The following is a 288,358-nucleotide window of genomic DNA, read 5'->3' as shown; positions in this document are numbered from 1 at the left end:
CAAAATAGTAAACAAGATTGCATTATATTTATTATCTTAAATAATTATTTAAATTTATAATTATAATAACATGCACATTACTTAAATCTTATCTATCAATAGAAGCTGAGCTGACGCATGCGAGTATTACAAAATAACTATTCATAATTCTTGACTCCGTAATATACATATCTGCATGCACGTAACTTAACTTGAAGTATTTATTTTATTACTTATATTTTCCTTTTTTTTTTTATTATTTTTAATTATGATTTACAATAACTTTAAGCGGAACTTCTTTCACTGGCCTGGAAAAATTAATGAATTAAATATAGTTTTTCATATTAATGCGTGCCTTAACCGCTGCTTGTCTAGGTTCGCGAGATTTTTCCGTATGTGGTTGCGAGTTTGCCGCGGAACCCGTAGCTGCACCAGCTCCGTCGGGTGACGGCGGCCTGTCGCTGTCGGCACTCGACCAAGCTTCGTCGTCACTCGGCAATTTGTCAGCAACGCTGCTGTCATTGACGGGTGAACAGCGCTCAAGTTTTATTAAATGTCGCCTGTTTCGTCTGATTCGCTTGTCGGAGCGATCAGTCACGAAATAGGAACGAGGTTGATCTGCTCGTGACTCGACACGGGCTTGTCTCCTGCGCTGCCCATCCACCACCAGCACCGGGTCGCCCGGCTGCAATTCCGGCAGTGCCCGTGCTCGTTGGTCGTATTGTTGTTTACTAATTAGTTGGTTACGTACCATTCTCTCATAGTCACGGCTGTTATCTCGGCTCGGTCGAAGTTTGCTCTCGTGTGACGGTAATCTTGTATTAAGCGTGCGTCCCATTAGTAACTGAGATGGCGAACTTAGGTTATCGCGGGGTGTAGTTCGGAAGTTTAAAAGTCCTAAGTGGAAATCCGTACCAGAATTTATAGATTTTATAAGAATATCTTTAATAGTTCGCACGCTTTTTTCACTACGTCCGTTCGATTATGCATAATGGGGAGATGTCGTAATATGGTCGAACTCCCATTCTTTTTTAAAACCCGCGAACTCTTTGGATGCGTAAGCAGGTCCGTTATCCGTAACTAACACCCAAGGAATGCCGTGTCTTGCGAACTGATCTTTCATGGCTTCTATGACTGCCCTACTTCCTATGTTTTTGATTTGACTTACTTCGATAAAATTAGAAAAGTAATCAACCAGTATAAGGAAATATTTCGAGCCATATTGGAATATATCTGAACCTACCTTTATCCATGGTAAATCGGGTATATCATGTGGCAGCATGGGTTCGCGCTGGGCCCTTGGCGCACGCGCGGCGCATGCCCCACAGCGGCGCACGCGGCGCTCCACGTCTCGACTCATTCCCGGCCAGAACATGACGTCACGCGCGTGCCGCTTACAACGATCGATGCCCATGTGTCCGTCGTGCACGCGACCAATCATTTCTGACCTCAGCGCTTTTGGAATGTATACTAAATTGTCCTTGAAAATTATACCATCTACATATTCGAAACTATCTCGCAACGACCAGTGTCCTCGCACTTTTTCGTTGACTTCATATTTACTGTGTGGCCAACCTGAACGTATATATTTAATTATTAACTGACACTCTTCATCCTCTGCAGTCACTTCCCTGATTGTACGTAGCTTACCGTCACTGAATCTGACATTTTCCAATAGGAAAATTGACTGATCGTTTATTTCCTCGGATACCTTGTCACTAATGTTATCCGGAAGGGGTGCTCGAGACAACGTATCTGCAACATACATATATTTACCTGGCTTATACACGACCTTGAAATCATAACCCTGTATGCGAAGCATCATCCTTTGCAAACGCGCTGGCACAGAATCTAAAGGTTTTGAAAACAATGCCTCCAGAGGTTTGTGATCCGTCTCGATTGTGACGTCACCATGAGCGTATTGATGGAATCGCTCCAGTCCGAAGACGATGGCAAGAAGCTCCTTTTCAATTTGTGCATACCTGGTCTGTGCGTCTGTCAGCGTGGCAGACGCAAACTCAACAGGCCGGCCCGCTTGAAGGATCACAGCGCCCAGCGCGTGCTGACTAGCATCCACCGAGACCAGCACTGGAGCGCGCGGGGCGTACAGGGCCAGCACAGGCGCGCCGCTCACCAACGCCCGCAGCTGTCCGGCGGCTGCCTCATGCTCCGGCTCCCAGCACCATTCCGTGTCCTTTTTTAACAGAGCTCGTAAAGGTGACGCCACTTCTGAGTAGTTAGGTATAAATTTGGATAAGTAATTCACCATACCTAAAAACCTTTCCAAAGATGCTCGGTCGTGTGGAGAAGGCATCTTCTCGATAGCCTTAACCTTCTCAGCGTCAACGCGCATACCCTCATGACTAAACGTGTGACCGAGATAAGTAATTTGTTGTACCCTAAATTCGCACTTCTGTTTATTAAATTTAATACCTACCTCGCGTGATCTATCTAGCAATGACTTCAATCTTGCGTCGTGTTCCTCTAAGGTACGTCCATAGACTATAATGTCATCGACGAACGACTCGACTCCCTCCAGCTCCTCCAAAATTTGACGAACTTTAGAATGGAACACCTCAGACGCACAGTTTATACCATACGGGAGGCGTAAGAACTGGTACCTACCGAATGGTGTCCCGAATGTACATAGATCGGCACTGGCATCATCTATTTGTACCATCCAAAAACCAGAGCGAGCATCAAGCTTGCTAAAATATCGCGCCCCCTGCAGCTTAGTGGCAATTTCGCCGAGCGCGGGGAGGGGATAGCGAGCACGGCGCACAACGCGGTTGAGCGGCCGCGGGTCGAGGCACACGCGTATACTGCCGTCTTTTTTCGCGGCCACTACAATCGCATTGACCCACGGTGTGGGGTGGGACACTTTTCTAATCACCCCCATTTTAACCATGCGTTCTAGTTCACCCTGTAGCTTGTCACGCACGCCCATAGGTATCTTGCGAACCGGACAGACTGACGGCTGCGCTCCTTCCTCAATACTAATTGTATACTCACCCGGCAATTTACCCAGGCCATGAAAGAGATCCTCATAATGATCTAAGGAAAGTGAATATATGCGTTTTACCAGACCTAAGTCCTCACAAGCATATTTGCCCAAAACACTCTTTCTATCATCTCGACATATAACAAACCACCACCACTGCCACCATGAAGTGAATGAAAAGCGTATTCGATAGCAACTGATTTTATTGATCTACCCGCTAGTACATATTTGTATGAATACCCACACAACAATTTTAGATGAGTATTTATTTTTATAATAAACTGGATAAACGAGATTGAAATTAATATTGCCTTGTTCGCGAAATATATTCCTAGATGTTCGTAAAAAAGAATAAACTAATCTTTTAAGGGCCCAGATCAGTGATAGATGAGACCATTAAATTAATCATAGAACATCTGACATCGCAACACCAGCAATATTGCAACCTTTTGTACCATCCACTGACGTGACCTTGACGAGGCGGACACGAAGATTGATAATGCTACGCTCGTTAGGGCCCTTTATCACCCTAATTTGAAAAGTTCTATGACGGTTGGAAATATAATGCGTTTAGACCGTTTCGGTTTGGCAAGGTCGTACAGGAGCCCATCGATTATCAATTTGAACACAGCCCCTGAGACAAATTGCGGGTAGAACTATGATTACAGGCTAACTAGTCGGGGGTAAAATATTAGGGGATGGATCTTGGAATTTACATACTGTTCCAGATGTATACGTCTTTACGTCTTTTCTTATTAGGAATCTGCTTAAATGATATCCATCCATGATACCTATCCATTAATATTTTAAGCACGTGTATTTTTTAAACTAGTAGTAGTAGTAAGCACTTTATTGTACAAAAATACATTAAAATAACATACAAATAGTAAGAAGTACAAAGGCGAATTTATCCCTTTGAGGGATGTCTTCCACTGGTGATTCCAATAATAATGAAATTAGATACAACCACATGTATGAAACTTGTAATATGTATTTGTACTACAAGAACATGTAATAAGAATTGTATAGGTATCATGAGATAGCATAAGAAAATATACTCAAGTGTTAACTGCATTTTTTTTTAATTCTTACTAGGTAACCATATAGTTTGATGAGGTAAATTGGAATCAAATTGTTTTTAAAATAACATACCTTGCTACGTAATTTCCTACTTACAAGCTGCTCAAAATATACGTAACAGTATGGCATTAACAAAAAATTGGCTTTATTACGGAGGTACTCGCCGTCAGTAGGTAACTGTCTTGATCAAATAAAAAATTAACTCGCCGAGGGTGACCGTTGCGCGGACAAATTGTTCCGATCGCTCTACTGATACCTACGGAAAGACAACGTCGTATGTGACTATTAGTTTAGTAGCAATTTACGTCATTTTTCGTCTAAGGGTATAAAGTGCCCCCGGTGGTGAAATCATATGTCCAAACACATTAATTTACTCGATTTGCGTTTTTATCGGATATCAAAAGATATGGGGCGGACGTACGTTGTATATCATGTCGGAAAACCTTGTGTTACTTAATATGTACCATGCATACCGTATCGTAGAATAATAAATTATTATTTTTTGTATTATCAAGAGAATTTATAACTTGAGTATACCCATTATTATCAAAATAATATAGGGAAGAACTCTACTAATGAAACTTATATCTACTTAAGTATTTCTTGCAAATAATTACAACCTTAAAACTTACTTATACCTTGTAGAGTCTTTGGTATAAAGAGAACCATTTCACTTTCATAGGCGAATGCAACAAAACATCAAAATTGCATGAAAATTAAAAATCGAATCTGAAAATACAAAATTATGAATGCCAGTTAGTTTAAAATTCAATATAACATACACCTTAAGTTGTATGCAATAAGAATTACAACCCTCTAATAGTAATTTTCCAATGTAGGTAAATTAAGTTTGGTGATCAGCACACCCGGCTCTATCACTGACTTGTGACCAGACAATACACTTTCTTAGAATTTCCCTCAAATTATAAAATCAATTAGGTAGAACCGCCGCCGAGTAAGGCTGGGGTTTTTAATCTACCGTGTAGCTCACAAAATACCCACGTCTTTGTAATTTACAACATTAATAACCATCTTTTAATTTGAATAAGGAAGCATAACTAACATAAGTATTACGAAAAATTAGTTGATTGACATAATTTGTGTCTCGAACTAAACTCCACAAGTGTTTTGAGGGTGTTTGTTGTACATGCCCAAGGAAAGGATAAAATTAAATAAAGTGAGATGAAATAATGTATATTTACCTAAGGCTAGGTATGAACCTGTTTGTATATCTTGGATGTAGGTACATCCAAGATATACAGGTCCATACAGGTTACAGGTGTAAAGCACACTCAACATTTTGGAGTAGCTAGGTTTTTGATTCGGTATACTAGTTTGCGATCTAGAGCAGTTCCAAATACAAATACTTTATTTTGAAAGTAATATAAAAGAGAAGTAGCAAGATTGATTAAGCAATCAATAAACAGAATCTAATAACAGTGATTCAATTAACTTCGTTTCAACAAAATTATTCATCGTCGAGATTTTATAAAACTCGACGTCACGCTCGAACAGTCAAAAACAATACTTATTCAAATGAAACAAAAAGCAATTAACGGAGGAGATATCCCTCCGTCCTCGGAGGATACGAGAGAAGAGATTATTGAAAAAATAATTAATAAATATTTATGGGTAGCCACCTGAGGAACGGCGACACTGGGTAGGATCTCATCTTTATCCAGTGCTCGACTACGCATCTGCAGCGTTACAGGGAAAGCGGTTTATTACAAATGCAAAATTTTCCATTCATATTCAAAATTTTATATCCCGATGTGGCCGGGAGAGAGCTAATTTATTCCAGGGGACCGGCTAAGGAGACGTCCCGGCGCCTCGCGTCTTGGGGAGGATTAGGGAAGGGTTGAATGCTGCGAAATTGACAGGTGCCTGTCAAAAATTACAATTAATAATAATTGAGACAATTGCGGACGCGGCTGCAGCGGCCGAAGAGGCTGGAGTATTGTGTCTTTATTTGGTGTTTCTTTGTTACTTATTGAAGCATACGACATCGAACAGATCGCCCGAAAAGATCTAAAATGATGCTGCAGCAGTAAATATTATTAGATTTTTATAGAAGGAATCTAGAATCTATAATTTAAGATCACGCATGACATATACAAAATAGGAATAGGTAGGTACTTAACAAAAATGGATCGCAAATGGTCCTCGATTGTCTAAGGCACTATTACCAAAAATTGTTAAGTTGCTTGGAATGGCTAACTGGCTAATCCACCACCTGTAAAACAAGCATTCCTACTCTTCATCAACAACATACTACAAAATCGGCCACAGTATAAAGTCCAGTGTTTACGCAGTCATCACTCATCAATCTGCGCCGCTACCTACCTACTGCGCGGATAAGTACGGAGTAAACCGTCCATACAGTGGATTACCGCCGTTAACTGACTGCTATAAAACGGGTGATCGATGCTCGCCACCTCTGGTCACTCCGTTTATATGGCGGTGTTTCTATAAAATTGTAGAGATTCATGACTGTTTTGCTGAATTAGTCAAATGCAGAGTTATTCACGAGTTTTGGCTATCGCTCTTAAACATTAACCATGCTGTTAGGGAAACAAATTAGTAAAAAAAAAATTCATGACGCACACTTTTATTGCTGCATTCTCCTTTACATGTCGTTCAAGTACCTATTGAGACCTTTCTAGTGAGCCTAAACGCAATGTGTTCATGTTTTTAGATTGAGGAGTTCTTTTGGCTACCTAGCGACCTAATAATCATCATATCAGTTCCATGTTAGCATAGTATTGTATTGTCATCGAAATTTCAAGTCAATGAGATAGTTACCAGGAAATGGTTTAAATTTATTTTACAAGATTTTTAGTCTCATGTACAGTACGGAGTGAAGCTAAGTAAAAGTGTGTAATGAGGTAGATATTTTATTTTACATTGATGATGTTCTTGCATAAGAAATTTAAAAATGCAATTAAAAACATTTTTGAATATAAAGTATATATATATACAACTGGTTTGAAACCTTGAATACCCGTTTTACGGCTTCCTGCGCCTTTAAATGTCGCTAATGAAGATTTAATGTCGTTGCAACAAATTAAGGCGGCAACCAGGTGAATGTTAATGTTGCATTAAGGGTTACATTCTAAGGACGTGATATGCCCATTAAGTCATAAACTTCGTGACAGATTATATTAATGTTCCATTTTGAAGTACTGTAATATATATTATTTGGTCTGTTAATGCCAAGTAAATGCACCATTAGGTAATAAATCGCCTTAGTTGCGATATTACGATCAATTAGAGGATGAAATCAAATATATTTTAAACCATTGTTGTATGACGGGATAAAAAAAGCTGAAAAACAGGCATAAGAACTTAACATATGATCCAACTGGTTCTGCGAATAAAGGCAAGTTGACTTTTTGGGCGATCTACTACTACTTAGGGTAGTGTCACTAATGTTGCTTGTGAGTCACGCTGCAAAAATACTCAAAAAAGTACTCAACTCACAACGCAGTCTTGGCTGTTATCTTTGCAGCGCTGAGTCTCGTAACACTCTCGTATCTCGTAAGACTCCTGAGATTGAAGATGTAACAGTTATGTGTTATTTGCAGCTATGCTGATTTACTTTAGCAGACATTCATAATAGGGTCAATTTTCAAATAGGCATTTTTTGTTGTCCCACGGCTAAAACTCGAAGTCCATAGGACTAAAACACTGGGTATGTATATATTTTCATTCAATGTATTATAAGCTTTAAAAATCATGCACAACTGTACCTAAAATATTATTTGTTTCTGCCAAAATCGCATTTGAAGTTACAAAAACGGCGAAATTGGCCGCTTTTTCGCGTGTCCCAGTGGCGGCATAGTGCAATAAAAAAATCATAACTTTGGATATAGGCAACGTATTATAAACAACTTTGTATTTTTATAAAGAGCATTTTCTAGAGAAATGATTTAATCATATTGATAAATTAATGCGTTATTTAATAAAACAAGGGAAGCCTTTTTATCGCTGTCCCGCACGGCACCTATTTTATTATGACTTAAATATAACCCCAATAATCTTCTTTGTCTATTGAATAACGGTTAGATTAAATTTACGACGCAATAGTGCGGTTAGTTGGGCATTGATTGACATCGAGTGTGGACGCGGAAATAGTTTAATTTATTTAAAAACAGGAAAGAATCTCTTTCGATATATTTTGGTACGACTACAATGACATTTGTATGGACGCTTAATACGTTGGTACATAGCTGTAATAAAAATGTTTAGTTTATAATAATAGTGGCAAATATAGTGTTAAAATACATAGTAAAATAAATAAGTGAATCGGTTGTATTGTGTAGGAAATATCGCTAAAAAATATTATTGGTGACATGTCGCGACATTTGTATGGCGACATTTACACGGCTATTTTGACCGTAAAAATGTCGATTGTGGCATACAAATGTCGACATAGTGTCATACAGATGTCGAGAAGGTGCCATATAAATGTCGTCAGGGTCTTATAAATGCAACAAAAATAATAAATAGTGGTATATACATGTTGATACTGCCATACAATGTCGAAAAAATGCCTTATACATGTCAAAAGCGCCTTGCATATGGCTAAATAGTGCCATACAAATGTCGATCTTTAAACGTCCATATCTAGCTAACTATAAAAAGTACAGAGGTGCCTCGTACAGTATATTTTTTGTTGTTAAGAACACTTCCTAAAACGATGATTATAAATCAGATTTTTCAAAAATAAAAAATTGTCATACAAATGTCGAAAAAACACCGCGTCATCCATGTGATAAAATAAGCGTCACATTTGAATATCACGCGACTAAAAAAGACGAATACTGTCAATTTCACTCTGCCAACTCACATAGACAACTACGACCACCATTATCCGTACTGGCTGCGGCTCGCCGCAATCAGTGAGTGTTGGGAACGATACCCTGACCGGTACTTGGTCATGAAGAGGCAATGTGGGTGAAAAATGCCCCCATCAATAACCCGTAGTCCACCGCTCGGGGCTGATTGATTCATTGGGATTGCGAATGGTGATTAATTGATATGACATATGAATACGGTCGGTGGATTTTTGTGGCGGAGTATGTTGATTAATTTGTGTGTAGATATATGAACGAAATGGTATTTTATGCAAACATAGGATTTTAATTCGATATTAATACTAGATAGTTATAAAAGCGTTGTTCAGTATCAAGGACAATGTGTACTGATTATGAAGAAAAAATGTTTTAACAAAGGCATGGTATTTTATACCAAATAAATACTAGTTAATAAGATGATATTATGTAGTTACAAAAATTGCAATATTTTGGAAAAAAAAGAGGTTACTTGGTTTAAAAAAGCATTTTACCTGCAAGAATAATAGGCACCTATAATATAAGAGAGACATGAAAATGTTCTTAAAATACTTATGTCCAACAGATGCAACAAAAGGTGTATGTTCATTATAAAAAAAATTGTGTTAATTGTTCGAACGTTACCTAGATCGTTTTATGTTAAATGTACAATCCACAGTTCAACAATATCACGACCTACTAAAGTAACAATCAACTCATATTACAAAACTCATAACAAACACCCACACTGCCAACCAAATCCCTACATGTAAATTCATCTCTGTTAACCTAAACGAGTATCGTATCGACCATTACCGCATTGGCCATTTGACAGAGTGCCATCATTTGTCGGGGCTCCAGTGCACTACACGCGTTTCAATGGCGCTGTTGATTTAACGGTCAGAGTGGTGCTCTGCAAATAGTTTACGTGTGAAGGGCGTTTTGATACGTTGGTATGATGATGGTGTAACGTATGAATGTGTTTGTACCGGTCGATGAGAGGTGTGGGAGAATTAAAACTGCAGCGTTCATGCAGATAGGTAGTGCAAGACAATTTATTCAAGTAAACAACTATGCTTGATGATTTTTAGGACCCGTAACGCCATCTATTCGCAGTAATGAGTTTTAATACATAAGATTGATATGTTCAACGGCTCACATGCAAAATTAGGACTTTAAAATTATTGTGATTACATAGTAGATGGCGTAAACATCAAATCGTATATTAATTAACTTGAACATACTCCCCCGGAAAGGACGCAGTCCTTTACACAAGGCAAAACACATAATTTAGTTATAGATCTCTGTAAAACACCAGAAATGGTCCGTATATCATAAGTTCGAGTTAAGCCATCAGGGCCTGGATGTTTTCTTATAATACGACCCATCGGCCAGCTTCCAGGCGGGAGTCGTTGGTCTTTGACCAGTACCAAATCGCCTATGTCCAGATCTTTGGTTACGCGGTTCCACTTAGGACGTTGCTGAAGACGCGTTAAAAACTCCTTCTGCCACTGTCTCCAGAAATCTTGCAACATCTTTTGCGTTAGTTGCCATCTAGATAGCTGGTGGATCTTAAAGTCTGTGTAGTCATCATCAGGGATACTAACAATCTGTTCAGTGGTCAAAAAATTACCAGGGGTTAACGGCTGTAAGGAGTCTGGATCATCGTTGAGAGGATATAAGGGCCGAGAATTAAGGCATCCTTCAATCTGGGCGAGGAGCGTCGTCATTTCTTCGAATGTGAGGGTTGAATTTCCTATGACCCTTTTCATATGATATTTTATAGACTTCACGCCGGCCTCCCATATACCACCAAAGTTTGGAGCTGCAGGAGGAATATACTTCCATATAATCCTCATATTGTCCAACTGGGCTGCAAACTCGTCTGGAATTCTTGCTTGACCTTGGCGCCACATGGCTATCAAGTCTTTCTTGGCTCCTATGAAATTTGTGCCATGGTCGCTCCACATCTCTGCGCATCGTCCTCGTCTAGCTACGAATCGTCTTAAAGCTGCTAGAAATGCCTCTGTGCTTAAACTACTCACAAGCTCGATGTGGAAAGCTCTGGTCACCATGCAGACAAAAAGAGATATGTACGCCTTGGTGGATTTTGCCCCACGGCCTTTGCTCATACGCACATTTATAGGTCCCGCAAAATCTACTCCGCAGATCAAAAATGGCTTTGCGGGCTTTACTCGTATAGCAGGTAGATCTCCCATGAGCTGACTACCGGTTTCTCCTCTCTGACGGATACACACGATGCAGTTGCGTACATATTTCTTTATTCTATTAGTCATGTTGATCAGCCAGTATTTGGATCGAAGATACATCACCATCAATTGCGGACCGCCATGAAGAGTGCTGCTGTGTGCTTCTGCTAGAAGAAGAGGTAACAGAGCATTGTCCTTCGTGATTATAATGGGGTGCTTCTGTTGGGCTTCTAAATCAGCATGGCGTAGTCGGCCGCCTACTATCAACACACCCTTTGGATCTAAAAAGGGGGCGAGTGACAACAATCGACTTTTTCTTCTCAGCTGTCTCTTACTCTTTAAATCTTCAATTTCTTCTTGAAATTCGATTTCCTGGGATCGTCTTAAGCAAATGGTAAGTGCTTCATCTCTCTCTTCAGTCGTCAGGTAAGTTGGTAAGTGATCTTTATTTTCTCTCTTTCTTTTCAGGTGCAGCATCCATCTACGACAGTATGCGATTATTCTCACCAGTTTCCCGAGCGACGAGTATTTAGCGATCAAGGTAAGTATTAAATCCTCTTCATTTTCTTTAGTTGTAGTAACTAATGTTTTTATCACCTTTTTACATTCTAAGTCTGTTTCAGGTACTTCGGTTCCCGGAAATTCTATGGCTGGCTCCTTGAGAAACGCCGGTCCATTCCACCAGAGGGTATTTGTCAAGAGCTTTTTTGGCATAACTCCTCGTGAGGCTGGGTCGGCTGGATTGTGTTTAGTATTGACATAATACCACCCGTTTATCTCATTCATTTTCTTAATTTCAGTAACTCGATTTTTTACAAAAGGAGTCCATCGACCTGGGTCGCCTTTTATCCATGACAGTACAACTTGTGAATCTGACCAGGCAAATACTTGATCTCTTTCAACTTTTAATATGCTTACAACATGTTTCAGAAGTCTACACAGTAGAACCGCAGCGCACATCTCTAATCTTGGCATGGATATTTGCTTCAAAGGCGCTGTTTTCGTTTTAGCCGTAAGTAGAGATACTTGTACTTGTCCGTCTGTGTCGATGGCTCGTACGTATATTACTGCTGCGTAAGCGCTCATCGAGGCGTCTGAAAATCCATGAACCTCAATCGAGCTTCTGTCTGCATTGGTATGTATCCAGCGATTTATCTTTACGTCGGTCAATGCAGAAATCTCTTTTCTAAACTTCAGCCACTCTTCCTTCACGTCATCTGCGAGTTCTTCGTCCCAACCAACACCTAACTGCCATAATTTTTGCATGAATGTTTTAGCGATAGCTACCGCAGGCGCCAGCCAACCCATCGGATCAAATAATGATGCTATATCTGCTAAAACATTCCTCTTCGTGACTGGTTGTTCAGGTAAGTCTTTCAAATTATTCGTTATTTGTAATTTATCTTCTTTAGTGTTCCAAATTATACCCAAAGTCTTAATACTGTCTCTTCCATCTACTTCTCTTTGGGCCTTTGGTGATCGTTTTACAGGTTCAATCTCTTGCATGAATGCTTCACTATTTGAACTCCACTTTTGAAGTTCAAACCCACCCTTTTTGAGAATTGCTGTGATTTCTTTCTGATTTCTTTTAGCTTCATCTTCTGTTTCATGCCCCGACAGGACGTCATCCATGTAGAAATCCTCTAGTATTATACGCTGCGCTTCAGGATACTCTTGACCCTCATCTATCGCAACTTGACGTAAGGTTTTGATGGCCAGGTAGGGAGCGCAAGAGGTCCCGAAGGTAACGGTCAGTAGTTTGTAGTTTTCTACCGGTTTTTGAGCATCACTTCTCCAAACAATTCTTTGATAATTTGTATCTGCGTCATTAACTTCAATCTGCCGATACATTTTAATGATATCTGCGACATATGCGATTTTGTGCGTTCTCCATCTCAGCAGTATATCACGTAAATCTTCTTGCAGAGTAGGACCTACGAGTAATGCATCGTTTAAGGTAACCCCATTAGTTCCAGCACATGAAGCATGAAATACAACTCTAACTCGTGTGGTTTGTTTGTCGTCTCGTACAACAGCATGATGTGGTAGGTACACGCAATTCTCTGCTCTTTCTTCATCATCTACTTTCGTCATGTGTTGCAGATCTATGTACTCTTGTAAGACGTCGTTGTAATCTTGTTTCAATTTTGGATTCTTATCTAATCTTCTTTCTAGCGACATCCATCTCTTCACTGCTATCTCTCGTGAGTCACGTGGTAGCACAGGTGGTTCTTCTCTAAATGGCAACCTGACCACGTAACGACCATCTTCTTTTCTTTTGTGTGTCTTCTCATAAATGTCTTCTGCCTTCTTTTCGTCTGAGGTTAGTGTAGTACTTTCTTCTTCTATGGTTTCTAACTCCCAGAACTTCTTCAGCATGTTGTTAAGATCAACGTTAAGATGCATGCTGACGATGTTTTTTGTGGCAGTGTGCTCTGTCCTCACATTTCCGCAAACTATCCACCCCATGTGACTATCTTGTGCTACAGGTGTACCTGAGGGGCCATTGATCACTCCAGGTTTAATAACTTCGCTCCAAACTTCGACTCCTAAAAGCAAGTCGATGTGACCTGGAGTGTGACATGTTGGATCTGCGAGGCACAACTTCTCGACATGCTTCCAGTTTTCCATCTTGACTTCATTCTCCGGCATAATGTCGGTGATGTGACGTACAACGTAAGTAGTTGCCTTCATCTTCATCTTAAGCTCGATTCTTGATGAGAACTCTATTTCTGTTACATACTCGAGCGTAGTCTTCATTTTCTCAACTCCCGTGACATGCCCACTGACTGAGGTACGTCGTAAACGAAGCTTTTGTGTTGCGGCCTCAGTTATAAAAGACTCTTGTGAGCATGGATCCAACAGCGCTCTCATCAAGTGTTTTTCTCCGTTCTCAGCGTATACTTGCACTAATGCAGTTGGCATCAGCCGCGCGTGACTCCCAGTAGTGAGGTGAGATATAATATTCTTTTTATTTTTATCTTCTTTTTCTTCCTTTGTATCTTCTTTTTCCTCTAAAATCTGCGCTGATGCCTCCGGAACCGGCGCAGAGGTCTGAGACTGCGGGCTCCACGTCCTGTGTAGCAGAGAGTGGTGTTTTCTCCCACATTGGCGGCAAGAAGATCGATGTTCGCAGAACTTGACTGAATGCCCCGGTACTAGGCAATTAAAACATAGCCGCCAGCCTTGCACATATTCCACTCTCTTATCTACTGCCAACTTCGTAAACTCCTTACAAGTGTATAATAGGTGGTCTTGGTTACAAAAAATGCATTTCTGTTCGCTTTTATTTACATGAAAACTTCTTTTATTTACAGGTGCACTCGGCGACGGAGCTTGTATCATTTCTAAAACACGAAATCTTTTTTCCAGGAACTTGTTTAACATGTTTAGTGTTGGTAATTCACTAATCTCTAGGGACCCGAGCTCAAGTTCCCATTCTTTGTGTGTTTCGGAGTCTAATTTATTGACAATTAAATAAATTACCAGTGTATCCCATGTATCAACTTGTATATCTTGATTTTTCAATTTATTCATACATTCACTTGTGGTGTCTAACAAATCTCGCAACCCTTTCGATGTTCCCGTAGCCAATTTTCGTTGATTCACTAATCGTGCCAAAATAGTGTTTACAATAATTCGTTTGTTGTTGTATCTTTTTAATAAAATATTCCATGCCATATCGTAATTACTCTCGCTGACAGGTATATGCTTACGTAATTGTTCCGCCTCACCTGATAAACAACCTTTCAAATAATGCATTTTTTGCACTTTATTGAGTGTGGTTTTATTGTGTATTAGCGATGTGTACATATCGTGAAACGAAGTCCATTCATGATAACTGCCCGAATACTGTGGAATATTAATTTTCGGCAACCGGACTTCCTCACTCACACTAGTGGCAGTTGGAGGGTTATGTGAACTCAATGTACTTTCTCCGCTTCGTGAATTTAACTTCAATAACAAGTCCATCATATTTGACCGTATTTCGATGTATTGTTCTTCGACTTCCATAAAATAATCTTTTGTGAAATATTCATACTGTCCGCGATCTTGTTTAGGTACCAATTTCAACATTTCCATATGATTGTTGTGAAACTGATTCCAATATTCGGTCAATATTTCCATCCGTAACTGTACATAACCACTAGTTAATCTTTGTTTCGGTGATTTCTTATAATTTGAAATAGTTTTCGTCAACAACGCGTACACGTTTTCTTGTTCCTTTATATAGTCTTCCATAGTGAAGATATACACACACCAACGTTTGTATACACTTATCAAGTCTATTTATCACTTATTATACAGTTTTTTCACTTTAATTTCTACTTAAAACCATTTAAATTTGTAAAAACGTAAACAGCATTTGAGGTTAATTTCGATGTCACACTAATATAGTTCTTATATCCGTTCGGTAAGGACCACTTTTGTACCGGTCGATGAGAGGTGTGGGAGAATTAAAACTGCAGCATTCATGCAGATAGGTAGTGCAAGACAATTTATTCAAGTAAACAACTATGCTTGATGATTTTTAGGACCCGTAACGCCATCTATTCGCAGTAATGAGTTTTAATACATAAGATTGATATGTTCAACGGCTCACATGCAAAATTAGGACTTTAAAATTATTGTGATTACATAGTAGATGGCGTAAACATCAAATCGTATATTAATTAACTTGAACAGTGTTATAGGGTTAGTATGACGGCTCTAACGAGTCTAGTTTGAAGTTAAATACCGACATATTCGTTTATTAGGATGATTAAGCTGTATTGATAAAAACAATGTTCCTTACTACTTAGTAATTTATTCCATCCCATCACGGGATTGGTTAACATGCTAGTTTCCAATAGAATATTTTCATTTTTCACAGTATTCATCAAATCAAAACGAAAATATAATCAGATTGATCACATATGATTGTACATACGTTAAATTATTTAGCAATTACGCATACAATAAACAAGGAGCACCACCTTTCTTTTATTGAACGTCACTTGTTGCGTTGCATTTTTATCACTAGCTTCATATCGTCTTGATGTTTCGTAAAGAGAACCTGAATAGTTTGACATGTGGGCTATCAAGGCAAACCTCTATGCATCTCTGTATGATACATTACATTACATATACAGTTTCTTTGTTTTTGATATGTATATAAATGAGATTAGATATATACTTAGCTACTTAAAGCTCGGTGGGATGAGATAGATTTCTAAATATAATGAAGCTGCATTTTAGATTGGTAGTCAGATGCAGCGCTCTTGAAATACGACGAGCTTACTTAAAATTGCAAATTTATTCAGACCACGTTTTTCCGTGAGCTGATTTAAAACAAATTGCTCTAATTCAAAGACCATCTTATGTATTGTATCTACGTATAACGTAAACTGTAGTGCAATTAAAACGGGTCTAGTAATTAAGGCGCGAGCGCAGGATTGTTGTTCCAACCACTTATTGAGTGTGGGATTCAGATTAATCGGTATAACGGTGACCTCGAGATTCGTACCAACTGTACGTAAGCAAAAATCATAGTTACCCTGGTTTGCTTTAAGCGAACGCTCGCTCAGGAAGCATCCGATCGGGCCAGCTCGGTAGGTACTCCCGCGATCCGAATTCACTTGTGCAATTTCATGGTGGAATTTCCATAGCGTCTGCGTCATAAATATTTTGTCCGATAAACCGTTCGTTCGACAGCCGCGAGGCGTAAGAAAATGTTAATTAACGAATCCATTGTTTTCCCGCCCGGCGGCTCCAAGATGGTGCCGCTTCCGTTTCCGCCGGGCTTTCTTTATGTGCGTTTCCCTTATTTTTACTCGGGGTAGCGGCATTGTGGCGCGGCGCGGTGCGCGGCGGAGTATAATGATTTTAATTTCCTCTAATCAAGAGCCTTCGGCGCGGCTTAAGAATTCTAATCATGCGCAGCAGCCTCCGCGGGTGACAGAAACATCAGCACTTATTCTGATTGCGTCGAGTGTGGCGTTGAATAATTAATATGCCTTTATTTTACACCATGCTGCGGCTAAACAAAAGGACCGCCTTCGTTTATGAATTGTGATGTTTGAAAGCCGCGAATCTCCCATTTTGACAGTTTATTTAAGATGTATTTACAATTAATAACAGCAAGGGCGTGAAAATAGAATGAGTATTTATGAATACACACAGAGGCAATGAAAACAAGCACGCGTCTTGAAAAGAAATACTAGAACATTCCTCATTCTCAGTGATTGTAATTCGTTGCCATAATAAATAGTTAACAAACACCAAAAGTTTTCAAACTAAGGTAAGTGTAGCTAGTCTTCAACTCTTCACACTGGGGCCTGTTTACACATAGATTAGTATTTATTGCGAGTTCATACATTTGCTACTTGCGTTTAATGGCAAATGTATGAACCCTAATCAATGTGTAAACAGGTTCCAAGCCGGTTCCGGTGAAAGCCGACCAGACTTACCCGTAAGCCACAATTATCGATATTTATTATTTACCTTACTGTATTTAACATGTTGTATTGCTTTTATTGTCGTTGTTTTTACACAATTTAATTTAGTAGTTAAGAAAAAGTTCTTTAATTTGATGAACATTGCACTTATACCTGATTTTCACCTCATTTCTTTAGCTCACTACTTATCGCTTGTTTTTTTCTTACTCTACCTTGTTTGCTTAATTCAAGCATGTAATTATAAGCTTTCACTTTGTAGATTACATCAAATTGTGAATAGAAAAACATAATTTCCTTCCAACACAACCACTTGATTCCAGCGATGTTTGGCTTCGTCCGCAAGCACCGCACAATTAAGGCAACCCCTTCTGTGCGTACTTAGCATTCTAATCACCCACGCCACAATACGACGCTTACGCGAATTAAGTGCGAAAATAACAAGATCTCCGCGCCGCACTAAATTATGTCGCGAAACAGCGTTTACGTCCGGCACCTTCGAATTTCAAGGCTCAAATTTCTCATTATAATAGAAAATCTGATATACCTAATACCTTACCTACTAAAAATATGTTGGATTATAAATATACTTTAACAGTCTCAATGTGGAAATGGTAACAAGTCTTTTCGCAGTGTCTGTCTATCTATGCAGGCATGTGTTGACTCGTGATGTATCGATGACGCGTGTATGAAACCCCTGGAGTTTCAAACATTAATAAGCAGTGGTGACCACCTCGTGACGACCCGTATGTTTGGATGCCAGTAACGTGGTATATAAAGTAGGCAATATTTACAAAAATATTAAATATACGTGACTACACGTATATTGTCGTTAAATGAAGAAATAAATAAACTTTATTATTATAGCCTAGCTTATGGATAAAATCACACCATTGTTATTCAATAAAGGTGTATGCCAGATGATAAATGGCAGCTAATTTGGACAAAACAAGGAACTCCCTACACTCATAACCCTCGAGTAACCAAAGCACAGTGGCAATAAAATGCGAAAAACGATTACAGATCAATGAAGCGCGTACCCTCCGTCAAATAAAGCCGAGTACACACTTCAAATATGCTTTTCTTAATCGTTCTCATAAAACAAAGATCAGCCGACTCCCCCGTGGCAAAAAAAAGTAAAAAATCTCCCCGCTGCATTGCTCATATCGCGCTATCACTGCGGATTTTTACCGCAAATTGTTTTCCTCCCCTGAATCGATATTGTTTGGATTGGAATTGCTTTGGAACTTAAATTAGTACGTTGGAAAGAACAAAATGGAATTACGAGCGATTCTGCGCACTTGCGGTTCATTTGCCTGTGATGGCGGTCGACGACGATTCTGTTTTACGCTGAGTGCTTAGCGATATTGGTGTTTACATTTTTGATGCGAAAGTAGGCAAGGAATGAGTATATGTAATTTATTCGATATTGGGTAATATGAGAAATATCTAAGGTATATTGGTTTAGTATATCTATCAAGGGAAGTAGAAGAGTGTGTAGTGGATGATTTCAAAAGTAACAAATACAAAAATTACTAAATCTTATCACTATGTCTAGAGATCTCCAAAATACCGGCGTACGTTGTTCTCACCCAACCATCACCTTGTTAGAGACTTTTCAACGCCAAACATTAAAGATTAGTTACTATGTCTGAGTGCTTAGTTTATAGATACTTAGCTCACGCCTTTCAACTACTTAAAATTAAACGAATCCCCAAATCCAGCGCACTTTACCGCACTCAAAATATAAACCCAAAAACAAATTCCATTTCAACTTTAAAATATTAACCTTCTTAGGGAAAAAGCATGGAAAATCTTGGAGGTTGAATTGGCTTAAAACCTCCCGGCGGATGTGTCATTATAATTTGTAGGGGGAGATGACGGATCCGCCCGGGGCCCGATTACAATACCGTAAGCTATTTTAATCTTAACTTAGTTAAAAATCTTGCGCACGACATTAGCATTAATCACTTTTGACAGTCGAGTAATGGATATTAAGTAATTACGTGCACTTACAGTGAGAATGACGTAATCCTAAAGCGGTATTTTGCTTTGTTTTTTGACAGCTCTGACGTCAAAGATTTTAAGACAGCCTGGCATGGCATCTTTCTTTGTAAACGTATGGTTGATGATTAGCACATAAAAAATATATGTCTAGAGTTAGACCAAGAATAGTCTGCAGCGATTTTGATAGCCCACGCAGTGCAAGTGTCATTTTAAACGTCAAACTTCTATGAAATTATGACGTATAATTAACACTTGCACTGCGTGGGCTATCAAAATCGCAGCAGACTTTTCTTGGTCTAACTCTACCTCAAGACTAAGGAATGCAAATCGGTTATTTTTTGTATGGAAATAACCGCGGTTTCGGTTAAAAACCGAATATTTCCATTCAAAAAATAACCGATTTGCGTTCCCTACTCAAGACACTCGCGAATGGGTCAAACATATTTCAGAAAAAGGTATCATACGAATGAATGAATGTGAGAAATAGATACAGTATTTTTTATGACGTATTTGATAAATTAAGTGTAAATTATTTTAAAAGAATAATTGTTGTTGTGTATAATTATTATACAACGACAATTAATAAAGTGATTATGCACTTCAGCAGCTCGCTGCACATACCTAGCTTAAATATTCTACTTTTTAACTGAATTAAACGCTAAATGGCTTTAAGTAAAATGAAATTAGGCAGGAAGAAACAAAGGAGCACGAAATATAAAGCTTAATTGAACGTCGACATTGAGAGATTTCAATTCAATTACTAGACCATATTTAACGAAATCCAATCCCCCTTTCCCTCGAGAAATAATATTATTTATTCACAAAAAATAATACAAAACACGGCAACGGAACTCCGAACGCTGTTGGTTTAGCCGAGATCATTCGATGCAAAAGTTGGATGTTGAGGACGGAGGAACTTGGATAAGCGAAGCCCTCTAAAAATGATTGATGCCATAGAGTGACAGGGCGCCGCGCCGCTGTACATTTTAAAACGAATAAACGTCGATTTTGAAATTTGGAAATTAGAATCATTAGCGCTGTTTGGGGGCCAATTTAATACCTCCTTATTTTGATCTTAAACTGAATTGTGCTTTCTGTGTATATTCATACACTATATAAGAGCTTAGCTGAAGCACCTTAGTATTTTTAAGAGGGTATTTTTAATCGTACCTCAAAAAAAATACGTCTTTCAAAATATTCTGATTTACATTCTGATTTTGTAAAGCAGAACCTTAGAAATTATTTTTTTTTAAGCTATGCAATGGGGTTGGCCGGTCGAAGTATTTAGCAATGGTGCTAGCATAGCTTGCCCTGTCACTTCCTAGAATTGTGTCAAATTTTTCTTTTTAATGCCCTGGATGCCAGTAAGACGAAACAGGAGCTAAGTTTTAAATATTTTAGGTAAATATACCCGTAACGGAAGCGGCACCTAAAAGTAGTGCGATAAGGACAAGGCGAAAAATCCTGCGTAAAAATCTCAAAAATCGAGGTTTCGTACTCCTCTGTTTCCTCCTCCAAAACTTAACCAATCGTAACCAAATTTGAAAATCTAAATGATTATGAAATTATCTGTGTTGGACCGTTTTGCTTTTTTGGCTAATTGATATCTGTTTTGAATGCCACGCCTCTCATTGCGGCATAGCCAATTAGGCCATTTTGGCCATTTTTGAAGGCCTCTAGCGCCTTAAAAAACAAAAATATCAAAAAAAGCAAAACGGTCCAACACAGATATTGACAATATTAATCTGTGTTGAAAAAATCATTGCTCTAGCTTCAAAAACCACGGAGTAAAATGAGGAGTACGTTTGTATGGAGAAATGACCACTCCCGTTGGCTCTTAAGCCAAATCTCATAGGAAAAGGGGCAAGCTATGATGGCGCCATCTATGCAAACCTTTGACAGTTGCCAACCCCATTAGTTTTTAGGTCAGGTTAGGTTAGTATTTTTTGCCGATCGTTTAAAAAACATCATTTTTTAAGAAAGTACATAAGTAATTTATCTTGGTACAATCATGGACGATTTTTATCAGAATATTCAGAATTTATATCGAACATTACCTACTATGCAACGATTCGATATATTGAACAAAAGTCCGCATGACACCCAAGCAATTTCCTAACGTATTGGAAAATGAACAATTGTTTGAAGACATGTTATTACGGCGTTTAGCCTGCTAACAAGTGTGCATTTGTTTCTGCTGCATTGTTCTATACCGCTTTTCGAAATGGTGTTTTCGTTCACATTTACTGTGGAGATACGTCGTTTTAGAATATGACGGGGGAGTCGGTGTAACAATTAGAGAAAGCGACCGGTAGCGATGGCACTATCGCGGCGACAATAGTCGGACTGCGCTCAATATCTTTATGCTCTTTGGTGGTGCCGATGCACGGTTGAAAGCCTTCTTGGTACGTTTAAGGACGAATGTAGAGTTAAGAAACTGTTGTAAAGCACGGTTTATTATATTTTGAGAAATAGTCCCTAATTTTCTACTTAACAAAAAAATATGCTAAGATAAAGAAAAAAATATCTTAACTAAATAGCATAACTATTAGGACGTGCAGTATGTGGAATGAGTTACCTCCAGAAGTATATCCTTTTTTTTTTTTTTTTTGAAGAAGCGAATATATATTCAAGGTTCTGAAGGGTATAAGTGGGTGTGTCCATAGGCGACGGTGACCGCTTTCCATCAGGCGGCTCGTTTACTATCATATATTAAAAACTATATTTAGTTAGCCACAGTTTTCATGTGTTCTAAATAAATTTATTTTAGAAATATGTAGATCAGGTGTGAAGTAGGTATCTGTATATTATACAGCATGTTTATGGTATATATGTCGAAGTCAAAAGTGTGAACTGGTCAAAAGAACTTTTAACCGACAAAAACAGGCAAAACTGCTTTTGACTGAGCATGTTGGTCAAAAGTAGTTTTACCTGAAAATCATTGGTTAATAGTAATTGTGACTGTTACTATCAGTCAAAAGTACTCCCAGAAATAGGTAGGTTAGGGTAATTTTTTTTTTGCTACGCCCTAAAAACGAAACTGTTCCCGGAGATAGGTAGGTTAGGGTTATTTTTTTTTGCTACGCCCTAAAAACGAAACTGCTGCCAGAAATAGGTATGATACCATTGGTATTTTAAATTTAGTTTGAAACATAAGTAATTATTTTATCGATTTGTAGGTATGAGTCAGGCAACAGTGTCAGATAGACCCTGACTGAGCAACTAGATTGCCCGAAGTAAATCAGTAGGCAGGCAAATATCTAAGTTAAAAATAATTCTACTTATTATATTAGTTCTATATTCTAGCACGGCCCTCGTCGCCGGGCGCCGCTTTGTGCGCGCTTCCTCCCACGCCGTGTTGAATGCAGCGTCTTTACACGCCAAGATAACGCCACAATTGTTCAAATGCGACGTCAAATTTGCATACAACTCTATAAAAATATGAAATAAACATTTAAAGTAACTATTGTATACTTATTAGAATGTAAATATACGCTCCTATTTCATTAACAGGATAGCGGACAACCGTTACTCCATACAAACGTAGTCATAGTTTTCCTCCCTGAATACTGAAATTATGTTTATTTTTACACGATTTATTATATATTAACTGTGTAAAAATACTTTCTGTAATGTTAATATCCAGTGAGGAAAATGGGGACTACGTGTGTATGAAGAAGCGGTCACGTGAGATCGTCACCTTTCTTCATTTCCACTGTGCTACGAAGTAGCGCCAACGTAGCGCGTAGCGACCGTAGCGGTGTCTTATACGGCCCCGACACTATCATGAATCTGACATGACTTGTAATGAAACTCCAGCGTTTGGTCCAGTCCGGTCATGATAGTCTTAAATCTCCCCACACACTTATCAGTATTTTTATCAGTATTTTACATCATTACTTTTCACGGGGAGTTTTAAGTTATTATTTTCCAAACCGTTCGGCTTAGTTTTGTTATAGAGTACGCTTTGGAGAACACAAAAAACCTAAGTATTCAATCAACGGTTCCAATTCTTCTAACCTGTCGTAACCATACTATATTGTCGTACTCGTAACTCTATGCTTGATGAGACAGAAAAATGGAGAAACAGAGATAGGTAGTTAGAAAATGATTTAGGGTAGTGGCACAAAAGATAACCGACCCCCAGAAGATGAACGTTTGGCTTTAAATTCTAAATAATCAAATCGCATGATTTTACACAGAAAAGATTCTTGACTAATTCCTCTAACGTTTTTGTTTGTCTAACTCTGAATTACATATCTTACCTTATTTCATTAAAATAGTTTAAACATAAAAAAACATTTTGATTTATTTAATCTGCTTTTATATGATACCCCACACGTGTATGTGCAATGCATATTTTGTGTATAATACTCAGTATTCTTGTCTTTGGATAAGTAGTTGAGATGCAATTAAAAGTTTAAAAGTATAATATTACGAAACCAAGTGGTTAGGATTTTGCTGACTCAAACAGCCCTGGGTTAATTTGTCTTTACGTATGAATGTGTGTATAATTTGTTGAGGGCAGTCATCAATCGCTGTTTGAAAATGTTTTGACGTAACCATGGCAACGAAGATAACACACAATTAATGTCAGACAGAAGGACAGACTGAAAGGATTTGCTTCACTATGGCTTCACTCATTAGTGTAACTAATATAATATTATACATATATCTAGACCACGTCTCACATCTGAAAAAACGTGCCGAAGAAGATAGACTCTGACCACGATAGTCGATAAGTTTGCTCAAACTGCGTAGTAAGAATGCATAAATATCTCAATAAGCTCCATACTTGACGTACTGAAAGAACTACTGCTCGGGTACTGAAGAGAGAACTGCTCCCAAGGAGAAGCTCCCTGGTGCCATTGTTGATGAGGAGGATTTAACACTGGTGTTAAGAAAGAAGAAGACGAGTACGGCGCCTCGTAAGACAGTGTGATACCGCCGAGCGGCCTAATTCCGGCTTGCAGATTGCTACACCCAGTGTTGCACTGTATGTGTCGCGCCTGCATTACACCGCCACGGCTGCTAGAGAGGTGGAGTACATATCTACACCAGAAGACCGGTTACACGCTGAAGGTGTTCCAGTTTCGATCGCGCCACTACGTGCACTTCAACTCTTATGTGATGCACGTGCAGCGACCGCTGCAGGGGACCATCGAGTGCGCAGACTTCTGGCCGAAGGGTGTAGTGTTTCGGAGGTTCCGCGAATCGGACACAAGAGTAGACGATTCAACGGAACCACGCCGCCGTTCTGTCGCCATAATACTGTTTAATTTTAAGTTAATGAAATTTGTAATTATGTATGTTAGTCTGTGAAGTATGTATTTGTGTGCCTTTCTTGTCTAAAAATAAATGTTTTACCTATTGTATTTATTTTTTGGAGCTCTTATATATTATAGTGGTTAGACTCTAATCGGTCGTGGGAGAACTCCGTCTTTCTAGAGTCTGTTCGGAAAGAGAAGAGTCGTGAAATGTATTGGGCCCCATACATTCCACGACTCTTCTCTTTCCGCACAAACTATATTAGGGTGACGATCATCGTCGTAGCACCCGTCCCGGCATTTTGCTACGGCTCAAATTTCCATAGTAATAAAATATTATTTAATTATTGTTAACAATTGAAAGTAAAAAATATTTTTTTCCTGTATGGCAACTTTTAGAAACGGACAGAGATTTTCTTTAGGCGTCGCATTCTGCATGTTTTTCTTTTTTCTTCAGAGTCAAGTGAAAATAAACTTTAGAGCAATGACAATAGAGTAGGTATACTTCACTTATTGACTTAAATGCCAGTAATAACTCTTGTTAGTATAAAACCTTCTTGTTACGTAATACTTTAAATGACGGAATGAGGGATTAGAATGATGCGCTCCACTCACTATCAGTATAATGTAATTATTTTGACATTACTCCAAAAATATTAAAAATGTTTAATAACTTCATTATCGTCCATCATTCTTTCTGTCATTTCTGATTCCATCATTCTAATCAATTCACTGTCAGTATTAATGTCATTTCTAGTATCATTACTTTGACATAACTCCAATACTGACGGAAATTATTAAAATAAACTTTATTACTTGCCGTCATTCCTTCATTACAATCCCTACACTATCACTAAAAACGTCATTCCTTCAAAGTAATGTCAGTATTCATGATAGTGTCGGGGCCGTATTTGATTCATAAAAGTGATCTTCAGAAGGCTTATGAGGAGCATGTTTCATTAGCGCGATTTGAATGCAATTTACATTAGGTTTATGTTTTATTTTCTTGACAGGTTCATCTATGTCACTTGTTACTTGCCATTCATTCAGAATCGTGATACTGATAACCAATCGAGGTAGGTAATTAACAGGAACTCAATAATATCATCATAAACTCCTGACAGAAGAACCTTAGTGTTGTCAACTTACTCGTAATTTACCGAAATGTAAACACGGCTTACGCAAACACGCTACATTTACACACAACTAACTCTTGGCGCACAATCCCATTATAACAATCACCTTCCCGTTCATTACGCTCTAAGATACTAAATTTAAATTAACAGCCCCTTGTTAGCTGAACTACATCTGCACTCGAATGAATGCTCATTTCGTAAGCGAAAATCGGAATAGTGTCGCGTTGCTATGTTATTGTTGAGTTGATTCGTGAGGCACGCGATGTTCGACTTTATTGAAAGCAGAGGTCGTTAACATTGTCGTAAAATAAATAAAATATTATACTTAGAGCATTTGTTTAATTTAATTTATGCCGAAACAGTTACACTGAGCATGCTAACAGTAAGTTGTCACTTTACCTGACATTGGCAAAATAGCTATTCTCCTTCATACCATAAGAAAAAGATAGGATTATAAGTTTAAATTGTCATAGAAACGCTGAACTATCGACGGAATACTAGTCATTTGTATGAATTTCCATATAAATACTCATATTAGTTAAAACGCAAAGTAAGACAATAAAATTTCATAGGTGCCCTAAATCAACTTAGCACTGCTTCGTCACACTATTACTCACCAAATAATTATTCCAAATCAACAAAAATAGCTAATTATACCTAATGTATTTTATGAAACGTTTATGAATAAAAACGAATTTGTGTTGCTTAATCCTACAAGCCGACATAGAAACCTACAGCATCAAACGGCACGCTAACCAAATGCCTAATACAGCTGTCATTTAAAACGTCTCCCTATCTTAATACCTAGACAGAAACAGCCAATTTAGCCGTCGCCTCCGCCGTCTTTATCGTATCTTTAATGAACACTCATAAGCGTACACACTACTTAACGTATTGTGTTGGTTAGACGCTACCTAGCGCTGCGACTCCAAGTGCTTTGTGGGATTTGCGTTTTGTACTCGCGATCGTCAGCTGGTTCTTTAATTATTAACGACGTTAGAATCCCTACTAATATTATAAATGCGAAAGTAACTCTGTCTGTTTGTCTATTACCTTTTCATGCTTAAACCCCTGAACCGTTTATAGATGAAACTTGGAATCAAGATAGTTTGAGGTCCATGGAAGGATATAGGATAGTTTTTGTCAATCATGATCATCATTACACGCAGATTACATCGCGACCGGGGCTAGTATTAAAATATTTATAGGCATATAATCGAAACAAAGTTTTAAAATATTTAACACCGCACTAAACAGGTTTAGACGCATATCCATCCATAGACTGTAATTATGGCTGCGGTCTTCTCCCCTGTTCAACAGCTGGGCTGCTTCAGTTTCAAAAGAGATGGCAGTACATAACCTACTTTGGATCTGACATTTCGAATACCGTAAATAATGAGCTTTCTTATTTCTTATCAGGATCACTAGCTAGTCATTTTTCGTAAATAAATAAAAAATCTAGACACTCCAAGCGCCACATATTTATTAAAAATACACCAACCTACATAATACAAAATTTTATTCCGTCCGTAACATGGCAACTTTATCTTCGGGCTTAAACTAACGAAAAAGGTTTGCTCCCCTTTGTACTAAAACAATGTAGGCCCAGCACGGCAAATGCTAATACGGGCCGTTCGGTACAAATTGATACTCGATTGTCGTTCATATAAAACACTCCGCGAGCGAGATCGCCCCATGAATAATAAAGAATTGCCGAACGCCGACGACTAGACGACGCGAGCGATGACTCGCTGCGACGAACGGTGACAAATCTTTGATATGAGAAATAAGTTTTTGGCAAAAGTTTCATTTTTGGTACAAGCTTTTATCGCTGACTGTACTTTTCTTACGAGAGACAACTAATACTCATCGAGACAATTCGAAAAACCCCTAACACAATTAGGTTGCGCTGTTTCATCACAGAGTTCATATGGCCACCTCCTGTCTCCATCATCAGATCAGCTCGATGGTACCATAATATTGCATTGTCATCCGATTTATACATGCATGCAAAATTTCAGCTCAATCGGAAACCGGGATGTGGATCAAATTTAACTTGCAAGATTTGATTACAGACAGACAACGGTCAGGGGGCCGATTTTTTAATTTCTGTCGCTCGATTTCGTCACTCGAAAATCAGTGGAAAACGGGAAAATGCTAATTTTTGAAATACGACCGATCGAAATTTGGAATCTAGTGGTATTGACCACACAATTTCAATTCTATTAGTAGAATTTTAATGCCTAGTAGTGGAGATATTATTTAACGAAATACACGAAATCGACCCGTCGAAATTCAAAAATCGGCCCCCAGGTGAAAGTAAATAAAAGCTTGTAAAAATATATCGATTTAAACTAACATGATTTTCACTCATAATTTTTAAACTAAAACTAACGTCACGTTCGAAAGCTTAGTACGTCTACCACCAGTTTTTACATTGACATAACGCTCACGTCTACGTAATTTACTTTCTGTACATCTCGCTTGCACTAATATGCGAGTACGAGCGAGATGCATAGAAAGTAAGTTACGTAAACGTGAGCGTATCTGTCAATGTCAAAACTGATGGTAGCCGTATAGGCCATAAATAAACATAAGATTTACGCAATTAATCCAGTGTTAGTTTTAAAATTATGAGAAAAAATTTCACCATACATTTCTTAAGGCGAAGTGCATATGTATGATATATGTATTAGTGTAGTAATTGGTTATTCGCCAACGACGAACATTAAAAATAACCCGTTTTTGTCAGGCAAAATTACCAAAATATGTTTTGTAAAATTAGTCTGTGGTTTGCAAGGAACAAATATAAAAACTTGGAATTCATCCATGCAATTTTCTCTGTAGTTTGCTGTTCACCCTAAAGAACATGACCGCAATATTTGTGATATAGTTTCATAGGTACCTTACATAAGTTAGATATTTATATACTTACCTACTTTTGTTTGTTACTTACTTAACGCATCATTCGTCGCAGTAGGTACTCCTTGACGGACCGATTCTAACTTTAAGATATGTCAGTTAATAGATCTAGAAAAGATATGGATTAGATATGTCGGTGTCAAATGTGACGTTTCTTCAAACAAAAACATCACTTTTGACACTGACACATCTAATCCATATCGTTTCGAGATCTATTAACTGACGTATCTTAAAGTTCGAATAGGGCAGTAGAACCCAAACAATTCTGAAAAATCGTCGCAATCAGCCGGCACCCGAGTAAAAGGCGCCTATTCGCTGCACGTCCACTATAAAACATAACTCCGATTTTCATACAGACCCATGTTCTACGTTTCCATGTCAAACATCTCCCCTCACATAAAGTACCCCGGGCGGCAGTAAACCCGCGCCACTGTTAGCTTTATTGGGATTTTATGACTAAATCAACACTTGAAATATATAAAAATGTAAAATCGTGACGCATAGCTGCCGTTTAGTCATTGATCGGCATATGTTTTATTTAATAGATTTATCTCAATGTTGTTCTTACATCTCATGTATTTATGCGTTAATTAGTCATTGTGGTTAGGTATACGCCGCGCAATGCACAACACTCCTTTAATAGAGTCTGTGCGGAAAGAGAAGAGTCGTAGATAGAATGCATGGGCTCCCTTACATTCCAAGGCTCTTCTCTTTCCGCACTGACTCTACCAGAAAACGCCACTCTTTCCGTGATATCTAGGGCGGATATTTGGAATAAAAATATAAAAAAATTAAAACTGAACTAACTATTTTCTTACTACGAACCAAAATGTATTATTAAAAGTGAACTACATAGTTAAACAACACAGGGCCCGATTCGGATTTTGAAATAGACATCTATATATTAGACATCTTTTAGACATCACCAAGATACGATAACGATAGGTTTAAGATCTAACCTGTCAAATTTGACATTTTCGCGATTCTGGAGATACTGATATTTCCACAGGATATGGCTTAGAGATCCAATTCACATCTAATAGATACTCTATCTAACGTAAAAGTGACATTGGATGCCCAAATTGCGCTGCAAAAGAGAACTAGTTGATATCTAAACTATAACGTATCTAGAATGGATCTAGTACGTGTCGTCTCTTGTGAATATCTTGAAGTTCGAATACGGCAGACAGTTTTTTTTAGATTCGTAGCAATAACAGTTTTTTATTCTCTAAATTACATTAACAACATTCTAACACAAAAAGAAAATTAACAATTTATTTATGGATCAAAATAATATGGATCAGTGCAGGTACTGATAATAAAAACATAACAAAACTAAATTACACTCATTTAATTCGTCTATTTCCATTCACGTAATTAGACACTGTAATTGTCATCAAATCAAGTCAAATGCGTATAATTAATTGTCATGAAGACATGTAATGACGGTGATCACGTGTGATTGCGTAAGTGGAGTCATGGAGGTACGCTTCCGCGGGATTCGGGAACCAGTCAGTGGAATACCGATTGACGTTAATGTGTGGGGAGATAGTGGCTTTAGAGCTACGAAAGTTGTGAAGGAAGCAATTAAACCTTAATCATTCTATACATGTCATATTGTTAAAATTGTAGGTAGGTTTTATGTACACTATACCAGTTATGAACTAAGTTTGTTGTAACAATAGGTACATAAATTGTGCTTAAAAATCATGAATCCTCCGTACAACAGGATGACAACAATGTTTGTTAAAGCTTTAATTTTCACGTACTGACTGCACTTTCTTTTTGCGCTGTTTCTGCTCAAAATTAGTGGATTACGACCGATTTTACTGCCAGTGATCTTTTATGGTTTTTGCGTTACTTAATAAAGCCAGATTACAATTTTGTATGAGCTACGATTTTTCAACAAATCTATATTAAATCGTTTTTGTTGTTAGCGATAGATTAGGGCGAGTAATAGGTATTGTTATCTCTAACTACCCGCGTAGGTAAATACTAGTTAGCTTAGCGAACCAAACACTCCTTTAATAGAGTCTGTGCGAAAAGAGAAGAGTCGTTGATATAATGTATGGGGTCCCTTACATTCCACGACTCTTCTCTTTCCGCACAGACTCTAGCAGAAAACGCCACTCTTTCTGAGCATCTCCTTAAGGGTTGTATAACTCCAGCGACATCTAGGGCGGCCAACCGGACGTTCCTCATTTGGGCATATGCTCTCTCGACTGCACGGTCGTTTCCCATCCTTTTCAGGTACCCATTTTGTTTCGTATACATTTAAATTCCCTCGTAACATTCTGCACAGTCAAGCTCCTCCAACCACCCCATATGAGCATCTAATTACTCAATCTAAACCACAATCGCATAAGGCTAGCTCACTACGTGTATGACGTTTACCCGCGACACACAATTATCCCCTAGCCCGATTACCGCAGGTGTCGAAACGGCTTTACATTAATGTTGATTGCTGTCAAGCTTACTTGAATAGTGATTTCAATTTGTCAATTTATTTCTGCAAAATTAGCTCATTAGGTTTAGTTAAACGTCCACAAAAAACTGTCAATATTTGTCATTTATTCGAAGCAGAGACTTTTATATTTACATACAGATCGTATGAAGGCCGCATGATATTCGTTAGGTACACCGTATATTTAATACACACTCAACGTAATAAAAATCTGTTTTGAGTATACGTTTTCATCGCACTTAGAAACTCACCCGATTGCTAACAAAACAATCTCACTTATAGAAGACGCATTGTACTAAATAGTCTACCAACTATTACGAGTACTAATACTATGCATTTCATAAGTTTATAACGAAATATATTAATTATACCTATAAACTGAATACTAACACATCAAACCGCAATCAGAATGCTACCTCCACACTCGTGTACCCAAAATGTGTTTACCTCCTACATCCACAATTAGCTCCTTACAGATTACCGCACAGGTGTCGACACATCGCGCTTCATGCTCATTGCTTAACGTAGTGATTTGAATACGGCTTCAATAGGGATTAAGCAACGAACGATTGATACTGACAATAATTGCTGCTAAATTATTGTGGCGCAATATGTGTACTAATACTAATATGAAGTATTTTGACGGAATGTCCCTACTTAGACAAGCTCGACATTTTTTTGTTTGAGAGCATAGATATTTGTCTATGCATGGTTGGTACAAAAGGAGACATACCAATTAAATCAAAAACTATATAGCTCAAAACTATATCCATATAGGATGGATGTGTCATTTCTTAGACTTAGTTTAATTTGTGATTTAAGGATTTTACTGTAATTGCTTGTTAATGCAACAATGCAATATTAGTAGAGAATTCCCTCTCTGTACAAAAGTACCCCTTAAAATTATTCCTACAAATGGAAAATCGCAATTTCTAAAAGCAAATGCCTGTCTTCTAAGACACGCGATACGCGCACATGTACTACGTCGCGTCTCATGCAAATTTATGAGGCGGAGGCGATTTTTAATTACCGATGTGTCTGAGCATCTGTCTGCGACGGTTGTGACGGCCTAAGGCTGGCTGTGCACGTGGAGATTAACTTTTATGACTTTGTTATACCACTCGCGTCGAATAATCCCTATAACAGTTCATTTTTACATGGAGTAGCTGTCAAGTAAAATTTTTGTAGACAATGTTTCGGGTTGTCGTTAAGACTGAGATTACTGTATAATGTATGAGTGTAAACTGGCTTACTCAGCCTATTTTAGATGCGTCTATTGTCAAACAAAGACGTGTGCTACGTTACAGCACATAGCAGTAAGAAAAGCAACAGGAGACAGATGCAGATTTAATAACTTGTTACGGTTTGATCTATTTTGATACGACCTTAAATTTAAAAAAAAATCAAAATCTTTTATTTCTGACAAGATATCCATATTACATACAATATAAATAAATTTCAAAACACCAACAATAAAGGTCTAGAGATTCACAAAATAAATTAACATAAAATAAATTAAATAATAAAAATAAAAATAAACATCGCTCACGCTGCTCGGAGCATGCTAAATGAAGTCGAAAAGTCATGCGTACGATGCGCGCCAAGGCGATGGTTATAGTCGTTCAAAATTGAACAAGGTGTTTTCTGAATCGGGGTCCAGCACCTTTTGAAGACGCCGTAACAGTGTGCGTCTTACCTTAATTCCTTACCAGGTCGCTTGCAGGTGACAACGCGCGCCGGGGAGCGGTTAAGTGCGCATTTTACGGCTTTTATGCATATTTGATGGCGCCGCCATAATCTCTGCTCACCTGCCGTGTGGGTTGCCGGCTTATGTTGAGGGTTTCTTACGCGCGGTCTAAGAAAATGTAGGAGGCTTGTATTAATTGTTTAATGAGAAATTTATACGTAAATGATGCATAAGCATAGTCAAGTAATTAACTAACAGTAAATGCAGTATTGATGTACAAAATTTACATTTTAAATTGATGTTGAGTATTACAAGTGTCTAACAAAGATTTCCATCATCTGTATTATCTTTATTAATACAAAAAATGTAAGAAAAGTAGCCAGTGCTACCTTCGGTAGAATATGTTTTATTTAGGCTACTTACAATAGGTAGTTGAAATATTCCAAGTATTTGGTAATAAACTGAATTACTACTGAGTTAGCCAGGATATGATAAAAATAAGAAAACTTATTACTGACTTAATTTAACAGCTGATTTCAAAATGTCTCTATTTAAAATATCTTCTTAATTAGTCACAGTCCAAAATAGTACACAAAATAAACTAACGATCGTAAACCGAAACCGTTATCAAACTACCAAAAACACCGCTAAATTAATTCAAATTCGGAATACTTAATGGGGCGCTTAACCGTCGTCGGTACGTAAGCCAATCGGAAAATAATAACGGGAATTACTGGTAAGAGCGTATCAATTACTGGCCGTAAGCAAACGGCATTACGTGTTCAATATTAAAATCAAATTTACGGAGCAGAGGAGCTTTGGTGACATGTGGACCCGCGGTACGGATAGCAGACATATTTAGCTCCGAAACCCCGTTTGACTTTTCATGTTGGCTGCGTTTATTTTCTTTAACAGACAGTCCGTTAACAGACAGTCGAGGGCGTCCATACAACTAGTTTGAGACAGTTCAGCACCTTTATTTACAGGTCTCTTAAAAAATCTGGGGAAGTCTTCTCCTTACCCATCTTGTATAATTGACGCCCAGACACTACTGCACAGTCGGTATTAAGTAATAGTTTTATATCCATGTAACCAACTACCTATTGCTAATAGTAATACCAATTGGTACTTCAACTGCCTAGCACTTACGATACCTACGTTTATAAGTATTGGAACTGTAACTAGTCCACCTCCACGAGCATCATATAGCATTTTTACGATGTAGATGTATTATAATTACATTAAAGGGCCAATTTATTTATATTTTGACCATTTTTTTTCGGTAGATTTGGTTTTTGAGCGCAATAAACAAAAAATCCCAAACATTCAGATACATGAAATTGAATAAGTAGATACCACAATTTATTTAAGTATGTTTCTAAATGACATAACCTCCCTTCTACCATTTAATAAAAGAATAAAAAGAATAAGAATAAAATGTTTATTTTCTAATGAATATTCACAAAGGTACAGTTTTTACTGACCTCCACACTAGGCAACGCCTGTCCTGTGGAGGAGCTTGACAATTTAGAATACTATCTAAAATAGTACATTTCGATGCTAGTGCGGAAGGTATGTCATTACTTCACGAGTACCGAGATATCTTGCCACGAGCCGCAGGCGAGTGGGAAGACTCGGGACGAGTGAAGAATGACATTTCCGCACGTGTATCGAACGACGTTTTTTAATACAGTTGCGAAAAAATAAGTAAAACATTGTTAATCGTACACTAAACAAAAGTGGTAACAGTGACAGCTCGCTTAGACGTCGTCTTTAAGTATATTATATCTATGGGCGTTTGGCAGCTATTCCGTTCCATTCAGACACCTTATTAAGAACGGAATTTTCAATATTCAATATTAAAAAATAAACGTGTTATAATGATGAAGAGGTAAGTATTAAAATATGAAATATGTATATTTTTCATATTCTTACATTAACAGTAGGTTTTTATGCTGATTACGACGTTTAAAGGAAACTAATATTAACACTCATCAATAAGTAGTCGTGAATTGGAACAAGTATAAATTTAAAAAAATTGGAAAAGTAAAAAGCACTAGTTCGACATAACCAACTTTCCGCACGCTAAACAGCTACGTAAAGTAGCACTTTGTGAGCAACTGTATTAAAAAATATATAACAGTAAAGGTAATAATTATAAAGTATTTCAGTGACACTATTACAAAACTGAATTACACTAGTTTTATCATTTAAAAGAATGTATACAAAGCTAGTCAGCAGGTAATACTGATAATATAAAGCCGTTCTCTTGTAAACCTGAAAATCTGATGTAATTTCTGTGCCAACGCTACCCGTAAGAACTCCGGTCGCGTAACATCAATTAAAATCGCATTTAGAGTCGTCCAGCACGTAATGCTACAATTTCCCGCGATCCGATACCGGCTCTAATACCACTCTAATACCACTATTACACGACTGCGCTTTGTCCAAACAGCGCCTATTGAAACGTACGCCGTAATTACGATTACAACACGTTTAAAATCGAGTTAAACAATGTATTTGTAATTGTATTGACATTCGGTAGCTATTTATTCCTAGCTTAAATAATTCTTAGTAAAAAAATTGCCATTTATAAAAAAATCATATGAATTTCGCTATACTAGTAATAATTATATTGATGATTATCTAATCATTGTTCACTATCATATACAGATCATATACAGATTAACCCTATATCTCCAAGGATTTCCATAACTACCGGTTATGCATACATTCGCTACTCCCACCCATGGTTTCCTTTGATCGTGAATTGACGGTCAACCTTGTTTGGTTCCGTTTCCCATGCTATGGGACCCAATACGTGCTCGCTGAAATCTGGAAATTGTCAGCTTTGTCCACGACCTTGGTTTTCCTGCGGATTTCCTTTGAAATTCGATGTCGCAATAAACTTTGACCAGCCAAAACGATATTGTGCGGCTCGTTAATCATCCTCCGAGTGATTTCAAGCCTTCATATGAGGCCTAATTCGTGAGCGCTCAAAGTTTAGTGTTATCTCATCTCTTGCTATCACGCTATTTTACGAGTAACACAGTAGAGTCAATTTCCTATCATAAGTATCCACCTTACTGGGCAGTAAGAAAAAGTGTAGCAGGGTAGCTCCAAGTATGTCGAAGTGGGTACTTAAGTTGTGGCACTTCCTGTACTTTTTATTAATTTTACCTTTTATCTTTTAGTCAACGACAGATAAATCTAATAACCAAAATGTTGTTTTTGTTTCAGAAACTGGAGGATGGGATAGTACACAAACGCTTTAGACCGTCCACTTCGCAAAAGTAAGTACTTCAAAACTGCCACATAGAGGAGCTGCCCCTGACGCCGCAATAGTCAGTTTGATACTGTATTTTGAGGATAGAAAAGTCCAACCAATTTTACTTGTCTTATTTGTGTAAATAATGTTTGCAAGTACATTAACACTTTTGCAACATAAATACTAAAATGAATGCTAAAATGAAATATTTTAACCCAAGGTGCATTATTTTAAGGTGAGTTGTTTTCCAAAACATAAGACAAGTAAGGTCCAGTTTACTAAATTGAATACATTTAAGTTTACCAATTTGAAGTCTGAAAACTTTTAATTAAACTTAATTAATAGGTACCAATCAAAGTGATTCCAAGAACGCATGTTCTTGATTTTCAACCACATTTACTTATGTTTATTGTAAATAGAAACTCAAGAGCTTTCTGCCAATATCGACCATGTTACCATAACATTCCAAAGTAATTTTTAAGTAAATAAGCACTTTATTGTACGGAAGAGAGGAATACAGGTAGGTACAAGGGCGAACTTATCCCTAAGAGGGATCTCTTAATTTTAAAAGTTGTTTCAGAAATTTTAGTGAGAATTTCTTATAATGTCTCGTAATACTCATAATCTATGTAGTTTTATACCTAGACCAGTCTTGTAGAACTTTTATCAATATAATTTGTGGCATTTTTTTAAATATTAAAAAAGGGTTTGTCAAATAAAATCTTTCGTAAACTAATTAGGAGTTTAATTAAAAAAGACCCGAAAAGAAACCGTAGAAACGCGTCTTCTTTTTCCTTAAAAAAAACTAACGAATTTAATTGGCCTTACCACAAAAAATCATAAAGTTATTTTATTTTACTAACTACGTTTATATTACAGTGGAAAATTTGGCAAATAAATAAAGGCTCTCTTTAGTCTTGTGTGCCTAGAAGAATACCGTATTTATATCGTTATTGCTTGATCAACTACTCGTAGGTAAGTTAATACAAGTTATACAATAGTACAAATTCCATTCGACAATCCGCTAGTCACGAAGTCGCAACATCGTTACAGTTGCGCCGCGGGCAATTAGCAACCTCCTGCAATTGTCGCACAATATTTACGCATTTATTTATGTGTCGCATAAATATGTGCGCGTGACGCGACTCGCGGCAATTATTGCGTGACTTATTGGCGAAGGAAGATAACACGTACGCCATTAAGCCACCAGCTTCAAATGACCCGCGAAGCCTCTGATCCGCCCCTTTTGATTTGTACTTTTGTTAGAAGGAAGAGGGATGAGGTAGGTCACGGTGCTTTGGTGACGGCGTCACCGCTCGGAGCGGTGGCAGCTTTATCTACTTGACTCTTGGTCGTGACTTTCCGACTGAGATTTCGCTAATTACGCTGATTATGAGAATCGTGCCGCTATTTATTGATAGACCCTGGGGATTTGAGTAAGAAATGGGAATCGAAATTAGATACCATTGTACACAATGCATAGCTGGTATCCTAGTATTTTTTGGGTTGACAACAATAATTATATCATTGTGTCGTACTCTAAGAATTCATTTAATTTTTAAAGATCTGAGGAAAAAAGCTGCGTTTATTCACTTTTTTTAATTTAAGTAGTACAATTTCTCTATCACATATTAGAAACTATAAACATAACGCAACATTTCTGGTTAATGCTGTTAGTGGTTTAGGTTTTAAGTTGTCAGTTAGTCAGTCCTTACGTATGCATTTCTACATCCAGACTACATCCTCGTTCACAAGTTACCCGCCGCGGGCAAACTGCGTCTTACTTTGATCACGAGAATATGTTGCTCTTGCACTTAATGTATCACCATTTCCTTATACAGACATTTGGAAATTATATTCCTGGAAATGTCTACCTTTATGCACGTTTAAATATGTTACGAACGGGAATGGACGCCGATGGTCCTGGGTTCGAATCCCGGTAAGGGCATTTATTCGTGTGATGAACACGGATATTTCATTTCTCTTTCTATCTTGGGTGTTTTCTATGTAAATAGGTATGTATTTATGTATATAAGTATGTTTATATCGTCGCCTCGTACCCATAGTTCAAGCTATGCTTAGTTTGGGGCTAGGTCGATCTGTGTAAGATGTTCCCAATATTTATTATTTTATTATTTAATGAAATTTTGAACTGGCAGCTTAACAAGTAAAGTTTATATCAACAATGCGCGTGCCTCTGTCACGATTAAGATAATTTACTAACAACCAAACATGTATACACCTACATATGTCATAAAAACTTACTATGTCAGCATTTCGTGAAAATGCCTATTTGTTGAGCCATGTCTATAAATATAACAACAATTGTTATTTGTTAAACTTAGCGCTTCAAAACAGACATCTTCATTTTCAAAACATAACAACAGTACACATGAAATAATATTATGCTGTCGCTGTAGCCTCTACTGATTTTCGGACTGCTTAATACTTAAGTTGAATTGTAGACAACGAACCCAGTAACTAGACTATCCATAGTATCCAGTATAGTTACCACCGAGGTAAAGTATTTTAACGAGATCCCATACTTGCGCGAACTTGACTACGCAAACGAGACTATGACTAATTTGAACCATTGAATGCGAAAATGTCAAAATTAGGTATATTACATGTGATTAATAAAGCATACTCCTGCAGGCGGAAAATGGCTCAACTCCTGTCCAATGAACTAATTAGTAAAGAAAGAGTTACTTAACTTCTGCATGCTTGCGCCTCGGGTTAGCCGAGGCGACAATAACAAAGAAGTTTGAGCAAACTCGACGAAAATTAATCTCACTAAACACCAAAAAGTTAGTTCCGACCTCGACGAGCTACAAACACCAAATGAAGACACTTAACCCGCGAAGTTTGATCCAATAAAACAAAGTTCCGAACAAACGAATGCATTAAAGTCAACCCGCAAACCTGATCCAATCGTAATATCGCACTGGCAGACATCGAAAGTTAGTATGCATTGACTTTGAAAAGTCGTCCAAAACTAAGTTGGGTTATGTTTATGAAACTATTCGGGTGCGGGGGTGTGCCGATACACATGCAAGAACTCGCGCCCAACTCGAGGCATAGTTCGCTAAGTGGAACAGCTGTAAAACAAAGTAGCGAAGGGTCTAGGAACTTGGTGTGTACGAGTTCGCGCGGCCACGTGTCCGCGACTCGCGCTCGCGGACCCTCGCCTCAACTTTGACAGTTTAATTCGGAAGCCGGCCGACGACCGCCATCGATTCTTAAAACAAGTTTAACTAGCTTTAACTAGAGCATGGCGGCGGGATGATAACGGAGCGCCTACCCCGCCCGCGCCCCCTCCGCGTGCAGATAAACTTTTAAAATGACTTTGGAAGCTTTTGAGCTTTTAATCGGTAAAGTTGTACAGACAGACAGTTCGGGTACAATCCTTGAACCGCTTGCGCCGGCGACGGCGGCCGCAAAACTTTGTTTTACAGGACTACTTTTCTTCTTGTTTCAAGGTTGGACTCTTAAAACAAACTCCGGTTCGACGGAGTTCGTGAACTCGGGCGCCAACAATTTACAAATTTCTCTCTTTCATAACAACTAACTGCCGCTCGGCGCCGGCGAAAGTTGTCCTGTGTAGATCTTAATCGCATTGTCTGTTGCGCTGGCGCGCCAGCTGATTGTGACGACACACTTCCCAACTTTTGGTTTACGACTCGTACCGACTGGCCACTACGTGCGTAAGCACAAACAGATCCCCAAACAACCTAAGGTGTCTGCAGTCTATTAGTGAGTAATCGCATAGGTGACGAAGGGTCTGTAAACAGCCCTCGGACTCGACGCGTTTATTCAATTTATTTAAGTGACATTGATAGCATCGACTGCGGCCAAAAAACTCGTCTGCCAAATTTGACGGCGCATCCCCTCGGTGTTTTCTTTTTTCGTTCACGCCTCACCTGTCATAGGCTTTTGGTAAAAACATTCACTGGCGTTTAATTTACAATCGCTTGCTTTTGCAGACGAAAAGTAAACAGTAAACACTGGCCACAAAATGTAAGTCCAGAAAATGTTGGCACAAAATTTCGTGTTAAGAGAATACCTGCATAGGCTTTATGTATTGCCAAATAGATTGTAACATAAGCTGCAGTATTGGATATTGCGCGTAAATTTTACGTAACTAGAAATAAATAGGTTGCGGGTGGGGCGGGCCGGAGTGGGCGAGGCTTGCGCGCGCAGCGCCCCCGCGCGCTTGCGGCCTCGCCCGCGCCCCGGCACTCGACTAGTCCACAAATCGCCGCGGCCCTCGCTCCTCGCACTCGCTACGGGGCTACGTGCGCTACGAGCCGCAACCACAAACTTTTACCACGCGCTACGCGGTGCTACGAAGGCGCAGGCCTTCGACATGCAAAAGTCTGTAACGCACTAATGTGCCTTCAGTGAAGTGAATAAACTTTTTTTAGTGACGTAGTGTTCCGTAAACTTTAGTGTGTGATGTGGGCCCGTGTTTTATAGCGATGTCGGCTCTCGTCCGACCAGTCTGGTAAGTCCCAGATATTTTCCCCCCGTCAACTATTTTCTTCGACCAAGGCGAATAGTTGAGCGCGTTTGTTGTTTATAATTGCGTCGTTAGTGTATTGTTTTTTTGCGGTTTCAAAAACGGTTTGTTATTTCAGCGTTGCGTCCTACGGTGAAAAACTGAAGAAGTGTCAAGATATAAAATAATGAAATCGTTGCGCACAAATCCCACGCTCGTAAAACCATTTCACGAAATGCTTTCAATCTGTTTTGATGTGAAAATTAAGGTGATTAACCTGGTTAATGTATGCGTATTTGATGTTTAATTAGGGGTTAAATATGGATTAGCTGGGCGTACTTGTATTTGCCGTTCGCGGTTGATTATTCCTCCCCGGCTCGCGTTGCGGCGCGTAATCGAATGACTCGCGACATTACGCGAATGCGGAATACGTAATTGATTGACATGATTCTACTACAAGCAATTAATATAGCCCTCAGTAACCTCTATGTATATGTTTTACGGTTAAGATTCTCACGCGTGTTTTAGTTTACTTTCATGAATCGAAAATGTTTTGATTATAACTCTTTTACTGTCTAGCTCAAGTCGCCTGCATGCTGGCGTATTAATATTTTTATTAAAAATTTGTCTTATCTGTTCCTAGTTTAGGATTACCGATTCAGAAAGTCGACCACTATTTTTTATATTTTTTTGAATTGGCCTGACCGATTTTTTTTTTTTTTTTTTAATTTATTTATCATAAAGTACACAACACTTTTATAAACATTATATTCCTCGCCAAACTGCAATTGCAGTTTGTTATTGTTGTGTGTGTTGTTATTTAATATTTTATTTCCGTTATCAGCAAAGAAAACTTTTAATAAATAAACCTTCATGTTAAAAATCAACAGATCCATACCTACCTTATTTTTTAGGTTAGTAAACATCTAAATATATTTATTGCACGCGGTATATTAAGTGGAGTCTTGTTGGTATAGGTAGTAAGATATTTTTATATCTACATATGCTTTCCTTTTAGTGACTGCGAATATTTCAGTCCTATAAATAACAAATGTTAATACGAGTAAAATGTCTCAGACATTCTAAATAGGTATGTAATAAAACTGCCTCAGCATCATTTTAAAATTGAAAAGACTTTTTATCAACCACTTAACGAAAAGTTTAAGAGAAAAGTGTTTATTCAGCAAGTTTGAATTTATCGCGGTAAACATATCAGCAAAAACCTTAAGAATCCCATCTCGTCAAACCTACTTATAAATGTACACACAAATTGATATAAACATCAAGCAGCAACCTCAAAGTAACCCTCAGCGTCAGGTGTCGGAGTGTTCGAGCGTGCCCATCTTGATAAGGAGCAAATTGTTTCAACTGAACCCGCTTATCTGATCGGCTGTGAGCGTAATTGTGGTATATTTTACACTTACGGTAGCTTAATGCTTTAATGAGAGAAAATACCGGCTTTACCTTTGGGCGGCATATGGAAGCTTAGATTTATGGTTATTTGAACGGGCGACGACGATCATTAATAAACAGTGATTTTTTGTAGACTTATGTTTTTGACAACATGGTTATTTTATTTGGCATTTGCTGTTTTACTGAGATAATGTTATACGTAGATAGAACTCTAAGCATATATATTTAATAGTAATCTACATATATAAAAGAAGACTTTATCAATGAGACATGTCGGCTCCGTTGGTCCTCAGCATTACAGAGTTTAAGTGTTACTAGATATCAAAAAAACTGTAGGTATACAAATTTCGCAGTTTCAGACAGGGGTTCCGCTAATATCGAGTGAAACATCCAAATATCAGTTATAAACATATTTGTAAATAGCATTGTTTAAACATATTTAATTTTCTTTCCATTCATATTGAGTAAATATGATAAAAACTGTATATGAAACAACTGTATTAGAGGGTAGGTACTTTTAATATTGTGTTTAAAAAAAGAAGCAACCTTCTTTTTTGCTGATCCAAATGATTATGACTTAAATTTTGTAAATTCACTTTATTTTTATATTTATAAATTAAATTGTTTACTCATATTTAGAGCTATAAATCTATAAACAGAAAATAATAAACCCAGTATAATTTTTATGAATACACTAAGTACAGTGGGCATCTCAGATACGTACATACTTACTCATTCACATTTTTTTTAATTTTTTTCTTATGACTAATACATTCGAGTCGATAAGATACTAATAATAAAGAATTACACAACAATATTCAGCATCTTTTTGCCCCTTAAGGGCTGCGTTTTCACTAGGCGCGACCAGATCTGCATAGTTTCCATTAAACTTTTGAATACAAATATATTTAAAAAAATATACTTAGGTAAACAACATCCATAACCCAGGAACAAATATCCGTGATAAAAATACACAAGTATAAATGCCCTAGCTGGGACTCGAACCGGGAACCGGGACCTCTAGCATGCAGAATCACTAGGTACATAAATGAAAACCTTTTTCCTACAAAAACACACGTTGAAGCAAAATTCATAACTCAACATTTACAATATTTGTTCAAATAAGTAAACAAATACATAGAACATTTTGATTAAAATCAAAAACAAACACTTGTACGAACAAACGTATCGATTATTCGCAACAAAGGGGTACGAGCAACATGTGAGTGGCTGCAGAATCGATATGCAGTAGTTCCGCGTTCGCGTAAGTGGGGTAATGGTCGCGCACTGTACTGCACCCTCGCGAAACACCCACGCTCGATAGGGCTGCCTACAAGAACGGATTTTTTTATGGTTGGTTTTTATTGTGGAAATTGATATTTTATTTTTTGTTTTGCCGATTTAGTTTTGGACGCCTTGGTTAGAATTATTTGATAATATCATAATTTTCATGTCTAAAAATAGCTACTTTATTGAAATAAAAACAAAACAAATAGAATCTCTTATCACAAAATTTGGTTAATAAATAATGAATATTTTAAATCATATGTAAAACAGTTTACAATTATATTAACTATTTTTCAAGTTAAAATTAGAGCGTCAAATAATTCACACTCGTCATCTCCGTTTATAGATTATTTTATATGACAAAAGTACAAAATATGTATTTTTTTAACTGTTTTTGTTGTAAATATGTATGTACCTAATATTTCAAACAGTTTTGTGTTACAAAGAGAACAAGAACGACTCTAACAGTGACTTTTTTTTTTTAATTTCCTTATTTAAAATTAAAACCTATTGTGACATGCACCTTTTTGTGATTCAAAACATAAAATATAAACATACGGATTGTTACAAACAAGCAGACCAGTAAACAGGTTTAGGTGTTTTTTTTTCTTGCAAGTTACCCTCCATGTGTCCCTGTCTATGCGTGAAACTATCGCTGCAACGGTAAATTGTAATATATCCTACTATTCCGTAAGCAATCTGACTGAGTTACTATTACCTATACTCTGTATCTTTAGGTATTTAAATAAAAGTAAACAAATAATGTGCACATTTTCGGGTAGTTATAACATTTATTGGTTAACCAACCAAATACAAAACCGCCTGGATCTGTCACAGAATGACCTGACTTTAACCTACATTATTTGATCATGTAATGTTTTCATCTACCCTCTGGCTTAAGGAGTCATTTGAGGGTAAATTTTGTTTACTTTTATTTAAATACCTAAAGATACAGACTATAGTTGACCGAGCGATCGCGAAACGCCTCCGTTTGAGTTTGGGCAACGCTTTCGCCCGACTATTCTACTGAGAATGTTTAAGAATCAATGTCTTCGAAAGGGGGGGAGCGTTGGGGTTTGCGAAGTCTACTGGTCGCTGAGCCACTAGTGATATAAATTATTTTTTGTCCTTTTTTATAATTGGTGTTACTTATTGCTTAGTACATACAAAAATTGAGGAGTTTGAAATTTCAAACAATGGTAAAAACCATTTTTTCTTAGTTGTCTTCGTGAAATCATGTTTACTTTTGGTAACAAACATTACTTTTCACAAGAAAATCTGTAAACGTTCCAAGTTTTGCAATACTCATTTTACTATTTAGATGAACATGTCCCAAATTATATCCAACTAAATTTCTTTATCTGCCTCTCTATTTCTCCTATCTGCAAGAGCGATAAAGAGACAGGTGAAGAAATGTCGATTTAAGTTTTTCGCTGTAGGCCCTCTGATATTAGGTAACGCGCGACAGCCCTAGCGTGGGCCCAGCGAGGGTTGCGCCGGACCCTCTCGTGCCCGGGCACGTATTGCGTGTTACTTATTCACGCTGCTTTCCCAGCACTATTACTATTTAGTGTTTATATTCATGTTTAAAGAACACCCTGTTTTCTCTGATATAACATTACCTCCGTGGCCTACTTAAGGTAAAAAGAAAACAATGGACATGTTTAATTCAAACTGTAAAAGTTTTAGTTGTTTAAAACTAGCTTTAAATGTTTTTTTTTTTTGTATTACCTACAATTGTGGAAAACCAGCAGTGCGATGAGGTATTTACCTATATACTTTCGGTTAAGAAGTGTTAGAGAAACTACTGTGCTTATGTTCATTCACAAAGAGGGTACTTTATTTTTCATGAGGGTCATAACATCCTTGCGATACGTTTTATTTATAATGATTTCGCCAAAGGAACCAATAAATTAACCCAAAGAACTTAATAAATTAACCTATACCGATACGTTTGCGGGTAAAAATTTCGCATATGCATAAGTTAAGTACTGCTTTTATATCGTACAAATATCGATAAAATAGATTTCTTTGTTAAGAGTATAAAACGCATGTAAGTACTTACCTAGATTTCAGAAAATATTTAGTGCCCTTACAGGGTGTCATGTACCTACCATTCTTAACTTCTAACACCTAATGTAGTTGAACATGACTGCAATGTAATACAATAAAGAATAAAAAGTCACTTTAGTCCGTTCTTAATCTTTTAGATTATCCGAAAAAAAGTATAATTTATTATGTAATTTAATTTAAATATTTTATAGAATTTAACTAAAATATGTTTGCACAGAACTGAGAGTTTAATTGGCAAAGCAGTATTTATTTATTTAAACTTTATTGCACAAAATATATACAACAACGTACAAATGGCGGACTTAATGCCAAATGGCAACCACAAAACCACCAAACACAAAAATCGTCATTTAGTGTCATTGAACCCTTTGGAAATTACTAGTTTTTGTTTTGTTTTTCAGTTTCTGATTTGTTTTTTGTCGCGAATTATTTGTCATAATTTTAATTTTCATTAAGTTCCAAGCTATCCCAATATTCAATTTTAGACTGCCATACCATACCAATCAATGTGTTTTCAACTCAATGTTATTGGTGCATATCCATGCCCAACCCAGGCAATCCACATAGGTTCATACATTTCTAATCTGTTCACCGCGTAATCGCGTCCTATAATAGGTTTGTCTCATGATAGTCATGATACATAACATAACTTATGTCAATAGACGAAATTCCCAAATGGACAAGTAATACAATATCTGCGATGGATGGATGTTTGGATGTATGGGTGGAGGGGATGAGTTTTATCGTAATCAGTTTTAGTAAGGCATTTAATTAAATGCCTTACTAAAACTCGAATTTGTCCGACTGTTCATTGTCGGTTGTCGTAATCATAGCGTCGACCCCAAAGACTGTACACGATAGAATCTGGCCATGCATGCATCTGGTATTTTTTTGCACATTTTTATTTTTAATAATCTACAGATATAATACTAGAGGTATATAAAAATACAATTATACATATTACAATGTTTTCGCTGAATATACTTTAATTTTTGTCCAGCGTTTTCTGATAATCTAATACTCACTAGGAGATCTTCACTCACTTCACGCGCGTGCTACAATAGGCCTGTTGCAAGTAACAAAGAATCACGGAAATAATGGTTTCAAAGAAACATATATGTTAATATGATTCTAAAAAATGGCCCAATCTCAGTATAAACTGAAGGATTATGAATATATTCAATAAAATAAAACTGCAAAATTCTCCAATCGGCCATTATTACTGAAACGCCAATCAGAAGCGTTCTAAACAGTGACGTCATCAATCCATAACATATTTCTTAGAGCAACATAGACAACCTCATTGACCGAAATCCATACGTTCTCACCAAAGAGTTCGAAGGTGCAAAAAAAATGTTATTTCGCCACTAAACATTTATTACGTCCAAAAAATATTATTACACGATATAAAGGAGATATCTATTTGTTATTATCTTAATAAAATGCTAAATAATACGATATTTCACCAACAAACTTTTTTAATTATTTGGCTGAATGGAACTATCATTGCCATGTTGGCTGTCGTAGCTAGAAAAAATGAAAAATTAAAAAGTAAAACCGGCACTCGGTGAATTTCACTCAAAATTTACATGTATCTAAATAATTCGTCTTAAATTGCAACCGTGTGAGAGTTTTTGTGTAAAATGAGTTATTGTGATAATTTTTTTTAATGTATTTATCATCCCTAATCGTAATATATGGTGCTGTAATAAGAATATCATTCGGATTCAAGGGAAATTCGTAACTGTAAGTATGTAAACAATGTCTACCACCCTACCACCAACTAAATGGTGACGTCACAAATGTCGTGCGAGGCGTTTTCGCACGAGTTTTAAACTAGCTATGATAAATGCAATTATTTATGTTAAATCTTATGAGTATAGCTGAAATATTGTGTTTTTCGGAACCAATACAAGTGTACCGACAATAATAAAAGGGATTTCAAAATTTGTCATCAGGCCTATTGTATTTATATTTTCACAGGTTGTTTTACGCTCATTATAATATCGTATTACCACAAGAAAAACACGGTGTACCTTTTGTACTTGAGGTAGTCAGGAAGACTTTGTACTCCAAGCACTAAAACTTGTTTTTATTTGGGAGCCATTTCTCTGTCAAAAAGGCAAATACTTACAACAAAGTTAAAACTACCTCAATCTCAATCCTGCAAACTACCTCCAACTCAAATTATTTAGGTACTAGCAAAATATCATCAGAAATGCTTGGTTTATAAGTTAACCGAGTTATTCAGGTTCACCCTGTAAAATGAAAGGAATGCACCAATATGTGATATGGATGCTTATTCTGATTGTAAAACCAGGTTATGAATTCGATCTGGATGTTTTCATAATTATGCTCTGTAAGCTGCCAAAAGTGACATCTGACTAACAACACAACAACATCTGACATCTGACTGATAATATCCACAGTGGCGGATTTGCCCTAAGGCCAAGTAGGCCCGGGCCTAGGGCGACAAGTTTTTTGGGGGCGGCAAATTGTGACAAAAAATTCGCTGATGACAACAAGAAATAACTCAAAATGTAGTCAATATGATGGGTGCTGAGAAAGGGGCGGCTACAGGGCCTGGGGCCTGCCAGCCTAGGGGCAGAGACTGCAAATCCGCCACTGCATATCCATAATAAATCCTGGTCAAATTCATAATCTGTTATTACAATCAGATGAAGCATCAAGCGCTTCAACAAGCTTATATTAAATATCAAAAGCAAAAAAAGTAAAGGTGGGGATACCGTTAGTATCTAATGCATACCTACATTGAGTTGTGTCTAAGTGGATACTTCTTCCAAATTCTAAATTACTTATTTGTTAAACATAAGTGTGTACCCCAACACAACAGCAGGTCTTAGATAAATGTATAAATAAGTATGCTTCGCCACATGGCATACAAATAACTACAGAAGACATGGTGAATGCATTTACTAACTACATAGTAAGTAGTAGTACTAGTAATAATTCATTATTAAATAACTAATACATTTTACTAATACTAATACACGGACAGCAAAGTGCAACTTTGCTATCCGTGTTTGACGTGCAAAGTAAGCCTTTCCGAGCTGGTGTGGTGAAAAGGTATGTAGATAGGTAATAATTTGAAGTGTTCCAATGTTGTATATATGGCCTATGTATTTGGAATACTTATCAAGTTTTTAAGACCAATATGTAGGATATTTTTTGCGTATGGTCATGGAACTTAATGTGTAGAAAATTATACGAACCCCCTGAGATCGCAAGAATAAAAATCTGTTTTATATATTCCGTCTGATTAGATTTCGTAATTTTGTATAAAACAATAATCTTATTTTTCTTACTGTAAAAACTATTTTGTGGGTACCTAAACAATTTTGTTTTATCACGACGAATACTACAGACTATTCAAAATGGGGTTAGACGTTGAAAAGCACATATATCACAATTGTACTAATATTCACACCTCGAAAAGTTACTGGGAAACAGTGGTGCAACTGCACTCATAGTGATTTTTTTTATAAATACTAACCTATTTATTTTATTATAGAACTCAAAAAGGATTATTCAAACACAAATTAATCTAAACGTACCCCAAGCAACCCCAATCAGAGTTCCTCATAAGAATAATTATATAGTAACTGTAGCAAGTAGATAGTAACTGTTGTAAGTAGGTATTTAACAAATTCACTTTATCGCAAAAGCAGCTCTTGGCACGGACTTGTCGGGCTCAAGTGGGCTAAGTACGCTAAAACTTTACACAACATCTCAGCAAGGTAGATTATGTCCAGTTATCAGGCAGTTCCACTGAGCTATAAACTTCAGCCCGCTAAAGCCATTTAAACGGGAAACTCAATTCGGCCCAAATTGGAAGAGCATTTATCTTTCCCCGGAGTCGATTTAAAAGCAGAATCACGCAAGCACACGACGCTATTATCGCGCGCTCGCGATCCTCAGGCCGCGCCAACTCTATGAATCTAATCCACGGGATTTACCCGCTGATTTACAGCCGAAGAAGCCCGACAGGAGCCGAGCCAACCCGAGGGCGTCTCAAAAGAAAAGTGATAATGTCTTAATCCTACCACACTCGAAACCCCCTCCAATTTTATGGTCGCCCGCGCAGACGGCACTGTTTGATTTATGATTTCAATAATTAAGAATTCTAAGGTGCAATTTGAATTTGAAGCCGCGATTTCTGAGGGGGGCAGCGCGTGTTTGTTATTGCCCGGGGCGGAAAGGGTCTCAGATCTTATGGCTTACCTTTCATTTTCCGAGGAATTATGTCGTGTAGCTTTAATTGTGCAATGAGATTATGCAGGAACTCTTACTTCAACTTAATCTGCTTGTGTGGTTAGTATTTGCTTCACTGCTCCATTTTTAGGTACCTAACCTAACCTATCTTATTAAGTTAAGCTTTACTTGCTTTTTCATAACATGCCGTCACTTCTCTAAAGCCGTTAAAAGTCCAATACATATATACATATTTCTCATAATTGTATGAGGTACTAAAGCAGGCTTCTGTCTAATACCTACGCTGTTTTATAGCCTCATTAATAGGTATACCTCTACATGTACATCTCGGCCTCCTAAGACAATATCCTCGTCCTCATAATCCCTATCAGGCGTAATCTAGGGGCATTACAATTAACGCAGGCCGAGATAACCCGCACTCGCCACCCGCCGATAGGCTGCACTAGTTTAAACCGGTTACACCGCCCTCAGGGTTTATCTAATTACCCTACGCCAACACGGGCACACGTGTAGGGTTGCGACACCTGGACTGAGTTTTATGCGGTTAAAATTCGTACACGTGAAAATCGTGAACTAGCAAAATGATGGTTTGGTTTGATACGTAGCGACTAACCGCTCTTATTCATAAAACTTTTACAAACCTCTTGAATTTTATCTTCTTTCATTAATAAACGATTTTTTTTTCTTCCAACAGAAATGTCAAAAAGACGGATAGGCGGGGGGGGACGATTATCAACAGTTTGTTACATTTGACGAATAACCTTGTGACGAAAGGTAAATTACGTAAGACAGTTGTATCAATAACTCGTTGTACCAGACATACTTCATACTACATAGTCACTTGACAAACTTTGTTTATATGTATATATATTGACAAACCTTTTTTGATTACTTTAAATTACCTATCCTATATACTTACTATTTACTGCTTAACCGAGGTGTCTTTCAGTCACAGTCACAAGAAAAGATGCGACTCTCGGAATACACAGCAGCTGTAATAAACATCTGAAAAGGATGTAAATGCCAATGATGATGAGGAGATACAATAGGTACAATACCTACCTTATATACTACGCGCATATAATCTAAATCAAACACGTATAAACCGAGTTTTTATAACTGTACCTAACTATATATTTCCTCATTTTTATTATGCCATTAAATTACGACATTCTATTTCAAAGTAAATAAAAGGTTTAAAGGTTATCATCCATTTCAAAGTCACTTAATAAAATATCTTTAGAACTTACGTTGTATTACAAGTTTGTTTTAAGATCCGACGTTGATTTCTGTTGTATTCTACGTTGCAAGGTATTGTTGACAGTTTACGCTAACCAAATACTTTTATTTTTATTTATTTATTTTTTTCTTCTTTTATGATATAGGAGGCAAACCAGCATATGGATCACCTGATGGTAAGCGATGGTTATTTTTACGGTCGTTAGTTTCCCTTAAATTTTAATTCAACTAAGTAGTTATGTCTTATATGTCTAAATAACAGTTTTTATTGTCAACTCTTAAAAGTATCTAAATTTTGAATATGTGTCGCCAGCGACATAATTTTTAAAACGAATATCCGTCAGTACGTATAGACTGATAAGAGACCTCACTGACCTTAACGTCCATGAATCTTGATCTTCGTTCACGAAACCGAATGACGAATATTGGCTTCAGGTGTAGGGTGTAGTGAAAAACTTCTGAAGTGAGTCAGTAAATAAACAGCAGCAATCTTGTGTCTTGAGATTAAAACTAGAAGAAAGGGCTGGCTAACATACTTAGTTTATATTGTTCGCAACTCATTGCAAGCCTCATTTTTGTCAGAAATCCAGTGACGCACAAATAAGACTTGGATTAGGTTTAAACATAAGTAAAACTGAATAGTGCAGCCATATATGTAATACTTGTCAACAATAATAAAGCTTATCATAGAATAACGTGAAATTAAAGTTTTCAAAGCTGTGCGATTTGCAGTAAAATTGCCGAGAAAATTGACCAACAAAAACAAAAGACGAGTACACATATTTTTTTTATCACCGGCCAGTGCGCGCGGTGGCTGCACCATGCAGGTTTACAGCTTAGCAAAAAAGAGTAGAAATTAAAAAGTGGCAACACTGTAGTGTCGTCCCGTTTTCTTATTTATATTGGTTTGAAAGGGACGAGAAGGGACACTACAGTGTTGCTACTTTTTAATTTCTACTCTTTTTTGCCAAGCTGTACCATGTTACATACCTATGTGCATATTTTTGTTGAAAGAAAATATGTATAGTTAAAAAATAGAAAATGTATATATTCTGCTCTGGTATCTATTTCGTATAAAAGTATTGTAAATGTGTAGGTAAATAAACAAAATATAACCTCACGCAAACGCTCACGTGCCAACCCTACCGGTAGTCCGTTTCCTTCACCCTACTCACGTACCTAAGCGTACCCACACTTCCGGTGCGTCAAGGACCATCGATTACATCTCGAGGCATATTGCACAACTTCCAAACTCGGCAATATTGAACAAACCACATTCGGTTCCTAGTCCTACCTTAAACCGATTCGTAATCTAGTTATTCTTTGTATTAGTTTCCAGCAACAGAATATCAATAAATACCTGCCCTAGTAACTAAGCTCTTCTGTATAATATTCTAAAAATCCATAAATCCTTATATTATATACTTTTCACATCACCTAATCGGAAAATGGATTTTTCTTCCCTGCTAGGAGGGATCAAAGTGGCACTTTTCTGTTCAACGACTTTTCATTGCCAGTATAAAATATTAATATAATTAACTATGAACATCGTATGTACAGCCTGGCAAAAAAGAGTAGAATTTAAAAAGTGGCAACACTGTAGTGTCAACACTAAGATTTATTTATTTTCCTCATAGTTGATGTGAAAAGCAGTATGTGTCACACGGTATCAAAGTTAATTTGTCTTGGGCGTTAACACTTGAATCCCTCATTACGCTCAGGATTCAATGTACGCCCTTGACGGAAATATATCATTTTGATCCCTTGTAACACAAACTACTATAGCGTAGGTACAGCTCTGCCGCTGCGTGAACTTTTTAACCTTTTCTGCCAATAATAATAATCAATAAAAAAAACAAGATAAGCGTAACCAAATGTTTTTAATAGGCCAATAGGGTACATAAATAAATAATAATATTGGAGACAACATTTTGACAAATAGGTGTATTAAGAAAGTAAATTGAATTTTCCTAGAGTTAGACCAAGGTAAGTCTGCAACGATGTTGATAGCATACGCAATGCAAGTGTTATTTTAAACGTCAAACTTGTATGAAATTATTTATTTAATTTTTATTGCACATAAGGAAATACACTGTACAAAAGGCGAATTATGACTAACTCTAGCGTTTAACTCTAAATAGCATGGTACCTAAATTTTTTACGCATGTTTGAAATCATAAAGTTCACGTGTCAACTCTGTCTAAATAGTATTACATACATAATTATGCATATCACAGTCAAGCTATACTAAAGAAGAACTCAGAAGAACCAAATGATTTATAAGGCTGATTTAGACGGCGCGCAATCTCGCATGCGATTTTAGTTACATTGCGGACTGTTGGTTACGTCCAATTCGACCGACCGGTCAAAAACCGCAATGTAATGAAAATCGCATGCGAGTTCGCGCGCCTTCTAAATCAGCCCTTATACTAAAGCTAAAGCGATTCCGTTTTGTTAAAGGCCATGGAATACCACTCAAGGCTACTCAAGTTCCAAAGTCCCAAAACCGATCGATATTGAAACTACGTAACGAATGGCTAAAATTGGCCATTCGTTTTATATGTTGTATTATTTAGAACAGATTATTAAATATTTATAAAATATTCAGTACGATTGCGAACACTTGCTGTACTGAGTCCATCGCGGGTGTTTACCTTTTAACGCGCAAAAAATGCTATGGTAGTTAGTGAGTTCAAGCCTCCATGACGCTCAATTTCCCTAGTCAGAATCATTAGAAAAAATGCAAAAAATGGTCTCTTTAGAAATAATTTAACTTTTTAAATTTTTTCTAACCTACATTACGTATCAATAGGTTGGACAAGAGCATAGATTCTAACATACACATACTTAGGTAAGTACTTACGAATTCACTTACATTTTTATAATGTCTGAATTTTCATTTTTTATGAATAAGATTTGCACACCGGTGGGAATCGAGTTCTCTGCTCATCATTAGTCCCTTCACGTACGCACGTTAGTACCTACTGGGTCTCATCCGGTGAGTCAAGGACCATCGATTCTATCCCGAGGCATATTGCACAGACTCCCAACTTTGCCCCGGTCGATAAGTAGGTACTTACGTGATCGCGTGCTTTGTTTAGACTTTAGATAGTGTAAAAACCTATGTAAACATAAAAACACGCCTATTGACCATACATATGCACATACAATAATGTAAGTAGGTACATATGTAGAGTTATACCAAGATAAGTCTGCAACTATTTTGATAGCACACGCAGTGCAAGTGTTATTTATTCGTCATAATGTCATAGAAGTACGACGTTTAAAATAACACTTGCACTGCGTCAGGCGTGGCTCACTCCGCGATTTCGTCGCTTTGCTACAGGTAGCTAAAAGTACATCCGTTCCACACCAATTTTGGTGGCTAGCCATAAACCGCGCGTGGCGCTGTCGCCACCTAGCGACCATATCTGTCCTGATCGTAACAGACGTGTTTTGATAGAGAGTGAGTCTCCTGTACCTAGAACTATTATTTATTCTGTGACCTATCAAAATCGTTGCAGACTTTTCTTGGTTCAACCAAAGAGAATAGATAGTATAGAGGGCTTTTGCCATAGTAAATTTTGTAGTCACGGTACATTTACTGCCATCTATCGACACACGATTAACACTTGAAATAAAATTGAAAATGTATAAATTAATCTAAATATGTATACGGATAAATGATTTTTATTTTTTATTGTTCCATACTGACCCATGTTCGTTCACTGATATGTGTTAAAATTGTTAAATATCAAACGGCGTCGTCAACGCCATCTAGCCGAGAATAGGCCAAAGGTATGGCGCCATCTATCCGAGAATGAGTTTTTCTTGATTACCGAGGCACGTTTTTTCTTAGACTTTATTTATCTTATACGGAGTTACATATATATTTGGTTCAACTCTACCAAAGATATATATAACTCTATCGTAGATCTAGCGGGTAATTCAACAAATGAAATTAACTTTTTTGCAAATAAAACTAGGAATTACATACAAAAGTTGGATAGACAGTAAGTAGCACACTGTAGTACTCGTATAAAACAAATACAAATGCATTTATTTCATTCATTACTAATTATAACAATGTATGTTCTTATTATATATAATATATGTTTTCGAGCCATAGCAATATTAGTCTTATTAAAATATATCAAAAGCCCTGTTAAAATTGTATCTAAGAAACCTGATATTTTTTTTATATACCTAAAATAAAACTGGGTTTTTTCTTATATTAAGTTCATTTTCATGAAACGTTTCGGGTCCATTTTTGAATTTTAAGAGCTCAGCGGTCGACAAATGGTTTTTAGGGTTCCGTACCTCAAACGGAAAAAACGGAACCCTTATAGGATCACTCGTGCGTCTGTCTGTCTGTCCGACCATTCCTCCCCTTTATCTCTGAAACTACTGGGTCTACAATTTTGAAAAAAAAAAAAAACATAATAGTATTTTACCTATAGATGACAGGAAAACCTATTAGAAATGTGCAGTCAAGCGTGAGTCGGACTTATCTACGGAACCCTTGGAACGCGAGTCTGACACGCACTTGACCGGTCTTTTTATAGATGGCGCAGCATAGGTTTTCCTGTTCCTAGTTTTGTTCTATGGGATTTGGCTTAAATTGTCATACTTAAAATTCCAAAAAAATAAACATTGATCAGAATAAGAATTTTATTAGTTTAACATAGATGTATATATGGGTGTGGTGTATAGGTTTATATATGGGTGTGATTTGACACTATTCGTAGGATTGGCAAGTAAAACCTATGCTGGCACCATCTGTAAAATACTTCGAACCCCATTGTTGTGTAATGTGTACGTGAGATGAGATGAGATCGACTCCAAATAAATTTTTGATTCAATTGGCAATGTGATTGTCCCGTCTAGACTGGGTGTTATATTACTATTACTACTATTAGTATACGCGATAATAGGTCCTATCTATAGGTACAAACAGCAACACTCCTATCTGTATATCAGTGGACGTTATTACAAAAGGCATACGGTCCACCGATGTATAGTTAACAGTGTGGGCGATGGTACGTAAAATGATTTAATGCGCCCGAATCAGGAGGTTCCGGGTTCCATTCCCGGTAAGGGCATTTATTTGTGTTCATCACAAATATTTGTTCCTGACTTATGAATATTGTTTATGATCAACAACGTCAACGAACAGTTAATTTCTACTTAGTGTAGGGCATATCAAAAATTAAATGTGGTTATAAAGTTTATTAGAATAGGTATGACAGTCACCTGCAATAATCAACTCAACGAAGACCGCAAAAATATGTGACACGCTCTTATGGCTATACAAATAAGATCGAGGCAGATATTTTTGCTGTCTTCTTTGTGTAATATATTATTGCAGGTGACTGTACTTACCTACTAATATAAATTATCGACGTACTTACAGTCAACGGTAAAAATATGGGTGTACAAATCATCTCAAAAATATGTCCCATAACTCTTATGTCAGTGAATTAAGAACTATGGGACATATTTTTGAGTAAGTTGTCTACAACCATATTTTTACCGTTGACTGTACAAGAAATTATTACGGGTTAAATATTCTTAGGTACTTAAACGCTTCTTACAACTTTCTGAATAGGGATATCTCTTACCGTGTCTCACGTGTTGCGGTGTCCCTCTTCAGGAAGGTGTACAACAAGCACTTTATCTGAACGCAAATATTTAAAAATAGCTCGTATCCTCAAATTGATTTGAAACTCCAACAGACACATACATTTATACTAACACAGTTAACGGAATTAGTTCAAAATTCGTAACAAATATGTGTGTTGATTATGACGACAACCCGGTTTCTCTATTATACGAGGATCTTTCCAAAAGTTTCTAGCATGTTCCGGCAGTATGCATGAGACAATAATGTATAGTTCGTACTATTGTTTGAGAATTTTCATTAAGGACTTATTGTGGTGAAGTATAATCACACTTTTTTCTTGAATATTGACGATATACGCTATATATCTGTGTAAGATGTCCCCTAATATTTATTTATTTATTCATTTATACCTTAAATGCATTTTTCATATTGCTACTCATTGAGAATCTTAACCGTTTTTACCGTGTAAAAATTGATTGTGTACCTAAACAATGTGTCATTGTAAATCAGGTGTAAATAATGACTACGATACAGTCGAAAATGAGTCGAAGTCATCATTAAGACCATCAGTAAATTAATTCATTAATAAGTCATAATTCCTGATTTATTTCTTTTGTGGGTTAACAATAGGTCTTATAACTAAAAAACAGTACGGTTAGGTACCACAAACCCTGTCAGGGCACTGCATTGTTATGTAGGTACTTAAGTATAAAATAAAAATAGCCTGCAATATTTGCAACATCAATATATAGAAAGTTTGCTTTATCCTATAAAATATTTGTGAGTTGGTTTGTGCCAATATTGCAGATTTTTAATACAACCCTTAAAACTTCTTTCAATGTATAAATAGTTACATAAAAATGCGTATAACTAGAAATTTTTGGTACTACCTACCCTCTTAGGATGTAAATGTGAGATAAACGGGTGAGCTGCCTAATGAAACCAGTTAAATTTAAGAATAGTATTTTATACAATCGTGATATAATAGAGTTTTTCAGTCGAGTACCGTGTTTAGGCAACGAAGCTTGCTGAGTTGTCTAAATAAGGTACGAGATTGTAAAGCTTGATTATATCACCATTGTATACAATACTTTTTCTACGAGCAACAAAAATAATACTTTAAACTAGTAGAATTATACAAACAAACCAAACCAAAAGTATACAGCTAAAATACGCGAGCAGCCGCGATACCTTCATACTGGTACGCGTCCCGGCCGCCGCGGCTCGGCGGGTTGGTCAATGACACCTTCTCGTAACTCATGAGGCCCTGGTACTTGCTCCGCGCTAAATTCAATTTTTAGACAGTTGTTTTCTCGATTTTGGTCACCGTAGCCTATGGAGACTAACAAGCAACAGTAAGTGGTTTTCGTAGTCTATGGATGTTGCCATATTAAGGGTGTCACATGCGCGTTTCTGACTTATGAACCAATTGTTTCTACTATACAACCTAAAATAAATAATTAATTTGAGCTATGGTTTTGTTTCGTCCTCTTGATCGCGGCGAGCTGTGATTGGTCAATTTCATTACAATTTACTAAACTGTATCGAAATGAATATTATAGTTGAGTTGGGAGCCCGTAGATTAAAAATACCCAATTGCAGTTTGGTATAAGAAATCTTAATTCAAGAATTACGGTCGACGAGTAGAAAAAAAATTTTTTTGTGAATACTTAAGGGCCCGGCCGCACTGGTGCGTTGCGCTACGTCGCGTTGTTTCGTCGCAAGCGTCGCCGCAACGTCGACGCTGCGAAATTGTATATTTGTATATATTTTTTATGACATGCCCAATGAAATGCGTTGCGACGACGCGACGGAACGCAACGCACCAGCCGGCCTAGCACACACAGGAGCGGCGCAACAGTATGTCGCTCGCGAGATAGACTACCCGTATTTTTCTAGCTTTATTCATTAGAGAGGAATTGGTAGAGTTAGACCAAAATAGGTCTGCAACAATTTTGATAGCACACGCAGTGCAAGTGTTATATTAAACGTCAAACTTCTATGAAATTATGAGCTATAAATAACACTTGCACTGCGCGTGTTATCAAAATCGTTGCAGACTTATCTTGGTCTAACTCCAGTCCACCTCACGGGTGAGATACTATCACGCCACTCCTTGCTAGGTCTACAGTAGGGCCCCTCTCTAACGGCTCGATTCGGAAAATGAATTAGATTTCTACTAGACTTCAACAAGTTACGATACGGATAATTTAAAGATATTTGTAAGATAGATATGTCAAATTTGACGTTTCCGCGATTCTGGAGGTCCTCTTGAACGATTTCGACAAGTTATGACTTAGATATCCAAGTCACATCTAGTCGATATCTAATGTAGATCTAGTTGATCTCTAATCGTCTCAAGATCTTGTGATTATCTCGAAATCCGAATAGGCCTGTAAGACTGGAAATGGGTCAACTATTGTGAGGAGACATCAGCCAGAAATACCAATCGTCAGTTGAGTGTATTGCTAATGTAATTCGTAATTCAAAATTACCTACATAAAGCGGATAAATTCGAATAGATTCGTAATGGCTACAGACGCAGCTTAGGGCATAATCTTACTGTAAAATAATGAATGTAAAATATTGCCGATCCAAACCAGGCAGTTAACCTATGTATTATTATCACATAAGTATGTTATTCTGTCTGATTATCGGTTTTTTTCATGAAAATGTTTTTACGTATCCATTTTAAATATTTCCATAAAAAAAATTGTAAATCTCCTTTTTGATAGGTATATTACCTCCACGGATAGGTATGCTATAAATAGTTTCTTATCTCTGGCCAACAAAACATGGCAACCGATAAACCGTGAAAAAAAACCGTTCCAGTTGAACTATGTTTTGACAGAACTGAAAAAGTTTCATGAAAACTTTCACCCTTTGCACAAAAGTTTTTTCTCGGTAATTATGCGCATAGTGATCACATTTTGAATATAAAGAAGCAACGAAATTACTGTATGTACAAAAGTTTTTCACCAAATTAACAGAATATGTGTAACCTCGGACATTAACTTCTAACTCGTGTTGGGCGCTCTAGGAAGAACATCGCACGGAATAATCGGTTGGACTGCTTTTTGACGCGATATTGTATTACCAAATTCCTTTTTGCTAACATTGTGTAAAATTTATGAACTTTTTTTAACTTTTCATGCTCGAGTTCAAACTTTTCGACCTACATTCTTGTTCTACCATGTAAAATTATTTTTGGTCTGAAAGCTCTTGAGTGAAATGGTTTTTACGTGGGAACGATTTTTGTGCAACCAAACATAATAAACAAGTGCTTAAAGTGTTTCAACGTCGATGGGAAACGCCTAGAATCATTTCCGCGTAAAAATATTGTGATTGTGGATGGAAAATCGAATCGCAAGTACAATATTTGAATTATATTAATGTTGATATACGTGAATGTGTCACGTGACGCGGGGATGAGTCTGACGGAGCCGTTTGTTGCAGGACGGCGCCGCTGAGCGCGCAGTCGTCGCTCGCGCAGATCAACAAGAGGAGGCTGGAGTTCGGGGTGGATGTAGAGTCGTTCAGGATGGCCGACCGGAGAGTGGAGCGTAACAGCAGTGAGGGCTCGATGGATGAGGAGGAAGTGGCCGGCAAACGTAGGCGACGTCTCTTAGACGACGAACGCCGGGAAGACGACCTCCGACGCCGAACCTTTCCGTACCGACCCGGCCCTGCGCGAAACGACGACGAAGAAACAATACTGAGAGAAACGCAGGCGGCCCTAAAAACACTTTCCGGCAGCTGGTCCAGAGAACAACCCCAAAACTACAGCGGCGACGAAAACGACGACGCTAACGCCTTCGAAAACCTCTTCGAAGAAAAACAATCGCACAAAATGCTTCCGTCTTCCCCCTCCCCGTCTTCCGACAGCGCAGATGGCTCGCAAAAGAGCTTCTCACAGCGCCACAGAAAAGAAGAACAAAGTAGAAACGGTTCCATTGAAAATGAAGTACAAATAAAGAAAGTCGCACGTTTAGAGCACGACAAAAGTGACGATGAGTATGAAAAACACGGAAAATATTCCAATCACTACGATGCGCCAAATTTTGATGAGCTAGTTGATTCGTCTTCCAATGAACTTGAGATAGATATGTCTGACCGGCATGACGACAAATATGATGACAGAGAAACTAAGCCGAAGCGTAAAAGTGAGACGATGTCGGTCAATAAGCAGTCTTTATACAACGCTTACAAAGCTGCGACAGCAGCATTGCCGTATTCGACGCAGTCCGCGTTCAAGCCACCCGCGGAGGTGAAGCATCGGCTACACGGAGCGACGTTTCCCAGCGAACCCTTCGGAGGTTATTCTAACGAGCATGATAAGAGCTCGGTGGGGAAGGGCCCGAAGCAGTACACAGTGTTGCAACCTGCGGGCGCGGGGTCCCGTGCAGCAACAGCTCTACAAGAGGCACGGACGGTTCCCTCTGCCACACCGACGCGCGACTCTAGGCCGCTCGCCGCACTCTCCCCGCCGGTCAACAGAGGTACAACCACCTCCAGCGACACACCTAAAACTTCCTTAACGACATTACTATAACGTCGAACTCCACGCTATCAACTTCGCCCAAGTTTGTTTCAAGGTCGCTCGATAACTCATAACGTTACCCGCGGCGGAACCTGATGTTCTCCGTTGAAACCATCTTTCCTAAACTGTCTAGACAATTTATGTGCCTTCTATGAATGGAATGTAGTATCTGTTGTTACTTACCGTATACATTATAACAGTTTCAACTAAGAGGTCTCAAAATGGGTTTTATCATTCAAAACAATCCTCATCTGTCCGAGCAGATGCCAGTCCGCAACAGACGCTGGCAACAAATCATCCTTCATTTGTAAGAAGCCTCTCATAATTTAGTCTGCGACGGTTACATTGAAGGCCCCACCTACGTGGATATAGTATATAAAACAGTTAAATATTTTCCTCGTATTGTCGGGCGATAGCTGGGTTTACGTTAGGGCGACGCGCAATAAAAACGGTCAGGCAGGCGGTGGGCGGGGTTACGTGCCGCCCCGTTTTTCCTGAAAGAAAAATTGTGAGTCCGCCGCGCAGCCGCCTGGCGTTCTTTATTTTTTCTTTTAAGTGTTGTGCGGGGTGAGGTTGGAGCGGGCGGGTGGGCGGCGCCGCGCAGGTACGCCCCGGCCGGCACGCCTGCCCGTATCGATCGACCCACGCCCCCCTGATGATTAGGGAAATACTGATTTGTGCACCGGTCGATTTGTTCACAGAAGGCAACAAGTGTCCCACACCCGGCTGCAATGGGCAGGGCCACGTCACCGGTCTCTACACACACCACAGGAGGTGAGTCGATGATCATCATGTATTTCAGTCATCGAGGTAACTGCAATAGTAACTTTACTGGAATTAACCCAGCAACATGTTGAACAAAATACTACATTACATGGTTCTGAACACAACTTCGCTCATAACAATTAACCTTGGTAAACTGCTAAACTTCAGAGTTGAAGGCTAAGGGTCTAGTACTGTTTACGTATTACGCAGTAGTTAAAGTTAAACTGATCTGAAACGTGTCTTGACGATATTGATTTGTGAACTGTTTGCTCCCCCAGTCTGTCAGGATGTCCAAGAAAGGATAAAGTTACACCGGAGAGTAAGTAATGTGATTTTAATGGCAAATAGAGCTTCTTCGGTTTTCTTTACCATTTTGTTTTCTTATTAAGACTCGTATGTTGTTTCACTTTTTTATTTTACGTTGATTATTTGCTACTTATTACATAGTTGTTTTAGTAAAACTGTAGCATATGTACTAGATTAGATTTCTACTCGCCTAGAATTAACCTTGTTTTGGCTAAATTAACTTTAGATAAGTATACTGTAGAAGTAGTGGACATGTAAAAATGGGTACTTTCGTAAACAATATCACATATAAATAATATCGATTACGCTTATTGTAAATGTCGTTGAGCTCCATTCACCATAACATATGTGTTTAATTAAAATTGTACTCAAGAATGTTCGGCCACAAAGGTTAGGTATATAATATTCCAAAACTTTTGATTCCCAGAAAACAAAAAACCATTTAAATTTTTTGTCGTGCCCATAAATATACCCAAGCCAACGCACTAGGTATACGATAAATTTTATTCTCGCTAGTAACATTATGAGTAGATACCCTTTATGCAAATAAGTAGATAGTCTTATCGCGTTGACCTTGCTCTTGTCATGTACAATTTCACAATAGATATAGATTTGTAAGCGAACTTTTTAAAGTAGCCCTTTGAATACGACCTTCAAAACTTTAATAAAACTTGTTCAAAAGTTTTCTAACTTCTTTTTAAGGTCAACTCGTGAAATCTCCAACTTTACAATAACACTTCTTGGTTGTTTTTGTAGTCCTTCTTCTTGGCCGGAATTATTTCACGATTTGAGTTTTAGGAAATTTAAATTTACCTACCTGTTTATCTATAAACGAAAAATTTTCCCCAAAATATAGTATTGGCGTTGCACGAGACGATCTTAAAGTGCCCCACGCCGGGGTGCAACGGGCGCGGCCACGTCAGCTCCAACCGGAGTACTCACCGCTCGCTGTCTGGCTGTCCGACCGCTGCTGCGAGGAAGGCCGCTGCGAGATCCCAGCGCGCTAGGCTCACTGGTAACTTTCACTAATTAACATTAAGGGCTCATTTAGACGGCGCGCGAACTCGTATACAATTTTAGTTACCTATACATTGATTCGGTTAAATGTGTTCTAATGTATGGGGAGGACAAACTAATTATAGCCAGCCTTTTATGAATGTAGTATGATACCATAGGGTATGGTGCTTTACGCACACTAGCGTCCCTTCCCCTCCCCCTGACGCAACCCCCCCTTTTTGCATGAAATATGTCCCGGTTCACAGTTTTTTACATTTTTTGAGGAAAGTATACATTTTAGGAAAAAAGTGTCAATGAAAGAAATAATCCTTAATAAATTCTTAATAAAAAAGGTCATATTAATTTTTTTTATATGATGCACCTGATCATATTTAGAGACAAAAATGTCCTATAAACTTTTTTGGAATTCGGCTAGTTTCAGAGTTAATACCAATTTAAAAAAAAAACAAGTTTTTATTGTTACATAGTGCAAAACGCCTTTTTGATGGCGATGTTGCTACTATGGGACGTAGTCTAAATATCCTTATTGATAGATGTCAAAAAGTGACGAGTAACACTTTGCAAAAACTAAGTTTTACGAAAAAAAAAAAGTAAAAACCCATTTTAACTGACAAGTTTACCAATAACATTTACTTTTTATGTACAAATATATTCAAAAAATTGAAAAGAAAAAACAAACAAAAAAATTTTTTTTGGCGAAATTGACCTAAACTCATATTAATTTTTTTCCTTCTTTTGACCTCAGAAATAAAATCTTTCGCATTTCTTGAGAACACCTTGTATAATAAGTGTTATAAAATGAATATAACCTTTTTTATTAAGAATTTAATAAGGGATTATTTCTTTCATTGACACTTTTTTCCTAAAATGTATACATGATGTCAAAAAAGGAAAAGATGTAATATGATTTTAGGTCAATTTCGCCAAAAAACTATTTTGATTGGTTTTTTTTTTTTAGTTTTTTTAATGTATTTGTACATAAAAAGTAAATGCTATTGGTGAACTTGTCACTTAAAATGGATTTGTACTTTTTTTTTCGTAAAACTTAGTTTTTGCAAAGTGTTACTTGTCACTTTTTGACATCTATCAATAAGGATATTTAGACTAAATCCCATAGTAGCAACATCGCCATCAAAAAGGCGTTTTGCACTACGTAACAATAAAAACTTGTTCTTTTTTACAAGCTTTTTTTTATTGGTATTAACTCTGAAACTAGGCGAATTTCAAAAAAGTTTATAGGACATTTTGGTCTCTAAATATGATCAGGAATACGCTGTTAAAATTAATCGGTTTCCTCATGTTACACCGTGTATAATAAATCAGTTTCGAACCCTAAGTAAAAACTATGTTATTTCGAATTTTGACAAGCTAATACATGAATATGGTGCATCATATAAAAAAAACCGGCCAAGTGCGAGTCGGACTCGCAAACGAAGGGTTCCATACCATTATCTATAAAAACGGTCACCCATCCAAGTACTGACCCCGCCCGACGTTGCTTAACTTCGGTCAAAAATCACGTTTGTTGTATGGGAGCCCCAATTAAATCTTTATTTTATTCTGTTTTTAGTATTTGTTGTTATAGCGGCAACAGAAATACATCATCTGTGAAAATTTCAACTGTCTAGCTATCACGGTTCGTGAGATACAGCCTGGTGACAGACAGACGGACGGACGGACGGACGGACGGACGGACGGACGGACGGACAGCGGAGTCTTAGTAATAGGGTCCCGTTTTACCCTTTGGGTACGGAACCCTAAAAATGAATATGACCTTTTTTATTAAGAATTGATTAAGGATTATTTCTTTCATTGACACTTTTTTCCTCAAAAAATGTAAAAAACTGTGAACCGGGACATATTTCATGCAAAAAGGGGGGGTTGCGTCAGGGGGAGGGGAAGGGACGCTAGTGTGCGTAAAGCACCATACCCTAAGGTATCATACTACATTCATAAAAGGCTGGCTATAATTAGTTTTTCAAAAAACACAATTTGACCGAATCACATTGCGGACCATTGAGGTTACATTAATTCAGCCGATCGATCAAATAACGCAATGTAATGAATCTCCTCGCATGCGAGTTCTCGCACCGTCTAAAACTTTGGAATTACTGGCTTAAGCCGGAGCAATCACAGCTCGTTGTCAGGCTGCTATGGCGGCGCCCTAACGCGCTGGACTCATTGGTATTAAATGCCCCTTGAAAGCTCAGTACAGTCAGCGATAAAAGTATGTATCAAAAATGAAATGTTTGACAAAAAACTTATTACTACTACAATCTATTGCATTTCATCTGACCATCGTCCTTTTCCTCAGGGCTCCCCACAGTGCCAGCGCCAGCCCCAATAACGATTACCATAGAGAGCACGCCGAGCCGGGAGCGCTCGGAAGCGGCGTCGCCCCGCAGCCCCGCCGTGAAGCGCGAGCCCGAGCTGATCGTGCCGAAGCGCGAGGCCGCCGAGCCCGAGCGCGACTCCCCCGGCATGGAGACGCGCCACGCCGGGTACGGCGCGCCGCCTGACCAGAGGTCGCCTTACGAGCGGCCGCCGGACGACCACGTTCGGTCTTATAGGTAAGTCGTTCTTTATATCTTCTTGGGGTCGCTATAATATCGAAATACAATTTATTTAAGTTGAATTTAGAATATTCTGAGAGTTGCCTACTAATTACCTACTGTACCTATACTGAACTGTATTAAAAGATGATACGAGCCCTGAATGATTGATGACCCAGAACATGAATTGAATGGCAAACTTTAAGTCTTCTCAAACATTAAAATATGTTTAGTTTTTGCGCCGTTGACATGCTTTAGGTACCTTGGAGTTCTACAGACAATTTGAGCATCTATAATTTTCCTTAGCCAAATGAACGAAGCGCGGTACGGTTACGAATCGCGATGTTACGACGGAGTCCCCGCTTTCGAGCGGTACGACCCCGCGCAGTGTCCCCAACGCCCCTACGGCTGGGAGGAGGAACGCTACCACGACCCCCACCTCCCCACACCCATGAAGACTGACCAGTCCGAGCAGGAAACTAACTCCGGACCTATTTACCCCAGGTATGTCTAGATAAGGTTAGGGTCAACTATGTGGTAAACGAGACATAACTATCGAATCGGGTCTAAATCCTTGGTATGATTGAAATTGAACCCCCTTTCCTAGACCAATGTACCACTACGAAGCGAGTACCGGAGTGGGGGGCGTCGGGGCGGTCGCGATGGGGCCGGGAGTGCCGCCGGGCTTCTCGGCGATCAACCTGTCGGTGAAGATCGCGGCGGCGCAAGCTCAGCGGCCGCGCAGTCCAAGCCAGCGCGACCCGCGCGATCCTCGACCGGCCATAGATCTTTCTACGTCTAGCGGTAGTCCACAGGTGAGATATCGTGCCCATGGTCTAAATAAGGGTCAGCTCCGTCAGTGGCAATGGATTACAAATTTGCAACAACAATGCGCTTATCAAAAGAAGCATCCATCACTTTTCTTTAAAGTCTGAAAGTTACAGTCAACTCGTGTAATGTATGTACGCTACTAGGTAGGGTATTCTATATTGCCACGTTTATATAGAGTTATAATAACAAAACAAGTAATTTCATGGTCAGAATTAAGCGATTTAATTTACCTATAAACCTTTAACAAAGGCGAAACCCCACTGCGGTGTACTTAAACTTCAAATACGAGACTTGTTGTTGTGCCTATATTGTTTCAATTTTGTGATTTTGTTCGATAATCGACGGTCATTTTCAATCAATGCGCATTGTAAGTTTGCCGAGCGCCGCAATGGGCTTTCGGCCTAAAACGAACTGACCTTGGAGCACGATCGCTTATTGGTAATTTGGCTACCTTAAGCGCTTCACACATCTTACTTAATTCAGAATCCTAAATCGTAAAGGTGTAACCGAGTTTAGTAAGAGTCTAGCTGCACTAACTACAAACATTTTTTTAGGATCCTAGTTAGGATGACTGATATAAGTAAGGTGCGTGAAGCCTTTAAGTTAACACTTACTAACAGTTTGTTCACACCAGGGTCCGTACGCGTCGCCCGTGTACACGAGCGCCGGCGGCGCCCGCGGCAGCCCGCAGCCGGGCGCCTCGCCGCAGCTGACCGCGAGCCCCCAGGTCCCGAGCCCCCAGGGGCAGACCCTCGACCTTAGTGTGTCACGTTTACCACATAGGTGAGGCTTTCAGTTCTTAGGAATCTTTAGGATTATTTTATGTAACTTGTTTTTAGGCCACTTCACTTGACTATATTTTCCTATCGCATGTTTGTTTAGTAAGAGGTGGAGAGCAGGTGGAGAGCCATATTTATTTTGTAATTTAATTTTTTTTCTAATTTTTTTGTCCCAGCTTTAGGCTAACATAGCAATTTTATATTCATATTTTTTCGTCGAAGAATTGTTTTTATCACTAAGTTGAAACACAAACATACCAACCCATTGTAATTTGGACTATCAGTTTTATTCTGAAAACCTGTCCTACTAAACTAGAATCTTGAGACGACCTTTAGGTTAGTCTTTCCATCAATTCGAAATCTTACAATTTTCAATGATTAATTACGTTTACGTAATACATAAAGGCGCTCGTGCTTTTCATTTCATTAAATAATATTCTCGACAGGTATATTACCATTCATTAAGTTACTACACCATAATACACCAATATTTTCCTCGTCTAATAAACGCCGACTAGACTGAAGAATATTCTCCCTTAATTGTATGTTAATCACTTGGGAGTAATTAATCTAATGGGTGCGATTTGTCACCAGTCGCAGCTTCCCCGGTGGCGTCTCGTACAGCAGGGAATCCACGCCCGACAGCGGAGGCAGCCACCCGTACCTAGAAGCCTACCATAGAGACGCAGCCGGTAAGTCGATATCTTCCGACGCTGAATAGGTACCTACTTTGGCAATTATGGCAGCCTTCGAAGAAAGAGGCTATGAGAAGCTGAAATTAAGTAAACTGCCATATTGTTGGCACCTTTAACCTTAATTCAAGGCAATATTTATGACTTTTGTACCAAAATAGTATAGGTAAACTGGGTAAACAATCACTACCTAGTTCTCAGTAATCAGTAATTTATTGTGTAAAAGATTTAGGCTATGTAGCTGCGAAATTGCATGGGGAAATTATGAATTAATTAATTGATAAAGTCGCCATGCACTTTTGCGGCTGATGGCACATTAAAGTACTTACATTACCTAGGTATAATAATTAATAACTTACCTATATCACTAAATCTTACCTTTTACTTTACTTAATTACCATAGTTCATAATTTTAGTATTGAATTTTACCTAATTATGTTATGTGTATCATACACTGTGTATGCGACAAACAGTCTAGGCATGATTTAGAAAATATCAGTTGAATATTGATATCAAAATAATCCATTGTGGAGCATTCTTTGTGATAACGTAAATTTTTTGTTCATAATTACAGGTACCTAAATTAAGAGATTTTGATTAAGTAAACAATTAGAGCAAAGATATTTTCACATCTCAAACTTCCCAAATTTCATGTTCCACCCCCTCCACAAGGGGTTGGAGCCCTCCACACGTAAAACACGTCGTACAAATTAAAACGCGACCGCGATAATCACTCCCCGTACACCCTGTGGCGTGTAGCGAGCAACGCGCTGCGCGGTGTAATGTTGCTAATCTTAGCTGGCAGGCGCTGTGCCATGCTGTTATTGGTATTCTTGTAGCTTACCGACCGCAAGCAAGCGTTGGCTTCGTCCACGCCAGTATAAGTATGATCTTAGATTAAAGCGACTTGTTGGCCTTAAAAGTAACATATAAACTCTTTATTCACACCATGAACACACTTTAAGACTCATCGGAATGCGGAAATCAGTCATCATAAAAACGAAATGTAATATGTCTTTCAATTTTCTCCGTAATTTATATTTATAAACTTGATCCAGTATACATTACTATAACCACATGGCACATAGTATGTAGTAGATTACCTACAGTTTATTTGATACCAGTTTACTTGAGTCAGCTGCTCGCTTGCGCTTGCTAAGTTACAGGAAAACAGAGCATGAGAGCATGCGGTAACTGATCGACGACGCGGTTTAACTTTGCCATCGGGTGCACATGTGTTTAAAATTAAATTATAATTATTCTCTACGTCGACTAATGATGTAATAGAAACTTGGATGGGGTTCCAAAAACAAAGAACGCGATGCTGTAGTCTAGATATTTAGTAAAGATAGAAATTTGCATTAATTAATATTGATTTACCGTGGGTAAGAAAAACCGGCATCGTAATTAATTTATTAACTAAATAATGCATTTTCCTGTTGTTTGTTTCACTCCATCCTGATGTTAAGTAACACTTACAAAGACTTGTTTTATCTGTCTGTGCGTAGATGTACATATAGTAGCAGACTAGCAGTTAAAGTGCTTACTGCACGGTTTCATTATAGTAGGCACTGATTTGTAGTGTCCGACCGATGTTTCGGTTTCGGCATAAAAATCATGTGTCGGTCAGACACTACTGATTGGTGGTTTGCTACCAAATTGTATTACTTACGCTCCGAGAGCTGTGACTTGCATGGCACGCCGGTTTCACACACTGGTGGTTAGAACATGAGTTGTGAATAGGTACGACAAAAGTCGGGTGTTATGGAGCCACACTTTTGTCTTAGCGACGTTAAGTCCGTGGTAATTTAAGTCCTGAAACAAAGACATGAAAACAAACCATTTCCGCAGGTTACGGCGGCGTCAGCCCCCACCCAGTGGCCGGCTACGGCCTCGGGCAGCCCGACTACGCGGCGGCGGCGGCGGCGGCCGGCTACGGCGGCTACCAGTACCAGTGCGGCGCGTACCCCCCGCCGCCCGCGTACCCGCCGCACGCGCCGCCCTACTCGCCGCCCTGTTACATGCCTCCGCCGCACGCGCCGCACGACAAGCCTAAGGATAGCAGGTGAATATTGCATGTTCACGGTGCAGGTTGCATCAACATTTAAAGACTGCTTCTGCTGACCGGTAAAACAGATGCGCAACACGGCTCAGACCGATGCGTGTAGCACTCAACAAACGCTAGCATAAGGCCCAAAATACACTTGTAAGTTTTACTTACGTAAGTAGGGACACGGCTATACTACAGAATGAGAGATGAATATCGTTATCTCATTCTAACAAATAGCTTTGTCCCTACTTACGTAAGTAAAACTTACATCAAGTGTATGTCAGGCCTTACAGCATATAATTCCATATCACATCAGGCTTGTTCAAGCGTGTGTCTATGCAGGGTGGCTTTTAGCACCTGTAGCCTCTAGCCAGAGGCCTAATAAAAAGAACTCCTATTCCATTATATTTTGAATCTTTTGACATAACAGAAGTGTATCGTATTGTTGTCCCGTGAGATACCCACACCACACCACACGGTATGGGCGTCCGCTGGTTGGCGCGGGTAGGTATACGGAGCGGGCGCACGCACGCGGGTGCCACGTGCCACTGTAGGTAAAATCCGTCGCACGCGTCCGCCCCAGATAGCTCATACTATCCGTGCAGGCGTGCAACCCCGCCAGCTAGCGTACGCCCTAAAGGGGCCCACTGATTAACAGTCCGCCGGACGGTATCGGCCTGTCAGTTGTTCGGAACTGTCAAAATTTTGTTCTAACTGACAGGCCGATACCGTCCGGCGGACTGTTAATCAGTGGGCCCCTTAAGTACGTAGTTGTCCTAATTAATGTAGGTGTACCAGTGTAACTATTATCACTGCCGTAAAGAGTGCAAGACCCATCAGCGAATATTAAAGTGTGAAAACGAATTGGAGACGAAGAGAAGGTTTCATCCATATAGGCGCCCCAGGAAAAAGATGAATGTCTGTACCCATTATTTAAGACACAAAATACTAAATATTTTTATTCTGATTATTTTATCCGTCCCGATAACTCACAAGCTAGGTAAAAAGAGAAAGAAAGGAGACACCAGAATTATCAGCTACTAAAGCCGACCACTAACTAACAGGACGCCGGACGATATCGGCCTGTCAGTTAGAACAAAAATTTGACAGCTCCGAACAACTGGCAAAGTGGGCCTCTTTAGGGTGGTATTCCATCTGTCCAACGTGTATTGCGTCTCACATTTTGCTTTAATGAGAGAGTGAGACGCACTGACATTGGACAAAGAAATTGGACGATGGAATACCAGCCTTAGGTACCACCGGCTACACAATTATTGGCGATTCATAAACCTAATTAACAGCCTGATTCTAATTTTAATAAAAGTCAGAAATTAGATCTGGATACGATATGGATCGAATCTGTCAGTGTCAAAAGCGACATTTCTTCAAATAAAAACGTCACTTTTGACACTGACAGATCCGAATTTCCAATCCATACCTATTGTATTGATGAGATCATAGAAGGTAGGATCCTATAGAAGTGGTATACGCGTGCCTCCGTGAGGGACAAAACATAGGCAATGCGACACTATGATTGGTCGAATTTATTTGTTGCCCACCATAGCCCATATGGTCATTCCACCGTTTCGGGTGTTACACTTGAACTCTTAAAATAAGGTTTTATTCGATATTGTAACAGGAACTAGGAGGTTATAACTATTGATTCATCTACTACTTTGATAATATTTTCTTTTCCTGTACACACATAATTAAAGTATAAGAGCAATAACGAGAGAATCACTAAAAAGTAGCTGTTTCGGGCGTTACAGGAATTGGTCTATACCTTCTGACCATCAGTACCAAAATGCATAATTTAGCGAATTTTGTCAAGTAACCTCCAGTTTTATTTATGTCAAGTAATAATAGTTAGTATAGTCTACTGAAACACTGAAGTAACACTTAGTATCACTTTTCAATTAATTTTAATAAAATAAATTACCTGTTTCGGGTGTTACTCATGGTTCGTTTCGGGTGTTACGAGTACGAAATTAAGACAGATTTATACGAAATTATGGCTCAATTTATTGAAATTATTGTCTTTTTAATAAATTCGATTAAAAACATAAGTAATAAATGCTGAATTATTATAAAATACATTAATCTTAACAATAAAAACTGTTTCTCGAAGATATCATAATTATTTTTCTTTCGATGCGAATATTACCGAAAATATTCACTTAATCAAAAAATGGTTGATGGTGACACCTATTCATTTTGAAAGATCTATCCAACGACACCCCACATCACAGGATTAAAGTCGCAAAAAAATTAAAAATATTTTGTACAGGAGCAAACCTAAAAAAAAATTCTTTTTGTAGTTTTTGTGTTACTACTTTGTCGCCATGATTGATTTATGTATCCATGCCAAATTGCAGCTTTCTAGCACTAACCATCACGGAGAAAAGCCGGGGAATGACAGGCGGACGATCAACACGTTTCGGGTGTTACACAACTTCAAACTTTAAAACATACGACTAAAGCAGACGTTAAAACAACAACTATTACACATTTGCATAGGTTCACATCATAGCCTTTCTTTGGCAAAACATGTTTGGCTATAGTTAATTACGGGAAAAGTTACACATACTTTTATCTCTTTTTCGTTTCGGGTGTTACTTTGAGACCACAGTCTAGAATACTCTTCTAAAAACCGATTAATCCATGCTTTTTAATATTTTTAAAGACAAATTATAAAATTACGATATTTTACCTGAAATAACTGCGGGAAATTTGTAACAGTTTACAGTTACTTTCTTTTTAATTAGTCTTGCCAATATCGCTGTATAAAATTAGTTTTACGCCTATCATTTAAACGTTGCGATCAAGTACATGAAAAACATGTAAAAATAGATTTTTTCCGGTTTTTTTTTCTGACATGAAGGTTTGGTATGTTTTCTATGGAAATAGGTTAGTGTTGACTTCTTAAACTATTTTTCATTTTTGAACCCTTGGTAGCGTTTATTATGGAATGACCCATTACTAATTTAAGGTGGGGAATAAAAAAAAATGCGAGACTATGACAAGGACAAACAATAATAGCGCTTTCGCTGCTACTCCTACTGAAAGATACATAAGACTATCCCGTTCGCTCATTTCCGCCACCCATCATGCCTTATCCAGTTAAAATATTAGATTCATGATTGAGATGTAATTTTTGACGTTTATTCAAATTAGAATCAGGCCGCGAGTACATTCATAATATAAGGCATTCCTAATGTATAATATTATAACTATTATAAGGCGTCATATAATAATATGATTAGGGGTTTTAGTTTGCACCTACATTGCAGAAATAAGTGTTACCTTTCGACTTTCCTAAATACCCTACCCAATCACTACCAAGTGATAGTAGATACCGCGTAGTAACTAACTATAATTGTCACTAAGCAGTTAGTACTAGCAAAAAGCAGAGCTTTGTAAGGGCTCGCGGAGGTTTTCTACCTTAACGTACCGAACCGGTTGCTGTCCGGTACGCCTGTCTGTTACAGCTTTTACTTTGTCCTTTAAAAACGTGTCCAGAAGACAAAATCAAATTGCCAATATCATCCACACGCAATATACAATTTCATAAGTGCTTATTACATCCTACACGGCCGCCCAGTACTTTTTGTAAGGAACCCAACTGGCTTTCCTACATAATGTTGGGTCAGCGAGCCAATGTTCTTGAATTTATTTTTGCGTCCACTCCACACAATTGATCGAAAAACTATCCTATCTGAATACCTACTGGCGGTAATCACGCTGCTCCACACATAAACTAACACACACAGTTCCACTAGGTACAGCCAGGGTCCAGCATCAGCTCTATCTTGGGTACTGCTCTTCCAAGTTCTCATTAAGACGTGTCAGATGACCAAAACAGCGTGTGCCTATGTTGCACCAAACCTGAGTTCCACTAGGTACAGCCAGGGTTTAGCATCAGCTCTATCTTGGGTACTAATCTCCTAAGTGCTCATCAAGACGAGTCGGACGGCCAAAACAGCGTGTGCCTATGTTGCAACAAACCTGAGTTCCACTAGGTACTGCCAGGGTTCAGCATGAGTTCTATCTTGGGTACTGTTCTCCCAAGTGCTCATCATGACGAGTCGGATGTCCAAAATAGCGTGTGTCTATGTTGCATCAAACCTGATCGAGTTCCATTAGGTACAGCCAGGGTTCAGCATCAGCTCTATCGTGGGTACTACTAAAACAGCGTGTGCCTATGTTGTATAAAACCCGAGCTCCATTAGGCACTCTCAGGGTTCAGCATCAGCTAATATCTTGGGTACTGAAAGTACTGATCTACCCAGTGATCATCATGACGAGTCGGATATCCAAACCAGCGTGTGTCTATGTATGTTGCATCAAACCCGAGCTCCACTAGGTACTGCCAGGGTTCGGCATCGGCTCTATCTTGGGTACTACTCTCCTAAGTGCTCATCAAGATGAGTCGGATGACCAAACAATAATGTGCCTTTGTTACACCAAACCTGAGTTCCACTAGGTACTGCCAGGGTACTGGGTCATTTTGCTGAACTGCACGCCGACGTTTCGATTGGCTTGGCGTGCAGTTCCCATACAAGTTGCAGTCGGGTTGTAGTCCGTCTGTATCGGCCCTAAGTTACTGAAGTTTGTATTCATTATGCTTATCTTTATTTATAATTTTAGCAGTTCCAAGCAATAGTAACACTAAAGGCGCCATTCATTAATTACGTAAGACAATTTTTGCCAGCTTTTGACCCCCTCCCTCCCCTATATAAGAAATAATAAGAATAGGCTGACCCCGTCCCCCTCCCATCAATATAATTTATTTTCAAAAAAATCTTTTTATGAATGTTTATTTGTACCTGTACAAAGGTACTTGAGCTCGTTTAAGCTAACTCTGCACCGTGTTTGATAGCATAGAGTGTGGAAGTATTATTTTAAACGTCATAATTTCATAGAAATTAAAAAAAATATCGCATCTTTGTGATCTTACTTAAGAACTATGAAAACCCCCTCCCACCCCCTTGTAAGAAAAAATAAGATATGTTCGACCCCCCTCCACCCCAAATTCGTCTTACGTAATAAATTAATGGCGCCAAAACTGTATCTCGAACTGAAAATACCCGATTTAAGATTGCTAACACAACATGACTAACTAACATATCATGACATCGTCAGCGTCACAAAACATACGAGTAAGGCCAAGCGCGCACCACGACTTTTTGTCGCGCGATAATTTAGTCGCAGAAATGTAACGTATGTGTTTATATGGCAGTGCGCGCATATGCGACAAAAAAATCGCAGCGATTTTAAAATTGTGATTTGTCACATTTTTCCGCGACTGCTCGCGACGCGATTGTCGCAAAGTGAATTGCAGCATACGGAGTTGTATCACAGATTAATAAATAGTTACTACGTAACAGATACCTCATTCCCAAACAAAAGCAAAAATACCTACGCTATAATAGCCTACAGAACCCTAATAATAATACCTGCTGCTCAGGACAAGAAGAAATGTACCATAATTACGCGCACAAAGAGTCGAGACTGTGTTGCCCGCCGTTCGAGTCACGTGCCAACGCGTCATCGTAAGAATGCGCTAGGGTTGTAGCTACCCTACCTATGATGATTATTGTAATAAAACGAATGTTGCGAATCAAATATGTTTTAGTTTTAATATAATGATTTATAATTTTTTCACTTCTCGGAATTCTCTGTTATTAAAATTTTATAAGTAGTTGATAATATCCTAAATCGCGTAAATAATTTTAATAAATATTCAGGAGCAAAGCAACGGACAATCAACGGTTTTTAAAAGTTGTAATACGGTGCTACCAGGCCGATTAATTATTACGTCGTCAAAATTTTTTAAAAATACTTTTTCTAACCCTTCAATATAATGATTAAACTTTCAGGTGGGACCTTTAGCCCGCCATAAAAAGATGAATTTTTATTATAGGCTTTTTCCTTTGTTTTTTTTACTTTTTCACCCATCTACTGCACAATAATTACGTGGTTTCGGCATTTCGAAGCATAAGCGCGGGAAACGCGCGGTGTAATGCGGTGCGAGCGCTGAGGCGGGCGTTCGGCGGCCCTCTGTCGGTTGTATCGTCGACGATACGCCGAGCGGTAGGCATATAGCGCGTGGCCTTGAGCGTGTGACGGAGGCCTGGTTGTATGGCCCCGCGCGCACTGCGATAATCGCACCCGGACCTCAGTCGGCATATCGTTCTCCAAGCGTCAACATGTCGGAACCTGCTGCTGAAGACGCTAGATGTTGACCATTTAATTATGGAAATAGAAGGAGATCACCTTTGTGGTATAAATACTCAAAGTCATAGAGCGATCACATATTAAAGACAACGTTTCATGACAAACGACTGGTACGAAATCCATGTTGAGAATGAACAAATCGTCGACTTTTTCATCGCAGTGCGCGCAGTGAATTTTCTGCGATATATTACAGCGCGATTCTAAAATCGTGTCGCAAAAACTAAAATCGTGGTGCGCGCTTAGGCTAAATTGACCTCCGCAGTAAATATACAGCAAGATTGATTGTTCTAGTAGGTATTCACAAAAACTTAATTGCTAAAATGGGAATCAAACCAAGTGAAGCGAGGTGGGTTGAATCCAAAATTGTACCCACTTTGGTATTCATCGTTATTAATGGCGTAAGCGCCATCGACATTATTGAACTTGAAAACACCACATAGGTATCGTATTGTCTGAATACCCACAACACAAGCCTTCTTAAGTAGTCAATTTGTATAAGAATGTCCAATATTTATTTATTTATTACTAACGCCATCTGTTAGAGAGATAAATAATTAACATTAGCACGAATGTTAATTCATCATTTTGCCAACAGATGGCGCTAGTAGTAATACAAAGTGTTATTACTTTATTTTATTTTTTTAGGTTTATAAAATGATATTTTTATGTTTGATAACACATCTAGACATGAATTTAAATTACTATGTTAAATTTCAAACCTAACAGTGCAGTAGTTTTTCCGTAAAGTGTACCACAAGAATGCATAGTTCGTCGATTAGTGATAGGGCTCGCTTCGCTCGCCCTAACTATTAGTACCTGGCAGACCTATTTAAGTTGCATCAACATGCCCTCCGCTTGTCCTCGCTCGGAACAATAAGGAGAGCATGCTCTTAGTATTAATTTAAATCATAATAGGTACCTTGATTTAACTGCTGGTTACGCAATAGTTATGGTATGTATGTAGGTTAGGTCAAAACTGTCAGTTTACATTGCCCCTTTCCAGTTACCTATATTCAGTTTATATACGTCTAGACTAGGCTAAAAGGTCGTGGTAAATTGGACTAAGTTAGAGGTTGTCCAAGTTACACAAACAATCGCCTACAGTACGGTTACCATCAGTTTGTCACTGACATAAACGCCGTCGAGAACGTAATTTACTTTCTATACATCTCGCTCGCACTCGCATATTAGTGCAAACGGGATGTATAGAAAGTAAATTACGTTCTCGACGGCGTTTATGTCAGTGACAAACTGATGGTAACCGTACTGGTTGTGTTTGTACCCTGCCTATAGTGGCGTAGCTAGGCGTGGCCGAAGCGAGGCCCCTTCGGGCACAGTGAAAGAAAAGGGGGTCCATATTGGGTTGCATACAAGTTTAGGTCATATATTTGATGCGCATAACAACTTGTGTCATAATCATCATTGCGCATACAAATGAAAAGTCATATTATATTGTGTCATACATTTTTAGCCATAATATTTGATGACATACTCAGCAGTTATCATAATTTTTTTGTGCATATAGGTTTTGATTATAATGAATCAAATGTCATACCAGATAAAAGCATATTTATCGATATTTATAAGGTTTTTACGTATAACGTTTTGTAGCATAATAATTTTCAATCATAATGGTTTACATAAATAATTTAAGAAACTAATTTTAGCCTCTCAACAACTACTCGAAAAAAACCTTTTCCCTAATCTCCGTCCAAACACTTAATTTGACGAGCCCCGCTCACGCGGGGCTCCTATTTCTGAGTGGTTTGCCCTTCGGGCATCTAAAGCAACCTAACGAACCTAACCTACCTATTATGATTAGTTTCTTTTATGACCACTAAATATATGACTTAATTTTTTATGTCTATATTAATACTATGCACTGCAATACTTCGAACGAAAAACAATTATGGATATCAAGCAGATGACTTAAAATTTTATGCGAATTAAATTAATGACTACAAAAATTATGACAACTAATTTATGACAAAAACCCAGTTATGGTCAGGAATAATTCTGACTAAAGATTTTTATGACTTACAATTTTATACATAAAGTGTTATGACAATTAAAAATATGACAAAAGTTGTTATGCGACCAGAGGGAGTCCCAAGAAAAGGGCCTCGCAGATGCGACTTCGCCGACGGCTAGATTAGTTCACGCTACTACGCCACTGCCTGCCTAGATGTACTGGAGTCCTGACTCCAATACATCTAATACCAAGTGGTTAAAATATATAGGTATGTTAAAATATATAGATATAAGAGTATCCAGAACACGTCAGTGTACCCGGTACGCTGTACCGGATATATCACACTTAGCTTAGCATCACACACCGCGATAAAAATATAATCGAAAATCAACCGGAAGTGTTACTTTTACCAGCGATACTAAACTTATCTAAGCAAAGCTTATACTTTATAGCCTATTGGTAGAGGTACTTTATAAATGTACTGATAAGGATTTTTTATTTGAATGTATTAAGGTCAACCATGGTTTGCGTTTCATAAGTACCTACTAGGTATACAGGATGGTCCAAACCTTGACGTCCAACATTTTTTTTTAGATTCCTCTAGTCGTGGGCTATCAGAATATACCCCATGTATATTAGCCGATTTTTTGTAGTTTTCGAGTTATGAATTTTTGAATTTTTTTTGGTTAAAATTTTGGGGGTGAAGTAATTTACTCATAAAAAAAAACTATTAGAGTTTTTTTTAATGTTTCTTTTTATAACATACTCCTTAATAAATGACGTAATTATTTAAAAAAAAACAGCGTCCTCACGTTGATACCAGTTGTAAAAAAACATGACAGAAATATTTTTTTTACGCTCAGACATGTCAAGCTTAGATTTTGCGCTTAAATAAAAAAAAATACAAGCTGTTACAAGGACTTCTGCTGATTTTAAAAACTGATAGACCCTAAGTGTTTTACAAAAAGGTAAAAAAAGTGACACTTAATAGTCGATGGTATCAACGTGAGGACGCTGATTTTTTTTTTAATAATTACGTCATTTATTAAGGAGTATGTTACAAAAAGAAACATTAAAAAAATCTCTAATAGTTTTTTTATGAGTAAATTACTTCACCCCCAAAATTTTAACCAAAAAAAACTTCAAAAATTCATAACTCGAAAACTACAAAAAATCGGCTAATATACATGGGGTATATTCTGATAGCCCACGATTAGAGGAATCTAAAAAAAATTTTTGGACGTCAAGGTTTGGACCACCCTGTATAGGTTACGACACGATACCTACGACCAGTGGTGACGGGAAAGGTCGAGGGTAAAAGACCTAGAGGACGAAGTCCAAAGAGATGGTCGGACCAGATCTCCGAACAGCTGGAGCTACCTACTGTTACCACCGCTCTCCATCAAGCCACAGATCGAAACAGTTGGAGGCAATTCATAAAGCGCAAGTGGAATCACGATCCTCAGCAATGGGGGAGCGATTAAGAAGAGAAGAGAAGAGACTATATACCTACCTATAGATTGGAAATAGTTACGAATGTTATAATCAATATAATATTTAAAACGTGTTTTGAACACATATTAACTCACATTTATAGACGGGTCTATCGCGAAATTATATTATCGCAAAATCCGCGATAGACCCGTCTATACTCGTAAATGTGAGTTAATATGTGTTACGATCAAGTTTACAGTAGTCCTACAGTAACAAATGAAAGAATGAACACTACCATAAAAGCAAGATCAGAATCGATATCAAAGTACAATTAGGTATGATGCCTTTAGGTTTAAAGAAATTTATTACTCATAAGAATATTACAATTCACTTACATGAGTTAACATACTTATACTAAGAATTAATTATCTTGACGAGTACATTTTTATTTGTTATATAATTTTTCAGTATTTGATAAGCATAGAAAGTAGGTAACATAGCTTAATTCAAACATTTTTATAACTTCATTTACTTATCTACGTATGTAGATACATCAATGAATGATCGACCAATTGGCACGTGATCAGGCTACCAGGCATTGATGTCACCAAGTTTTTAGTATGTAGTTGTAATTACCTATGATATAACATCAGATACTACTTAATAGTAAATAACTAAGTATATTAAACCACATTAAACTTAAAAATTTTGAAAACAATTGTGGTGTCGAACATCGAACAAATGTTACCTAGAGTTATTTCGTTGTGTTCTTTATCCGTTATTCTACATTTAAATCCCCTATAAACAAAGAATGGAATTTTACGCTGGTCCGAGCTCACGCATCCTTCTTTTGTGCACTTTGAAGGGCACCTCGAGGTATTTAAAATGGCGTTATATAAGCAACTCGGCGAAAGTAGCAGGTAGAAGTTTTAGCGAACTCGCAAACATTTAAAAAGAAACCCATAAAAGCCTGGCTAATTATAAAAGTCGGCAAGTCACCTTGATAACGTGACTTGCGAATGTGTTAATCATACTTTTTAAAGCGGCTAAAACAACTATTAAACAAACTATTTCAACTAGAAACTTTTGTAACTAATGCAAAAAGTGGTGACATTGTGAATTAATAATAAATTCAAATTTAAAACAATGCCGTTATCGCTATTATATTCTGTAATTGAATTGCGAGTTTTCCTGTGTTGTTGATCAATGACTCGACGCGCGAGTGACGTAAGCGGACAGCCCTCGCGAAGCATCGTGGCCGTCCCGATACTCGCGCCGCTGGCATTTGAGACGCGCGAACGTTGCGTTTCGACGTTTGAATTTTTAACGGTAATTTTATGTAAAACCTACTTTAAGTAAAAACTAATATGTAGAAGTAATAAAACTTTTCATCATAAACATTAACAAGTGAATCAGTGTTTGAATTACGCAATATAAAAAAAGTTTGAATAAGTTTTGTGGCGTGACAGCAGTGTGAAGTTCGTGAAGTATCCGAACGCGTACAAGTCACAGTCGATGGATCAGTCTAAATATACCGGCGCTTGCGCACCACGCTGTGCGCCGCGCTAGATAACCAGTTGAACGATAAGATACACAAATAATAATATCCGTGCCATTATAGACTTTACGCCGAACACAACTATGCAACGAAACAGGTATGTGTCAATATCAACACTTTACATAACTTTTCAAAACTTTTGCTAACTTTTCAAACTATGCTAACAAAAGACGTACAAACTTTTGTAAACATTTACACACGCTTCACGTTGATAGTGATCGTATATTTAGCTATTAATGGCGACCAGTTCACGCTAATTTATGATTTATAGCGTGCGTTCTAGGTTAATGCCTTGAGTTACTAAAATTGGATACGTTAAGGTCGCATAACAATGCGTCGGCGGAACTTTTTTTAGTTCATTATTGTTTGTTAGTTCGCCGACCGTAGTAGATGTTTCATTTTCTGTTTGTATTAAACAAGTTTTAAATAGTTTTGTTACTTTTTGTTTTGTTAAGTTGTTGTTGTTTTGCTAGCTATCTTCACGAGGAGTTTTTTGGAAAACTGGGCTACCGAATACGGGGTCCCGAGGCGCGGGAGAGGGAGCTAATCCAGTGCCCCGTGATAGACTGCGACGGCTCCGGACACATTTCTGGCAACTTCGCGACGCATCGCAGGCAAGCGGCTGGCACACATTGCCGTAACTATAGCATTGGCGTTACTGGCACCCAAGAACAGCTGACGTTACTGGGCCATTAATAATTTATTACTTTTTTTCACTTGTTTTTTATGTTTGTATCTTTGGCGGCGCCACAGTCTATGTAGATTTGTTTTAGAAAGTTTTAAATAGTTTCGCGCGTTACGTATTAACTTTGTTTAAAACTTCTATAACTTTTTAAAACTCTTGTCATGGCGTGGTTTTGTCTCTGTAAAGTCAATATTTGGAAACAATATAATAAGAACGATAAGGATATTTATAAGGACACGATTCTATATTTTGTTAGGTTATGTGACATTACGAGTGGCATAGTAACCTGACAGTAGACATGTGATTAACCACGATGAAACTCAAAACCACGTTCCTTGCATTACATTATGTCTGCCTGCTCTTGACATGATGTCTGTTATTTATACTTTTTTCGCACTGGTCGAGAAGCGAACGTACCTATTCTGTTTCGCAGATGTGATAATAAGGCATTTTTTGTTGTCGTTAGCCGTTGAAATGACAAACATTGCTATGTCAATAACATTCTGCAGTTTAATTATAGTGTCATTAAGAAATCACTCCTAATAAATTTGTAGTGTAATACATACATAACAATTCTTTATCTCGATCCTGATAAGATAAGCAAAACTTAATTCAAATAAAATTCCAGAAGTTTTGAACAGTTAAAGACACTGCGTCGTATTCGGGTTTTAATCGAACTCTAGTGAGATGATACACTCTAAGTAGTCGATATAAGGACCCTTTTTACGAAGCAGGCCTTTACAATAGAAATAAAAACCGTTCCACCCCACCCTAGTTTGGTCGATGCTGTGACGTCACAACGTTATATGAATGGAAGCGTACATCTTTCTGAGAAGGGCTGGGAATCAAAGTAGCCCCTCTGTACAAACGTGGCCCTCACACTTTCACAATAGCTCTTTAGTTTTCAAGCGATTATAGACCTTATGATATAATAACCACCACGTGTTTTGCATTGGATTAGTGTTACAAATAGTGCAGGCACTAATTATGCAGGTATGGCAAATACTGGTATTATGAACATCGGCTTATTTATTTATGCAAAAAGTTTCAAACTAGGTACTTAATTGTACTTTTTCAAATGTTCACTAGGTATTCAGTTATTGTTTCATTTCCAACTCATGCTAGAAATTATACTATACGTCTAGTTATTGCCTGTGTTCCGAGTCCCCAGGGCAATATTCTGGGAGTGCAATATGACTGTATTAGCGCGGTGCACGCTGCAGTGACAATTGCGCCCCTCAACGGCAATTTGCACATTTCCGCGCATCCAGCCGAGGCAAATGACACCGTCTAGCCGCTAAACAGCACCTCCCCTCTTCCGGGCAGATATTCTCACCAATATATGTGAGATCTCTGTGCACGTGCAATTGGCACAGATCTCGAGGTTACTCGTATACTGGTTAATATGACGCGATGAGAACAGCCCTGTACCTAACCGACTCCTTACAAAGCTGCCAAACTGCCCGATTTCCTTTCTTAAATTAAACTTAGGTAGTCCTCTAGGAGAACTCCTTTAGAATCCCATTTTCGATAAAGGGAAGGTTGAGCCGCAAACTCACTGCATCCTGAAATCTGTTGCGTGATTTCCACATTATTTAGTCACACGTTTTGTGCAGCAACCGCAGCTGTCGGGCTAGAAATGCGGATTTAGTGCCTTAGATGTTCATATATGTCAAGTTCATACGTCTGGTTTATTATGATCTTGATCTCTTGTTTTACCTAGATAATATTAAATGCGAAGTATTACAGTGTCCGTAACTATAGTTGGTCAAACCAATTTGCCAGTCAGTAAGAATCAGGAAAACTATACTCATCCTTTTTCTTTTGGGTGCTAGTAAGTACTAGTGTAAGACAAAGATAGTATGATTCTCCCTGTCTATGATTGAAATGAGACAATCATTTGACAAACTATACCTACACTAAATATCATTTTTTCCTTCCTTTTGGAATTTTTCCCCGGATATTGCCTATAAGCTGCCGATTGGTGTCGAGTTAGCTCACTGCCAACCTACATCAATGTTATGAAAATATGAGAATTAAACAATATCATGTTTTCTCACATACGTAATACTTTTGTTTTTGTCTTCGAAAGGCATATAGTTAACTATATGACTTCGCACCGATAACAAAACATAAAGGCAGATTTGTAAGTGCGTTGCATTGATAAAATGGGAGAATGGAAGCAAGACCTGACTACCTATGTTTAGTTTAGTCATGCGTACTACTTCACACTATATATAAATATATATATTATGAATATTATGATAGCTTAGCTAGTATTCCTTCATCTAATGATTGCAGTAAATATTGAAAATTCGGATTTTCACTAAATATAAATGCCTAGGTAGTACCTTTTTAATGTATTTCCTGATGCCAGATCGTTATTACTAACCGGTAGCCTTAATTCATTATAACTTAACGCTATTCAATACCTTAGTATATATGACACTTATATACTTGTAATATTGTGTTTTCCACGTTATCTGACTACTACATAAGTAGTGAGTACCTGCGTAATGTGGCAGCTAAAATACATACCTACCTATCAGTTGGTAGAAATTACAAGTTATTCCACGTTAGTAAAACCTGCACTTTGGCTAGCTAACCTAACTTGACTTCGTGTATTGTCACCAAAACAAATGTATATCGACGTATTAGCAAGATGACGAGTGAGACAATGAGAAGTGTTCATAACTTATTATAATTTCAGTATTGTTTATATCATTCAAATAAATTCATTACCTATTTTATATTTACAAACTATTGAGAGAAACGAGCCAAATTTCACTAAGACGTACTATTTATAACCCGTTCACATAAACTAATATATATGTGTAAGTGTTCTAAATAGTGTTTCATCTCAGTTATAAATAAACTTAATATAAACTAGCGCGTTCCTGCCCATAAAACGCGGCACATGCATTCATCGAACCACCTATTTTTACCGCCAAGTGCATTACCGACTGAAATACTTGTACACTACAGTTACTGTATATCGACTTAGGTAATTAACATTAAAAACTAGTACTACTTGTATAGCTCGGGTCGCGATAATTAATACAAATAATGGGACGTTTCATTAGACTTCTAGAGTTTTAGTAATTAATTTATGCCAATTACCCGTTGATATTAAAGTTAATTAACCCACTTTTCATGTGTGTAACATATATTAAATTTTGAAAACTTTTTACGAGTTTAGTCTTAATTTGGTTATATACCTATAGAAACGTTTAGATTTAAGGGTGACATTGACTTAATAATATTATTAACACCATGTTCAACGACTGCATGGAGGTACCTATAAATTTACTTTTAGTTAAGTAATTGTTAGGAAATTTTAAATAAAGTTGTGTCATGTAGGCAGGTTTTTACATGTCAAACCAAAAGTTATTTAATGAACCATTGTGTGGATATATCTCCCTTTCTTTCTCTTTTCTCGCCTGTGGTTTATGAATGCTTCGTCCCAATACTTGAAAATTATCCGTTCACAATAATCCAGAGGGCTTATTACCACCACCATCATCCACCATGTCTATGCTATGCATTTATATTTTGTTATATTCCACTGATAATAACAAAATGAGATAAAGAAAGCTGCCTCAGCCCTGGGCTGCCTAACGCAGCTTGATGACCACTTTACCCAACAAATCCCATCTACCCAAATCATCTCCCGTATCTCCGCACTTACCCGTCACGCCATTGTAAGCAGTCTTTATATGTGCAGCCTGTCGGGGTGTCCGCGCGCCGACCGCTCCCAGCTGCAGCCTCACTCGCAGGAGCTCAAATGCCCCACGCCCGGCTGTGATGGCTCCGGCCACGTCACCGGGAACTACTCGTCACACCGCTCGCTGTCGGGCTGCCCGAGGGCCAACAAGCCCAAGAGCAAGCCCAGGGACGGACAGGACTCCGAGCCACTCAGGTCAGTTGATGTCTTTACTGGTGAGGGGTTTGGGTTATAGGAGTAGCTGGTTAAACTAATGAGTGTTTTGGTGATGGGTTTGGGTTGGGGTGTAATTGATTAACACTTTAATACTTAGTTTATGGATCCAATATACACCTAAATTCTGATTGTACTTAGTGTAGGAATAAACAGTCTCGACTCCCGACATAGTTTTATATGTATAACCATCCTATCTTAACTATAGGAAAAACTAGAGACGTATTATCACCTAATTATGCTTCTTTCTGACCCTTTTTATGTCCCAAGTGTTATCGTAATAAATCTCTCTCTAACACACATAATTTCATTCTGTCTACAATGTTAGTTCTTGTGACGTAAATTCACGATGAATCGAGAAGAGGGCCTTGGACCGTATCCGACTCGTACCTAATGTTTATTTAGCATTCAGCCATTATTCATGTATGGTATACAATAAAGTATGAAAATATTATTCAGAACCGAAAACAACTCGCTCGACTACTTTGTAAACCTGGTGTTTCCTTCGATTTGCAATTACGCCCCGTGACGAATCTCTGTGTGATTTATTTTTACGATAAATTGGTTATTTGCACGCTGCTTAGATGCCCTATACCGGGCTGTGATGGATCTGGACACGCTACAGGGAAATTCTTATCGCATCGAAGGTAAGATTTTAACGCGAATAGAAAGTAGTAATATGTACTTAGATGTAACCGTAGTTGTAGCGTAAGTAGAAACTCAGACTTCCTTAGATACGTTGTACTTAATAGTGAGTAAAAAAGTTCATACAGTCAATGCGAGTCACTAGAACCCTTCTGGCTTGGCTAGCTTTTTACGTAGTGATGGTGGTAAGCTATAGTGGGCCAGCGAGACTAGTGACAGGCATCAACTAACTTAACTATAAACTTCGCTGTTTCCAACGTATCTGCAACCCAACCTGTTTGAAGATCGAATCACTTACTGAATTTCCCTCATACTTATCTTGTCTATTACCTCCAGTGCCTCGGGCTGCCCGATCGCGAACCGCAACAAGATGCGAGTGCTAGAAAGCGGAGGAACCGTAGAACAACACAAAGCGGCCGTGGCGGCAGCGGCATCGGCCATCAAGTTCGATGGCGTCAACTGCCCGACCCCCGGCTGCGACGGATCGGGGCATATCAACGGGTCGTTTTTGACGCATCGCTCGCTGTCGGGGTGTCCTGTCGCGGGCGCCGCTACCCCTACACCTCAACCAAAGAAACCAAAGTACCCTGATGACATCACGCCGCTGTACCCTAAACCATATTCAGGTAACTACCTACTATATCTACCTACCTCTATTTTCTGCATCTTAGACACGGTCAAGATCTGACTCCAACGAAGTATTGGTTCTGGCTTCAAGAATGATGCTTGTAACTACCTTCATCATCCTGAACCTATGTTAATCCTGCCTATACCTTCTTAATAAGGCTTCCTAGTACGACTACGGAACTCTAATAATAGTTGTGTAAAAGTGTTACGGGAAAAGTGTTATTAAAATCGATTTTAGGTATATGTCGTTTCAAGATCCTGTTGTATTTTTTCCAGGAATGGAGATGAACATGCAGACGGGGAATGGTGAGGACCTGATGACCCTCGAGCAAGAGATCACGGAGCTGCAGCGAGAGAATGCGCGGGTAGAGTCACAGATGATGCGTCTCAAGTCTGACATCAATGCTATGGAGACACACCTCAGCCATGGAGAACGGGTAAGAATGATTTCATGTTACCATTAATGGTCGATTACAGCAGTTCTGTCGCCTTATATATTAGTCCGTTTGAAGCATAGAATAATTTTGTAGACCGGACTTTAGAATCAAATAAATTCTGCGTAGGATAAGACGACTTTGATTACTGTAATTGTGCCGTAACATAACTTAGCTTCTTGCCTCTTCAGTTTATTCGATTAAAAATATTATTATTTTTGTCCGTAAACGTAGATGGTAGTGTCATGGCTCCAAACAAGTCACACAGCCAACTTTGAGTGCTACTAATACCATTGTGAGTACCATCAAATTACTTAACGATTTAGTAGCCACTCGGGTCTGGAAGTCAGGATAAGATAGACTTTTTGCTTTAGCTTAGCATATTAATCTGAATCACATTAATTTAAGGTTCAAAACTATTTGGTGTTGCATTGTTGTCCCAACAAACTGTAAGCCGACAAATTTTGCTAGGCGACTGATGATCAACTCTACCTAACGACTCTCTTTAGACTTTGATCAAAAACTTAATTCCTGCTTTTGTTGTTTGCAGGAGAGCCAGTTGATATCTCAACGGAACAATAACCTCACAGACTACTACGAGAGTCTGCGCAACAACGTGATCACGCTGCTCGGGCACGTGAAGCTGCCGGGCGGCGAGTCGGCGCCGGCGACGGCGGCGGGCGGGCCGCCGCCGCCGCCCGACAAGCCCGCGCACGACAACTTCGACTCCTACCTCACCAAGCTGCAGACCCTCTGCTCGCCCGACGGCTACTGCCCCGACGAGAACCGCCCTATCTACGAGACCGTCAAAAATGCGCTTCAGGACTTCACTGTGCTCCCGACGCCCATTTAAGGTTCACAGAGCGCCGCCGACTCCGAGCGCCAGTGAGCCAGCGAGCGCTTAATACGACTGAACTGACTTAGTGCAATTGAACTAATGTGCGATTAATGTTGTGATCGGAGCTACGCGCCAAAGATCGACAGTGTTCGAATTAAATCGATAGATTAAGTGACGATTCGTGACCGAATTGAACTGTGTACAGTGTCGCTCACGCGAGCTATTCTCGGATGTGTTCCGCTTAGGTAACTACGATGTCTGTTCGTTTTGTAAACCGTTGTATACGATGACTTCTCGGTGACTTCATCACGAAGATTCGCTCTTACTTAATGATAAGATGGACTTAAACATAAGCTTACATACATAAATGAATTTTAACCACCGTTACTCGTATATGCGTAAAATAAATGTAATTGTTAGGGAAGAAATTTATACTATTGTATGTAAGCGATTTTAGCCCCACAACACACATAACGATTCCAATAATGTAAATATTATACTTTCAACAAAGATTAATTCGTCTATGGATACAGGCTGCCGTCTGCGGCCAGGGTTTAGTGAAAATATAAATAAGCAGACTCAGATTTCTATCATAAACCTAGTAGGTGATAAGGACAAGTGTTAAATATTTGTTTAAGTTCTCACCCTGGGATGTGCCAAATGCTTCAGCCGCGGAGCGCCCGCCCGGATACCTATCGAACGAAATAATTATTCCTTTAAGGACCTTCTAGTCACTTTTTGTAAATAACATTGTGAATATGTAGTTGTTACGTCGCCAGACGTTTACACTAGGACGTAAGATCTCATTAGATCGGGTAAGTTAATTCAGTCATTAATTGATAATTTTAGGACTAAATTAATACTTTCTTTGTTAGCCAATGTTCACTTCACTGTGATTATGTTACGTGTTACGACTTATTTGTTGTTATCGACCTTACGGAATGTGATAGCTTGTTCGATTCGAGTTAGTTAATTTGCGATGTACGTTTATTTGTGCTTACCATGTGTGCAATCATTGTTTTACAAGTGTAAGTAGGTGACGTCTTTCACACAATTCTGTTTATGATGCGGATTTCTCGTTTGTTGTTCTTTACTTCACGCAACCACATTGGTACACTGAAATCGATACTACCTACTTATATTCGCATTTAAATACTAAAACCTATTACTATGTTACTACTCTGATTGTCATATACGTTTCTGTAATATATTGAGTATGTGTTGTTAAAGAGAATAAAAATAATAAATACCTACAAAGATTATCGCATCAGTTTTTGTTTACCCATGGTTTTCCTCTTCTTATTTCCGTTCCTGGTGGTACGGTTATGGGCAAAGTAATTGAATAGTATAATATGTTTCAGGCGTTTTCCCTAATTCCCTACATACTTACAATTATTTCCCTAAATATCGTTTTGTGGTCTAAATAAACTATAGCCCTTGTAACATTACACTTGGTCAGTAAAAAAGGCGGCAAATTTAGAAAATGTAGGCGCAAAGGGTGGACTGTGAATTTCGCGCCTTTTTCTATTGACAATGTGGGTGTGTCTAAGTAGGTATATGTATGTTATAGTGGTATCCAGACGGACTGATCAAATCGGTTGATTTGATCAGAAATGAATGGTATTTGCATCCGCACCTCCTGATTCGATCAGGCAATTGAATCAGATTGGCCTTATACGCCTTATTACTACTCAGAATCACGAGCTTTTTCAATCCTAATAAGAGAACATTGTCCTGAGATTATTATTTCGGTAATATAAGTTGGTCAAGGAGATCTTGTCAGTAGAAAAAGGCGGCAAATTTGAAAAATGTAGGCGCGAAGGGATATCTACTCATAGAAAATTTGAATTTCGCGCCTTTTTCTACTGACAAGATTTGCTTGACCATCTATATGTACCTATGACGGTAACGGAATGAAAGGATCAATAGAAATTTTGGGATACTTTTTATCTCCTATTAGCCGTAACGTATAGGGCGTAGACGTGCGCGCCGGTCGAAAAAAATCAGGCGGCGGCGCGCCACGAAAAAATCCACGGCGGCGGCGTGGGATTTTTCAACTTTTCAATATTAAGACGTATAATGAAAAGTTACGCTTAACCCTTAAGGGGCTACCCCACGCCAATGACCTTCGATCTGTATCCCTTAGTTTTCTAATGTTTTTTGTACCTTATTATATTAACAGCAAGGCTTTAAGCAATATAGTATCCCATATTTACTTCAAAGTTCATTGTCTTCGAGATATTTGGCATCTAAGTTGAACAATTTTAGGCTAAAAAACTGGTTTGCTGGCCATAACTTTTGTGTTAATTAGTTTAAAATTAAAACCCGGGACATCTTTTTCGAGACGTCAAAGACGAACCCAAATATGTAGATTTCGTACATGTAAGATCACCGCAAACTAGATACGAAAAAAGTGTTTTTTTAGACAATGTTTAAAAAAATCATAAAAAAATAAGTACTTATTCATTTTTTTCAAAATCCGGTGGACAAAACTGGAGATAAAAGATTGAAAAACCGATAACCGTTTGTCTTATATTCTATCTGTAGTGCAAAAAAAGGAGATACGATTCAAAACTTGTCAAAAATCGATGAAAACCTCGGGTAGCCCCTCGACAAGGGAAAAAAATCTCAAAAAACTGTGTTAGTATAATTTTTTTGGTGTTATTATCTTATTATGTGGTTGTTTATTGTAGAAAAATCATGAAAAAAATATATTTATAATAGTTACGAAAAAAACATACGTATGTTAAATATGTTGGATGTTGCCAGGTTCGGTGTAAATAAAAAGATACGCCGCATAATGAAAAGACGTCCAGTATTTTGGATACATGGGTGGATTTCAGCACAAAAAATTTCACCATACAAAAAAATATTTTTTTTAAATGTTTAATTTAACACGATTCTAGCTGGGTAAAGTAATGGGGGGCTGTATATTGAGGATATGTATGGTATTTATACAATCATTTGTGGCTTATATTTGAAGTTATCGCTTTCGGAAAATAAAAACGCAAGATGGTGATGACAACCATGGTATGGTAATGACTCTTTTATAGACGGTAATGACACTGCATGTACGGTAATGACGATTTGGGAACTAATTTACATATGTATTAAAAACGTATTAAAAAAACAAAAACTTTTTTTAATTGTAAGACTTTAGAACTTTAATAAACATTACAAATAACATGTTTTTGAACATAAGACTAGCTACATAAATTATTTTTAGAAAATTATAAAAAATAGATTTTATTCATATAAATAAATATATAACAAGTATTTTTATTGTATAATTTTAAATAATTTATGTTCCGAAATAGGCAATTTATGTATTCATTTATTTTTTTTGGGTTTTTTTAATGTTAAATCATATTAACAATATTGTACTCTTATTATCAGTTTAAACCCGCATCTTCTTTTATCTACTGCATAACTTGGTATTTATGTCATATTATAAAATTACTGGCTTACCAATGACCTTAATTTTTATGATATATTACTTTTTTTTGATAGTTTGATTCATTGCACAAGTTTGTATTTTTGTTGTTTTATTAATTAACTTTAAAAATAGCTATAATGATTTAAATCCATATATATGTTGTTTAATAGCTAAACATTATAATATATAATCAGTGTTTTATAAGTAGCAAGACCCCTACTTGTAATGCATGTCATAAGTTACAAAATGTTAGGTATTGGGTCCGGTGACTACCCAATGGTATAATTATTAATTGCTGTAATTTTATACATCAATTAATATAATATTATCAAGAAACATAAAGCCATCACGATAGTGAGCCAGTACCGTAGCCTATGGTCGCTTAAAACTTAATATATGTTGCTTGTTTAAATATTTTGTTTTAACACGACTAACATGCAATTACAGACTCTAAGTTGCACGATTTACATTATTAGATTATAAAAAAAAACATTTGTATGTTCTAAGTTCTAAATGACCTAAATTTTGCCTACTTCAGTCAAAATGTTAATTAAAAACGAAGCATCCTCTAGTGTGAAAGAAATAGTTATATCTTCTTCTACATTTATTCTACATTTATAAGGTAGACATTATATAGTGTTAGAAGACATAGAGAACGTTTTTCAAACATACAGCTTAATTTCATAATGAATTATAGCAAAATAACTAGAAAAGTTTCTGAGAACCGTCATCACCATACACATGAAATCATCACCGGTCGTCATTTTTTCCCGGTGATGATGGGTATGGTGTTGACGATTTGAGAGTTTCTTGTTTTTATTTCTAGAATACGAATAATAGTAGTTAATGTCTATGCTACACAATAAACTTCATGTAGTTTGCCATTCATTTCAGTAATTATTTCTAATATATCATTTGTAACTTTTTTAAACCAAAGCATAACGGTGATGATGCTCTGTTGTGACAAACTACGTTTTACAAATTTGTTCGTAATATTTCTCACGATTCAGTGATGTGACTTTATAGTGAAATCATTTTTGGCATTCTATACTAAAGTGAAAAATAGGGCAAGGACCTTTAGCGGTATTTCGTTGTTCATACACCGAGATAAGCTCACATTGACATTACCATGACGGTGTTGACGAATATTCGTGACAAAATTTTAAATATTTTTAAATATACTTTCTCGGTGAAGGAATTGTTGCATATTTTTTCATGTGTTAAACAACAACATGGAAAAGATATAAGTAAAAGAAAAATCGCAATCGTACGATAGGTATGCTATAATTTTCACTACAAACAAAAAGGTTCAGATTTTTCCGATCGACGGTGATGATTTTAGACACATAAAACATTTTATATAAAAAAAACTATTAAGTTATTGGAGATGGTAATTGAAGGAACATGAAGATAATAGTTCTTAAAAACATATAAAAAAGTTGCAACTCGCACAACCTACTAGTTTTTTTTATAAAGACCGAACCATAAGTTTTCGCTGGATTTTGAAATCCACCCACATACAGTACTTTATATGCATAAGGTTTTTTTTGTCAAATTCATGTTTTTTTAATAAATATAGAATAATTGCATTTTTTAATTACAAATACACTTACTGATAATGTCAACTTATGTTATGAATTAAAGTCAAACCTATTATTTTTATATTTTTCCAAAAACTTTATAGCTCGTAGGTGGTAAAATTTTACCGTCATTTATCAAACTTAGCGGGGTATCGTAGGAGGACTAGGAGGCAGCAACATCTGAGCAATGGTTTTTACAATAATACATGCAATTTTATCAATATTTTCGTAAGAAATTTCTCAAATGAAATCGGGTCTGTCTCTTGATGTCTTGATGAACGCACAGGAAAAAAAATCCGTAAAAATATTTTTTTATCTATTTGGTTCATTCGTTCATTACGTTGTAAACCGACAAGTAATGAATTTTTAAAACGTTTTGAAACACCTAACATACCTCTGTTTAATTTATTTACCATAAAAACTACCAGAAAATTTGATAATTTTACTCTTCGCATACTTGGCAATGTCCAACATACTGGACTTAGCAAAAGTGCCGTGTTATCGACAACGGTTAAAACACTGGACATTATACTTTGTAAATGTGTTTTACCCATACATACAACACATTTTTATGTAAATCATACTGCCACATAAGAAATAGTTAGTATTGTGTTGGTGCGACATAAAATTGTAGAAAATAAATTATACAATAACCAAAAAAATTCCGTACTAAATTATTGCCAAGTAAGTAAGTATTTTACATCAAAAATGTGAGAGTTACGTAGGAAGTGGCGCCCGCAATAATTTTCAACTATTTCTTATCGGTCTATAACCTATTACATATTTTAACGCTGCATAATACTGTCTTATAAAAAAATATTCGGCGCGAATTCTAGACTACCGGCGGCGGCGGCGGCGCGCTTACTCTCTATGGCGGCGGCGCGCCGCGGCGGCGCGCACGTCTAATAGGGCGTATAGTGCGACATAAAATACTTAAAATAGTAGAAGTTAAATAAAATGGAACTAAAATAAGTGTTCCGTGAACAAAGTTTTGTACGGAACACTAAAAATTCCATAGGTCCTAAATTATTGCCATGTTTAGGCATTTTACGTCAAAAATGTGACAGTTACTTCTTTCTTATCGGACTATGTATAACAGACGGGCGGCCCGGATCGCGACCTTGGTCTGGTTCGCATATATTATCTCTGTATTCTCGCTTTCACTTAAGTAGCTAATAGACTATCGCACCGCACCGTGACCTTGGAGCGTCGCACCCATAAGTGAGAGCGAGAAAGAGATATATGTTTCTCGCTCTCACTTATGGGTGTGACGCTCCAAGGTCACGGTGCGGTGCGATAGTCTGTTAGCTACTTTAGGCCCCGTTCGCACGGCAGCTTTTTCAACGCGCGTTAAAAAAGCGTTTGAATGACGCAAATGGATAACCATGTATGTATTCACACGAAGGCGGTTTTTAAGCGCGGCGCTTTTTTATCGAGCACTGTTCGATTTTCGGCGTTGAGCGTTGGCGTCAAATTGAATAGAGCATACGGAACTCCGTGTATCTGTTCTCACAAGCGTTAAAAAAGCGCCGGCGCTGCTGTCAGTTAGCTGTCAAGTGTCAATTTTTGGTGTCAATCGTCAAGATTATTATTAGTTTCACCTTAAAAATGTCAACTTTTGCTTACAAATTCCTGAAATATTCAAGCTATATTCAAATAATACGTCGTAATAGCAAATAAAGTATGGCTTTGCTGAGATGCGTACGTGGCAGTACGACTCACAAGTGATTTTTAAGCGTTCATATGAACACAAATATTGGAAACGGTAAAAAAGCGCCAACGTCGGGTTTTAACTAGTGTCCGACCGAAACATGTTTTTTTGCCGAAACCGAAACCGAAACCGAATGTTCGGCTTTGGCTCTAGTTTCGGCCGAAACCGAAACCGAAACCGAACCTTTTGTAGACTTGTTAAAATCGTTGAAAAATTGTCATAAAACCGCTTTTACACACATATTATGGGGCTGTCAACACCCAATGCCCTTGAAATTGATGTTACTTAAGCAGTTTTTTAAGAAAATTACTAGAGTTAGACCAAGATAATTCTGCAACGATTTTGATAACACACGCAGTGCAAGTGTTATTTTAAACGCCAAAACTTCTATGAAATTATGACGTTTAAATAACATTTGCACTAGTTGCACTGCGTATGCTATCAAAATAATTGCAGAATTTTCTTGGTCTAACTCTATTCATTAACCAGTCAAGCCAACATGATTGCAGATACAGGTTGAAACAAAAACGCGAGCGCAGCGAGCGCAAATTTTTTGTTGACAATATCGCAAGGCCGGGTACCGATCTTCACCTGGGCCTAAACGTCCGAAGTGCCTCAGTGAGGCGAACTTTCATGCGAAGTCAAAGCCGTGCTTCAGGCTTCAGGATAAGTAGTTGAGCACAGACTCCAAGCAATGTCCATTGTATTAAAAAGCGAGCCCTGGTGCGACTTTCAATCCGAAGGTCGCAAGGTACAAACCCCGGCCACGTACTCTTGACGTACTCGTACCAATGAGTTTTTCGGAACTTTTATACTAAATATAATTTTGATATTTACCTACTATTTGCATTTCGGTGAAGGAAAAACATCGTGAGGAAGCCGGACTAGTCCCGATAGTTTACTCTCTGGGTTCGAAGATCAGTCTGATAGCGGTCGCTTTCTTAAAAACTAGTGCCTACGACAATTCTTGGGATTAGTTGTCAATTGGACCCCAGGCTCCCATGAGCCGTGCCAAAAATTCCGGGACTACGCGAGGAAGATGATGAGTTTTCTTATTATTCCTTTGCCCAGGCCCAGTAACATGCGACAGTGCTAATCTCATATTTCTATTTCTATAAACCAATTAATTTCTGTACCTATACATGAATCAGTATATGTAGGTACATCTTAATAAATATTGTTGTCCTACTTATTCCCCAACTTTTGGTCTTTGTCACATAGTTTAGTTTCATAGTACGAAGTACCATTTCGTAAGTTTCGGCCCGGCCGAAAGGTTCGGCCGTTTTTTGGCCGAAACCGAAACTACAGCCGAACCTGATTTTTTGGCCGAAACTGGCCGAAACCGAAACCGAAACCGAACCTTCGGTCGGACACTAGTTTTAACGCAACGCTTTTTAAGCTGTCGTGCGAATGGGGCCTTATAGCTTCTTCATAAGCCCCCTCCACACTCGTGCGCGAATCGCGGCGCGAAGCCGCGAACGCGAGTGTGGAGTCGATTTTCGCAGACAGCGAAATCGACTCCACATTCGCGTTCGCGGCTTGGCCCGCGATTCACGCACATAGTCTGGAGGGGGCTTTATAACGGCGTCTCGCCGCGATTCGCGCACGAATGTGGAGGGGGCTTATATAGACGGCTTTCCCGCATGGACGCTGTGTGAACGATTATAAAAGTTGCCATATGCCTTAATACAAATGTTGCTGTCACTACGGTATTCGATAAAATCCACTATAAAATCCCGTATAAGGCCAAGCGCGCACCACGACTTTTTGTCGCGCGATAATTTAGTCGCAGAAATATAACGTATGTGTTTATATGGCAGTGCGCGTATATGCGACAAAAAAATCGCAGCGATTTTAAAATTGTGATTTGTCACATTGTTCCGCGACTGCTCGCGACGCGATTGTCGCAAAGTGAATTGCAGCATACGGAGCTGTATAGCCCCGCGCGCACTGCGATTATAAAATCGCACCCCGGACCTCAACCTCAGTCGGCATTTGCCTCTCCAAGCGTCAACATATCGGAACCTGCTTCTCCAATGGAACCACAAGACGAGACGCTTGATGTTGACCGTTTAATTATGGAAATAGAAGGAGATCACCTTTGTGTCTATAAGAAGACACGTTTCACGACAAGCGACTGGTACGAAATCCATGATGAGAATGAACAAATCGTCGACTTTTTCATCGCAGTGCGCGCAGTGGATTGTCTGCGATATATTACAGCGCGATTCTAAAATCGTGTCGCAAAAATTAAAATCGTGGTGCGCGCTTGGCCTAAGGCCAAGGTCCATTGGAGAAGCAGGTGCCGAGATGTTGAGGCGTGGAGAGCGAAATGCCGACTGAGGTCCGGCCGGGGTGCGATTTTATTATCGCAGTGCGCGCGGGGCCATACAACTCCGCATGCTGCAATTCACTTTGCGACAATCGCGTCGCGAGCAGTCGCGGAAAAATGTGACAAATCACAATTTTAAAATCGCTGCGATTTTTTTGTGTGCGCGCACTGCCATATAAACACATACGTTACATTTCTGCGACTAAATTATCGCGCGACAAAAAGTCGTGGTGCGCGCTTGGCCTATGGGAAAAATTTACGCCGTGTGAACCTAGCCTAACAGTGCAGTCCTGATGAAGCGACAATGTGAAAACCACCACCTATCTAAAACAATTCAGATTTTTTTAATGTGGCAACATTTCAACTAAATGTCACAAACGTCACAATTCAAAATATGTCAAAAAGATAACCTCTTTATACTCACTAACTTTACACATGTTAGTGTTTACGGTGTACACAGTTATTTAATAAATTGTGTAAACGGCGAAGTAAAAGAGCACAATGAAGCCCAAGGCTGTGAAGCCTGATTCTATGAAACCAAAACTGAAGGAAAACTCAATGATACAGAAACCGAAAGAAAAGAAGGTATGTACTGTAAAATGGTTCGTAAAAAATGTTCATTTCTTAAATAAACATGGAGAAACCCTTAACTAGTTAAAATAAGGCGTGGTCAACTAAAGATGTACGAATGTAATTTACGTACTGGCTGATCTGATCCGACCAATCCCAGAGCTATTTAGCATGTCCAGGTCCACAAATAGCATAACACACCACTCATTTTACGCTACTACTACGTAGCTTCTTGTATTTTTGTCCTTGTTACAGAAAAGATACTTTGAAATAGATGCTAACAATGCAAATGATGGTAGTGAAAAGACTGGAAGTCAAAAGGAAGAAGTGTATAATGTTAAATTCAACAAGCGATTGATGTTCCAACTAAAGCATAAACAGGTAAGTTTACTTCTTAAAACTTTATTTTGTTTTCTTAATTAATAATTAATGTATGAAAGTTATTCTTTTCAGTGTAATATAAACTATTATGTATATTATGTGTGGTGTTTGTATATGGTTGATCTATTGTAAGTCTGTCACTAAACATAGGCACTTTTTCTTAGAAAAAACAAGAAGAATATGCTAATGCACAGCGCAAGAAGCCAGTTCCAAATAAGCCCGTTAAAAATAGAAAAAAGAATTATCCTGGTAAAGCTCCGGTGAACCCCCACAAGTTGGAGCAGCACTCCCGTGGCGAGGGGGTGGGGAAGGGGGTACGGCATCCGCTGCATGCTCACAAACTGAAGAAGAAGGAGAAGATATATAATTATGCTCAAGAGCAGACGGCCAGGGCGGAAATATTGTTGACTGAGGAGCAAGGGTGAGCAACTTGTAGTCATTTAACTTTATGGGCTTATAATAAAACTAATAAATATAGAAGGCACTTTAATTAATAAATATAATTGCTAAATCATCGATTACCAGTTCACCAGAGCAGTAACTAAGTTGGGTAAAGTAAAAAAAAACCGGGCAAGTGCGAGTCGGACTCGCGCACGAAGGGTTCCGTACCATAATGCAAAAAAAAAACAAAAAAAAAGCAAAAAAAAAAACGGTCACCCATCCAAATACTGACCACTCCCGACGTTGCTTAACTTTGGTCAAAAATCACGTTTGTTGTATGGGAGCCCCATTTAAATCTTTATTTTATTCTGCTTTTAGTATTTGTTGTTATAGCGGCAACAGAAATACATCATCTGTGAAAATTTCAACTGTCTAGCTATCACGGTTCGTGAGATACAGCCTGGTGACAGACGGACGGACGGACGGACGGACGGTTGGACGGACGGACGGACGGACGGACGGACGGACAGCGAAGTCTTAGTAATAGGGTCCCATTTTACCCTTTGGGTACGGAACCCTAAAAATCTATACCAGTGTTTCTCAAACTTTTTTGGCGATGGAACCCTTTTGGAAAGCGAAATATTTTACAGAGGCCCAAATAATAAAATTCGTTAGTCACTATTTAACTGTGAACCAGAGATATAGAAGAGCTGGTTATTGATTTGTTTTCGCTTTTTCTCGCGGAGCCCCCACAGAGGCTTTGCGGAGCCCTAGGGGTCAAAGCACACTTTGAAAATGGCTGATCTATATATTTACATACACAATATGTATTATATTTAATTACTCTAGTCTAGTCTAAAGTGTAGTGTTTTTATTGCATTAATCTTGCAAGGCCATTAAAATTCTGTCATATAATGAATGAGTTTTGTCAGATTTTTTGTAAACAAAAGCAATTTTTATAATACTATTTTAACTAAACTTTTAATAAAACCAATAAATATAAACAATGTAGACCAAAACTTCCCAAAAATTTCAATTGAATTTTTAATGTTTCAGTTATGTTAAAGTTGAGGATGATGGCAAAACTACAGAAATAACACAAGACCTGATCAGAGACAGTGTGGACATCACAGCAGCGACCAAGATATTCGACCTAAACATGGACTTTGGTCCGTACAGAATGAAATACACCCGCAACGGGAGACATCTGCTGTTGGGTGGGAAAAAGGGGCATTTGGCAGCTTTCGACTGGGTCACCAAGAAATTGCATTGTGAGATCAATGTTATGGAATCCATACATGATGTGAGGCAAGTATTAGCACATAAATTAATACAATATCCGAATTTGTCGCAGACATACATTGTACAATTGGAAGCACTCTCCAAATATTTTTCTGTTTACCTTGGACAATCGCGAATAATAGGGTATTTAAAATAAATAATTTAAACCATGCATGAAATAAAGCACTAGATATTATTAGAAAAACACAGATAGAAGTTATTTTTAAACACAAGTTCTATTTAATAATCAGATAGAAATATAAAAAGTAGGTGAGTTGACCGTGACGTCACGATGTAATGTTTCATATAAATTCCATATTAGCAAATCGTTTTGACAGTTTTAAAAAAGTAACTGTTTTGACTAGTAGGAAAATACCCTATTTCGGATATGGTTGTAAGTATTTTAACTGCTTATGAAAAAGACCTATTTAACTTACGTATCTTTTAAACCAGTGGTTCCCAAAGTTGACTGGTCTCCAACCCACCTAACAAAAAGGAGGCATAAAATAATATTGGTAATGCTCAGATGCCCTATTAGTTCCAGAGCCCACTCAATATTCAATTTGGGAAATGCTGTTTTAAACTAATCCATTTAATTTTACAGTTGGTTGCACGTAGAAACAATGATGGCTGTGGCCCAGAAGGAGTGGTTATATATTTATGATAACAATGGCATTGAAATTCACTGTGTTAAAAGAATGGACAAGATACTGAGGATGGAGTTTTTGCCGTACCACTTCTTATTGGCTGGTGTTGTAAGTACCCATTATATTAGTATTTAGAAAGAAGAAGAAAGAAAATACATTTATTTACGTCAAACCAAACCAGTTAAATTACAAACTAGATATAGACCAGCGGGCTCAGCACGGTTCCATTTTTATCGACTATCACTATGCGCGTCCCTTTCGCACTTAATACATACTTGTTAGAACGTGATAGGCATGGTGACAAGGGATAAAAACGCGACCGTGCTAAGCCGCCAGGTGGACTTAAAAAGGACCCCCATTCAGCGTAATGTTACGGTAAACCGCAGCGCTGATTTTCAGTGCGGACCTAACTTATAATTAACTTAACTAATAAGGAATACAGCCGATAATTAAATTAAAAACAGACAACCCATACAGGAAAAAATAAATATAAACTAAAATATATGTCATACACTCACCATACACTAAAAAAAAAGTGTCCCAAGTCCTCCTTTCTTTCTTTAGTGTATGTATGATTCAATAATTTTACGGTTTAGACTCACTCTTTTTTGTTTCTGAGAGCCTAGGTCTCCTTTCTCAAGCACTAACAGTGCGAGCAACGGTCACGACGGCCGTGTATCGCGTCGCATGACATGTCGCGCGAGTGACTTAAAACAAGTGAATCTAAACCGTAAAATTATTCAATGTTAGTTTGTCTCACAACAGTTTAAATTCGATTAGTCTATGATTACTATTTCAGTTTATAATTTATATATAGCAGTGTAATTACTTAAAAAAAATATTTCATAAAATAATCTGACTTGTTCCATAGTTGGGAAATACTCCCTTATCCAAGTGAAAATAAGGACTTTCATTAATTTTATTTCTATGTCTACTTGTCTCTTCTGAATCTGTTTGCTGACTATCATATCATATGGTCAGATGGTCACCAGCAAAAGAACCTATGTGGAAAACAATGCGCATAATGTGTGCACAAGTTTCATCATCATCCCACACAGACGAAGTCGTGGGCAGACGCTACTATATATTTCGAACTGTCAACTTGTTACAGAATGAATTCGGCTTCATGTCGTGGCTAGACGTTTCCATAGGAGAGATCGTGGGTCACTACAACAACCACCTAGGACGGACCTCGGTCATGACCCAGAACCCCTACAATGGTACTCTGTGTATAGGCAACTCGCAGGGAGTCGTGTCGCTTTGGTCGCCGACGGTGAAGGATCCTTTGGCGAAGATACTGTGCCATAAGTCACCGTTGACGGCTATAGCTGTGGATAACAGAGGGATGTAAGTAACAGTAGCTACTATAAATAATCTAGGACAAGCCTCGGTCATGACACAGAACCCCTACAATGGTACTGTGTAGGTATAGGCAACTCGCAGGGAGTCGTGTCGCTTTGGTCGCCGACTGTGAAGGATCCTTTGGCAAACATACTGTGCCATAAGTCAACGTTGACGGCTATAGCTGTGGATAACAGAGGCATGTGACTAACAGTAGCTACTACAAATAATATAGGACTTACCTCGGTCCCAGAACCCCTAAAACGGCACTCTATGTATAGACAACTCGCAAGGAGTGGTGTCGCTTTGGTCGCCGACGGTGAAGGATCCTTTGGCGAAGATACTGTGCCATCATAAGTCACCGTTGACGGCTATAGCTGTGGATAACAGAGGGATGTAAGTAACAGAAGCTACTATAAATAATCTAGGGCAAACCTCGGTCATGACACAGAACCCCTACAATGGTACTGTGTAGGTGTAGGCAACTCGCAGGGAGTCGTGTCGCTTTGGTCGCCGACGGTGAAGGATCCTTTGGCGAAGATACTGTGTCATAAGTCACCGTTGACGGCGATAGCTGTGGATAACAGAGGCATGTGAGTAACAGTAGCTACTACAATCTAGGACGAACCTCGGTCATGACCCAGAACCCCTACATTGACGGCGATAGCTGTGGATAACAGAGGCATGGGAGTATAGTTGTTCGATTTGTAGCTGGCCCAGAACGGCTATTAGACAAAGGATTGGCCGTTCGGGGCCAGCTACAAATCGAACGAATAATTAGCTATTAAATATACCTACCGCCGCGTCAGTGGTATTTCTGTCATTTATTCGGGGGCCCTCTTCTCACTGCGACCCTGAACCAATGCACAGCCTAACTGCTAGTGAGAGAGAAAGAGATCGTGTCATTGGCGCTTGACTAAAATAACTTCTTATATATGTTTTATTAATTTTAATATTATGATTGATGACTCATTTTGTGTCCAATTAATACCTACATTATATCTGATTATATGTAATAAATTTCAGGTACATGGCGACATCAGGCGTAGACCGTAGCCTGAAGATATACGACATCCGAAACCTAGACGGGCCCGTGCAATATTACAAGCTCAGAAGCGCACCCGTGGACCTGACATTCTCGCAGAAAGACATGCTGGCGGTGGGATTGGATGACGTTGTTGAAGTTTACAAGTAAGTAGAGAAAACCAGGGGCCGATTGCATAACAAACTACAACTAATATTACAAGCGGAACTCCTTTTCTAATTTCACTTATTAAATAAGGAGTTCCGCTTGTAATATTAGTTGTAGTTTGTTATGCAATCGGCCCCAGGTAGGTATATACATTTACTGTAGAAGTGCAATTCTTACACACTCGTACTTCACATTAAGTACACTTCGCTCCAATAAAACGGGAGGCTTCTCTGCGGCCCCCTTCCTCAAAGCAAGTATACTATAGATAGAGATGCCATGCACATTAGTGCGCCAAAACGGGAACAGAAATTAAAAACACTTTTTAACATTCCTGACAACATACCATAAGGCATAATTCACCTATAGTTCGTTTTTTTTAGCATTAGAAATAAGGTAAACAATCTTGATGTGTCTTTTAATTGAAAAACACATTTTAAAAATAAGTTACGCCAAATATGTAACAATTATGAATCTAATACGATCTTTTATATTCTTCTGCTTTCATAAGTAATAGTTATTGATTTTTATAAAGCGTTTTTCAATTAAAAGACATGTCAAGATCGCTTACCTTCTTACAAGTTCTTTCTAATGCTAAAAAAAACGAACTATACGTAATTTAGTCGGGTTCATTGTTGCCCACCAAACTCTGGTGGGGAACGTCTACGGATTCAACGTGGCACTTAGGAATTTTTAGAAGTAGGTAGAAATGAAAAGAGATACTATGACAAGGATAAGTAATAATAGCGATTTCTCTGCCACTCCTAACTAATCTGTAGTTCCATAAGACCATCTCGTTCGGTCTACTTCTCCCTTCCCTCTTGTCACCTCTATAGGTAATATTGTTGAGCACTGGGCACTGACCCTTCAAAGAAGTGTAAAGCGAAATCGTGTTTCGACGACCATTTTTCCAATCTGTCAATGAGAGCATAAATGCAAAAATTCTTCTTGTATTTGTTTTACAATGAATATGTTTCTTTCTATTATTTTAGCAACTGCTGCACACAAACAACAGTGAAACCGTACATGAGACACAGGATGGGGAAGAATATTTGCAATTTCAAGTTCTGCCCGTATGAGGATGTGCTGGGAATAGGCACGACTAAAGGGTTCACAAGCATCATTATACCTGGTAAGCTTAATTACAACAACCAACTGTTAGATATGGAACTAAGGGCCAACGTCACACAAATTAAATTAGAATTATACACTCAAAAATCATTACCCTATTCTGCTTCATTAGATAGGTATACTGGTATGCTACAGTCGCGTATCTAGGTATAGCCGGGTCCCTACAGTAACGGCCAGTGTAGATATCGCGCGCGCCGCCTCGGCTGAGGCACGTCTACACTGGCCGTTTTGTGCGCGAGGAAATTGCCTCGCGCGTAGTCTCGCTCTGTGTGGACCCGGCTTATCAATTTGTTTTGTTACACCCTCCCTAGCTAACGGATCCGTGCCTGTATGTCTAGAGTCTACCATACCATGTTTAAAAACATATGACTGGTCCAGGACACATCAGGCGCGCACCAAAATGTGTCGCACCGCACCACTCGCGTAAAAACGTGCTTAGCCTCTGAATCATTGGCGTATTATATCTAAGGACTGGCCTTACGGACACTAAAAATGGCACTAGTTCAGCGGTGTCACTCACGAATTCGAGCCAATCGTGCAGCCTAACGCAACTAGTTGAGACCAATCGCGCGCGTGATACGAACTCATCAACCAATCGCGCGCGTGATGCGAACCGCTGTACTGGGTGTGATCCTCCACAGCCGGACCACCTCGCCTGATTGCGCTCAGTTTTTAATGGCGTAATGTACCTCTAATGTACTTCATGTACCTCGTCGGAAATTGAACGTACCTCTGTAGTTTGGCAGATATATGCGTTTAAAAGGGGTCCGGCTTGGGAGTAAAATCTGCAGCCGGACCACGCCTGGATCCAATGATATCTGTTATTTTGAGATATAATTTAAATAACAGATGAATGTACCTGTTACGTACCTCTGAATAAATCGTTTTTTTATTTAAAAAATGGTCTCATAAATGAATTTTCATACATTTCATTTTTTGAGTATACGCGTAAGCGCCTGTCAAAAAATAATAGCAACATAGTAGAAAACAAAAGTATTCAATTCGGGCAAATCGTCTAACGTGTCAACTAGATACAAATGTGGGTGGTTATAGGGAGTGTTTTAAACCGACACGAGTTGCGAATAACCTTTTCGCACGTGTATTGTACAACGTTTTACAGTACACAGTTGAAATTCTCAGAGATGTTGCCGCAACAACAAATACAAAAAAAAGAATATAATTAATATTTACGAGGGGCTCCCATACAACAAACGTGATTTATTTTACTGGCCCCATTCATGCCCCATTCTTATTGCCCGTAAGGCCAGTCCTGAGTACGTCAATGCGTTTCGTGACTTATTTGGATAGATTTTTAAGTCACCAGATGGTGCTAATAAAATTATGCTAGGGGTTTTTATACGTTTAACCTAGTGTCAAAAATAAATTAAGTTATATTTTCTCTTTTTTGTTTCACAGGCAGCGGAGAGCCGAACTTCGACGCCCTAGAAAGCAATCCGTTCCAGACCAAGAAACAGCGCAAGGAGGCCGAAGTGAAGGCCCTCCTCGAGAAGATACCGCCCGAGCTCATCACGCTCAATCCCTTCGAGGTGGCCGAGGTCGACGTGCCCACCATGAAGGAACAGATGGAGGCTAAGAAGAAACTACTGGTAAGAAACCACAGAGTTTGAGGGTGATGTTTTTCGCTAGGATCATAAAAGGACCAAAGCTGTGTGTCTAAGCACTGAACAGTGCGAACGAATTTAAACCTATTGGATTTTAAAATTCATGCGCACTGATCAGTGCCTAGACATACGAAGGGTTAAGACCTCATGTTATTATTGATACCCGAGATAGCGAATGATTCCAAATTACTACGCCACTCTTGTGGATGAATTGCAACTTTGCTATCTGTTTTTGAAGAATAAAGAGAGCCTTTCCGAGCTGGTGTGGTAAAAATACATTCATTGCGAGTATGGTATTACGTTATAGTAGCGTACAGCATGTGATCATGCCTAATTGCCTATCTTTTTTATCTCGCATAAAAATTATGCATTGTTTTTTTTATATCACATACCATACCTATAATATTTCGGCACGAGAAACTTGTACAATGTAAACGGAGCTTGGGATGCGATTAGGTACACTTTTCTAAATTAGGTGGCTAATAATAATACCTAGATTTAGAAATCTATTTCGCACTTGCACTTGAATCATGTTCCAGTGGAAATTAATAAAATAATAAACCTAACTTTTTTTCGTTACAGTATGTAAGGCCTAAAAAGGTAGACTTAACTCCTCGGCGCAAGAACAAAGGTAAAACGAATATTGCAAGAAAGAAGATCATCAAGGAAGCGTCAAGAAAGGTACGAAACATCTTGAATCATTTATAACAATTATGAATTTTTCAAGGGCAATAGTTTCTCTGATTAAATAAATGTTTATCGTGAAACTCATATGCGTAAGGGTGAAATGGGTAAGTTTACCGGTAGCACTACTGGCATAGGTATACGAATAATTAACCCCTTGTGTTTTATAATGATAAGGATGACTGACCGAATTTTTAGTCGTCTTTTTGCATTTTTTGCGTGAACGATTTTTGACCGCCACCACATGTATGAAAGGTTAAAATTCCCGGCTGATAAAGGGAAGAACCCTTTCACCTTCCACTAGTTACTATCAAAGATAATTATGCTCAATACCAGAGACACTGATTAACATCCGGCCGTTTTTTTGTTTTCAGAAATATATTGAGGAAGCAATAGAAGTGCAAAAAGCCTTGGAAACACCAGTGCAGCCAACCAAACCGAAAATATCGTACGGTGTTCTTGATAGATTTGTATCCAATCCTAAAAAACCTAAGAATAAGAAATAAAACACAATCTAAGCTTGACCTAATTTATTTTTAACCCTAAAATAACTGTCAAAAAAGAACTTGATTTTTATTTACATAACTAACTATTTACATACGTCAATTTCAACATGATCACAAAGTAGAGAACAAAATATAAAATGTCTTTGAAAATATTACATAAAAAGTCTGTAGAGATCGGTTTCTAAATTAACAAGGAATATCAAAGAGATCACATAAACCCTCGGAATCCCGCAAGGAGAACGAAAAGTCTTGCTTGGTCACCGGAGGACTCAATCGCAGTAAATAATCTGAAAAGGATACATTATTTTAGTACGAATATAATATCTACGTCCTATGACCTATATAATGTCCTGCATGGTTACATCGTCGGAGTAAAAATCGTCCGTGACGTATTTTAGGGATTGTACCAATATTGTTGGCATATATTACATCAATGCCATTACTTTTATTTTAAGAGAACAAAAGATTTTTTACGACATTACGATACAAGTGTGAAAAGTAGGCAATTCGCAATGAGCGGCGATTAATTGAAGTTGATTTAAATAAGAAGAAATTGTTTTAAATCGACACGAGTTGCGAACATTGGGGTGTGGAAATTACTTACCATCACTATCAAGGGAATGAACAAAGTTGTCTGTTATGTCTTGAACCTCACTGTCCTGCATGGTTACATCTTCAATTTCCTGAAACATAACGGAATTTCAAATGCCTTATGTATGTCTCAAGGCTTCGTCACATTGACGCGGATTGCGCGCGGTACCGCGCAACTGGTAATGCATAGAACGTTATGAGCTACGTCACATTGCCGAAGCGCGGCACCGCGTTCAATCCGCTCTCGATACGCCGACCGATTCCGGAAGCGGCGCGGTCGCGTTCGCCCGCCTACCCGTAGGTAACTTACAATGCGGTTACAACGCGGGTCCGCGTTCAAAACGCTTTCAATTCAATCCGCCGACCGCGCTCAATGTGACATCATCGCCTCGCGACAGCTCCGTAACGCTTCCGCGTCAATGTGACGGAGCCTTCAAACTTAGAAAATAACCAGATTGCCAACCATTCAATCATTTATCACAATCTATACAGACTTTTGTTACCTTTCCAACTGATACTAATCTAATTATAATTAGATTTAAGATTTTTTTTAACTATAAACAATAGGACACACACCAAACCCTAAGCGCGAGGAGGCGCGGACGGAAGGAGCTATTAAAAATAAACTATTTAATATGCTATAACTCAATAAGTAAAATAAAATACCTTTTCTTTATCTGAGTCACATAACAGAATCACGCCAACTGGATCGACGGATTTGACGTGTAGAAAGAATTGCTGCTCTCTGCCCTGAAAATTGCAAAAACAGCATTTGCTTATTATTTAAATCTCCAGACCATTTTAACCCAAGCAGTGGCGTAGCGTGAACTAATCTAGGCGTGGGCGAAATCACATCTGCAAGGCAATTTTCTTTCACTGTGCCCGAAAGGGCCTCGCGCGAGACCCCCCTTGGGGCGCAAGGCCGGGGGCGACGGCCCACTTCGCCCACGCCTAACTACGCCACTGAACCCAAGGGCTATTGCCAGACCTTTGGCTCTTCCTAGCTGTAGTAGTTGTATTTAGATCACTGATTTAAAGAAAGCTTAATTTCAAATGGGAATGTTTGTAAGCAGAAATAAAAATTAATCAAAAAACATCAAGCAAACCTTCATGTACGAGTATACTGATTTAATAAAACAACCATATTTTTAAAAAATAAAAGTTGGATTTTCACAGGTAAATTGTCATACTAAAGTTTTCCCAGCATTTTATGAGTATTTACTGTGGAGACGGAGCATACATGGTCGCGATCCTCAGCAATGAGGGACCGAGGAAGAAGATGTTTACCTTGCCTGGTGCAGTTGCCACAGCCAAGCTGGCGCCAATGGGAGCCTCCAGAACAAGCACCTGGCTCTCTTCGTAGCACTGCTCAATGTCATTCTTTTTTACATAAACAAGGGGCTCATTGTCAATATCCTCTAATACATTTTTAATACTCTGCTCTATCCAATGGATTTGTCTGTAATGAGATAAGATACAGGTTAATTAGACTATTTGTATAAAGTATGAAATAAAAATTGCTGGAGTCACAATAATTATATCATAACAACGGTGTCAGATGCTTATAAAGCTTAGGTAAGCAAATTATAATAGGATTTTGCAATAATGATATATTTGGCTAGTTTTTATATGAATAATGAGAAATACAACAGAATGTGATTAACCTGCCTTTTGGATTTATATAATTTAATGAGAAACTAAACATAAGTACAATATTTCACTTAAAAATGTATTACATTAAGTTAGAGTTAGTAATACTAAAATAGAATTATCATTTGAACACTTCTGTGTTTAGTTGCTTTTTTTAACCTATGATCCTTTTTTCATTAGGTAGCATATTAACCATTAGTACTAATAAGGCATTTAACAGCCAGATGTGACTGCTGATATTAGCAAAAACTTATGTATACTAAACATACTTGTCAAGCAATTCTTCATGTTCCTCTAGCCGTCCAATCTGTCTCCGCAGCCGCATAACTTTCTCTCCAATGTCCGAAGCATTTCCATCTGGACCTGCTCCCCTGTGAATATATAACCTTAAAATTAGTCAACATCATGATACAAATTAAAAACAATAAAAAGGACTCATGAACCACATTTACTCACTTCCATTGTATGCTGTTTTTGCTTCGTTTTTCTATCAATCCAATACCTTCTAATACGTTCGTTATATCATATATCCGTCGCTTTTGTCTTACAGCCAATAAATCGGTAGCCTGAAATTAATAACAAGATTTCAGAATAATGCTACTGTTAATTCAAAATGTTTATTTTCGTGCCAAAATTGATTTGACAGGACCCAGCATTGTACTCACGATTTTCAAGTCCAAAACCCCATCCTTGGCTTTTTGTAATAATGAAACGAATCGTGTCGTAAGAAGACCTAAAGATTTTTCATAACGTTTGTATATTAAGTCGGTCATCACTGTTTTTACACAATTATAAATGATTTTAATACAACAATCGCCATAGAATTTTGCGTAGCGCGGGGTATCTAATGTTGGCAGTTCTGGCACTGGCATAGATAATAAATTACAGTTAATTTAAATATGTCCGCGTCCTTACACAATTTACTTACTTATGTTGGCTAACCTGATAATATCCTAATAATAATATGGTTGTATATTTTTTATAAATTAATTTATAAGATGGTCAAGCAAATCTTGTCAGTAGTAAAAGGCGCGAAATTCAAATTTTCTATGGGACGATATCCCTTCGCGCCTACATTTTTCAAATTTGCTGCCTTTTTCTACTGACAAGATCTGCTTGACCAGCTATATTTCCTAAAATAACGTGAGAAATATTCAAATTGATTAAAATACTTTTTAAATATAGCTGGTCAAGCAGATCTTGTCAGTAAAAAAAGGCGCCAAATTCAAATTTTCTATGGGATGATATCCCTTCGCGCCTACATTTTTCAAATTTGCCGCCTTTTTCTACTGACGAGATCTGCTTGACCAGCTATAACGAGTCCTATTTGTCAAGATTAGCTAAGGCTATATAATATACTACTCTTTGGGCTATGCTATGACCGCAAAACACCTCTCTAGTCTATTTGGCAGTTTATCGCTCGAATATGCAAGAGCGATAGAGAGGCAGATAACGAAGTTACTAGATGGATCCTATAGACGTGCTATACGCGTGCGTCCATGAGGGACAAAACATACGCAATGCGACACTCTGATTGGACGAATTTATTTGTTGCTCACCATAATCCATACTAAATTTACGGTGGGGAACAAAAAAAATTGAGACTTACAAGGACAAACAATAATAGCGCTTTCGCTGCTACTCCTACTGAAAGATTCATAAGACTATCCCGTTCGGTCATTTCCCCCACCCCTCATGCCTGATCCAGTTAAATACTAGATTCATGAAGTTACAATAATCGCTGTAGACTGTCCTTTTCACTCAGATGCGATTTTGCTAACTTGTGCTTGTTGATTATGATTATATTCTACTAATGCTACTATACCTATTTGATTATTTGCTACTTAAGTAATAAAAAACACATAACATATTAGAAATTCATGCACAATATTTTAATGGTAAAAATATTTTTACACAATGTGTATTCATTTACAATGTTCCATTTACTGTTGTACATTTGGCAACCTTCGTTTTCCCACCATTTTACTTAATATGTTGCATTTATCCCTTTCAATTTTCAGAAGTTCCTCTTGCTCCTTTTCTTTTAGTTGCAGTTTTTTCAATTCAAAGGCTTCTTTCATTTCCAATTCTTTTCTTCTTAACTCTAACTCTCTTTCCCTCAACTTTAAACTTCTTTCAAACATTTCGTCCCTCCATTGCCTTTGTTCTTCTTGTCTGTTGAGATATTCTAACCATTGTTTTTCCAAATTTATTTTGCTTTGGGATCTGTCTGCTTCAATACGATTAGCCAATCTTAACTTCCGAAGTTCAACTGTAGCTTTACTTTCATAACTACCCCTCATATGACTTGGTTCATTCAGGGACATATTGAGATGATTTTTCCGGAAATGCTTTTTACGTTGGACATGTTCTGAATTGATAGAATCTTCTTCATCTTCACATTGGCCAAAAATATTATTCATTTCTTTGAAATACTTAAACCTTTTTTGCCCACTATCTACTGCCTGTTTATATTTTTTTGTAAGTGCATTTATTTTCCACCGAACCTGATCTGGAGTCATCTAAAATTATGAGAAATATGATCAAAACACAAGTTAAAAATAAGCTTAACATATGTGACGTCCCACGGGTGAAGGTACCTTAAGTTATGGCGCTTACGTCGCGTAGCAGCGTATTTGTATTGGAGCTTTGTGAAAAACACCTTAAGCGACTGCCGCCATAAGGTACATTTTCCCGTGGAACATTACATATTTACTTAAGTACCAAGATTAATTTTGAATAAAAAAATATTATTAAAGTAACATTACCTCTATGTTGTAGCTTTTTAAGTTATCAGATATAGCAACCCACAATCTAGTTTTCTTTTTAGGTGTTTCAACCATTTCAATGTTCGCTTCATATAGTTTCAATAGTGTTAAAGTGGCACTGGTAGTCCAAACTGCAGCTGCGCCTGGAATATGAATTTATATATTAGATGTTTTTTTTTTTTGCTACACCCTTTCTAGGGTCCATGTATATAACATCTGTACTATGGTATGCAAATAAAGATCTTTTATCTTATCTCTTATGTTTAAATAAAAAAACATTTAAGTTATACAATAGTCATGTATAAAGTATATAATATATGATAGGGTTCCTCAAGGAGCTGGGCTGGCAGGACTAGCCCACCCCCTATCACGCATCACGCAAAATAGGAGCCAGTCGTCGAGTTGCGGAAAATCGCCCGAACTACAATATAATATTATAAGTATTATAACAACCTACTATGTTTATCCGAACTTTCGCCTGAGCAATCCTTTTCTATTTCCTGGCTTATATTATTGGTTAAATTAGATATATGTTTGTAATCTGCTGCTTCTGAGTCCGTGTTTTGATCTGCGAATTTAAGATGCAAGAATAAATACAAATTAAGATTGTCTTCCATAAGAACGGAGATAACAATATAAGAATTTTTATTGTAGAAATACAAATTTGTACTCACTTTCCTGTAGTATTTCCTCAACAAAGTCCTCGTTATTTCCGGCCATTTCTTATTTAATTACGCACATAATACATTTATTACTTGTAGGATGTTACTTTACATTAACATTAATTTGACGTTTACACTGTGTACAAAATAAAATTAAAATACTTAAAGCTATAACAGACGGGCGTACCGGACCTCGATTTTTATCCAGTCTGCATATCTCTTTCTCGTTCTTACTTATAGCTGCGTCCTTAACGTACCTTCAACGGATCACTTTTCACACGATCGAACAGGCCTTGGACTAGACCGAAGTCGCGATCCGGTAGACCCGTCTGTAAAAGTTTTTATATACCATAAACAATTTGTAATATTTTTTTTTACAAATTGAATTTAGGGTTGTTCTACTATCGAGAATAGGGTATTTTCCGACTAGTCAAATCAGTTACTTTTTTATATCTGTCAAAACGATTTGCTAATATGGAATTTATATGAAACATTACATCGTGACGTCACGGTCAACTCACCTAATTTTTATATTTCTATCCGATTTATTAAATAGAACTTGTGTTTAAAAATAACTCCTACCTGTATTTTTCTAATAATTATCTGGTGCTTTATTTCATGCATGGTGTAAAATAATTTATTTTAAATACAGTATAATACCCTATTCTCATACATGAACAATACAATAGAAGATATAATAAATAAGAAACATGTGCAATGTTTATTAAATAAATACCATGTAGCTTATTATTAGAACAAAATATTAATGAAAACTGATAGTGTATTTCTGTGAAATTTTGTTAAGTATTTCAAATTTTGTCGTAATATCGAATCGAATTAATCGAGTTATCGACCTGATTTCACTAGACACTTTTGCCATAATATTAGAAATTTGACATTTCTATTTCTGTTTTGGTTTTGTTTTGATTTAGTAAATAGTAAAAAATCAGGCATAAGCTAAATGGCTGACCCTAAAGCTATTCTATTCTTAGCAGATACCAAAGTTTATAGCAGCGAAGACAGTGATTCAGGCAGCTGGAGTGATGTGTGTAGCCTTAAAGCTGAAGATGATTCGTCTGAGTACGAGAGTCAGGGTGAAGAAGAAGATACGCTATTTTTTCCATTAATGCAGTATTTAATAAGACTGAGACGTCGAAGAGTTGATGATTATCTTCATATTGTGGATTCGTGGACAGATGGTGAATTCAAGAATCGCATGCGACTTTCCCGAAAGACAGCTTACCGGCTTATTGGTATAATTATTTAGAAGTTTACTACATTTCATGCAATTAGTCATCACTCTAAATACCTAGGAGTAAACTTTGTGCTTTTGTTTCAGATGACTTAGAAAAATCAGGATTTATTGCATCACACAAATTTGGACTGAAGCCGTTGGAACCTAAGTTATGTTTCTACATTTTCTTATCTTTTATTGCAAATACTGAGCCACTAACACCTATAGCAACAAAATTTGATATCTCCATATCATCAACTTTCAGAGTTATAAGAAGAGTTGTAGCTTGGATGTTAACAAAATTAAATGATGCCATCAAGTGGCCACAAAACTATATTGAATTTAGAACAATTTGCGATGCTTTTCAGTTGAAAACTGGGATTTCTAATACAATAGGAGTTATTGACTGCACTAATATTAAAATAGAAAAACCTAAAAATGCAAGAGACTACTGCAACCCTAAAGGATATTATTCAATAATTTTGCAAGCAACTGTGGATTCCCACATGAGATTTACAAATATTTTTTGTGGTGAGCCAGGATCTTCAAATTGTGCTCGTGTTTTGAGGAAGTCACCTTTATATAATACAGCAATGGCTAGCAGAGATTCATTATTTCCACATGACACTTTTCTTGTCGGACATTCTGGTTATCCAGCTCTGCCATGGCTAGTGCCGCCTTTTCGAGAGAACAAGCGTTTAACAACCCAACAGAGAGAATATAATACAATACATGCATCTACTAGGAAGATAAGTGATAAAGCTTTTAATCTGCTCAAAGGTAGATTTCGCAGAATAAAACTTTTTACTGTATATAGAAATATAGCTTTTATCACAGACACCATTGTTGCTGCTTGCATTCTACATAACTACTGTATAAATGAAAATGATCATCTTGAAGAAAATGAATAAGACTGTTAAATTGTTAATCAAGGATGCTGTATACTTTTATTCTACTACTACTACTAATATAAGTAAGTATAGAATAAATATGTAAAGTTTAAGTTTGTTTAATAACGCTTCTTGTAATTTTTTATCTCCTTTATATATACCTTAGGTATAATTGAATACAAATGTATTATTTGTACATAGTACATACTAACAGATGAACCTCGGATTATTAGACTAGGAAATTTTAAAAAAGACTTCATAAACAAGGTGGGATCAATAACAAACAGTTCAAGGGCCAGCCTTGCAACTTAATGCATAACTTGCGTTTTCATTAATCAGCTAATAATTTTCTCAGTAAATCACACTTTTCCCTCTCTATCCTCAACATTTCCTCTTGTTTTTTTTCTTTCAGTTGTAGCCGCTTAAAGGCTAATGTTTGCTTCATTTCTAATTCTCTTCGCCTCAGTTGTAGTTCTTCTTCTTTCAATTTTAAACTTCTTTCATACCTCTCATCCCTGATTAATTTCTGTTCTTCTTGCCTTCTTAAATACTCAACCCATTGTTTCTCTAATTGTATTTTGGCTCTTTGTTCCATCCGTAAATTCCTAAATTGTGTACCTGCTTTTCTTTTTTTGAATAATGATGGATCTCTTTCCATATCTTCTTGATTCTGCATCACTCCTGATGCTAATCTATATGTCACACTGTCATCACTGAAGCGCCCGAGAATTTGATGCATTTCATTGAAATACTTAAATGACATCTGTTGACCATTCTCTATGCAATCTTTGTATTTTTTTGTAAGGGCATTTATTTTCCATCTTACTTGATCTGGGGTGACCTTTAAAGATAAAATAAAAGATGTAAAATTTTATTAATATAAGGTTTGCAATTTCACATACTTATTATTTATATTTTTCATACCTCAACATTCAACGATCTTAATTCTTCAGCTATAGACTTCCACATTTTAGTTTTCTTTTTTGGGTTGTCCATCACATGCATTTTGGTTTCATATAAACTTAAAAGCATCAATGTAGCATTCTTAGTCCAAATTACATCTAAAATAAAGAAAAAATAAATTCTGTTAATCAGCCAATAATTACAAAGTAATGTTATCATTTTTTTTCTAGTAACTACAACTACTGATTTACTTTGTTTATTAGCTTCACTCGGGTCTGGTTCCTCTTGAGGATGAGGAGGCATATTGGTCATCGTATGTGCTTGATTGTAGGTAGGAATTCCCATGTTTGGTTTGTATGGAGATACTGATGTGGTACCTAGAAAATGCAGGTTTATAAATAATATTTATGTTAATTACTATCAAAACATTTTCATAAAATCAAATATATTTACATGCATTAGTAGTTACCATCTATTTACTTTCATAGTTATTTACCCCTTTCAGTACTTTCAGTACCCCTTTCCCAACATTCATATAAATACTTACACTGATTATCTAAAATAGCCAAAACGGCAACATTATTCTCATCCATTTTGTATGCCAAATTAGTTTTCCAACAAGACAAATGTACCTATGCACCGTGCTCAACTTGCTATTGTGCCAGTTGGAAACTTGCAGCCCACACAGGGTTTATCCACGAATACTTCTGTGTCAGTTTTTGCTGCACTGTGTCGCTGAAGTCCATCGAAACAATATTCTCTGTGTCGACACAAACTAATTCCATGAGAATATGTCACGCAAGCACGCAACTCGCTGTGCGCAATAGAGAATTTTTGTGTTCTGTCAATAGTGTAGTGTCACTAGTGTCAATCCATTTTCTGTGCCCGGTTCGGCTGTGCTACTCCTACCTTTTCTATCGATATCGATACATTCGTTTTATGTTGGCGAACTAGTAATTTATACTAGATTGTGGTGTTGTGCAGCGTTTTTATCTGTGTCTCAAACATTTCTCACTCTATCTTGTCTTTGTCATGAAAATGACATGACAGCTGGAAGACTGACGTGACATCGGTTCGTGCATTTAAAGTTTTTTTTTATAAATAAATGATAAATGCAATAATATTCTCTTGGTAATTACCAAGTATATATTTCACTGAAAATGGCCAGCTGTGGTGAATATATCAAAAGTCAATTCCCGTTGATAGATGAAGAATTGAAGAAATATGTCGAAGGTGTGTATTCTTGAGGTTATAGTCACTGCACTCACTGCTGTTGCTTATTGTCTAAGTACAGTGAATATGGACGATTTGGATAGTATGGTTAATGTATATGAACTTGTTTAGGTAATTATTTTAGCTTCATTGGCCGTGTGTCGGTCATTGACTTTGAAATCACTGAATGTGCCAAGTTGAAAGTGTACCAATTAAGTTTGATTAATTTGTTGTAGATATCCTGGACAACAGTGCCGGGGAGTTTGAAGATACAGAGGAGGTGTACGAAGCCGTCGGAGAAGTTTTACAAGGGATTTCCGAAAAATCTGAAGATGACATTAGGTAATTGGTTTTTAAGGGCACATGGAAACAACAATATACTGTATTAATGATTTGTCATTTCATGCCAATCAATTTTATTTCATTTCACTTGTAACAATATTCCTTTTTTTATGTGTGTTGTAGAGAACTGCTAGGGATTCAATAAATAATACTTGAATAAGAAAATTTTCAATCAAAATATTAAGTTTCATTCAAAAATTCCACAAACACATGTAAAATTGAATTATTCAACACAGATTTTCCATCATAAATAAATCTCATTTGAATAAGTCTTACAATCTATACTTTGTAAATAAACTAGTTACACATTCTTGACAACATACTTGTATGCTGTTAATCTAGTTGCTCATTAAATTATTGTCATTCTTAGTATTAATACTCCTTGTAGGATGTTCTGCCTCCATGTCAAAACTTATTCAATTACTTTTATCAAATGTATAGTTAAGAAAATGAAAAATATAAATGTTGCTTATGGACCCTTCCTACTGTTTGCATGTTTTAAACAGTTTTTAACACTTTCAGTGCCAAGAGCCCCAATTCCAATACCAAATGAACCCAACTATCGGGTTCTTGGCACTGAAAGTGTTAAATGCCTTAATTACTAGGTACATATCCTAAGCGCCACTTGCACTCTCACACTAACCCGGGGTTAACCGGTTAAACCGCTAACCCAGTGTCAAATTGTACTGGTAACAATGGTAACTCCAGGTTTAACCGGTTAACCCCGGTTTAGTGGGTGGTGCAAGTGGCCCTAAGTATGGCAAGAAGATTTTACCTTGAATTTTAAACCTACAGCTATTTGTAAACCATTATGATATATGATAAGAAAATGATATTAAAATGTTTTTATTTGTAGAGAAATATGTGAAAAACTCCTTCACATGATGCAACCGGACAAGACAAACACAAACAACGGACCACGGAAAGTGTTGGACGCGCCCATACACCTTGCCTCTATGACGTCACAACAAGAGCCCACTGAGGACCTTAAGAGTATATGGCTTCAAACTAGGGATGATAATTTGGTAAGCCGAAGATCAAGGCCTAGCAAAAATTTACAAATGTTATCTAGAAAAACCCCCTTATTCATAAAAGTTTATGGACCTGATTTAGTTTAATTATGTATGTTAATAAGTCAAAATGACAGATAAAGACAAACGATTCATAGCTAATACAGGCTTGTAATGCGTTTATGAATAACGCCGTAAGTATTGACATTAATAATTGGCCATTTCATGAAAAAATTATCATCTTGGATAACACATAGTACTGTTCTTTAAACCTCCTCCTCAGTCATTCACTCTTGACAGAGTGGTTGTGGTTGTAAGATGAGACGTATCTATCTTGGATAATGCAGCCCTCGCAATGCGCCTTCACTTGCCACAGTCTTCAGCGTTTCGGGAACATTGGACTATGGTGGTGGTTCTTTAAACAGTTTAAACCAAAGGTGCATATAGGGAAAATGACTGTGCTTGGTTTACATGGCTAAATTTAGAACAATAGCTCTACAATTATTGTATATGGGAAGGCGAATATAACTGCTGTTGCTAGTTAATAATTCATTGAAAGATTAACTGAAAGAGATTTTTAAGGATACTTGAACTTGCCATTTATTGACTATTTTCTGTACTTGTGTCGAATAAAGTTTTTAATTATTATTATTAACGATAAGGGGACTTATTCGCGTATGATTATGTTTTAAAATTACCTCCAAAGTCCCGTTATTGTTAATAATAATGTGTAAAATTAGTTAAACTTTGATTTATTGAACTTAAGTTTGATTTGATCAAACTTTTTATTAAGTACTGTTAAGTGACCCAATCTCTTTGAGAACACAATAGTAAACTACTGTTCTGGTTTACTGTCAATGCTAAATTGAATTGTGAGTGAAAAATCTATGAGTCTACACCTAAATGAACTGATCACATGTAAAAACCTTAATTTCAGAAAGTAGATGCTAGAAAGTTAGAAAAAGCCGAGGCCAAGTTACAGCAAAAAAAGGAAAAGCAGAAAGAGGGTAAAGCGCCGGTGGCCGCCCCTGTGCTGCAGACTGCCACAGCCTCGCAGGTCACCTCAAAGAAGGACAGCAAACTTGAAGCCAAGGGCAATAACCGGACACAGGATATTAGGATAGAGAACTTTGATATTGCTTATGGTGACAGGTATGTTCAATCTTACTCACACTTTAATTACACAAACGGGTCTACCGCGATATAATTTCATTGTTTTTACCTTAAATTCCGACGTTTCAGCTAAGTTGCACCAGCTGTGGTCACGCAAAGACTCACTCACACTGTTATGCAAATTAATGTTAATTGGTCCACCTGAAAATGTACAGTTTATTTATTTATTATTAATTATTTCGAGATTTTAGAGTTATATAATGAAAGTTTTTTATTCACCTGGCAGAGTATGAGTTGGGGTTGATAAAACAACATGAAAAATCTATTAATAGGCTAAGGTGATGGTGGTACATGAATTGAAAGATATTTTCCTCCACTAATTTGACACTGTGTAGTTCATTGTTTATGTATGAAAACAAGATCTCATATATTACAGAAGAGTTGGACCCGCCTTTATAAAGCTACGATTTTTTTAAAGTCTAACCCCCAAAATGCAAGTAAAATGTTACTTTCTGTTTCAGAGTATTATTACAAGGCGCAGATCTCATACTTGCCTTCGGCCGGCGCTACGGCCTGGTCGGGCGTAACGGTCTCGGCAAGACCACAGTGCTCCGAATGATCTCAGCTAAACAGCTAAAGATACCGTCACACATCTCCATACTGCATGTGGAGCAGGAGGTGGTCGGGGATGATACTGTGGCGTTGCAGAGTGTGCTGGAGTGTGATACTGTGAGGGACAGGCTGCTGCGGAGGGAGAGGGAGATTACAGCGGCGATTAATAGCGGGTAATTTATTAATATATTTCATTGCACCTTTGTCTCTGAAGGAAAACATACCAGATATACCCAGGAATATGTGATCCGTTTCTAAAACACTTGTAAACTAAAAGGGTTCCAAGAATGCAGACTGATTCATATACCTAAAGATCTTATATGTACCCTGCTAGATCGAATGAACCATAGACGTTTTAAAAGTTCATGGAAATTACTAAAGAGATTTTCAAGTAGTTGGTTGTTACAATATTTAGAATTAAGAATAGCAATAGGATAAGTAATAATAGTTACTATTTTATCTCTGTTTAGTCAGGACCCTTCTCCTAATATATGCTCAATGAGAATTAATTAGATGACAGTTTGAGATATTACACAGAAACCGGGAATCATATTCAACATGAATAATTTATCAACAATTTGACATTATATATTATTGAGAAATAACGTGCCAGTAGTTTTTACCTTGGAATTAACAATGTTAAACAGAATAAATAAAATTTAATTTGTTTACATGTTTTTGCAATACCAAAATGTTTAATAGTTACCTCGGCGCCTATCGTGAACGGCGCGTCTAATGATATTGATATGATATTGGAATGTAGCTGCGTGCGTCAGTTGGCGTCTTGGGCGAGTCTGGCGATCAAAGGATTAAGGGCTCCTTATTAGCCCGTACATATCGGGTTATTGTGCTGTCCAGAAGCGCAGAATTCTCTTAGTGTCTTTGCAGGCTGCCTGATACCTACGTAAAACATGAACACACCATCTTTTTCACCAGATCAACGGACCCAGCGTTATCAGCAGAGTTGACAGAAATCTACGCCCAACTAGAAGCGATCGAAGCAGACAAGGCGCCCGCTCGGGCGTCTATCATCCTTAGCGGTTTGGGCTTCACGCCGGAGATGCAAGCTCGTGCTACGAAAACCTTCTCTGGAGGATGGAGGATGAGGCTTGCCTTGGCCCGAGCGCTGTTCTCAAAGTAAGATATATTGCTATTTTAGGAATTAAGCCGGTTTTATAATGTCATGTTTTTTGTCATAGTCGAAAACTACACTTTTTGCAGAAGTCACCACTCTCTGAAATCGTACTGTTAGATGTACAGTCAGAAATAGCTAATTTATTTATTTATCGTATGGCATTTACATTACATTACATTACACTGTTCATTAACAACTTAGTTTATTTATAATCTAAATCTACATTGTTCCAAGTAGGTGATGGCTGCACTCGTTATAACTAATCAGCTAATAAATAGCTAATCAGTGAGGTGTTCATAATGATCGGAGCACAATTTTATTGTTAAGGCGGTGTGACCACTAAGAGAATAACAGTGTGTGCAGATCATTTTGAATGTCTAATCCACTGACCAAAATTATCTAATGACCGCTGCTACTGATAACAACCGAGATTCAGAACTTTTACTAAGCATATAAAAATGTGATGATCTTATCCACTGCTTAATCCTCAAGATCGTTGTCTATTTTCAAAGAGTTCAAAGGCCACTGATTTACTTAATTTTTTTGTTTCAGACCCGACCTACTACTGCTCGACGAGCCCACCAACATGTTGGACATTAAAGCCATCATATGGCTCGAGAACTACCTTCAAAACTGGCCCACGACGCTACTGGTGGTCTCCCACGACAGAAACTTCCTCGACACGGTGCCTACAGACATCTTACACTTGCACACGCAGAGGATAGACTCTTACAGGTAATATTACAAGTTGGATGACTTGAGAACTACCTTCAAAACTGGCCCACGACGCTACTGGTGGTCTCCCACGACAGAAAATTCCTCGACATGGTGCCCACAGACATCTTACACTTGCACAAGCAGAGGATAGACTCTTACAGGTAATATTACAAGTTGGATGACTTGAGAACTACCTTCAAAACTGGCCCACGACGCTACTGGTGGTCTCCCACGACAGAAACTTCCTCGACACGGTGCCTACAGACATCTTACACTTGCACACGCAGAGGATACTCTTACAGGTAATATTACAAGTGGGACGACTTGAGAACTACCTTCAAAACTGGCCCACGACGCTACTAGTGGTCTCTCACGACAGAAACTTCCTCGACACGGTGCCTACAGACATCTTACACTTGCACACGCAGAGGATAGACTCTTACAGGTAATATTACAAGTTGGATGACTTGAGAACTACCTTCAAAACAGGCCCACCACGCTACTGGTGGTCTCCCACGACAGAAACTTCCTCGACACGGTGCCTACAGACATCTTACACTTGCACACGCAGAGGATAGACTCTTACAGGTAATATTACAAGTTGGATGACTTGAGAACTACCTTCAAAACAGGCCCACCACGCTACTGGTGGTCTCCCACGACGGAAACTTCCTCGACACGGTGCCTACAGACATCTTACACTTGCACACGCAGAGGATAGACTCTTACAGGTGATATCACGAGTTGGATGACTTGAGAACTACCTTCAAAACAGGTCCACCACGCTACTGGTGGTCTCCCACGACGGAAACTTCCTCGACACGGTGCCTACAGACATCTTACACTTGCACACGCAGAGGATAGACTCTTACAGGTGATATCACGAGTTGGATGACTTGAGAACTACCTTCAAAACAGGCCCACCACGCTACTGGTGGTCTCCCACGACGGAAACTTCCTCGACACGGTGCCTACAGACATCTTACACTTGCACACGCAGAGGATAGACTCTTACAGGTGATATCACGAGTTGGATGACTTGAGAACTACCTTCAAAACAGGCCCACCACGCTACTGGTGGTCTCCCACGACGGAAACTTCCTCGACACGGTGCCTACAGACATCTTACACTTGCACACTCAGAGGATAGACTCTTACAGGTAATATTACATGTTGGATGACTTGAGAACTACCTTCAAAACAGGCCCACCACGCTACTGGTGGTCTCCCACGACGGAAACTTCCTCGACACGGTGCCTACAGACATCTTACACTTGCACACGCAGAGGATACACTCTTACAGGTGATATCACGAGTTGGATGACTTGAGAACTACCTTCAAAACAGGCCCACCACGCTACTGGTGGTCTCCCACGACAGAAACTTTCTTCATACGGTGCCTACAGACATCTTACACTTGCACACGCAGAGGATAGACTCTTACAGGTGATATCACGAGTTGGACCTATACAGGGTGTAATCGTTAAGTGTAGCCAGGCTATAATTCCGTAAATATAACAGATATCAGAAAACTTCAAATTGATGTCGAAAGTGCGTTACCCAATGAGTAAAATTACATTAATAACTTTTTTTAAATAAAAGCAGATATATCCCAAACATTTACTTCAAACTCTCCCATACATTTAGTACGACGACTCACCCCTCAAAGAATGTCGGTGTCGTAAGAGATAAAACTGCTTGAGATTCATTATTTGCGATAATAAACTGTAATTTGCGATAATAAAACTACCGTTTATGAAATAATAATTCTAACATTTATGTTTTAATTACACCGCAAAGTTCATTTAGAAACATTTAAGAGGGCCCGTCAATGTATGGCACAAGAAGGGCGTCACTTCGAGCAACTACTGTAAACAAAAAATGTACCTGCTTCCTTAAAAAATAAATGTTAGGTTTATTATTTCATAAACGGTAGTTTTATTATTTTATTACAGTTTATTATCGCAAATAATGAATCTCAAGCAGTTATATCTCTTACGGCACCGACGTTCTTTGAGGGGTGAGTCGTCGTACTAAATGTATGGGAGGGTTTGAAGTTAATGTTTGGGATATTTCTGCTTTTATAAAAAAAAGTTATTAATGTAATTTTACTCATTGGGTAACGCACTTTCGATATTAATTTGAAGTTTTCTGATATCTGTTATATTTACGGAATTATCGCCTGGCCACACTTAACGATTACACCCTGTATAGGTTGGCTTGAGAACTATACTCTGTATCTTTAGGTATTTAAATAAAAGTAAACAAACAATTTGTACATTTTCGGGTAGTTATAACATTTATTGGTTAACCAACCAAATACAAAACCGCCTGGATCTGTCACTGAACGACCTGACTTCGACCTACATTATTTGATCATGTAGTAATGTTTTCATCTACCCTCAAATGGTTTAAGGAGCCATTTGAGGGTAGATTTGGTTTACTTTTATTTAATTTAGCTTGATAACCATCCCTCAAGGCATTGTTGACAAATAAACCATTCATTCGCAGCAATAACGACCACTAACGCCTCGGCCACGTAACGCACGCTCTGAGTTGCCTCCCTCTCACACTTACGTACGAATTTACAAGTGCGACAGAGAGGCAATACGTCGAACGTGGTTCGCGGTAGGCCCTCTGAGCGTGCGCGCTCGACGATGATGCCAACCAGCAAACTTTGGGTAATAACAAATGTATAGCGGTCAGCATTAGCGTTGAGCGTGCACGCTCGAAGCGTCTGTGGTCTTGAATAGTTAAACGTCAACATTAGGCAATAGAATCATCTGTACAAACAGCAACACTCCTAACTGTACATCAGTGGACCTTATTACAAAAGCACAAGGTCCCCCGATGTACTGTTAACAGTGTGAGCGATGGTACCTCTATTTTTACTACTACTTATTCTGTGTCATGGCGTTAATCTACTTTATTGTAAGTGTGACTGTGTCAGTCTTTTTTATAAAATTTTGTTTTTTTATTATTCCAGAGGAAACTACGAGCAGTTCCACAAAACGAAGACAGAGAAGCACAAGAACCAACAACGTGAATGGGAGGCGCAACAGCAACACCGGGCTCACACGCAGGAGTTCATTGACCGCTTCCGGTACAACGCCAACCGCGCCTCCTCCGTGCAGAGCAAGATCAAGATGTTGGACAAACTGTAAGTACAGGAAGAGATAAGACCACTTGTGCTGTTAGTTTCATTATACGAAGACAGAGAAGCACAAGAACCAGCAACGTGAATGGGCGGCGCAACAGCAACACCGGGCTCACATGCAGGAGTTCATTGACCGCTTCCGGTACAACGCCAACCGCGGCTCCTCCGTGCAGAGCAAGATCAAGATGTTGGACAAACTGTAAGTACAGGAAGAGATAAGACCACTTGTGCTGTTAGTTTCATTATACGAAGACAGAGAAGCACAAGAACCAGCAACGTGAATGGGAGGCGCAACAGCAACACCGGGCTCACACGCAGGAGTTCATTGACCGCTTCCGCTACAACGCCAACCGCGCCTCCTCCGTGCAGAGCAAGATCAAGATGTTGGACAAACTGTAAGTACAGGAAGAGATGAGGCCATCTGTGCTACGTGTTGCTAAACTATTTGGAATACTTTTTTTTCTCATTTACAGACCGGAGCTAAAGCCAGTAGAGAAGGAGGTAGAAGTGGTGCTCCGGTTTCCAGAGACGGAGCCCCTCTCTCCGCCCATTCTGCAGTTGAACGAAGTCGGCTTCTACTACTCGAAGGACAAGGTCATCTTTACCAACGTCAACCTTGGCGCTACCCTGGAGTCTAGGATATGTATTGTAAGTGTTATCGTCCTCCTTATCAAGGCTCGGAACCGGTTTTTTCTTCATACAAAAAATACCGGTATTATTTCTTTCTTTTTCGTTCTTTAGTTTATTATTTCATTTTTAATAGGACAATCTAATAAATAATACTAAGTTGTTACCTAAATACATGATACGGTCAAACGTAAAAAGCATAAAATAATTAAAAATATTGGCCGATTTAGGTTTTTTTCTTAAACCGGTTACGAGCCTTGCTCCTCAGGCCTGCAGCCCGGGAATTTACGAAGGCTACTGCGTCCAATGTGTATTTGCGTTGTTTACCTTGACACGCTCTTATTCCTTAACAACATAGTCGCGTCAAGATCATTTTGAACACCTGGCCCGCTTAGCAACTTCTGCTGCTGACTGGACAAAGATAAGGTGGAATACTCTAAGGTTGGTATTCCATATCTGTCCAATATCTTGGTCCAATGTGTTATGTTACCAATTAGAACGATCCAAGGTGTAAATTGTTGCGTTATCTAATGCAAGGTTATGAGACTAAACGTGCTAAACGATTCGTCTTTGTGAAGGTTAATGCAATTATTCAATATCAATCAACTCGTGGGAAAATATAAACAATGTAAACCGAACGACATTGACTGATGATTTTTTGTTAGCATACAGCTAATCGAATTTATAATTGGATAATTATGTTTATTAGGCATTCTACAGTTTTTGCTTTATTCGTTGTACCATGAGAATAGATGAGACGCTTCCATTATTATTAATGCATTGTTTAACATATTCAAACGATACGAGCGTAGCCCATGAGACGGAAAACCCGTGTGTAGCGAAAAGCGCCTACGAACAGAGATCCCCCCTTAGCGGCAGTGAATGTGTTAAAATATAAATAGTTGTTTTCACAACTAATCGCTTTTACCATACTGTGAACTCACAAATTACCTTAACTTTCTCAACCCGAAATTTTGCCGAAATATCTATTACAGATGTAGTGCATAATTATTTTCCATCGTATTTTCACGGCAACGTTTCGTACGTGTCTTACTATTTCAGTCAGTCTCGGTACAAAAAGTACTGACGTTGACTGAAGTAGCATTACAAAATACGAACGTTTCCGAGAAAATACGATAGAAAACAATTATGCACCTGTGTTAAACCCAGTGTCAAATTGTACTTACTGGTAACCATGGTAACTCCAGATATAACCGGTTAACCCCGGGTTAGTGGAATGGTGCAAGTGGCGCTTAGTCGGTTATAGTTGGTGCAACCGGACTTTAGTGTGTTTCTATATCTTGTTTTCTTATAACAGGTGGGTGACAACGGCGCCGGCAAGACGACGTTACTAAAGATAATAATGGGCATACTGTCCCCCACGAGCGGCGCCCGCAACGTGCACCGCGGCCTCAAGTTCGGCTACTTCTCGCAGCACCACGTTGACCAGCTCGAGATGAATGTCAACTCGGTGGAACTACTCCAGAAGAGTTACCCAGGTACTTAGCGCCACTTACACCATCCCACTAACCCGGGGTTAACCGGTTAAAATAATAATGGGCATACTGTCCCCCACGAGCGGCGCCCGCAACGTGCACCGCGGCCTCAAGTTCGGCTACTTCTCGCAGCACCACGTCGACCAGCTCGAGATGAATGTCAACTCGGTGGAACTACTCCAGAAGAGTTACCCAGGTACTTAGCGCCACTTACACCATCCCACTAACCCGGGGTTAACCGTTTAAAATAATAATGGGCATACTGTCCCCCACGAGCGGCACCCGCAACGTGCACCGCGGCCTCAAGTTCGCCTACTTCTCTATTGCTATTGCGGCTATTGACCCATTGTGAGGGTGCCCTGGCGATATGCCGGGGCTGCCGGAGGGCGCCGTGGTGGAATGTCATCGATCGCAGTGCGCCCTCACGAACGGCAAAGAGGGTGAAACGCCGGAGTGGGTTTAGTGGGTAGGGCCAAACTCTCCCCTCTCTTGCCGGGAGAGGGAAAGGAGCGGCGAGTCCCACACACCGTGCATAAACGCATTCCCTCTCCGTCAAAAAAAAGAAGGTACTTATTGACAGCGTTGGCTTGGTGATCGTTGTTTGCCAAGTTTACCAGCGAGCCTGTGTTATGCGTACGTTTTCCACATTGCTTATAAATCTGAGGTGTGTTCAGATCGGCTGTACAGCGGTATGCACCGTGAAACTGCCTGCTTGCGAAAGCCTCAACAACTGCAACTAGTGATTCGTGAAATACCAGTTTTGGACGCATCTTTTACTACTTAGACCATTTTGTCGCTTATTGACTTATGTCGCTGGTAACGATCACCGTTATTTGCCGAGTTTACTAGCGAGCCTTGTATTTGCCGTATTTTATCTATAGATCGTTTCATTCACGAAGAGGCGTGCTTTGGCTCGTATTGTCATGCTATTAAAGGTTAGATTTGACTAATCTGCGCGTCATCCTATAACACGTTTTAGGTGTGTCTAGTCGGACGCGCCATGAAAGCTCCCGCTTGCGAAAGGCTTTCTAACTGCCTGCGTGTATTACGTAAAGTGATATGATTGAAATAAAGTTCTCGTGATTTTTTTTAATGAGAAAGTTCGAAATCGTGACAACAAGCGTAACTTTAACCCATATAACCTGCGGTAATATCAATAAATACACATCTACAAACGTAAAATTACTTATTCCAATTTTGAATATCATCATAGCATGATTTGCAGTGCGCTTGTAGTGTGCTAGCGATTCGCGAATGGTTTGGGGCATTGGCAATTTGGCCGCACCTATGCCTAAGTTATTTTTACTGCCATATTAACTTTTATTTTACTTTGACAGGCAAAACCATAGAAGAATACAGACGGCAACTAGGCAGTTTCGGCGTCAGCGGCGACCTCGCGTTACAAACTATAGGCAGTCTCTCTGGAGGACAGAAGTCTCGAGTGGCCTTCGCCATCATGTGCATGGGCAACCCCAACTTCCTCGTACTCGACGAGCCGACGAATCACTTGGATATTGAGAGTATTGAGGCGCTGGGCAAGGGCATCAACAAGTATACAGTAAGTTTAGTTGTTATTATATCAAACCATAGGCAGTCTCTCTGGAGGACAGAAGTCTCGAGTGGCCTTCGCCATCATGTGCATGGGCAACCCCAACTTCCTCGTACTCGACGAGCCGACGAATCACTTGGATATTGAGAGTATTGAGGCGCTGGGCAAGGGCATCAACAAGTATACAGTAAGTTTAGTTGTTATTATATCAAACTATAGGCAGGCTCTCTGGAGGACAGAAGTCTCGAGTGGCCTTCGTCATCATGTGCATGGGCAACCCCAACTTCCTCGTACTCGACGAGCCGACGAATCACTTGGATATTGAGAGTATTGAGGCGCTGGGCAAGGGCATCAACAAGTATACAGTAAGTTTAGTTGTTATTATATCAAACTATAGGCAGGCTCTCTGGAGGACAGAAGTCTCGAGTGGCCTTCGTCATCATGTGCATGGGCAACCCCAACTTCCTCGTACTCGACGAGCCGACGAATCACTTGGATATTGAGAGTATTGAGGCGCTGGGCAAGGGGATCAATAAGTATACTGTAAGTATTTAATTATGATTCAAATATCTAACCATAGCCAGTCTTTCCAGAGGACAGAAGTCTTGAGTGGCCTTCAAAATGTGTATATCTTAGTCATTTGTGTCAAGAAATCGGACGACGGTCGGATGGGTGTGTTTTGTGTTAGTCACTTCACAAATTTATTGATGTGACCTCTTTATTCTATTCTATTAACCATTCCATTGAGTGTAATTTGTCATGACGTTCACGTTGTTTTTTGTGTGGCAATGTATTTATTGTACTTATAAAGCAAAATTGCTCAAAACCCCAGGCCTTTGCCTGGCAGTGGGACACCATATAGGCTAACTTTACGATACAAATATCTTTCAGTCGTTTCTAATACCGCCTTTACACCCTACCCTACCTAATTATACTTATTTCGTCAGGGCGGCGTGATCCTAGTATCCCACGACGAGCGGCTAATACGAGTGGTCTGCAAAGAGCTCTGGATCTGCGGCAACGGCTCCGTGACCAGCATAGAGGGCGGCTTTGACGAGTACCGCAAGATCGTCGAGAGGGAGCTCGCCGAGCAGAACAAATAGCAGAATGACCCGACTGATGCAGGCCACTTCAGCAGTTGACAGTGAATGGTCGCACACTAAGGGCTAATTGCACCAACCACAGGGGTTATTCCCACTAGTTACCACTACTTGAGTTATCACTGGTAACAACTTGGTGGTAACTAGTGGGAATACCACCACAGTTAACAGACTGATCAACGTCACGCAGCAGAGATCTATGAAACTTCCCATACAATAAAATTTAGCTAACGCTTTAACGGTGACAGACGGTTTGGTGCAACCGACCCTAAGTCTGAAGGTGCTGAGACTTGAGCATTCAATTGTAATGAGCATTTGTGTCGCTTAACTTCAAACTCGGGTAAATCCATTCGACCCTCTCAGCAAATATCTACCTTATTACCTTTTCTTAATACCAAAATCGCATAATCTGACAGATGGATTTACCCGAGTTTGAAGTTAAGCGACTCATTTTCGTGAACACACGTGCTAACAATCGAATAATATGTCAATATGCAATGTTGAATATTTCGAACAATCGCCGAACCTGCCGGCCTAGCCAAGGTGGCAATCGCTATAGCTTCGACAACGAAACGCTTTGTGTCTCTCTATCACTCTTTCAAACTAGTGCGACGGTGACAGTTGCGTTTCGATCGTTACGGAGCGTAAGCGATTGGCATGTTGGCTACGCGGCCTGCTTAAAACTGCGAACATTCCATGTTCTGCTCGAGTGAATGCAAATCTCATCATCGTCTATCAGCACATTGAGGAAAGCGGGAGGGTGTACGCCGTACTTGCGTGGAAAGCGTGGGGTTAGGCTACATACACTGTATTTTTATACCCTTAGCCGTATTTTGCGATGTGAATATTTATATTATTATTATAGGACCAAACCCGAAAATGACGAAAAAAATGCAAAATAGCGAAATAAAATGGTTGTGTCATTTTGGCAGACCGTAGTGGATGTTTTCTGTGGGAGACTCGAAACTTTTCCTGTGGGAGACCCGAAACTTTTCCTGTGGGAGACCCGAAACTTTTTTCTGTGGGAGACTCGAAACTTTTCCTGTGGGAGACCCGAAACTTTTCCTGTGGGAGACCCGAAACTTTTCCTGTGGGAGACCCGAAACTTTTTCTGTGGGAGACTTGAAACTTTTCGCGAGATCGGGGTTGGCGAGATAATAAAAGATTCATGTCGCAAAATATGGCTAAGAGTTGAAAAAACTTCTCGTAAGTTGTGAAAAGTTTCCATAACGCTGTAAAAGTTCACTCAAATCTGGGAAACTTCCTTTATTTTTTATAAAATTTCCCAGATTTAAAATCATTTGGAAATACATGTGATGATACCTACGATTCGTCGCACTGAGCGCGCGAACTGTACTCGTCAGCTGACAATGGGTATGTTTGGTATAACTTTTATTTACCTAAGTCTAAATGGAAAAATGTATTCTTCGAGACTCCAACATTAATACGACAATTGCCACCCGACAATAGACATGTCTATAGGTTTACGAACTTAAGGCAAACAGTACCATCTTTATTATTTTCAATGACTAAACAGTTCGCTCTACACTGACTAGTGCTTTAGCTTTGAAAATATTAGTTGATGACCAATTACTTGATGACAATGCATTAGAAAATCAGGTGTCAATTGTCATGTTGTTCAAGTAGGACTTTGACTTACACCGTATCGCCTGTTTGTAACATAAAGCAATACGTTGCATTAGGATTAGGATAAATAGTTTTATATCAAACATCGTGCATTGCTACCAATGTGGCGTTCAAAGCAAGATACTTGACGTTTGTGGCGTTCACATCAATGCTACTTAGTGACTATAAAAATGCATAAATTATATTATTGTAATATACTTGTAGCGTTTTATTATTTATTACGCTTTTATGTTACATATATTTATATTGCAGTAAGGACCGAAATGAAATGCTGATTATATTATTAATGCAAATTTTTATTTATACCTTCAACCTTCCTGTCTTCTTTAAATAGCATACGATTCCATACAAACCTTGAGTACTCTCAAATATCCATGGCAATAAAAAAATATAATTAACTTAAACGAAAATAATATTTACAAATTATAAATCGAATACATAATATACAATTAAAATAGTGACTAATATAGCAACAGAAACAGTTAACATTTTAAAATGCCAATTTATTCCAAATGCGGGTACTCAATTCAAGCCAAATTCAACTTTGTTGACATAAATGCAAGGTCGTTTGTTGTATGTACTGTTCGGGATATCGGAGGGCAGTACTATTACTATTTCATACAGAATGACAGACTTACAAAGGTATACATATCGGCGAGGTATACGAATATATACCTACCGGTTTAATTATGGCAATTTAAGATTTTGAATGTTCAAGTAATAAAATAATATAACACTAGCAGATCACAAACAAATACTCTTAAATTAAATTAATATGTCCAGTTGGCAAAGACAAATGGCGTTCGGATCACTCGGCTCCTACTGATGAGTAAGAGGGGTCGACGTAATAAAATAACAGGAATAAATTACTGGTGCTTCTTGCGCCGCGGTTTAGTTTTGTCCGCGTTCCTGAGGACCTCCGCGTACGAGAGCTCTAGCTTACGCAGTTTGTGTATCTCCTGCGACGCCGTGCTCTGCTTGATGTCCCACGAGTCGGTCTCGGGGTTCCAGCCTTGGTAGATCTTGCCGGTGCGGCCGCTGGCGCTCGGCGTCGGCGAGTTCATGTTGCGATTGTAGAACTGGAGCGTCGAGCCGTTCCAGTCGGCGGCCTCGCTTGGCCGCACCAGCGGACTGATTTCTATAGGCCGGTAGTCTCTTCGTTTCTTGTTCGACGACTTCTGGTAGGTGATCTTAGGCGGCGACGGGAACACCGGCGAGTCGGCGCCCTGTCGCTCCTGGCTTTGTTTCCTGTTGCGATGTCTGGACTTCTTTCTAGTGGCCGCTATGTACTCCAGAGGCTGACGGACCAGGGGAGTCAAAACTCGCTCCTTCTCCTTTTCTTTCTCGTTTGCCTTCTCAGATTTTTCGGTCTCTCTTTTCTCTTTAGGCTTGGCAGTTTCCTCCACTGGTTTGTTCTCCTTGTTCTCGGTTTCCTTCTTCTTAGCGGGTTCGTGAACGTGGACCTTTTCTTTGAGCGTCGGCGTCTCCGGAGCGGTAATATCGGAGACTGGAATCGATTGTTCAGACATGACAGAGGAAAGTACGCTCTGCGTGTCGTCGGTGAAGTTTCCTGGGGGCTCCTCGTTGGCGGGAGTGACGGGGGGAACTTTTCCCGTGTCGTCTAGGAGAGGGAGTTGCTCGCCCTCGTCCTTGTTTTCCGCGGCTTTCTTCAAGATTGTAAAGATCTCTTTGAAGAGTTCCCTGTATTCCGGTCGGTTGCGGAAGCGACTGTCCATGGGGCTGACGTCGTCGTAGATGCTGAAGCGGTAGTCCTCCCCGTCGGCGATGGTGCAGAGGAAGGAGCCGGGGCGCTCTCGTTCCGTCTGCGTGGCTTTGTTACTGGTCTCATCGGAGAATCCAGAGCTGGAGGTTTCCGCTTCAGAGAAGTCTGGGGTTTGGATGAATTTCTTGCGCGTTTCAGGTTTCTTTTCCTTGGCGTCCTCTCCGTGTCCGCTCTCCTCGTCTGTGTCCTTGACGCTGAAGTGGCTGAAGTCGCCCGAGACCTGCAGCTCGTCCTGCAGCGAGACGGGGCCGGAGGGCGCGGGCTTGTTCTTGCGGATGCCCTTCACCTGCGACAGCTGCACTTCCAGCAGCGCCTCGTACTTCTGCACGAGCTCCCGATACGGGTTGTCGTGACCATCCTCCTTGTTAGCCCAAATGCCTTGAAGTAGCTTTTCCTTCGCATTCTGAGGAGACATGGAAAATTATGGTGAGATGATAAATTAGTGTTATTTTATTAGTACCTAATAAATATGTATACCTGATGATGAAATTTGTTATAGCATTCTCGATGATCAAATTTGATAATTGGTTTAATAATGCGTGTTATTGAAGTGATTATACTAATCCATGATAATTACTGTAAAACGATTCGATGATAAAGATAAAGAATAAAAAACCATAATTAATAATAAGTAACAGAAATTGATGTCAATGTTCATAGTAACATTGAATAATATGTAGGTCATTTTAAATGAATGAGAAAGTCAAACTAATGATACTTAAATTCTAATTTAGAAGATGATTAGTCAAACATACACCCATTACTCCACATTTTAATATTAGACACATCACAATCATAATATTCACAATTGATTAAAATCCAATTTTATAATACAAATCTTTGCGCGGTTTAAGTTGGTTAAGTAGGTATTAAGTAAGAGAAAGGCCATGCATTTCCGAAGTTTAAAATCAACTGTCGTGCGTCCCAATACTGTCACAAGTACCTTCACCATTTCGTGCTGGGGTGTAATTCCGATCGGTTGCCAAGCGCGGGCGAGTTCTTCACTCGAGAGAACCAGCATAAGAGCACTTTCCAATTATGCTACGTTTCGGATGACAATAATGACAGTCGATAGCAAGTACGAGCTTTTAATAGTTTGACTTCCAGTCCATACCGTATTTATCGAAAATAGTCAAATCGTGACTCTTAAATAGTACCGATATTCAACCGATAAAGCTACAAAAAATTGTCATTGATAGGTAAATGAGCGTTTTCCAAAAAAATTTACATTTTTTTTCATGTCTTCAAAATATTGACTTCTTGGGCTCATTTTACTCAGAATCATTTGTATATTCACGCCTCATACATGAAAAAATGTGTCCCAAAAATTTCCTTTCCAGATCGTCACATTTTTGTATGAACGTGACGCACTGGAAAAATATTTTTTCATACAAAATTTTGGGACACATTTTTTCATGTATTAGTCGTGAATGTACAAATGATTCTAAGTAAAATGAGCCCAAGAAGTCAATATTTTGAAGACATGAATGAAATGTAAATTTTTTATGGAAAACGCTCAAATATGGACTCGACCCAGATCTTTAGTTCTATAATCTATATAAGCGCCTCTAGCGAGTACATTCATAAACTTATGGTAAAAGTAGAGGTCATGTTACACTGGTCCGTCCGAGAAAGTTTACTGGCACTCGCGCAACCAATCAGATCACACGCCTGATCGCTTAGTCTAGTAACGTGTCAGTAATGGACGTACCTTCGACTACATACGATAAATCCAAAGAAAACTACTGCAAATGCGCTTCATAATGCATATGCAAAGCGTGAGCAACAACATCAGGGGCAGTTGGAAAAGCATTGTCGCCTAGAAACGAGTGAAACATTTCACATGAGATTTTGAAGGGAAACGCTATGACAGACAAACATCTAGATAGACGTCGCGTGTACCGCATGCATTTCATGCTTAAACTAAGCGTGCCAACGTTTTAGCGACGGATAAGAACGTTATCTAGGGTATTTTATACATGGACGAATCAACCGATTATTTTATTTAACAATATTTTACTATTATTTTTGATATTTAACTAAATATTTTAAACTACAAATAGGAAATTCAAAGTAGAAAAAAATATTTCAAATAAGTTACCTATAAACTAACAATTCAAACTTGGAAACAATTTGGATTGGACTCGATCTCAAATGCAGGGAAGATGCTTTGCAGAGCATTATCATTGGCACGCGAAGTTGATTCGTTTGCGTTGTCTATTTAGACATATATCTGTCATCGCCACGGTACATGTATGGCATGCGTTCTAAATGTGAAAGCTGACTCGTGATCTATTGAAATGGACTAAACACTCAATTCATTTTCATAAAGTTGCTGTCATTTCATAATATTAGTCCAGCCGTTAGTATTGTTAATTACTTTTGCTCATAGTTTTGGAAAAGTGCAGTTAAATAGGTACTGATTATGCAAAGAATTGACTATAAACAGAAAGTTAATAGGACAGAAAGTTATACATAGAAAAAGAAGACTCAAGAAAGAAAAAGAGATAGAAGGAATATTTTACAAGAGTTTGTACAGATACTTACATCGAACTTAATAAGTTTCGTTGTAACGAGTTCTTCTCTGGGGCTGTCTTGGACTGATGGGGAGAGAATGAGAGAGCTGATGGCTGATCTGTCATCGTCGTCTCCGTCTAGCATGGAGGACATATCGTCGCCCCGCTCGACGCCCCGTAGACATCTGATGCATAGTTGACCTTGTCTGGAATAAGACATAACATTAACAAATACATTACACTATTACACACATATTATCATAGGTATTTACTTATCATTTTAACATTGAACTTGACGTTACGACCTCCATTTGTGTGTTCCTCCATATCCGTGTGATTAAATGCGACAAAGTTGCAAAATTACTAGTAGTAATTTCATATCATATTTTCCTTCAACTAAATGTAGGTACACTTACCTAGTCACAAAATGCAAAATTAGACGTGACTTTAACAAACCTAACATCATACGTTAATGCATAATAAGCTTAATTGTAGAAATGAAAATGCCTTTTAATGACCATACATCGGGGTTTTTGGTGCGGGAATGTTTTACACATTAATTAGCCATAAAAAGGTAAAAAGTTAACATTAACATTTCGAAGCACACTACCTATTTTTAATTCATCGTTTGGTAATTATTTTACAATAAACAAAGTTATTACAAATGCACGAAATAATTCCCGCACCGAAAACCCGATGTATGTTTATGACCCACTGCGGTCTGTACCTCCCCCCTTTACTTATCTACCTAACCTACCTTAATATAACATCCCCTTTAGATTTACCCTTAAAATATGGCCATGTGATCGTCTAGCTAGTAGTTAGGACCCCTCGAAGTGAACCGCAGCAACCTCAAATTCTTTAATGAGTATCAGCTAAATTTTGGACTCTGACTTTATTTATTATTAGTTATTACCTAGATTTTTGAGAACAGATATTTATGGTAATAAAATAATTATTTATGAAAGTAAGAAATAATTTAAAGAAAATTATTTAGAGACATAGAAAATTATTTAGAATTTATTAGTGCAACTTAAATGATGGTGTAAAATGTACTATAATGTATTTAAGTATTACAGCATATATGATGATATAAATATATAAAAATGTTGTTGGTAAAATCCTGCCACACCTATTAAGCTTCCGGGATAACATAGAAGCAGCACTCCTGAGATAAGCTCTTTTACACCCTAGCATTTCAAGGTTAATTATAATTAACTATCATCTTCTAAACGATGTGTGATTTAATCACACGTGCTGCTCCGTACGCCCGATGCAGGTCTGGAAGCTCTTAGTCCGATTTGCAAGTATTAATCGGAACACCTACCCTACCAGTTTAGCCAGACGGGCTATGACCAACACTTCGTAACCTAAACGCACCTAGATGATGATGAAAAGAAGTGTCAAAGTATCCATCAATCATCATAATTACTTATCTTTTTTATATTCAAAAGCTAGGGATGCTAATCCCATAGTCCCATTCCCCAGAGCTGATAATCTAGACAGAATTCCTAGTTTTCTAGATGTGTAAACGAAGTACCGAGTTTATTCACTAATTATTATGTTTAATCGAGGCCGAAATTGAGTATTCACTCAATGTATCCTTTATACTGCTCTTGCCTGACAAAGGTTCCCTAAAGCAAACCGTTCTTCAATCCCAGAATAGTCTGCGTTCCTAAATCCAGATTGATAATTAAGAGATTATGTTGTATGTTGTTGTATGTATTACCTGATTATATTACTCAGTACCTCGTCCCTACACCAGACAACCAGAAATGAAAAATAGAAATAAAATTTTATAGAAACATTAGTTCTTTCCCCATATAAATTAGAAATTAGAAAGATTTAGGCAGTTAAACTCTTTACCTTTTAAACACACATATTTTAGGATTAAGAAACCATATTTTAAAACCCTTAAAGATAAATATATATCAACCATTTCAAATTTATAGACCCTAACTAAAAAAGAACGTTAATAGACATCAAACAAGTGTGTGATTCTACCCTAATCCTACCCTTTGTCCCTAATCTAGTATATTCAAAGCATAGTTCGTTCTTACCATCGACCTAATGCTTTGTAATATACGCAAGTGTAGTCCCTACGAGAGGCTGTAAAGTTCGGCAGGCGAGACCGATAAGGCAACCTATAGGCCAGTGTATTTGACTCCCTCCTTATCGCCCGCGGGCATGGTGGATAAGAATAAGTCGCCCTATTCCGTGTATATAAGTGGATCAGTACCCTAGCACACACACGCACTAATCACGAGGGAAACTCTGCCACAACAAAGACTAAGTGTAATATCAGTCACGACAGAAGTTTGTCCCCGCAACCAGCACTGGCATGAAACGGAGCATCGAAATATATAAATAAATTTAATAGGAGACCTAGTCTCAATTACTGTCGACTTCAGTGGGCCCAGATTACTCCGGATGACGCGCACGTGACGTCCCCACATCCATCTAAACAGCTGGGCCTTGAGACTAGTGAGATAATTCGTCTCTTATGTTGATATAAAAGAGACGCCAAGTCCTCTCAAACTTGGAGCAATAGACTCCTAACCATCCAATCCTTTGGCACCGTTAGGCGGAGTGAATGCTTAGCTGGACAAACTGTCAGTCCAAACAATGATCTGGCTTTTAAAATATCAAAAATACCCCATAGAAAAACACTAATGTAACTAAATTATTACACAATTAAATTAACTAAACAAATAAGTGAAATTCCCTTAAACACCGTTATCTATATTTAACGTTACGAGAATTTCTTCCCGTAAAACCAAACACAGACACAATTCCAAGCCCCGGCCATGCATTGACATTGTCCCTGCATAACATGACGGCACTTAGAACACACAGCGTAGAGAAAACTTCACAATAACTAAAAACCCACACATGGTAGTAAAGAATCTCCACAACAGTCTAAACTTAGCGTTACGACGATTAAAATCCCCGCAAAACCAAGCACAGACACAAATTCTAAGTTTAAATTCACTAGGATAATTCCAAGTAAAAAACAAACACAGAAAAAGTCGCGGAGAAACTTCACCTCCCCGCACTACGTTACACCCGAAAACCAGAGTCACTGCTAGCCCGGTCGAAGAATGAATGCCCCTCCCAACGCTCCGCACCGGCCTTTTATACCTTTTACTATGGCGACTGAATGGCGACATAACGGCGACTGAGCGGCGACTGAGTGGCGACTGAGCGGCGACCGAATGGCGACCGAGTGGCGACTGAGTGGCGACTGAGCGGCGACTGAGTGGCGACCGAATGGCGACTGAGCGGCGACTGAGTGGCGACCGAGTGGCGACCGAGCGGCGACCGAGTGGCGACTGAGCGGCGACTGAATGTCGACCGAGTGGCGACTGAGTGGCGACTGAGTGGCGACCGAGTGGCGACTGAGTGGCGACTGAGTGGCGACTGAGCGGCGACTGAACGGCGACTGAATGGCGACATAATAGCGACATATTAGCGACATATTGAGATAAACATTATTACAAAAGTACCAGGATACCAGAATCGCAGAAGAGGTCGTTTGCCTCGGGCGGGTAACCAACAACAGGTGTCTTATTAAGACAAACATTTACCAAAAGTACCAGGATACCAGAACTGAGGAAGATGTCATTAACCTCGTGGCGTGTAACAAGGTTTGATTCAAGAAGAAAGATCATAAGTTCCAGGTTGTTTACTAAACTATATGTCTTAAATATTAAGGTTCACTATTGCTTACTTCAGAATATAAATCATGTCCTTTTTACTCACGCAGCTTAGAGAAAGACGGAGCTATTTTTAATGACATCTACGCACACATTCATAGGCAATAGTCGAGTAGTCAGTTGGAGTAGACTAAATTATGATAAAAGGGAACGTTCGAAAACTCATCACGTACGAATTTGTAAGCATTATTTTACTTTGAGATATTTTTAGTTTACTTCTGAAAAACGTTCCTGTATTGAAGTTTTTTATGTTTATTAGTATCAAATATATTATTTAAGACATCCGGAATTTAGAGAATTAATTATTTTAATATTTTTATTTATCTGATGAATTTTTAGATTTTATGTTTCGAAATTGTACTAGAGCATCAGCGTAACGGAACGTTGAGCTGTCACTGATGTTAACTGATGACAGTTTTATTGTCAACGTCAATACTAATTTGTTGTTGATTATTTCCTGAGGGTTTATTTTGTTTATTTCTAAGTTAAAATAAAGATAAAAAAGAAAGAAAGACACGTGATACCTATTATGGATTACCATGGAATTGCTTCAAGTTTCAACTGTTAGAATATTCGATGGAATCATGAATGAAATATGCGACTGAAGAGGTCTTTAGTTTTACAAGGTATTTCCTTTTATTTTCTGTGTTTCAATGAAAAATGAGGTTAATACTAGGCAATAGGCATACGACTAGTCACAGGTCGATGTGAAAGACTTATTTGCTAGACTAGCTAGCAACTATGTGCGTTGCTATGTGCACTACCAATATGTATAATTATAGTATAAGGATGTAGGTATTTTTTACGTTTAGTGCGATACGACGTTTCGTTAAGCCGGCTAGATGCGACCTTTGCATTTTTACTTAAAAGTTTGACGTTATAATCTTTCAACGCCAAGTCTGCACCGAATTGGTAGCAACACTAGCAACAATGCAGTGTGGCTGAGCCTTCATAAACGACAAAATTCCTATGAAAATACGACGTTCTTAGTGTAGCCCTGCTTGGTAGTCGATGCAAACTTAGACGGAATGTAGAGCATTATTCTAGAGTTCGGTCGGGACGTGGACGTCAAAGTCACAGAAATATTAATATTGATTCATACCTGACTTCTTCCAAGATCGCGAATTCCTCGTGCATCGACTTGGGCTCCTCATTGTTCTGGTTCCAATTCCTCAACTGATCTTGCAATCTGTTGTTCTCCTGCACTATAGACGCTAACTGCTCCTCGAGTTCTGTAACTCGTCTCTGCTCTTGAGCGAAGGCAACTTTACTCTCTCGCAACTCATCGCTTAACCTAAGTAGGTCCTCGTCTTCCTTGGTCAGTTCTGGGAGGGGAGCGACGGTTTTTAGAGGAGTGCTACTCGCTTCGATTTTTTTCGAGTTTGGCGTCGTCTGTTCTGGTTTGATTTCTTTTTCTTTGGGTTTTTCAGTGCTCTCTGGCTTCCGTTCCGCGCGTCGCCTCGCTATCTCCAGTTGGGCGTTAAGGTCGTCGGCAGTCTTTTGTAGGTCCTCGCATTTCCCTTCGAGCGTTTCGATGTTCGAGCACAACCTGTAATGATAGGAAGTTGATGTGTCACAACAGTCATTTGTTTCTCCGCTAAGCCGACGCTAATGCTGTAGGAGATTAATGTGCATTCATAAATAATTGCGAGAAAAGTGTTCAATGCAGAAAAACAAAGCAACGTGTAACGGTAGCTTGCCTGTCGTGTCTAATTATTTTGAAATGTATTGTGTAAACTTTGGAGTTGTTAATCGCTTGGACTACCTTATTAAACTTGTAAGGATTCGGTGGCATTATGAAGCTTATTGCAAAGATGTTAGAGTGTTTTATCGTGTGACTCACGTCTTAATGTGTTTCTTGTCGGCGGCGTGGTCGACGGCGAGCCGGTGGTTGGCGCGCTCCAGGTCCTGGATGCTGACCTCGAGCTGCTCGTAGATTCTCAGTCTTGAGTCGTTCACCTCGCGCAGGGCGACCGTTTGTTTTGTTAAGTACTGAAATGATTAAACACGTAATTAATATCTATTAGGTAGGTATACATGTAGATGCAAGACGGCTTGTCCGATTTACATAATTGTGGTTTTCGATAAAAGTAAAGTACCTAACGGTGATAGTAATGGATCTTAGGTAGGTTTAAACTATGGCGCTGTCATGTTTTTGTCGGGGGTTAACAATATTTTAAATTTAGAGTTGTTACTTAATTGAACTAAACGACGATGAAATTTGTACCAGTCACGAAAATACTTTTTGGCCTAATTTAGGTTACCTAACGTAACATAGTTGTAACCTCTTATTCTTTTTAACAACCCTAAAGTCCTTGTCTAATAAATTAGATTTGAGTACTAACCTGTGCACGTACCTACTATAATTGAACCTACTCTGGCTAACTGATGGTTCGATCACCATGAGTCGCAAAAATATATTTTTTACATCTCGCATTTAAAATAATTAAACCATGTTCGAAACGTGGGCCTAATGCTTGTTTGTCTGTTTCAAAACGCCGGCTTAGAGTAATCACTGGGTAATAAACATGAGCCGTTGTCCTCGGACTCTAACACATTTACGTAACGTCTCCGCGTGGCGTAAAAACTAAATAGCCATTGTCGTTTATTTTATTATACCTACCTAGCCTCCGCGACGTAGTATGTACAATCTAAGAAATAGTAGCGTAATATGTATTTTATAGGTACTTAGTGAGATAAGACCTGTCCGCCCTCGGAATACCCAACTGGCGTGAAGTGGCGCAGAATAGGGCAGAGTGGCGCTCATCTCTTGTGTCAGAGGCCAAGATCCTCTTTGGGTCACTGAGCCAGTGATGTATGTATGTATGTAGTGAGATAATAAGCAAGACTTTGAAGAGCTGCTCATCCTCTTTCAGATTCGGTTCCCCAGGTTCAGGGATGTAGCCTTATGACTGACCAGACATCGTAAATTTTATAGCATTTTTGGTGCAGCGGAGTGGTGTTAACGGAATTGGTATAGATAATTCGAACTGAAATGGTAAACTAAGGTTAATATTAACGTAATTAACGCTAATTAACCATTAGGGTTGAAATTGTTTATACCAATTTCGCTAACACCAGTCCGCTGCACGGAAAATGCTATAAATTTTACGATGTCTGCTTATACCACATCGGTGGCAAACAAGCATACGGCCCGCCTGATGGTAAGCAGTCACCGTAGCCTATGGACGCCTGCAACTCCAGAGGTCTGCTTATGACACCCACGTACCTAAACGAGGCGTACCCTACCTCATTTACAAAATATATGTATAGGCTTAATCGTTTAGGTTTAGACGCTACGACACATACATAACCACAACCTAAAATCATAAGATCATAACAACCCTTAATTTCACGTAGTAGAGTAAAAAGTGATGTTAAATTATTGTTCAACTTTTAGTATGGATAAAATAAACTAATTAACTAGAAAAAAAATAATCCAGTGTTTAAAAATACTAGGTATCGCTGGGGCGATGCGGTTGAAGCGGACTTGCGTGATCTCCATGCCGATAACTGGCGGGAGATGGTACGGGATCGAGACAACTGGCGTGTACTCGTGTCGGAGGCCAAGACTCATTTTGGGTCGCTGCGCCATTAAGTGAGTAAAAGTAAAAATACAAGTCTTACTTCGATCTCTTGCGTCTGATCCTCGATAACATTCTGGTGCTGCCGCAGCGCGGTTTCGAGCTCCTTGTTCCTCTCCAACAAGGTCTTGCCGAGCTCCGCCGCGAGCTGCAAGTCTGAAACAACGCAAACAATCCTATTAAACTTCTATTGAATACCACAATGCTGGCAAATAAGCGCAAATCCTGACTGATGGTAAAAAATGTATCTTAAAGGGTGCGACACTTGCTTTGCCGACAATTGAATGTGGAGTCGAGTCGATTAATTCAATATTTATGAGCTTAGGGATTCGTTCGTTACGTCTCACAATCAATACAACTGATGGGGACCCCCAAGTGATCTCCTGATCTATGGAATTTACTCATCGAATTAGAAGTATGCTCTACCTACTGTAAGGCCCACCCAGCCTGATTCAAAGTATGTCGAATAAATAAGGTGAGAGCGACTCTAACGTGCCAGTGAAAGACATGCTCGAGACAAGTAATTATATCGGAATAGCATTAAAGAGGTATCTTCATTGCTTACCGAGGCTTATTGGTTCAAAACCAGTGTCTGGTTACTCGAACCTCGAGGTCCATAACAATTAATCGAAAAGCGTATTTGCACTTGTTCGCTTAAGCTTTCGACTCGGTAAGCGATTGTAATAACACCCCAGTATAGTCGAGGCCCCGGGTTACAACTCAGATGAAGCACGGATAATCGCAACATTAAAACTAAAGACCAAAGCTATACACAAAATTAAACCTTAACGCTTCCCAAATACGCCTAAAGTTCCGTGAACGCATTGTACGCTCTTTTGTTTTCAAAGGCGTAATGTCTAGCGCAATGAGATTTTTCCGCTGACTCACAACGTCACGTGCAATGACCGGCTACGCTACGTCATTTTATAATGCATTGCTGGTTTACTCCTTCCCTTTCCTAACCACTACCGCAACTGACAGCGTAACGGAGTATGCATATAGATAATAACGCACGTGAAAGGTTCTTATTTTATTATAACCTTGGAGGTGGAGAACAAAACATTAAATACCGACTTATGTTTCTGTTAAATCGGGGTCAATGAAAAGATTTATTCGACAAAAGTATTAAAAGTCAACGCGATTTTATAACCTAGTCGGGATAGTAACCAGAGGGCCTATCACGCGAATAGAAGGCCTTTCGATTTTTCGACGTTGGTGGTAGGCCCTTTGCTATACCTATATGTATATTGTATATCAATGGCAGGCAGCCAGGCAATGGTATATACATAATACAGATTTATGAATGGATGTTAGGTAAGTTTGTATAAGGAAATATTTTGCGCTCCAAAAATCAGCAATTTGCATTTTATGACAGCAAGCTAGGAGGCAAGCTATGCCTAACATTTGTAAACTAGCGGCAATATATTTATTTATTTAAACTTTATTGCACAAAGTATATACAAAAATGTACAAATGGCGGACTTAATGCCAAATGGCATTCTCTACCGCTTTGGCATTATATATCGCTGCGCTGGCCCAATATTACAGGGTTCTATGTAACATTTTCAAGATAGTTGAAATTCGACTTAATGTCACTATGACAATGTTCAAATTTCAGTTCGATAAAAGTGAAACATAGAACCCTGTAATATCGGGCCAGCGATATGTGCATGTACAGTAAATTCTCATTATTTTTAAAGAACATTCTTTACGTGTGGTGTAATTAATTTAGATGCCTGGATCGGACCACGCATTGTTATATCTGCTTTCAGTACGTAATAGTAATAGCAGAACAGTTAGGTATATTAACAAAAAACATGTGTGATCTTGAACCAGTAACATAGTGTTAGAATATACATTTAATTATCTCTGCTCAAGCGGTTTACTTAAATACAATGTGACAAAGGTGAATTTTTTGTCATACCTACCTATGGAAAACTCGATTAATGTTTACCTAAAGTAAACTACTACTCGATTAATGTTTACCAAAATGCTTGAATAGGCGTATTTTATCAAACTACTAATATTTAAGTAATAACTTTAATTATACAACAGACACAAAAATTTTAAACGCATAATTATTACCTGTACGTCTGTCGGCCTGTCTACTAAACAAACGTGTCTGTTATGCATGATGAATCCATCAATATACAGTTTTATTACGAACATTAGCTATGTATATGCACCAACGCAATCAGATAAGAAACATTTCCTTAAATTTGCTGATTTACTACCTACGATTTCAAACTAAGGGAAATGCGTAGAATAGTTATGTAGGGTAACTTGTTGATCAATGAAACACTAAAAGTTCAAGCCTTTCTATCTCTGGTATTTTTAAAGTTATGAGTGTGACATTTCGTATGAAGATAAACAATTTCGTTGGCTATCATATGGCATTCTTGGTTTCTACTTATCTGTAACAGTTCCTGTGTTATAAGCCTTTTTTTGAAAAATGAGTTTTCTTTCATTGTGTACTTGTGCATGTTTTCAATGAAACACTCTGATTTTTACAGTGAAACAAATGTAATAATTATAGTCTACCATGAAACATCGTTAATAAACATTGTAACGGTGTAATAAATAAGTGACATTAATACATATATGCTTTCACTCAATTAATGAGAAAGGAAAGGAGAAAATAGTGGTAGGCTGAAATTAGTTATTTAAAAGGTTTCCGACATATGGAATCATTATAAGATTGCTGAAATATCTAAAACCGAAAGACTTGTTTCATTGTACACACACCTGAGTTTCATTGTGAATCGAAAATCTGGTCGGCAGGTACGGCATGCTGCGAAAAAGGCGCCTTTTATGTCCACGGAGCATGATTGCCAACTAGGTAGACGCGGGAGGGTTTTGAGCATCTCCATGCTTGATTTCATACACTTTCTTGCAACATAGTGTTTATACACGACTGTTTCAATGTAAGACATGTGTCCTTAACCTTGCCATCAATGAAACATTCAACATATAAGCCATCCTATCTCAGCCATTCCTAAAGTTAAGTATCTTATATTTTGTCATATGATAGACAAATTATTACCAATTTTCATGGTATTTTAGTTTCACATATTTAGCACATAGGTTTTAATTAAGTATTTAAAAAAATAATGAGTTTGTTTCATTGTGTGCTGGTACTGGTGTTCAGTGAACATCATGTTTCATTGTATACTACATAAAAATGTTTCATTGTGAGACTAGGGGGTGTTTCTTTAATCAATTAATAAAAACTGCACCAAAGAGTGAAAGAAATTTAAAAATATTTAGCTCCAAATAAACTTTAATACACATAGAACATAACAAAAACTTAAAAAACGCCAAACTCGAGTCTATATCTTGGTAAAAAATTGCGAAACTTAAATGAAAAAATTTACTTTTGTTGCACGAATTCACAATAATGCTCGTAGCAGCGTGCTCCTTCTCCGAGGCGCGCTCGTGTTTTGGGGAGGTGCTGGGGGTCCCTGAGCCTGCCCTTGCTTGACAGACGGCACTAGCTGGTAACACCTAGTTTCCGAGATATCGCAAAGTTACACTGTGTCCGATTGTTTCAATGTAGAACAACTGACCCTACATATTACGTATTACCTAAAACGTTTTTCGATTTTTTTTAATTTATTTACTTATGGATTCGTTGGAGATAAACAATTATAATTTCCTTACACAAATTGACTAACACAGCAGAATAGTAAATTCTGTAAATTACGTTATAGCCTAGGTATGTATTTTTTTTGATTTACTGAATTTACGCATTATGCCTACCTATTTGCTTAATTTGTTTTAAATATATGTACAATAAATTAAGTATGAAGCTCCGTATCCTATATATCTTTTTATAATTGTTTAATGAACTAAGTAGAAACGTTACCTTTGGCCAATTTGTAGAAAAACTAACTACTTACTTTTGATAGAAATTAGGTACGTACGGACAACACAAACGATATCCTAAACCCAGGTCAGCGTTTTAGGAAGGTGTAGAATTGTTTTTGTTTAGTAGTTTATTGTACCATTTAAGCGAGTGTATACGCCAAAATGATTCAACTTAACTTTCATCAATTACTCAAAATTGTGGGATCGAACATAAAATTATTCCCATCATTACTTAAATCTGCGAAGTAACTTTCAAATACGGATCTTTGTTGTAGCTTACAATACAATGCCGCAGTTTCTATTGCTATCACCTATAATATAGAGGTTAGTATGATAACTTTCTAGCTTCTCAGTCGAGGCTGATCTAATGATTCGGATGTGCTGCCGGTGTCATTGTACCCTAATTGTATGATATACAATTTTATTATACATGTACCTATAGGATTGTATATTGTATTGGTACGGACCGTCACATCTGAATCATAAGAAACGTTTTTAACACTAGGTATAGGTACAATTCAAACCTAAAAAAAAAAAGAAATGTACTAGGTAAGCACCTGTAAATGATCACGGAACACAACAATAATTGTTCAAATAGCGTTAAGAACATCTACATTATAGTCTTAAAATATACAAGAAAAGTATAGAGAAAACTGAATATTTGAACTGATTTTAAAGTATTAGGTATACCTATGCCTAAACGTATTTTGCTTTATGCTTTAAATCAAATAAAACATATACAAATCTACCTAAATACCTACCGCGTCTATTAAACACAAATTACATCTGTGAGAGTGGTTTTAAAATGTCAGTCTAACTGAGCGTTTCTTTTTTTTGTCATTTTTAAAATATTGTAATTTTTTTGCCACTTTTGTGTTATTTCTACTCGGAATCACGAGCTCTTTCGATCCTAAGGGGATAAAAAAATGTCCCAGAGTTTTTTTCCTATTGTGTTACCATTTTCCCATATACTTTGTATGGAGGTAACAAAAAGGAAAGTATGAAAAATGTATGGAAATTTTAGGACACTTTTTTTCTCCAATAAGGATGAAAAGGGATCGCGATCCTGAGTAGAAATAACACAAAAGTGGCAAAAAAGATAACAATAAATAAAATGGCAAACAATAAAAGAAACGCTCAACTAAAGGTTAGTAAGAGTACCTATGTCATAACGCACACTTTAACACCTATTATTGTATGCTCACCTGCCTTATTACGATTTAGAAGAACGGGTCAATGACCAATTCGACAATAGGTGCCCTTTGACCAGCCATTTTGAAGTAAAATTAACGTATAGTATATAATTTGAAGTAAATAACTTAGGTTTTTTTAATGATAAAAGGCTATGTAAAACCGTGATTAGGAAGTCATTATAATTGTTAACAATAATAATAGGTAATCCTTATGTGGCAATCGCGAAATATGTATATTATGTGCAATATAAAAAAGTTATGGGCCAATAAATTAAAAATTCCTGAATTACAAATTGAGTATTAGGTAAGGGGGAGGCCTATGTTCAGCAGTGGACGTCTTATGGCTGAGATGATGATGACGATGATGATTAGGTACCCAGGGCGAAGCCTATTTTTAGGTAAGTACCTTTATATCATTACCAACAATTTTTCTACCTATTCGCTAGTAGGCAGAGACGCATTTATAAACACTAAAAATATTATTTTTCCTACATCAAATGATTAATTTCTTGTAACAAACATTAGGAGTAAAACTAACACAACGCTAACGAGTGTGCCTAGAAACAGACCATAATTATTAATAAGCTTTAGAGTTATCATTATCACGTTAATTAATATTATTTAACTGTCATTATGTTCGTTAACAAATAGAGCGTTAATAAATAAGTACTTAAGTATATTATTGTTATTATCATTTAAGAAACTAATTAAGAAATGCTACCATGATGATAAATACCAGTAGGGTATGTTACAAAACCCCAACTTCTGACAAGTAGGTCAAATGCTTATGTTTTACGAATATTTTAATTGATGAATTAGTAGTCTAATTAAATAGCTAGTTTGAAAAGTGTTAAAACGTCTAGTCGCGCAATCTTAATCTTAATCTAACCATGACTAAATTGCAGTCGCGCCGTTATGCACGTAACTGTGCCGTGAAACAAAGAAATTATTAAATTCCATACAAATAGCTCATTCAGATTTACGAGTATTACGGCAAAGCTTGGATTTGTAATAGATTATTTTTTAAGCGTTTAGAACTCGTTCGATATACGGAAGCCAAAATAATGGAGCTGGCATGTAATTGTACGTAATCACACTGTCATTTCAGCGTGTTTATGTTATAATATTTACCTAAAAACAGCATTGTTATTCAGTATTCATTTATTTCTTGCTTCCATGGTACATTTTTGGGCAGTATTAAAAAAAATCTTATGGTGTCACAGGGTACCTATAGCAAATACAAATAATTTAATTAAGTTACAGTAACTTAACATAATATAGGTACCTAGTGACTTTTACATACTTATAACTAGACATATATAACATGTACCTATATAACACAAATTTATCACTAATAACAACAATAATTATATAGGCATGTATTTAGAGCAATTTACTATGTAATGATCAATAGGTTTATTGTGGGACGATCTATGTCTATAATTTCCTTTCTTCCATAGTTTTTGACGTGAGAACGTCTTAAAATCGATGAACACCGGTAGCATGCACGAAAAAGTGTCACGTTGTGGACAGTACGGTTACCATCAGTTTGTCACTGACATAAACGCCGTCGAGAACGTAATTAACTTTCTATACATCCCGTTTGCACTAATATGCGAGTGCGAGCGAGATGTATAGAAAGTAAATTACGTTCTCGACGGCGTTTATGTCAGTGACAAACTGATGGTAACCGTACTGATCTCCATGGTAACGTTGTGGACAGATCTCCATGGTAACGTTACGGCCACGTTTTCTTATGACGTTATCACTCAAAATTATCGTCCGTAAACCGACTTTACAGTGCTTTACAGACAATCATATTTTTTTTATAAATACTGTTTTGATGAGACTCAATGCTTCTCTGAGTTGGCTACTATTGTAAGCATTGCAACGATGACTATACGATAGTGTTACGTTTTTTTGTAACACGGAGAACATACCTATTCATTCGTTTGTATGCAAATTAGTGAAGACATACTGAAAATAAATGATTACCTACCTACTTATAAATACAATGCGTCAACGTAAAAATGATTAGGGAGTGCAACGGCTTACCAAAGAGCATAATACATATAAGTAGATTTGTACCTAATTGATAAACTGCTTTGTGTTTCTTATCTACTGATTAGCGATAATTGATTTTATAAACATAGGTACTTAATTTAAGCAATGGCAGATCAACCACCAAGTAGTAATTATAGGTTTAAGATAAACTAGAAAACCTCGGTTCTGGTACCGAATCACAGAGCTGCATAGAATATAGAACAAGGTCTTCATAAAGACAGGCTAGTTTCACCACAAAAATGCAATAAGTACATTTATTTATTGCATTTTTGTGGTGAATTTATCTAATGGAGGCATCTTTTAGCGTACTAACCACACCATTATATGAATGTACCAATATAAATATAACGAATGGCAAGAGAGCGAGGGAGAGTTAGGTAACTCACAAAATAATTGAAACAGATAGGTGCCTATTATGATAATAGATACTTGTACATTCTTATGTACTTAGGTATGAATACATATGTATATCTAAATACATAGTTAGATGAGGCCACTTAACTGCTTAACGCCCCGGCACAGGGCCATACGGGATGTCCAATTAAACCAAACAGATGCAATTATACCAATGGAAGAGACCTCGTTTTGCTGGTAAAAGTGACTGTTCAAAATGGCTTGGACAAGACTATTGTCTATTGTCCTGTAAAATCAAAGTGAAAATTTTCAATTACCATATGAAGTACTATGGTGTGGTTGTTTTACACATTAAGGTAAGGACGATTGCAATCACAGTGCTTCAGCTAAGCCAATCTAATAATTTTGATTGGGGACAATCTATCATAGATCAGTCTTATTCAAAAGCAACGTTTGCTGTGTGGGAAAATACTTCCGGTACAGCCAAAGTCACTATCAACTACGGTATAGGTAGTGGGTCGTTCGTAAACTTACTGAAACGAACAATAGGTACAAATTCAAGCAATGTTCTAGAACCGACTACGAGATAAGCCCCTAATTTATTCACCGTTGAAAGAATCAGCCATAATATCCAACGCTGTGGAACAATTTCATGGTGCAATTGGAGGCGTTTCGTGAGCGCAACGGCCAGTAAATGCCTCTCACACAGCCTTGCGCAATAACTAACCTTCGGTCCCCTGCAGACACTCCAGCTCCACCGTGTAGTCCCACAGGTCCAAGGAGTTGAGCCCGTTCAGCTCCCAGGAGTTGAACGAGTCCGGCTGCTCCTGTTCCTCGCTCATCTTCCATGGGACACACGCGGACCAAGGTTAACGTTAACTTTTTACTTGGCTTTTTTTGCCATGTCTGACTGACGGCGGGCTGCGGCGTGCCCTCCACGGCGGCGCAACACGGACTGAGCGGCGAACAAACACCGCACCGCATTGCAATTACGACGTCAACGGAACCCAATCCACAATCTCATTTCTTTCGATTACTCGCCGATAGCAAGAAATTAGCGAATGTTATCTTACTAATGTAACATGGTGAATAAAAAGTAAAACTCGAGGCAGGTTCGGAGAAAGTGATTTGTCTCGCGCTAAAGCAATCAATCAAGATGCTGTGGTATGTGTGCAAAATTATGGGTATGCTGTCGCTATGAGTATAATGAAATCGCTCGATCTTTATTATGCAGATTATCTTTAAACTTTCCCGAAGGTCAATGACGTTGCAGTTTATCTATAATTAGCTCAGGGTAAATAGTAAACCTATTGTCTTAAATTAACTAACCGGTCAGAAATTAAAATATAAATTGGATAAAGGAAATTGCTCCAACTTGCAGTCTAAATGCAAATGAACTTATGCTACATATGGCTTTGGAGTAGTTTGGAGATTGGCCGGCAGCTGCAAAATATTAATTTTGAAATTAATGAATAATTTTCAAGATGGCGGCATCCCGGTGTAGGGCGGGTGACAGAACAGGTGCGCGCCACGGCTGATCGCGCCTGACGGTTGACTGCACTCGACCTGAATCTCTCTGTGTATGGCCATCAACCATACAGCCAAGTGTTATTGTCGTGAACAATGAGTTACGCAATTCAATCAGCTGAGGCTCTAGATTAAGGGCAAGTTTAGCAATACGAGTGATAGGTTTTTATTGTTTTTGTCAGTATTTCTCTCTGTGTATAAAATATTAAGGCAGTCTTCACATTGGATGCGGATCCGCACGTGTCATAAGTAGTGATAATCGCGTAAATATGTAACTTGTATTGTAGTAGACATGTAGGTAAAGTCATGTTACTCTTCGAAGGCCACAAAAATATGTGACACTTTCTTATGGCTCTACAAATAAGATCGTGTCAGATATTTTTGCGGCCTTTGTTGTGTAACATATTATTGCAGTGACTGAACGAGTATAAGAGCTCTTTACTTTGCCATTGTAGCTACCTACATAAATAGTGTTGGTTAGATTAGGACCACCGTAAGGATGAAGTACGAATTACGATTAATGATTATCCAAATCGAAGTTATGAATGTTATGATGATTGTGTTGGCAGTTGATTATTTCAGATGATTTTAAATTATAAATAAGTATTTTAGAACAATCTGCACCTCCATCTCGAATAATAGAAGTCCTAAAGCTACATTGTCAAAAAGTATTCGGCGCCAGCTCTTGTGAATAGTGAATTAAGCTGTTGGAACTGCTTTACGTATGGGCGCGTGCGCGCATATATTGTGACGCTGACGGTACGACCAAAGGACGATGATACGGAACAACGATGCACGAGATAAAAAAATACAAAAAAAAAGAAATAGGTAAATGTCATAATGAACAGTGAGTCAGAATAGGAAACATTATTGATTTAAGATATTACCTAAACTGTAAAATCCTGCTGGACTGATATAAAGAAGGATCATATACGGTATCTCTCAGATTAGTGATTGATATTTTTACGGTGTCTACATAAGTATGGGTATAAACCCATATCAGTAAAAACAATAGGAGGATTATATCTTGATTTCCGGGTTCATTTATTATACCTTTACAGTGTTTAATTGTAACGTTTGGACAGAATGCATTTTAATTTACCTCGTCTTAGATTCGAATTACCTACTTCCAAAATCCTCTACCTAAGTACCTAATTTTTGCTTATCCGTCCGTGTACGTCTACATAACATCATATCACCCGAAATACTCTTCTTGCTGGACAAAGCGGGGTCACAAAACTTGCTTTCATGTGTTTTTGTATGTATTAGTGCATTCAAAGCAGAACGCATAGTAAATTAATCACGTCACTCTTAAATAAAATAAAATAAATTAAAATTAGTAGGGACAGCTACCAACTAATTCTCACAGCTGTTTTGCCTACATCACCATCTAATAGGTAAACAAGCACACGAGTGCGTATTGCATGCAGTTACCGAAACACCAGTTACCGAGTTACCCAATACCGTGTCACCGTCCGCTTGCATCAATCCACATCCACACGTTTCGGGATCGTTGACACAACACAACACAACCATCCATCTCAATCATGCCCCGTGTCACGCACATCGCATCACGCCACTCGTAATTGGTTCAATTCCCAAAGTCTGCTGAAAAAATATGCTGTGCATTTAGGAGCTGATTGTAGTGATTGTCATTTATTTTTTAGTTGGTGACATGTGTGTTGGTGACGTTCCGGCATTTCGTTTCGTTTTAACTGGGAAGCTTTATATACAGAGATTAGAGTAACAATAATTCAATTGTTTAACTTTTGCCAAAACAATTGCTTCTGACAAAATTTCATTAGATTTTCTGCTAGAGCGGAAACAAAAACTGACATTGTAATTTTTGTCTTGTTAATACCCAATAAAATTGAAGCGTTTGTAATTTTGATCTTTACATCTCTACTTTCGTTAGTTCGGGTTTTTATACTATTTATAAATAAACATTAATATTTCTGAGGCCGTTAAGAGGAATAGTTTGTTTTACACGTTTCAGTAGGTAGAATGTTTAAAATAATGATCATTCTTAGGTATGGTTATTCATACTGTTTTTGGAACTAGGTATTATGTAATAACATTTACCTACTTCACTGTGTCGCCTTTGGAATCTATAGGTATCATTGGAAAACTAATAACTATCATTGTAAATGCCGTAGTTACTATAAGTTTTGAGTAACTATGTATTAGTGTTCATACTGAACTACGTACTCAGCTTTCGCGGTTCTTCATATATAACCTACCAAAAAGTAACTCAAATTGTAATAGTTGATCACTTCTTAAGATAACCTAGGTTCTATGCTTGGTATTCAAATCTAATGGGATCATTAGCTTGACTAGGTAAATGTTACTAGTTGCATAACTAAGTTTCAAAATATTTTGCTCAATAACCGTAGGTATCAGTCTACTGCTACGCTTAGTGTAGGTTACCTACCAACTGTATTTGCAAATGAAAACTCATTCAATTGTATACCTTGTTCTAAAAGACTAAAGTACATATTTGAACTAGAATTCAAATATGGCTGAGATGCTATTAAGCGTAGCAGAGTGCACGGTATAATCACTCATAACTTATGAAATTGGTACAATTGGTCGGATTACTTATTGTAATGAATCTTGACACTAGGTGTTTTGTTTGTGATATTATTATTATATATATACCTACTTATCTAAGATATTATGTTGCGCTTGATTTTTTTTTTCAAATTAGTGCATAATTATTAAGTACATAAATTTAGATGTACTTATCTAAGAATGTATCCTTAAAATAATATTGAGTGTATGGGTTTGCTTAGTCTGACCAGTACGGTTACCATCAGTTTGTCAGTGACATAAACGCCGTCGAGAACGTAATTTACTTTCTATACATCTCGCTCGCACTCGCATATTAGTGCAAACGGGACGTATAGAAAGTAAATTACGTTCTCGACGGCGTTTATGTCACTGACAAACTGATGGTAACCGTACGGGTATACATATCTGTGAAACTAATAATTGCGTCTCAGAAGACTCTACGTAGCATTTATTTAATGAACTCCAATTCCCTGTAATTAAATTGAATGCCGCGAGCTCAAATAGAGTTCCTTCAACGTAGTAGCCACTAATTATGCCGTACTAGCATAGCACTACGCTTCATTCACGAGGGACGCCATTCATTAGTAACTTCCTACTCGAACTGGTTCTAGTTCAAATTACAGGGTATGGCGCGTCTAAAGCAATGTGTAACGGTTTGAATATTGTTTGGATTTCAATTATAACTTTATCTCATAAAAAAGCGGGTTTTTGACTTCACAGTCCCAGGCTTGACAAAGTACCGGATACCTTTGCATGTGAAGACCTCCGACAATGAACTGAAGATCTGGTCCTGTCGGATTAGGAAGGGGAGATCCTTGGATGAGACCATTGCCAGAGTCTTTTGGCTCATATGATGATATTCTTCAGTAAGCTTAGATCTGCTTCTATGTCTAGTCCATGTCGCTACCGAATTGATTCTGACATTTATTACCTACGCACAATCGTATTGAAGCGAGAATTGTGCTGGGACTACTAATTACTTACATATAGGATTTACATTTCCATCTGATTAGTTTTTCTTTAGTATGAAAAAGATGCATTATTAATTTTGGTTTAACACGGCAAAGTGTTTAACTGGCCTTAGTACACAATAATCCTTGAATATCATGTCGTTTTGGCTCATAGAATAAAAAAAAACGCGTGTAACTCAGCGCTTGTGTTGCTTGCAAAGGCCACACGTGCAAATCATGAACACAGTGTGAGGCCTCCATAAAATAACCGCAGTAAATATTATTGCTGTCGGTCTGTCGCTACTGACTACTGAGCTTCCCCTCTCTGATATGTTCCGGGTAAGGCAATAATAGGCCGAACACAACAAAATGTTACACAGATTTCTTAGACAAGGAAGCCAAGTTAGCCGCAACAATTCTGTGCTTGATTTTCGCAAACTCCTATTGCCTTTCAAGCCTTAGAAATTATGTACTTTAGAATTAAAATAATAGAGTACAATTTTGCAATGGAACTTGAATGAAGATTACGAGCTTGTGATATTTATGCCTCGAAATGTCAGGCCATCACTGGATCGCGCCGCGTGCGCAATTTGTTGAAAGTCGAATCAATTTGTTTTAGAAAGTAGATTGTCTATGGTCTGGCAGTTTGCAAAATAAATTTGTTTTAAAATCGAAATGATAACGGAAGTTAAGGGTGGCGTGAATGTACTATAGGTATTATCGTCGTATCTTAAGTCGAATAAATCAAAGATTACTAGGGACTGCTGTAAATTATTGCCTTAACAATGCATAGTGTTCTTGGCACGCTTGGTCAAATATAAATTACCTACGCCCGTACATTGTTTAAATAGAAGATTCGCTTCGCTTTGTGTTGAGTCATTCAGACATAGTTTGTTCTAACAGTTCTAACTGATATTCGCTAAAATACACTTAGTTCATTTCGTCATTAGATGCTCTAGTTATATTCTCAGAATCAGTTATGTTATGAAGGGCAGGAAATAATTGTCTCAATTGGTAGACAAGTTCGTCATCCTCGCGGGTCATTGCGACCAATCCGATCTCACCATTACGGCCTTTATTCACCTAAGTAATTGATCAATGCTTTAGGAATGTTGAATTAAATGTATTGAGTAAATTTGGTGTTGTTGTTACGTTGGCGTTGGGTAGAGTAGGCACATGCTCTGCTAACATACATAACATTCTACTGATTACATTACCCCTTAAATTAATAAAACCTACAGAAGGTTTATTTTTACTCTTCTAGTGTGTCTCCGAGCTAAAACGTAGATACCTATTATTTCAAAAGCCACCTCTTTTAAACCTCATGGGGCAGCTATAATGTAGCCAGACAGCCAGACATAGCAACAAGTTCTTAGCCAACAAAGTGTCTTTTTAATACGTTATTCAACTGACCAAATAAGTAAATTTATTCCCGAGCGCCCTTTGAACCTGTAATAATGTAAGTAGGGCGGCCTTGCGTGTTAGGCACATCTGTGTTTGTGTTGATACAGAGCCAACTGGGGCACCATGTTTCACTCCATACATGCTTACCATAAGGCTGAGTGGATCATAAAAATACGAAATATTTTATGTTTCCTGCGTATGGTTTTATTCGACCGACGTCGCCGATAAAACCAAGAGCGTACACGCACTATACCTCTGAACGATCAAGCTGGAATATCCCATTGCAATGCACAGCTATGCTGAGCAGTCTGAGCACATTTTGTCTTTGAAATTGATTAATTCATCACTCGGGTATTCGTATTTATTTCTATCTATGGTCTAAGGACAGTGCCATAGTCTAATAAAACATGGTCTTCCATTCCCAGAGTGACACGGGGCTACGTCACAACAACATGGCCGCTATATATAGCGCTATCGCATATTATCATATAGCGCTGTCGCATGATGACGTAAGCCCGTGTCAGTTAGGTGACCTAGAAAAGACGGGAATGGAGTACCAGGCGGAGTATATTATTATACCATGGACAGTGCGATTAATATTGCGGCTCTCCTTATTTATTTATTTATTTAAAATTTAAGTCAGACAACAAGGCCCATATTACAATTACCTTACAGACTAACATACATATATTACATATGTATTTTATAAACTTAAGAGCCAACGGGAGTGGTCATTTCTCCATACAAACGTACTCCTCGTTTTCCTCCGTGTTTTTTGAAGCTAGAGCAATGATTTTTTCAACACAGATTAATGTTGTCAATATCTGTGTCGGACCGTTTTGCTTTTTTTGATATTTTTGTTTTTTAAGGCGCTAGAGCCCTTCAAAAATGGCTTCAAAATTGACTATGCCGCAATGAGAGGCGTGGCATTCAAAACTGATATCAATTAGCCAAAAAAGCAAAACGGTCCGACACAGATAATTTCATAATCATTTTAGATTTCCAAATTTGGTTACGATTGGTTAAGTTTTGGAGGAGGAAACAGAGGAGTACGAAACCTCGATTTTTGAGATTTTTACGCAGGATTTTTCGCCTTGTCCTTATCGCACTACTTTTAGGTGCCGCTTCCGTTAGCGAGACGGGTATATTTACCTAAAATATTTAAAACTCAGCTCCTGTTTCGTCTTAAAAACTAAACACTATTTTTTGCGACAAAACGGCGGCGGCGTGGCTCCGTTGAAACGGCTGTTCTTGTGTCGGATTCGGCAGTTTGATGTATGTAGAGATACACCACAAAGTTAAATAAATGTGACTTTTACTGGGTTACATTACATGTTATATTAGCTTTAACAGTTTTGCACACCTATGCGCGTATCATGCAATTATGTATAGAGAATTCTCAGTGTCTATTTATACATATGTGACGTCCCACGGTCAAAGGTACCTTATGGCGGGTATGGAGTTATGCATACCCCAGTAATCTACAATAAATAAGCTATCGATAACACAAAAGATCAACCTTCTAGGTTGCGTAGTTACAGAGATATGATTTTTTTTAAATAATGTTGTGAAATGAGCAACTTTACGATAGAGAAGTTTTAAGTTTAGCCGCCTAAAAAACTATGTTCCTGAAGTAAGTTACATAGTTGACTACAAATAATAATGCCTTATATATCTGAGATTAAAAAAATATTGCGACTTGTTCTGTAATGCAAATAGAAACTTTTGATATCGACTGATTTATGTGTATACTAACCAATCTCTTGAAAATAAAGTTTTATTTCATTTTCACGATTGATTGCAATGAGCTCTCAAGATTTAAATTCTGTCTATTAGAAAACGACACTGACAGACAGTTTAAGCAAAAAACAATACCGATTTAGAGGTGAAAATGTATTTTCTGACTTTTTCATATAAAATCACAAAATTGAATATTTTTACTTTTAATGTGACACACAATCAATTTTTCTGAGCACATATGAAAGAAATTCTGTCATTCAAATGAAATAAATCCTAAAACCCCAACTAAATACTATATTTAACCCCTTATGCCACTTTAAACTTACATAACAATAACAGTATTTGCTCCATACATTTACGAAAAGGTACCTTATGGAAATAAATCTAATAATACATCACTACAAAATATCAATCATATTATAGTTTATCTTTTATGAATAGAAAATATTAATTTACATTAAACTGCCCCCAATTTAATTAGTTCTTCGTCATAATAATCTTAAAAAAGACCAATAATTTGTATGTAATGAAAAGGTACCTTGTGGTCAAGTTACATGATGAGGCATGATGATGATGGAACAGTTAGGATAAACTAATAATATTTTGGGGTTAAGATGGTATAAATCGTCTATTTCTTATCAATAATAGATTTCGGTTGCTATTGAAGATAAGCGGCATTGAGGTTCAATGACCTCAGATATTCCATAAGGTAATGCGTCGGGTATTGGCATTTTTCAGCAAACCAATGGCTGATTTACTGCATGCGACCAAACCAAATGAAGATTATTCTAGTTAAGAAAGACTTGACGAGAGTAACTTTGGTATAATAGCAGTCTACTTGGATTTGTGATGTCGGTCTATGTACGGTTATAATATTTGCGAGGCGCCCCAACCAGAACTGAAATTATCAAATTAGTTTTGCAGAATGCTAATACAGTTCTCTACCAAACTTCTTTTCCCGTATTGACTAGTTTTTTTGGGAATTTTCAATCTTTTTTCCATAAGGTACCTTTTCTACTAAACTCTGAGACGACATTACTAGGCTTATAACTAACTTATAACAAAAATAAAAACAGGTAAACAAACGTTACGCATTAAGGTTTCAGATCACACAATAAAAAAAAATTGAGCATTTTTTCACCTCTTTACAAAACATTTAATATCTCCGAAACTAGAAACCCTCATAAGGTACCTTTTCCCGTGGAACGTCACATATAGGTATAAGTTACATAAAGAATGTATTATCATTAACGATAAGAAAATCACCTACAGTCATGAGGTCATGAACTTACATCAATACGTTATTGCTATGGACACTTTAGTAGCACATATTAAGTACATAATATTTACTAGTAATTACTGAACGTACCTATTTGTCAGATTCCGTATTGAGTTTCGACATAAGCGCAAACGAATGAATTTATATTTATAAAATAGTTATGCCGCTGCTTTATCAGTTAAAGTTAAACAACAAAATAACTCAATTAACTTAAGCGACAGTAACAAGTACGATAATTATAGTTAAACACGGCATTATCAAATCGTTGTTATGATTAAGATACTTACTTGTCGGTATTTAGGTGACAACTATGTAAGTACATACATATCTATTTTATTATTTTTGATATGTCCTAATAGGCGGTCTAGTAGTAGGCACAGATAGTGCATTTATAGAAAATATATAATAAGTAGATTTATATCCATAGACACAAACATATAATACATTACAAGTTGGATTTAATCTTTTCCTTTTTCGTATGTAAGGTTTATGAAATGAATGACAGTAATCACGAATTTACCTATATTTTCGAAGCCCTACTGAGTATGGCTGTCAAAACCTATACGCGTAGATATCTAAAATTAGAAAAGATAAATTAACATGACTAGTTAGATGCTTTGATTTACTTTCCGTATCATATTTGTAGGAAACATTACATGTACGCTCGAATAAAATAAAAATCACCTCACTTCTAGAGATATAGGATCATTCGAGTACGATAAATCAATTGAACTGAGCTTCTCCACATTAACTGTACCTAGATCGTGAAAAGAAAAAAAAAGTCGAGAACCGGTCAGTTCGGTACTGCAGGAACCTGTCTGTTCAAGGGTATGATCATGAACGTTCATTTGCAACGCTGACGGTTGACTTTGAATAGTCAAGTCGTAAAACGGCGGCATATTCTCGTATCAAGCTTCTTCACTTACTTGACAAGTTGTTTTCTAATTGTAAACGTATGTTAGTAGAAAACATGGGCAACTGGTTTTTAGACGCATGTATGAGTAAGTATAGCCGTCTAATTTGAATATAGGTACTAATATGAGGTTACTCGTGGCTTTCACAATAATAGTCACCGTGACAAAGTCGTCAAGGTTGACAATGTCTTTGTCAAATTACTTACTTTCTTTGTTAAGTAGTAAGGTACATTATTAAAAGAGAACAAATGAAAATAAATTTCGCACTGATATTAAGCGGCACACTATGTATAGAAAAACGTTAAAAGAAATTAAAACGTACCTACTTAGTTAAGGCATAGTAGATATTGCTTTCGAATCTTTATCGAATGTAATTACAATTAGTAATTCCTATTCTTAGGTAGCGTCATCACACTTAATTGTGTTGTGTAGCCTCGGGATAAGCAAAAAAACTGCAATGATTATAATACTATACTATCTATGACTATACATAGAATATAGATGCACTTGTGCAAATTGTGAGAGGCCGTTAATGTGTTTCTTTTGTTAAATTTGAAGTTTTAATTATGCTAAATGTCAGTTACAATGTCACGACGTTGTATGTATGGGGACAAGTTTACTATGTACTTCACTTTGTATTATTAAAGTTGAATTTCCTCCCATTTTTAAGACAGTCACATGTTTCACCGCAACCTAAGTCTTTCACACTTGAAAGTCTTAAAACTATCCTTTTAGGGATTCAAGGTCAACAAGGAACCTTAATTTTTTTCGATATGTACGTCCGCCTGTCTGTAAAATGATAAATAAATAAAATGTTTTTTTATGGAACAATCTTACTCGCTTCGCTTGCTTCGCTTAATTGCGGGCTAAATGATGTGTTAGTGTTCGGAATTAGCTAATTACATACCTAAAAATACTTACGATTATTCAGATGAAATACCTATATAATACTTACATATATCGAGGAAGTCATAACTCACACCGTTATGTATAATTCATCGGCGTTATGGAGTTATGGATAAAACTGGTGCATCGGTGTATCGGCGAAGAAATATAAACCGCGACTGGAATTAGACACCCCGAGTGTTGTGGCTCACATTACCTATTCATATTCAAACATACTTTTGCTATTGGTAAGTAATGTATAAAGTACATAGATACCACTTTTAAACTTAGCTACTATGTGAAAAACGGGTGGAGATGGAGATAGTATAAATAGAAACCATTATCATTTAAATATAAGAATGTAGGATAAAGTCTATCAATTTCAATGTTCATTAAAAAACATATTTGTACTTTTGTAGTTTTACATGACTTATGTATCCCACTTAGCCCCGTGATGCCATCTAGTAAGCTAAAAAGAAATGGTGTTTTAATGTTAGGTGAGCAAATCTCAGACTCCATTACCCTTCTTTTTTCAAAAAATATTTATTGTATGGTTATGGGTGGGGTTTACAAAGGTGGTACAGTCACCTGCAATAATATCTTACACAACGAACGCAGCAAAAACATCTGACACGATCTTGTTTTTAGAGACATAAAAGCGTGTCACATATTTTTGCGGCCTTCCAAGAGTGACATATATATTACTGCAGGTGACTGTACAAATTATTGATATTCTCCATATCCTGCCTTACAAAGGCGTACAATATTGGTAAGTTGTCTTAACCTGGTTGTGGTTTCCAATAATTTAAATTAAGGAAACTTTGTCAAGAGCAGTTTTTATTATTGAATTTTACGTACCTCTTTCAAGTACTTACCCCATATCTATACGATAAGCACAATTATATTGCTTCGTAAACAATTTCCCCTATACAATTATAGAAAATGGATAAATTTGATGGTGAACTAAAATCAAAATTAAATAGGTAATTACGTGGCCTAGAGGAGCTACGCATAAAACGCCGGTTGTCAACGATATGCCAGGACCAAATGCTGTCATACTTCGGACACCTCTCACGTCGCTCTCCAGATAGCCTGGAAAGAGTAATAATGACGGGCAAAGTTGAAGGCACGAGACCTCAGGGCCCTCCTCCTACTAGATGGTGTGCTCAAATTACGGCACCTATGCAATTAAAACTGCACGAGGCCATGCGCTTAGCGGGGAACAGAACCCTATGGAGGAACCTGGCCTTCAACAGAAGGATATGATGTCACGAATGTCACGATCCTCAGTATTGAGGGACCGACTGAAGAAGAAGACGTGGCCTAAGCATACGCTAGTCTCACGATATCGATGCTGTAGATTTCTATAATGTTACAAATTAACCGGGTACCCTAACAGTGTAACGCCGTAAAATGTATCGTTATCTACATCTTTATAATATCCGTACAGTCAACTGCAGGCTGCAGTCTGCGGCGGTACATTATGAATTATATATTATATTTATTAATATGTATTACTACTGGATACGACGACTGTACATTCATACAATATGCTCGTATTACACTCACATATAAAGAGGCATCGATTAATTTATAATTTAATTAGTTTACATATGCATACATTTAATTAATAATTGTCTAATTTATATAATTATTATGTTTATATATTAGCGCTTCAAGCAAGTCAACCGATTTTGGTACCTAAGTAGGCGACTGTCAAATTTCCTAGCTATTAGCATCTAAACTATGGATCAAGTTAGAGAAACAGTGGTAGAAGAAAAAATATTTAAGCACAAAATCAGAGCTTGCGGATTTGGCCAAACGGGTGGTTGATGTCACTGGCTGGGGACAAAAGAGCTGGCAGTTTCCTCGCTCAACGAATAAACATGCGATTCAGCGAGGAAATGCTGCCAGTATCTTTGGCAATACTCCAAATCCAGGGGCCCGCCCTCTTTAGATATAGATATTTAGTTTTTAATTAGGTAGTTTAAGTTTGAACTGTACCTATATCAGGGGCGTATTTTGAAATTTGGCGCCCCGGGCCAATAAGTTTTGCCGCCCCAGAAGTTAAGGAAAAAAACAATTTAAATAAAAAAATACACAATGTTTAATTATTTTTCACGTGAAACGTTAGGTATTAAACGTCTTCAAAAACCCCTAGAAGGGGGGCGGATCAAAAACCAGATGTAACGAAGTTTTATGGCGTGGTGGCTTATGTCTCTGTAGGTAACTATGTAATTATAATACCTTACTTAATGTATACTTTTGATATCAGTGTAAAGAAAAAGTAGCCATTACTCGGAACTGCGTGTGCAGCGGACATTACATTAGATTGCGCTGATTCTGCGCTAGAGACGACGCGACGCATTTGGAGCTAAAATGACCCCTATTTGCAGTGTTTATTTAATAAATAATTTAATTACTCATCAGTCCACCGATTCTGGTGAAATTGGTGTCATATTTGATAGATCTTATTCAATGTTAAGGGGCTACCCCACGCCAATGACCTTCGATCTGAATCCCTTAGTTTTCTAATGTTTTTTGTAGCTTATTATATTAACAGCAACGGCTTTAAGCAATATAGTATCCCATATTTACTTCAAAGTTCATTGTCTTCGAGATATTTGGCATCAAAGTTGAACAATTTTAGGCTAAATAACTGGTTTTCTGGCCATAGCTTTTGTGTTAATTAGTTTAAAATTAAAACCCTGGACACGTTTTTCGAGACGTCTAAGACGAACCCAAATATGTAGATTTCGTACATGTAAGATCCTTCACTGCAAACTAGATACGAAAAAAGTGTTTTTTTAGACAATGTAAAAAAAATCATAAAAAAGTAAGTATTCATTTCTTTCAAAATCCGGTGGACAAAACCGGAGATAAAAAATTGAAAAACCAATAACCGTTTGTCTTATAATTCTATTTGTAGTGCAAAAAAAGGAGATACGATACAAAACTTGTCAAAAATCGATAAAAACCTCGGGTAGCCCCTTAATGAAATATATAAAAATAAAATACGAGGGATTATAATACGTATAATACGTCAGCTTAAGCTGTAAAAAACTAAAAATGTGGCATTTTTTACAGAAATTTTACGATGTTCTTGCTTGAGGCTACCGTGTGCGAAAATTAATGCACAAAACTGACGCAAAATGATTAGAACGCTCTTGCATACCTACAGGGCGCATGCGGCGCCATTTACACTGTAATGTCGGGCAGAGCTCTGACATACCTACAAGATGTCTGCGGGGTCCTTTACACTGTAAAGTCAGGCTTCTTACATTTAAGGCCCTTTACACTATAAGCTTTGCCTGCGGCGCACTCGACACAAAGGTCGCGCGAAGCGCACTCTTTCATACAGGGCGCCTGCGGTGCCCTTTACACTATGGGATCCCTATAAGCGGCCCCAAGCGGCGTTTGCAATAACTTTTTCACGTAAATCACCACTAATTTATGTTAATTTTAATTTGAGATAGACAAGAAAAAAGTTAAAAAGTGAGAAGTACAAGTTGGTTGAATGGCGCCAAAACCTACAAAATGCACTCGGCCAGGGGCGGCATTTGCGGGTTGGCGCCCCGGGCGATGGCCCGGATGGCCCTAGGGTAAATACGCCCCTGACCTATATTTACATTTTATTCCCCTAATAAATCAGTATTCGTGCAAAATTAATATACCTACACACGACTGTATTGCCCGTTTGTCGTCGTTTTGAGACTGTTATTCTACAAAGCTATTTCTGTTGCTGACTGTACTTAAGCAATACTATATTGGTTTAAACTTTCACGATTTTCCCACAGTTCGAATTCCAATTAAGATGAAATGCAGATTAAATCCCGTTTTGTACAAACAATATGTGGAATTAGTGATAGTTTAAATATAAATGCTCCATTAATTTCTCTATTATTATAATAACCTCAGAAAATAAAATTAAATAGGTAAGGTATGAATTTGAAAAACAATTTCAGAAAAATAGGAACTCATTTGCTGAATAATATAAGTATAATTCAGTTAATAAACACTCAATTACCGACTTTTTATAAAGTGATTTAACGCGACTACGGGGAAGTTACGGTAGGTAAATTAATATATTGATGTAGATATTGGCCAAATTAATAGGTGTAAATTAACTAATCAAAATAAATTACCTAGCTCGCTGTCTAATCAGCCAACGATACTAGGACTTAATGATATTATTGTCTAGAATTCTAACACATAAGTAAGCCATGGCCACTTTAACAATCAATTCAAATATTGTCTTAGTCAACTTGTGTAATGCATCGTTTACTGGTAAAGGTTATATTGACATAGCAACATGCAAGACAATGGATGTACCTACACTATAGTGTTCGGTGACAGTGTAATATGCACGTCACTGGTGTCAGTTGGCAACAATGATGAGTGAGGACGTTCGTAGCAGTATTTCACTCAATTGTTCCTGCTTAGTTTACGGTTGGTCCGAGCAGTCATTTAAAGCACAGACCAAAAGAGCAAAAGAGCGAAAAAGAGCGCTAACTACGCGTTATATTGGGGAAGGAGAGGGATGTGACTCGTGAACTTTAGCTGTCAAACATCAGTTTTGTTAGGCAGTTAGCCGCGTATCCACTAGAGGCAGCCTCGGGTCGAGCGGCTGCCTCGCTCCGAGGATGCCTCTAGTGGATATGCGACTAGTGAGAATTCTTTTCACGAGAACGCTATTCACACTGATACGGTTTTCTTTCTGATGCGCGGTGATAGTATGATAATAACCTCCTAATTAATGAGTTTCGGTTATAATTTCGGCAACCGTGTCAGATAAAGTTCCACGACGTATAGGTAATATTGGCAAATATGTGCACGACAAATTGACCCCTGAAGCCGCCGGGTACCTTCAAGTCAATATTTGACATTTAATATGGAACAGATGAAAATTCAAATGTTAAACATAGGGTCCAAAAATACTACCCTTATACCTTATCCTTATACTAAAGCGTGCACTGTGATTGATTTAACTTCCTCCAGACACTCACTATTACATAAGCCCACTCCATAGCAATACGAATGAACACATGCTTTCCTAGTTACATAAAAGGTGCGAGAAGATGACTAAATAAGTTCTAACAATCTTATTTGACATTTTACAAGCCATCTATAACCAAATTGTGAGTTATACATCTGTGAGAAAATAAATTAACAACAGGTTGTTAGCGCTCTGCGCGTAACAGTTAAGGAAGATGAAATCAATATTTTTCTTGAATTTTACTTGGACCATTACATTACTGTATTAGTCACACATCTGTCGTAATAGTAGGGAAGTACCTATTGATTTAATATTTCTTTGCTTTTCAAGTCGTTTAGAATAAACAAAAAAAGTAGGTACTAAAGTGTTGCTCAAATCACTAATAACATTTTTATTTTAACAATAAGTACCTACGTTGGGTTTTGTTCAGTCAATTGATAAAAAAAACCGCACTCAAACCTGTTGATCCGCGGTATACCTAGGCTCTCTACGAATGTAGGTCTGTACAAACATATACTTAAATTATTGGCTTCAGAATTCTAAGCATAACACAACTTTTTGCATCGGCAATTAAAAGCATGATATAAACCTGAGCAAAAACAGCATTGCACACAAATGCAAAACAAAAAACGTAAAATAACTCTATTATATTGATCGGTGTAAAGTTGTAAACCATGTTTGAAAAAAATCTACAGAGTTTAATTAAACGTAAAGATACCGGATATTATGCTAACGTTGATAATGATTTATCTACTTAGCTATCAATTGTATTTATCTTTCACACATGTGTCAATTATTCACGTAGTATTTGAAATGTAATCACATGCTTTTAGCATTTGAAAGAAAGTAATCACGTTTACACCCGGATTTTAATATTGTCAATATTTATCTAAGTAAAAACAGAAATGATTGATACTGTCTCGGTCAGTACACTTATTCAGAGACAGGTAGGCAGGTACATGTATTTTAGATACTGTTAATTTAGCACGAAGAGATATGAATATGAATAATTAGAATGACGACTTAATCTTGAACTTTTAATGCAAGGTTCTTACTTAAATAAATAATGTATGTTTTATATTAATATCTTAATGCTTGTGGAAACAAGTAAACCAATTGAAAAAGGACAAATAGTTATTATTAAGATTCTTTTGTTAATTGCATCCAAAATTCGTATTAAATAAGATGGCAAAATACATTTAACCATCAGTATCTCGATGAAGCAATAGAAAAAGAATTAGATGTAAGCAATAATTAACATTTCTGCATGAGATAAATGTTTTATTTTATAAAAAAACTTCGCGCTTGAAGAAGTGCACGTGTAGACAAACCCATTGTCTTATGTTATTGCCAACCTTGAAGGTGCGTTGATGCACCGCGTTTCATAATTAATAACTTACTTTAATGACATACTAATAGCATGTCCATTCTTTCACATTTTATGAATTAGTAAGTATGTAATGCATTGATAAATATCGACTTTTTTAGTTCATAGTTTGAGATAATTTTAAATCTATTATAGTATGTCTTATGGTGTAGTCGTCGTTTTGACAATATTACGCCACGAATTATAGAGGAAGGTAGTCCAACTCGGGCTTTATAATAAGTAGGATTGGTGGGTACAGACGAGACCTAAAAGCGAGAGTGGATTACCTAGATTGTGCCCGTTGGGGCTGGGATTTTACCTAAGTACCTACACTTTTGAATTTCGCAGACGGGAAGGGGAAGACGTTACCAACGATATTTCTAAATTTTTTAAAATACTGAGTACTTGAGTAGCTGTTAAACAGATGGACTAACGTCTAATTAAAAATTGATATCAGAGTGAACATTACGTGAATAAAGTTAAAGGTGCCCGGAATAATAAAAATGAGGGGCGAATAAATCGCTTTTTAACCGGTTGGCTAAAAGACTTATCGATTTTAAAACCCTACAAAGTAGCTAGGGGAGCCGGGGTGAATGTTCGCGACGGCACGCGGTCGTCACAATACGAAACCTTAACTTGCCAAAACTGGATACTGTCCCCTTAACCCGGCAACCATTAACCAATAATCATGGCTACTTAAAACTGGATACTGTCCCCTTAACCCGGCAACCATTAAACAATAATCATGGCAACTTAAAATGATTCACTTTTGATCGACGTTCAAATTCACGTCAAAAAGTTGCAGTGAAGTAATTGAAAAACCTGACTACTCATGGCTCGTTATAAAATCGCTTGACAATGCCACCTTGGTTAGTGTCTAGTGACACTAATCGGGATTTATTTTTAGCAATGATTAACCTATCGCTATGCTAAGCAGGTAGGTAGCAATAGCAACTACAGCAATCCATGTCGCGATCGCTTTATTTCATTGACTTTAAAGAACACGATTTTGGCTAGTCAATTGAAAACTTTATACATAATTATGTAAGAGAATAAGAATAACAATTATATATGTAAAAAGCTTCCAACAAGGTATACTTATCTATTTAATACTCGTGAAAATTCGGAAATATGAAGGTAGAATAACTTTCAGGAAGTAGGAAGGTAGTTAGTAGAAAAAAACAGCCAGCAGTCTACTGTCATCTGGGGAAAATCAATAACATCTCGCTCTCGAGACAGACTTTGACGTCGCGTCATATGAACCATGATCTTTGTACTTTGCCTTCTCAATTTCCAAATTAAGTTCTTATGATCTTTTTGTTTTAAATGTGACTCACCGTCGAGCATGCATCGGCGGGACGCCTGATCATCCTCATCGAAGTCCTCCAACGCCGCAGACTTGGCCTTCGCGATATCCATGGCTTGATCACAAAGACACTACGGCATTTTGCACACACAACACATGCACACGCGGCGTCACTGCGTCAGAGCGGCCAGCTGATTGAGGGGTCGGCCGCCACCGGCGCGCTATCGCGGCAAATGAACGCAAATAACTGGCTTGATTATGAGTCGCTTGCACTGTCCGTTCAATGTCAGTATCGACTGTACAATCAATTTTATTATGCGACAGGGCCGCGAAAAGAAGAGTCGAGTGTTGCAAGTGGCCGCGTCGAGTCTGCTCTGCGCTGCCGCGGGCATGCGTCAGTCCTTGGGAATGTACGCATGCGTGAGACTCCGGTATCGACGCGCTATGGCGACGACGGGACGCCAGCGCCACTGACCGCCTATCATAGATGATAATGGGCTAACTAATTGGTGCCAGCGTTCCTTATCAAGGTCTATGATAGCGATTAAATGTCCAGTTAAACAAGTTCGATGATTAAACTTTGTTTAACTGGATCAGGGTTAACGTTTTTGTGTAGATTATATGATTTAAAATGTGAACTGTATGTATTTTAGAATAAGGTTCAGGTTTACGTTTACTGCACTTCAAGCTTGTAAATGTTCAGTAAACTAAACCGCAGTAACTTGAAAGCGCCTACGGTTTGTCGCGCAGCTTTTACCAGCGAATGTTCGTGCTATGTTGTATCGTGCAGGCGCTATGAAAATAATGGTAACATTACAACTTACTCGTTTTAACTTTAACTGAACTGAACTAAGAAAAGTCTGCAGCGATTTTGATAGCATACGCAGTACTAGTGTTATTGTTATTTAATACATACTAATTTCATAGAAGTTTGACGTTGAAAATAAACCTATAAAATAAGTTGTCAAACATGTAACATTAAAGTTTTGTGGAGATAATAGTACATTACTACAGAGGCCGGGACGAAAGGGGTTGCCGGCCGAAGACATATAGACTAGGTCTGAGCGCGGGCAAACCCATTTCCCGCCGAGGTATGTATAGTGCTTTTCTCAAACATGCAATGAAATAAAAAAAATAAAAAATCCACGAAACCCAAGTTTTATTTATAGAAAAAACTAAAAGTAAACTACACCCAAAATATAACCAACACGTACCTATATCATTATCACGCGTATGTTTTACACGAGTCGTGTATTTTTACTACCCGTATATTTTCATGTATCTTTGATTTTTTCGCCTTGTATCCGTCTGACTGTCGTTTTCGTCACATAAGTTTACATAGTCTTTCATGTTGATATCATGTTTCACATACATCGTTGCTTTATGCGTGGAGTAAATAAGTATAATTTCCACAGTGTTTATAGTTACATTCATTTAAAATATGCCACAAAACTGTTTCTAATAAACTGTAAGCCATTTTTCTTAGTTTCTCAAATAATAAAATTGCCATAAGCAACCAGCATATACATACTTCGTCTTTGACTTGGCGGCAGAGGCAGCAACTTATTAAAATCAATTCTGCTTACGCTGCCAATTCCAACACCTACGATTACAATTAATATTAATTTCATTATTTCGTCGGAACTCATATTAAAGTCAAAAAATCAACAACGCACCATAAATCCAATAAAACAGAATGAATATTTTTCAACTTTACCTCCATAACAATTTAAAAAATATAACTACGCGTGTTTGAGTAGACCTTTTTACCGCTAACGTTTAGATGAAATATTTTAAATGTTTTTATTTGTGTAGTTAAATTTATAATTTAAAATTATAAAATTATTGAATGTATTATTTATTAAGTTCATGTTGATTTTATACAAATAAAACTGCAAATTTTTTTGTTTTTTTTTTATAGGCGTAGTGGCAGAGTGTCATTACGAACCATAAAGCAAATACTGCCTCTAGTTTTTTTTAATTGATGAATGCCACGATGCTGTGTCACAAATATCTGTGAAATGAAAATTAAAAAAGAGGACTTTGCCGGCCTAGGCCTGCAAGATGTGTATGAAATTCCATTAACGACCTTTTGTCCTAGCCGCACCTGAAACGTCATACTTCGCAGCCTATTATAAGGAACATAACATCAATATTTCATTGCATGTTTGAGAAAAATAAATTAATTTGTGAGTTGTTAGGACCAGGCCGACGATATTGTCTCACCCAACCTGTGTCACCCTTTCTTCAAGGGACAGGTTTCATCACAGAAAATATTAATATGTATTTCGTGCTTAAGGTTATGATTATGAGGTAAATGTAAATGTTATTCTTATGTTTGATATTTTTGACCAACGAGTTTAAAGGCGACAAAAAACGTTAGTTTAACATGACATCATGCAACTTGTTGTCAAGAAGATGATGTCAACTTTATTCCGGAGGTATCACAAAGAGGGAGGCGCATTCAGAATTTAAAATATGATGTTTATTTCGTATTAACCGATCGTGTTTGACCGTAGTTTCGGTTTTGGTTTCTGCATGTTTTAGCAGAAAAATCATAATTGTTTCGGGCGGGCCATCAGTATTTTCAGTAGTGTCTATGGTCTGGCTGAAGTTTAAGTTGGGGCTTCGGCATAAAAATTAAACTTCGGCTGAAGGTTCGGTTTCGGTCAAAATTAGAGCAAAACCGAAACTTTTGAACTAGCAAAAAAAAAAACGGTTTCGGTCGGACAATAATTAACAAATACACGATGGCTAAAAAATAATTGCATTCCCGTTGCCAGGCAGGTTGTGGGATTATACTGAGCAACTTTTACTATGGGACCAACCCCGATATCGCGAAAAAAAATTTAGCCTCCCATAGAAAATGGACCAGCCAAAATGTATGACACAGCCAAATTTTTTTCATCACGGTTCATGAGATACAGCCTGGTGACAGGCAGACGGACAGTGGAGTCTTAGTAATAGGATCCCGATTGTACCTTTGCGTACGGAACCCTAATAAGAAGAGGCTAAGCTGAAACAAACCAAAGTTTTTTTAATTATTCAAACAACTGATTCGACATATTTTCGGACAAAAACGGTTGATGACTTATAATAACTCACGTTATAACCGGATACATTTAAAACATCATTAACCAGCTTAGATTATCAATAAGTTCTGTCTCGCGAACAAAAATCTTAAACAAGATTATAATCAGTACAACAAAGAAGGCTAATAAATTAATTAGACACTGTATCGTTACACTTTGGGTTCGATACTAACTTATTGGATACGATAAAATCACTATTACATAATACATTGGTTCGCGTACGACAAATCGAGTTGTTACCTACATCAAACTTCTATTAACTCTTGTATTGCTTTAATTTGAAATAAGCACCTTATGTTGCAGAGCACAAGGTTTCTTTTCAAAATATAAAAGTAAAAAAGATACGAGATTGTCAAAGTGACAAGTCAAAATTAATCGCATGAAAGTTTGGCGGACTATTTGTTACGTCCCACAGGGAAGCAACAAAGGTTCTCGCGGGCGTACAATAGTTACATTATTTTACAGCCGAAAGCTTATGTAAGTACTAAATCGACTATTAAAGCCAAATTAATGGACCTAATGACTGAACTTACATCATTCCTTCGGACAATGCTGAGTAGTTAAACTGTAATTCATTAATAAACTAAACAATCAGGCTGATGAAATTGCCTACATCTTAGAGCTGTTTCCCACTGACGTCCAGTTTTTTGCGGGTACGGTTTTTTGCAGGATCCCGTTTTAGCAGTAGGTATAGGTGCTAATATATTAGTAACTTTCACACGAGGATTCTGTTTGCGGGATCCTGCATACATACTACAGAACACTGGATCCTGCAAAAAACCGTACCCGCAAAAAACTGGACGTCACGTCAGTGGGAAATAGCTCTTAGGCCGGCAACTAACTTGATCCATGTAGGTACCTATACCAGGGGTCGGCAAACTTTTGAGAAGAGCCAACCGCAGTAAAAATCACCAGTTTAAGGAAGCTTAAAGAGCCGCGAATGTTGATTTCAGTGGTGTAAGAACTCTCCAGGGTTAATTTTATGGGTGATGTAAAGAGCCGCATTTGTAAAGTGCCCCATGCGACTCGCGAGCCGCGGTTTGCCGACCCCATACGTGTACGGTACAAACTTAGCTCAGGTTGTTTTGAGCTTAGACCCTAATCTGTTAAACAAAGTTGTTGGTTTAAGGAGTACGATTGGCTATCAAAAGGATGGCTTCCGTTCTGAGTGAAAATAAACAAGCCCGTTTAAATAATTTAACCGACTTTAATACCTACTTACCTACCCAACCGCTTTGGTTGCATCTCTTTCCAAAGCGTACAAAAATACAGAATCATATCTGCAATAACGGCCGATTAAGTTATCGGCCTTAGGCTTAGAGCATTTAATAACTGGAGTAGCCTTTAAGAGCTTACCCCTCTGCCGAAAACCTTGCACAATTGTGCAAACTTTTGTATGGACTGACATGGCTATTTGTACGTTACGTACAAATCATGTAGAAATATAGTAATACATTTGACGTCCCCTCCCCCGCAAAAATTGGCAGACTGCTTTGTACAGATAATTACAGCCATGACGTCTCCAGTTATTAAATGCTTTGAGGCCTTAGGTATCTGTCTGGAGACATGAATCATAACCTACTAAAATTCTAACGATAACTGCTATTTCCCTAGTAAGAAATACAATTATAACTTACATAACGTTATCAATGGCATAGCAAAAACACTATTAGACACAAGCGCCAAGAATCAGTGCTCAATAACGGCTAATGTCTTTATGTAGACAAATTTTCACACGGTTTTAATTGCCCCATAAATACTAGAACAATGTTATCGCCGATCTGACTCATTCGACGCCGATTTATTAGATAACTACACGTATCTTTGATATGACAAGAAATTGCAGTTAAATCATTCTATTGGATAGAACCTTGTTATTGGGTGTCAACTGAGAATGAAATTACTATTTCCTTATTATCTTTCAATGTTTCGAGACGCACTAAAAATGTTTATGATCTATGTTCATTTTAATACCCTTTAAAAGGGTAATTTGATGCCCGTCGTAGTTATGTTTGCTTTTGAGGATAGTTACATAGACTTTTAAAATACCTAACCTCGATTTTTGTTACCTTCATCATTAGCCACATCATCTGTTGTAGATGTTTGTGGTCAGCCTTTGTTACGTACCTATTTATATTATTATTTATAGATCCCAGCAAAACTATATTTACAGTTTCAGTTTACAGTCTATACAGTTCCGTCTATATTTTCAGTATACAGTTTTCGTGCAATTAAGAGTCTCTACATACACATATAAATTTGAAGGTACATACTATATTTAATCCTAAACATTTAACCTCGTCCTGCCCATTATGACTCCTTTAGGACATATTTCATTTAACGCAGCTGTTAACAGTGCCATTTACGTGACTGAGTAAATCTATGTTTATGAAGAACCAAGTTTACAGCAACTTCTTAACTAGTCCACTACCTAATTTACATTAAGGTCGTTGGCAACGTTAAACCCCGCCAGTGTTGCCAACTCGGATTTTGAAAAAATGCTAATGTCTTGAATATGCCAAAAATATGCCAGTTTTTTGAAATATGCTAAAATGTCAAAATCAAAATCAAAATCAAAAATATACTTTATTCATGTAGGCCTAGCAACAAGCTCTTATGAATCGTAATTAATCTTAATCTAATTATCAGAGCAATTTATTGATGTTAATATTATTCCATAATAAAATTGGATTATTATACATATCAAATTTAACACTAAGAATTTCACAAAAGGATCGTCAAACATTAAAAAGATTGTATAAAAAATACTAGTCTAGAATTTCTAGAATAAAATCTAAATGTCAAAAAAAAAGCATAAGTAACAAAAGAAGTAGATAGTATTACATCGGAATATCCATTTCCTCATCAATAATCAAATATATCTAATAAATAAATAATCATTTCGAATAACAATTAATCCCACGTTGTAATATCATTCATGTAGTCTTGTGTGGTATAATAAGCTTTAGAAATAAGTTTACGCTTTACATAATTCTTAAATTTATTAATAGATAATTCAGTAATATGGTTTGGAAGTTTATTATAAAATCTTACACAATTACCCATGAATGATTTTTTAATTTTATGGAGCCGAGTGAAGGGCACTGCGAGCTTATGTTTATTTCTAGTATTAATATTATGAATTTCACAATTTTTCCTAAAATTTACAATATTTTTATGTACATACAGAATATTCTCATAAATGTATTGACAGTGCACTGTCATTATGTCAATTTCCTTAAATTTATCTCTAAGTGAGTCTCTATGGTTCATTTTGTATATTGCTCGAATAGCCCTCTTCTGCAGAACAAAAATGGTATTTATCTCTGAAGCACCGCCCCACAGTAAAATACCATATGCCATAATGCTATGGAAGTAACTAAAATATACTAATCGAGCTGTTTTCACGTCAGTTAACTGACGGATTTTGCTCACTGCAAAAGCTGCAGAGCTCAGTCTATTCGAAAGAGTAGCAATATGGGGACCCCACTGGAGTTTAGAATCTAAAGTTATACCAAGAAAAACTGTACTATCAACTAATTCCAATTCCTCATCCTTCACAATGACACTTGTTTGCACATGCCTTATGTTACTACTAGTGACAAACTTAATACATTTAGTCTTTTTCTCATTTAACAATAAATTATTAACATTGAACCAATTTACTACTTTTGAAATGGCATTGTTTACATCATTGTAAGCTTGTTGCTGTCGTTTGACTTTGAAAATAAGTGAGGTGTCGTCTGCAAACAATACTATATCATGGTGGGTCTTAACAAGGAATGGCAAGTCATTTATGTAGATAAGGAACAGGAAAGGCCCCAATATTGACCCCTGTGGTACACCCATAGAGACCAATGACCCAGGTGATCGCTGTCCATTCACATCGACCCTTTGTATTCTACCATTTAAGTAGGACTTAAGTAAATTCAGTGCCGATCCTCTAACTCCGTAATAATGAAGTTTCCTGATTAATGTTTCATGACAAACACAGTCGAAGGCCTTAGATAAATCACAGAAGACACCTAAAGCATCTCGTGACTCCTCCCAGGCATCAAAAATATGCTTAATTAGCTCAACACCGGCATCGGTTGTTGAGCGACCCCGTGTAAAACCAAACTGCTTATTATGCATCAAATTATTAACGTTAAAATGTCGTACTAATTGAGAAAGAACTAATTTTTCAAAAATCTTGCTAAATGTTGGTAGCACAGATATCGGTCTAAAGTTAGTGGGGTCAGAGCTGCTACCAGATTTAAATAAAGGAATTACTTTACTATGTTTCATTAGATCAGGAAACTCGCCGCAATCAACACTGTTGTTAAATATAACTACCAAGTCAGGCGCTACAATTTCTACTAAGGATTTGACAGCATGGACAGAGACTCCCCAGAGGTCATTAGTTTTTTTGACATTAATTGATTTAAACGCCTTTATTACATCTGAGGTACAAACATGTTCAAAATGAAGGTCTCCACAACACTCTGGAGCGTTATGTTTTAATAATGTAACAGCAGATGAGGGTGATGAATTTAAATCCTTAGTTGTGGATACTGGTACCTCGGTGAAAAATTTTTCAAATTCTGTAGCTACTTCTAAATTGGAATCTATAATTTTGTTATCAATGTTTAGTTTAAGCTCTTTAATTGTGTGTTTAGAGCGACCAGTCTCCACATTTATAACTTTCCAGGTAGCTTTAACAATGTCGGAACTACTTTTTATTTTCTGACTTAGATAATTTCGCTTAGCTATATGACAATCTACTTTAAACTTCTTCGAATACTCCTTCACATGTTCTTTAAATTCATCACTCTGATTAAACCGCCGTTCCTCATATAAGGCATACAGTTCACGTCTTCTTTGATGTAAGTCCGCAGTAGCCCACTCACTAAAAACTGATGCACCACTAACTACGACCGATTTTGAGGTGAATATCGCATTATAATGATCCATAAAAGTGTGAAAGAATGAATTATACATACTATTAGGACTCATATCGGAAGACAAAAAAGGTAGCGCCTGAACTAAACTTAGCTTCATTCTTTCCACGCGGTCCGAGGTTACTGGTACAAAAGTTATTTGTTTTCTCATGGTATTTTTCCTTAATGCCTCAAATACCATTAATTGACCTAAGTGGTCTGATTCTAAATTGCTGATAACTTTTTTAGCAATAGGAAAAATATCTGTGAAAATATTATCTATACAGGTTGCACTAGTAGCAGTCACTCTAGTGGGCTCCATAAACATGTGGTTGAGATTACAAGATTTAAAAAGATTCAATAATCTACAAGACATTGTTGAATTTTCCATAATATTTACATTAAAGTCGCCGCATATAAGCAATTTCTTACTAGAAGATGATATTTTAAGTAGGGCAGATTCCATTATGTTTTCAAATAATTCAAAATTACTTAATGGCGGCCTATACACACAGACAACAATAAATTGCTCTAATTCTACTGCACTTAGTTCTATAGTCCGTTCAACAGACATGGATACAATGTCCTTACGTTCCTTAAATTTTAACTGACTATTTAATATAATTAATGAATGTCACTGCCCAACCTGATTAAATTGTCTGATCAAATCTGCAAAACGGAACTCAAATATGTCAATTCACGAAAAAATCAATTAAACTCAAATGAACTCAATCAATCAACTGAATTTAGTTGCCATTTAAAAAAAAATATACATATTATAGTCCGTCGACGTCCATCCGCCCACAAAAGTCAAAATTCATATGAAAATATGAACAACATAAGGCGATGGCGCACATTGTTGCTGCCAAGTTAGTGCAAACTTGGCTTAGACTAAATTATGCTAAAAAATATGCCAGATTCTAAATAGAAAATTATGGTGCCAAAGCGAGTGGAAATATGCCACACTAGCATATTTTATGCCAAGTGGCAAGACTGAACACTGAATCCCGCTGTGACAACCGAGCCTATAAACAAGCAGACACACATTGTTTATAGGGTTGCAGGACTTGCAGGACGCCACGGGCTATCGGTACAGTCGTAAACAGTGTTTGTTATCGGTGGGTTTGTCTGCGACTGTACCCAGGAAACATTGCCGTTTGATATTTTATGAGTAAATAAAACTAGATACAATGTTTCCAGGTTTATAATCAGGTTTACCGGACTAAGAAAGTGCTATAGAAATATACGATTTAAAGTCCTACAATAATTGCGTTATTATTAAACGTCTGTTACTATCCAACAAACAGTTGATAATCATTTGTGCCAGAGAGACAAAATTTACCAGGGGTTTGTAAGAGGTTGCTACATAAGAAACCAAGGTGTGACATGTGCGATTGATGTGTTATGGTAGGTGTACATCCGCTTTATCCACTAAATTGGAGTCTGTGCGGAAACAGAAGAGTCGTAGAATGTATTGGATCCCATACATTTCACGACTCTTTCTTTCCACACAGACTCTAACTTTGAATTCCAAAAAGAGAATATAGACGTAGCTATATAATAGCTAATTTCGAACAGCAGGTAATTTGATGAGTACCAATAATCCAGTATTTTTCAACCCCTACATGACGATACCTACTCTACCTAAGCGGTTTATATTTTTTCATTAAAACAGCTACATACAAGTAATCGTACATGTGTTAATGAACAATATATGATGTCAACACAACACGTTTATATATTAGATTCCTAAATTAATCTTGCAAGTCACGCATTTACGTCAATAATCAAAAGCTCAAAGCCAGCCTTCAAAGGAAAACAAGCTAAAGCTCACTGAACTTGAAATAATGGCATGCTCGCGGCATTGACGTAACTTTGCCGGTTACACTAGGTATAGAGGTTCAAGGTTTAAGCGTTAAGTATCTAAATATAAAAGTTACGAAGTGTACAAATACTTTACATGTCCAATACCTAGTACATACAGGTACAGGGCCTAGCCAATAGTACAGTGTATAAAAAAAGTCAAACGAAACTTAAATAATGAATGAAATTGATTAGGTACGTATTTTTCGTTGCGTTTGTAATCCCCTTAATTTTTTTTTCAATTGGCTCTAGTGTTAGATTGTCATTTTGGATTGACCCCCTGTACATGTAAAGGTTTCATTTACGATGTTTCCGCGTAACTCTATCAGAATGTGGAACGTATAAGCTTATACTAAAATGAAAATCTTATTTTTCTTTTCCACATAGATACGCTCTAGGTTAGAGTATTTTGGGCTCTACACTACAAGTAAAGTTATTCCATCCATGTCTGCTATAAAACACCACCCATATTTACAGGTAGGTACAACTGTAAAAATATGGGTGCACAAATCATCTCAAAAATATGTCCCATAGCTCTTATGTCATCGAATTAAGAACTATGGGACATATTTTGAATAAGTTGGCTACACCCATATTTTTACAGTTGACTGTACATACGTAATAAGTAAGATCTTATCTCCTATGCGCCCTAGTTAAAATCATGAGATTAATATTAATACTAAAAGAGGTGTAAATTAAACAGAAAAAAAGAAAATCTCAGATTCGACTGCGATCAAATGGAAGATAGTATGATTGCACTTCATTAAATGCTTTTTGCTTGTAGCGTGTCGATAGTATCGACTCGATACTCGTGCGACGAGAAAACTCGATTGTTCCACATTTACCGCGGATTCTCACCGCCGACTGTTATGTTGTACGTATGACATGAATATGACAGCTGAATTAGAACAAGCAAATGGAAGAAAGTGAAATGAGTTGTACAGGAAATGGTGAAAAGCGTTAATGTAGGAAGTGATCAGGTTTTCTTACGACCTATCCTGTTTTGTCGGAAAAGAACGAAGACGATGTAATTGAGTTCAAAGTAGTAAGTATTCAGAATGCAAGAAAGTAAAATACCACTAGCTTTTGTTAATATAAAAATTCAGCTCGGTGTTTGTCTCTCCATCTGTCACAAACAATGAGACATCATTTAATGTTGTGCTTTGATAATTTTGGGGACCAGAACTAACCATAATTTTACCTTAAACATTGAATACAAATATTCATCTGTTACCTACCAATTGCTACCAATAAGGCTGCGAACGCACATGTGACACCTCTACAGTCACGAGCATATTTATAAAAGCTAAGTGTCAGGAGGACCATGCGGCTTAGCACGGTCGCGTTTTTATCCCTTGTCACCATGCCTGTCACGTTCTAACAAGTATGTAAGTGCGAAAGGGACGCGCATAGTGATAGTCGATAAAAATGGAACCGTGCTGAGCCCGCAGGACCGTATGCCTTTTGGTCACCAACAAACTATACAAACAATGTTGTCGTGTCAAATTAGAAATCATTGATAAACCCGCGCCTGTGCAACCATTTGGGTGATTATAATCTTTTCAATCCTCAGTTGAATTTGATTGATGGCACTTAATACCAATGCTTGTTAGATAAGTAACTATTTAACTAACCCGTGTAGGTGTATCGCTTTCAGGCCCGTTTCATCGCAAAACCACACACACCACAAAACGAGATGGATTTTCTATGGTTCGTAAAATACCACATTACTATCATTAGGCATTAGGTAAGCTGACTGTCGTTTATGTAGGTACACATTGCCAATACCGGATAGACAGGCTTATAATTTACACTTTACATTAACATGTGAAGTGTAAATTATAGCCAAATAGAAATAGCAACTAAGCAATTCATACGCTTCAGCGTTTCGGCTTCGGGCTATCGTTTGCGTTCCTATAATTATATCATCGTCTCATTATATCTGACTGTATATCACGTCAAATGGCAGTCGGAACTCAGTGATAATTATTTATTGTAATCTTATAGCTCAGGGCGCAATGGTGAGAGTGGCGATAATCGTAAAAGCAAATGTGGGAGGACAGTTGTGTAACAATGGTGTAATTCCTATTCCTAATGTACAAGTTCGCGTAGGGGTGGCTGGACTATAAAACATAGTATGGTATGTGGGACAATTATAACACAGTGGTGGTTAACGCGCCTCTCAAACTACCTTACATAAGACGGAAAATCTCCTTAAGCCAGTTGAGGGTAGATGAAATGTTTTCATCTACCCTCAACTGGCTTAAGGAGCTATTTGTAGCATGTAATGTTTTCATGATCAAATAATGTAGGTTAAGGTCAGGTCGTTCACTGACAGATCCAGGTGTTTTTGTAATTGGTTGGTTAATCAATAAATGTTATAATTACCCGAAAATGTCAAAATTGTTTGTTTACTTTTATTTAAATAACTAAAGATACAGACTATAGTTAAGATCAGTTTCTTCTAGAGGGTCGCCGAACTGTAACTTGGTTTTCCAGTTCATTACGTACAGACAGCAAAACTATTAGCTTAGCACCCCTGCATAAAAATGTCTTTGAAAGAGAAGAAATATTGAATAAAAAGCTTGGTATAGTAGAAGTATTATTTGCTCTTAGACCTGACATATAGAGCTTGCAATACCTGACAAATTGCATCTGACTCGAGAACCTGACACCTTCCACTTTGCTCTATCTGCATATTAGTGTCAGCTCTGAAGTTTTGACAGCACACAGCATGACATAACGAAATCCGCCAGGTAGGGTATCCGTTCCATTACCCAACGTCCTTGATTATTCCAAATTATTACTAACCGCTCGTGACATAGCCAATCGTCGCTGCGCTTTTAAATACCGACATGTGCTCGATTTTTTAAACTGAATTAAACCCTGAAAACATCAGATTATTTTTATTTTATTTGACAGACCACATAGCGGCATTTACAAGCGTAACGACGCAATATTGTAATATCGACTATGGTTTCCTTATTTCGGTGTTTGAAGGTCCATTTCTTCGACATATATATTTTGGTTATTTTTTAAAGCTCTCGAATAGTCGGTTACCTCTAAGGTTATTATGGTGTTGTATGAGTAGAGTAATATTTTTTTTGGAATTTGAATTTTTATTTATTTTTTAATCCATTTTGATTGACCGTAAGTCTCACTGAATGGGAAGTGACTGTACGGCCGATATGTTTACATTACATTACATCGTCGTTTTAATTTCAAGAAATATCTACAGACGGAGATAATAATGTCCATATTATCGAGACAAAAACGACGATGTCATAACTTGTCATAATTCCATGTGAAACAAAGCCGCTTGTATGCTTAAGCTTTAACCAAACAGTGCGGTGTATCGATTAAATGAAAGTAATTACCTCACAATGGACTCATTAATCATCGATAAGTATTAAGCCAAAATGTGGTAATGACTTATAGTTGCGTAAGTATCATGAATTATCTTTGGCATCGGACAAAGTTTTTAATTAGGTACGTTAGATTATGGATTGGCTGTTTCCTGTCTGTTTAAACTTTTTGTACACACTGTGAGCTTCCGACTAGTTATTACAAAGAGCTCCGGTAGCCGAGTGGCGCGTGCGACTTTAAAATTAGGACATGGATTCAAATTTGGTTTGTGCTAAAGATTTTCTTTGTTAGAACTTTTGAACGAAATATCATTTGACTCTTACACTGGACAACATTTTAATTAGCCGAAGTGCCTAGCCAACCTCATTGAATTATTAAAAAAACTAGATGAAAACCCGGCTTCGCTCGGGTAAAATAAATAATAGTAATAGGTAATACTCATTTTGAATTAAGTAATTACTTATTTACTTTTAGACTTCATACCTTCATCAAGGCGGTTACAAACCTATCTCATCTCAGAAAACTTTAAATCCGTAACATACAATCATAACTCGAAAAATTTACTATTCCGATAATTATATCTAAAAACAAATATGTAATTAAAAAAACCTAATCCGCTTTTCTGGTAGCAGTTCGGTTCTGTAAGGATCACAGTTCTAACCTGACCCACTTTTCTGGTCGCAGATCGGTTCTGTGAAGGCCGCATTTATAACCTAGCCCACTTTCCAATCTCAAAAGAGGGAACCCTTTTGTACCTACCCTTCATGGCACTAAAGTGAAAGTATGGAAATTATCACTACTATTTCATTCTTTAATATTAATGCCTATCCGTTAATATTAAATTCGTTTACAAAAAAAAAACTGAATAAGTGCGAGTCGGACTCACCCATCAAGAACGGAACACTTTTTAATATTTGTTGTTATAGCGGCAACAGAAATACATCATGTGTGAAAATTTTGAACTGTCTAGCTATCACGGTTCATCAGATACAGCCTGGTGACAGAGGGACAGTGGAGTAAACTGAAATAAAGGTTCCGTCACACCGGCGCGATTTCAGAGCCGGGCCTGAGCGTTTTATATGAAAAAGCGGCGCGCCCCGCTCACGCGCCGCACGCGAAACGCGCCTGTGTGACGGAGCCTGAAATGTCAAACCGGGCAAGTGCTCGCGCACGAACGGTTCCATACTTTTTAGTATTTGTTGTTATAGCGGTAACAGAAATACATCATCTGTGAAAATTTCAACTGCCTAGGCCTATCACGGTACATGAGATACAGCCTGGTGACAGACAGACAGACAGACAGACAGACGGACAATGAAGTAAAACTGAAATAAATGTCATATACCTACTAAGAAAAACCGGCCAAGTGCGAGTCGGAATCGCTAATAGGTTCCCGTTTTTTAGTTACCCTTCAGGTACGGAACCCTAGTATGAGTGTAATAGATTTGTAACCGGTCAGCAATGGTCTAGTCTAAACCCCCACTTACCATCGGCATTAACAGCCTTGTATTCTTGTTTGCCACCAACATGTCATATTAAAACATATTAATAAAAATTTACTCGGTCAACAATGTGAGTCCCTTGGAGAAGCAGAGGTCTAATCTAAACTCCCACTTACCATCGGCATTAACAGCCTTGTATTCTTGTTTGCCACCAACATGTCATATTAAAACATATTAATAAAAATTTACTCGGTCAACAATGTGAGTCCCTTGGAGAATCAGAGGTCTAGTCTAAACTCCCACTTACCATCGGCATTAACAGCCTTGTATGAGTTGTATGCTTGTTTGCCACCAACATGCCATGTTAAAACATATTAATAAAAATTTACTCTGTCAGCAATGTGAGTCCCTTGGAGAAGCAGAGGTCTAGTCTAAACTCCCACTTACCATCGGCATTAACAGCTTTGTATGCTTGTTTGCCACCAACATGTCATATTAAAACATATTAATAAAAATTTACTCGGTCAGCAATGTGAGTCCCTTGGAGAAGCAGAGGTCTAGTCTAAACTCCCACTTACCATTGGCATTAACAGCCTTGTATGCTTGTTTGCCACCAACATGTCATATTAAAACATATTAATAAAAATTTACTCGGTCAGCAATGTGAGTCCCTTGGAGAAGCAGAGGTCTAGTCTAAACTCCCACTTACCATCGGCATTAACAGCCTTGTATGCTTGTTTGCCACCAACATGTCATATTAAAACATATTAATAAAAATTTACTCATTTCATCAGTCATATCCAGCCTAGCATTGCATTGGCCCCGCTTAAATATTTCTTTAATTTGTTTTTAGTATTTGTTGTTATAGCGGCAACAGAAATACATCATTTGTGAAAATTGAAACTGTCTAGTTAATCTAGTTATCACGGTTCATGAGATCTTGAGATACATCCTGGTGACAGACAGACGGACAGCAGAGTCTTAATATTTAATAGGGTCCCGTTTTTACCCTATGGGTACGCAACCCTAAAAAGTGACCAAGGCCTCCAGTGCCCTAGGCTGGAATCAAAGCAGCGTCCTCTGCTATTGCAGCAGGTGCCTGTGCCATTCTGCCACCGGGCCACCCACGGCGGCATAGGTCGAATTTTTCCAAGGATACTTACCTATGCACTACTTACTGAAGGTTTATGGAGCCTCGCCATCCCTAAGCCTAAATTAAATATTTTCTGAAAATAATTTGTTTTGATCTAATAACATATTGGAGTCCTCGTAATAGGGGTCCCGTTTTTACCCTTTGGCTACAGAACCCTAAAAATCAACCTTGTTTTGGTACTATGTACTATGCTTCACTATGACTCTGAAATTTTAGCAGGAATTAATATTTTTTTTGTTGTCACCTGTCAAATTAGAATAGAATAGAATAGAATAGCCTTTATTGACCAAAAAATTAAATTTCAGCACATATTACATTTAAATAAATTCACATTTCATTTATATCAATTAGTTTCAATATTTTTTCCTTAGTAACTTTATTAAATAATTTTTATGTCATTGCTTTTTAATAATTATTTCAGTCTGCCTTCTTGGCATAGGCCTCCCCCAGCTCTCTCCACAGCTCTCTATCCCTTGCCGTCCCTATCCAATTAGGTCCCGCATGCTTCTTTATGTCATCCGACCACCTCATTATTGGTCTCCCTTCTCTCCTTTTTCCATCTCTAGGATACCATTCCGCTTCCTCTCTATCCCACTTATCTTTACCTTCCCTTGCCATATGTCCAGCCCAACCTGTTGCAGTCAAAAGTGTGAACTGGCCAAAGAACTTTTAACCGACAAAAACAGGCAAAACTGCTTTGACTGAGCATGTTGGTCAAAAGTAGTTTTACCTGAAAATCATACCTATTTCTGGCAGCAGTTTCGTTTTTAGGGCGTAGCAAAAAAAAAATAACCCTAACCTACCTATCTCTGGGAACAGTTTCGTTTTTTGGGCGTAGCAAAAAAATAACCCTAACCTACCTATCTCTGCGAGTACTTTTGACTGATAGTAACAGTCACAACACAATTACTATTAACCAATGATTTTCAGGTATAACTACTTTTGACCAACATGCTCAGTCAAAAGCAGTTTTGCCTGTTTTTGTCGGTTAAAAGTTCTTTTGACCAGTTCACACTTTTGACTGCGACATATATACTATCTATATATCTTATTATATTTAATCTTATATTCAACTTACATTGACTCCGGAGATAATTTATTAGCTTTATGCAGTTGACTTTCCAATTCACCAATACACCTCAAATTTGATTCATAGTCTAAAGCACAGTTATTAAATATGTCCACAATACACTGTAGCTTTTTGCACTGTTTCACACTGGCAATGTACTTAATTAGAGTGTGTTACAGTCAGCTGGCACTTAACTCAAAGTTTCTTTGAACAACGTCATTTTCATCTCGCTCACTTATTAGTTTATCACAGCTGCTTCAAGGTTGCTTTCACTTGCATTTCCAGGTAGCTAGTAGTGCCTTGACATGTAAGAATATTTGGAATCATTCTGAAATATTAAAATACAACTGAGAGACCGATGTTTATACTAAACACAATACACCCATGGAACGCTTTGAAGTTCAAATCTCGTTACGTTACGATGGCGTTTGCACTTTGCACTATGTTCGGTGACTATTTTTTATTGTTAACACACACAATACACTATTTAACAGGTTTTTATCACGTCTGGAGTACCGGATAAAGTATTTTCGAATAACAGCCGTCGTTGACGTCTAGGCAGTGTTGCTATCGTCTTAAAAGCCGTAACAGACTATCGCACGTTCTGGCTTAAAAACAAATTTATGTAATAATTATACCGGTATACATATCCATATGAAACGAAACTTAATGCAAATAATAACCATTATACATACCGGAAAGTCATCAAATAAACAGTAATATTCGTCTTGCTTTTTATTAAAAAAAAACGACCAACCTAACTTGTAAGCATGTTTGCAGTTTCTAAACGCAACGCATAGCTGTCAAATGTCAACCAACAAATTGAGCCTTTAGTATTGTTTGTCGAAATTTTTTCACTTTTAAATGCAAAATACGCGACAATACGAATTTTGCGGATATATGTTCTCGATTCAAAAGTGTTATTTTTTTACGCTCTTTTGTTTGAGCATAATTTAATTTGTTTCTACCGTCAAAGCCGCTCGCGTTTATATATAAGGATAACTGAACTTAAAATGTGACGTTCCACGGGAAAAGGTACCTTATGAGGGTTTCTAGTTTCGGAGATATGAAATGTTTTGTAAAGAGGTGAAAAAATGCTCAATTTTTTTTTATTGTGTGATCTGAAACCTTAATGCGTAACGTTTGTTTACCTGTTTTTATTTTTGTTATAAGTTAGTTATAAGCCTAGTAATGTCGTCTCAGAGTTTAGTAGAAAAGGTACCTTATGGAAAAAAGATTGAAAATTCCCAAAAAAACTAGTCAATACGGGAAAAGAAGTTTGGTAGAGAACTGTATTAGCATTCTGCAAAACTAATTTGATAATTTCAGTTCTGGTTGGGGCGCCTCGCAAATATTATAACCGCACATAGACCGACATCACAAATCCAAGTAGCCTGCTATTAAACCAAAGTTACTCTCGTCAAGTCTTTCTTAACTAGAATAATCTTCATTTGGTTTGGTCGCATGCAGTAAATCAGCCATTGGTTTGCTGAAAAATGCCAATACCCGACGCATTACCTTATGGAATATCTGAGGTCATTGAACCTCAATGCCGCTTATCTTCAATAGCAACCGAAATATATTATTGATAAGAAATAGACGATTTATACCATTACCAAAATATTATTAGTTTATCCTAACTGTTCCATCATCATCATGCCTCATCATGTAACTTAATCACAAGGTACCTTTTCATTACATACAAATTATTGGTCTTTTTTAAGATTATTATTACGAAGAACTAATTAAATTTGGGGCAGTTTAATGTAAATTAATATTTTCTATTCATAAAAGATAAACTGTAATATGATTGATATTTTGTAGTGATGTATTATTAGATTTATTTCCATAAGGTACCTTTTCGTAAATGTATGGAGCAAATACTGTTATTGTTATGTAAGTTTAAAGTGGCATAAGGGGTTAAATATAGTATTTAGTTGGGGTTTTAGGATTTATTTCATTTGAATGACAGAATTTCTTTCATATGTGCTCAGAAAAATTGATTGTGTGTCACATTAAAAGTAAAAATATTCAATTTTGTGATTTTATATGAAAAAGTCAGAAAATACATTTTCACCTCTAAATCGGTATTGTTTTTTGCTTAAACTGTCTGTCAGTGTCGTTTTCTAATAGATAAAATTGAAATCTTGAGAGCTCATTGCAATCAATCGTGAAAATGAAATAAAACTTTATTTTCAAGAGATTGGTTAGTATATACATAAATCAGTCGATATCAAAAGTTTCTATTTGCATTACAGAACAAGTCGCAATATTTTTTTAATCTCAGATATATAAGGTATTATTATTTGTAGTCAACTATGTAACTTACTTCAGGAACATAGTTTTTTAGGCGGCTAAACTTAAAACTTCTCTATCGTAAAGTTGCTCATTTCACAACATTATTTTCAAAAAATCATATCTCTGTAACTACGCAACCTAGAAGGTTGATCTTTTGTGTTATCGATAGCTTATTTATCGTAGATTACTGGGGTATGCATAACTCCATACCCGCCATAAGGTACCTTTGACCGTGGGACGTCACAAATAAAGTTTAAGAAATAAACAAATAATTTTCGATAATATATCCTAAAACCGATTTTGTTGTTACAAACCAACCGGTTGGCCGGTGTAACACATAGTTCGCAACTCACAATGTTTGTGTACAAGTAGTAACAAAATGTTTTGTTACTGTTATTAAAACTTTCTTTCAGTGTGGTTGGTAGATCATGTATATGGTAGGTTTCAGGTTCTTACCACACGCGAGTCGGGGTACCAGATTATGAACAAGTGATGATGATAATCTTTCCTGCCGATTTCGACCAAGGCGACCACTTCGACTCCTAGTTAGCTCGGCGCTCGTGCGCCCGAATATGGCTGACGTAGCCGATCTTTAAGGTGAACACCCGCGCACATTGAGGGCACGTGAGAACACCAGCCACATAGTGGTAGTGACTAGAAGCAGGCTGGCGTGCTTTCAGCTCGTCGCGTTTAGCGTCGAGGTCAACTTTACGTTAGGTGTATGAACAAGTATCTGTAGGTACGAGAGGTATGAGAAACTTACACCTTGTCAAAAAGTTTTGCAAATACCGCAAGTAATAAGCATTCCAAGTCACCGTGTAGGTGTAGGCGCCCTTAATAATGGTTTTACCTGTAACAATAAAATTCAAATTAACAATAATGAATTAGAGAACATTTAACTTTCAAAACTTAGCGTAAACCAGCTAGAATAACTATTGTCCAACATCTCCCAACTATGGTCCAAATAAAGGACATCGAAAAAAAAGCTTATCTAATACTGACGTATGGTGTAAACAAAATCTAGCAATGGGAACCATTAAGACCGTTAAGGACCGTTTTACTCGAGCAAACCTCGGTTGCTAGAGTATGCGTAGATTTTTTTATGTTAAGGACCGTTTTACCCGTTATGTAGGCTGAGTTGCCGTAAAATCTTTTCTTTTGTATGTTAAAGCAAAAGAGTGAACTAGAAAAAGTTCTTTAGAACTGGTAATTAAATGAAAATAATATTATAGTATTTATACAGATAAATTAAGGTTTCGTAATTTTAGATTTTTCATCCCATGCTAATTGCTAATGCAACTACCTAATAATGACAAAAGGAAAATAATGTCAATGCCTCAAGTATACCTATACAAGTATACAATAAAAATAGCATAGGTACAATAAAATTAATACAGATGAGCGGTAGAGAAGTCACATAGAAAGTTTAAGCGGTACCTAGGTACCTACATACACGAACAATTTCTCGGTGTCACGGCCATCTCATGTCAAAATACTGGCGATGTCACCAACTGTCAAAAACTAAGTCAAATATCGGCTCCGCTAGACAAAGATTCTGTCATTGTTGACATGACAATATTGACATATTGACATGAAGTAAGAAAGTGGCATCTCGTTCAAAGAATGCTTAACTATTTACCAGTCAGTATTAAAAATAAATAAGATGAAATCGATACGAAGATCGACTCTATGATATGATAGATTTATGCATACGCTCGAAAGTTTGGTGGGAAGTGATTGATTCGTCAGATACGAGTCAATCGGTCGCGGACACGTATAATTAAAATGAATTATGTAAATTGTCAAGTTGCTATAGAATTAGAGCCTTCACGTACATGCATTGGGATTAAATTAGCTTGTAACATGGTTTTAGTTGTGATTAATTTTGGTATTAATAACATGTATATGTTGCATATCCATATCCGGTAGCTCATTAAATTTATTACTGACACGCGACTATAGGTTAAGTAGTGGGTTAAGTTGATTATTTTTGACAGGCTATAGTCACTTGCAATAATATCTTGCACAAAAGTAGCGCATAAATATGTGACATAATCTATTTGTAGAATATTGTTGAAGTTTGCACTACTGTACCCTGCTATCAAAAAATAAGAAATAAGAATGAAAATTAAAGAAATAAGTGCGAAATAAGATAATTACAGTGCTCTTATTCGAATGTTTAGTTTAATAAATAGAGGTACCAACAGCCAAGCGTTCATATAAGGTTAGAAAATGAACACATGGTTCTCTTTTCAGCATTTCCTTGTTGTTAAAAAAAAACATATACTTAGGTACTTACAATTATACACATACCTACACATAAGTACGGGCAAAATTTCTTATCATCGATTTTTAAACTACATATAATTTATAAGGGATACGTTTCTGAACGCTTTCGTCATCTATTTCTGTTAAGCATGCCAACCACATCTGAAAATGTTTAAGTTCACGATCAAAAACTTCAAAAATCAACTCCCTATTCCTCAAAAATCGATGATCAATGTTACCCCGCGAACAAAGTATTATTACCCCATTCTACGGTATAAGGTAAGTATGTAATGTAAGTATTATCGTATTTTCCGGCACTAATGTTAGGCTGTGTGTTAATTAATTGTATCAATGTACATAGTCCTACTACAATGCTCCTTTCTTGACTCTTGATCATAAATTTAACAAACGTTTAGGTACTGCATATAAAAGAAAGTTATCGAAGGCGTCACTCAGCACTAGGGTTTCTGCTCGAGAATTCTCGAGGCGAGAAATCTCGAGAAATTTGTCCTTCGTCGAGACGGGAAAAAAAATCTCAATGCCTCGAGAACTCGAGAAATAAATCTCTTGTGATAAGTAACAAAAACACGCGTAAATTGCGTGATGTGTCTATAGCGTATTTCTTTAAGCAGTTAAATAAATGTAAACTATGTTTTTTTTTTACATTTTCAGGTACCTACCTAACACATTTATTAGTTAACCAACCAAATAAAGTACTGATTTAATCCATTTTACTTTTAAACGACTACCTTTACAATGTAAAGGTAGTAAAGTCATGTAAAGTTTACATGTCTAAATAATTTGTCTCGTTTTAGGTTTATTACTATAAAGCGTTTTTTTAGCAATAGAAAAAAGGTCAACAATTTTGACGTGTCTTTTTATTGAAAAACGCTTTAAAATTTAGTAAGTGTGACTTATGAAAGCAAAATGATATAAATGATCGTATATGATTTACAATAATTCTTATATATTTGTCTTGACTAATTTTTCAAAAGTGTTTTCATTAAAAATACACGCCAAGTTCGCTTATTTTCTTTTTACACTAAAAAACTAATTATATGGCCATGTAATAACAAAATATTACAAAACTAAATTACTATTGATAAATCAAATCATCCTGATATTAGCAAAATAGCACAATGTAAGCAGCTTCGAGGTTACGTTGAGTACGTATTCAAATTACTTAGAAAAACTTGAATATTCTTGCCTTATAAAATACCATATTGTGGTTTATTTACATTTTGTTAAATACCTAAAGAAATACACTATAGCATAATATAACATATCGCCGGCGCGCACGCCTGCACCTATACCTAGTCTTTTTGTTGTTGAATTTTGATTATTAAGTGCAGTTTTTGGTAGCTATAAATTTGTCATTTGTTTGATTATTGATCTTATCTACGACTCCTATGAGTCTGATTTGTAATAAAGCAAAAAATTGAAAATAACATGGTGTTTTTTGAAACTTTCAAAATTTCTCGAGATACTCGAGAAACTCGAGAAATCCTGGTCGAGAATTCCCGTGCCTCGAGAAATAAAAAAGGTCGAGAAACCAGAAACCCTACTCAGCACCCTATTGCCTTGCGTCAATATCTTCGATCTAGAATAGCAGATCGGACTTCCTCTTATGAAAGACGATAGGCGATTACGGTTAAAGTGCGGAGGTAATATGCGATGTTAAACGCTATTGTGTAAGAAGTCGTGGCCGTTTTCGGGTATATCTGTAGGTATGTAGGATGTAGGTAGCTCGGCAGTTTCGGATGGTATTTAATTATTTAAACTTTATTTTACAGTAAAAAATATACAGTTACAAAAGGCAGACTTGATGCTACAGCTACACGGCCTTCTCTACCAGTTAACCTGTAGGCCAAACTGAGAAGCAATTTTGGTGGAGAAGTGTGTCAGTTAATCGGTATTTTAAGTATTTGTTAGCTATCTATTAAAATTATGGTAAATAAAGGGTACTCCAATGTGGTAGAGGTGCCGCAAAAAGAATATTTTCAAAAAAAATAAAAAAATAAAAATAAAATAAAATATCTTTATTTCAGAATATAAAAATTCCATACAATATTGTTAGTACCATAATACATTACAGCTAGATGTTAGTAACTACATGAGTAGGCAAGTTAGACCAATAGTGGGACCGGATTGTTGCACTAAAAGTTTTGATAATTCTAAAGATGAAAAAGTGATACTTATCTGACATGGGACATATTTTTAAGCATATTTGTAAAATATGACGAAAAGTTAGAACGAGCGTTAGATATAAATTAGGTATTTATATATTTTTAGTAATGATTTTTTAATATTGAATTAAAGTGCAATGTTTAAGTTCCATCGTTTATAATATGTATGACGCTTTATAATGTAAAATTATTAGAATTTTTTTTAACGTGCTTCTTAGTCAAACTACAAATTAGCTTATTATTTTGTCGATATTGAATTAAAGTTTAATAAATCCACAACAACATATCTAAATTCTTAAGTTAATAGGCAAGCTAAAAATTTAGAAGAATAAGATATATGCTTTAGAATTAATATGCGTTTTTTGTCCTATAATATCTAATATTGAATTAGAGTCTGTAAAAATAAGTCTATTACTATAAAATAATATACGCAGCCATATTATGGAAAATAAGAAATTTCGGTGTGTAGCTTGCATTGTAATAGTAAAATATATTTAAAAAGGCGCGAAATTCATACATACGCCGCGCTGGTCCGTCAGTGTCGCCGGCGCGGCGCCCGAGACCCTATCATAGCCTACCTATACCTCGCCCCTCGCCTCGCCCCACCTGCCGCTCACAGCACTGTCTGTCTTTTCTTATCATTCATTTGTTTGTTTACTGTGGACATATATAAATTAGATGCGGACATTACGTGAAATTAAAGGGGTCCCTTTGTTTCCCATAAAGTTTTAAGTCATAATGTATTGTTTGTCACATAAGAACCTTCGGGCTCTCGAATTAAGATTTATTTTTGAATGGCCTTAGTAGCAGTTTGATAGCGTTGACTCGGCTCGGAGAGTTGGTGAATTGGCGATTCATTCGCCGAGTTAGCGGATCGGATACCAAGTTATCAGTTAGTTTAGTGGCCGAGTTGATTAGGAAGAACATTTGAATTTCGAAATTGTAATAAAAATGTACATGATATTCACAACTATTTTTTACCATAGTTTGTCAAAGGACTGTCTCATTTCAAACATAGAGAGAATCATCATACTATCTTTGACTTACACTAGTACTAGCACCCAAAAGAAAAGGATGAATATAGTTTTTTGTTTTTATTTACTGACAAATTGGTTTGACCGACTATACCTATTTCTGGTTCCTATTGTCATGTCCTGTCCTATTCAACGTCAATATCATATTATGTATATTATAAACCAACTGCTCAATATTACACGTATACATATTGAATATACAATAAGGTAAGTGACCTCACCTTATTGTATATTCCGTGTCGGCCGTATATGCCTATATACGGCCCACCTTAAATTAAAATGTTTTTTTTTTTAATAAACAGGATATTAAGTATGAAAAACTCACTCAAATAGGTATCTTATTTATTGAAGTTTCTTCATTATACCAAAATAGTTATAAAAATATTACGATACTCTTGGAAAATATACCTTTTATAAAAGTCCTATTGTGGGCCTTATTGAACACTAGCAGGGTATTACTTAATCCCGCAAAAAATAATAATTTTGACAGTAGACAATAACAGATTTTATTGTTTTTAAGTTAAGAGTTATACATATACAAATAACAATATTTGGTACTTCACAACAAGAGGATATTTATAATAAGTTAAAAATAATTCTTTTGGGCCTTATTAACTAAAGATATAAAAATTGTCTAGTTTACGCGAAAATAGTAGGTAACTAAAGTCACTAAACATAAAGCTTTATTATTATTATGTTTTAACATCTGGGGGCACGGCAGTGCCCCCGCCAAGACGAGCAAAGCGCAAGGGCACTATCTACCTTTTCTCGAAGCGCTTCGTCGTTTTTTGGAACCCTCATAACTTGGGGTTGGATTATACTAGATAAACAAAGTTCTCGGACTTATTAAGCATATCAATTGCATAGCTCTTATACTTTAGATTTTATTCATATCTAAAAACTTCGATTTCGTCACTGACTCACTCACTTGATGATTATCAATACCTTTAGGGTACTTCCTGAAGTCCTCTAAGAAGCTGAAATTTGATATGTAAGATAGTTTTAGTACACAAACAACAAATAAATTCAAAAACTTGAATTTTTTAATCCTTAAGGGGACGATGAGGGGGTTTAATCTTGTATGGGGAATCAATAATCGCTGAACCGATTTAGTTGAAATTTGGTATGTAGATAGGTATTGTTATGGGGAAGGATATAGAATAGATTTCAATCTCAAAGTTTACCCTTACGGGCTGAAGGCAGATTTCAACCCCAAAGTTTACCCTTACGGGGTGAAGGGTTTATATGGGGAATCAGTAAGAAGTACATTGTGTAACAGATGCCCCCAGATACTTATTTCAGGATTTTTAATAGTAAATCACCCCCAACCCTTTAACCCTTTAAATTAGGGGATGGAAGATTGTCATAAGCAACTTACAAAAAGAAGTGAAATCACACCAAAAACATTTTGATGTAAAATGTTGCCCAGACGAAACCATAAGGCTCGCACTGTCAAAAAGTTATCAGATCTCTTGCCAAGCTTCTAACTCTACAAGCCCTAACTTCACTAGCTCTACACCTTAGTCAAAGTATGTAGCTCGGCCGTTTCGTTTCTACAAGAACTATTGTATGTATAATAAAAAAACCGCCCAAGTGCAAGTCGGACTCGCGTTCCAAGGGTTCCGTACATTACACAATTTTTAACAATATGTTTTTTTAGTGAAAAGTGAGTAAAATGTCTTTTAAAAACCCTTAGGGATCGGATCAAAAACTAAGTACTTAAGTCCGACTCACGCCACAGATTATACAATAGTTCTTACGAACTGATACTTATCTCTCAAACAAAACGCAAGTACCTACCGTTTTGATACCTACACAAAAATACAATGGAGTGACCTTCAACGCGCCGCTCCCCGCACGACGCTAGGGTTGCTGACGCTTAGAAATGATAAATAAATACCCACTTAAACAGAGGAGTGAAATAAAAGGAAAGCTTAATCTTAAATTATACCTAATATTCCGATTATGCTTTAGTGTTTGCGAAATAGTCACTTTAAAAGGTCATATGTCCCTGCAGTAACCGCAGTGTTTACGCCGTTTTATAAACCGCGCAATAATCCCAGCAAGAATTAGTTTTAAAACTTCGTGTAATTTAAAACCAGATAGAGATTAATGTTACATAGTAAAGAAAAATAATAGAAACCCCATGAATAAAGGTAATTAATTATAAGTTAACCAGAGCAAAAATGAGTAGGCACTTTCCGGTGTAAACTTACTGTCGTTAAAATAAACATTTACCAAAATAAATTAAAAATTTACTACCTATTTCAAATAGATAGATATCTAAATCTATACATTTGTCACACATATTAAACATTACATGTTTAATTAAAGAAATTCAATAGTAGGTAGGTACCTACTACCCGCGCGATTCGAACTTTAAGATATCGCGCCGTTAGACTTCACTAGATATGAAATAGTAAAGATATGTGACGTTCCACGGCAAAAGGTACCTTATGGCGGCTGGCGCTTACACTTATTATTATCGCCACTCCAATATTCAGTCGGGGCAATGGTACCTTTTGCCGTGGAACGTCACATATCTTTACTATTTCTTATCTAGTGCATTTCTAATTCATTTCCCGAATCCCGCCGTCCGTGTAACTATCGTAAAAATTGACAGTGCGGCGCGCGGTGACGTGCGTACGTGAGCGCGTGTGGCAACTAGGGCTTGCAATTCGAATATTCGAATATTCGAATATGTCGAATATTCGACCTGTTTTGATATTCGAATATTCGGCCGCTCAGGTTTCGAATATTCGAATATTTTTTATTACTAGGTAAAATCTATTTTCATCCGTTATAGTTACAGTTTCTGTGTATTTTGCCGGGTATTAACAGTGAATGAGGAACCGTAGGTACCCAAATGCGAAGGAAATAATGTTTTTACTGTATTCCTCTCAATAGGCTTCGTGAATACAGTTAAACCTAACTCAATTTCAAAGGAAACGAAATCAAAAAGTATGTTTTATTACGGTGCGGCTAATGCTTTTTCTAGGTACAAGTAACTTTACGTAAGTTTTAAGATAAAGGGTCATTTTGTTTATTGAGTAAAAGCGTACCTTAAGCGAATATTCGAAGTCTAAACCTTGCCCTTTATCGCAATTCACAAATTTGATCATACCAAACCTACCGAACTAGTTCTAACCATGCACCTTTAGCTAACGAATCCACCCCGTAGTCAGCCAACTTTTTCCCTTAAATATTCCAATACCAATTATATAACTTATTATATAACAGCCGACCATTAGGAATCAAAACTAAACTTGCCAATACTAATAAAGTCAATAAAGATTCAAATTTACAATGGAATTAAAGGCCATTTTACAGGCTTCTTAACGACAAGAAGTTAATTTAAATCAGAAAATGATTAGTGATTACCTACTAAAATGTTTTCTCTTTTACATAGGTACGTGTTTGGATGGTTAAAGTTATATTAATTCACGCAACGACGCATTTATAATAAAAAGTTTTATCAAGAAATATTGAAAATGACTAATTTTTGCGTTTTAGGTACTTACTTGCTTTTATAAACGTGGGTATTTCAGAGTAGGATGATAAAATCTAGTCAATAAGTGGATTTCTGCAAAATATCATTAATTTTAGCAATATGTGGAAAAAGCTTTTGAATAAAACGATAATAAACCGATCTTTCATTCCTTTTCTTATTTTTTTTAAATATTCGAATAATTATTCGAATATTCGAATATCTCGTCAGATAAAGTCGAATATTCGAATACCTGAAAGTTTCGAATATTTGCAAGCCCTAGTGGCAACCAACTGGCTTGCTTTTCTACCGTGAACGGGAGCAGATTAGTAGGTATTAATCCGAGCTCGCGCAGAGAGTTCCATAGGCCTGCTCACGCTTAGCTCCACATTTCTAATAGGTTTTCCTGTCATCTATGGGTAAAGAGCTAATATGTGTATTTTTTTCATAATAAAAAGACCCAGTAGTTTCGGAGATAAGGGTAATGTTAAGTTTTTGCCTGTTTTTTAAATAACTTCTAAACTATTTATTTTAAAATTATGAAAAAAATATATTTGAGATTCTAATTCTAAAATGAGCCCCTTCATTTGATATATAACAAAGATATAGTTTTTTTTCTTCTATTTATCATTCATCTCAAAAGTGACCCCTTTATTTAAATTTATATTACATATTTACTTTACATGTATGTCTTTGGGTTATAGACAAGTTTCAACTTATTAGTCCAGTAGTTTCGGAGCAAATAGGCTGTGACAGACGGACAGCCAGACACACGAGTGATCCTATAAGGGTTCAGTTTTATTCCTTTTGAGGTACGGAACCCTAAAAATAATGATTATAATAAGTTTTTCACCTTATGCCCATGTGGCGGTAGCAAAACAGCCAAGCCACATATTTTGACTAAGGTGTAGAATTAGTGAAGGGGCTTGTAGAGTTTGAAGCTTGGCTCGACAAGAGATCTGATAACTTTTTAACAGTGCGAGTCTTAGGCTTATGGTTTCGTCTTAGCAACATTTTACATGAAAATGTTTTTGGTGGGATAATTTTTTACAGTATAAATATTTCTTCGTAACAGTTAGTATTATCTTTTAACATGATTTTTACTGTACATCTGGGCCCTATTTCACCAACGTGACAGGTGCGACATTTGTCGACATCACTGTTACTGACGTCACAGGCCTTTATAGGCTACGGTAACCGCTTACCATCAGACGAGCGGTGTGGTTGTTTGCCACCAACCAGTGTTGGGCGTAATTAATTACTCGTGTAATTTAATTACATGTAATTAATTACTCGTGTAATTTAATTACATGTAATTAATTACTCGTGTAATTTAATTACATGTAATTAAAATGTTTGTAATTTAATTACATAAAATTTAATTACATGTAATTAATTTTTCTGTGTAATTTGCAATTGTGATTACATTAATTAGTAATTAAATTACTCAATTACTTTTCATTTACCTTTTTAATAATATGCAAATATGAACAAATTTACTTGTAGTAATTATAAAGAAAAACTTTTATGAATTCCATTATACGCTGGATAACGTTATAACATATTTTTTATCCCTGGAATCATACCTTTACAGGGTACTATGTGACAAACCACGTTGAATATGGCGGTCGGCGCTTACGTCGCGTAGCACCGCATTAGTTTGCACGATGCACATTCCTGGTGCGCCGGGTGCGGGCCAGCCCCAACCCTATCCTGTGTGTGATAGCGGACAGACTTGACTGCCCGTATATGAGACACTTAGGGCATGCTCCCGGGAATTCCCGGTTCTCAAATTCCCGGGAATTCCCGGGAATTGTATAGTGTCAAAAGAACCGGTACTGAAGATCCGGTACCGGTACTTCCCGGTTCTCATCATATGACTATTTATTCTCATTTCAATAGTAGTAATGTTTTAGTACTTTAGCTCGGGACATTAAATAACATTTAATAATGGTAATATGAAACGGGGGACCCAAATAACCCGACAAACTAACCTAGTAAAGTAGGTATTCCAATATTTTCAATCGTAAATATAAATATAATGGTAAATGTAAATTGTAAAAATTCACCCAGTTTTCTATTTCAATTTTGTTTTTATCTGAGACATCACTCAGTAAGGTAGACCATACTTGTGCTCGACGCGGTCCCAGTACATGTCATCTTGAAACTTTAGTCAATGTCAATAGAGGTGACAGCAAGGTGTCATCTATTGGGCATTAGCATGGCGAGCACTAGTACGTTTACTTTACTTTTATGCTGGTTACATAAATTTCGTATAATAGGTTGGAATGCCAATTAAAGTCTTTTAAAAAAAAGTCATTTATTAATACTTACGCAGTTATTTATATGAAAATAAGTCATTTATAAATATTGTATTCTAACACAAACAATTTCATACAAATTATCATAAGAAGCCTTGAGAACCGGGAAGAACCGGGAATCCCGGTTCCGGCCATGCCCAGAACCGGGAAATGAAATTCTTGGTACCGGGACCGGTACTGCATGCCCTAGAGACACTGCTGCGAAATGCATGTTTCCAGCAGTGTATATATATTGTAATAGTTAATTAGGTACTAACATTAGGAACGTAAGTCTACTAACAAATAAATATTTTTCATTTCATTTTCATTTCATTAGTTAATGGGGCGCCGGTAATAATGAGGTAAGCGCCGACCTAAGGTGCCTTTCGGGTTGGACTGTAGCAAAGGGGGGGCTGGGACTTGGACAATTGTCACAAGAAATACGACAGTTGTCACGAAATTCCGACACAGAACTCATTTACTGTCATGAATTACCGAAAGTTCTTTGAAATCTTGTGTCAATTGTCATCATTATCATCATAAACAAGAAAGATACCTGTTTTTTGCCGATATAATAAAGTTTTTTTTTTAATAATACAATGATAGTGACAAACAGGAATAAGGCCCGTCCGATGGTAAGCTATAACCGTAGCCCATGGATGCCTGTGACGTCAGCAACAATGTCACGTTGGTGAAATAGGGCCCTGGTGCTACATTACGACACCGGTGCTATAATAAGCACATTAAAACACTCCCTTTGGCCGTGTTTTAAAATTCGTCATCCGTTGCAAAATTTCAATTTTTCGCACTTCTATCGTAAATAACTACCTATGTATTAATAAAAAAAGTTACCTATATAAGTAAGTAGTTACTGCCTTTAAAAAGTATAAGTGTCTAAATGTTATTAGACTTTTTGATTCTTTAAAACGTCTTTAGGTCAATAAAGCAAGTGAAAAATTATTAGAGTTAGACCAAGAAAAGTCTGCAGCGATTTGGACAGCCCACGCAGTGAAGGTGTTATTTATAAGTCATAATTTCATATAAGTTTCTTCAAATCGGCCTTATTAATGAGAGATTAAAAATATTCAAAATTATCTAAAAATATTTTAATCTATTATTTCATCTCATACGTTCAATAAGGCCCGGGACTGGACCTTTTTACCTGCACTGACAGTGGATCTTCTTAGCAACAAGTACAAATTCAGAATAATAGGGAGCAACTGCTATTTTTGAATGCTGGGCCTTGTTACCCGCCGGGCCTCATATGCCTGCACCTCACCTACCTTATTTATTTGTTTTACAAGGGGAAAATTTGTTGATTAATCATGCTAATATTGATACCCAAACAAGCGAAACATTCTAAAATTGAACCACAAGCGTAGCGAGTGGTTCGTAAAGTTGAACCTCGAGCGTAGTGAAGGTTTCAAGGGACGAGGGTTAAATAAAATTTTCACTACATCAGCTCGTAAAGGCCCTCTTGATTGTTCGAAACGGATAAGAAGAGTGGCATTTAATTTGATGCAAATTTTGAGTTGTTTCCGTAGGTATACTCGTAAAGCTCAGTGGGTTGGTAAAATTGACTTTAAAATGATAAATATTGAATAACGTTAGTTTGAAATTGATTTAAATGATAAAGTAAATATTATCGGAGATATATATATCGGATATCGCTCTTAAACAAAAAATATATGTCGCTAGTCATTTATAACCTAAAAGCGCCAAATTACGCAAAATTATATTGAAATGACACCTGTCTATTGAATTTGAAGAATACTTTAACAAGGGTGGTTATCTGTATGACAATGCACCTAAAATAATTTTCAAATGTATCTATTATTTCTATACTTAACACGATAACGAAATAAACGAAATAAATAAGTGTAGGTAAGTTTCCATTAGTGTACCTACTATTAACAATATAAATATTTACCATTGATAATAATTTTATAAACGTTTTGCGTATTTTTTACGGGCACCGCGCTAATCGCTAGCCCGCCACCGTCGATCGCTGCCTCCTGCCACGGCGCACAGCGCGGCGCGCGAAAACGCCGCGCGTTTGAAATGTAACTCAATATAAGCGCGGAATACATACTTACGTATCAGTATTTAGTGTCGCCGTGATTTTATATTTCTAATATTTTGTGTGGGAACTAAGATCTTTATTATGACCGTGTAATATTAACTCTACAAACTTTAATTCAATATTGGCTATACTGCTTAACCAGAAATCAATATCTAGACAAGCACATTGTCTACATTTCTAATTTTTTACAAGTATACTAAGTTGATAGATAATATCGTAATTTTACAATATCAGGTACTTTAATTCTTTATTGACAAAGTAATTCGTGTTTTTACGTTCACCAGTAAGCAGCTGTTCCAGATTTCTAAAAACCGAATATTGTGAATAAATTAAAGTGTTATTGAACATGTTACAGTTTTTTGTAACTTTAATTTTATATTTACATAGTTATTTAGCAAAATTGAAATATTTAAATATGGCCGAACGCTCCACCTATAATTTTCTAATATTTTACATAAATGTTATTTAACATGCATGCAATAACATATCAAAAAAGAAAAAACTTTAATGTTATCAAAACCCATTTTTGTTCCACCGCTGGTCTAAGTTGGATTTAATTTGGCTCTCTTCTTCATGAGGTTTAGGAGCTCTACTGTTTGAATACTATGTAAGCCTGTGGGAATCGAGTGCCGTAGACGCTACGTACTGCTAGGTACCTATATTTTAAATGCATATTAACTATTTGCTATAATGTGGTGTTAATCTCTGTTATATATAGGTCTATATATATTTAGTGCCCCTGTTATTTTATTTTTATAGTGTTGCATTATGCTTAGGTATAAAATATCCCCTTCCGTACCTAAATATTCTCTTAGATCAAACGGATATCTCGTTTTTTTGCGAAATTGCGATTATAACTTCATTTTTAGTGTTCCGTACAAAACTTTGTTCACGGAACATTTATGGGATCACTTCGATCTTGAAAATGCGTTTTTCTCTAACATTTAGAAAAGTTATAACAATTACCACCATTAACGTTGTAAATAAGTCAAAACAGCTTATTTCTTATTTTAGGGGGAAATTTAGGGAGCTGAGAGGGAGCTTACCCGAAGAATGAAGATTATGCCAAGTTACGCAAGATACTTAAATTTCGCGCTATAAAAGTCAATAGTCTGTGCAGAAAGTCCAAGCCGAACATAACACCCACTTTCATGAAACCGTTAAGTTCCATTAAAAATGCGCTAAAATGTTAATGGCGTTTATAACACCACAATGTTATTTAACAAATGTTTTAACAAACAATTTGAAGAGATCTTAATGAACCTGATATTTTTTTTCACTTTCGTAAGACCAGAACTTCAGATCTCTCTCTATCTTACATACCTATACAAGGTGCTACTTTATTAGTTGCAGATATTTTAACAGATGATACTTTACTTTAAAACAATAAACTTTAAATAAAAATTAAGAATATTTAATTTAAAAAAAATTGTTTTAATTTACCGAACAAAATATTTAATTTAATTTCATCATCATATATAACGTAAACCTACAAGTCAACTAATTCGAAATCTGGTTCATGTTGTTTGTACGAACAGCTTGACATAGAGATAATTATTTGAAAATCCCACGAGATTCCATATTACCTGTTGTCACTTGATATGGCACCTATAAAGGTGTGGCGTCTCCTCTAGCTGTCACTGCCAAACGTCGTTCCACAATAACCTAACAGATGGCGTTAGGGAGCTTAGAACGCACAAACTGCTAAGAAGATACTACGTCTAGAACGCAATTAGTATGTGAGACCTACATCGCGCTTACGGAGTTATAATGTCAGTTTCTATATATATAACTTCCGACATTGGACTTCGGTCCCCAGGCATAACACCCGCCTGGAGAGAGTACTCTCTATTGGCTTCTCTACTTTCTACATTGGTGACCTTCCGACATTGTGGACAGCCATTGAAGACCTCAAGATCCTGACGACGCTGCCTTGCAGCAAGCCATTTCCCTCTCTGAGTGGTACCACCTAGCATGCCTCTGTACAGTCTGTGTACATATGTCATATACCTGTAAATAGCTTGTAAATATTCATGCCTGGTACCTCAATCTCTCTTTCTCTCTCTCTCTCCGCTCGCCTCTCTGGCTCTGAGCAACTACGCTCGTCACACTGGCTCTGAGCCGCTCCGCTCGCCTGTGACTCTGAGCATCTTCGCTCGCCACACTGGCTCGAGCACATCTGGTTTCGCTGCACACTTCATACGTCGTCGCTGACCCCTCCGCTCAAAGGGGGGCTGATGTGGCGTCTCCTCTAGCTGTCACTGCCAAACGTCGTTCCACAATAACCTAACAGATGGCGTTAGGGAGCTTAGAACGCACAAACTGCTAAGAAGATACTACGTCTAGAACGCAATTAGTATGTGAGACCTACATCGCGCTTACGGAGTTATAATGTCAGTTTCTATATATATAACTGCCGACCAACTCTCAATGGACTTCGGTCCCCAGGCATAACACCCGCCTGGAGAGAGTACTCTCTATTGCCTTCTATACCTCTCTACTTTCTACAAAGGCAACAAAGTTTAAATTGGTTGGCTGTATTTACGGAAAAATACTAAAGTCTCTATTCTGAGTTGTTAAAATCGATAATAGTTTAGCAATTTTTGGATAAAATATTTGCAGTGCTATACACAATGCAGTGCAATTAATGGATCGTATCCGGAACACCACGCTGCGCTCCAGAACACAAGTCATCGATGTAACTCGGAAAGCGGCTAAGCTGAAGTGGGACTGGGCTGGCCATGTCTGTCGTATGTCGAGTGAGCTGTGGGCCAAGATTACCACAGAGTGGCAGCCCAGCTCAAAACGGGGATTTGGCAGACCACGTCGGCGATGGCGAGACGAGCTAGACTCCTTTTTAAAAGAATGGAAAAAACGGGGGGAGGCCTTTGCCCAGCAGTGGGATACAACAGGCTCTCAATAATAATACACAAACGTCAGAAAAAATCGCTACACATATTTCCTTAGGATGAAAGATATTGCACGTCCTCATTTCTGTTAAATAATCCGTTAGTGTGTTGCATATTACACATGTTACACATTACACCTTCACACGCAACCCATAAGAGCATTAAAGGCCTTTTCACTTACAATTATTAATCTTCCTTGGCTGCTATTTATTTAGCACTAGTACTCGACTGTGTGCGTGTTACTATCATAACGTGACCCTTGAAAATATTTGTAATCACCGAAATTCAAGTTTCGGTATCTGCCTCTCTATCGCTCTAACAGGCAAGAGCAATAGACAAGAAGAAACGAAATATCCATTTTTGATGTTCTCGGTAGGCCCTAACTGGTATGCTAAAAGCTAAGTTGGGTTAGCGTTGTTGTGAATTTCGCTGATCGTCTTAACATTAACATTCGTATGTTTATTCGAAATAATTAACTACATTATTACGCCACGCTACACCGCATCGAAACGAATTGATTAATGGGTTACAGTTTAAAGTAACAACTATCGATTTATTTGATTCAACTTTCTGTTCTAGTTTTATTTAATTTGACTTTGGGAACAATGTCTGGTGAGATACTTTTGAATTATGATTGTACGCATACGTCTTATATAGGTACCAGTAGTGACTTGTGAATTACATCCTATCCATTACAATTATTTTTAAATGTTAGCATTTAGACCACTATATACTGGGTGATTTTAGGGTCGTGATCCCGAAATGAAAATCGTAAACACATTTTTGAAACTTTACAACCTATAACGGCGGGTCATCCTTGTCCACCTCAAATAAAATACACACACATTTTTGTACACTTAGAAGCAGCTTGGCCTTGTTTTTAGTGCAAGGAGATTTTTTATACCAGGTAAACAGGCAACGTACTTACAACGTATAATAATAGGATTAGCCGTCGAGCTCTATTTGAAAGCTACACACTATAAGTATACGTAAACAAGGTACCTACTTAATGTGAGGATAGATTTCGCCATGAAAAAAAACGAATTAACTCATATTCATTGACAGATATGCATAAATTAGAGTATAGAGTACGTACTTACCTACTATATAGTTATTGCTGTGTCAAATTAGACAACGAAATCCAACTTGGTACCAACTAGCAGTGCTTAAGCGTCTAACTAGACTGTCAAATGTCATCGAAATTAGACGCTTTTCAATACGCATTACCGGGCCATTCATTCACAAGCGAATTACATCGATTGAGACACAGATTGAACGAAATTGATTGTTATCTATAATCGATTAGATTACGCATTGTGTTTGGTACATACTTATGCCGTAACAGTTTTAGATCATTACGAATAAATGACACGAGCAAAATTTGGGTCTCGTTTGGTCTTATTATAAAAAAAACTTACGAATTAAATAATCACGTACTTGGGTGGATTTCAGCACAAAAAATTTCACCATACAAAAAATAATTTTTTCTTAAATGTTTAATTTAACACGATTCTAGCTGGGTAAAGTAATGGGGGGCTGTATATTGAGGATATGTATGATATTTATACAATCATTTGTGGCTTATATTTGAAGTTATCGCTTTCGGAAAATAAAAACGCAAGATGGTGATGACAACCATGGTATGGTAATGACTCTTTTATAGACGGTAATGACACTGCATGTACGGTAATGACGATTTGGGAACTAATTTACATATGTATTAAAAACGTATTAAAAAACAAAAACTTTTTTTAATTGTAAGACTTTAGAACTTTAATAAACATTACAAATAACATGTTTTTGAACATAAGACTAGCTACATAAATTATTTTTAGAAAATTATAAAAAATACATTTTATTCATATAAATAAATATATAACAAGTATTTTTATTGTATAATTTTAAATAATTTATGTTCCGAAATAGGCAATTTATGTATTCATTTATTTTTTTGGGTTTTTTCAATGTTAAATCATATTAACAATATTGTACTCTTATTATCAGTTTAAACCCGCATCTTCTTTTATCTACTGCATAACTTGGTATTTATGTCATATTATAAAATTACTGGCTTACCAATGAGCTTAATTTTTATGATATATTACTTTTTTTTGATAGTTTGATTCATTGCACAAGTTTGTATTTTTGTTGTTTTATTAATTAACTTTAAAAATAGCTATAATGATTTAAATCCATATATATGTTGGTTAATAGCTAAACATTAATATATAATCAGTGTTTTATAAGTTGCAAGACCCCTACTTGTAATGCATGTCATAAAAGTTACAAAATGTTAGGTATTGGGTCCGGTGACTACCCAATGGTATAATTATTAATTGCTGTAATTATATACATCAATTAATATAATATTATCAAAAAACATAAAGCCATCACGATAGTGAGCCAGTACCGTAGCCTATGGTCGCCTAAAACTTAATATATGTTGCTTGTTTAAATACTTTGTTTTAACACGACTAACATGCAATTACAGACTCTAAGTTGCACGATTTACATTATTAGATTATAAAAAAAAAAATTGTATGTTCTAAGTTCTAAATGACCTAAATTTTGCCTACTTCAGTCAAAATGTTAATTAAAAACTAAGCATCCTCTAGTGTGAAAGAAATAGTTATATCTTCTTCTACATTTATTCTACATTTATAAGGTAGACATTATATAGTGTTAGAAGACATAGAGAACGTTTTTCAAACATACAGCTTAATTTCATAATGAATTATAGCAAAATAACTAGAAAAGTTTCTGAGAACCGTCATCACCATACACATGAAATCATCACCGGTCGTCATTTTTTCCCGGTGATGATGGGTATGGTGTTGACGATTTGAGAGTTTCTTGTTTTTATTTCTAGAATACGAATAATAGTAGTTAATGTCTATGCTACACAATAAACTTCATGTAGTTTGCCATTCATTTCAGTAATTATTTCTAATATATCATTTGTAACTTTTTTAAACCAAAGCATAACGGTGATGATGCTCTGTTGTGACAAACTACGTTTTACAAATTTGTTCGTAATATTTCTCACGATTCAGTGATGTGACTTTATAGTGAAATCATTTTTGGCATTCTATACTAAAGTGAAAAATAGGGCAAGGACCTTTAGCGGTATTTCGTTGTTCATACACCGAGATAAGCTCACATTGACATTACCATGACGGTGTTGACGAATATTCGTGACAAAATTTTAAATATTTTTAAATGTACTTTCTCGGTGAAGGAATTATTGCATATTTTTTCACGTGTTAAACTACAACATGGAAAAGATATAAGTAAAAGAAAAATCGCAATCGTACGATAGGTATGCTATAATTTTCACTGCAAACAAAAAGGTTCAGATTTTTCCGGTCGACGGTGATGATTTTAGACACATAAAACATTTTATATAAAAAAAAACTATTAAGTTATTGGAGATGGTAATTGAAGGAACATGAAGATAAAAGTTCTTAAAAAGATATAAAAAAGTTGCAACTCGCACAACCTACTAGTTTTTTTTATAAAGACCGAACCATAAGTTTTCGCTGGATTTTGAAATCCACCCACTTACTGCTCATGACTTTTAGATATTCCTATATCTAAAAGTCACCTATACCTAGGTACCTGTACATCTAAACTATATGTATACTGTACTATTTGTTGCATTTGTACTGTTTATGACTTTTAGTTGATAGAAAATGATCAGGTACAATAATAAATAAATGGTTGTTTATTTAATAGTTCAAGATTTTTTTTCGGTTCCTGTGCAAGCCATTCTAGAGTTGACATTGACATTTCAAACAAACTCACGATACAGATAACTATTGGCTGTCTAAGGGCGAGTAGAGTACCTCATGATGTTAACACCTAATTCTTGTTTGGAACTGACATATATATAGTTAAATTTATTTTTATTTCCACCGAATCATTATTATTATACATAGGTAATCCAAAAAGTCTCCGAGTATACAGTGTGGAAAGATAAGTCGGGCCCTGGAGGGAAACTATCTTAAATCCTTAAGCTGGCTCATTTTACTTAAAGGAGACATTCCTTTGTTTTTAAAAAGAAACAAAACTGCATTCAAAGATTTTCTAAAACTCGCTTGCCTCGCCCGGGACTCGAACCGACTAAAAATTCCAAAAAATAAACACTGGCAATTTTATTCTACTAGTCGATACAGTTAATGTTAATGATGACATTTCTCCAAGAAGCATTAGGTCTTACACTCGTCTACCGTACAAAATATCCATAAATCTAATATTTAGTACTCAAGATTTTTTTAGACAAGCCAAATTTAAGAAAAAAAAGAAAAATCTTTGAATGCAGTTTTGTTTCTTTTTAAAAATAAAGGAATGTCTCCTTTAAGTAAAACGAGCCAGCTTAAGGATTTAAGGTAGTTTCCCTCCAGGGCCCGACTTATCTTTCCACACTGTATACCTATATTAGATATGTGTTTATTTTTCGACGGAGTTTTAAGCAATCAATTAAAATTCGTTGTGTTAACTTATAAAACCAAACAGATAAATCTTAAACTAGCCCACAATATAAGTGTGTTAAATTTGATATAGTTACCTATGTAGTACTACAAAAAAAAGGTAAGCAGTGCGGCGCCATACAAATTCAAATGTAGGTCCCATTCCAATCATTCAGTGACATAAACATAACGGAATTAAGCACTTGTCCGCACCATAACATAGCGTCAAATATTTCGAATATTATTACTTATGTCAAATCGTATTTGTGAAGAGTAGATATTGTGGTCTGTTAACACACTATTTCAAACACCGTGGTTTAAGTATATGACATGTATCGATGGTTAAAAATAAACACTCTTGTACCGCTGTTATAGTTTTCATTATGCAAGAGAATAAGATTGAAGAAGCGTGTTCACTTCATAGTATTTAATTGTACAGGAAAGTCAGTAATATGTATAGGTTAGTACCTATTCTATGATTCCTAAGGATTTGATCCTCCTGTGCGTAGGATACTTACCTATAACCTAACACATAACCGGTATTACTAAATTAGGTGCTTGTGCTTAATTTACAGCTTTATGTTATGTAGCGTGTCACATACTTTCTTAATGTCACGACACACCTATATATATACGCTACGTTGCCTCAGGGAAAACATGAAAAACTTGTCAAAAGCACTTCCCGAATCAGTCGGCCATAAGCGGGTCGCAAGAGCTAATAATTAATCAACGATTAAATGCAGTAAAGTGTGTGAGTTTCATAATATTCTTAAGACTCTTTTCTCCTGAGCGGTAGTTTACGTAATTAACCCGGTTCTGTTCACCATATGAGCTGGGCAGTAAGCACCCTACAACCATATGCGAGATACTTCGAATAATTCTTTGCATGGTTTAATTTATTTGGAATTTCAACTATAATACCACGTAGTAAAGCTCAGTTTATGGAAACCTTATTAAGTGGTATAAAACTTTGCGTAAATTTAATGTTGTGTGAAATGTCGTCAGATTGTCTGGTATTTGGTTTTCGAGGAATATGTCATGAATGTTTGTGACACAGTGTAAAACACATACATTGGAGTAAGTACATTTTTTTAAAATTAACCTGCATTAAATTCTTAAATTGGGAAGTACCTAATGGTTATGTTGTACATGTATTTATGAAGAAAGCACCTATATGTGTTAAGACAATATTTAAAAAACATTATAATAATTTATTTATTTCCATGTCTAAAAAAAAACGATAAATTAATCTAGGTAACAAATAAACAGTTACCGCGCGGTTGTTTTTTATTTAAACGTTTTAATCCAAAGCATTATTAACAGGTGCTTAAAAACACTTTCAAAGCCTAACCGTTTTAAAACTGCTAAGCATTTCAATAGCCATTACGTTTCGCTTCTACCGATTCACGTGCTTATTACTTTCATTATACTAATGCAAAAATAATTACACAGAAGGAAAAACTTACGACTGTTACCGCCTCTCGTTTTCAAAATGCTAATAATATTTCAACATAACATTCAAACAAGTGCCTCACTGATTTGAAAAAACTTACCTGAATCGATCGAAGCAAATATCCGATTTATTAAAAATGTACCTACGGGTTATAATAATATAGACTCTCTCATGTGATTCGGTAAAATTGTGTTTTTCGAAAAACTAATTATAGCCAGCCTTTTATGAATGTAGTATGATACCTTTGGGTATGGTGCTTTACGCATGCTAGCGTCCCCTTCCCTCCCCCTGCCGCAACCCCCCCTTTTTGCATGAAATATGTCCCGGTTCACAGTTTTTTTCATTTTTTGGGGAATTTATACAATATAGGAAAAAAGTGTCAATGACAGAAATAATTCCTATTAAATTTTTAATAAAAAACGGTTATATTTTTTTTTTGATATGACGCACCATATTCATGTTATGGCTAGATGAACTTCGACAAAATTTAACCGTTGAAAAACTTGTTGAAGTTCAATATAACGTAGTACGTAATAGTACTGAAAGAAATCCTACACGGAGAATAACCTTGCAAGCTTATTCTCCGTATAAGATTTCTTTCAGTACTATCACGTACTATGTTATATTGAAGTTCAACAAGTTAATACATGAATATGGTGGTGAGTCTTACCAAAAAGTTACATTTAACCTTTTTTGTTTAGAATTTATTAAGGATTATTTCTTACCTTGATACTAATATTTTCTCAAAAATTAATAAAAACCGTCAACCGGGACATATTTCATGCAAAAAGGGGGGGTTGCGGCAGGGGGAGGGAAGGGGACGCTAGCGTGGGTAAAGCACCATACCCAAAGGTATCATACTACATTTATAAAAGGCTGGCTATAATTTGTTTGTCTTCCCCATACATTAGAACTATTTAGAACACAACTTAACCGAATCACATGGGACGATTTTATGGATTTTGGTGGCTGATTTCGATGATCGATCTCCGAGATGTCGGTCTACCGCAAGACTGGGATCTGATATTTTAGAAATATAATAAGGTTAAAAGTAGTGTAATAATGCACCTTATTTCCTATACGGTAGGTAGTAAAATAACACAGTTTAACCTGCAAAGAATCTAATACAGCGCCACTTGCACCATCCCACTAACCCAGAGTTAACCGGTAAAATTGTTAACTCAGTGTCAAATTGTACTGGTAACCATGGTAACTCCAGGTTTGCCAGGGTAATTGCCTCCCTGGAGTATATCACTATGTTAGGAAACGAGGTCAGTAATCTAATGTACCGACCATGTTGTACATGGCAGCTTCAGATTACCAGCAGATAGCGGTTACAAGTCTAGAGTATTTAATTAAACAAGCGGAAACTGGCTGAGATAAATTTTGATAATAAACCTAGAGAGCAACGAAAGTTAGCTTTAGGTATGTACTAGGGTCTCGATAAGATAGGTAAATGCAGCAAGCGTAACCAAAAATTACTTTGAAAAGCTTGCCATGGTTCGGCTGCGAGCTGCGTTGAAAGTAAAAAAAAGTCGAGAATTCTCAGCGCTTCTGGAGGCCTAGCCAAGCAGTCGCTTGCGGAAAACGCTAATCGAAACTTCAATAATGTATGAAAATAGTCACGTGACTTTTCGTAGCATCTGTCATTCCGATACAGTTTTTCTTTTCGTTTGGCGTTTGTCGATGTAAAATTGTCTAGAGGCTTATATTCCCATAATTATGATAATACTTACAACTTTCAGTCTCAGACCTCAGTAAACAGTTAGTACATTTTACCGGTCTCACAGACACGCAAATATTGGACCTGAATTGTAAATACTTATACATTTTTACTCCATAAGTTAATAAGGTATTCTTTTAAATAAATAGTGTTAATTGACAAGATTTAGCATAAATTATATCAGTGTTTATAAACACGATCGGCGCCAGCTCTTGTGAACTGACCTGAACGCGTGAAGTAACTGATGTAACAAGGTCGCAACACGTTATCTAGATTACGAGGCATTGTCTTTTCACTACTTATTCCATGGTAACAAGGCGAATATGAATATATCTTTGATGTTAACTGTACGTTTAAATATTCAACAGGTCGCAACGTCTTGTATAATTTTCTCATTACAATTCGGGCAGACTTATCTCGGTAATTATCAGTGTAAACTGTAAACATTACGAAATAAGGTTCACACTTCATTACTTAGGGCAGATAAGGGCTTTATGAGGTTTTTTTGGCATTTATATGGGTCACTGTTGAAATCATATGTAGCCCAGTATTGCGTGCTTTTGGGATCTTTATTGCGAAGCATTTAATGGCAGAGAACTCTATCTTATCTCGTTCGCTCAGAGTTGTGAAGTGTGAACCTTTAGAACCTTCAGTTATTTAGCCATATTCAGTTTTTGTAGACTATAATTTTATTATGAGTCTTAATTGAAACTCTAGATTACTAGAGAACGCATGTGGTAGGTGTACTAATGGTGGAACAGTATCTACAGAATCTCGATCCTTCCCTTGGAATCGATTCCCACAACTTTCCCTGTCACCAACGTATATATCGAGCTTTCAACGTGGCGGCACGACTGAGAGAGACATCGTGACGGGATCGATTGGTAACCGATTAGTTCCACTCTAGTCCTATATTCGCTTAGCTTACCGAGCGTTTCACTCAAGACAACCAGTATAATAAGATCATCGTCATCGCCCGTCTGGTATGATCTTGAGATGCCACTCTTAGACTAGTTTTGTTGACCAGGAAGTCAAAATCTCGCGTGAGCCCGGTAAATTATAAGAATAACATCCCTGGACGTTCGTAGCTTTGATCTTGTGATGGATATATATTGTGCCTAGGAATGGTTTTACCGTGACGGAGGAAAGTGCCCAGTACTACCGTATTCACTGTATCTGCATTTGAAAACTTGTTCGATTGTGTAACTTATCGTATGAGAGCAAAGTATACAATTGTCTGAATTTTCAAATGCAGATACTGTCGCTTCCTAAGTGTAGCAGAGTGGGACAGTTCCCATCTTCGTTTTATTGATACGTTGTGTCGTGATGGTAATGGCCCTTCTTCGAATACCGTTAGGTGTGATGAATGATTGCTTACAGAATCGATATTGCTATAAATAACTTTTACGGCGTTTACAAAGTAAATTGAAGTTACCGAGTCCTTCTTGCACTGCTCAATATTCGCTAATGAAAGGAAATGTACATTTTCTCTCTAGGAAATTCCTTTCCAAGAAAAGAATCGTCATGGAATGGAACCATTTAAAAAACAATTAGTTGTTCGATAGTCTTCAATTCAAATTGCGAATGTTGAAAGTAAATAGGTAGTGTGAAGGTAAATTAAAACTTGTATTTATCTACTATCTTCATTCCCACTATCCCCAACGACTTTGTATATTGTTGGTGTGTTATTGGAGTCATCCTACACTGCGTACGTAGGTAGATATTTCTGTCGGGCCAAGAGTTCTTTCATAGAATCTTTGTTCAGGCTGTCGTAATAGATTTGTCAATTTAAATAGCAAAAACTTTTGTATTTGATGGTTTTGTTAAAAAATCGTCTCTCTTGTAATTATTTAATGTTTGGTAGCATAGAAAATTCGGTAATTATTTGTTACATCAACTATCCGTTCTAAATAAAATGCATATTTGTAAACAATTAATTGCGAAACCTTTTTGATATCTTTGGCATTAATATATAGACAAGCTTTTGATTCAAAGCTCTTAAAATTAAAGTTAGACTCCTATCCTCTTTAGCAACCATCTACTTACGTAAGTTGATATGCTAGTTATGTGTTTTTGCATTTGATAATGTCGACAGATAAACGGTGCATATCGTGCCCTCAAACGTGGGAAACTTTCCCTGGATTAAGTACGGTGTATCGAAAGAGATGTTAGGACGGAAAAAGTTAATAAAATGATATTACATAGCAAACTTGTAGATTAGTAACAGTCATGTAAATAAAATAAAAAATAAAAAAGCCTTTAATTCCACACAATACGAACAATACTTAAAAAATAATAATATTATAGCTAACATATCTAATTATTGATATTATAATAAAAAAAAAACTTAATTACTATCTATCGCTATGATTGGTGGACCTCTTCGCGAGTAAAGGCCTCCCCCAGCCTCCGCCATTCTGAGCGGTCCTGCGCTACCTCTTGCCATTTGTGCGGTATGGTGTCGGTGACGTCATCGACCCATCTTGTGGTTGGTCTGCCAGGTTTTCTTTTTCCTTGTGGCCCTTTCCAAAGTGTCACACGTTTGGTCCATTTTTGGTCGCTCATCCTCGCTATATGGCCTGCCCATTGCCATTTCATTTTCAGACAGTGTTCTAATGCGTCGATGACTCTCGTTCTCTCTCTTATTTTTGTGTTCCGCACTCTGTCTAGTCTTTTTAAGTTTAGTATGCTTCTTTCTTGGGCTCTTTGGCAGATTTGAATCTTGTGTCTTATGTCTTTGGTGTAAGTTGTGCAGATTTCAAGTTAATTTATCATTAGGTACATGACTGTTGTATGACTGTTAGACTTACAACAGTCATGTACCTAATGATAAATTAACTTGAAATCTGCACAAACTACAAAATTGTATTTCATCGAATTCATTCATTTGTTTCTTTATCCAACCTACTTATATCAATTTTGCTTCTTTTTTATCGTCGCTGCATTATGTAAGTAGGTACTACATTTCTAAAAAAAAGTTTCTACTAAATTACGCTATATTAATGTACCTAGCAGATTTTAGTTTTACTATTGTACCTATTCGTATATTAGTATATTATTAGTAAATTCTAAACTGATCTGCAAAAATAATCTATAATATCGTTATTCACTATCTCAATGTGATTCATCGAAAAATTGGTAAGAAAGTAGGAAATTAAAATTTGTTCTTTAACAAAGACTACATTTACTACCAACTTTTATAAAAATCCACGAATGTCTTTCCGCCGCAAGTGTCATAAAAGTGACTTAAGTTACTTTATGCCTTCATCTTGTACGAAGTGTTGGAACCCTTCTCAGCTGTCTACTGTTTGATTGTCAGTTGTAATATATGTTGGACAAAGACACCAGTTACAGTTGGTTTGTGTGTTGTTATCTTGATACCTAGTTGATGTTAGTTAACTGTGAATCAGACTTTGAAATAAATGGTTTTGTTTAAGGTATAGTTACTCTTACGATACAAACGTATCACATTGAGTTGGTAGCTATGCAGCTATATACTTTAATGAAAAGCTTTTGGTACCACATATATAATGTCTGTTTTAAATAACTGTAGGTACTACATAACAATTCGTGCCACCTATTGTTCAAATCTGATACAGCATTCCCTGATGATCCAAAAAGGATAAACACCTTTAGCAAACTAAATTAATTCCAAAGATCATTGTTCCACGGAATTATCTCTCAGCTAAAGTTCATCTTGCAATGTAAATAGATTCCAGGCCACAAGACTTTCCCTAAGGCTGATTGTACAGTTGGAAACAGATACGTTTACAGTTATGGGTTAAAATAATTCAGTACACTTTAACACATTCTATCAATTGTGTATTATTATTGCAAATAGGGTATTTAACTGTTATTTCACACCATGCATGAAATAAAGCACAAGATATAGATAAGCAATTATTAGAAAAACATAAATAGCAGTTATTTTTAAACACAAGCTATATTTAATAAATCGGATAGAAATATAAATATTAGGTGAGTTGACCGTGACGTCATGGTGTAATGTTTCATATAAATTCCATATTAGCAAATCGTTTTGACAGTTCTAAAAAAGTAACTGATTTGACTAGGAGGAGAATACCCTATTGTACTTAATAAAGATCAGAGGAATAAAATAAGTTGTACAAATAGAATATTTTAAAATTTATATAAAGTGGAACACTTCATTAATATAAACATTACTATTTCTGTCATTTAACTACAAAATGATGTAGAGGTAGCAGTAGGTGTACACCTACGAGTATGTTGCATTAATGCTTGTAATTTCATGAGTACAAGGTCAAAGACAGAAAATAAAAGTCGAAGTCTAAATCCTAAATTCGAGTTCTGATTCGAGAACGAAATCAGTATCGAAATGAAATTCAATACTCAAAAAGACCCCTTGTATACTCGTTAATGACTAGGACATGCGGACGAACAGAAAAATTTGGCACAAACTATAACAGTTCCGATGTTGGCACTTTGGCTACAGAACCCTCAAAACGATGTGCTTTTCTCCGGTCTCACGTGTACGAAGCATACTCGCGGGTACTACTGATAAGCGCGGATGCAGCGCTCAACGAATGGAAGTGGGTCAGTAAGAGTATAGAGATGTGACTCGTATTCAAATTGATTCTATGCTTTAAACGATTTGCAAGTGGAATATACAATCATTTAAGTTTGTTTCGATTATATGCCTGACTTTATGCGGCGACATACTTATTAGAAAAATAGCACTGAAATAAAGTGTTAACAATCTGAAATTACGCGTTTACATTTACATTAAATTTGTTTATAGATAAGATAATGAATAGCGAGACGAAAATAAGGTAGAGTCTTAGAGTGCCAGGAAGAGTGGGAGGTGACAGGGCTAGAGGAAGATCGCTAATGAGATGGACCGACCAAATCACGTAACGAAGAAGAAGAAGAATAAGTACTCTACTATATCTAGGGCTTGCAAATATTCGAAACTTTCAGGTATTCGAATATTCGACTTTTTCTGACGAGATATTCGAATATTCGAATAATTATTCGAATATTTTAAAAAATAAGAAAAGGAACGAAAAATCGTTTTATTCAAAAGCTTTTTTCACATATTGCTAAAATTAATGATATTTTGCAGAAATCCACTTATTGACTAGATTTTATCATCCTACTCTGAAATACCCACGTTTATAAAAGCAAGTAAGTACCTAAAACGCAAAAATTAGACATTTTCAATATCTCTTGATAAAACTTTTTATTATAAATGCGTCGTTGCGTGAATTAATATAACTTTAACCATCCAAACACGTATGTAAGAGAGAAAACATTTTAGGAGGTAATCACTAATCATTTTCTGATTTAAATTAACTTCTTGTCGTTAAGAAGCCTGTAAAATGGCCTTTAATTCCATTGTATTTTGAATCTTTATTGACTTTATTAGTCTTGGCAAGTTTAGTTTTGATTCCTAATGGTCGGCTGTTATATAATAAGTTATATAATTGGTATTGGAATATTTAAGGGAAAAAATTGGCTGACTACGGGGTGGATTATTCGTTAGCTAAAGGTGCATGGTTAGATTACCTAGTTCGGTAGGTTTGGTATGATCAAATTTGTGAATTGCGATAAAGGGCAAGGTTTAGACTTCGAATATTCGCTTAAGGTACGCTTTTACTCAATAAACAAAATGACCCTTTATCTTAAAACTTACGTAAAGTTACTTGTACCTAGAAAAAGCGTTAGCCGCACCGTAATAAAACATACTTTTTGATTTCGTTTCCTTTGAAATTGAGTTAGGTTCTTAGGTTTAACTGTATTCATGAAGCCTATTGAGAGGAATACAGTAAAAACATTATTTCCTTCGCATTTGGGTACCTACGGTTCCTCATTCACTGTTAATACCCGGCAAAATACACAGAAACTGTAACTATAACGGATGAAAATAGATTTTACCTAGTAATAAAAAATATTCGAATATTCGAAACCTGAGCGGCCGAATATTCGAATATCAAAACAGGTCGAATATTCGACATATTCGAATATTCGAATATTCGAATTGCAAGCCCTAACTATATCCCTTATTTTCGTCGCGCGATAAACTCGACTTACGAAATTGTACGTATATGGCTGTAGGGTTTCCTCATTTTAAACGAAGAAAGCCCAGAATGCTGCGGTGATGATAACTAGACAATTCTAAGTTCTCGTGGCGAATTATATCATTTTCTAAAACCACTAAACGACAAACAACTCAACTTAGGAATTTAACCGCAAGCCCCTGTCGTAATAGACCAACATTCCCAACACCAACACCTAGTTAACTCTACTTATCTCGAGATGAAACTTGCCTTACGTTGACGACCGGTCTGGCCTAGTGGGTAGTGACCCTGCCTATGAAGCCGATGGTCCCGGGTTCGAATCCTGGTAAGGGCATTTATTTGTATGATGATACAGATATTTGTTCCTGAGTCATGGTTGTTTTCTATGTATTTAAGTATTTATATATTATATATATCGTTGTCTGAGTACCCACAACACAAGCTTTCTTGAGCTTACCGTGGGGCTTAGTCAATTTGTGTAAAAATTTAATGTCCTTAATATTTATTTATTTATTATTATTTATTTACATAAATCTCATTCGACTAGATCTACAGGAATGAAAGTAATAAGTGGATACATACCTACTATAAAATGCAAGTAATGTGCGAGTATACCTAAGTGGATACGCAGAAACGTCCATCAGGATGGTCAGGTAGGAATGTTTTGCCTGATGAAGATGGTGTAATGACCCAATGGAAGTAGGGAAAGTGGTATATAACTAAAACCGGAAAGTTTGCCCTTTTGGTAAAGCCCTTCAACCGCCATGCTGTATTGGTTAATTACTTAGTTGTCGATAAGAATTATTATCTGCCATAATAGATACTAGATATTTATGAATTGAATACTTAGATATTGCCATAAAAAGGACATACTTTTCATGTACCTCTAGGTGTATGCAATCTCATAAATTATTTTAGAATTCCTAAAAGTACCTACGGACCCGACTATTAACCAAATGTCCGAAGCACAGACAAATGTGGTCCGAAGCCTCACTCTCACTGGTGGATATGTTTACTTTGTCGATAATCATCACCTAAATACCAAAAATTATGCTGTAGCGTGCCAATCGTACGTGAATTGAACCTATTAATTTTAAATAATGTTTGCCAATGTTCTTCCTTAATAATTATAAATCACATACCTTTCTTCACTTCTCTACTAGTACCTACTCTGCCCATAATTCGTAGAATTCCTTATAACTCCTGAGGTCCAATCGACGCAATTATTGCGCACGCGACACTACACAGTTTGCGCAACTGATGTGCAGGATTCATACCTGCTTTAACTACTTACCTATCTAATCGCATACATACTCACTAGGAATTAGTACACTGGCACTTTCTTGACAATTGTACAATATAAACACTTCCTGACTTATGTACTTACGTAAATTTGACCCGTAATTCACATAGAAATCATTCTAACCCCTGGGGTCGGGCAACGCCGGTTGCGCTTGACAGGTTGAGCAACAGATGCGTAGAACAGGACGCAGCTGCTTTCTTCCACTTCGCTAGATATCTAATCGAGTGCTTATGTGAAATCAATTCTAATAGGAATATAGTCTACGACAGAAACATATCTACGACAAATAAGGAATAAGTAGTAACATAACAACTTTAGTACTTACAATGTGATTGTTTACTTTGTCCGCGAGAAACTCAATTCTATAAAGGACATATAGAAATAAACTTTCATTCCATATTTAGAATATTATTAGGAATATTTCTAATGTCTTAGAAAATATGTCGGAGGCCAAGAATCTATTTGGGGTGCTAAAATCTGTTACATTAATTTTGTTTTCTTAAGTAACCTATTAAGTAGTTTAATTTAACTAGGTACTTATACAAAAGTTTAATTAAGAAATTAGAGGTAATATAGGTAGGTACTTAATTTTGTAGGTATAATAAAGCTTGGTGAATTATTATAAGCCTAAGCACGGTTTGTATGTTCACAGATAACCAAATTTGCCACATCTAACGTGTCCGGCATTTAGCAAGTATCCGCTATTTAAAATAGGTTGCGATTCTTCACGGAACGAAAGAACTGGTTTTAGTTTGTGCAGAAACACTACTTTACTGTGTCCCAATACCAAAACTATAGGTTGTAAATTTACCAAGCCATTCTAGAAGAGCTTAAACTTCAATAGCTGATTCTACGGCATATTTATCTTACTTTATCTTACACAGGCAGACTTGCAAGCCTAAGTCTATCGTGATTACTGCTAGATACAGGGTGTCATCATGAGCGGGACCAACTCTACACACTCAGTAGATGTTAATGGATCGTTAACCATTTTATTTAAAGCCTTACCACTCTGACCAGTAATATGATCATTATCATCATTATCAAGAGGGCGCTGTTATTCTCATGTTTAGGGTGACAGTTCAGTATAGTATGGAAAAATTGTTCCAGTGAAATTCCGCAACATGGCGCGTGAACATATATTTCTGGACAGGCTTTTAGTTAAACAACCACACCTTTTTCCTGTGTTTTACTTTTTGGTACGGACAAATTTAAGTCTCACCAGTCAATCAACACCTAATTAATAAAGATAAAACCTCTTTAACTGTTATACTTATCAGCACTTAGATTATGAAGAAAGTAAATTGTCACATTTAAGTGAGAAACGATTTTTCAAAAAAACTATATTGATGATATTCCAATTGACGCTTGTTATGGATAAAACATAAATAAAGCAAAGAGTATCGGTATTTGACGGAAGTATTCCAATTGTAGGGTAACCATGCATGTCTTAAATACATTAAAACTTTTTTTATTGAACACAACAAATAACGTTAATCCCACTAATTAAATACTGGTACGACACAGTTGCTTATAATTTACCTAATGCGCATGTTGATCTTGCTCACGTCTCCCGAATCCCCCTGTATACATCTTAGTAAGCTCATGTCAGGCGCATTAAATGTAAGGTGTTAATTGACTGGTCAATGTAAACCTGTCACGCGCTGACATAGGCTTTTGTCCAATCAATGACCTTCAGACCAAGACGTGAAGACGCTTTAAAGTTTCTTATGAATTGTATGGTATTTTATTGTCTGGGACTTACTGTAGAAAATGACTCGAATGACTGACGGTGCTAAAATCGTCGGCTGCCAGACAAGCACCTTTGACCGATGCGCACTTTTATGCGTGCGTGAACTTAACAGCCATTCATATTATAAATAACATACGATATAGTAGAAAGCGATTGATAATGAATAAAGGAAGTAATAATATATGGAAAATTGTTGGCAAATGTAAATAAGAAATCATAGTTAGTATTATTACCCATTGTTGCTCTGTTTTTACGATAGTGTAATAATGAGGAACAATACACAGATCTCTAATGAAACTTAAGCAATTATAAAATAAAAAATAATAAATAGGTGCTTAAGTCAAACAACTTACATATGTAGGTATCATACATTGCATTATGTCTACCTACGCTTGTAATTTAACAAAAACTGTTCTCAAGCAAGACTCGTAAATAATACTCGTATTCGAATAAGCAGAACGTTTTACTTAAACCTTCAGATTAGTTGCAATTTTTCTGACCGCTCTAGGAAGCCGGAGAAAGCAGCCTTTCTAAGATTAATAGCACAACCGCCGTATGTGTATCGGAAACGTACGCTACGATTATTTACGCTGTCAGATACGAGACGCCGGTATTTGGTGTACATTCTTAAAATATCAATCACGCGGAATGATATGGAGTTCGACATTGTTTTTGACCACTTCTCACGATGCTGATGACCGTGTAATATGCTTGTTGTGATACTTGTCAGATCAACTTTAAACCGTAAAACCAGAATTAAGAATTCTGGGACATGATGGGGACAAATTGCTTGTTTTGGCGGGAAACTGGGACACCAAGCTTCAAACGGGGACATGTCCGGGCGTACGGTGACGTATGGCAACCCTAAACTAGTGTATGGTCCTCAATATCTATAGTTATAACTAAGTATAACCAATGTGCTTTTTGGCATTGTCTGAGTTTTATATAGCCCTTCCGGCTATTTAGGGTTGTCAAAATTCAAGTGATTATCTTATCTGTGGTCGTGCACGCACAAGGAAGTCAAGTGGTGCCAACCCTAATAATTGCTCGGAGCAATGCTGAGCCGAACGGAGCCGAGTTCGACCGAAGTCAGGAGTGTCTCCCCACTGGTTTTGGCAATTAACGTTACAATAAAATTGTAGTTTATCAAAGCATATTCGATTCAATGAACAATTCTTTTATCAGATGATCACAAATAACAATTATAAATATAGTATCTAACATCTAACCCTATACCCCTAATTTATCAAATGTTCAATTCAATGACCAATTCAATGTTCTATTGTGCGAAAACAATAAAAAATACGATTATAGTAATATTATATATTTTTCATAGTGAGAACAATAAATAGGTAATGGTTTAGATACTAGCCGTGATCTAGGAACCAAAGTGAAACGAGTGTTTCATGATGGCTGCTGTTTGAATTTCACAAAATTTTGAGGACTATAGTTTACTTATATCTAAATGCCTATGTTGGTGCAAAACTTAATAAGTTTTTTGACTAAAATTTCATTTTTGATACAAGTTTTTATCGCTCACTGTACTTTTCTTTCAACAGGCAACTAATACTCATCGAGACAATATAACGAACCCAAACACAATTAGGTTGCGTTGTTTTATCACAGAGTTCCGATGGCCACCTCCTGTGTCCATTATAAGATCAACTTGATGGTAAACTGTGGGCTGAAATTCGGCTCTCATTGTCGTAGAAACCGAAGTTGTTATTTTTTTATTGAAATAAGTTTTGTAATGGATTTCAGACGACATGGCATGAAGAGTGTCGAGTTACGATCTTATGATTTGAATGCGTTGCGCAACCGCATACAATTGGGGCCCCTAGGGCTCTTACCTGCGCTAATTAGTTATGTCCAAAACTCCTGACACATCATGTGAACCGATGGCTGATAGTGGTAAAATATTACCTGAAAACAAAAAAAAAATAGTTAGGCAATTGCCGAATTATTACATCCTGAAACATCTACTCGATTAGTAATTTCTACGTGGCATAGTTAGCTAAATAAATAAATATATCCATCGCAAGGTAAAAAATACAGAAAAATAAGCAGCATCAAATATAAATCAATTATCAGTGTTTACAGTATCGTTTCATTGTTACTAGATAAGTCAACATTCAAACTTATTGCTTCTCGTATAACACCTAACCCGATGACTTTTACCGGTGATTTCCCTTAAAGTTCGCTCCCACGATGAACTCGTGCTGCTATAAATATCCGATGTGTCGATTCCAGATCTGCTTGAGTTATTGCCCTCAGTCGGGCGTGGTCAACTGCTTTTAGACTTTCTTCGCCATGTTAGGCCGGCCAAAGACCTACCTACAATTGGCCATTTATTTCTGTTCACAACTACGTACGTATTGTCCCGTCTATCAAAATAATAAGCGAAAGGCCATCGAAAGCCACAATATGTATCGTAAGTGGTATAGGAAAGTTTCGCCTTAGGTTTAGCATTAATGTGCGATTTCATCACATCGCGACGCTTACATGGTATTACAGTATCTAGTATCTATCATCATGTTACAAGATGTGAAATAAGTTGATTACAAAACTGTATCGGTTTAGCAAACATGCAAATCGAGAGGACGTGCGGCTAAACGGCGGTGGTAGTGAAAATATGCTATTATGTGGGAGGTGACTTAACATGCATAGATACGCACGAAATTACATGATGTTTACTATGATGCATTCAAAAATTGTCGACTTAAATGATGTAATGTGCTGATAAGCATGATATGTTCTATGTGCTATTACGATTAGTGGTAAACATTAGTAGCTTAGTTGTATTGCATAAATGAGTAAATCATAAAAGTATTAATTACACGAACTTATTAAGTATACCTATACCTCTGCCACAACAATTTCGGCGTGTTGAAATTGGATCATGTTAGTTTCTTGCAAGCTTCTTGCCGAATTCAGTGGTTTTTCTAATCCCATCCGCTGGCTTCTCATTTATTTGCGATCGAATTTTAAGAGGGATATACCCGTAGGTATCACAATCGTACGTCGCCTTGAACAATTAGTTATTGTTTTGCGCGAGAATAGAGTCGGACCAAGAAAAGTCTGCAGCGGATTTGATAGCCCACGCAGTGCAAGTGTCATTTATACGTCATAATTTCATAGAAGTTTGATGTTTAAAATAACACGTGCACTGCGTGGGCTATCAAATCCGCTGCAGACTTTTCATGGACTGACTCTATTAGGTTATGCGTATTGCGTACTATGTCATTTATTGTTGTAAAATGTACCTATAAAGATAGGACATAGGACCTCAACTAAGTTGAAAGCTAAATATATTTGAACATTTCCTATTTATAAGGATCTTAGATTACATAACATTTACGATCTGATAATCCCGAGTTATTGCAGGTGTCTGCAAGAACTTATTCAAAATTGCTTTCACATTGCGCATTAAATAAGCGTCAATACAGGCGACGTTTGGCTCGATTTATAAAGCCTCATACCTAAGCCTATACAAGAAAGCAAGTGAAACTGCATAAGTTATCACAATAACGTCTAGCTTTCGCAGTCAGTCATATCAGACGTGGTCAAATAAATCAGCTGCACCATACTCGGATAATAATATGGCATCACTATTTCAAATGACGATAACGAAATACTCACATGGCCAGTCACTCTACAATGAGGGTTTCCGCGATCGAGTTTTTCACTAGATGGCAGCACCGTGACGAGAGGTCTTTTTGACAGCTGCTGTCAAAATCCACCAATAAAAAAAACATGGTTAAACATGATTGGTGGATTATGACAGCTAGACCTCTCGCCACGGTGCTGTCATCTAGTGAAAAACTCGGTATCGCGGAAACCCTAATGAGGGTGCGTTAATAAAAGAGCCATAAACATTTCGTACAGTGCTTATTTTATGAACAAACCGTAATAACCGCTAACAGCGAGCGTAAGCATGAAAGTGAAATTGTTAAGAATGTAAATTGGTGAAATTGTATCTAAAAATTTTTACTATTAAAGCCACTTGTGAATAAAATTCACTTTCAATTATGAAGGTTTACTTTGACTTATAGAATGTCATAATAACGTCTGGTATTTTTATGTTTGTAGTTTGTAACATTGACATAATAATTGCTTTTTGTTGTAGAATCGAGACATTCACGTGAAAATGAGTGAGCAACATGTTTTATCTCGTAGGTACCGGTTACAGCAGTCCTTTTAAAAAAACTAATTTACAATCACTACAATATCCAATATCAGTGTCATATATTATCTGTAAGCGAATGTGTAGGTACAGTGAGCATCAAAATTAATTGATCAGACTACACGTCAAGAGTATTTACTTACCATTTTCTAAAAGCGTAACAAAAAGATAGAATGTCTGTATACATACCTATATATATAGTTACTCGTATAAAACAATTAAACTATGGCAGATACTTTAGAGATATAAGTACCTCTATTTAAAAAAATACAGGATAGCAGATACTTTGTTTCATCCGCTACTAATGATGCTGACTGTACCTGCGACTTCTTCATTTTAGAAGTTTGTTAAAAATATCGATTTTACTCGAACAGTAACCAATCACAATAGTTTGACTCACGCAACCTGATTATGCTAATTCTACTGGAAATGTATTTAGAGATCTGACTGAGGAATGTTTTGGTTCCGTGTTCCTGTTAGTATGTAAGCCGCAGTTCTAAATTCAAGCTCTAGGCTACATTCGGCCCATTTGCAACCTCACTCACGTATTCAACTAGCTGACACACCTTCAAGCTATATTACCCATTATTACAACTGAAGAGAGTCCACATATACCAAACTTGTGCCAAAATGAGTGTGGGTGGCCAGTCCAACGGTCACTTGTTGGTCATGTTTCGACCTCTTCTCGGAACACGCTACCTGTCGCGAATATTAATCAAAAGATCTGTTATTTTCAATGAAACGGAACATATACAATCAACACGATCACCTTAAATAATTGCATTATTCTGTAGACAGTAAATTTCCGGTACCTTATTTAGATTTCACTGTGCATTCAGGATCGTTACATAAAGTACCTAATAAGTAGTTATCTTGATTTATTTGTTTCATGGTTTTCGTATTTATCAGCGCAGCCCTAATGCGGAAACGCTTGTGGTCCATTTCTTCCGGAACTGCATGTTAAGATACTGTTAAGTGAGCTTAGTGCCGTAGATAGAACTACAGACTTTCTATGTAGATACGGAGATAGGGCGTGGCTTTAACGTTTAACCTTAACTGTGAATTTGCTCGGAACATGTTGGGAGTGGTTTGATTTAAGTATTTTACCTTAGTGCTTGCTGCGTAATTGGGTATTACCCGCTGCATTAGAATAGAACATTCCTATTATACTCGGTGGCTAAAAAATAACTGGATTCCCGTTGCCAGGGAGCTTTTGGGATTATACTGAGCAACTTTTACTAAAGGACCAACCCCGAAATATAGGACATTTATACAAAAAATTGACTAAGCCCCACGGTAAGCTCAAGAAGGCTTGTGTTGTGGTGTGGATTAGTTGAACTAACAATGTACGGAGGATTGTCATTTTCAGGTGATAAATATCACAGTGATGAAACAGGGGTCTGGAAGCTACCCTACTTATAGGTACTTGTATGACCTTATTAAAGATAACGATCGTATTGACCCGATGTTTTACTTTATCCAGCTTGTGTACACGGCCTTTAAAGGCCATGTCGTTACAGAATTTAGATTGAGAGCAAAGGAACGCTTATGAGAGCCGATTTATTGCAAAACCGCGTCACGACTTTTGAGCTTGGACTGTTGAATATTTTACTTTTAAAGGTGAGTGTTTATCAAATAAGTGGCACGTTTAGTTAATTCGGTAAACAAACCTTATTTAGACATCGCGATTGTATAATCTCATTAGAGCGAGAGCTTACTCGTAAATGAAGTAATACCTGTGCATGCACCACCTACATATTTTTATTCCATATTGCAATTACAGACGTACAGGAAATCGATAGTGGATATTTATGGAAAAAACGCGTGAATAATGTAACACAGTGACCGTGCCAGCTTTAGCGAATTGATCGTATTTTGCGTTAGTAACATTGACACCGCAAAGGAGCTTTTTAGTGACAATCTTAATTGGCATACTCAGATTAATTAATTCGGCAAGTTACTTAACAAGATTTGCTTATACATTATGTAGTACCAACCCGTTTCTTAAAAGAGCGATTCAAACCTAAGCATCGCATAAATAAAAGCTTCAAGCTTTACGTTCAGACTGTCACCATCAATGTGTTAACATTACGAAACTAACAGCATTTGTTTTCCCTGCCAGCCAGATTAATGTGGAACCAGATCAGAACCATCGCCCAGGAAATTACAGGACCGTTTCGTAACAAAATTCATCCCAACGGATTCGAATCGCAAATCCCGATAACGAGGTGCCGGCTCGTGATGTTTGAAAGGGAACCGCGATGGTCTGGTCACGATTCGCGTTCGATTTTCGAAAATGTTTACTAGTTGCGTGGGCGCAGAAAGTGAACGCGAGATTATGAACAGCCGCCATTGTTCGGGAACAGGTGCCGACGATTGGGAGTTCCGTTTTTCTCACGTTGAATTGCGTAATATTGCTGATCATGTCATAGGATATTTGTTTGATAGATCGATATCTATTTGACATCGATGTCAAGATCGCCAATTATATTTTAAGAAATTATCATGATAGTTTATTTAATATAGAGATAATTGTGGTAGAGTACATTTATGGTGACAATCGAAACTGTATTACTAAACTTACTGTTTGCCCGTTCGTCTGTCAGCGGGCTGTAATCTAGCTGTAATGTAACTCAATAACTCTATTAACAAGTTAACAGTTGAAAATTGAAATCTCATCGTTTCTATTGCCGTTACTTATAGCAATGTAAAATATAAATAATAATAAAATTAAAATGAGTGGTAGCCATATGCAAAAAAATGATTATTGCGAGTCACACTTGGCCGGTTTTTATTATGCAGAGTTATAAAAATACAACCAAATTCCTAATCAATAGATACAATGGGTTTACATCAGTATAATAAATGAGGTTGTAGGTTTAGCAAATGCAATAAAAAATATTTAATGCCTTGGTGAATGCTTACGATAGGTATTAATTATACTTTTTGCGAAATTTCTTAAATCGCTCATTTCTTCAGACTTTTACGTTCACCGGACCAACAAAACATGTTTAATGTAATGTCACAATGTCCCGTATTCGAATTATTTTAATGTTCAAAACTGTTATTTTAATGTTTTGCTTATTTAACGTCTAAAACGGAAAATATTAATATGTACAAGTTATGTCGTAGTCAAACCCTAGAATTTGGCATTTTCCTGATCTGTCTGACCATCTTATGAGATACAATTAATTGACAGTTCAAGGTAGTCTAGACAAGGTCCAGATAATAGGGCTAGTATAAATTACACATGTACCTATACATATATGTTAACACCTTTTTTGTTGACATTAAATAAATTGATAAAATGCATGAATCACGCATTTTATCAAGGTGTCAATCCCGGACACAAATATATATTCTAGTAGGTATTCGTTACCATTGTTACGCGATATTTTATTGTCTCAGTCATAAATAATACCAATACTTTCGAAGATAACCTTTGAAACAATATCCTATAAGGTTCACGTCATTCTATAATACCTGTTTATTTGTCATTCACTGATCGTATTGAAGATTTTTTGTTGTATTTGTACGGCTGTATTTATATTTCGTATATAGTGTTAGCTCACACATACGACCACCGCCAATATTTTCTTTTAATAAAGTATCCTAGGGTCCTTTCCGAGACTCAAAACTAACCTAACCTAACTATCTATATGCCAAACTTGGCCATGCCACATCGTGAGGAGGCCAGACCGTCTAGCATTGAGTTGCTCATTGTGCGCGAGTCCATATGAAGTTGCGCGCGAGAACGCAACTCATGCTAGCAAGTCATAAGACCAAATGAAAAGACCAGTCCTAAACATCAAAATAGGTTCCAAAAGATCGAGCAGAGGAGACTCCTTAATTGTCCGTCATTAACACCGACCGTAAGAAAGCGCAAACAGATGTCTCGATGACCCAGAGCAGAGACACCTGGCGAAGAATGAAGAGAGCCGTCCCCAAATGAAATAGGAAAAGGCTAGGCAAAGAACTTTACGCCAAACTTATTATAAAGAGAGAGGTATATACAAAGAGGGGTTTGTTGTTTTTCATACAAATTACTTGATATTTGGACATCGTCGACACAATCATGTACCTATAGGTATTAATTACAATTATAATTATCAAAACTACCTATACAGGGTGAAATTTAAATCACTGGCCATATTCATTCCAGGCACTAGGTTACACTTAAGGAATCTATTTAGCGAAAAAAAAGAGTACATTTTTTTTTAATTTTCATTTTTCAATTTTTAAATACTTTCCACGAGTCGTGGTCACCCTATTACCACAAATGTAAACAAACCTAATAGTAGGTTTTAACAACAACATCAGCAAAACCCTTATCTGACCTTCACTAAACCTTATAATCGTTGCAATAGGGTCCACCTAGTTAGTGTTGGCGATGGTAGGCAGGTTTATCAATTTCGAGGGTAGTCTAAACCATTCCGCGCTAGCGGTAAACATAACGGTTAGCATAAATGATTAGTCACTCGTCACTCGCCAACCTTAAAATAATAATCGCGCGCGTACTAAGGTTTAAAAAAATGTTTTCGAACCGGGAATATTAGGAAATGGTACGGTGTTATTTATTAAGTGGTGAGTGTTTACGTGGTGCACAAAGATTATACGAAATGGAATCAGTTCCACGCCTTCGCAGACAAGGATTGAATCCAAGAGTACCATCTCGTGGGACTTTCGTTAATTGCGTCGACTTTTAATCAAATGTAAGTACATAAGATGATTCAATTTTTTAAATACGCCTGAATGCAAAGATTCCTGACCTAGTTTTTACTCATTGTTTTTAAGCCACGGACGTTTTGTTAATAATCATTAGTCAGAAATAATATTTTAGATTAAAAATGGGTTGCCTTTGCATTTTGATGGCTCTAAGCCCGTTAAAGTATGAAGGAAAAATTAGCAACTTATGTAGGTAAGCGTCTTATCTCGCTGCAATAGGGTTCATAATTGGTGACGCGATTGCAAACAGCGGGAGGGGCGGGGTGTCAATGACCTTAACTGATAAGAGAGAAGCGGGTGTAGTGGGTAGTTGTCGGTTCACCATAACGTACGAGGTTTTTAGGACAACTTGATGATGAGTTATTTCGAAAAAAATGTACTGAGCGGTATTAAAAGAAAAAACACGTGTTTAATATTTTTTCGAGTTCTTTCGGGTGTTTCAATTTGGCCAGTGAATTAAATTTCACCCTGTATATGTTACTTAGGTAGGACTAAGTCTAATGAATGAATGTAGGCTGGTATATTCAAATTTACCAGCTGTTTAATCAATTTTACTTATTCAAATAAAAACCAAATGAAGTGTTTATCTCAAACCTTTTAGTAAAATTAGTGTCATGTTTTCAGTTGTTACAACAATTGCTTTTGTAGATCGTTTTAATGATTAAACCTTGCAAGAGTAAATTGTTGTACGGTTTAGGCCTTTGTTACCTTTTTTAAATTATTTCCACCTATAGGTATGTATAAAATATTATGTAAGTAGCTATTTTATGTAACTATTTACGTTTATTATACTTAGAAATGGACTTATAACCTATCCAACAACTGGAAATAACCGTATTATACCACTTCGACAGTTTCCATATAAGTACTTATGAAGTTATGACTTATGTTTCACCAATTTGTTTTGTTTTGTAGGCCACGCTGCGGAATCTTGTCTAGTCACTTAAGAAAAGTATTTGTTTTGACATTAATTTGTCGTGACTCCATCGTTATGTCATACAGACAAGTTGCTTTGCGGTAGTGGCCTTCAGTGGGAAAGGAGTTACATTTTCGAATTGTATTGTATCAATGCACAGCCGGGCTAGCACATGATGGGCGCGACAGTATGTCGCCGCGACATACTACCCGTCCTTCTTTAATAAATACAGTTAGAAAAAGACGGGTAGTCTATCTCGCGGCGACATATTGTCGTGCCAATCATGCGCTAGGCCTACTGTATGCTATGTAGTGTCCGACCGAAACATGTTTTTTTGCCGAAACCGAAACCGAAACACATGTTTTTTTGCCGAAACCGAAACCGAAACCGAATGTTCGGCTTTAGCTCTAGTTTCGGCCGAAACCGAAACCGAACCTTTTGTAGACTTGATAAAATCATTGAAAAAATGTCATAAAACCGCTTTTACACAAATTTTATGGGGCTGTCAACACCCAATGTCCTTGAAATTGATGTTACTTAAGCAGTTTTTTAAGAAAATTACTAGAGTTAGACCAAGATAATTCTGCAACGATTTTGATAACACACGCAGTGCGAGTGTTATATTAAACGTCAAAATTTCTATGAAATTATGACGTATAAATAACATTTGCACTAGTAGCACTGCGTATGCTATCAAAATCATTGTAGAATTTTCTTGGTCTAACTCTATTCATTCACCAGTCAAGCTAACATGTAAATCAGATACAGGGTCAACCAAAAACGCGAGCGCAGCGAGCGCGAAATTTTTTGTTAACAATATCGCAAGGGAAGTAACGGGAGTGGAAAACCGAGAAAAAGGTGGATGGACTGTGTGAGAGATGATATGAAACGAACGCAAGTGAATGATGAGATGACGGGCGAGAGAGAGGTATGGAAGAAAAAGACATGCTGCGCCGACCCCAAATAAATGGGATAAGGGCAAGTGAATGATGATAATCGCAAGGCCGGGTACCGATCTTCACCTTGGCCTAAAAGTCCGAAGTGCCCCAGTGAGGCGAACTTTCATGCGAAGTAAAAGCCGTGCTTCAGGCTTCAGGATAAGTAGTTGAGCACAGACTCCAACCAATGTCCATTGTATTAAAAAGCCAGACGCGCAGGCCGAGCATGGCGCAGCGAGGCGAACGGCTAAGTTGAAGTAGAGGACATGTGGAAGACAAACCAAATGGTAAATTGAGGTAAAAAGTGGTCGAGCATTCGTATGAAAAACTGTACTGGGGACACTTAAGGGTTTTATCTTCGTTTTAATCAATAGTCAGAAAATCAACTTTGCAGCACTACTTGAGTTTGCCATTAGAGGTAGATAGGAAAGTGACTGAATAAGAGCGAAAAAGACATCGTTCGACTGGGGCCGAGCTGATACTCGGCCAACGGCTACGTGCGATAGTGCTATCTCATTCACTCCGATACAATGTGTGCGATAGACAGTGTGCGCGTTATAGGTATTGACAGCCTCATAAGACTGCGTTGACCGTCCAGTGGCGCCCTCATTGGTGGAATTGTGTTTTATAATATACCTATACATGAATCAGTAAATGTAGGTTATTACTATTGTTGTCCTACTTATTCCCCAACTTTTGGTCTTTGTCCGAAGTGCCATTTCGTAAGTTTCGGCCCGGCCGTTTTTTGGCCGAAACCGAAACTACAGCCGAAACATGATTTTTTGGCCGAAACTGGCCGAAACCGAAACCGAAACCGAACCTTCGGTCGGACACTAATGCTATGTGAACTTGTGAAGGTACTTACTTTATGCCTTGTCAAACTTTCTGTAGAAAATAAATAACGTGGCTATATTTGGAATAAGTCATATATTTCACTCGTTAAGTGTAAAAAACCGGACAAGCGCGAGTTACACTCGCTTGGAGAGGGTTCCGTCCGTCGCGATAAGGAATCTAAGTCTACAAAAAATAATGTATTATTAACCATTAAGACTAATAGTTACTATACCTGTATTGTAATAATTATTTATTTTAAGATTTTTATAATGAAATTTTGTTGTTTTAAATATATGGTTAGTTCTGAACTTGTCAAAGGGCCCTTCTTCAGGTCTTCTTGCAGAATATTTTTTTGTACTTAGAATTTTTTAATAATGAATACTAAAAAAATAAATTTTAACTAAGTTAGAGTCTGTTTGGAAAGAGAAGAATAGTGGAATGTATTGAGCCCCATATACATACCACGACTCTTCTCTTTTCGCACAGACTCTACAAAGGTTTTTTTAAATCTAACCCATATTTGATTATGGTAACTGAAAAAAGTATGTATAGTGCCGGATTGTAGTGGGAAATTACTAATTATGATATCTATTGTGGTATTCTGCCTTGTAGCGTATTCTTTAATTTGTGGGCAGAAACCGAGCGATAAAAGGTATTCTGATATTTCATTTTTTGTCTTATCCCGAAAATTAATATTGAATTCTCCCGCTATTATAATCTCTGCGGCACTCAGATTAGTGACGTCGGGCTGCGCCCTCCGTTCAGATCGCCCCGCATGCGCACCCGCGCTGGGTGCCTGCGGCATTCAGATTAGTGACGTCGGGCTGCGCCCGCCGTTCTGATCGCCCCGCATGCGCGCCCGCGCTGGTTGCCTGATGCGGCACCCAGAGTAGTGACTTCGGGCTGCGCCCTCCGTTCAGATCGCCCCGCATGCGCACCCGCGCTGGGTGCCTGCGGCACCCAGAGTAGAGACGTCGGGCTCCGCCGGATCGAGACGCGCGGAGACTGATTTTGTGACACTGACATTTATATTAAGTTAAACATAGTGCCTACATTATTTTTGCGTTGGTTAGGCGTATCTCTGTTATTTCAAGATAACAGATATACGTCTGACACAGCAGTTCGGCCTTCTCATTTAGCTCCTTAAACCAATTATTTGTTATATGTTTGAGCACTAACCTCCTACAGCTCATCATTCGACCTTGCGTGGAGGTGCACCTCTCTCGGATGCTTCAGGCCTTCGGCCCCACGCAAAGCTTGGCCCTCGACCTTCGTACTAGCTGTCCACACCACGTTTCACGTAAACAATTGCGGTTGTGACTTGTGGCCCTGATACAGCCTACCCGCAATTTCTGTTCTTAAGTCCGACTCACGCTTGACTGCAGACTTCTTATAGGTTTTACACTATAACTTGTACACTATAACTGTTCTCTTGAGCACTAGTTCTGTTGAGCACTAACCTCCCGCAACTCAGCCTTCGGCCGCGCGTTTCAATGAGCCTCTGCGGGACGCTTCGGGCAATTGGCCCTACGCGTAGCTCGGCCTTGGGCCTTCGCAATAGCTGTCCACACCACGTTTCACGTAAACCATAACGGCTGTGTCCCTAAAACAGCCCGCGTTTTTTTTCTTAAGTCCGACTCACGCTTGACTGTAGATTTCTAATAGGTTTTCCTGTCATCTATAGGTGAAGAACTATTATCAGTATTTTTTTCAAAATTTTTGACCCAGTGGTATCGGAGTTAAGGGTGGGGAATGGTTATTTTTTGCCTATATTCTTAAATAACTTCTAAACTATTTAATATAAAATTATAAAAAAAATATATTTGAGATCGTCAAAATAAGCCCTTTCGTTTAATATATAACACGATATGGTTTGCAAAACTTTCTTTTTTATTTTTCTCATTTCCCCCCAAAAAGTGCCCCCTATCTTCAAAATTCTTTTGTTTTCATTACGTGTCCGTCTTTGGGTCACAGACTTGCATATGTGTACCAAATTTCAACTTAATTGGTCCAGTAGTTTTGGAGAAAATAGGCTGTGACAGACGGACAGACAGACGCACGAGTGATCCTATAAGGGTTCCGTTTTTTCTTTTGAGGTACGGAACCCTAATAAACAGACTGTAAATATACCTACATATGTATGAGATACAGCAACAGGACAGGTACATACATATTTAGTTAAAATAAATACATATAAGTATATTATGCCTTTATATTTATATTCTCAAAGCTTTTGGAGCGAATTATAAATAAAAGAGTAATCTCTTACCTCGAATGCAACTCCATCCTAACGGAACGTCAGTTCGGCTTCAGAAAGGGAAAATCGACTGAAGACGCCGTAACCCTTCTGACTAAAATTGTCTTGACACAGTTAGATGAGGGTCGGGCCTGTGTGGGAGTCTTCCTGGACTTAGCCAAAGCCTTCGACACGGTCTCGATCCCCATCCTACTGAGGAAATTAGAAGCATACGGGTTTCGAGGGACTGCACTGAGGTGGTTTACAAGCTACTTGACAGAAAGAAGCCAATTTGTCAAAATCGGTGAACATCTTAGTGACCTTAGACCAGTTCTCTTCGGCGTACCACAGGGCAGTATTCTAGGTCCTACCCTATTTCTTTTGTATATAAATGACATTTCACTTATCTCCTTACAGAATGCTGAAATTTTGTGTTACGCCGATGACACTGCAATAATTTTCCAAGGGAGCTCCTGGGAGAATGTCTGTGTACATGTCGAGAATGGTATGTCACTAGTGTCAACTTGGTTAGAGCAGAATCTTTTGACCCTAAATACAACTAAAACTAAATATCTATGTTTCCATAAGACTACAGCTTCTGCACCAAAACTACAGCGAGAGATTAAAGTCCATAGTCGTAACTGTAATACCCCTGATAAAAATTGTACTTGTGACCACATTACAAGAACAAATACAGTGAAGTACCTTGGAATTATGATAGATGAAAAACTAAATTTCAGAGAACATGTTTCTGCGGTTTCAGGTCGGGTACGAAAACTAATACACACAATAAAATTGTTAAGAGAATCAGCCGAATTTACACTATTGAAAACCATATACTTAGCTCTTGGGCAATCAATAATCAATTACTGCATTCTTGCCTGGGGAGGGTCAAGCTCATCTATCATTCTAAAAATAGAAAGAGCGCAAAGAGCGGTGCTGAAGGTCGCTTTGAGGAAACCAATTAGGTACCCTACAACCGATTTATACAATGACGCTCAAGTCCTTAGTGTCCGGAAACTCTACATAATAAGGGTGGCACTGTACGTACATAAAATAGTCCTTAGCTCATCAAGTTACACCACACTACTTAATAATCGTATTTTTAAAATTCCCGTAACAGCAGTCAAAACTACATTTGCACACCATTTTTCTGTCTTTTTATACCCCCGTATTTACAATCGACTAGTTAGGTTATATGAATTTAAAAAACACTCCATTTTCGAGGCAAAAAAACTCTTATCAAAGAACTTGATGCATCTATCATATTTAGACACAGAAAATCTAATAAAGATACCATATTAACTAAACTCACTTACAATGACAATACACAAACACACCACGCTCACACACATACTCACACACACACACACACACACACACACACACACACACACACACACACACACACACACACACACACACACACACACACACACACACACACACACACACACACACTTTTACATTTTATTTAATGAAGAATTATTTTTGTTACTAAAGGCATAAAGATAATTTATGTTTATGTTTGTTTTAATATTTTTCATCTCTTTCTTATCTTTTTTTTGTCATTTATATAAACTCTAATTACAAGTTATTTAGAGTTAAATTCCATTTCTCACCATTATTTTCTATAATTTATTGTAAACTAAATAATTGTCTCTCTGTTTTCAAAAACCCATTGTTGTAACTAACCGATTGTATACTATATTATTTTCACTGTAAGCCGCATTATTTCTCCCACGGGACAGGCTATGCCTAGTGTGGGAGTCAGCATAACTGTAACACTGCTATTTTCTATTTCAGAAATAAAGAATTTATTATTTTATTATTTATATGCAGTGAGTTAACATTAATACTGTAGGTAGGCAATTTAGCCATGCCTTGGTCACGCATAGCATAGCGATGTATGCAAGATTGAACGGTAATTTTCAATTTGTCGTCAATTTAATGAATAAATAGGGAATCAAACAAACTGGACATAAAACGAATTAATAATATTATTATTAATTTATGTTCTGTCACGCATATGATTTTGTTCCTGGGATTGAGATGGATTTCAGCATTATAAATTGAACGCAACGCCAGACGAAGCACATAGTTCCAGCGTAACATCATCATGAAAATTCTGAAGGCATTCATGTTGCTAGCCATAGGTAAGTTAAATGCAATTTAAATTGAAATATATTAAATGTGTTTTTGGAACTTATGTACTTACCGTAAAACCACGCAACTATATATTATTATTATTTAATTTATTTGACAATGATTTTACAATAATTTCAATTTTATTCTAATTTAACTAACTTATTATTTTGAACTTAATAGTTTTATATTTTAAATGTCTTATTCTGTTTTTTGATTTAGTTGTGTTCGTGTTATAAATGTCAGGAATGTTCAACATTTCTGTAAATACTGATGAATACTTACTGTTTATTGCTTTATTGTTGATCCTCCTTTTAAAATTTTAATATGACTGTGTTGGACATATTACAAGTTTTGATGTTGATGTTATCTTAAATAAACTGATTTATTATTATTATTATAGTCCAGTAGGTAGGTACCTACTCCACAAGTTCAACTCGTAACTAAGAGTGAAGTATAGCTACTGACAAAAGGTACTTTTTCATACAATTTCCATGGAAAAAACGGTTTCCACTAACTAAATCTTAACATACCTAGGTATATATCAGTTTGATTTTGATGTCGATCGTTTCAGCATAATAATATTCTAGGTTTAAGGTTTCGCTTTTAAATTTTTTTTTGTACTTATTGCAAATTTTGAAAAACGGAAAACATTAGGTAAACCTAGTTTTTTATTCTGTCAATAACATAGGTACTTACCTACTACAAAATATGAAGAATGAAAAATATTAAGGAAGTGGAAAAAAATGATTTTCTCTTTTTGTATGGACGAGTGCTACGTGCTATACTTCCCTCTTAAGTATGAATTCAATATCAATATTCCCTTTGGTTTTGTCCGAGTTTTTTCTTCCATTCATATAAATATTGCCTTAAAATTACGATATTCTAATAATAGTCACTCCTGAACGAGGATACGTGAGTTAATATTAGACCATAGTTGGGAGCTTTTGGATTGAAGTTGGATAGTCTTACGGAACGGCATGTCATGTGATAATTTAGTATTGAGAAGTGGCTTCTAGGCGAAGAAAATTTCAACGGTGTTACTGTTTATGAAGTTACTAGGTAGGTTATCCGCATCTTAGATAATTACTAACGCGCTAACAATTTTGTCCATAATTCCCCCTTTTTGTACTTGATATTTATTATTTCCTTTTGTTTGAGTAATATTAGAACCAAATTTTATTGGGGAAACAATTCCATGTTTTTTGCCGATATCGACTGTGTAGGTACACAAATATTCAATTTAGGCAGACTATTGTGATGGATCTCTGTAATCTATTATTATGTTGCTTCTCCTATCCTGAAGGCCCTTAGGAACTTACAAAGGGTGTAGCAGGATAACCTTTCAAAAATTGCCCCCAAAGCTTTGAGTTTGAAACTATTACCAGATGATGTAAGGAAAAAATACTTCATCCAAATTTTTTACCCTACGAGTATACGGCCTCCTAGAACCTCACGGCATCCATTTCACCCTAAAACTTTTTTTTTGTTTTATTCATAATGTATGAAACAGAGAAATATGTGTCCAAGTTGAAAAGTCCCCCTGATATTAGGTATACTTTAATAATATAAGGTGTATTCGGGTAATACCGAATGTCGGATAATTCCGAAATTCAGATGAAAATCACCCTTAATTCCATCATAATAAAAGTCTCTTTTCGGAATTATCCGACAGTTTTCGACATTCGGAATTAGCCGAGTAAACCTTACTTGTGTCCATAGCAGATTGTTAAAGTTGGAATGCAAGTGGCTCCGTAATTTTTTGTACGCAAGGTCGCCACTCAGGGCCTACCGCGAACCACTTTCGACTTGTTACACACGTACGAATTTACATAGAGGCAACACGTCGAACGTGGTTCGCGGTAGGCCCTCAGATCTGTCGACCGCATAGAACTCACCGTGTTGCGTGTTCTCCTCGTCATCAGGAGCTTTTCAAAATTGTAGTCCTTCAATAGTAACCAATTGCATTCAGAGTAAAACCACCCAGCTATGGACCAATACAGTTATACCCAAACGAAGCTATTCGAGTTAGTTTTGGACCATTCGAGATTTCAGACTATATAAAACCCAGGTTTTACGATAAGTACTTACCTAAAATAATTCTACTTTTGTTATTTATAGTCACCTTGTGGCTCTGCACTGACCAATGTATGGCAATCGGGCGAGGAAGGCGAGCCAACTCACCCAACAAAAAGAAGGAATTTTGTTTCGGACCCACAAACACATGCAAATACTTAAAAGACGATGTGACTGCCAGAGTAGCAGTGTTGTCAGAAGATGGCTCTCTCTGTGCATGTAGGCAGAATGCTTTTATTAATTTTAGACCGCGATAAACGGGTCTAGATCAGCTGTATAATTTTCCTGAATAAAATATCCATGGGGAAAGTTGCATTTTGTTTTTAAATATTTCAGAATTCAAATGTTATTAGTATCATACCCTGCATATGTTACGTAATTGATGCACTAAGTACACACTAATAATGTAGATATCCAGTTAGCCAAGTTAATAAGTTAGTAAATAGGCATGGCCTGGATACCCATAATGGCCATAATCATGTCCAATCTCATTTTGTAGTCAAGTTGATAAACGAAGATGGTCGAGTGAATACAACAACAAATAAAAAAGCAATTTATAAATTGTGTTTGGTCACGCATTTCTTGTTCATGAGACTGAGAGGTATTTTTAGCGTTTATAAATATCAATTCAACTCTGCGGGCCATAACATTGTTAGCCATAGGTAAGTTTAAAATTAATAAACATTATAATTAAACTTAATGTACCTACTAATGTGTTTCTCCGAACTTATGTACCTATCAACATCACCTATTTAGTGATATTTACTTGATAGCTATTTACTTGACGAAGAAAAGAACATCGGTGTTTGTGAAATCCCGAACCAGCATCATGCATCATTTTCACAAATAATACGCAATAAAATAATTTTGGGAACCGAATTAGAGATATCTCCCATTTCTTCTTCTTTTGTGTTCGTTTGTTTTCATAAGAGTCGTGAGCTTTTGTGAACTGTGTATATACCTTATTAATTTGCGGACGCTGATTCTCAGGTAGTTTTTGACAGTCACCAAAGTTTTTCTGGCTGGCTCCTATAATATTTCCGTAACTAAACTTCTATTTCATTTTAATTTACAGTTACATTGTGGCTATGTACTGACCAATGTGTGGGTTTGCACGTTTTGCGAGGTTATCTACGAGAAGCCCCCAAGACGGACAAACGCAAATTAAAATATGCTTCATCTAAACCTATTATGGATGTAATTTTATAAGGTGTCTGAATGTTACTGAACAGCTCTTCCCATAATTCGGACACCAAAGTTCTAACCACACGACGACAAACCATTTATTATTGGGCTTTATGCTTTGTCACTAGATAAAACTGACTGAATAAAATACCCATGGCGAAAGATGCATTTTTTAATTCATTGTATTCAAAATAATACTCATTTTAACTAATAAAGTTTTATTGGTCAATAAAGTTTTATTGTTTTTGGACAAAACAGGCAGGTATGATTGACTAAGAACCAAAAAAACAGTATGGGGTAATACGCGTTGAAATGGCTTCATTTCCTGAAATATAATCCAATGTCACATGTTGTGTCTGTCGTTTAGTTCTTTATTTAGTATTTTTTTACAAAAATAATGCACCACAGTCGGCACATCTAAAGTTACATGAAGGTAAACAATAGAACTGCGAAACAAATGAAATTAACACCTCTGATGTGTCAAGAAATTCAACGGGATTCTATTACATTTCAGTACCTATTTGTGTTTTTGTTATTTGTGACGTTCCACGGGAAAAGGTACCTTATGAGGGTTTCTAGTTTCGGAGATATGAAATGTTTTGTAAAGAGGTGAAAAAATGCTCAATTTTTTTTTATTGTGTGATCTGAAACCTTAATGCGTAACGTTTGTTTACCTGTTTTTATTTTTGTTATAAGTTAGTTATAAGCCTAGTAATGTCGTCTCAGAGTTTAGTAGAAAAGGTACCTTATGGAAAAAAGATTGAAAATTCCCAAAAAGACTAGTCAATACGGGAAAAGAAGTTTGGTAGAGAACTGTATTAGCATTCTGCAAAACTAATTTGATAATTTCAGTTCTGGTTGGGGCGCCTCGCAAATATTATAACCGTACATAGACCGACATCACAAATCCAAGTAGCCTGCTATTATACCAAAGTTACTCTCGTCAAGTCTTTCTTAACTAGAATAATCTTCATTTGGTTTGGTCGCATGCAGTAAATCAGCCATTGGTTTGCTGAAAAATGCCAATACCCGACGCATTACCTTATGGAATATCTGAGGTCATTGAACCTCAATGCCGCTTATCTTCAATAGAAACCGAAATATATTATTGATAAGAAATAGACGATTTATACCATTACCAAAATATTATTAGTTTATCCTAACTTTTCCATCATCATCATCATGCCTCATCATGTAACTTAATCACAAGGTACCTTTTCATTACATACAAATTATTGGTCTTTTTTAAGATTATTATGACGAAGAACTAATTAAATTTGGGGCAGTTTAATGTAAATTAATATTTTCTATTCATAAAAGATAAACTGTAATATGATTGATATTTTGTAGTGATGTATTATTAGATTTATTTCCATAAGGTACCTTTTCGTAAATGTATGGAGCAAATACTGTTATTGTTATGTAAGTTTAAAGTGGCATAAGGGGTTAAATATAGTATTTAGTTGGGGTTTTAGGATTTATTTCATTTGAATGACAGAATTTCTTTCATATGTGCTCAGAAAAATTGATTGTGTGTGACATTAAAAGTAAAAATATTCAATTTTGTGATTTTATATGAAAAAGTCAGAAAATACATTTTCACCTCTAAATCGGTATTGTTTTTTGCTTAAACTGTCTGTCAGTGTCGTTTTCTAATAGATAAAATTTAAATCTTGAGAGCTCATTGCAATCAATCGTGAAAATGAAATAAAACTTTATTTTCAAGAGATTGGTTAGTATACACATAAATCAGTCGATATCAAAAGTTTCTATTTGCATTACAGAACAAGTCGCAATATTTTTTTAATCTCAGATATATAAGGTATTACTATTTGTAGTCAACTATGTAACTTACTTCAGGAACATAGTTTTTTAGGCGGCTAAACTTAAAACTTCTCTATCGTAAAGTTGCTCATTTCACAACATTATTTTCAAAAAATCATATCTCTGTAACTACGCAACCTAGAAGGTTGATCTTTTGTGTTATCGATAGCTTATTTATTGTAGATTACTGGGGTATGCATAACTCCATACCCGCCATAAGGTACCTTTGACCGTGGGACGTCACATTTATAGTTTCTTTTAAGTGCTGTTATTGAAGCGGTATGTCTATTTATGTGAGGGGAATTACAGGAACGTATTCAGGATAATATATATAAACGTGTACATATATCAATTATTTTGTGTAGGTAACTAAGTCTTATGAAAGTTATGAAACATTTTTTTCGTATTTATTACATACATATATTAAGCGAGACATTCGACAGCGCTGTGGTATGACAGCCGATTAGCAACCAATATGAAAACTTCCATTGTTAAGTAATTATTACATATTTAATTTAAAAGTACATCAGCTTAAAGTAGTAATGCACCTATGACACTATTAAGGAGGTTGGTAACTGATGATTTGAAATTAAATCTAAGTTTTATTGGTTTCTTCTCACATGCTGAGCAGGCAAACAACTAGGTTCAGTATCTATCGTAAGAATTCTACTCACTCGTTTATTTGATTGCAATTGTAGTTCTCAAGCCGAATTCAGGCCCTAATTAATTTACCCGTGTTTGGTCATGCATAAGAATTGCCCAGATTAAGAAGTAATTATAAGTTCCTAATAATTTGATGCTAATAAACTGAAGGCAGTTAGATGAAGAAACTGGACGCACCATGGAAACTGGACGGGGGATTTTGGTGTTCTTAGCCACGAGTACGTTAATATTTCATTATTGATTTTAATTGTGAACTAACGCGCCCACGATGGGTCTTGTAATAATAATAACATTACTTACCTGCGAATGGTCGTGCCACGCTCTATTGGGATCGATCTATCATCACTGACAGGACTATTGTAGCCAATAAGCCTGACATCGTGATAATAGATCGATCGCAACGTCGGGCCGTGCTCGTTGACATCACCATCCCCCATAATGAGAATCTCGTGAAAGCCGAGATGGACAAGTCCAGTAAGTACCTAGACTTGGCTTACGAGATAACCGCCATGTGGGATGGCGATAATTGTCCCGATAGTCGTTTCAGTGAACGGTCTAATAGCGAAGAGTCTCGACCAACATCTTGAGAGACTCTCGCTAGGTGGTTGGATCAAGGGTCAGATGCAGAAGGCGGTGATCTTGGACACGGCGCGGATAGTCCGCCGGTTCCTCTCTCTGCGGCCCTGACCACCGGTAGCTTGGGCCCTGCCCCGCTGCTGGCGGCACCCTAGGTTAGGTTTTTTATAATGTGTTTATATGTATTTTTTATTGTTTTTTATGTGTTTTGTATTTTACTTTTATATTCATGTTATAAAGAACCTAACTTATGAAGAAAAATAAATACAGATTAATAATAACGTACATTAATTTGCTTATTGTTCAATAATTAAAAAAAAAAACATACAAAATGGCCAGGGCCTCGCGGGCCGCAATTGAGAGGTTCGCGGGCCGCTTGTTGCCGACCGCTGGTATAAAGGGAAAGAAATAGTATTTACAAAAAGTAAATTATGAATACACAAATAATACTCGTATGTCGTAACATACAAATGTTAGCAAAATAAAATAGGTAAAGTAACTAAGTATTTTAATTGTTTTCATTGTTACATGTTTCTACTAAATAGCATTAATTAATCAAAGAAATTGTATGCTAATTGTTTGTTATCAACAGCCATATTGTGGTTAGCTCCCGGGCACGGCATGCCAAACCGACGATCCCTTAAAGAGTCCGAAGACGAGTGCGAATCCGCTCACGACACTCTCTTATGTGGCTCCAACGATGTCACATATTTAAACCTATGCGAGTTTCAAAAGGCTCTCGATAAAGATCCGACTATAAAAATTATAGAAAATGGAGCATGTTTATGTGATCCAATAGAAGGACATGAATGGGATCCCTTATGTGCGTCAAACGGTCAGTCCTACGCGAACAACTGCGACTTGGAAAAGGCAAGGAAGACTGAACATTTGTCTATACGGCATCTTGGTTTATGTAATGCAATGCTGAAGAGAGATACGATAACGTATAGAGAACTACAAAAGGTAAAGTTGTGGAGTTCATTCATGCCCAAAAAACTTTTTGCTTCCCTTAGTAGCCGCGATTTGGCTGATGGACCTCGTGATATCAAAGCGAAAGATGAAAAAAAACGTGGTAAAGGGAAGGAAACTTTGGATTTTGGTCGTAATGCTCGTAATAAGAGAACTACAAAGCAAAACAGGGGTTAGGATAGTACTATATATCCTAATAATTGGCAGTATAGTAGTACTACGTACTATACTGCCAATTATTGTTATTGAAATAAAAGTATACAAACATTCAGTTTCAAAGTACATTTCCTTTGTTTTATTTTATTAGGTAGGTACGTACGTACCTACGCATAATACCGCTGGAGTATTCTCTGTGTCAACCTTATTAACAACCCTTTTTGTTGGTATGGACAAGCATAATTTTTTAAGTTAGGTACTTATATTTTTAATACTACTTATATTTTTATGCTCGGTCGTCAGAGACGCGATGAACAGGCACCGTTGGAGGCAGATCGTAAAAACCAGGTGTGGAGCATCCACATCCACCGATGACCACGATCCTCAGTCATGAGGGAGCGACCACAGAGAGAGAGATATTTTTATTAGTGACTAGCATACTTGTAAGACGGATGAAAAACACGGTGTAATTAAAACTATAAGAGGGCCGATGATCTTGGCAGATTGTGGGACTTGTGGGAGTAGGTATATAATAGATGAGGGCGGCAAGGGACCTAGGGGTCTAGCAAAAATGACAATCCTTCACCGACAAACGTCAAAGAAATGTATTGGGGTAATGCTACGAAAAGTCACGTGACTATCGGCGCGATTCTGGAAATGCATAAGAGATTAACTAGATACGATATAAGTACATACATGTAAAGATATGTGACGTCCCACGGGTAAAGGTACCTTATGGCGGTTGGCGCTTACGCTATTATTAACGTCGCTCCAATATCATTGCGGCGCTATGCCACGTATGCGCCAGCCGCCATAAGGTACCTTTTCCCGTGGAACGTCACATAACTTTACTATTTCATATCTAGTGAATCTCTAATTCATTTCCCGAATCGCGGCGCCAGCCGCCATAAGGTACCTTTTGTCGTGGAACGTCACATATCTTTACTATTTCATATCTAGTGAATCTCTAATTCATTTCCCGAATCGGGCCGTATTTCCATTGGCGTTTTATATCAACGATTGTCATCTTGACTAAGCCTGGGGGCTTGACAATACCTGGTGGGGGTATTATCAAGAATATGGATAATAAAGCTTATTCCTCATCAGTGTGCGTCACTTGGCTGACACGATGATGATTGCTTTCGTAAATAATTATTCCATATTTCATGTGTCCACGATGCAGCCCACACACATATTAAAACTTTAATCAAAGCTCGGCATAATGATGGCGATCTTTGACTCGAATGTAGGCCGGCTGTCGTCAATCACAATTTACATAACACAAAGGACACCCGACTCCGTTTGACTTCAAGACCGTTGGAATTTAAATACAATGCGAGATAAAACTGCTTCTAATGATAGCCATCGACTATAGACTCGAGATGGGACATTTGTATAACAACATGTACAAACAGTTGAGCAATATATTGAAATCTCACTTTGCGTTGCAGAACACTGCCGAACATCTCCTAAATATTTATCAGCAAAGCAGAGGCGTGGTCGTTATGAAATAATATTCTTCAGCTTCGCTTGCAACAGCGGGTTATATACCTAGCTTAGCTACACTTGAAGCTTGGAATGCTTGGAGTATATTCCAGCGGTTATAATTCGCTATAATTCTAAATAAAAAAATAGCTGTTAAAGATTAGCTGCGTACTGCGTACTCCTGTGATGAATAGGTATATACATATATCTAGAAACCTTGCTTGAAAATTCATTTCTTTTCTTTTATGGCGATTTTCAATCAATCAATCAGTTCTGTTTAAGTATACGCGTGATGAAACTGAAAAACGGTCTTATAATGTTTATTGCTCCAACTCGGATGCTCCAACGACAAATCGACTGTAAGCATATGAGCAAGGTAATTATCGACATTGTAAGGTATAACGGGGTACACCTACATAGGCTACATTAGACTTAGGTGACCTTAAATTATGATTTTTTGTTACTATAACTCAGGAGTGTCCAAACCCCGGCCCGTGGGCCAAATCCAGCCCGCGACGCGTTCCAATCCGGCCCGCGGACTCTCAAAGCGAGTGCCCACTGTCCGGCCCGCGGGAGCCAGGCTCCAGGGGTTCAGCATTCATTGAGAGTGGAACTGTTCCTAACAGCAGCAATTGTTTTCATTTATGAGGTTTAAAATGGTCAGTTTAGCTTGCAAATCCATTGTAATGTCAGTTGGTATGTAAATGCTCGTAGATATATCACTATATAAATATAAATAATGTAATTCTTGCGTATTGCGTATAAAGTGAAACTACCTTCAACATTAAAGAAGCAATAAATTGTTACATATTTGTAGTTGTAACATTACAATTGAAGGGATGTTTACAAAAACAACATAACTGACTACACTGGTTCACACCTGAAACGATTAACAATGTTCTTAAAAAAGTGTCAACCGCTCTAAGCAGTTATGTTGTTTTTGTAAACATCCCTTCAATTTTTCGCTTGTATGTTTACAAATCAACAATTCTACAATTATATTTCATCCACAAATGCGGATGTACAAATTTAATGTAATGCCTAACCTAAATAATAATATGCTGCATGCATACTTTGACATTAATAATATCCTTACAAATATCACATTCAAACTTGCACCTATACAAGTTTACATCAAATCAAACGGTGAAACACCTGTAACTTCACAATATTTGTGCCCGTGTACATTGTAAGCGATATTGCGATAATCATAATCAATAATTTGTCGCAAACCATGGTATTACAGGTGACAATGGAAACTTATCAAAATGACGGTGTAATAATATAACTAAAATTGACGCATCACCATTACACTATTGACTCCATCAATGTCTAACGGTTTGTATCATTAGTTGCACTCGTTTAGTTCCATTTTAGGTGCTGTGTTCTACATACATGTTATGTTTCTTTTTCAAGAACAATGCATTCCTGTTTCAATATTATTGCAACAAAGACTGTAAGAATGTTTTCATTGCTTAGGAAAACGTGTAGACATTATTCTACGGGCTAGCCCCCTTATTCATAAAACTTTACGGGCCTGATTTAGTTAAATTATGTTTTATCCCTTTCTTACACATACATAAGTCAAAATGACAGATAAAGACAAACGATTATTATTGAGGCTTGTAGACCTTGTAGTGCGTTTTTGAATAAGGGGGTTTAGTTTTGTTATTATATCTCATAATTAATTATTTACCTACAAAATTTACAAACTGACAGAAAAAGTAAAGACGACTAATTAAATATAAACTGCAAAATATAACGATAGTGTGATTAGTTTACTTAGTTATACAGTCCTAAACGAGGGCGAAAAAAATAATTATAAAATGAGGAACAGCTAGCTCTGCCGTGCTAACAACATTTGCAGTAATCACAGTTGAAAAGACATGCAATTGATTATCTTGTTCTCTTTGAATAAGTTATTTATTTAAACGATGTAATTCGTCCAAGTACTGCACATGCGATAAGCAGGGCAGAGCTCGACAAAGAACTTCTTACCTTATACAACTTTTAATCATGATCTTTACGTATACAGCGACCTTTCAACCAACTATACATAAGCTGGTCATTTATTGGGTACCAAGCATCGTCGGCATTTGTTTCCGCCTGGCGACACACATTCCTTTATTACTGGCCCACATTGCTGGTCAGGTGCTGAGGCGTCAAACAAAAGACAAGTTCAAGTTAATGCGGCATTCTTACTGACCACAACGTTAAGAACCGTCCATTAAATAACTAGCAAATTATCAACCTTACACCACATGACATAAAGACTGAAATACGTTAAATAGAAGACGCTGTTCAGACGTAAAGATCTTATAAGATTGGTCAATATGAAGATAAGATTATAAAGATGGATTTAAACTAATGATGACTGACTTGCAGTATTTTCCCGCGGTCAGTAGGTAAGTATTTCCGTGGTCGATTATTGTAACTCATAGTTCAAAGACAAAAGGGACTGGTATTTTTAATTACATTGCATTACAAGAAGAATTCACATGGTTTTTAATACATAATTGGATATATTGATCGGATAGACACCAGGTATTTAACATTGTCTCAAAATTACAGCATTTAGTCTGTAATTATGGTGTAATTCGATCAGTGTTACATAGTCGTGAGAACAGTGGACAATATCTTAATTAAATGATTGTGGAACGCGTATTGTTTCAGTGTGAATGTGTCAGAATTTTTAGTCTGCCTTATGACTATCTCGATGTACCTAAATCTTAAAGAATGTGATGTGACACAGATAGTAGCTACAGTGTGGATTAAAATATGCTTGTGCCGCACAGTGCCGCACACTGGTGGAATCCCACCTTTATATAGCCTTAGTGTTACTTCGAGGCTGTAGCGAAGATGACAATCTTTTATTAACAAATGCCAATCGAAAAGTCAACGTAAAATTATATGATCGTTTCCAAACATTATTTTCAGTTTCTATTGGCGTTTTCTACAAATGACCGTTTTTACACATAACCCGCGCACGTTCGTTCGTTTGAAGATGGATTACTTTATACAAACCTACACTATTGCAGTAGTGACAATGAAAATTAAAGATTGCTGATAGAACAAAAAGATTGGGATGAACAATACTTGTTCTCCTTCGTGCCATTGCATTGTCTATGATAATGAACGCAAACTGTAAAATAAATGGATTAGCACGTAAGTGTGTTAAATACACCTTTTCTACTTAGCGGTTCTTTTAGTACTAGCCTACTTTCGTTTCACCAAAGGAGTTTATGTCGCCAAAGATTGCGTCTTTCCTACTTCTTGGGTACGAGAGTACATAATCACTTGTCAGGGATAACTTTCATGGAAACGTTTTCATTGAAATGGCATTGGCAGTAGATTTTGTCAGTCAACCAACGCAAAGTGGCTAAAATGCAAAAATATTGACTCACGCATAGCGCCTGCCTTCACTAATCCTGTATTTTTCATGCAAGTACTAAAACCTAATTAAAAAAATAAGTTTTACCTATATGTCCTATAACATCATACCAACTTTTGTTAAGTTGACAAGGTTAAAGTGCTCGTCGATTTTTATACTGGAGCGAGCGTCGTTAAGTAAATTTTCGCATTTACCGCTTTCTCCACGATAGTTCGTTTTTTTTAGCATTAGAAATAAGGTAAACAATCTTGATGTGTCTTTTAATTGAAAAACACATTTTAAAAATAAGTTACGGCAAATATGTAACAATTATGAATCTAATACGATCATTTATATTCTTCTGCTTTCATAAGTAATAGTTATTGATTTTTAAAAAACGTTTTTCAATTAAAAGACATGTCAAGATCGCTTACCTTCTTTCAAGTTCTTTCTAATGCTAAAAAAACGAACTATAAGCAGGGCCGGATTAAGCATGTCGGGGCCCCTAGGCAGTGCAAGGCTCGGGGCCCCCTTACAGTCAATTCTGCATACAGCATGTTCAGTTGTTCAGTACAGGGAAATAAATTTGCGTTTTTAATTTCAATCTTCAGCCGAGACGATCCGAGTCTAGTCAGAACGATGTCTTTTTCGCTCTTATTGCTAGGACATAAAGCTTTTTTCTATCGGTTTTTGCCGATTCCGCGTTGCGTCAAGTGTGGGAAGCACCCTTTGGCTTTGGTATTCCCAGTGGAATACCAAAGCTGTGAGCTTGAGCGTCACTTTCCTATCTACCTCTAATGGAAAATTTTAAGCGAGGCTACGTTCAATTAGTGCCGCATAGTTGCCGCATAGCCGCATAGTTGCGAATGACTTCAATATCCTGGCTGAAGAAGCGGCTGCTTACCTGAGTAGGGCGAAATTTTAATTATAAGTTGTTAGCATGCTTAATAAATTTTTGAATCCAGTGACATGTAACGAAGCCATACGATAAATAAATAAATAGTTGATATTTTGCGAGGCTGAACAGAGATTGTCCGACCATAAGACAAAACGCTGAGCCACATGATTAGGATCAACCTAGTAATGTTAAAATTATTACAGTTAGACCAAGATAAGTCTGCAACGATTTTGATAGCACACGCAGTGCAAGTGTTATTTTAAACGTCAAATATCTATAAAATTATGACGTATAAATAACACTTAAACTGCGTATCCTATCAAAATCATTGCAGACTTTTCTTGCTCTAACTGTATTAATTCACCAGTCAAGCTAACATGTAGATAGAGGGAAAAAACGTACTAAAAACGCGAGCGCAGCGAGCGCAAATTTATTTAACAATATCGCAAATTGTGAAAGCCTGTTAAAAGGCCAGCTCGGGTACCGATCTTCACCTGGGCCTAAAAGTCCGAAGTGCCTCAGTGAGGCGAGCTTTCATGCGAACTCAAAGCCGTTCAGGCTTCGGGATAAGTAGTTGAGCACAGACACGAACCAAATTCCATTGTATTAAAAAGCGAGACCGCAGGCCGAGCTAGGCGCAGCGAGGCCAAAGGCTAAGCTGAAGTAGTGGAGATGAGGAACACAAACCAATGGTAAATTGAGGTAAAAAGTGAGGCTGAAGTAAAGGTCGAGCTCAGCAATCTCCGCATTGCTCGAAAAGCCCGAAGCGTCTTTTAGCGAAGTGAGCTTTCAAGCGAGGCAAAAGGCCAAACTACTGAAATCAATGTTGATATATCTTTAAAAAAACGAAGCCGAAGACCGAGCTGTAAGGATGGAGCGCTCTAACATGAACCAATCGTCGAAAAAAGGTCACTTTTGTGACGCATTTTTACATACGTATACATTTTGTATGGACCGTCACTAAACTGACACCCAATTTTCGTATGAAAAACTGGGGACACTTTTTTCTTTGTTTTAATCAATAGTCCTCGTGATTCTGAGTCGAAATAACCCAGAAGTTGTTGATTGTTCGAAAAAAAAAAATGTTAACAATTTTTCAGAAAACCTATAGGTACGCATATCATATACGCCCCGTAAACTGTAACGTATTGCTTCAATTTTATTACAGTTTCATTGAATTAAAGAATGGATCGAAAAAAACAATAACAAAGCATACTCATTATTATTATGAATAAAAAAATTACGCGTGAATTTTGATCCTATAAAACAAATTTTTTTTGGTGCGCTCTGAGCCGCTGGGGCCCCCTAGCCGAGGCGGGGCCCCCTAGCCGAGGCGGGGCCCCCTAGCCGAGGCGGGGCCCCCTACCCGAGGCGGGGCCCCTAGGCAGTTGCCTACTTTGACTTAGGGTTAATCCGGCCCTGACTAGAGATGGGTAACTACCCGGGTAAATACCCGAGAGCGGGTATTTACCCGGTAAATACCCGATATTTACCTACCCGCGGGTAAATACGCGGGTATTTTCGTTTTTCTTCTAAATTTGAATTGTTAAATGGTATGTGAGTATAAATAAGATTAATTTAAGTACTTTTTTATAATGTTACATAAAATGTATGTTCAAACTAAGTATGAAAAGGTTGCTATGAGATGAAGTTCGATTTTAACATATCAGTACAATTATGAAAATCGTGTAAAATCATTCCCTGGCTTCCGGAAATGTTTTAAAACGCTTTTAATATACATTAAAAAGATGAAAATAAAGACTACTTATAAATGATAATAAAAAAAAATTGTGCCGTATCACAACTTGGGAAGCTCATAAGTCAAATACAGTTAGTTTTAGGACAAAAATGTATATAACCTTTTTGTAGAAAATTATGTCTACTTTAGTTTGTACATACAACACTTTTCGATATTAATGACAGATTCCAAGAAATATGAAAAAGTTCACTTCTACCCCCCTCCCCCCAACCACACCCCCCGCCGACCGCAGTTGGAATGTGTATTATCAACGTATAAGTACGATAATTTACTCGAATCTAAAAAAATACTCTTATGACGGCCTTTTTTTAATATTTATCAAAATTGTACTAAAAATTCCTTAGTTACAACTGCAAGTTTCACTAAACCATTTCATTTTAAATAACACACAATAATTACAACCATTAACTCGGTTTATATCTCCACTTTAACACAAATCGACATGTGCAACAAGAAATGAATCTACCCGTCCATTTGGGTAGATACGGGTAAATACCGGGTAGATGGGTATTTACCGGGTATTTACCTGGGTGGGTAAATTGGGTAAATACCCGCGACCCATCTCTAGCCCTGACTATAAGGTCTGGTAAGTAGCTAAATATAATTGTTAAAGATAACGGGTAAAAAAGGTCCCTTCAGATAATTTATTTCTTAAACCGGAAATGTCACTGACCGCTGATAGATCATATACATAACAGTTTCATAACGAGATTATTAAGTTCGAAGCGCCCACTTGTATAATGCATTGAAAGCCTCACAAATGGTAGCTGTCACCCATATCCCATGTTATGGAAATAAAAAACATAGATAGGTATAAAGTTTTGTATTAAAATATTATATAAATTGCTAGTGAGAGAAGTAATTCCAGTACACTCAATAACCTAATGAGGATAATCTTCTAGAATCTGTTTTGCTCAATAACTATTGAACTCTGAACGAGGAAGCAATGTGATTATGAAACATGAAACACACAAACACTGGTATATATTAGGTACATGTATAGATATGGAGGGTAGAACCAGTCTTGCAATAAACGATATACGGAACGCACGCCTATTATTTGTCACTGGCGAACGAGGCATGGTTTTTATCGTTATTTTAGTAAATACGCGCTAAAATCAAGTATTATTTGTGTACGAGTGATAACTAAATCTAAATAGTGTTAAAAAAAAACAATGGGCGTCGGCAAAATACCCGAGTTTGACGTGAAAGCTGGAAATTGGACTATGTACTGTGAGAGGTTAGAAATGTATTTTCTCGCGAACGATATTAAGGATCAAGTGAAGTTGCCGACACTAATCGCCGTAATGGGAGAAGATGCATATCAATTGTTATCTACGCTAGCAAGCCCCAACCAACCTTCGTCTTTGACCTTCACTAACGCGGTGACTCTGCTTAAAAATCACTTGCAACCGAAGCCCTCCATCTTGGCCGAACGCTACAGATTTCGACAGCGGCGCCAGGCAGAGGGAGAGAGAGTAGCTGAGTACGTGGCAGAACTGAAGAAGTTAGCAAAAACATGCGATTTTGGTACCAATTTAGAAGATAATCTTCGCGATCAACTTGTTTGCGGCATTGTCAGTGAGTCGACGCGGCAAAGATTGTTTGCAGAGGACGGCATCGGCTACTCGAGGGCGGTCAGCTTGGCTACGACACTGGAGGCGGCAGAAAAGAACGCAGTCGCCGTAGATCGTGACGCTAAGGTTATCACGGGTGTACATAAACTTGAAGCGAACCATAAATGTATGGCGTGCGGTGAGATTGGGCATAAAACGGAAGGCTGTAAATATAAAAACTTTGAGTGTAGTTTGTGCAAAAACTTAGGCCACTTAAGAAGGATGTGCCCTGAGAAAAATGCAAGATTCGGAGTGACGGAAACGGCGGGCAGCCAGTCACAATCACGCGGCGACGGCGTGACCTATAACGGTAGCGGAGCACGCGGTAACCGATCAGCTGGGAGAGGCGGCAGCGGGCGCGGGCGTGGGCGCGGAGGGCGCTCGGGCCGCCGAGGCACAAACAACTATTGGGTGCACGCGCACCGGGCATCAGCTGACGCGGCGAGCGATAACGGCGGATATACGTCGGCGCTGGACTATAGTTGTGATTCGGATGATAACAACGAACCTATGTACCAAATGTCGTTAAGCAAATATAAACCGGTATGTATCACAATGTTTGTTGAAAATCAGTTGCTAAATATGGAAATTGACACCGGAGCTGCCTTAGCTTGTATCTCGCTAAGAGATACTTATTATAAACGTTTCAGTGATTTACCGATACGGCCATGTCGTTTAAATTTAACGCTATACAATAAAACTGTGATTCAACCGGAGGGTTATGTGCGAGTCGAAGTTAGGTACCAAGGAATAACGAAAATATTAGATTTGTATGTCATAGACCAGGGTATCACGACTCTTTTAGGTCGACAATGGCTTTGTGAGTTAGGTATAGATATTCCTGCTTCTAAGATTTGTAATATAGACACAGAAAAAGTAAATAAATCTAATAATCTTAATGAAATCCTTTCCAGGCATGAGTCATTGTTTGACGGCACCTTGGGGCGGTACACGGGCGGCACGGTGCGCCTGCATGTACGCCCGGGCTCGGGCCCGGTGTTCTGCCGCGCCCGGCCGGTACCGTTCGCGCTGCGGCCGCGAGTTGACGCCGAGCTTGACGCCATGCTGGAGGCAGGCGTCATCCGGCCCGTCAGCCGCTCCGACTGGGCCACTCCTCTGGTGATTGCTCGTAAGGCGGACGGCGGAATACGACTGTGTGCGGACTATAAGGTGACCCTTAATCCTAACTTATTGGTCGATAGGTACCCGGTTCCCAAGGTCGATGACCTTTTTAGCACGCTAAGCGGATACAAGTATTTTACTAAATTAGACTTGTCACAAGCTTATAATCAACTAGTCCTAGATGAGGCGTCCACGGAGTACACGGTAATAAATACACATAGGGGCCTATTCAAATACGCTCGTTTAGTTTATGGGCTGGCGTCTAGCCCAGGAATCTTTCAAAAGTTTATGGAAGATCTATTTAAAGGGGTACCGGATGTAATCATTTTTTATGATGATATCCTAATTAAAAGTAAAGACATCGGTAGTCACCTTCATACGATCGACCAGGTGCTAAGTATATGGGTCAAACAGATCACTGTGTTATGTCTTTCCTGTAGTCATACACAAGAGTTAAGGGCTATAAAGGTTAATTTTCTTATTTAACCCTTATCCACGTGAAAAGGTCCTCCTTTTATTTAAAGAACTATGATAAAATCATTACTTACATGCCCACAAGCTGTTAACTATTGCCCACAGGAGAGAAAACTAGCGTGTTATCGCGAACAGCACATTTTTCTCTCCTGTGGGCAATAGTTAACAGCTTGTGGGCATGTAAGCAATGATTTTATCATAGTTCTCTAAATAAAAGGAGGACCTTTTCACGTGGATAAGGGTTAAATAAGAAAATTAACCTTTATAGCCCTTAACTCTTGTGTATGTCTACAGGAAAGACATAACACAGTGATCTGTTTGACCCATATTAGAGTCAAATGGGTTAAAAATTAAAAAAAGTAAATGTGACTTTTTGACTAAGGAAGTTCAGTACTTAGGTTTTGTTCTCGATAAGGAAGGTTTAAGGGTAAACCCGGATAAAATTAAACCCATCATCGACATGCCCCCACCCCAAAATAACCATCAATTAAAATCTTTGTTAGGTATGATCAATTTTTACGGAAAGTTTGTAAAAAACTTAGCATCCCGTTTAACACCACTGTATAGCTTATTAAAAAAAGGCAAACATTATCATTGGGGGAAGGATCAGAATGAGGCATTCCTTCAGGTAAAAAAAGATCTTTGTGGAGCGGAGGTATTGGTTTATTTTGACATGTCACGGGTTAGTGTGGTAACTTGTGACGCGTCATCACGTGGCCTTGGGGCAGTTTTGGCCCAAGGCGCTCCCGATGGCACCGAGCGCGCCGTCGCCTACGCGTCACGCGCACTTACCCCCGCGGAAATGCATTACAGTCAAATTCACAAGGAGGCTTTAGCCATAGTTTTTGCCACAGATAAGTTCCATCAGTATTTATTTGGTAGAAAATTCATTCTTCGCACGGATCATAAACCTCTAGTGAGCATTTTTGGACCAAATGTTGGTATACCGATTACGGCAGCAAGTCGGCTTCAGAGGTGGGCGATTAAGTTATCAGCTTACGACTTTAACATAGAATATGTAAATACCGATAAGAATACCGCGGATGCCCTATCGCGTCTAATTAATTCTCACAAGGATGAATCAATCGCCTCTGAAGAAGTTTTGCCTGAGCAGACGTACTTACATTTTGCATCTGAAGCCCTTTTATTAGACTATAAGGTACTAAAAAGGGAAACAGCTTCAGACCCGATTCTCAGCAGAGTTTTGAGTTACATCGTGGATGGGTGGCCTACTGACGTAGATATAAAAGAATGGGAAGAATGGGACCATTTCGTGACACTTTATTTTTCACTATGTTTTTTCAATGTATGTCTGTTGTCTGTGTGTTTACGAATAAAAACTATTCTATTCTATTCTATTCTATTCTAACTTAAGCCATATTTTAATAGACGGAAAGAGATATATATAGAACTAGGTTGTGTCATGTGGGGACACAGAGTAGTTATCCCGATATCTTGTCAATCCAAGGTAATGAAAGAGCTGCACGACACACATATGGGGGTTGTCAAAACAAAGGCGTTGGCACGGAGCTATGTGTGGTGGCCGGGAGTGGACGAGGCCGTGGAGGCGGCTTGCAGCGGCTGCGAGGTGTGCGCCAGCGTGGCAAGCGCGCCGCCCGGCCACGCACCGAGTCCCTGGCCATGGCCCAATCGCCCATGGGCAAGATTACATTGTGATTTTTTAGGACCCATATTAGGGAACACTTATTTAATTGTGGTAGATGCCGGTTCTAAGTGGATTGAGGCAATTCGTATGAAAACTACTAACGCAGGGGCAGTAATTTCAGAGTTAAGGCCAATGTGGGCGAGATTTGGCCTACCAAAACAAGTAGTTACAGATAATGGCCCTCCTTTTACTAGTGCGGAATTTGAGTCTTTTTTGGCAAGAAATAAAATTGATCATTTATTTTCAGCGCCTTACCACCCGGCGTCCAACGGTGCCGCAGAAAATAGTGTTAAAATTTGCAAACGGGTAATTCAAAAAGCTATTAAACAAAAAATAGATATAGATACGGCTTTAAACAGGTTTTTATTATCATATAGAAATACCGAGCATTACACTACAGGTGAAAGTCCGGCCAGAATTTTACAGGGAAGAAATTTACGTATGCGCTTAGATAATTTTAAACCAGATCGTTTAGACCGTGTAAACAAACGTCAAGAGCAGGACAACGCGGTACGAGGGGTGCGCGGGCGCGAATTCGCACGCGGCGACGAAGTGTGGTGCCGCGACTACCGCTCCTCCGATCGCTGGGTCCCCGGAAAGGTCTCAGACATTCTAGGTAATACAGACTATAAAGTATTGTGTGATAAGGGAACCGAGGTACATAGGCACATCGACCAAATAAGGCGCAGGGTCCCAAGAGTAACTGAGGAAGTACGTACACAGCCTAGATCATCCGTCCATCGTAGAAATAGCTCCTTAATTGTTCCGCAAGTAGATGGATGCGAGCCGGAACCAGAGGAACGACCAGCCGAGCCGATTAGAGCTAGCGCGAGCCAGGGTAGTGCGACTAAAGACGCTTCCCCGCAGGCTGCCGCCGTGGACCAGCCCCAGGTTGCAACCGATAAGGTTGATAATATGTGTCCACCTAAAAGGGTACCTAAACCTCCTATACGTTTCGGATTTGAGGAATATTTTTAGAATTAAGTATCACCTACCTTCTGTTCTGTATGATTGTGTTAATTGTTAGCTACATAGGAAATGTAAGCGTCCTAGTGTTCGACACTGCCTACTTTTAATCTAAATGTATAGTAGTAGACTGGACAATCACAGAGTAAATCAACGTAAGTAAATAATTCACATGTCGAGCATTCGCACGCTTACCTTGAATACCTAACCATAAATATTAAGATATTATTGTATTCCTAAAATAAACGCATTTAAATATTAAATATAGCTAAATCTTAACTTGTAATTCAAGATTGTTCCCACCGGTGTGCCCGTTAGATAATGTTACTGTACGTAGGTGTACTGTAAGTTAGTTAAGTAGCGATTAAGGGTGGAGGTGTTGGTATATATTAGGTACATGTATAGATATGGAGGGTAGAACCAGTCTTGCAATAAACGATATACGGAACGCACGCCTATTATTTGTTGTTTCACAATTCACTATGTATGTACGGATTAGATAGAGTACGATTGAGTCTTTATATGTGCAAAATATAATCGCTATCTATTTACTGAAACATTTATTAAGAAATGATTTTATTACATGACCTGTGTATTTTGATATACCTATTATAATATTTCTAGCTTGTACGAGTAGTTATACCTAAGTTAACGCATTTGTTGTTTATAACGTACCTACAACCGGCAGGTTTAGAAGTAGCTCCGTGGAAATAGCTATATGAACTTAATGACAGGTTCAGAGGTGACCTCGAAAATGTTCTTGAATTTGCGTCATTCGCAAACATTATAAATACTAAGTGTAGGATACAGATATGAGTAGGTGTAGTGTAGTCAGCTAGTGGTCGAATGCATTGCAACGCACCTTTATTTTACCATCGGAATGTCTTCTTATTTTTGGCCACTTTGGATCTCACTATCTACATATATGATGCTGACTGTACATGAGAGTTAAAGTCTCATTGTATTAGGGGTTTACTAATATGTGGCCGAAAATTGTATGGCAAATTATCAGTTATCACTTCCCAAACTATTTTTCCCATAGTATCATTTGGCAAAACTATCAGATGGCAAACCAATGTTTCGCATATATAACATGTCGCAAATGATTATTTACAATATTATTGTATGGCAAAATATTTAGTTGGTCATGTTTCAAAATGTTTTTTATTGTTATGTCGAATGTATTGATAGGCATACATTATTTTTAGCCTAATAATATTGTGAAATAACCTACCTATCTCTGGGAGCAGTTTCGTTTTTAGGGTCATAAAAAAATCCTAACCTACCTATCTCTGGGAGCAGTTTCGTTTTTAGGGTCATAAAAAATAACCATAACCTACCTATCTCTGGGAGCAGTTTCGTTTTACGGGTCATAAAAAAAATGCTAAATATAATTGTGATCAAATAAAAAGTAGGTAAGTATGCGAAGTTTCAATTTGGGCAAACGTTACTTAACAATAAATAGTTAGGTATAATAAAACATTTGCTTAGTGACTATTTTTCTAAATAAATCGTGGTAAAATGAACATCTGCTAAATAAAATTGTGATCAAATAAAAATTATGCTAAATAATAATATGCTAAGCATTGGTTTGCCAACTAAAAGTACTGCAATAAGTTGGTTGGGAAGTGAAATTAGGCGAAAAATATTTCGGCGAGATGGCAGTACACCATCTTTAGGATGCAGAAGGAGAAGAAGCCGGCCTGTAACACGACCAAATAATTAAAACATACATTTGTATTTCCCAAACGATACAAGTTTTTAGTCTTCCTATTTTTCATACAAATTAATTATTATCATCAATGTTGTACGCTATCATCATTGTAATTGGCGATGATTGTCACGCGTTAAACATAACTAAATTGGATCGCAATACATTGCGTCTTAGAATAAACTTTAAAAACTTAAATAACACGTCTTAATATTAAAGCCTTTTATCAATTTTGCATAGGTAAGTATATGAGTCGAACTAACGAATGAAATGATCGCGGTAGGCTCTCAACACTTTAATTAAACCCATAAATTTCAGGCAATATCAGTTAGCATCGCAATATTCGATATCGGAATGTGGTTCCTGTGATTAGCTGTTGACGCTGGGCGCGACCGCTCGCTCTGACATCCTGTCTCACGGAGCACCTACTGTATATTCTAGATAGGTAAATGAAACGTCAAGTAAATGTACTTACGTATTTGGATTGGAATAAGACATTTAAGGTGATACAGGAAGAAACTAAAGTGTACGAGTTGCTTTTTAGTGTGGGCGAGAAATGTCACTGTTGATAGCTGACAGATCAAACCCATAACAGTTTTATAACAAGAAATGAAAGTCAGAAGCGGGCTCCAGATCATTACGGAATATTTTTCAACCATCTATTGTAATGAGTTCTCGATATTTTGGGAGTCTTGCGACGTCATAGCGTCATTAACATGATATCCCGAAATGAATTTTATAGTGAATGACCATGACCAGGCGGCGTAGCACGGTCGCGTTTTTATCCCTTGTCACCATGCCTGTCATATTCTAACAAGTTTGTAAGTGCGAAAGGGACGCGCATAGTGATAGACGATAAAAATGGAACCGTGCTGCGCCCACAGGTATGAATTCGTTTGTATTTTATCGTATAAAAGAAATATGTACTTGCTTTTCACTAATAATATGCATCATACAGCATCCACCCAAGACTGTCTTGTAGATTCAATTCATCAGACAGTAATTTAGTACCTAATACACATAGGTACACAGTACACATTACACAAATATACCTAACCAAAAAACTTATTTATAAATTATTTTAACCTAAGTAGTCACAATTTAAGTATGTACGTGCCCATGTATTAAGTAAATTAAAAATTAAATCTCATTAGGATTAAAATTGTATGCGCTCGAATTTAATTGTATGAAATCGAGTCACGTTACATAAAACTGCGGAACTTCCATAATTTCTTTTGCCCAAAAAAAAAATAATCGCATATAGTAATAGAATTCGAGCGTAATAGGCTCGTAGTAGTAGCCGTTCAGTGGCCATTGACATCAGGGTTTCACATAGAGGTGCAGTGGTGCACTTATCTGAGATGTAAGCTCTTGCTTCATTTGCTGAAGGTCGATTATTGCTTGATACAGTACAGATACGGGAGGCTGTACGCAGAAACAAAACGTAGTAAGTACATATGCAAGCCATGTTTTTAGTCCCTTTTGGTATCATAGCTTCGGTTGAAAACACACGTGAATGTCTCACGATGTGTCGGGTTACGCAAAGCTTCATGGGAGATGCCTTGGTCTTTATTACCACACACGGGCAAAAATTTAACTCAAAACAACCAACATAAGATGATCTTAAGATCCGTTAACATCGTGCGTAATGAAGGTTGGGATTTATACTGGTTCGATAGCGGCCAGTGCTCGGTAAGTTCTTAGAACAACAGGCTTGGAACCTGACTAAGACAATAGTACTGCCACAATGGACACCAGTTTTTGTGGTTGCCATTACAGTTTTAGGGTTGTTGTAAAGCCGGATTGGCGCGTAATTTAATATGCTAAGGGCTTGATAGTAGATTGAGATAAGGCTATTCTTTCGTCAATTTGTTTTTACGGTGTAACCTTTTAGTAACTAGACAATATTTTTAAACTAGTTTCGTACGCTTCAAAATTTCGATGACAATGATATGGTACATACCGGTCTGAGAAATGAGACCGTACTCTCTAAAAAAGCCTGCCTGGTGAAAATAACAGTCAATGATAAAACTATTGTGGAAAATGAAAATTGTGACAATGACAATCAGGCCAATTCGAGTCTCTGTTATTAGATCTGTTTCCTATAATAATGGAAACAGATCAAATACCTAACTAAAACTCGAATCGGCCCTAATGTCTCAGTTTAGGTTGGTTTATTTAAGTTTTTAAGCCAATTTAAAGTGCATAATTCTTAAATTCAAAGTTACTGCCCTTGCATGGAAACATAGTGATACATTTAAAATGCGTAAGTAAGTAATTGAAATGCGTAATACCAATACCATATTTGCTGTCATCAACTATCCTTGAGTCATTGCATTAAAGTGTAATTCATTATATGTCTGCACCTACACACACAAAAGTTATAGAGCAAATAGTTGCTATCGAGGAAGAAACGCAAAGAGACAAGACACCAACTGTTACAATATTAGAGTAATAGTACTTTTCATTTTGAATCAGTGTAATGTACATTACATTTTCTTACACGAATTCGTGAAGACAAATCCGAATGGCTATTTTAGTTATATACATTTAAATAGGTATGTTATCTAAGGGATAATCATTTATTTTACGGTTTCAGGACGGCCTCATAGTCCCTAATTATCAATACGTGACGTCAGTGATGTGTAAACGTTAAAAAAACACACTGTATTCTAACCTACACACAAAACGACTATTCTACCGACTATGATTTATTTTATAGGCTAAATTAATTGTTTTATAATGCTTGGATGGGTTGCAGTCTCAGCCTCCCCGTAATATATGGATGAATACAACATAGTCACAATCAATGGTTCAATTTTTAAAAGTTCTAAATCCATCTTCAGGCTCCTTCTAAACCAGACTTTATCTCGAACAATCTAGGGTTCAATTTAATACAACTCTTATCAATAATTGAGTGCTTTTGAAAATAAATGTTCCTCACATGGAAAGTCGTAAAGAAAACATAAATGCCGGCAAAAACTATCGTTAGCGTGCGGTGGAATAATCTTATTCAAATTACATGTGCGATGCGCGGCGAGGTGCCATTTCTATTTCTATAGGATTCACTCGGATGTGTTAATGACTGCGCATACACCACCTATACTATACCTTCTAACAGAGTAAACGTGATTGTAGTGTAATCTCGTTTAATTAGCGAGCATGTGCCTTCTCGCGACTTGGAACTTGTAACCGTGTGCTGCATATTAACTATAGGTGAAACAGTTCTTTAAAACTACCGAACACAACAGAACTACTGTTTACTGGTAGTACTGAACAACATAACTATGTTGTCTCAGTCTTATTACCCAGAACATTCCACCAAAATGTCGTTTACATTTTTATAAGTAAAAAAGTTTAATAAATTTTTATTAGTTCTGTTGTGTGATATTCCATAGTTTTGCCAATTTTTTTTGCAGTTTCTAGCTTTTCCTGAGGAATGCTACTCTATCACACTTTTTACGGATCTCTGGCTTCTCTCAACCGGTGATAAATTGTTCTGTGAACTGTGTTGTGTTATTTAAAGATAGACTAGGTACCTACTTGAGATGCACTGAGCAAACGTTAGGTGTGAAGTCGTGCGTAAATGTTACATTGCGAATAACATTATTTACCGAACTTGGAAATAAGTGGTAGTGTCTTTTTAAGCAGGAAACAAATTATTCAAGAGAAAAATTAATAGATATGTATATACAATTTAAAATTAGCGGATCTCATCGCCGATACGGCCACGGCGCTTTCAACTCCGTTGCTGTCGCTCGTGTGCTCACGATCATACTTTGAAGAAGAAAACCAGCAGTCATTTGTTTATCATAAATTAAAAAGAGTTCTTCTAAGTCTTTGCACCGACTGAATAGAACAAAGTGAGGTCATGTCATTATAAACGTTACATTAATGATGACATGACCACACTTTGTCATTACAAGGGCCATGCAGATTTATCTTGGTCTGACTCTAGGGTCTCTAGGTATCTAAGCATTGGGCATAATTTTACCGTTATTCGTTTATGATCGTGCTCAAGAAGTTTTTTTGCTTCGGATGTATGTTACAGTGAATATGTATATGAGTCTGACTGCATAAGTAAGATTGCTATGTAGATAGTAATTAAAAATAAAATCTATTCCAAGTTAAACTAATTATCGGTCTTAATGATTGTTTATCGTTATCAGAGGAAAACAGACGACTGATCATTAGACAGTCATCATTAATTGTAATCATTTTATAGGTGTAATCGCTTACCTACTCTTTATGAAAAATAGGATGTCTATAGCGTCATAACTTCTTAATATTATGTTATATCAATGTAATGCAATGTTTTCTTGAAAAGTGTTTAGTAATTAATAATCAAGTAAAAAAAAAAAAGTTGACGACATATTTCGTGCATACAGTGGAAACTGGATAAGTGGAACCTGGGTTAGTGGAAAACCTCTTTAAGTGGACCCAAGTTCTCGGTTCCAGTCCCTTGGCAACGAATTACCTCTATAAGTGGAATTTTGGGACCTCTATAAGCGGAATCCATTATTTCGAAAATTTCTTATTTTTACCTCTGTAACTGGAAGCAGCCGTCTCCGAAACCTCTATGAGTGGAATAGCTCGGTGTTATAAAATTTGTATTTTTAATAAACCGTCACAAGGAGGGTAGTTTGTTTCGTTAACATTATGGTTCGTGTTTTAACTACGTATTTTGTATGAGATCACACATCGTTCAGTTTTTTTTGCATTAAAGTACAATCGGTACATTGATTTATTTAACCATACTGGTTTCTCTTGCATAAATAAATATTAGGAGTGATTTAGTTTTTGTAATTTTGAAAATTGTATACGAGTAGGTACTGTGGATTATTTACAGTATTGCTTTTTTTAAAGTCAGGATTACATACCTATTTTTGTTAATACATACATATCTACATATATATTTAATAAAAGATGATTATTTAAGTCTTGATCATACCATACGTGACCTCTATAAGCGACATTACTAGCATCCACAACCTCTGTTAGCGAGAGCCTCTGTGAGTGAGAAAACGTTTTATTTGAACCTGGTTTAGTGGAAAACTGGATAAATGGAAAACCTGAATAAGCGGAACTAAACAGCCGGTCCCTTGCGATTCCACTTATCCAGTTTCCACTGTATTAGCATGCATGACCTATGTATGAGCCCAAGTAAAATTTTGAGACAGCGTATGGCATTACATCATTAAATATATTTATTAGGTACGAGTACAAAAAAGTTTTTCATATCATTAAGTACCTGATTTATGCTGACCCTTGATTCGGGCTCACAAACACGGTTGCCAAAACTAGTTCCCGGACGCATAATAACGGCCTTTTCGCCATGGCAAGTTCCTTATTATTCAGGTGGCGTTATGGTCTCAAAAGTCCCCTGCGACATATTGGACAGTTATTTCAATTTACTCGGCCATGCGTATACTTGTGAGCTTGGAACTAGTGATGCTCTGATCACGAAAATATCGACAATACTTAAGGAAATTTCAAAGATACAGAATAACGCAAATATATAAATTAAGAGACCATCAAAGTTTTACTAAATAGCCAAAATTTAAGCCATTTTGTACTATCAAGACAAGTCATTTGAAAAAAAAAATTATCGTACCGTAAAGCGATCTGAGAAATATTGGACATATATGGATCTTTCTCTCTCAGTAATATACATAAATACATATATGTATAAGAAAAAATACAAATATTCTTACAGAGTCTGTGTGGAAAGAGAAGATTCATTGAATGTATTAGGTTAGGTTCCTAATATTTCACGACTCTTCTCTTCCCGTACCTAATACAGACTATAGGTAACGAAGTTATTATAGGAATTCAATTACTGCAAAATAAAATAAAAATGCATAAATGTATATGAATATAGGCCATAAAAATGTAGGCCCCTATATGAATGTGAAGTACCTACCTAATTTACTTCTACGTTCCTTACTCTAATTTACCTATATGTCCCCCGTTCGAAACATTTTCTTTCGGCACATCACTACTCCCAACGCGATAAAACACGGTAAATGCCACTTTATTTGACAAGTGACTTTTATTTATGTTATAAACATGCGACCATTAGCTGCCGTTAGCTTTTTACTCTACTAGTTGTTTTGATGTTTATTTTCAATAATCATCGCTGTGTGGCATTAATGCGTTTGTGAGTGACGGTAAGTAGGTTTACCTAATCTATGTTGTGATTGTGTTACTTATGTTATGATTGATATTTTCACCATATAATATATAATCATGATAACGATGCTATATTGCATTATCTAAGCTAATCGCTCGATATTCGCTTTTTTCGAATGGCCAATATCGTGATGTTTTGATTACATGATTACATTTGATACATCACGAGCTGTTAAAAAGATCGAATAAAATGCGGGTTTTATGAGCTGGCTTCAAACCCTATGATATTTTAAAGATATTTCAATAACATTTTACTTAGGAATCAGTTAAATTCACCAATAAATAAAACATCAAGGCTAATTTGCATAAGCCAAAAACAGTTGAAAAGCTGCTTAAAATGGAAATCAGCGTAATGAATCACGCCCAGCCCGTACCGGTTCTCCATTGACCGCCATCGCCATAACCGAAATATGAATTTTATAATCAACAGTGCCATGAATTACACACTTGGATGCAATTCCAAGTTCATCGTTTGAACCAGTATAAAGCGCTTCCGAATTACGCTAAGTTAAATTACAGATCTGGAGTTCTCATTACGTGGTTTCTCTCAAAAACTAGACTCACTTTTGCCCGGGCAATCTATGAAAATAGTTGAATGATCACCTCATGCATCACCTCAAGATTGTAGGGTCAATGACAGATGCACCAATTAAATGCAATCGTGAGAAGGCGTCGTGTGAACTCACCGTTACATTCAATACTAATAGGAACTGTTCAAGTGTTTAATAACCCAAATTACACGTAGATTAGAACAATACTTTGTTACGCGATTGAAATTGGTAATTTTAATTTAATTAAGCGTGGTTTACGCGGGTAGATTGCAAGGTCTTACAGAAATACTGACAATAATTACAGGTGAATATAAAAACTTTTACAAAAAAAACGAAAACCGACTTCAAAATGGATAAAATAAAATATAATCCGTTTTTAAGTATATGCGTTACTAACTGATATGTTTGAAGTCGGTGCCAAGCCAAATTTGAAACATACCATGATTTTAGGGCGATCCGGTAACAATGTTTGCCATAACAAGGATTACACGACAGCAATTATCATACTTTCTGTAGATACCTAAGAACCCACTGTCAATCCACCTTGACGCAGTCCGTACCATGTTTGTTCTAGTATAAAACCAATGCGATTGCCGATATGTTTTTTAAACAGCAATTTTTACTAATTTTCGAACTGTCCATAGTACTCAGGTGTGGGATTGGGACTGAGTTATTTCCCGCCTCTTATCCAGAGAATTTGATTTCAAAATATAAAACAATTCAAGAACCATCTACAGGGCTTTAACTTTTTACCTGCATGGCAAATTTCACCAGTTTACATGGCAGTTGTTTAGCTGAAAAGGTGACAAAGAGACAGACATAATTACTTTCACTATTATAATACCTATTAGTACAGTTGTAATGTGATTTATAGACATAAAGCTGATTATTTTTGACCGGTATTGTTACTATTTGTCTTGGCACCGACTTCAAACATATCAGTTAGTAACGCATATACTTAAAAACGGATTATATTTTATTTTATCCTTTTTGAAGTCGGTTTTCTTTTTTTTTTGTAAAAGTTTTTATTTTTCCATTTTTAATTGTAAGGCATTGTTAACAGCTTATGAGTGACGCGTGACGCATGAATGAAAATAATAATGACGCGTATCACTAAATTCGTAATCATTCCTGTCACTACAGTGCACAATCACAAAATCCATCCTCCGCCCCGCCACTGACCCAATCCCTCAACCCCCAGATCACTCAACCTCACAACACATCAACCCCTGATCACGGAACCCCTCGACCCTGAAGCCTGAACCACCAACCCTTCAACCGCCATTTCCCGACTCCTCAGTAGCCTTACCATAAGTCTAACACTGACATATTAGCTTAGCGTGTGCGTAACTTACTTTCTATGCGTCTCGCTCGTACTGGCATCCTATAAGTGCGAGCGAGAAAGTAGGTAAGTTACGAAGACGATAGCGAAGATGTAGTGTCAAACTCGTGGTAAGGCTACAGTTGTACTTCATCAAATGGGTTATTAACGGGAGGAAATGTTTGAGTTACTATAAAAAACAACGATGTCGCCATACTCGTACCTTTAAAAATTGAGGAGTTCCCTCATTTCCTTATGAATTCCGTCACCAGATTATAACCAACAATATTATGGGAACACCTTGGAGGTAACTTCGTTCAAACAAAAAAATAATTACTCAAATCGGACCACGGGTTCCGGAGTAATCTACACTTATAAAATCATCATCATTTATCATCAACAATCATCATCATCAGGTCCACTCCATCAAATTAGTGGTTTTAAGAGAAAATGCTTGATTTGCTTAAGACAATACCCAAATCACCATACATGTGCCTTTAAAAATTGAGGAGTTCCCTCAATTCTTCACGGATCCCATCATCAGAACAGCACCAGATTAATGTGGGACGCTCTTGGAGGCAGTTCCCTTCAAACAAAAAAAGAATTGCTCAAATCGGACCACGGGTCTCGGAATAATCGCTAAACGTCGTACATTTTAAGAAGTCGTCATGATTATCATCAAAACAATCATCATCATCAGGTCCACTTCATCAAATTGGTGGTTTTCGAGAGAAAATGCTCGATTTGCTTAAGAAAACACCCAAATCACCCTACATGTGCATTTAAAAATTGAGGAGTTCCCTCAATTCCTCATGGATCCCATCATCAGAACAGCACCAGATTAATGTGGGACCACCTTGGAAGTACCTCCTTTCGAACAAAAAAAGAATTACTCAAATTGGCCCACGGGTCTCGGAGTAATCGATGAACATACATTTAAAAAAAAAAAAAGAACATAGCCACAACCGAATACAGAACCTCCTCCTTCTATGAAATGGAAGTCGGTTAAAAATAATCGTAATCAACTAATCAGCTAGAAGTTAGGTAAAGCCAAAGATATTAATTTAGTATTTTCGTAAACCGATTACTTTATAAAAGGAGCTTATTATAAAACTTATAAGTAAAATTTTATCTTACGGTTACATAAACCAAACTAATTAATTATATATACACAAAAACGTAGAAATGTTAAAATATTAACTTACTTAATCAAACCCGATATTACATACATTAAGCAGTTTTAGATATGCTTTCAAGTTGTCATGTTCATGTTACTGTAGCTTTGTACCGCGTAGGTTTGCTGGCAATGAACCAAAGATAATAAATAGTGTGCTCCGTAGGAGTTTGTTAGAATCAAAGGTTTCGAAATCATAACTTGACCAACCTGTTTAGCCTTATGATTGCTGCACTGATTGTGGACACCCGGTGATCGATTTACCGTGTGAGACCACTCTTATGATAAATTATGAGAAGTGTTTACAGGAGGAAGGGTTGCCATATGGAAAAATGGATAATCCAAACTAAAGTCCGGACATCACCCTAAAGGCCATACCAGACGGGATGATCAAGTCGACCGATTTGATCAGAAAAATAATTACGAATACTAGCATCACAAAATGGTATCCTTGCGACCTCCTCCACGCACCATCTCCATTTTATCGGTAATATCGGGCATAATCTGCGAGCCAGATTGGCATTTACGTCCACACCACCTGATTTGATCAAACAATTTAATCAGATTTGTGAAAAATTGTTCCCGTCTGGACGTACTGGCCTTAAAAATCCCCAAAAAGACTTATCCCGCAGCCACACTTAACCGAATTCACCTTATGTTATTGTTTTGAAATCACGCAAAGGGATTCGTACCTATTCGAAAATGTCAATAGATAGACCATGGTTCTGTTAGATTTGAATATAGGGTCTAGTTAGCCTTGGTCACCCACGGCATGGTGCATGGTATCCGGATACGCCGTAGGCATACTTGTACCATTGGTAACCATTGATTAATCAACAGAGCAATCGCAACCATAGATTGAGACATGTGTATGTATGTAGCTATTTTAAAACGGATTTACATATGTGTGGTCATAACTTGTTCTTTGTTCTCATTAACATTTGATCCTGGGAACTGAATGGGTAATGTGAAAGGATAAATAGTAAAAAAAATAAGGAACTTCAATTAGTCTTATTTTAATTGATTCCGTTGTGCTACTTATTAATCAGTATTAATTCAAGTAACATGCATATAAGTATGTGTGTGTTTATGCTTTAAACTTATAAACATGTAAGTAAAAAAAATCATTATGATAACACAATGGAATTGTATTAAGGCCTAAAGTATTTATTTTGTATTGTAAGTCACCCAAAAGTCAAGGAAAGTCTATGCCTAGATTGCCTAGTTCTAGTAAATTTCTATTTTTCAAATATTTGATTCCAAATAACTATCATTTGATAAATCGTTTTAGTTTAATAGCCATTATTAGTCAGTGAGAGCTGAAGTTTGGGGCTTTCGCCTTTAAATTGGTATTTATTATCTAATAATATACAGAACTAGTTATCTTGAATCACTTTTATGCAGTTAACGAAGTGTTGATACTACATTTATGACCAAAGAAATTCACCGCGAAGATATTAATTAAAATCATAAATTTAACAAGTGCAGGAAACCGTTCCGGAGCAATTTATAACCATAACATCTATAAGGGTGAAACAGATCACTGTGTTATGTCTTTCCTGTAGACATACACAAGAGTTAAGGGCTATAAAGGTTAATTTTCTTGTTTAACCCTTATCCACGTGAAAAGGTCCTCCTTTTATTTAGAGAACTATGATAAAATCATTGCTTACATGCCCACAAGCTGTTAACTATTGCCCACAGGAGAGAAAACTAGTGTGTTATCGCGAACAGTACAGTGATCTGTTTGACCCATAATTACTATTATGCATATTTATGCTTGTGTTGAAAAATACATCAGCAACAGAAGCTGCCAAGAAGGCGAAGTTTGCAAAATGATCAGAACAGAGCACAACAGGGAACAAATCAAATTATTTATTAAATATTTTTTGATTTGGTGCTTTTTAGGTGAATTTGTTCCCGATTTATGGATGTTTTCTATATATATTTTAAATATACATAATCATATCGTCGGCTAGTACCCACAAAACAAGCCTTACTGAGCTTAGTGTGGGACTATGTAGGTTGATCTGTGTAAAATTGTCCTATAATATTTATTTATTTACCTATTTTAACTATTAGCACTATACTTAAATAAATAATAAATTGAAAAATACGTTATAATTATATTAAATAAAAAGTGAACGGGAAGTGACCGGGTGGTCTAGTGGTCAAGACGTTAGCCACATAAGATGAAGACGCCGGTTCGATTCCGGCCTGCCACCGGAGGGATTGGTCACTTTTTTTAAGATGAACAAAACAAAGACATAATAATCTTACATATCTTACGCTATGAAATCCTAGAGTGTATGATCCGTGGCCGCTTGGCCGCTAGAGAACGTTGCCCGAAAGCGTGTCCGTGTCAACACCAAGTGCAAACATTGGATAACCGCTGTACCTAGGGTTTGCAATCCGGATCCGAAATGTATGAAATTATCCGGATCTGGATCCGGATCCGCGGATATTCCCATACATTTCGGATCCGTCGTGCAAACCCTAGCTGTACCGCTAGTGCGGTCGCCCTATCGGAGAGTCAACAGCAAACATTATAGAATGCTCAAGACGAGCAATATATCCACTGAATTATATTAATTGAACGTAGATCTTATCTAAGGTAAGTTTATGACAGAACCTAAGTACATTTATTAAAATACCTAGTGAAAATAAAGGTTCTATAAACTAACTTGAGTAAGACTGTTTCGGATAAATTATTGAGAATTTGCCAGTTGCACGAACAGACATAATCCAAACAGTTCAGAACAAAAAAATGATTATCTTGAAGTTAATGACACAGCAGCATTGTAGCTTTAAAATAAATACAAATACAAATACAAATACAAATGCGTTTATTTCATTACTTTTTACATAAGTTCTTAGGTATAGTATAAGGGTTAGGTAGGTAATTAGTCCATCTTAGGTATAAGGAGTAAGTAGGTAAGTATTAATCTAAACATTGTGTAACAAATTGTGTAAGTAATGAAAAAGGTGCGGGTACAGCTTGCTGAATTTAAACCCGCCCTCGGTCAGCTAATTGGAATGGTATTAAGATTACATAATATTTAAATTATGAAATTCACATAAAAAACAAAACATTAGTATTTGACAATAGTTTCCTTACGGGGTACTTAATACAGAAACAGTATTTAATAGCATATGTTTCGTGTGGTTAGTATTTACCTAAAAGTTAACTTTATGAACGCATCCCTCACGGGGCTGGTCACGTGTATATTCTCAAACTCTTTTTGATTATTCATGTACAACTTTTTAAGTCTAGATTTGAACTGTTGGATACTCTTTGCCTCACGCACAGGAGGGGGGATATCGTTCCAACATTTGGTGGCAGCGTAACGAAATGACCCCCTGAACGCGGCCGCACGATACTGGGGCGGTACCAGCAGCAGCGCGTGGAGGGCTCGGCGCGGGCGCGCGGAGTCGGCCGCGGCCGCGCGCAAATAAAACAGATAATTTTTTGCGAAAATATCCAAATTATATATATCCTGAGATACTTACTTGAGGTATTGTTTACAGGTAGGTAACGCAAATTATAACTTAGGTAAGTGTACATTAATTTTGGCCTCAGCCGCGTTCAAACAACCCAACCCCATAATATTGATTTCATATTACATAACTATCCTATGTTATTTTAACAAGTATATATCATATTACCGTAGGGTTGGTGAGGTGACTAAAATTACATACACCATGAGGTCACACACTAAACAGTCTATAAAGTAATTTGTTTATTCATTGTGCTGGGTGTGCCTCACAAGTATAGTCCGGCTCTGGCCAAGCTACTTTTGCATCTCTGCATGACAATTGTATTGACATAAAAAATGTCATCATAAATGTCAAATTTATTTGTATATATGACGTATAAAATTACACTGGTTCACTTTGTTCTAATCAAGTCGATGAAAAGTTAGCTTAGATTGACTCTAAGTCTGTACTACTTGTGTAAAAATATGGGTGCGTACAACCAGGCGTGGCTCACTCCGCGATTTCGTCGCTTTGCTACAGGTAGCTAAAAGTACATCCGTTCCACACCAATTTTGGTGGCTAGCCATAAGCCGCGCGTGGCGCTGTCGCCAACTACCGGCCATATCTGTCCTGTACGGATATGATGGTCGTTCTTGTCTACGTGACAGCGTGATAAAACGGTGTCCGTCACTTTCTATCCCATGGTGTTAAAAAGTGACAGTTATTTTATCACGTGGATAAAGATGGATAAAGCCATCCATAATACGCCGGCTGATCGTAACAAACGCGTTTTGTTAGAGAGTGACTCTTCTGTACCTAGTACTATTATATATTCTGTGATACAACTTACTCAAAAATATGTCCCACAGTTCTTAATTCGCTGACATAAGAGCCATGGGACATATTTTTGCGTATGATAAGTGCACCCATATTTTTACACTTGACTGTACGTTCAAGTATAAGACATCAACGAAAGTTAGTTCTTATTCTTGAACAATACTGTTTAGCAGACAATCTGTTACTTCATTGTAGGAATCTAGACCTTCAAGAAAATATGAATTATTTATCTAGTTCACCGTTGATTAATTGACTCAATGTAGATTTGAAGGTTGATTTATCAGATCAATTTCTAGCTTAAAACCTAGAAAATTACGTATTATTCTCGTTGGCGTTCAATTGTGCCTGATTAATTCAGACTTTGCGACATTTAATCTATATTCTGGGATATTACACTGTATTTAAAAGGTGAAAAATTGGGCAAAACTTTTTTTAGTTCGAAAACCTATCCAAATAAACAATAATTTAAATAAAACTTGCAAAAAACGTCAACATACAATATGAATGGAATTCATTCATTTTAAAATGGGTACGCACTTTTGCAGCTCGCTGTACATATAGCTTACTCACTTTTAACAAAGTTATGTTACGTGCAAAATATGTGGGTATCAATGCTCCTAGTCCGGAACTAACAGGAACCGGAAAGGCAAATGACATCCTAATTTCGCGTACGAGCGTATGACCCAGTTGCACTAATTTTCGAGATTCAAGGTGTTGAATACCTAATATATATTAAATAATATCATTAATTTAACAAACGCGAAAGTAACTGTCTGTATGTCTGTCTGTTACCTCTCCACGCTTTAACCGCTGAACCAATTTAGATGAAATTTCATTTGCAGATTGTAAATATTGATGAGTAGGTACCCGCGATAGACAAAAAGTTTTTATCCCGGAAGTCATCCCTTAAGGGGTTGAAATGGAGTTAAATTTTCCATGGAAGTCGTAGCTTAGTATAGTTAGGTATACAAAAAAGTCGCGGACACAAGCTAATATTTCATAATATTTTCAACCGCAGACCGTTTAATGTTTATGCCTGGTGTTACCTACACTATGCTATCGTGCGTGGTAAGCACTTACGTATATGTTTCATTTGACAGCTTATAATTGATAACTAATCAAATTGCGCCACTAATTATACCATTAGTGCCCGACATTGGTGCCTCTACCGTGTTTAGTACGATTGTATCATATCATACATAATGCTATACATAGGTATGTAGGTACGCTAATTGTGATAGGTAGGAACAGCATTTAAAAATCGTATCTAAGATATAAATATAGCTGGTCAAGCAAATCCTGTCAGTAAAAAAAGGCGCGAAATTCGAATTTTGTATGGGACGATATCCCTTCGCGCCTACATTTTTCAAATTTGCCGCCTTTTTCTACTGACAAGATTTGCTTGACGCAGTATACCTACCCTTATCTGATTGTGTAAAGAGTCAGCTGCAGAGAAAAGGTACCACCCCTGCATATAACTGAATATAATATAAAAAAGTTAAAAAAAAAGAAAAAATACAGATTTAAAATTATTATATTTTGAGGGTAGTTTTAACAATGCACAAAAAAATTTCAATATATATTTTTGCAGTTGCATAGTTATGCTAAACATTGTCGAAGTAGAAGTTTTATTATCTACGAGTAGATCCTGTGTTAATACCTTCGTGTTAGTCTATCTTATCTTATCTTATCTTACCTGATGTGGTCCAGCATTCAGGACACTCCTGGCAGAGCGACTCCCAGTCGAAGGAGAGGTCGTTGAAGCTTGCCATCGCTAACGGCTATACTTCCAGTCCACTCAGTAACATAATATTCAGCTTGCACTAACACTTGTTCACATCCAGTTGCAGTTCACAACCTGTCCCTAAGGTCAGCAGGTATTTGAAAATAATTAGATTGACAACACTGGTTGTTTAGAAATTAAAAAAAAAACAAAGCGGTACTGGCTGGATACACACTGCGCATAAATTTATAAGAGTTTAAAAAAATAAAAGGAATCCGCAGCAATCTCGCGTGGGCGTTCGATTTTCGAATGTACGCGCACGCGCGGAAACGGCCAGCAGAGCACTGCGCGGCAACCGTGCGGGCGTCTCGGGATGCCGCTCGGAACCAGTTCCTGCGCTCAGACTTCTTTCGATTTCAATGAACCGAACCGTTAAAACTTTTTTTTCTTGTGTGTCGTCTTATCTATCTATCACGTAATATTGCATTGAGCTACACAATGGACAACCGTTGTGATTGTTAGGAATTGGAGCGGATTCGCGAATGGTTTGCAGGTTGCATTTGATAAGATCTTGTTTCTGCATTCCAAGCATATTTCAAGCGTTTTAGAGGATGTTATCTTGGTTTTAAAAGGATCTTGCTTGAATTTGACTACCTTCTTGGCGATCCGTAGTCAGAAAAGGATGTGTATTTATTTATTATCATTTAGTCTTGGGTTCTCAAAAGTGGATTTTTGCCGCTGTTATAGGTAATATAGGTATGATGTATGTTTTGCACTTACCTCATAATATGTAGCTGTCATTATCGCCAAACTGGAAATGTATACTTAATTCGTATTTGCATTTCAGAGCCTGACGACTCTGACAAGAGTGACATGTCATCATGAGATTTTAAAGGTTAGTTGTGAAATAGGTACCTAATGGTAAGATGGTAGCATTGAATATATTATGAACGTGGGTAGGACCCCATTTCATTAACAAAAGTAGCAGTGTCCTAATGCTAATACGCCCTAAAATACAAACTGTTTCAATAAACGTTGTATTACGAAGTCTAAGTAGGTACCAATTTTACGTTTGGAATGCTATTATTTGGCATTTTTAACGGGTTTTGTAATTCGAGGCACGTAGAACGGCCGTTAGAGCCGTCCTTAGGCTTATGCAAGCCCACGCGCATTTCAAGTGCATCTTAACGGCCCAATTTGAACAATGCTTTTAACCTTTTGGACGCCAATGACCGATATATCCGCACCGCAGGTTCAACGCCAAAGACTGATTAATCGGTCACAAACCACAGAGCAACATAGACCTACGTGCATATGCATAAAGTTCAATTTCAGTTTTGACACTTCGGTGACGTGGCGTCCGCGTGACAGCTTTTGTGTTTGACACGGCGTCGATAAGGTTAAGACGTCACAGCGATACTATAGCGATCTGTCAGTGACAAAAGTGAAATTTCTTCAAAAAATCTCACTTTTAATATTGACTATTAACAGATCGGTATTATCGCTGTGATATCTTATACGCATTGTTGGAATTGGGCCGTAGTCTATGTTTACTGGCATTCAAAGGAGAAAGGACGTTAATTGTTTAGAGTTTATCACAATTATCTTATCTTATACCTTTAAACGAACAATTCTTGTATATTTATTTGTATATATATTTCGGGAATCTTGGAAACGGCTCTAACGATTTCGATGAAATTTGCTATACTTATGGGGTTTTCGGGGTCGAACAATCGATCTAGCTAGGTCTTATCTCTGGGAAAACGCGCATTTTTGAGTTTTTATATGTTTTCCGAGCAAAGCTCGGTCTCCCAGATATTAAATAATTATTGACGGTTTTCTTGTGCGTTGGTAAAACAGTAGACTACATATTAAGATAACAAGTAATTTTAACGACATACTCACTCGTACGTAAGTTTATGTCACTTATTTCAAACATATTCTGCTGATCAACATTACAGTACTCGTATATATACTCGTATGTATTATAATAAGTAGTTTTGTCAAGGGAATTCTAATCATAAAAATTAACACTTATGCGACCGTGAGCAAACAGCAAGACGTATACAATCATGGAAATATACCCGTTTGTTAATGTGTGGTATCCTAAAGCACGGCGAAGGGATAAGTTTCCAGTTTCCGAATATAACTTACGGAAAGCAGGCAAGTACCTAGTGAGAAAGAGACAATACGGACTAACCTAACATCCCTCCACCATAAATCCTAAATACTGCTTATAATTAACGCGGGGTATATTCCTGAGTCGAGCGTTCCGAACGCCCTCACTGCCTGCGGGTACTACGGCGGCAGAGCCGTCTGGCTGGCGTGTAAATAGACGTCGACTCCTGTTGCGCGAGTGGAACGTTCGATGACGGTGGTTCCGCCGGGGCGATGATTAGCAATTAATAATTTCTACTGTATTCACAATTTACTTAATTAAATTGTCATAGAAATATTTTTAACACAATGACGATCATGCCTTCTTTTTGAAGCCTTCAACAGCATCCTTTTATTTTCATAACATTTTATCGAATTATTTTAACCTGTAGCCGCCCAGAGGCCTATAAAAATCCCATCGTGGGCGATATTTCCCCAATTTTAGGTCTCAAATAAAAAGGGTACATTGACACTTTTATATATTTCAAAGTATCTCCATTTCTGTCTGAAGTCACCCCAGTTTACTTTGTTGCTCTGTAATAGACGTGTGCGCCGAGTAAAAAACGATCGGCGGCGGCGTTTGCCGAAAAATCGGCGGCGGCGGCGTGTTTTCGGCGTGAAATCGGCGTGACCTTGACTTTCAAGTTTCTAAAGAAAAAACATTAATTTGTCGTTTTTCTTGAAAATATTGATTAATCCAGGTTGCTAGTAGGCGAACTACGTAATCTACGTATAGTTTTGAATAGGTTTTGACTAAAATAGGGTTTGTAAATGAATATAGGATAGGTATAATAACTTGATTTCCTAGTAATTAATTGGTTTGTATTTAGGGGGCATCTGGTCCCAATGACTTTCGATCCGATCTGTATCTCTCTGTAACTCCGTTTTGTCATGCTGTCCATGGCTTATCTTCAAATATCCTAGATATAGTGGACTGCCATGGCTTCTCTTTAATGGTTTTCTTGTTGTACAAGCACCAGGCTCACTGAGAAGTATTTTCTTCTTTCTCGGTTTCTCATTGCTGAGGATTGCGACCACATGTAATTTGTCTCAATTTCGTGCAGTCATAAGCCGTGTGAACTGCACGGTGCAGACTGCCGCCAGCCATCGACCATCTCATACATGCTCCACTCTGAGCACGTTTGCCATTCATTGGGCCTAAATTCATATTACGTTTCGCCACATCATGCGTTGGAAACCGCATAATATGTCCGAAGAAAGATGTAGATACCCGAGTGGCGATATTGAGCTATTTGAAAATTAAGGGGTTTCTTCTTCCAGCTGTCCTAGGTATATAAGTAGCAGTCTTCGCCAACACTACATCTCTAAAGCGCCAACCTTTGCACGTCACCCTTTTTGAGGCTCAGCGTTTCGGCACCATACTGGAATATATGTAGGAAAGACGAGAACTCCTACCACCAAGATATATAAACTTGCTCGCTTTTTCGTAATCACCGAGTGCGTCGGTAACTTGGAGTACGTTTGCCTTGTCTACAACCATTACTTTGGTCTCGGAATGGTTTATCTTAAGACCACTCTAGAGCTTTCAACTTCAATTTTCTTCAGAAGAGCCGCTATTTCGATGTACAATATAATACAATACAAATACTCCTTATTGCATACCTCAATAAAAGAATACAAGACAAAAGAAAACAGAAATACAAGCAGAGGTAAACAACAGGCGGTCTTATCGCTAAAAAAACATTTCTTGTTGTTATTCCCGTAAGCCATTCGACAATAGCACAAGCAAGTATGATGATCGCAACGCAACATTAGCTAGTTAGTCTTCCTTTTCTGTTGCTCCTTGAGGTTTCATGGTACATGAGCCATGTGTTTTGGTTGCCTAGTTAATTGCAATGCAAGTATTTTCATGACATATCATTCTAACTTCGTATGTGAGGTGAAGGCATACAAATTCTAATTAATAGTTGAATGTGAATGCACAATTTAGAGGCAAAAATACTGCATATAATGCTTCTTCATCTTTTTTGACGCTGAACAACTGACGTGTGTCAAATATTTTGTGCAACTGGCTTAATCTGTTTCATTAAATAAATAATTGATATATATTTGACAACTGTAACATATATCATACAACAAAAATCTAAATTGTAATCCAAATATCAAGTTAAAATAGCTGATTAACAACACTCAAGGTCACGCCGATTTCACGCCGATCATTTATCGGCGGCGGCGGCGTGGCAAAAAAGCCCGGCGGCGGCGGCGCGCCGGCGCGGCGCACACGTCTACTCTGTAATATGATCACGACAAAATGTTGTGATGAAACAGAATCCACTTAATTGTATTATTCCGGCTTGGATAACAGCAATCCGTCATTACACTCGAAAGTAATGCACAATTTAATTATTAAGAAAGTTTCATCCGGCAAGGCTCTGTAAGTAATTATTCTATTGGATGCGCGGGCGCGGGTGTATCGAGTTCTCAAGCTAACCAGTGTAGCGTGGACTCGAGATCTGTAACAACTATTCAATACTTTTTCCACGTTGAATAATATCGGATTAAAAAATAGTACAGTCATGTGTAAAAATATGGGTGCATATAACTTCTCAAAAATATGCCCCATAGTTCTTAATTCGCTGACATAAGAGCTATGGGACATATTTTTGAGTATGATGTGTACACCCATATTTTTACACTTGACTGTACCTACAGCAAGGAGAAACGGTTCCAAGATATTGTTTTGTATTATTTACTGATGGTCGGAAGTTCAGACTAGACTTGCTTACAGGGCCTGTTTACAGTTACACATTGTTCAGTGTTTAATGAGAATAATGAGAGTTCATTAATTTACTTCTTGCGATTAGTGGCAAGTGTATGAACTCGCCAATCGCAATGTGTGTGTGTGACAGGCCCGTGTGTTTGAATGTGGCGATTTTTACCCTCCTGGGTTTTGGATGATTTCATGTAAAGCGTATTACACTAGTTCCAAACGGTTTTTTAAAGATATCCAAAAGTTGCTAAAAAGTATGACGCTAGACATGTTTTAGGGGTGGTAAATGCCTTCAAAAGTTGCCAAAGTTAGCAATAATGCAAAGTTTGTAATACCGAGTTACACCGGTCCGCCTGACCCATTCTCGGCAAGAGATTGTAACAACACCCAAGCTCATGTAATTTTAGCACAATTGCAGGTAAATGCTGGAAGCGGTCACGCAAGCTTTGATTAATGAATTTTAGATACACCTACTCTTGTTTGAAAGGTCGCGACTTTCGACCCTTGATACATTTGAAGTGATGCACCATACAAATGAGATAAACAGACGTAATCTATTGTATGCGTAGTGATCTCATACCTAAGTACAGATAGTTTGCAATAAGAAAGTATCATTATCTGTTACGTTGTGGCATAGGTACTTACAGAAAAAAAAGTAACCTTACTGGCGAACTGACGATTTGTCTCGCCATCGGGAACGCAACACTAGAAATAAAATAAGCCGTATTCCTGGCCCCTTAGACAACATGCCAATCACCAACGCTAACACTAATATGGAAGAGTGATAGAGACACAAAGCGATTCAATGATGGCGAAGCGCAAGCGATCGTCACCTTGGCTAGGCCGCCTGGGACCCAGGCCTCGGTGCCCTGGGTATATAAGAGTAGGATACGTCGAGGAGTAAGAAGATAGCGCCTATATTCCATGTAAGTATAACTATAATTTAGGGCTGGTGGATTAATTTTCTTAACTAGAATGAGCAGTTTTGACTAGAAAAGCAATATTTTCTTTAAAATATAACCTAGTTATCTTGGTTCTCTTAATAAATCGTAGTTAATATTACGGATACATGTGTTATTTTATTATTTATCTAGTAATAACAACGATTTACGATACTCATAAAAATGTTATCATTTACATATATTGAACTAACTAGTTAGGTATGTTAATTTTTCATTTATTTTACAATATTTTACACTAATTAGTAATTAATTTAATTTGCCTATCTATAAATTACATAATGTTTTATTTGAACTTTCTCCATTTTTTTAAGACACCCCAATAAACTACTTGTGGACACACGAGACATGATAAAGCGGCGTAACACGGTCGACGTCCTTGAACTGAAGTTACGCGGACGTTATTATGAAACATGCGCGAGCGCCGCGCCGCCCGGACCTGTCGTTGACGAAACTCAACGCATTTCACTGACGATCTTTAGAAGGGGTAATTTCAAATAATTGGGTTAATTTTGGGTTTCGATTCGAGCTCTGTGGGCTTAGCACAAGAGCGCCGCGACGCCCGCGACAGTACCATGCACGCGAGATAAACTACCCTTCTTTTTCTAACTGCATTAATTATAGAGGGGCGGCTAGTTTATCTCGTGGCCGACATACTGTCGCGGCGCTCATCTGCTAACCTTACTGTATACATACACCAAACACGACATAGGTACATAGTCGGGGTCGGAGCTAATATGGCCAGCATGTTTTTCGATACCTGTCCAGTCGCCATAAAATATATCGGAGCCGCGAAGGTATTCACAAATATCTGAAAAAGCCACTATTATAAAATGCATGTTCTAATATTTATGAGCACCTGTGTATGGCGGCTGTCACGTGGGCCCACAAATGGGAATATACCGCATGAACACATTATGAATGAAGTTATACATAAAGTGGCCATGCAAATTTGCAGCTGGGCGTATGATAAGATATTCTGTTCCGTATTAATTAGACAAACCGGTGGGCATCGATTTATAAAGACGTGTTCCGCCGCGTATACTTAAACCAAATTCAAAACGACGATCACTATAATAGTTACCCAGAAAATGTTTTAGGCGTCTGCACAAAATAACCTGTTTGAATACGATGGACTACTAATATGTGCTTCATACGTCATAAATCATAATTTGTAGCCTGTAGGCGATCGTTATTTGTTTTAACTGTAACGCAATGGACACTAATAAACAGGTTGCAGCCTTGATAAAGCTACCTCGACTATAAATCAAAGTTCCTTCGTCAATTTACACTGACAAACAGTATCAGTCGGGCACGGTACACGGTATTAATGTACGGCCGGCCGAACAAGAACCAGTAATTAGAACCTAGATAGTAATCTGATAACAAACACCAATCAACACTTCGAAAAACACCGCGCTGTGCATTATTTGCAATCAAGGTTGCAGCTCGATACCAAGCCTTTAAATCATTTAATACCTACTTAGGTTGGTAAGATTGGTTGTTTATTTCTTACATACATTTTATTACGTTTGACTATACCCTGAGGGGTGAATATGTATGTCATAATACTTACTCTGGTCATACTGGACAAATTTTACTATGACGCCAACCCCGAATGCGCAAAAAAATCGTACATATCAGCAAATCAAATGTCAATGTATTGTATGTAGAGATGGGTAGTGAGTAAATACTCACGGGTAAATACCGAGTAAATACTCAGTATTTACTCAATATACCCGTATTTACTCGTTTATACCCAAATAGGCCTGTTGCAAGTAACAAAGAATCATGGAAATAATGGTTTCAACGAAACATATATGTTAATATGATTCTAAAAAATGGCCCAATCTCAGTATAAACTGAAGGATTATTAATATATTCAATAAAATAAAAGTGCAAAATTCTCCAATCGGCCATTTTTACTGAAACGCCAATCAGAAACGTTCCAAACAGTGACGTCATCAATCCATAACATATTTCTTAGAGCAACATAGACAACCTCATTGACCGAAATCTATACGTGGGCACCAAAGAGTTCGAAAGGTGCAAAAAAAATGTTATTTCGCCACTAAACATTTATTACGTCCAAAAAATATTATTACACGATATAAAGTAGATATCTATTTGTTATTACTTAAATAAAATGCTAAATAATACGATATTTCAACAACAAACATTTTTAATTATTTGGCTGAATGGAACTATCATTGCCATGTTGGCTGTCGTAACTAGAAAAAATGAAAAATGAAAAAGTAAAACCGGCGTTCGGTGATTTTCACTCAAAATGTACATGTATCTAAATAATTCATCTTAAACTGCAACCGTGTGAGAGTTTTTGTGTAAAATGAGTTATTGTGATAAATTTTTGTAATGTATTTATCATCCCTAATCGTAATATATGGTGCTGAATTAACAATATCATTCGGATTCAAGGGAAATTCGTAACTGTAAGTATGTAAACAATATCTACCACCCTACCACCAACTAAATAATGACGTCACAAATGGCATGCGAGGCGTTTTCGCGCGAAGTTTAAACTAGCTATAATAAAATGCAATTATCTATGTTAAATCTTATGAGTATAACTGAAATATAGTGTTTTTCGGAACTAATACAAGTGTACCGACGATATTAAAAGGGTTTTCAAAATTTGTCATCAGGCCTATTGGTGGGTATAAACTATTTAGAGCGCTGAAAGGGGCATATAAATTTGAAATATAGGTGTATTATGGAAGCCGCTACTGGATTAAGTACTCAAAATTGTAAGAAATGTATTTTTAAGAGGGGCACTCCATACATGTAACTAATTGTCACGAAAAAAAATTCAGAAGCCACCAACGTGTTGCACATCATTAAATTGGTCTTTAAAAATAACTGGAATGTTTCTAAGGACATTTTTGGATAAATTGAATATTTTTGGAAAAAAACCGTTTCGAAAGGCCAAAATAATGTTTATCTCTCTATAACTTTAGAACCAAAGTTCAGAAAAAATATGAAAACATATCAGGAGATTAGCCGTATTAGAGTACAAAAAAGAATATTTGTAACATCATTGGTTGAGCCATTTTTGAGTTTTCTTTAAAAACTCTTAATAAAAGGTCGTAAGTGCCGCGTAAACACGCACTTTTGCGCGACATGCAGTTATCTAGAACATCGATAGAATTGAAGCACCATATTTTTAAAGTAAATACCTTATTATTTAAAACAAAATTGTTAACTATGCATTATCACAATTTGCCTCTCACTAATAATTACCTTTTTTTCCTAAATTAAGCGTCCTATATGCTTTTTATTTTATAGATATTGTTAATACACTAATAGCACTCTTCAATAAAAGACAATTTTGTTCTTAAATCTCACTTTTTGAATATTTTATAAGCAATCGTTTTTACCCACCTAAATGAGTAAATACGGGTATTTATCGGGTGCTACCCATCTCTAATTGTATGGAATAGCAACATTCTCTGGCTTAGCTTCATAATAAAATTTGTTCGGTATGACCAGATATAACAAAACCACGCTATAAATATAATACATACCACAATCAATCAAATTGTTTATTGACTTAAAACTATAGCAGGCCCTATCGGCTCTATGGTATTACGATCACGGTATCAGTATCACTAAGTCTAGATAAGTAGCTGTACGTTGTATCTTTAATCTGCGGGTTTAGAAAACCCTAGAAGGCATTAAAGACTAATGGTTAGTTTTATCCACGGTTCTAGCAGTGCCTTGATAAGTTAATGTCGAAGAACGATACCTATACAGTAAAACCTTATACGGTTTTTATACAGTATGTGTCCGGGGCCTACATTATAGAATCTAATTCTAAATACTTGAAGCTGAAATATTTTAACGCGCTTGAGGCGTGTGGCATGTGGTTCCAGGACCCGTGTGTTCAAATTTCAAATTTATTAGTTACAAATAGACCAATATTTTGTTTATGGAGTATGAATTGATTGGCAATTGAACAGGGAGAAAAAATACATACCATCGGACTACTACTATGACTATGAATTTTTAATTCCATCGAAGTTTTGAAAGTAGATCAGCTGGTGGATCGGTGTTTCGTGGCAAAACGCTCTACAAGACGGTTTTTCAGATACTTACCTAGTAAATAACTAGGTAGTCTCGATTAACAAATGGATGGAGTCGGGCTGGTTGAAGATGACCATTTCTAAACTGAGTAGATTTTGTTTTTCAAAATACATTATTTTCAGATTGGTTGCATTTATATTTTACAACTCTTATAATATAGGTACGCACCATGATTGTTTAATTTAATGCAATTTACTGCCTGTAGCGCTGTTTTTAAAGATTGTTCTCAAGACTATCACACCGTGCCTTATTGCCTGGATAAAACATGTTACATAATAACTATTAGAGTTAAACGTTCATAGCCCTTTCTACATAACGCCGCGCCGTAACGAATAGCTAAATGGTCGGAATGTGAGACCATAGTGTGTGCAAGTGTGTTTAGTAATAGATCTAAGCGGCCAGTGCATCTCTTTGCGCAATTTAGATACATCGAAATACGAGGAAATACCAGAACTAGGACGCAGTTCAATATTTTGGTTGGAAACATTTTTAATTGAATGTTTTATTTAGTAATTGGAAGTGACTTGCTTTTCTAGCTTCTTGCTTAATCTTTTCATCTAAGCCACATCGGATAAAAGGAAATAAGGTCGGGAAAATTGCGTAAAGGATTTATAAGTGACTTGCATGTCCATTGAAAGGAAGCATTTCAAAGATATAAAAATATTGGTCACATGTCACATAAACACACCGTGTATTGACTACAGCAAGGTGAATCTAACACATCCCTAACAACTACGCGTAATCAACAATTAACGCTCTGTACACGGCCGTGGTAATATCCACATACATATGTCTTTCTCTCTCTAGCACATGGCTGCCTCCTACTCTTCCCAGACTGCAAGCAGGACCGTCAGAAGCTTTAATACTGGTTCTGTCTCGTTCGTTTGAATCCGTTCGATTGGAATTACAGCCTAGATCAGATCTAACGATGTTAACGTGGTTATTCAATTTACGGCGACCACAACAAAAGGCGTTTCGAGATGATAAGAACACCAGAGTAAATTTTATAGCAAATAGACTAGTGACCGTGGTATAAGGTATAACCTGGGTATAACCCTGATCATAGAGGGCACCTTTCTCTCGCCGTACCTTTTTTGCTAGAATTACAATAAATTGGATAGAGTTTTAAAAGGTTAAAGACAACGTTTTTTTTACCCTGCTGAGTCCCAGAGGCCTCTATAAAGGCTTTATTCCAAAATTTTATTTTAACTTTTATTAAATAAGACAAGGTTGCAGGTTCAAAAACCAAACTTTAGGTTTTGGGACTCCGACGAATTAGCAAAATATTTTGGGACTATGTTTTTATATTTTGAGTAAACGAACGGGAGGAATATTGCTGTTACAAAACTCCCCGTTGATGGGACTACATTCGACCTAGGTTTAGCACATTAGAGTGTAACGGTAACCATTCTCACGGTACGTTTATTGGCTTAACCATAAATGGGCATATGTTTCAAACACAAGTTGATAAATGTGCCTCTAAGTTTATATATGCTCATTGCGACACACAGTTGCTGCTTTGCCAAACCTAGGCTTTGGTTATCTAGGACACAACATGGACACATATTTAAAATTACTTGCTACACTCGTAGTTAAATTTCGGAATATTTCGCTTGCTCGGGGTCTCAATATTAGCGAGAGGTAAACAACAACTCCCTTTTTAAGCAATTAACAATTTGAACTACTTTATTACAAGTGGCAAATGGTAGGCAGTGGTATTTTTTAATGTTGTTTTGCCTATGTAATAAATAGGTAAATAATTTTTAATATGTTTTAATGAAATGTAGCAAAATTGGCGTCCCTTTATTGTCATTTAATTCTAATTTGGACGAATCATATAACATTACCTAAATATTTATACTGTATATTTAGACATTACTAAGTACATAATATAACAGAAGGCGCGATTGTTTACTATGCGCCACATAGTGTGGATATTGTTAGATTCTATTTATTTTTACTAGATTGCGTACGAAGCTCTGGGACTCAGTTCTCGTACGGCTAAAAACGAACAAGGATTGTATTGATAGCTATTGTACTCGTACGGGCAGTAAAAAAAGAAGCTAAGCTGGTGAGGCATTCAAAATGACCTGAACAACTCTTATTCTCTTAAAGTTGTGTTTAGGTCATTTCAAACACCTCAGTCGCTCAGTAACTTTTGCTGCTGACTGTACTATTTATATGTCACTCTCAAGTGCGCGATTTCGAGGAGCAACGTAAAGTTGACCTCGACGCTAAACGCGACGAGCTGAAATCACGCCAGCCTGCTTCCATTCACTACCACTATGTGGCTGGTGTTCTCACGTGCCTTCAATGTACGCGGGTGTTCACCTTAAAGATTGGCTTCGTCAGCCATATTCGGGCGCAGGAGCCCCGAGCTAACTAAGGAGTCGAAGTGGTCGCCTTGGTCGAAATCGGCCGGAAGGATCATCATCATTATGTCACTCCCGCTCATTTCTAGGCCGATATCGTCGTATTCTATTTGTCTTCGCCGTGCGTTACCAAATGACCGATGGGAAGGTTAATATGAGATGAGATGCCTGGGAATTATTATCGAAAATGAATCGAATATGAATGGAATCATTTGTCGCCGAATGGAATCTTAGGTTTGTATTACTTTGTATCCATCAACAGCTTAC

At 37.3% G+C, this 288,358-nt stretch overlaps 9 protein-coding genes and 2 long non-coding RNA genes across 20 annotated transcripts in view; 7 read left to right on the top strand and 4 right to left on the bottom strand.

The window, feature by feature from the left end:
- The window catches only part of LOC134792759 (myelin transcription factor 1), a 303,293-nt gene extending 213,479 nt beyond the window's left edge, over positions 1-89,814 (top strand). The window contains exons 5-21 of one of the 8 annotated variants that reach the window (XM_063764073.1): positions 36,260-36,312; positions 60,110-61,152; positions 61,895-61,967; positions 62,237-62,277; positions 63,121-63,279; positions 65,596-65,851; positions 66,140-66,337; positions 66,441-66,648; positions 67,299-67,447; positions 68,038-68,135; positions 69,987-70,200; positions 85,781-85,990; positions 86,593-86,655; positions 86,990-87,279; positions 87,557-87,717; positions 87,949-88,009; positions 88,265-88,435. In XM_063764073.1, coding sequence (XP_063620143.1) covers positions 36,260-36,312; positions 60,110-61,152; positions 61,895-61,967; positions 62,237-62,277; positions 63,121-63,279; positions 65,596-65,851; positions 66,140-66,337; positions 66,441-66,648; positions 67,299-67,447; positions 68,038-68,135; positions 69,987-70,200; positions 85,781-85,990; positions 86,593-86,655; positions 86,990-87,279; positions 87,557-87,717; positions 87,949-88,002 — 3,270 coding nt within the window. In that variant the 3' untranslated portion in view covers positions 88,003-88,009; positions 88,265-88,435. Of the gene's footprint in view, positions 1-36,259; positions 36,313-40,222; positions 40,792-60,109; positions 61,153-61,894; positions 61,968-62,236; positions 62,278-63,120; positions 63,280-65,595; positions 65,852-66,139; positions 66,338-66,440; positions 66,649-67,298; positions 67,448-68,037; positions 68,136-69,986; positions 70,201-85,780; positions 85,991-86,592; positions 86,656-86,989; positions 87,280-87,556; positions 87,718-87,948; positions 88,010-88,264 lie in introns of those variants that run through there. The other 7 variants (XM_063764068.1, XM_063764070.1, XM_063764067.1 and 4 more) reach the window with 7 other exon arrangements.
- Positions 89,815-97,998: 8,184 nt separating this feature from the next.
- Positions 97,999-107,362, top strand: LOC134792751 (WD repeat-containing protein 46). Its single transcript, XM_063764054.1, has 11 exons — positions 97,999-98,196; positions 98,437-98,562; positions 98,727-98,983; positions 100,000-100,251; positions 100,829-100,979; positions 101,983-102,218; positions 103,239-103,403; positions 104,394-104,533; positions 105,949-106,139; positions 106,737-106,835; positions 107,213-107,362. Exons 1-11 carry the CDS (start codon positions 98,113-98,115, stop codon positions 107,342-107,344), a joined length of 1,833 nt encoding a protein of 610 aa, XP_063620124.1. The 5' UTR covers positions 97,999-98,112; the 3' UTR covers positions 107,345-107,362.
- Positions 107,354-110,459, bottom strand: LOC134792752 (transcription factor E2F4-like). Its single transcript, XM_063764055.1, has 7 exons — positions 110,251-110,459; positions 110,042-110,151; positions 109,855-109,956; positions 109,223-109,394; positions 108,602-108,685; positions 107,949-108,027; positions 107,354-107,631 (listed from the first exon to the last, which is right to left on the bottom strand). The coding sequence occupies exons 1-7, from the start codon at positions 110,455-110,457 to the stop codon at positions 107,531-107,533; spliced, it is 855 nt and encodes a 284-aa protein (XP_063620125.1). The 5' UTR covers positions 110,458-110,459; the 3' UTR covers positions 107,354-107,530.
- Positions 110,460-111,453: 994 nt separating this feature from the next.
- LOC134793223 (nuclease SbcCD subunit C-like) lies at positions 111,454-113,150 on the bottom strand. The gene is made up of 4 exons (XM_063764795.1): positions 113,028-113,150; positions 112,811-112,921; positions 112,354-112,496; positions 111,454-112,107 (listed from the first exon to the last, which is right to left on the bottom strand). Exons 1-4 carry the CDS (start codon positions 113,071-113,073, stop codon positions 111,529-111,531), a joined length of 879 nt encoding a protein of 292 aa, XP_063620865.1. The 5' UTR covers positions 113,074-113,150; the 3' UTR covers positions 111,454-111,528.
- An 803-nt stretch (positions 113,151-113,953) lies between these two features.
- Positions 113,954-115,169, top strand: LOC134792749 (uncharacterized). The gene is made up of 2 exons (XM_063764051.1): positions 113,954-114,268; positions 114,355-115,169. Exons 1-2 carry the CDS (start codon positions 113,977-113,979, stop codon positions 115,158-115,160), a joined length of 1,098 nt encoding a protein of 365 aa, XP_063620121.1. The 5' UTR covers positions 113,954-113,976; the 3' UTR covers positions 115,161-115,169.
- A 271-nt stretch (positions 115,170-115,440) lies between these two features.
- Positions 115,441-116,888, bottom strand: LOC134792750 (uncharacterized protein KIAA2012-like). The gene is made up of 4 exons (XM_063764053.1): positions 116,590-116,888; positions 116,294-116,419; positions 116,064-116,200; positions 115,441-115,980 (listed from the first exon to the last, which is right to left on the bottom strand). Exons 1-4 carry the CDS (start codon positions 116,633-116,635, stop codon positions 115,471-115,473), a joined length of 819 nt encoding a protein of 272 aa, XP_063620123.1. The 5' UTR covers positions 116,636-116,888; the 3' UTR covers positions 115,441-115,470.
- A 187-nt stretch (positions 116,889-117,075) lies between these two features.
- On the top strand, positions 117,076-130,171 carry LOC134792747 (ATP-binding cassette sub-family F member 3). The gene is made up of 12 exons (XM_063764049.1): positions 117,076-117,275; positions 117,491-117,596; positions 118,453-118,621; positions 119,544-119,758; positions 120,241-120,504; positions 121,268-121,468; positions 122,019-122,201; positions 125,170-125,343; positions 125,814-125,988; positions 127,286-127,466; positions 128,801-129,021; positions 129,960-130,171. The coding sequence occupies exons 1-12, from the start codon at positions 117,203-117,205 to the stop codon at positions 130,113-130,115; spliced, it is 2,118 nt and encodes a 705-aa protein (XP_063620119.1). The 5' UTR covers positions 117,076-117,202; the 3' UTR covers positions 130,116-130,171.
- A 1,863-nt stretch (positions 130,172-132,034) lies between these two features.
- LOC134792740 (cerebellar degeneration-related protein 2-like) lies at positions 132,035-276,094 on the bottom strand. Of its 3 annotated transcripts, none has more exons than XM_063764042.1 (6): positions 275,745-276,094; positions 143,402-143,514; positions 141,618-141,766; positions 140,877-141,323; positions 136,090-136,264; positions 132,035-133,945 (listed from the first exon to the last, which is right to left on the bottom strand). In XM_063764042.1, exons 1-6 carry the CDS (start codon positions 275,818-275,820, stop codon positions 132,626-132,628), a joined length of 2,280 nt encoding a protein of 759 aa, XP_063620112.1. In that variant the 5' UTR covers positions 275,821-276,094; the 3' UTR covers positions 132,035-132,625. The 3 variants fall into 3 exon arrangements, with proteins under 3 accessions (XP_063620112.1, XP_063620111.1, XP_063620109.1); XM_063764041.1 differs by lacking the exon at positions 275,745-276,094 and adding an exon at positions 169,806-170,120; XM_063764039.1 differs by lacking the exon at positions 275,745-276,094 and adding an exon at positions 151,564-151,795.
- On the top strand, positions 237,734-240,365 carry LOC134793222 (uncharacterized). The gene is made up of 2 exons (XR_010144514.1): positions 237,734-237,991; positions 240,102-240,365. It is a non-coding gene; the product is annotated as an uncharacterized LOC134793222 (long non-coding RNA).
- LOC134793221 (uncharacterized) lies at positions 243,316-245,381 on the top strand. Its single transcript, XR_010144513.1, has 2 exons — positions 243,316-243,946; positions 244,897-245,381. It is a non-coding gene; the product is annotated as an uncharacterized LOC134793221 (long non-coding RNA).
- Positions 254,040-255,544, top strand: LOC134793220 (uncharacterized). Its single transcript, XM_063764793.1, has 2 exons — positions 254,040-255,100; positions 255,472-255,544. Exons 1-2 carry the CDS (start codon positions 254,117-254,119, stop codon positions 255,475-255,477), a joined length of 990 nt encoding a protein of 329 aa, XP_063620863.1. The 5' UTR covers positions 254,040-254,116; the 3' UTR covers positions 255,478-255,544.
- Positions 276,095-288,358: the final 12,264 nt, after the last annotated feature.

The sequence above is a fragment of the Cydia splendana genome, chromosome 8 (assembly GCF_910591565.1).
Source record: "Cydia splendana chromosome 8, ilCydSple1.2, whole genome shotgun sequence".
Lineage (NCBI taxonomy): Eukaryota > Metazoa > Arthropoda > Insecta > Lepidoptera > Tortricidae > Cydia > Cydia splendana.
Note: the sequence above shows the minus strand (reverse complement) of the source record. Positions and strands in the feature narration are given on the sequence as shown.

What these genes read in the sequence shown, in the direction of transcription:
- LOC134792749 (XM_063764051.1), top strand. Translation starts at nt 113,977, where the DNA reads ATGGCTGACCCTAAAGCTATTCTATTCTTAGCAGATACCAAAGTTTAT. An exon ending in GACAGCTTACCGGCTTATTG is followed by an intron (nt 114,269 to 114,354) that starts GTATAATTATTT and finishes CTTTTGTTTCAG; the next exon opens with ATGACTTAGAAAAATCAGGA.
- LOC134792752 (XM_063764055.1), bottom strand. Translation starts at nt 110,457, where the DNA reads ATGCCAGTGCCAGAACTGCCAACATTAGATACCCCGCGCTACGCAAAA. An exon ending in GGGTTTTGGACTTGAAAATC is followed by an intron (nt 110,152 to 110,250) that starts GTGAGTACAATG and finishes TATTAATTTCAG; the next exon opens with GCTACCGATTTATTGGCTGT. An exon ending in TCATTCCCTTGATAGTGATG is followed by an intron (nt 107,632 to 107,948) that starts GTAAGTAATTTC and finishes TATCCTTTTCAG; the next exon opens with ATTATTTACTGCGATTGAGT.
- LOC134792747 (XM_063764049.1), top strand. Translation starts at nt 117,203, where the DNA reads ATGGCCAGCTGTGGTGAATATATCAAAAGTCAATTCCCGTTGATAGAT. An exon ending in ATCAAGATGTTGGACAAACT is followed by an intron (nt 125,344 to 125,813) that starts GTAAGTACAGGA and finishes TCTCATTTACAG; the next exon opens with ACCGGAGCTAAAGCCAGTAG. An exon ending in AGGGCATCAACAAGTATACA is followed by an intron (nt 129,022 to 129,959) that starts GTAAGTTTAGTT and finishes TTATTTCGTCAG; the next exon opens with GGCGGCGTGATCCTAGTATC.
- LOC134792740 (XM_063764039.1), bottom strand. Translation starts at nt 151,678, where the DNA reads ATGAGCGAGGAACAGGAGCAGCCGGACTCGTTCAACTCCTGGGAGCTG. An exon ending in GTGTCTGCAGGGGACCGAAG is followed by an intron (nt 143,515 to 151,563) that starts GTTAGTTATTGC and finishes GCGTTGTTTCAG; the next exon opens with ACTTGCAGCTCGCGGCGGAG. An exon ending in GACAAGAAACACATTAAGAC is followed by an intron (nt 141,324 to 141,617) that starts GTGAGTCACACG and finishes CTATCATTACAG; the next exon opens with GTTGTGCTCGAACATCGAAA.
- LOC134792751 (XM_063764054.1), top strand. Translation starts at nt 98,113, where the DNA reads ATGAAGCCCAAGGCTGTGAAGCCTGATTCTATGAAACCAAAACTGAAG. An exon ending in ACTTCTTATTGGCTGGTGTT is followed by an intron (nt 100,980 to 101,982) that starts GTAAGTACCCAT and finishes AACTTGTTACAG; the next exon opens with AATGAATTCGGCTTCATGTC. An exon ending in CACAAGCATCATTATACCTG is followed by an intron (nt 104,534 to 105,948) that starts GTAAGCTTAATT and finishes TTTGTTTCACAG; the next exon opens with GCAGCGGAGAGCCGAACTTC.
- LOC134792750 (XM_063764053.1), bottom strand. Translation starts at nt 116,635, where the DNA reads ATGGATGAGAATAATGTTGCCGTTTTGGCTATTTTAGATAATCAGT. An exon ending in GGCTATTTTAGATAATCAGT is followed by an intron (nt 116,420 to 116,589) that starts GTAAGTATTTAT and finishes TGCATTTTCTAG; the next exon opens with GTACCACATCAGTATCTCCA. An exon ending in GAGTGAAGCTAATAAACAAA is followed by an intron (nt 116,201 to 116,293) that starts GTAAATCAGTAG and finishes TCTTTATTTTAG; the next exon opens with ATGTAATTTGGACTAAGAAT.
- LOC134793223 (XM_063764795.1), bottom strand. Translation starts at nt 113,073, where the DNA reads ATGGCCGGAAATAACGAGGACTTTGTTGAGGAAATACTACAGGAAA. An exon ending in TGAGGAAATACTACAGGAAA is followed by an intron (nt 112,922 to 113,027) that starts GTGAGTACAAAT and finishes TTAAATTCGCAG; the next exon opens with ATCAAAACACGGACTCAGAA. An exon ending in CGAAAGTTCGGATAAACATA is followed by an intron (nt 112,497 to 112,810) that starts GTAGGTTGTTAT and finishes TTCATATTCCAG; the next exon opens with GCGCAGCTGCAGTTTGGACT.
- LOC134793220 (XM_063764793.1), top strand. Translation starts at nt 254,117, where the DNA reads ATGGGCGTCGGCAAAATACCCGAGTTTGACGTGAAAGCTGGAAATTGG.